Genomic DNA, 282,642 nt, shown 5'->3' on the forward strand with positions numbered 1-282,642 from the left:
GCACTCACATATCAAAATATGCATTGACGATAGCGACACAAAGTCCTCCCGGAGTTTTGCCTTTTGTCACTAGTTATGGTTTCAATAACTTTGTAAACAGTGGCGGTAAACGAACAGCTACATGCAAGGTTTGTGGCACCAAGATAAATGATGCCAGATCAACAATGTCGAACTTCATCAGGCACCTCAAAACGCACCCAGATAGCTCAGTCACTTGCTAATTTGAAAAAGACGTTACATTTAGCATATATAGTGGGGAGAACAAGTATTTGATACACTGCCGATTTTGCAGCTTTTCCCACTTACAAAGCATGTAGAAGTCTGTAATTTTTATCATAGGTACTCTTCAACTGTGAGTGATGGAATCTAGAACAGAAATCCAGAAAATCACATTGTATGATTTTTAAGTAATTAATTTGCATTTTATTGCATGACATACGTATTTGATACATCAGAAAATATGAACTTAATATTTGGTACAGAAACCTTTGTTTGCAATTACAGAGATCATATGTTTCCTGTAGTTCTTGACCAAGTTTGCACATACTGCAGCAGGGATTTTGGCCCACTCCTCCATACAGATCCTCTCCAGATCCTTCAGGTTTCGGACTTTCAGCTCCCTCCAAAGATTTTCTATTGGGTTCAGGTCTGGAGACTGGCTAGGCCACTACAGGACCTTGAGATGCTTCTTACGGAGCCACTCCTTAGTTGCCCTGGCTGTGTGTTTCGGGTCGTTGTCATGCTGGAAGACCCAACCACGACCCATTACTGAGGGAAGGAGGTTGTTGGCCAAGATCACGCGATACATGGCCCCATCCATCCTCCCCTCAATAAGGTGCAGTCGTCCTGTCCGGTCCAGTGTATCAAATACTTGTTCTCCCCACTGTATCGTCACAGGTAACAACCTAACCATCGCAAAGTGTTGTGCTAATGCTGGGAATAGGCACATTTTATCTTTATAGTTGTATCCATACGATGTGATTGCCGATTGCATTGCAGTAGACCCCATAGAGTTATCCTACAACGGATTTTGATACTGTACTGTATGGATGGTAGCGACAGGACAGGCTTTGAATTCCTAAGATTTAACAATACAGTGTTAGGGACAGGTCAGATGGCAAGAGAGACTTGAGACTTAACTTGGACTCATGGCAAAAGACTTGAGACTTGACTTGAACTTGCCCCTCAAAGACTTGAGACTTGACTTGGACTCATGGCAAAAGACTTGAGACTTGACTTGAACTTGCCCCTCAAAGACTTGAGACTTGACTTGGACTCGAGCTCAAAGACTTGAGACTCAACTTGGACTTCCAAAAAATTACTTGTGAACACCTCTGTTCTGCCCACATGCATTTATTAATTAATATTTAATATTTTGAGCCTCTTCAAAATATTTTCACCTGGCACAGCCACAAGAGGTCTGGTCGCCCCTCTGAGCCTGGGTCCTCTTTAGGTTTCTTCCTAAATTTTGGCATTTTTAGGGAGTTTTTCCTAGCCACTGAAATTCAACACTACTGTTGTTTGCTCCTTGATGTTTAAGGCCAGGTGTTTTGTAAAAGCACTTTGTGACAACTGCTGATGTAAAAAGGGCTTTATAAATACATTTGATTGATTGATTGATGATGTTGCAGGCAGCATTATATGCGCCACGGCGTCTCCAGACTCTTTCACCTCTGTCACTTGTGAACAGTGTGAACCTGCTCTCATCTGTGAAGAGAATGGGGCGCCAATTGCGGACCTGCCAATTCTGGTGTTCTCTCCAATCAAGCGGCACAGTGCTGGGCTGTAAGCACAGGTCCCAGTAGAGGATGTCAGGTCCTCATGCCACTCTCATGGAGTCTGTTTCTGACAGTTTGGTCAGAAACATGCACACCAGTAGCCCGCTGGAGGTCATTTTGTGTGGCTCTGGCAGTGCTCCTGTTCCTCCTCGCACAAAGTGCTGCTGGGTTGATGCCCTTCTACGGCCCTGTCCAGCTATCCTCCTGTAATGGCCCGTCTCCTGGTATCTCCTCTATGTTCTTCAGATTGTACTGGGAGCCACATCAAACCTTATTGCGACCACATAAACCATATTGATCTTGGAAGAGCTGAACTGCCTGTGCAACCTGAATGGGCTGCAGGTACTGCCTCATGCTACCAATAGTGACAAGGACACTAACAAATTGCAAAATTAGAGAAGAATCAGTCAGGAAGGATAAGGAGAGAACAATTGTCTGTGGCCACCACCTGTGCAAAACCATTCCATTTTGGGGGGTTGTCTTGCTGAATATCTGATAGGAATGTTACTTGTTTGGTCAGACAACCATGTTGTTACCTGTTGTTTGCTTGCTGTAGTCTTTTATCAATTGTCAGACTACATAACTAGAAATAGGCATGTGAATATGTTTTTCATAGTTCTATATTCAATAATTTAAACAGTTATTTCAGTTATTTCAACCCATCTCTCTACTAAGAACCTCCCTGGGACCAACCAGACAAAGAATAAAACTAATTAATTTACAGCTACAAATTAGTGAATGGAGCCACAAGTAAACCCATAATTTGGATTTTTTTTTTTTTTTATAAAACATCCTTCAGGGCATTAACTCTTGCAATGTACCCGTTCCCTCTGTCTCTCCATGTTACAAGACGAAGCACGTGTTATTAATTGGGCAGCCATGAAAGTTGAACGCTGATTGGTTCACATATTGCTCATTTTCAAATTGTCTGACTTAACAAAAAGAAGACGCTATTAGACTAAACCAAGATAAATTACAATAAACTAAAAGGAGAATGACTCTGTGCGAATGATATATGGGCAGACAACCCAATTAATCTCCATTGTTGATTGAAGTTGGGTTAGAACACAACCATTGTTATCCATCAATAATAATCCGCCTGAAAATGTTGATTTACAATGTTGACAATGTTGACAATGTGTACTGGTGTGAAACAGCCAACAAAGGGGAGGGATTGTCATACCTAATACGTAAAGAAATTGTCTTTAAACCCGAGCAGTTTGAGTTGTAAGCGATAAAAAAGTGAAAGTGTGAGGTGCTGTGATTGGATATCATAGCTGTGGTTGATCAGCTGTCACAGCTGGGGAAATAAGGAAATGTTTCTCATGGGCAATCTGAAATGGTACTGGTTATCTCCAAACTCTGTGATATACTGAATTTCACCAAATTGATAAGCGAAGAGACAAGACCAAAACCAAATGACAATTCAAAATAAACGCTCATTTACATTCCTCTTACTAATAACCTGCAGTAGTATGACCATGACTTCCTGGTCATTGTGAAATGATGCGCATAAGAGACACAAACTGTGATCAAACTGACATTCAACCCCTTTTTCGAAAAAAGTGTTCCTGGATAAAGTTCACACGACTGAGGAAAGATTTTTAAATGGTGTACTCCAATGTCCATGAACAGTAATGATGGAAATAGGAGTACGCAATTTTTCCTGGAGGGCATCATTGGGTAAAATAAATACCAGGCAATCTAATAATTAGGATGGGTAACATTAAACGTATTTGAACATGCACTTGACGCTTGTACAGAATTCTAGCCAGCAGTTTTCACTGTACATTGAGAGACACTTTTTTCATTGTAACTTTTAAGGATTTTAAACAAAGAGCGAAATGAGACAGAATTTCAGAGCAATGAGATCTGGCTCATCACAAATGCTTGGAATGTACTAATCCATTATCAAACATCGGTGAAACACACAAGAAATAGCGGGTTTAAAGCAGTGGCATCTCCTGATTGGCTGTGTAGAATGGGTGCTGCCAAATGGTGACAGAATATGTATAACAGCAGTTCTCCAGCACCATTTAAGCAATAAGTTATTGCTCAAATAAATAAAAAGTATTGCTATTAATTTTTGCTCTGTTAACATGTAGGGCAATAATAAATAATACTGGCAGTGGTAAACATAACTTTACACAAATCAAAAATGGAATATTGATTACCATTAACACTGCATATACTACACTGTGTAAACAGTACAACAAAATGGCAGGTTTACATAAAATATAACTTATTGATAGCTAGAACAACCAATAGCCAACTATGGATTCTGATTCACACAACTTGTTCGGAGAAATAAGAAAGATGATGTTTTGTATCACCAGAAGTAACCAAAAACATATGAAGGAATGTGTAATCTACTGTAATAATCCCTTGTCCAACATTGTTGAAAAAGACTCCTTGCTAGTTAGCTACATAGTTTCATTGTAGCAGCGGCTAGCAATGAAAACAAAATAGTAAGTATTTGTAATAACAGTTTCAAGCTGATGCATTTGACAACAACACAGATAGCAAAATAATATCTGCCCCCTTGCTATTTTCCACCTCTGCCATTTCCAAAGCTATAGATTCCTGCTACCAGTGGAGGGACTGATGTTTGCAGCCGGAGAGGTCATTCACATCTCATGCAAAATCACACCCTGTCAGCTATACAACGTTGGCATATTGAAGTACATTGGTTCTCAGTCCGCTTCCCCGGTTTAATAAACAAAATAGTTATGTAAACTGTAATTGCCTGATGAAGTACTGGCAAATCCAAAGGATTTCCTTTATCTTATCCCATGTGTTCCGGACGCAAATCAAAGTTTCATATAAGATGTGACCAAGGTGATTAGTGACACACAGAAAAGTATTGCGTTGTTTTTAATAGATTAATGAAATTAAGTGTGAGGGTGATTCCAGAACTACTCTGTCAGAACCCAATATGAAAGGCAGGAATACAAAGTATTGATGGATTACAACGAGGTCTCCCAACGTTCAATTATTAGGCCTGTCTTCACTGTATATTACTAATGTTGGGGAAAAAATTACATTTTGCAAAACTCCATCTGTGTGCTGATGACACATTTGTTAATGCTGAAATGGAGATCTTGTTTGTCTTTGTATTCAGTATTGGGCAAAAGTATTAGGCACCTAAAAGTCAAACTAAATGGCTATTGTAACTGGAACGGCTAATTTTAAATGGAATATCTTCATTGGCATACAGAGGACCATTATCAGCAACCATCAGTCCTGTGTTCCAATGACACGCTGTGTTTGCTAATCCAAGTTTATCATTTTAAAAGGCTAATTGATCATTAGAAAACCCTTTTGCAATTATGTTAGCACAGCTGAAAACTGTTGTGCTGATTGAAGAAGCAATAAAACTGGCCTTCTTCAGACTATTTCTGTATCGGAAGCATCAGCAATTGTGGGTTCAATTACAGGATCAAAATGGCCAGAATCAAATAACTCTCTCATGAATTTCATCAGTTTATTTTTGTTCTGAGAAATGAAGACTATTCCATGCGAGAAATTGCCAAGAAACTGAACATCTCATACAACGTTGTGTACTACTCCCTACACAGAACAGCGCAAACTGGTTCTAACCAGAATATAAAGAGGAGTGGGAGGCCCGTCGCACAAATGAGCAAGAGGAAAAATACATTTGAGCGTCTAGTTGGAGAAACAGATGCCTCACAGGACCTCAATTGGTGGCTTCATTAAATAGTTCCCACAAAACAAGAATCTCGACATCAACAGTGAAGAGGCAACTCAGGAATTCTGGCCTTTTTGTTTTCTTTTGCCCATGTTAAACTCTTCTTTTTATTGGCCAGTCTAAGATATGGATTTTTTTTTGCAACTCTGCCTAGAAGGCCGGCTAATGAATCTTTAAAATATTATGAATGTAAATAATTAAATAAGGAAAATGGTTTCCTCACGTTTATAGTGGAGAAAGTAGCGCTGATTGGCTGATAGCCATGGTTTATGAGACTGCATATCCTGGGTATGACATAACATCACTTTTTACTGCTCTAATTGAGTTGGTAACCAGATGATAAGAGTAATTAGTTATCTTGGGGTTTGTTATGAATTGGCAATTTATTATGGCTAAGTGCTGTGTCCAGGTACTCCGCAATGCATTGTGCCTGAGAACAGCTCTTTTGACAGTGGTATATTGGCCATATACCACACCCTCTTGTGTCTTATTGGTCACATATACAGTACATATACACTCACCTAAAGGATTATTAGGAACACCGTACTAATACTGTGTTTGACCCCCTTTCGCCTTCAGAACTGCCTTAATTCTACGTGGCATTGATTCAACAAGGTGCTTAAAAGCATTCTTTAGAAATGTTGGCCCATATTGATAGGATAGCATCTTGCAGTTGATGGAGATTTGTGGGATGCACATCCAGGGCACAAAGCTCCCATTCCACCACATCCCAAAGATGCTCTATTGGGTTGAGATCTGGTGACTGTGGGGGCCATTTCAGTACAGTGAACTCATTGTCATGTCAAGAAACCAATTTGAAATGATTCGAGCTATGTGACATGGTGCATTATCCTGCTGGAAGTAGCCATCAGAGGATGGGTACATGGTTGTCATAAAGGGATGGACATGGTCAGAAACAATGCTCAGGTAGGCCGTGGCATTTAAACCATGCCCAATTGGCACTAAGGGGCCTAAAGCATGCCAAGAAAACATCCCCCACACCATTACACCACCACCACCGGCCTGCACAGTGGTAACAAGGCATGATGGATCCATGTTCTCATTCTGTATACGCCAAATTCTGACTCTACCATCTGAATGTCTCAACAGATATCGAGAATCATCAGACCAGGCAACATTCTTCCAGTCTTCAACTGTCCAATTTTGGTGAGCTCGTGCAAATTGTGGCCTCTTTTTCCTATTTGTGGAGATGAGTGGTACCTGGTGGGGTGTTTTGCTGTTGTAGCCCATCCGCCTCAAGGCTGTGCGTGTTGTGGCTTCACAAATGCTTTGCTGCATACCTCGGTTGAAACGAGTGGTTATTTCAGTCAAAGTTGCTCTTCTATCAGCTTGAATTAGTCGGCCCATTCTCCTGTGACCTCTAGCATCAACAAGGCATTTTCGCCCACAGGACTGCCGCATATTGGATGTTTTTCCCTTTTCACACCATTCTTTGTAAACCCTAGAAATGGTTATGCGTGAAAATCTCAGAAACTGAGCAGATTGTGAAATACTCAGACCGGCCCGTCTGGCACCAACAACCATGCCACATTCAAAATTGCTTAAATCACCTTTCTTTCCCATTCTGACATTCAGTTTGGAGTTCAGGAGATTGTCTTGACCAGGACCACACCCCTAAATGCATTGAAGCAACTGCCATGTGATTGGTTGATTAGATAATTGCATTAATGAGAAATTGATCAGGTGTTCCTAATAATCCTTTAGGTGAGTGTATAGTGTATGTACATTGTAACAGGGAGAGACACAGGGAATGGACACAGGACATTATTAGAGGAAGTGGTAGAGAAGGAGAGGGAAAGATCAAACACAGAAAACAAACACCTGGTGCTGGTTTGGGAGGAATCGGGGTGGGGGTGTTGTTGCTTCTCCTGGCTGATGTTGTTCTCCTGGCTGGCATTCTGCCTCCTTGGCTACCACGTTGCTAGGGCGGAGAAACGCTGAGAGAAACAATGGGGTAGCGTTGCCCTCCTGGCCTCAGGGTCCTACATTTCTTCCTCTCCATCTGCCTCATGTTCTCCTACAGCATCATCTGTGGCTTCTTTGGCTTCTCCTTCTTTATTGGCCTCTTTTCCAGCATCCCCCTCAGCCCCTATATACTCCCACCAACGAGGTCCCAATGGGAGGCAGCTGTGCAGGGGCGAGGACGGCCCTGCCTGCTGCCTCTGGAATGTTCCGGAACCTGCCAGGTTTCTCCATTGGGGGCATTGGTGCAACGCTGATTCAGCCAGTACGGGCATGTTCCTGCCATTAAATTACAGCACACACAGCCACGGAAAAAATGAAGACCCTAACCCTTCTGTTCCTCACTCAAAACCGTCCTTTTCAACTTTTTTGGAAAGGAAAGAAAAAGTGGTCTCTTCATTTTTTCCAGAGCTGCATATACTTGAATAGGTAAGTGTGGCCAAACTTTTGACTGGTGATGCATATGTATGCTATTATTAGGGGGAAGGTGTTACAGGCTGTCTTATCTAGTTATTGGGTAGAATGCATTATTTGTTATCTAGACTCACTGGGTTTCACCTGCGCTTTGTGCCTTGTTAGCCAGGATGTCTTTCACCTGTTCAGACACAGCTGATATTTAAGAGCTACAAGCACATGTTGGGTGTTAAGAGACTTGAAAGAGCAAGACCTTCAGTTATTTTCTCTCACTTTATGTTGTATACGATTTGAAGCCAGAAACATTCTGCTTTCACTTTTGTCCATTTGTTTTGCCCTGCATGATTGTACTGCCTATCTCATTTTGAGGTGGGTTATTATTTTGTTCTTCTGGGTAAAATGTTATGGGCATTCGTGGTGGGTATCTGTTAGAGAATATGTATTATTTGAAAGTATTTTATTGGATATCCCCACCAGTGCCTTTCCAGAACAAAATTTTCCATTCCTTCCCATGTGTGTTTTTTGTTTTCACAGGTTTCTTGAAGAATTTACTTTTTTTTAATTCCCTATGTTTTGAGTCATATAATGTATTTTTGGAAGGTAAGCTGCAGGAGCAAATTAAAATCCAAGTTAGCAAACAAGAATATGTTTCTAAGAGTGGGATCCAGTGAAGCTCTCGTGACTACAAAGCTAACTGAGGTTGACAGGCGAGTGAGTGTGCTTTAAAACATGTTAACGGGATACATATATTTTTCTGTTAAGATACTAATATAATTACATACTTATAAAACTCCACTCTAAATAAACTTCTGTCAGAACACTTGTGAAATATGTAAAAAAAACACATACATAAAAATACCATGTTTTAACTGCCTTAGTGTGTGTGTACAGCATCTGTTGTTTTTTGTCTAAAATAGACATTACTAAGGTTTTTAGTTCTTCTGTACCGATCCACAAAGAACTACACCTTGTATTATTTCTGTAGAAAATCTCAGTTCAGTTGGCTTTCAAACCACTCGTGTGCCATTGCTTGGCTGGAAGCAGAACCAGTGCCCTAAACACATATTTTAACATACTGAGCAAGCTGTCATGTTCAGCTTCAGGGTTTTTTGCAGGCAAAACCAAGAAAAAAATAATTTCACTAATGAATAAAGGTGGAGATATTGACCCCTGTGACAATGACTGTGCAAATTGGAAGCCAGAAGATCATTTACCATGAGTGCTGTATTTTGCTAGCTATTGGCTATGATCAACAGGCCAACTCCCAATACATGCCTGCAGACCAGCACTGATTTACTGGTGATATCTTAAATGTAACACTCATTTAAATGTAGATAGATTTGGAATATGTGTGTTATTTTAGAACTCTTAAAGATTACCTTCAGCTACATTCGACAGCGGTACTATGAATGATAGATGGACAGCAATATGACATGAAAGAAGGTACTCCATTTCACTGAAATCTCATTAAAGCCATGATCATTCCTACAATAATTAAATCATTCTGTACAGTTGCAATGTAAATGTAGATATATTGATGTAACAGGCATATAATTCTGCAGAAGCCATGGTCCACTTCCATCACATAGCCTATGAAACGTGTACTGTAGATTTGCGTCCCAAATGACGCTCTATTCCCATATTGGCCAGGTTAAATAGTGCACTTTTAAAGACGGACCATTTGGAAGGTACACTAGGCCTATGGCAACGGTTAAGATTGAGGTTAGCAGAGACAATTAATGGCTAAGTGTCATTTAGCCATCCCAGGGAACAATTCAATCATGTTGTCCTCTTCCAAAATGGCAACCCTACTCCCCCGTAGTGAACTACGTTTGGCTAAAGCACTAGCCTATGTGAATAGGATGTAATTCCAGATGCAGCATGGAGCATGTTGTAGATGTGGTGGAACATTTAGGAAGTTAATGCAGTGCATGTAGTCAACTTGACCACAACAAGACCGCAGCATACTGTGTACTTCTAGATTTATAACGAAAGGCTTCCGGTTCTGGATTCTGGTTTGCTCTCTCACTGCAGATCTACTGATATGAACGATATTATTCGGAAATGCCTTGTTTGTCTCTGATATAAAGTTTCCATAAGGAATTAATTGACTTTTTATGTGTTTTATGCATTCCTTGATACTCAATAATTTGTCTTCAACGCGTCATTAACGCGTGAACAAAAACATCTGCTGTCCTTTCATATTCCTGAACCCCCCCCCCCAACCCACTCCCTCTATCCTTCCAAAACCTGACTATCTCCTTTTGGCGCAGGTTGTGTTTTCCAAATGGGAATAGTGCTACTCCCTGCCAATTCCGTCCAATCTATCCAATTGATGCAGCGCTGGCCCTGATCGCAGCACAGCTCCATCTGAATGCTCGAGCACAGTATGCGGTCACACTCCACTCAGCCGCCAGCAATGAGCGCGCAGTTCATTCATTTCTAGAACCCTCTGGTTTGTTGGTAGTCAAATACAATGATTTAAAAAAAAAAATTTTTATAAATAAATTATAACATGTTTAATCGTTTGTAATGCACGTTGAATTACAAACATTGTTAACCATTTAATTACATAGGCTCACACACGAAGTTATAAAACAATAGGCCTACATGTTAATAACAGCCCCATTTCTTTTTGGACGTTTCACAAACGTGATTTGTTTTTGGCAGCTGATCTTTAAAAAGTGGCATTGCTTTATGCTATATTTCCTTCTTTGCTCATATTGACCTTTATGTCATGGGGTAATGGAACGTCTACTTAGCAAGAGTCTGGGCTGTCGGAGCACCTGCTACTTATTCAGATGTATTTCATTAAAATGCTTTTTTTAATAATATTTTGGACACAATTATAGTGTTTTGGTATTCCTTGAAGTAAGCATAATTTGCAGTAGACTATTGGTAGAAAAAAAAAACTGGTGGGTACACTTGACTTAAACTCTCCACTTCACTGATAAAAAGTATGCTACTATTCTGTGTAATGACTTTACACCGTAACCTATGATTTGACGTTGGACCTTATCTCTCAGAGGAAATGTTAGAAGTATTTATAGGGCCATGGAAATATCATACTTCAAAACTAGTAGGCTATCACCATCAGTGTGAAAGACCACCACCAGTGTGAAAAATCTTCCATCTCGCTCGTGTTACCCCCCCCCCCCCACACTCCTCTCTCTCCGTCTCTCTCTCTCTCTCTCTCTGTGTCTTGTGCTCCCGTTCTCTAACAGCCTCCCTCTCACCCAGGCGCACATTCTGCAACTTGGCTTCGATACAGCTCCTCCCCTATGTGGTGGCTCCCGCGTCCAGCTCCTTGAACGTGAACAGTTTATCTGAAGAGCACTTTTCAAAATACCATCACTAGCGGGGTACCGGTAACAATCTCACTTAGAAGGGAGTTGGTCGTCGGTTAGTTTAACTACTCCTTGCATTGGAGTCACATCTCTATAGCTCTACCAGCGATGGAGACTTGGGCTGGCTTCTGCCCAGGCTTGCGCTTAACTCTGTGTACCTGGCTTCTGATCTCTGCTCATACCCAGCTAAATGCCAAGGCTAAGATAACTTGTGCGTCGTGCCCGTCGCCCGTCCAGCTATACCTGGAGGAATTACAACTGGATACCGGTACGCGCGCGGCTGCTGGTCCTAGCCAGGCGTCCAAAGCTTTGAAACAGGTCCAGCTGGAGTACCAGCTACTCGGAGAATATAAACAAAATACTGGAGTACTAAGCGACCGGCTACAGGCAGGTATTTTCGAAGATGGGTTAAGGTTCAGTAACGATGGAGTTACCTCAAAAGTCGCACAGGAAGATTCTGACGGGCCCATGGAAAGAGGAGAAACTTACCGTGGTGAATATAATGCTGGGGTTTATAATTTGCAACACCTCGAGGCTGAGGATGCGGCGCTGCGGAGGATGAAGCGAAGCGGTCCCAAACACCCCGAATTTAGTGAGAGCATGAGGACTGGTGGCCCCGGTTTTGAGAGAGAGACCTCGGATGAGATAAGGAGTCCAGGTCCGTTATTGGACGGACAAAGACTGGGCCGATCTGAATTCAAGTGGACCAGGGATGAGGGAAGAGGGACTTCCAGAGATGATCCTAAACTAACCAGCACTACTTTCGCCCTGACCGGGGACTCCGCTCATAACCACGCAGTGGTGTATTGGTCGGGACAAAACAGCAGCGTAAGTGATTATTCCGAATTTGGCGTGTGGTTTTATAAATAAAGCACAGTGTTGCATATTATGAATGAAGCACTTCGTTTCGTTTAGCAACCGCTTATTATTCTGTCCAAATACGTTGTGCACTGATGACTCGGTTATTTTAGCGAGTGGCTTGTCCACTGTAACAGGTGCATTTGTTCTGTTGCACACCCCGAGGCACTATACTCAAACTGTCTGATATGAGCACCACCAGAAAATTGCATTCGGGGACCAAGTTGGACTGGCATTGTTATTGCGCACGGATGCTTGCTGCAGATTCCGTGCCACAGCAAAATATAGAGGCTACAACAGCTTTTTTTTCTTCACATGTACAATACTATTGTGAATCGTTGTGTGCACACCGAGAGGGTCGTTTTATGAGTTTAGGTGTATGCGATTAAACGAGTAAAAATACATCTAGTTGTGTATTTTCTCCAGGCTAGTAAAACATATGAATCCGTCTTTTAGGATACGGTATGTTTCATTACATTTAATTGATTGTTCAGAGCGGTATTTTTATGGGTGTGTACATTCTCTGAACTCTGGTAATAATGGAATGTCCAATGGAATGAAATCTTAAGTTGTTACTTGAAATGTCGACATGAATTGTCGCTTCGATCCTTCCAGTTCTTTAACAAACTGATTCATTCAATGGTATGCCTATTAATTATGTACAATTTGGGCTATGCTTATTTTTGATGTATTCTGATTTGAATAAATGTGTTTGCACATTGTAATTATGTTAAAACAATGCTCCCCTACAATAATACTCCCTACATCGCTCCTCAAATTTGCAAAAGGTGCACTTGTTACGTGCACTTACAAAGACACTCCAAAGGGGGGTGTAGGCTACAATGTGTAAGTCATTAGGTTTCCAACAGCGGTATCTGCAGTGGGCTATCACGGGCATACAGAGCATGAGACAATGCCACTCGCTGTAATGGAATCAGGTGCCCAAAAAAAAAAAAAAAATACATCTCGGGAATGATCCGAGTGTAACCGGAACTTTCCTAGCTAACACAGGGTTTAGAAACGTGTCAACGTGCCTTGGGCCTTTTTTTGAGCATCAATATCTGCAGGTGGTCAAAACTACAGTCGTATTGATTTGCAGGTTTTGCACGTGCATCCAGAAGCATTGTATTGTATTGGTTTTTGTACACTATCTTTTGCATATTCCCCAAATTATGTAGGGGCCGTTATAAAGCACAACACAACCTCTATTTCATACTCTCTGAGTTCAGACGGCTTGTACTTTGACCGAGGTCACAGTGGAGCATGCAGGTCACGTTAATGATAGGACGCGGCCTTGTTCTTGCTAATACAACTAATAAATCATCTTCCCAATCGGAGGAGCGGTGAGGACATTTCATCTCAATTCAGAAATGGCTGGAATACTGAAATAATTTCATAACGGGTTGAGGGGCCTTCGTTTCAAATGGAATAATGAGGCGAAATGAATCAAAGTCATGGGCTCTTTTTGTCATTCCTAATGTGTTTTTGTGTCTTCCTTGTATTTTTTGTTTGTTCTATTTCTTTGTTTGTAAGAAGGAGAAATGGAAATAATGTGCCACAGTTTCAGCACTTGTCTGTAATGATTATGACATGCTGCATTAACTCGTTTTTTAACCCGCAGTGATAGCTCAGGCGATTTGGGGGAAGAGTTTGCATAAGTCTGTGTGTGTGTTGGATTGTGTGTGTGTGTGTGCGTGCCCCTGTGTGACGAGGTTGGTGGGTATATCATTGTCCGTCTCTGTCTGCCTGCCTGCCTCCGTTTCCCCCTTAGCTGTAAATCTTTAATAATTATCTTGAAGACAGAGACAGGCATCCATTTTGAAATATTCTCTCATTGCCAGACAAGAGGGACTGACTGCCTGCTCAAGCATGTTTTTTCAAGCTCTCCAGTCCTGGGCTACTTTATCTTCATTGGGCTTTAGATCTTGATTGTATGGATGATGAATTAAGCCCTGAAGGACGGCCTGATGGACCCTGCGGTCCTCTAACTTAACCGCAGCAGTTTGGTTTTGACTGTGCTTGTGTGTCTGTGTGTGCGTGTCTGTGTGTATGTGAAGAAACAGGCGGATGGATGCCTAGTTTAACGGGTGGCTGAGTCGGTTCTGGCCTCACCCGTACCTTCACTCGCTTGCCATTAAGCCCACACCGAAACACCCTCCGTTCGGTATCTGTCCCCTTTGCCAGATTGACATTCTCTGCCCCGGCCAATCTGTGCTCTGTGCCACTATTCCCCCTTAGGATGACATGGTTAGTGGCGGTAGTTTTATGGTTGTTCCCCAAGGCAGGCTGTGTCCTGTTAGGCGTGTAGACAAGGCTAATGTGGTCTCTCGTCTGTCTTTGTGTTCGCTAGAGCCCTGGATGGATGCTAGCCTAGCCCTGACTCCCTGGGGGGTTGGGGGTGTGTGTGTGTGTGGTGGGGGGGGGGGGGGTAGACCGAATATCGTGTCTCTCAATCTCTCGGCCTCAGTGCTGCTTATGAATATAATGACAGGGTTCCTTTATCCTGCCAAAATGGCTGCCATTATTGCGCCTTATGCTGATCGTTAATATCACGAAAGCCACTTTTCTGAGGGATTTTCAACCTTGAGACTGTCTATGATCCAAGCTCACACCTTTTAGTCAATGCCTCCAGTAAAGTGTTTAGCTAGTAGTTAATAGCTACATATTTGACATTATGCAGTGCGTGATTTTGTTGATACACCCAGTGAGGAAAAACAAAATGTACTGATGATGTGCAAAACACACAGAGTGGGGCTCAGTTCTACTTGAGTGGGTTTTAATGTAAGGGACCTCCTAAAGAAATATATCTGTCAGCTCTATCATTGAAGGGAGCGTGAGTTTTTAAATGCATACATTGCTTTGGGAGTGGCAATCAACAAAAACAAAAAGTGCTTTCCCACACATTCATGTACGCCGACCTGACTGGCTGATAGGATGGTTTTAGATTCTGGAGTCTACACATTTAATCTACACAAACTTTCATTGGCCACCAAACAGGCAAACATTCCAGGTGTTTTATTTTTGTCTGATTTAGCAGATTTCCTAATCCAGGGGGATTAACAGTGTAAAATAGCTAGACAAGGTAACTACAAACCACTGTGAATAAATCTAAGAGTTAGTTCACACACATGGTAACCATAATCAGTATTGTTTGATGAAAAACAGATGTACAGAAAACAAAATATCATATTGCATAATGGGATACACTTCTTCAACAAAGTAACGATATTATTTTAAGACCTGAAATTAACTGAAATGTATTAAACTGAAATGTTCTTCCATACCAAGAGTATTGTTGCCAACCCCCTTACAACAACACGGCATAGATTGCCCAACAGTAAAGAGGCATAGCTGGTTGGCATAACACAGCCTTGGCATCCGTGCATTGATTTAGGACGTACACGAGGGGCTTGTTTCCGAGCCCTCTCCGTGTCTTGCCTCGACTCCTTGGATGCTTCGCTTTCATTTAGTGATGCTTAAGGATTATAAAGTGGAGCTTTTATTACGCTACCTACCGCTAGCCTAACTGCTCCGAAGGAAGATGGTAGGAGGAAAGGAAGAAGGGTGTCATAAATAATGCTGTCTTCTGAAGGGAGTCCTCTTTTCATCCCTTTATCCCATCCCCTCTTCGTCCTAATTAGTGTTTACAAATGTGTTTTCACGGCCAGATTCTGTCTCCGCCGTGGAAGGAGTGCTGCTTGGTGGCAAAACTCCATTTGCCGCCTCAACCTGACAGTGGATTCTTGACTCGCGCCCCCCCCCCCCCCCCCCCCCAGAACTAAACTTTTGGCCAGAATTCTGAGTGTTTCAGGGGCACTTGGCCCAATCATATTTAGCTGGCGCCAAGCCGTCGGCTTATGTTTCAGCATCGTGTCTTGGTGCCAGACATGCGTGTTTCTTGTGTTTATTTTCACGCGCTGGTTAAAAAAAAAAAAACGTGTTGAAGGTTGACAGAGTTATAGTAAGGCGCGGAGACGTGTGACCTCACCAGAAAAAACTTGGCTCCTTGCGTTACCTTGGTGAGCTTTCCCTGGTCAAACCTGTTCCTAAAACGTCCAGTCATAACCGCTCTCCAAGATATACCAAGAAAGTTAGCTCATTGAAACTACACTTGACGTATCGCCGTGTGATAGCCACACGTTTACTCAGTATGTCTGATCTCGTGCTGCATTGAAGCCTGCCTTTCAAGTCATTATAGGTCAATTGCAATCACATTACATAGCACCTGTAGTTGGAACTGAGCAAAATCTCCGATCACGTAAGTCACTAAAAGCCTTGAGTCTCACATCTCCTGCATGGCTCGGGGCTAGCAGGCGAACAAGCGGTGTTTAAGGCAACCAATCACCGATCTAATGGTCTCATTATGTTCCCTGCGCCATCGACCACGGTGTTGGTGCTAGCTGAGCTCTTGCTGAAAGAAGACGCTGATCCATTTCCGTGCAAGGTTGTTGACAGGAGAGAGGAGCCGTATGCATGTATCTTTCCGTGTGTGTGTGTGTGTGTGGGTGTGTGTGTCGGGTGCCTAATGTTATCGTGCTGGTGTTGGTATGTGAGTGTACATTAAACTGCTATAACAGAGTTTAGAATATGATTCAGTTGCATTTTCATTCTATTAAAGCCATTCTCCCACGGGCATACCTCATAGGATCAATCAGCAGCTTGACCATATTGTCTTTGGCTCTCTGACAGCTGATTTCAATGCAACGTTTGGACCGATGCAGTGTGATATTGAATGTGTTTGGGTGTCTTTACACTCTGAGCAGTTTGACAGTCCGTGCCCCACTAAAGACTGACCTCAGTGATGTTTGGAAAGAAAGCAGGACTGGAACACAGTGGATTCAGACTTTCACTGGTTCTGTAAGAGCTGACTTGATGCAGTACTGACAGTGGTCGCACGGGGTGAGATTCCGACCGTCTCCGGTGTCTTTAAAAGGTGCGCTCCGTTCACATGATCAACCCCTGAGTACCAAGCTCCTCAAAAAACCTGCCCCTTTGAAACAAGTGATCTCACCTCGCCTAAAAGTGACCTCACCTCGTCTTAGACGGATCGCCACCAATCACAGTCCCACAGTAAACATGGATCAGGTGTGCAGCAGGGGAGGGGTAGGGGAAGGGTATACACTGCCCTCTCAGTTTTAATTGGCTAGAATTGGTTGTCACTCTTCTTTGGTCTTCTGGGCCGATGTTTGGTTTGCAAGGTGGGAGTGATTTCAGACGGAAGATGTGTCCCTTTTCTCTGCTGGACGTAGTTGGACTGTTGGACTGTCGTGCAGTGTCCGAAGTAGGTGATATATGCATCTGCCTCCGCTGGGAATAGTCGAATGACCTCTACCGCCCACTTTCTGAGGCAAAGTGGGATACCTTGTAATGTCGATCTCACTTGGCATTTGCTGAATGTTGGCGTGCTGGGGATAGGGGTGATGAGTAGGTAATGATGTCAAACGGAACGTTCAGGTGGGAGACAAGCAACCTAAAGTTGTGTCTCTCTAATGCACAACACAGACTCTATCTCTCTCACACACACACACACACACACACACACACACGGCTGTCTGTCTAACACTCTCTCTTTTCTCAATCACCGTGGGAGTCGCCATAGATGCAGACTAATGTTGGCACATTATACCCCAGGACCCGCACTCAATTAACACCCTGTCTAATTAAAATGATCTAGCGGTTTATCTATGAAAAAGACTGTGAGTGGCTATAAAACAGGGCCACGCCACATTAACTTTACTATCCCCTTCCACTTCTCTTTTTTAGTCCCATTTAGATTTTAATGATAATAACCTGCTTAAACATCGGCCATTACCAAACATATTGTGTAAGCATCTTTCATTTAGTGCTGGGAAATAGACGCGGTTCGGAGATGGGAGCTTTCTAACTGCGTCAGTCTGGGAAAGCAAGCTCTACGTGACTTTGAACTGTCTCTCTTTCTCTCCATTGTATCTGCGGAGGACAGAGGAAGACTCGCTCTCTTTTGCCTTTCTCCACGCCCACCCTGTCCTTACGAAAGTAGCCTCTGAATAAATGATAGCCGTACGACTAGGTTTTTAACTTTCTCAAGCCTGTCTCTGTTTACTTGAGGAATGGAAATAGATCAGCCCACATTTATATGCTTTATTTTGCCTCACCATTATTTATTTATTTGCTCCTCCCCCTCTATGCATTGACACTGAGTCACATTTAAATAAAAAAAATAATAATACATTTCAAGAGCGGAGCCTGGTTTGGGACATTATAATACTACAGTGCTCAGTAAATGGCGAGTGAGTGAGTGTTCGTGGATATCAATGCATTATTAATTAGCCTTCTATTTAGGGGAGTTTTTCCTGAGTAGGATGGGCGTCCAAGCTGGGACATGAGCTAGCCAGGTTTAAAGCTTTGGGGTTGTCATTACAAAACCTGTTCTTTTTATTATCCGAAAGGGCCTGGACGTGTCCCTGACTTCGTGACACAACCAGGATAACTCCTTGTGTTAGAATACGTATGGCCTGAGGTAAAACTCCTGACCCCTATTATCGAATCAGGCCCTGGTCATTAAACACTCTCCCACTAGTCAGACATTGTCAGGGAGAATGTTATGAAAAGCCTGGTGTGAAGAACGCCCTTAGGAAAGCTGCTAATTGCTGCTAAACCTTTCTGATAGCTAGGCTAGCACCTGTCTGCTCCATTGGACAACAGTCTGTTTCCACCCCGAAACGCAATTCTGTAAATAATACACAGAGGTGCGGTTACTGCCTCTGCTCTCCTTATGTGGCTAGATATTGCCTGTCTATGATAGATTCCTGAATTGCACCCTTCTCCCTCTAAACTAATTTTGACCAGGGCCTGTGTGGCATGTTGTCTTCTGCGGGGATATGGTAGCATTTGGGAAGCTTCCTCGCGGGCTCCAATAAAGAGAGGAGGAAATTGCAATTGTGCCTATCACCAGTTTGTCAGTCTAGGTGTGTGCCTTGATATCTGTCCCCCGGATTGATTATAAATATCAACTTCCACTGTTACTGTTGAAAGAGAACTAAGGCAGGGGGCTCCCGAGAGGCGCGGCCGCCTTGGGCACCACATCGCAGTGCAGCTGCTTCATTAGGACCCAGGTTCTCTTCCTGGTCAAGGTGCTGTGATTTCCGATGCATTCTTGTAAAATCATTGCCACCGTGCCAAAGAAATATGGAACACGAAGAAAAAACATTCCTCAGAGGGGCACTTTGAAGATGCTAGAACCGTCCACATTTCATTTTCCTCTGCAAACAACATGAGTATTGAATGGAAAAAACAGACAACACCATAGTACAATAGTTTATCTATTTCCCTAGTCGGTTTGTTGTGGTGCGTTCTATGCGAGATAAATATTCCTCTCGTCTTGAGGCACATTGAAGTTGTGAGTGCCATGGGGACGGAACGAAACATGTTTTCTGACAAGCAAGCAATGCACAACATTTCACAATGCAATCGTTGGAATGCAGCATTTTTAATGGCCTTTGTTAAAAAAAAATGACTGGTTACCGTATTTCATTTATTCATTTCTCAAGTCTCAACACGAACTGTGTTATTTTAAACCCTTTTAGCAGCAGCATGGAGAATCACTAGTGCTCCGTAATTCACAGTGACTTTAAAGGGGAGATAGTGGGGCTAAATTTAACTCCGGTCAATTACAGTAAAGCACCACCCAATGTGAAATATTATTCTGGGAGTGACTTTGAAAATTGACTGGTGAAATTTGAACAATGGTGTAAACACTGGAAAAGGTGTCGGGGGGGGTGGGTGGGTGTATGAAAACAACAAGCAGTAAATCGCTCTGGATGAAAATCTCTGTTAAAAGACTGAAGTGTATATGTTTGACCCTAGGAGGCATTTTACTCCAATTTACGCAGTCAGATATATTTTCATTGTTCTGACTGATGCTAACTAGGTAAAATATCCTTTTTCGGATTTGGGTAATAATTCAGAATAGGGTGAATGCATTAATACAACCCCATTATTCAGCCTTTCATTTTTAGACATTGTTATTGTTACATTAGTTAGGCTACTTGTGATAATACCTGTTGGTTATAGTATACAGTACCTTATTCAAATACCATATATATTGTCTAAAATGTCTAAAGTAATTTTAACTTAATTTTAACTTAACCCATATGTTTTGGAGTTCATTTCTGTAAGTTGTATTTTAAATGGTCCCAGCCTTGTTGGAATATCATACATTTAGTGAACGTCCTTTAAAAAAAAGTCCCCCCAAATGCAAAGCACAGGAGATTGTCTGGGATTGTCTGGGTTGGGAGATGGAGGGTTGGACCGGGTTTCCTTGCCATATCTCGTTCGGTTGACTCGTCGTGACGGATTGAGCGCCCGCACATCTCAATACAAAAAGAAAACCATTTGTGGCCATTAGAGGAGAATTATGCATCGTTCTAATGAGGGAACATGATCTAGGGATGTTTGTACAGTGGTCCATTGAAGAAGGAATGCGAGCACCGTCAAAAACCGTGGACCGTGTGCTTGTGTGTGTCTCTGTGTGCGGCTGTGTGGCGTGTGTTATGAAGCTCTCTCTGACTCATTTAACAGAAGAAGCTGTACCCTGCTGCCAGTGTGCTTAACTTCCCACCGTTTTCAACATTATACTTACTGAACATCTTAGTGTGTTCAGTGTAAATCACCCTGTGGCCAAATCAACATGGCGTCACCATCCCTTCACCTCCACCTGGTAATTAAAATATGGACTTAAAAGTCGTTACACACTTTTCCCTTTCCCTCTCTTTCTCTTTCTCTCTTGTTTTTCGAACTGTTTTATTGAGAGTTGGGCCAGTTTAGCTGAACACCTCCAGTCATGTGAGGTAATGAATTGTAACAAGCGTGTAACCAAATAAAAACGTACCCCGAATCATTTCTGTTGTTTCAGCTTACACGTCTACTTTCTGCTTCTCCGGTAGCTACATCGACAGCACAGCAAATACCTGCAGCATGTCCTACAGAGCTGAAGCTGAGCACAGCAGGACTGACTCCCCCCCCTCACTTTCTGTCTGCCACTCTCTTTTCTGTCTCTCTCTTTCTGTTTCTCTCCATCTGTCTCTGTCTTTCGCCCCACTTTTGTCTGTCTCTGTGACTCTCTTTTTCCAAGTCCCTCTTTTTCTCTCACCCTAGCTCTTATTGCTTCCCTCTCTTCTATGAACTCTATCCATTTATCAGCTGCCTTTGGAATGGCAGTGCTATGTATGCAGGGTGAAAACACAGGCAACCAGTCTGCTTTATTGCATCGTTAACCGATGTATCAGCTATTAAATTCTCTTGATACTGGTGGAAAAGTAAATAAGAATATACTGAAGCCTGCAGGTGCGGAATTTAGCAGCGACTTTGGGGCAACCCAAAGAAAAGCCTCACAGCATTCACCAAAGCCTCTTCTTTTCCTGCTTGGACTTACTGAAGATAGCTAACAGCAACAGTATGTCTGTTAGAGGAGCAGACAGCAGTCCGCTATCCACACTACTAACAACTACTGGAAACTTAAAGCAGCAGAGGTAAAATACTCAGCTCGTCAATCATTTTTTTCAAATGCCTTTGCCACACCGGGCTAGCTATTAGAAACTATAAGATTTACTAGTAACTTTTATTCCTACAGGGGGGATATTTTCGAATGACGTCATTCTAACGTAATGCTCGCGACCCTCAAATCAGTGCAGGCGGAATGGTCACGCAAATCTCTCTTGCTCTTTGGCTAGCAACCTTTGTAATGCTAACAGCAGCCTCGCCCCACATGGTTAATGTTATCTGACTGGATGTGTCTGTGAGTGTGAGATGACTGGCGCGGTTAGGATCTCCTCATTCCGTCCTGTTTAACAGGGAATGCATTATTGTTTAATCCCACTAAACCGAAAGCATTATAAGTTTGTTGGATGTAACTTTTATGATTTCGGTCCGCTGAGGTTCTTGCACGACTCCGGCAATATCAATTATGGACAGCGGAAGATCTCATTTAGGTCCTATCTGGTTTCAAGTCTGTCAATATGAAGACGTGATGGATTTCAAATGAGGCCTCTTGACTTTTGAATCAAAGCTGTGATTTGTGGCATCCGGGAGTGGACTGTCGGGTTACTGCCGTGGTTCACACCCTCCCGCTTTAGTTTTCCCTGTCTAGAGACTGTTGCTGGAAAAGTCAATTGCCTGGAGACGTCAGATCAACAGCTCCCTACCTGTATACCCCCCCCCCCCCCCCACACACACACACACACACCCAACCCACCTCCCCACCCACCCCACCATCACCTACTCCATACACACCGGCACGCAGAGGCGTCGAAAACATCCTGATTGAACGCCTCTCCCCCGTGTGCCATATTCATTTGTATTTAAGCGGGGCTGCTACAGCCCGTAATTACCGGACGGTTTGTTTTCCAGCCGCATACACACTGGGATCCGAATGAGACCCAGATACAGGAAGCACAGCCTCATCCATCTCACTAGGGCGGATGATATAGTAACGCCTTCAGTCCCGCTGCTTGCCTTGTACCTGTGTTAATAATCAGCCAGCGCAGTGGTGTGCGCGTGTGTGAGTTAGAATTAAAAACGCAAGACGGCGAAAGACTGATAAAGAGATAGGTGGGGGGGGGGGGGGGGGTCGGGTTAGATCGCTGCGGTTTGTGTCCTCAAACGCAGAGCGGGAACCGTCTTCCTCGCTCGCCAGGGCACCGTGTTTCCTATTCAGCGGAGGGAACGTGACGCTAGACACATGCAGTGAAGCCCGCCCTGTCCGCCTCGGGAGTGTCCCCGCTGACCAAGCTCCCGGTGCCTGTTGGCTCTTCCTCGGGCACAGCCCGTGTCCACCACTAGAGGGAGTGTTCAGCCCGGGGGAAGATTAACGCTGACATGGGCAGACAGACAGGAGGAGGAGGACTGAGCTTGAGGGGCCTGAGGAGAACGGGGGAAGTGGAGGGGGGTGGGGGTGTACAGAAGAACGAGAGGGGAAGGCGAGTCTAGATAGAGAGGGACGCAGTGAGAGAAAATGAGGGAGAAAGACTCACACGCGGAGAGACAGAAAGACAGAGTGAGAGAGACATAAGTAGCTGGAGTTTGCTCATGTTTAATATTATAGTAAGATCTCTGTCCCCTTGCAGTACTGTCTCGACCTCAGCCTCTTTATAAATAGCTTCTTCTTGCTCTCTATCTCCCGGTTCAGGCTGAGGCTGTTCGTTGCCATTCCTGTTCACAGCTCACTTGCCTCACGCGAAAATGTTTATGTGGGCCTAATTGAATTTAGCAATACATGGCTTGTCAGATAGGGAAGCATTTGTTGAGCAGGCCAGCTATGAAAGATAATGTAATCTAACTGGTAAACAAGCCACGGTCCCTCTGTTTATTTTTTTCTCTCTCCATGCATATTGTAAGCAGTGTTTCATGAGGTGCAGGGGAGTTTTCAATGGAGTTCATTCATTTTGCAAATGTATATTGATGTGTGATTTTAGGAACACACACACACAGGCTTTGTGCGATTGCAGACATTTGTTAATATGACAAAGCTTGGCTACAATATTTATGCTTGACTTAACCTTTATGTAATGTAAATGCAATGCATGTACAAGCATCCATATTTCAAGCTTTACTTAATATCAACTATGCCTGACATTTTACATACACCCTGTAGAATAGAAATGTAGAGGTTAATCAAAGCTGCCAGAACAAGAAGGTATAGTGTTCTGTTTGAACAAAAATACCATTCTGGTACTGTCATCCAGTCAAAATGAATGTAGGAAAAGACAGAGGTCAAACCCATTTGACTCATATTTGCATTTGTATCTATTTTATAAGTTCTTCATATTAAAAAAAAATCTGAATATGAGCTCATCTGGGAAAGCAGCTTTCTTCCTCCGTGTAAATAAAAATAATATATCCGAACACCATTGTCATGCCAAATGTGTTATGCAGAGAAGGAATGAGCCCCTGTCTTTGCAACTTGAGGGGGCCTAAAGTTGTCAATGGCTGGTTCAAAAGCCACAGCGACGTGCTGTCAACCCCCTCCCAGGGCTCAGAGTGATGGGCACCAACGAGCTGATGTGAGAGCAGACAGGATCGGGTCAAACCAATTACTGACACAAGGGGGGGGGAGCTTGGGAGCTCAACAGAGCTTCAGGAGTGAATTCCCTCCTCTCAGACTTAAAGGCCGGCCTTTTATGATATTAATCCAATGAGTGATGTCATGAAATTACCATAATAGCTTTATGCTGTATATCGAGCTGTATTTTCATGGTGGCCATATTTTGTGGTCGTTTCTTTACTACTTAAATTTTTCAACAGTTATGGTAACTGTTTAATTTCTATCTGTTGTACTATGCTAATCAATTAACTCAAAGTAATAAGCAGATAAAGCTGTCACATTATGTTATGTTCTGAACGTAATGATCCTTGCTTACCAATAACACAACCGGATTGCAGTTATGCCAATCTAGAAAGCTCCACTATTTATCATTCACGTTCCACTAACCAATAATAGGACAGTCAACACAGAAGGCTGACTGTATAACACTTAATAAGCCAGTTCGAAGTTCTAAAAAAACGAAATAACAATTAATATATATTTTTTAAAGCCACCCATCAAAGTGCACGTACTGATGTACATTCCATAGAAGTGTTTTTTGAGGCCAGGAGGAGGGCAAGGAAACCGATGAACACACACACCCACACACACACGAATATATCTGAAATATCTGAATATGGGGGGCTCTGGGAAGTATCATTTCTTGCATCGCTGCGCTGTGGCATCATGGGATGGCTAATTCAGCCAAGTGGAAAGTGTTCTATCAGGAAGCATACAAACAGAGCCACAAACGCTAGCATCTCCTGCCACACACACACACACACAAACGTGCGCTTAAACACACCCAGAAAAAAACACACATCCAACCATGCCTCAGCCATAATATAAAATAGATATTAAGCGCTTTGAAGTGACTCATAGTCAGATTGCAAAGTCTAAAGGACTAAAGAAGTTGTGGATTTCAATCTAGAAGTAGAATCTGTATCTGTCTTAATCAGAGCCTCAATCTGCTCTCCCAGCCTGTCAAACCCATGTCCACCCTATTTCATGCATGGTTTTTGTCCGTCAGCACTTCTGAAATTCAGTTCAGGACTCAATCCATATCTAGTGTTGAACGTTGACTCTCTATCTATAAAAGAAGATTGTATAATCATATATACAGTATGGATTCAATATACAAGAAACACATTACGCAATCCTCCAGCACCGCGCTCACACTCTGTAACTTCGTAAGTTCTGTCACAAGGATTTGACTTTTACAGCCCGAAGAGGATTACATTCAGGGTTTGGGTAGACGGTACAATAAACCACAGATTGTCCCGACTCTGCGATTACTGCAGCGTGCAATGGAGAGTATTAACATGTTGCAGTACCTCCAGCGCAGTAAGCAAAATGACAGCCACCACCTTAGCAGGGATGTCGGTGACCCCAGCGTCAACTCTTGAAATCTCTATTTTTCGAAAAAGGAAAGGTGTGCGTTTGCGTGTGTCTGTGTGTGTGGTGGGGGGGGCACTTTTATCAGCATAACCAGGACAGCTTGGGCACTGAAGTTATTCACTTCCCTGCATCATTCCATTGTATGCCAGTTGTGCTTCGGTGTTAATCCTCAAGGGAGCCGTTTATCCGACGGGCTATCTTAATCCTGGATTGTCGAGGAACAGGAGGAAAAGGATTTGCCAGAATTGAGGATACATGTATTTAAAGAATTGAAATAGTTAATATGTTCCTATAACATTTTCAAGTTTGTTTGGATAATGTTATGTTTGTGGCCTCTTTATCAGCTATTTGCGTCCGTGGTTGAAATAGGAACAATAAGGGACCAACAGGATGCATCAGAATGCATTCGTTTCATGAATTAATACATTTTTATCTTGTGGGATTTGTCTAAATTAAGTAAATCGTGTAATTTTTTTTACGAATGAACTACAATAAACTATCCACATGCCCTGCCCAACAACACGTTTGAAAATGCTTGCCATGATAACCCAATTGCCTGCCATATGACTGCATTCCAATATCACTAAGCAGCAACACATGGTTCCCAAACTGAAGGAGAGGATCTGTGTGAGTTGCCTGTATTCTCACAGTCCCCGAATGGATCCGAATCTTCCCAAGGATAAGGATCTTTGGATTGCTGAATACCTAATTCACTCATTTTATCCTGCCTTTCCATCTTTTCTCCCCTAAATGTCCTTCCATCATCTGTATGATCCGAAAGGATTCAATTTTGATCCACTCCTTTTTTATCAGAGGTTTTCTTCCCTTCATCTCTCCCATTCATTCATCTCTGCCATTCATCCCTCCTGACAATCCTCGTCCTCTTCTCTTGCTTTTCCCCTCCAAGACACTAGAAATCTAGAGATTTCTTAGTCCTTATTTTGGTTAATCAACACCCATCCATGCAGAATTATAATTAATATAAAAATGTTGACGTACAGAACCAGTCAAACGTTTGGACACACCTACCCATTCAAGTGAAAAAGTTACACACAGTGTGTCCAAACTTTTGACTGGTACTGTATAAGTCAGTAAACGCGGCGTCCATAATCTGTGCTGAGAGCCGCCGCCAATTTAACAAATCCCGAATCTCCGGTTATTTCTCTTAAGGCCTCTGGCCGCCTCGCTCTCTCCCTGTCAACATTAATCCCCTATAGAGATGGGAGATGAATGCTGATCAATTCTAATATGGCATCAGGGATCCAAGATGGCCAAGAGAGGAAGGGCTGCAGTATTCACAAGCTAGCATGCACAGCCACTTCATGTGTATGACATTAGCTGATGCATGGGACTCACGGGTCTTCAAACCTAAAGTGGTTCTGACAGCATTTCAGCCTTGTGAATTATTACACGCTGTTTACATACTTCACCCCCAGCTGTAATTACATTCGTTCATTTATTTATTTGTACTTTCACTGGCAAGCAAGCTCATAGCTATGGTCATTTGAATGTTAGCATACTTTCATAGAATGTTTAGAAGTGGTGCAGGGGAAAGGCATTTGTAGATGATGGTGGTCAAAACATTCATGAAGTTAACGACAGAACCTGCCCTGCTGGTTCCTGTCAGTTTGGTATGGTAATACTCATATTTATTTTCAGTTAATTAATAATTATGTTTTTTTTTTAAATGTAAATGTGTGTATTTATATTGTCCTCATTCTCAAGGAGCAAAACTGCAGCTTTAGCAGTAAATATATAGCTCTATGAATCCCTCCTTCCTCGACTCCACCCTCGGGCCCCCATTTGTGCATTCACGCGTACCTCAACCATATTCACAAGTGTCCCAAAGCTGAGGGATTGAAAATAAGTGAGGGGCAATTAGACCCACCAGTTGGCCCCTTCGAGCTAGTTCGCATCGATGCAGGCTCTTTTAGCAAATAGCTAGCAATGTGGAATCCCATAATGCACTGCATTGTTTTTGAGCTTGCGCTATTTCACACAAAATAATGTGAAAACCTCACTCCTAGACGCCTTAAGAGGCACTCTAGAGATAGACACTAGGGCCCATAGGATTTAGCCTGCTTGCTAGAGCACCCAAATGTGATTTTAGGGCAACATCCTAAATGAAATGGTGAACTGACCATTATTTTTTGTTTTTCTAGATAGGAGGGACTTCTTAATTCGTTTTATTGGGTAACAGTGGACCATTAATTGTATACTTTACGTCAAGAGGGTGTCCCAGTGTTGATGCGTTTATCTCCAGCCACTCTGTGGAAATCAGCCTCAGAGTTTTGTCAGCAAAACGTGACCAGAGAGAACACCAAGCAAAAGTGTAGGGGATAGGGGTCGGTTTAGGATTCACAGTCAATCTTTAGAAGCATTTGCTAAAGCAAGGGCTGGATTATCGTGCCTCTAAAAACTTTACAAAAATTACATTTAGGGTCCTTTGGAGGTCAGGAGAGTACAGTTAAAATGTGATAATACTGGCTTTGAATGTACATGAGGAAAATATCGATGTACATGCTAGCGGCCGACACGTCTACACTGTCATAATGAATAGATCAGGCGCTTTTTTTTAAAAATAAAATACTTTTTTTTTTTGTCAATTTGAGATCCGAGGCTATTCATAAAATAGGCCCCAGGCGCCCAGGCCTAACGGTGCCACTGGTGCACAATCCCACTCAAAAATGACTAATTAGTAAAACATGTCATTGAAAGGGATGCAGGTGCCATGAGAGCCCCCGAATGTCCAGCTCTGGCTAAAGCCACAGAATTCACATGCTGGTAGGCGATTCCTCACTCAGTTGTGTACATCAACAACCTCAAAGCCGGTTCACCAATCTGTCAACCACATTATGACTGACTGGTTATCTTAGACCTCACTGGTTTGATTGGGTTGATATACCCCCGGGCCTCACTGAAACTTTATCACCCCCAAAATGGACAGAGGCAGACACTGATATACCAGCCATTGATTCTCCAATAGAAATATGTATGGGACTTAATATGTTGTTGAAGGCCATTAATCAAGTGTTGAAAGGCTTCAGTCTTTTCTGCTAATAATACCAGCGTGAATGTACCGTCATCCAATCTGCTGGAGCTAGGTGAAGCCATCCTGTTAGCATGAACCAGCGAGGTTTGGCACCTTGTGGAATCCATTCCTAGATAATTGCAGGCGCTGGTGTAAGGGTCTGACTCTGTTTTAGAAGGACATAACTTACAATCTGGCCACAGAGTGCATGTTTGAAATCTGTTGTAAGGCTGTTTTTACAGCATGAAATTAAGAATGTAATATTATTTACTCATATTATGTCTGTTTTGTATCTTCAAATTAGTTAAAATGCTGTCAGTTCCACTCTAAGTTCCAAAGAAATGTCTAGTTTAGAATATGCTTGTCCTTGTCCAAAATGAAATAGACTGCTTTATTTATGTTAACTGCTCCCAGCGGGCAAAACTTGTTGAAATGATGTAATTAAAACTGTCATAATGACGTCCTTTCAACTGGTTTATCCCAGTATCCTGCCTGCTGGGTAAATTCTTAGCATGTGGATCTTCTCTCCCCATGATATATTCTACAACTTCTCACATTCCATGTTGTAAAAATGAATGAGGAAACTGCAACTCTGAACTGTGCCAGAAAGACAAAAGTCGGTGAGAAGTGGAGACAGAACACATTAAATAGTAGTTGTTTCAATGGGGAACACTGACCTGGATCTAGTGCTGCGGTAGCATATCCTATATCCTTTCCATCGGCGTTAAGAGGAAGATCTCTGCGGGAGAGAGCAGAGATTGTTTTGACTGTGGTAATTAACCACCTTCGCACAGAACGAACCTCTCTGCTCCGCTCCTCTGATCAACCTCATCTCTCCACTGTGATGTCTCTTTTTAGCATTCCACCTCCATTTAATATCTGCAACTACTGTCTTCTCATTCATTTTTTTTATCATCTTTCTCTCCTTTCCTTTCTCTGTCCCTCTCCGTCTCTCACCTTCTGTCCCCTCCTTGTTCCCCCCTTATCTGCCCCCCCTCCCCAATCTGTCTCTGCTCATCCTGTCTTTTCCTAAATGGAGTAAAGAGGCCAAATTAAAGATGTGAATCTAGCCATGTAGTAAATGAGGAACTTCAGCTGTTTCCTGTTTCATCTGACATGGCTTCAAATTCCATTAAACAACCTCTTTTTGCATAAAGTTGCCAGAGTTAATTAATATGGGGATAATAATGTTTTCAGTAAAAAATTTTTTAAAAAAGTTACCTTCAAGTGTCACTGAGATCTTTAATCATGCAGAAATACTTTCTTTATCTATACTAATGTTATGCAGTAATAGGTAAAATGTCCTGATGTGCATAATGTTTTCTGTTTTCCACTAACACGATACCATTGTCTCTACTGCCTTACAGCGACTTTGACAAAGACCCATGAAAACTATGAATCTATTCTGAGTAAAGCTTGAATCTCATGTTGGAGGGCCATAGCTGATGTTATGATGCTACAGTGCATTTTGCTTTAATGTTACGGAGCTATTGCGAGAAGAGCAGGCTCTGCAGCGATCCGCTCAACTCGCCGATGTTACTCTTTGATGCCGTAGCAGCACATGTCTGTTGGCACTCAGGAACTTTTTGAACGCTAGTTATGAAGGAGGGAGAGAGAGTGGGAGTAGCAGAGTCCTGTGGGAAGTAGAAAGGAGTTGGTAGCTGATCTTTCCTCCACACCCCGAGGCAAGCTAGCGAACGGTCTTCTAGTGGTCAAAGAGAAAGCTGACGCACAATCAAGCTCCTCTCGGCTCCTTTCATGTACCTTGTTGAACAGCGGAGTGCAGTTAGAGTACAGTCCCGGCTTTGTCAGTGTGGCCTCTCCACTCCTGTTGTACACAGCGACGATGGCGTGGCTGGTGTGGTGTTAGATGTTCCATTAATGGGGGTTTTCACCACTCCAGATCAATGTTATGCGATCGCGGGTTCGCAAAGCTTTTCTCCCAGGCCTGTTAAAAACCCCTCTGATTACACAAAGGACCTAATCGTCAAGCTGTTGGTAACTTGAATCAGGTGTTAGCGCCGACCGTCTACACTGTGTACCGCCTGTGACCAGAACGGAGCAAACCCCATCTACGTTCTACACCGTGATTACCACCTCGCCTGAAAGGTCAATCTGTGCCTTTTTTTGATCAAAGTGCAACACGCAATTGCAACGAGGCATAATCTGCATATGCTGGCACACTCGATTCAGATCGCAGTTGTTACCTTACGCTCCAACGCCCTTTCTTCACCTCCTAAACTGTGCAGCCATGGCTCACATTGCGCCCGTTCTGACCTGGGTCACACGGGGTGTAAAGCCTAGTGGTTAGACCATCTTGCCAGTAAACAACATGTTGCTAGATCAACTCCTGAGCCGGCCAGGTGAAAAGTCTGTTGTCCTGTTCTTGGCCAAGGCAGTTATACCTCATCCCTGCCGCTCAATGTGCCAGTCCTCCCGTTTGGAAGAGCTGGATTAAAACCTGATGTTGCATTTTGATTTGTTCATCTGATTTCTTGTGTAGTATGTGCTCTCTTTCTCGGCGTCATTCAGTTATAGTTTCATGCCATATAGCTGTATCCTGTTCTTGCTCTCCCATTGCTCTTCTGTAATAATACAGCTAGACATACCCAGACATCACTTATCAGTCCACTATTCATATTTAACCCCTTATCCTCCTTCAGTATGTCTCATTCTGTGGCCATCATGCATCTTTAAAACACTGCAGTCTTTTCAAACTCATGACTGGGCACTCATTTCGCATGGGTTTCAAAAGGGTCCAGTCTACCAGAAAACGAAATTCACACTGATTGTATCTCAACTTGCACCCTTTTCCCTTTATAGTGTACTATTTGACCCTTTCCTATAAGGCTCTGGACTTAACTGTGCCATTTGGGACATATGCATAGTGTGAAAAGTTCACCGCTTTCTAAATCAGTGGGCAGATTCATGTGTTTTAGTTGGCGGTTTAAATTGGTTGATGCTGCGATGTGAAAAACTAGATTCAAGAGGCTGATGTTACCTTCCAAATGGCAATATCAAAACTAAGTCATATGCTATATAATGTCAATGCATTCAGTTTTTCCCTTTGGATTTGACCACAGCCGGTAGGAAAAATGTACAGTTTTAGAGGTAGTTTATTATAATTTTACAAATTGAATTTGTTATAAGGCTTAGACATTTCTGCATTTGCAGTTTTTAAGCAAATGTCATCCAGAATTCAATCATTTTTGCCATAGCTAATAATCCCCACTTTTTAACTGGCTCATTCAGACTCAATTCGGGCCCGCTGTATCAATTCCCCAGGTCGTTGCTGAAAATGATCATGTCTTCTCGGTCAACTTGCCATGTAAAAAATGGTTGAAGCTAGATTTAAAAACAGTATGACTTGTTCTCATTAGGGCTGGGAAATTTTCTTTACTGTATTTTATGCTATTTCTAAGTTCTAATTATGCTTTATAAGTAATGCGTGAACCTATTATGAAGGAAACAAAACCTACAGTATTAATGGTGAGGACTTTCTTTTTTTCTTTTTCTAGGGTGCATTTTGGATTATAGGTTGCCTTACATTCAAAAAATAATAACAGTAAATGTGACATAATAAATATGTCAGGTAAGATAGAATGGGAAATGCAATATGATCTTTAGAATCTGGGTTGATCAGGCCAAGTTAAGTAGAGACCAAACCAAAAAGGAACATGTCAATACATTTTATTCCCTGAACACACAATGCTGGTGTATGTTATCCTGTCTTTGTTTGATTCTTAAACCTAGTTAAGAATTGACCTATGAACTAAATTAAAACTAAAAAGAAAACTGGAAGCAATCCTCCAGGATCAGGAGGCAGGATCAAATGTCTTGTTTTCATCAGTGTTAGCTTTCTGCCCTGTTCTCACCAACACTGACTTTTCCATGACCTGTACCAGTCCTTCATAACCTTTACCACTCCTCCAATCCTCCAAGACCTTTACCAATCCTACATGACCTTTACCAATCCTACATGACCTTTACCAATCCTACATGACCTGTACCAGTCCTCTATGACTTATCCCAATCCTACATGACCTGTATCAATCCTCCATGACCTGTACCAGTCCTCTATGACCAAACCTCCATGACTTTTACCAATCCTTCATGACCTGTACCAATCCCCCATGCCTCCAGACCTCATTACTTCCTCTGGGAGGCCACCTAGGACAAAAACAAAAGCTTGAATTCCATCTCTGGACACACGGTTTACTAATTAACTTCAATTTGCCACACGTGTGACACACACACACACACGTACTGTATAGCCCACTGCTGCTAAATGAATATAGGCGATACCATGAATATGGGCATTGAACAATTGGCATATGAATGGGTTTAATAGGTCTCAGGGCTGTTATGTCACACGCCTATGTATTGAATACTGTACACTGTGTATCAATAGGCTTGTAATGATAATTCAAATCAATAAACGCACAAGCACTTACACTCGCGCATAAACACTTGGTTTTCTCCACGAGTACTATGTTCCCTAAGCATTTTCCATTGACATTAGTCTTGCTCAGCACAACATACCACCATGTGAAGCGAATCACACCCGAAAGGGCTTTGAAATGAAATAATTGTCTACTTTGAGACAATGGCCAACAAAACCGTCGACTCTAAACACATGGCGTGATGCTTTTGCTTGTTGCCTTTTCTTTTAATATTCTTGTAATTTAATTAAACCTATACATCATTTTTCTCCAGCACTCATTCCACGTGTTTACACATACATGCCCCGGCATTACAAACGGCAAAAAAAACAAAAACTTTTTAGTAGATTAAACATTTTCTCCCTTTGTTATCTAGACCAAACAAAATGAGCGCTCCCCGGAGAGTGCGCTGGTGAAGACAGGAGGATGGCGGTTCTTCGAGGCAGAATCCTAATGACTGGGAAATAAATATACCACAGAATATACATTTATATAAATATATAATGCCATTTCTTCATTAATTGTAGCAGGGAGCCTGCGGAGAAGAGGGTGTTTCCTTTCACATCACTTCGCTGCCATCCTCTCTTACCATATGGAGGGAATGGGGTTTGAACTGGTGGCGGGTGTGTTTGTGTGTATGTGTGTGTGTGTGTGTGTGTGTGTGTGTGTGTGGTAAGTGGTCTATGGGCCCATTGGCTCATCTCTGGAATGTTAAAATATTTGAAACATCTGAAAATCTGTATGGAATGATTGACTGCCTGATATATTCATTGGTTAAACTGCTACCTGTTGAAAAAGTGAAATTATTGTGTTGTCGTGTATTGCAGTTTCTGGGGATTGCTGGGGATTGCTGTTGCAATAATGTATGCAGTATTTAGGGTGGATATGCTTAAGAGACCGACACCTGTGGAAAATGTCTGACATGTACACACATGTATATATAGGATAAAATCTTAACTGTTACACTGTCTAGGCCAGCATATTTCTAACGGTGTTTGGCCATTATTAGCCAATGATGATTAGCCATGGCAAAATGTGTTGAAATCCAGGGATATTTCCTCAAAGCGGCAAATGAAAGGCAAAAGAAAATTGCCTTCACCGCTGATATTATCCTGTAGCAAATTGTGTAACATTCCTGTCACCATTCCATCGCCATAACTTCAGTTTGTGCCGTCTAGCTACAGCTAATGCGAGTAATGAAACGTTGATTCTCCCGAATGAGTGCTGCAGAGCAACTGGTTCTATATCAATATTACCTGAATCGTTCAAGGGGATACAGCACACGATTAAAAAGAAAATAACCTGATCAATGAAAAAAAGCATTTAATCCACAAAGGCATTATTTTCTATTGACGTTAACGCTCTGGTGTCTTTTTTTTCTCTCCATTTTGTTTACAAATGTCAACAGTTTGGCCCCGAAAGCTTTTTACGGTACGGTTGCGCAAGGCCTGCAGTGGGAGAGTGAGGATAATGCAGTGGACGTGTCTTGGCTTGTACACGCGAGTGTCATGCATGTTGGTACAGTGTGCCTGAAGTAAATGTAGAATATGCTTCCTTACATATGGCAATGCAACTAGTGACCTTAGTTCACAACTAGAAACACCTACAAGTCTCAACAACCATCATCTATTTGACTTTGGATATCCCCCAGGGAGGAGTTTCAGGCTGGCTTGGAGGGGGTTTGTGAGCTCTGTTGACATATTTGGGACTGTTCAAAAAACAAGCCTCTGAGCGTTTGTGGTTTTATCATTCCTTTATTCCTGAAAGGGCCTTAGGTAAGGGATGCCCACTGACTTTCTGTACATTGCCTTGGGAATAAAGGAGGACACAACAGGATGAGGAGTAGCTGAGTCCCATAGCAGCAACAACATAAGCAACCATTTAACAGTAGAAATTAAGTTTGTTTATAAACATACTATATTCAGTAATTCATGCTTACTCATTTTCTTGTTGTGGGAGGCATCTGTAGCAACCAAAACTTGAAAAAGCATAAATCCACTAATAAAAAATGTAAGCAAAAAGAAAACAAGTACTAGCAAGGGCTTTGCTTATGTTGTTATTTGTTGGCAACGTGGAATAAACGCCTCCATAAATGTTGGCAGTTATCACTTTCTAAATGTTGTGCTTTTGTAGCATTTTGCGTCATGATTAGGTGTCCCATTTATCCGTCCAAAAAACTGTGAATTGTCTGGTATATCAAGAATTAACATACATTTCAGAAGTCATTCTAGCCAATCGACAAAAACTATTCAGCAATGCTGTGGTATAATGCATAAGTACTGTATGTATCAGTGTGACATCTGGTGATAGAAGTTGGGGCTACATGATATACACGAGATGTCACTCTCTTAACATTCTGGGTTCAGGTTGACAGGTAGTTCACAAACCACTCCCGAGCACGATCAGCAGTCCCAAAACACTTCAATCTCTAAGATAGTATGGTCCAGTGTCAAATGCTTTTGACGGGTCAGTGAATACAGATACACACTGTGGCTTGTCATTCAGGCCTCAGTTCATGTCATTCAAAACCTTTGAAGTTGCTTGGACAGTGCTGTTACCTGATTGTATTCCACTCAAATTATTGTTTCCCTGGGAGTGGGCCTTAGTGGACAATTTAGATATGGGCTGATAGTTACTTGAGTAGGATCACCTCTTTTCAAAAGAGGTTGGACGAATGCTGACTTCCACCACTTTCATTTGATACTTGGTGTTGAACATGCATGCTAAAGGAGAAACAATTAGGGCAGCCGCTAATTGTATCAGGTGGGGGCCTAGGTCATCAGGGCCAGTGGATTTCTTTTGCATTCAATTGCATTCAGAATACTGCGCTCCTCCGAGACAGACAGGGACATAAAGAAGAACCTGGAGAAGATCCTGGCAATAACTAAGTTAACGATTAATAACATTTTACAATTTTGTCATTTAATCTTTTATTTTATGGTTATATTTAATCATTAAAATACCCAAATATATTTTGGGCCGCACATAAGGTCAGAAAGTAATTACTGAGAGAATGCCATATATTCCATTAAAAACTAACTAAAATGCTGGTAGTTCACTGTTTAACATTGAACATTTCACAATCTGATATACTCCTAGCCAAAAGGACTAGGGGATCCAGGGTCTATATTTACAAGCACCTCACTAACGGAAAGCTGAACCAGGATTAGGTCCCACCTCCTAATTTTGATGATTTTAATTGTAAAACTGATCAAAGATCAGTAGATTTTTGTTAAGAAGCATTGTGAATACGGTCCCAGAAGAACTCCAACAAATAAGCACTGTTTGCCAGGATCAGTCTGTTCCTTTAGAAGACCAATTAGTATTCTTGGCTTGTGTGTAAGACAAGGCTGGCAATGCTTTGCTCTCAGTCTGGCATAGTGGGCCTCAATTCTGGGGCAGATCCACCCAGTTTCACTAGGTGGTGCAGAATGTAGAGCATACAGAGTGAAACTGTCAGGCTTCCTTTTTATCTTCCATCTTCGCTGTAGACCAAAATATATTTTGGAGGAAGATGTGAGGGATATTATAGCCAAAATAAACAGCAAAAACTAATGTATTCAGTTTTCACAATTGCAGACACCATAACACTTGTTCTATGAACAATATACACAAAACCATTTTGTTTAATTCCAGAAGGAAGAAATGTATCCTTACCCATAAGCGCCATTCACCTGTTTTGAAACTAAAGTTCTACACTCATTCATTTTTGTAGTCTGCAACTGGACTGCCATTGAAGGAGCACATTTAAATCATTGCAATTTTTACACTCTTAATTGCTTATTGTTGTGTTGTAAACATTAAGGGTAAAGTGTCATGTATATGCAAGATAAAATGTTTATGAGTATAATGTTTAATTTTGTTTAAAAAGCCAGGGGTTTCTCCAGTATACTGTGAGGTTTGAGGAGTGTCTTTATAATTTTGAGAAAATAGTAATACACTTTCAGGAAGTGTGTGTTAGCAGTTGTAGAACTGTAAATTAATGAAATATCAATGTCATTTCCATACATTGAAAGACTATGGTATGTGATAAGTATACTTTCTATAAACACAGAACACCGCAATCTTATTGTGATAAACACTTCTTTCTTCAAACTTAGAATGTGATGTTCCTATTTCTATTTGTCCCAATCATATAGGCAACATGTTTAAAAAAGGATGCTGTATCCCAAATTACATTTGGATGGTTGCTGAGACAATCTGATAATGGTTAGCTGCGGTCAAGTGTTTGCGTGTCATCAAGGGTTTACCTGTGGCTTACCATATTGATTCCCCTCCCCTCAGAGCAGATGACACGTATCGACTAATGCAATGTCTCTTGTGGAAGGGCTTGTTGTGTTAATATAATTATGCCTCTGCTCATAACACCATACAATACGCCTTGAAGGAAATTAGTTTGAATAAGACACTGGATAGGCATTTTCACAGCTCTTCTTGTTGGAGAAGTCACTCTGGGTTTATGAATTAACATTGTTAAAACTGGGTTTATGAAAGAACAGTGTTCTTTGACGACCTTTGTGTTTGTTAAATGGTAGCAATTTGCCTTATTTTGTATATGACTTTTTACCAAGGTGTGTAGAGATCTTGTCAAAATGAGTGCACCACAAAGTGAATGTATGGTGCGATCTAAGACGCAGGCCATGTATGACACAGTCAGTCACCTCAGAAGACGTGTTTCAGCACACAGAGGACAAACGATGGGCATTTTAATGACTCACTGATTTACTTGAAAATATAATTCAAATAGAACAATCACCCCAAAAAATAATTAGTTATTGAGCATACGGAGCTCCATTTGTCATGTTCAAAGCTTTTAAATCGTCCACATTGCATAGGACTTTAATCAGGTTTCTAAAGCAGAATCAAAGGTCTAAGCATATGGCAACATTATTTGTGTGTTAATCTAAGGTGCTGCCTATGCAGTCCTTGGGGAAATGCTTCAGTGATGACGTTGACAGTGGTCTGATACCACGCATGAAAAGGTTTTGCCGTACATTTCTGCTGTAACTGTTTTCTTCATCCAATACCTGTAGTGGGGTACAGTGAACATTCACCATAAATCCTGCTCCTTTTCAAAACACTTCCCCAGTCCTCCTCATTAAGTGAATGAGCTGCGTTGGATCACTTTACTTTTTATTTAACTTTCTAAGGCAATGCAGTACATCAAGGACTTGGTAGTCTTATTATTCCGAGTGGTAGTGGAACGAAGCGAGGGAGGGTGTATTTTATCCCCCTGTTTATTTTTTGGTAACTGCTATTCACAGTTTTTTATTTTTCCCATGCTGTGATGACTGTTGTGTATGGAACCCCTAAAGAGACATGTGGAGAAAAGAAGCAACAAAATAAACACATTTGGAATACCTATTGTTTTGCATTGCCTCGCAAAATGTCCTGCATTGCTTTGCAAAAATGTTGATATTTTATGATACAGTAGCTACAGAGCCCACTCTGTGTGTTCATTATATGTTCCTTTTGACACCTTCATTGTTATCTTGAAGACTCACTGTACTTGTACTCACTGGCGGTTATGCTCACTAAGCTAGCAGGGAGGACAAAGAGGGTTTAAAAGGTATGTGGTGAGAACGTTAGACTTGTAGAATAAGCCTTTTTACAAGACAAAATTGGTCTTTCAACAACAAAAGTTAGTTAGCTACCTTCTCAACAAAGTGGGCATCGGCTGACATTAGGTGAGTGTCAATTTTGTCTTGAAATTTCACATTAGGAAAGCTTCACATTTGGAAAGCTAGCATGATTATATATAATTTCTAGCAAAGCCAGCTAGCTAGTTAGAAAGCTTCATGAATGGTGCTCTGAAATTAGCTACCGAAGGTGACCACTGAGGAAGTAATAGCTGTTCTTCAGAAACGGAGAGGGTAATTATCTACATTATCAGGCTTAGCACTATAGACAGTTGTTTAGTTTTTTGTGTGTATTTCTGTGTGCGTGTGTATGTATCTGTGTATGTTTGCCAATCTGACTGTGTGTTTGTGTATCTGCGTGTCTGCCTGTCTATTATCTAGCCAGTACATGGACAGCACATATGGGTATACAGCACAAATGTATCATATTCTGTTCATGTACAATGTCAGCTTTAACCCAAGCAAACAATCCAGTCTAAGAATTATAAAATAAAATAAAATAAGATGGTCATTATTAATGCTGTAATACGGACAGCATAAACCCTGTCCATGATCAGGATTCCAACACCAATAGCAAATTATCTCTCTCTTCCTTATCCCCTCTGTAACTTCATTAGTGGACGATTACGAATAGTAGATGTGGGTAAGTAGACTATCGGCAAGGATTTATTGGACATCCAATCACCATGAGCGATGCTTTATTTCGACACTTCTATTGCAGGAGAGGGGAGCACCAAAGGTCTGCCAACAAATAAGGAGCCAAGTTCATCACCATTCAACGCTCTACTGACCAAGGTAGACGATAATTTGATGAGCAACGGACTGACTAACTGAAAGGCTACTGTGAGAGAGGCACACACTCACATTTGGCTTGACCTTATATTGACAGCAGTCTACTTACAGATGCCTCAGTTTCCCTCCATTTCATCTCCATTTCAACCCTAACCCATCTCCAGCCTGGAAGCCATGTGGTCTTTATGTAGCCTTAGCCATTCCACCATGTAACATCTTGGTCTAGCCAGGTGAATGAAGAGCTTCACCTCAGCCTGGTTTTAGCTTCCAGGCTGATTCCAGTTAATCTTTGGAACCCCCCCCCCCCACACACACACACACACACATCTTATGTGCTGTATGACTAGGGCTCAGCATTCTTACTGAGGCACTGATATTACTTTCTAAATTAAATGTTATCATGGTCGGATGACCTTTAATAGTTAACGATTTCATTATCTCCGGAGACAGTACCAAAGCTTGATTTTCAGTTTACGGAAATGATTTTCCAGATACATTATTTTATTAGTTCAGGGCTAATTTAATCCTACCCCTGACACAGTGCCTTTCGACTAATATTTTTCATATTCCAACCCCCAGGAGACTATGAGAAGGCAATGGGCCTCCTGACCAATGCTATTGGAGTGTGAGGTTAACTGCAGCCATTCTCCTAGTAGCTCCTAGGTGGAGGGACAACTCCTGTCTTTGGATGCTGTAAAAACTATCCACCATCGGCCAGGTGAGGAAGCTCTAGTGTGGAACGGAAAGGCTGAAAGTTGTCCTGGGTAGTGTCACCTTTCATCTGAAACGGTGTCCCTGAAAATCAGGACCAGCCTGTTTACCAAGGCCAGCCACGTTTTCTTGTCATCCTGAATCTGCAATATCTTCAAGGACATCCGCAATTTACGTCTTAATTTTGTTCAGTTGTCTGCCTGCAATCCGACAACTTTCTCATGCATCCCCTTTTCATGTAAGTGCGTCCCTATTTTATGTCGCCGCATCTTTTTTTATTTTAAGTGTTTTCTAATGCACAGTATGTGCTTGTATCTCCCTTTCAGAATCCAGAAAGAATCCTCCCGGGACAACCATCCAGATTTCAAACTCCAATTACTGAGCGTCCACTCCGACCAATTCTTTGAACATTTTCACCAACCTCCTCCCGTGATCGGAGCACCCAGCATCGCTATCGTCTCTCATGCAGTTCACACCAACTGCCTCTTTAATTTATAATGCGCATTCTAGCAGTCTTTGGGGGTCGAACACCTCAGTTCGAGCAGCACTGAGAGCAGGAGCATGTACGTGGCACCGGGGTCCAAGAAACAAGCTGTCGGTCCAAGTGTATGAGCTGGTTCTAGCTCATAGTCTGGCGTCCTTTCTGTCATAGGACAAATGCATAGTTCTTTTTATCCAAGCACCACTCCCCTATATTCAGTGTGAATGGGGGCTTTGGTAAGGTTTTTGTAGTGATTATGACAATCCCATATTAACGTACTGTATTGCTTTACAGTCCAAACTATTTGAAGTATTGGAGTAGAGCGCAAGCCACCATCCAGGGAGTCTTGGAAACCCAGACCTAGATTAGGAAACAGCAGTAGTTGGAACATTGGTACATTGGCAGAAAATCACTAACTCCTGGGTGTGTACAATTTATTATTGATGACTATTGATACTTTTAGTCCTGTAACTTAGAGGAACATCTAATAAAATTACATTTCAAAAAATGTATTTTTCTGGTCCATTGTAAATCACAGAACTCTTGATCCAACTGGGTAACAGATGGTCTGTCACAAAACTGTCTTTCTATAGTTCATGCGTTTCCTTTTAGTAATCTGGAACATGGCTACTGGGATCATTTCAGGCAACCCTATAGGCAGAAGGTAATACATACTCATCTCTACAGCATGGTCTATGATTAAGTGTAGTCTGGCCCAGGGGCATGAATGTGACCAGAAAGGCTTGTTACTGTCCACCCTTGCTGCCACTGGGATGCCCTCCCTCCAATGCCATTCGGGGGCGGAGTCACTGGCTTGTTGTCTCTCTGTTGTGCACCTGTGCAATTGGGCTGTACGCTGCTGGCAATACTCGGCCCTCATTCAGGGGGGTTGCGGTTGGTGGGTGTCTCTTTGTTTGATGCTTGGCAATGTGGGTGGATTGATTTCCTGCCTGTTGGGCCCTGTCCGGGGCCTCCCCCAGATAGGGCCACAGTGTCACCGGACCCCCCTGTCTCAGCCCCAAGGTCTTACACTGCTATATTATTGTGCTGGGGGAGTAGGGTCAGTTCTCCTTCTCCACTATAAATCCTTTTAGATATAAATGTTTTACATTTTCCCTATCTCCTGCTGTTTTAAACTTAGGAGGGCATGAGGTACTGGCCCACACCTGCGGAGAACCTGGCTTGGGGGACCCGTTGCTGTCCCTGTCCGAACTCCTCCTGGTTGTGTTGCAGATCAAGACGTTACCTGACGATTTCAGCTCCCCCCTCCCCCGTTGTTGTCCCTGTCCTTGTGCATCTGGTCATGCTTCCGACCTGGACTAAGTTTAAACAGACTCTGGACTCAGTCCACATGCATTTATTAATTATTGCAATTTGTACTCTTAATATGTCACCCCTCTGAGCCTGGGTCATCTCTAGGTTTCTTCCTACATTTCGGCCTTCTTAGGGAGTTTTTCCTAGCCACTGGAATTCAACACTACTGTTGTTTGCTCCATGGGGTTTAAAGCTAGGTGTTTTGTAAAAGCACTTTGTGACAACAGCTGATGTTAAAAGGGCTTTACAAATACATTTGATTGATTGATTGATATTTTTTATATCAGAGGAGTCAAGTATTGATAGGAGTGACAGGTTTTGTGTGTATACAGGTTTTGTGTGTTTAGGACCAATAGATAGGCTAAGTAAAGGAGTTGTCCCCAGACTTCTTTTCAGTGTTTGATAAATTACTCTGCAGAGAGGGAAGACGGAGTGTTTGGAAGTGGGGGATAAAGGAGGGAGAAGGTGGACAAGAGTTTCCTGTGTTTAGAAGAAGGAGCTTGACATCTGGAATTTTAGAAAGTGGACATTTGGAGGTTTTCACTACAGTAGGTCATCTGGAGGTTTAGTTTTCCTGAGGTTTTGTAGTTCTGTGAGCTTGCAGTAACTCAGACAGACAGACAGGCTTGCAGACAGGCAGGCTGACAGACTTCCAAACACCTTCAACTGTATCTAGAAATCATGCTGCTAGATGGATGTTCACACACACAATAAACAAAACGTTCTACAGTATAGCCTGTTGTATGCTTTCAAATGCCTTAAATGATGACCAAATCATTTGAAGGGCTCGGTTGGTGATGAAAATAGCTATAGCTAGTGATTCACTCACATAGCTAAATTCAGTGCACCATTGCTATAGATAATGTTAGCTAGCTTGCTAGCTATGTAGCTAGTTGCCTATGCTGAAAATTATATGATCAGACTAGACATTTCTATATCAATGCCTTTCAACTATGCATAATATAGCAAGACAAAAAGGATACTCCCTTAAAGCTGTTCTTAAAGCATACAATATTATTTAGGCAGTTAGCTAACTTGTTGTGTTAAATTAAGCAAATTCTTATTTATAAATTACATAGGCTAGAACATCCTCACCTCAAATCAGCTAGATGTATAGAAATATTCGTGCCTAAACACTATGAACTTTGTCATATCATTATGACAAAGTATATACAGTATGTTCCTTAAAAGTACAAAGTATTCCTGCAGATTAATATCCTGTCCTCCACCAATTACACGATGCAAAACAGTTTCTCCTCTTTTCCCGCATCTCTCGGCTTGCAGGCTCTCAGCACCCCTTGTTAGTTGCCATAGCAGCCTGATTCACACGAGTGTAAGATAGAAATAACCTTTTCTAAGTTCAACATGCTACATGTGGTTTAAATTATTTCACAAACACACAACATATGTGCATGTAAAATGTCATGTTTTTGTTATATATTGTATGTGCAATATTTAATCATATATATATATATAATAGGAATGTGTTGACTTGGGTGGATTGCCCCTGTAAAACATCTCTCACATGGCTACATTTATCAACTATAATGTTTACTACATTTTCTCTCTTTCCCCTTCCTCTTTTAGTGGAGTATACGGTTAAAAACAATCATACGGACTCAGAGTTCCCCTGTAGTTTTGACTCAACACTCCACTTTTATTGTACAGCCCTTGCCTGGGTTCTTTAGAATTACGGCAACTTGGCTCATTAAAAGTCTGACTAAACTAAAGGATATCCCAAACTCCATAACTCAAATGGACCGCAGGTTTGGCCTCAAACACATTTACTTCTACTCTCCGGAGAAAGATCCTTCCTCAATATTTTTCTTATTTTTCTAACAGATTCCACTCGGAACAGACTAGTTGAGATTGTCCTGAAAGTTCATGTTTCATCTTGTCCGTTTGTGTAGGCCTGTAGAGATGTCAGGTTAAGTGGTTTGTTGGGTGAATGGTAACATCCAAATGATAAATCTAAACATTTTAAAACCAATCAAAAAAGACAGAACTTCATTTGATTCATTTGATTATTATTATTGGGGACGTTTAATGAGATATATATATCCTATTTTTCTTTCTAATACCCAAATAATCCAAACACAGTCCAGTACAGTTTAGCCACCATGCAGTTTCCAGGTCAACAGCCGTTCTTGCAACTAGCAACTCAAAAGTGACCACTTTCATGCATCAGTAACGACTGATTGCTGGTTGAACAATTGTGTGAATCCATTTTGTATACCTGCAAGAGAGATTCTCACTCAAGGGAGTGGTTAGTACCAACTGTGAACAAATATTGTCATTTTGACATTATTTACCGAACTTCGTTATATTGAACTCAGTTAATAACTTAGTTATTATAGTTATTTATAGAGTTGTGTTGACGATTTACCCAAATGTGCTTAACATTTGAATTCTGTGTGAAAACATAGACAAATCAAGGTTTTGTAGAAAAGAATACTGCTGGTTTTAAAAGATTACAGTGGAGATTAAACAGCAATTGAGAAAAACTGTAATGAAACAATGAATGTGGGAGTCATTTCGGCAACTTTATAGTAAAGGACCGTGATCGTGAAAAATATGCGCTCTGTGCTTATGTCAAAGCTCAGAAAGGCTGTTGTTTCAATCACATTGTTGGTCTTCATGTTATCATGCTGAATGGTTATCACGTTTAATATACTTTGTCCTATGCTGTGTCCCAATGCAGTCTTTTTACAGTTGTTCACAATCACTAACACACTAAAACTGGTTCAATGAACAATATACATTAAACCTTAACCACTATTCAACTATTTCCACACAAATGTAGTTTCATACCTTTTTTGCTAAATCCGATGCACATCTCCCTTTGTAAAGCAATCATTGCAAATCTAACAATCTCAACACAGTTGTCAAGGTGTAAGCATTAGCAAGCATAATTAGTCTACAACTATCAGGATGCTGGAATCAAAAAGGCCAAAAGGAACCAGAATAAATGTTTCTTTTTTATGCCTACAACCCTACATAATAACTGTGGTTTCTTGGGCTAAATGTCAAGTGTTGGTGAATTACTATGTAATAGTAATAATGTTTTGAATTCAGCAGTGTCCAATCGGTATTCATTAGTGCTAAGAGAGACACATTTCTATCAACTTGTTGACATGGCAATACATTTAATTGAATTGAATTGAATCATTGCATTTAATGCTTTAGTGTGGCATTTCGGAATTCTGTGTTTTAATCAGTATTGTTCTAATTTTGAGGAGTGTGTTTATAGTTTCAAGATAGTTTTGTACACATTCAGGAAATGTGTGTTAATAGTTGTGAATAACAACAATCAGATTGTATAAATCATCACAATATGTCTATTTTTTATATGGTGACAATTTGACGGTTTTTCAGTAAAAATACCTGATTGGCTGATAAAATGATATAAAGGTTTGCTGAAATAGCTTGGGCACCAAAAAACACATTAATATTATATTAACTGTTCAAAAGCATTATTTGAACTTTATAGTGTGGCCCTATAATAATAATCACAAAAAAAGGAAGATAAAATGTTTGACTGCACCAGGCCTTTAATTTTACTGGAGAAATAATCCCACTGGCCTTGTTCATTCATCAAATGATAGTCCAGAACACAATCCCAAGAGTGTTTTCTTATGTCAAAGAAAGGATGCTTACAAGACAAGTACAGATTTATGGCATTTTCTTGTTTGATATCATCATGGTAGAGAAAAAAAAAGGAATTGCCTTTCTCTTGCCTTGCTAAGCTTTGTCAAACGTATCCATGTCTTTGTGCTGTGTGAGTCTTCCCTTTAGCAAACACTAGTCACAAAATACTCATTAATTGGTTTCAGCGATAAGGTCTCCCTTGCTCACAATGGGGATGACTCAATCCCTGATCTTGTTAGGGAGCTTTTAGAGGATAGAGAGAGAGAGAGAATTCCGAGAGTCCGGCCTCATGTTTTTATCTCATGCACACCAGCTCCTCTCTGATGGCTCGCCTTAAACCGCGTAATGGGCTTGGGAATTATGACATTTGGCATTCTGCTACAAATAATTCGAAAAGATTGTACAGCTAGCAAGCCACATGTACTGTGAGACCAGGGCAACAATTTTGCACTGACTTTCTGCTAGCTAAGACCTTTTAATTTTCCTTACACATTTTTGGGAACCAGTTTGAGCTAGCCATCTAGCCCATCCTGGCAACAGTTTCATCTGTTCAGCCACTGTGTGTTTTTATAGCACAGTGTGACAACCGTCACATGCCAGCGCTCAAACCAAGTCTTGGGAGGTCTCTTGTGGGAGTCATTAAGGAAATTGAAATCATTAATTCATCGAGCAGATGAAATGTCTTCAGGTTTTGCGGCCAGCCTTGAAATAAAAATCAATGCGGTAGATATTGAACCGTGGCCTCCCCCAAGAGAGAGGCTAAGGTCTGAGGATGAGTTAAATAACTGCACTGTATTGACGACTGGCTATATCGGCTCTCTGTCTTCTCTTTCTCCAGGTGTAAATGAATCTGGCAGGTTTTTTTGAAGTGATTTTAACCTTTCGAAATGTCCCAATTACACTGGACCCAAGGCTGAGGTATAGTAGCACTTAAAATTGCTGGTAAAAGATTATTTGTGTTCGGAAGCAGCACTGCGCATCATTATACATACAGTAGCGTACTGTTTAATTATTTCAAGTAATCCCAGCAAGTAGTCATGGTTACCAAATTGTTTCTAAACACTAGTTGATAGAAACAGTTACTTGAAATAAACAGTAACCATTAAATCTCCAGCACACTCCAGCGCACGAGGCCTGCTTTCAAGGTCCGTTTTCCAGGAGCAGATTGGGGTAATCTTGCGAAAGTATAACTGTTCTCAGTGTACACTGAACTGTACATGTAGAGACCCCTATCCGTGTCTGATCCAGCCCTCCCACTTCCTTTCGGAGTGTATTTTTTTTAGCTATCTCAGCTATTACACGGGCCATTGACAGCGCAACATGATGCTGCATGCAGTTATCATTCATTCCTATGACAAGTGCCCTGGTCGTGAACCTTCTTAAGGAACTTTTTACTGTACCAGGGTGTTCTGGGGAGAGATCTATAGTTAGTCTCTCGTTTATTTTCCAAAATGTTAGTGTTAATAGGAGCATCTGCCCTCTTTGAAGTAGCTATGTACTCTTGCACCTAATTATACTAAAGGCTAAGTTGTGAAATCTGAGGTTCAGCGGGTATGCTGCTTTCAATATATATTTTTTCAGGAGTCATGGAGTTCTTAGTGTATTTTAGCCGACAATCTGTACCAAAGTTTCAGATGCTACGGATGGCTGGAGCTTTGTTCTTGGAGCTGATATGGTGCATGTGGTTGGTTTTTGGGCATTTTTTGGGGCATTTTGGCCTGTCGATTTAATGGTGGAAAGGGGAGCTGTACAGTGAAAATAGACTGCCTGGCAGTTCAGATTTGGCCCCATTGATGGTGTGTGGTCCCAAGCAGATCTCTCTCTCTGTCTCTCTCTCTCTCTCTCTCTCTCGCTAAGTGCCAAGTAAAGTAGAAAATGCATCACAGATCACAGTACCCAGGATGTCCAAATCTAATGGTTCTGTACTCTGTTTCATGGGCCCTTTTTTGCACAGAGTCACAAAATAATGTTTGGTGATATTTCAAATGATATTAAACCCCCTAAAAAAGCTGAACAGTGCTAATGTCACCACGTCTCAGGTTTCCAAGTGTTTAACAAATTATAACATAGCATGTCATTCTATTTTTAGAATGTGACAGATGTTGTTCAATATATTTTTAGGTGTGTTGTTAAAGTCAACAATCTACCCGTATGTCAGTTGCCTTGCAATTGCTTTTCTGTCTTGATGCTTGTGAATTAGCATTTATGTCTGAATGATAAGATTGTATATTAAAATACAGTTCACCCACTACTGCTGTCCCCCACATATGTGTGGTGTGTCATAGCCAACGTCTCTCACATTTTCACGTTTCTTCCGCAGTGTGACAAGTTATGGGAATTCACAGATGAATCAACTAAACACATCAAGGCTTTTGATGAACCTTTGCTTTGGAGCAGCGTTATTTAGCATTCACATTATTGTATGGTACATCTTTAAAGAGAATGTTCTGGTCTCCCGTGGTGTATAATATTTTCAAATTAATTAAACACACATATTAATTTAGCTTTAATGGGTGTGTCAGTGTTTTACTAAGCATAGCTGTCAGCAAACATTGTACGCCTGTATGCATACATTCCCACAATTGCTGTTATTAATTTCTAATGGACGTTTTGAAGTACATGTAGCTCACAATAAGAGACATGGCTTCCATCTTTACTTAAAATATTTAGCAGTCATATCTCATTTTTATGTTTGCCATGTCGACCGCCGGCTTCTTTTAAGCAATTACAAACCGAGAATTAGTAGTCATCATTATCTCATCTTGTATTGATAATGTCAGAGTGTCACAATAATCTGGAGTAGTGTGTTATGATTGGCTGGCCATCATGTGGAATACGCCAATGAAACGCCGACATGACATGCAGTTGATGGATGCTGTTAGGAAATGCGATAATTGTAGTGACATTCAGAACCTCAAAGACATTTGTTCACATGTCCATGTTTTCCCAAAGAGTCAAAAGACAAGATGCTAAATGACATAAATTATGGAAATGATGACGTCCCTTTAATATGTTACCCTGAAAGCAAAAAGGACACGAATTGACACCAACAAATGAAAAGTGAGGGAAAGTTGGCATTGACATCCTAAGCTCATTTCTTTATTCGTACAACCTAAAATACGTCCCTACAGGAGAATTTTAAGCTAAACACATTGAGACTGTTTTTCTCTTTTAGGGATGTGGAGTTCTGTAAGAGGTCAGACCACAATGTTCATGGGCCATTTAGTTGCAAACACAATCAATTCTGATGCCATCTGTGTTGTCCGCCAGGAAATAAATAAAATCCCACAATGCACTGTAATGAGATAAGGGGAGAAATGTCCCTTCACAGTGCTTAAAATAATTGTATGTCCAATATCTACAGGGAGGTCTCCACACACATTAAGGTAATCTTGCCAAATTATATCTAAAAGACAAATATTGTCCAGATGTCATTCATACAAACCACCACTTTCAAATCTGACATACTTTAAAACTGTTAGTAAGTAAAAGGGTTTCAGCCAGGTATAGAGTTAACATGTACGCCATGAATAATAAGTTGTTTCTCCATAGGTTTTTGAATTTCTGTGCACAATACAAACTTTAAGCATTGTAAAATAGAACAACAAACTCCTGTGGAGGGTCAGGTTTTGAAGCGCTGACTGTCAATTGCCATTTGGAAAATGGGGTAAAGTGATGCATTTTCTGACGCCAAACCATGGGAATAGTAGTCATTGCCACGGTGAAAGATGAGGCGTAATCGTCCTCAGAAGATCCGGTGAAGGGGGGAGACGGAGCCGGGGGAGTTGGTGGGAGCGTGGGTATGGAGAAAACCGAGGCTGGACAGAGAGGTGGGTTTGAGGTGTGAACAGTTGCATGGCGTCTCCGATGTGTATTGATGGTCCCATATTGCCCACGAGTCGGCGGGGAACGTGTGGATTTACAAGCCGACTCGCACGCAACGATTGAGGGACGAGGGCGGGGTGGTGGTGAGGGGTGGGGGGTAACGATGGCAATCAGAGCTGAAGGACCTTGTTTGGATCTCCCGCGTCTCTCGATTTCAGCGGGAGTGGAGCCTGTCCGTCGCCTCGCAGCTGGCCTGGGGTCAAAGGGCTGGGGTTAAAGGTTGTAGCACGGAAGGGACTTGAGTGTGAGGTGATGAAAGAACTTGAGGCAAGAAATAAAGCCCATTAAACGACAAAGTTATTGAGGGAACCAATTGCATATTTAAAGAGCCTTCTTGCTTTGCCAAATGTCGGTGTGCAGTTAAAGACGGTGTATTGCAGTTGATTAGAAAGTCTTCTATTAAGCAGGCAGTTGCCTTATTATAAATCGTCATTGAATGTCTTCAGCATGTGAACCCTATGGCACGAGACATTTCAATAAGCAATAGGTTTTGATGACTCCTTATCTCATCTCCTTTGTGCAAAGACGTTATAGTGCTCCCACATGCAGAAAGGGGGGAGTCTTGGGTTGTAACATGAAAGCTTTTTTTTTCTGAATGTAATGGATTCATCACAGCTCTGCTCACATTCAAGCCCAAGGCAATGTTCAGTCACTTCGTTAAAATGGGACACAAACGGACAGTCCTGCCGTTTCTGCTCCCTTGGACTTTCAGGCTTTCAGCTATGTTTTGCTGCTAGATGCACCTTAAGCATCCTGTTTCTTCAATCTGTTTTGAACAACACTGTTTATAGGAAATTATGGGATTTGGCCGAAATGCTGTTTAGAGATTATTCAATACGGCATGCTGTCTTTAACATTCTCAACAGTTGGAATTATTTGCTAAATGAGTATGCATGATGACTACAGAAGCACTTGAAATGATTGCAACACTGAGATTCAAAAAGTTGAGCTCCTGTGTGATCTCTGATGATCCCAGATTTTCTGACTTGACAGGAGGAACAGAATGCATTGACATTCCTGTTTTCAACCCCTTGGTAGACGACTCACACCATCTGTTCCCAAATCCAATGAATTACCTTTCAGGGGAATGCATATTGAAATGCCTCGGCTCCCAGTTTGCCAGAGGCACACAGCATCGGAAGCTTTTCCCTCCATGTTCCTGGCGTGGTTTGCAGTCGGGCATGAAGCCGCCAGTGACAAAAAGCTGCTGTTAAGGCATCGAGGCCAAGGCGTCTGCAGCATGGAACTGGCATGTTTTCATATCTTTCTCTGAGAGAATTACTCCCAGGCAATAGAATTGGATTGTTGAATTCACTTGAGAGTGTAAGGCTGCATTAGGGCACATACTAATCCCTCCCTTGATGTTGTCTCACCGTTATCCTCTAAGTCAAAATTAAATTAATTGAGTTTCTCTTACTCCCAAAACTTCTGATCATCTAAACAAACATACATTTAGGCAGACTGTGTCTCAAGAACCTCACATGCTTGGACTTGAAAGAAACTTCTAAGAATGCATATTGATGTTTGCTCTGCATATCAGAGTATAGCTCTGAAGAAATATACAGAGAGTCTGAGGTAATTTTTACACATGTATTATTCTGTGATATTTAATACATTAACTGAAGACTCACTCTTTGAAACTAACCATGGGGTAGAGGGGAAGGGGACGATGACTTACAGAGTATGTAAAATAGGTTGTAAATGTGGTTTAATGTGCGAGCGGACAGAAAGGAGGTAAAGGACACCCTCAGGTAGTTGAAGAATAGTCTGAGACCCTCATGATAGAACGGACAAAGGCATAAAAGAGAGGGGAAAAGAAGAGCAGAACATTTGTCTGCACGGGAGTGATAGGAGACAACTGGGAGAGGCATTGATATAGCCCAGTGAGTGGGTTTCCAGTGGAAATGATAGAGGGCAGTGAACAGAGCCCTGAGGTTTGCCGATGCACTCAGGTTAATGAGCAAGGCGATCCTATCCGTGAGGCTAGATGAAGTGAATCTGATCAGGAAAGTGGGCATGAAGCCTACTGGCAGTTTCTGAGATCTGTGCCATAGCGGGAAATTGAGAGCACAGACCAAAAATAGTCATTCATGTTAATATGTTTTGGGTGAAAAAATCTTTTGGGTGAAATTATTATTGTACATCCAAATACAGTGTAAGAGAACATAGTGGTCAAACTGACTTGGATATTTCCCCTGGTATTAAAGAGAATGGCAATTAAATCACTGAGATTTCATGACATTGCATGGAAGTTCATCCAGTGGTAAATTAGTACAAATCACCTAAAGTAGCAGTAAAAAAGCTCTATTAAAAACCGTAGTCTTGAGCATTTCCCAGAGTGCTCCCTCAACAACAACAAAAACAAGTAAGGGATGATAGCATTACATATATTACTTGTTTCACAGCCGTAAATAGGACATCCTTTTCCACAGTTCTAGCCCCCGGTGGCTCATCGCGTGGGGACTTGTGGCTGTAATGTACTAAATATTTAAAAATATACAAGGCATCTCCTTGAACACTGCTATCATGTTGTTGTTCGATATGGTCATTCTGACATTCAAGCATGTAGCGCGAGTTCAAGTCATCCTTAGTTAGCCGTGCTGATAGGGTCCCATAGCCCTTTCTACATGCCCTCATCTAATACATTGTTTATAGGCCTGGTCAGGGAAGAGATTCGCTATGAGCATTTTCCAATATCATTCACTGCTCAAATTATTTGTCATTTGTTGAACAAAACATTTTGATTATTGATTGTTATTTTTTTTCTTGACGTGCTGGGAAAGATTTTGCCATGGCGGGACGCCATAGTACAATGAACGCAATGCAATCACTGGTGCAGCAGCTCCCATAGATTAGATTTTTTTATATCCGTAAAAAAATAAAATAACTGTAAGACTAAATAAGGATTGTTTCTGTCCTTTCAAACGTAAACTAATGTGAAGTTAAGGGAGCTGCACCAGTAATTGCATTGCGTTCATTGTACTATGGCATCATTGCAAAATCTTTCCCAGCACGTCAAGAAAAAAAGCAAGAATCAATAATCAAAATGTTTTGTTCAACAAATGACAAATAATTTGTCAGGGTATAACATCATAGTAATTGAAGGCTCTATGCAGACGAGCTGTACAAGATTCTCCCGGGTAGCGTTGGAAACAAAAGTCGATCCCTCTGAGCACCACATGTTAAACACATTTCCAGATTGTATGCCTTTATAGAAGGAATTGGAGATCACCAGAGGAACGCATGTTGAAGGTAACTGTCGTTTGTTTGCTTGGCAACGTTAATCAGCTAATGTTTCAGTTAAAACACAAATTATTCTCACCTTGTTAAGATGTAGTGATCAATATTGCTGCCACAGTTGTACCCCCAGGTATACTGAGGATCAAAGGTGTAAGGCAAAGCAGGTTTTGCTCGCTAGCAGCACTTCTTTGCCATGCTCGCTAGTTATTCATCCAACGTTAAGGGCGACATAAATGGATCCATTTTCGACGTGTTTTCTCTTTCTTAAGTTATGTCTGTTGAAATATTTTAATCATTTGCAGCAAAAGAGAGGGGGAAAAAAGTGGAGCAGGGACAATAACTTTAGCTAGTCTGATGAAAGTCTGAATTAAGTGATGTAGTTACTTGAACCTAAACAACCATATTAATTAGGATAAAAAGATTATGTTGTGTTTTTTTTATAAGAAGTGTATGCTTTACTTTACTAGGCTGGGAACAGACAAGGTCTTGAAATTTGAGAGACAGAATGGTACAAAGGAGAAAGCCAGCAGGGGACATGGACAGAGGACAGAATAGACCGGAGTATAAAAGAGAGGAGAGCGCAGAGAAGAGAGGAAAAAATATTTGGAGATAATGGGAGAGGAATAGGGGCGAGAGGAAGAAAGTAAAGAATAGGTGGAGAGGAGAGAATAGATGAAGAGGAGATAATAGCTGAAGAGAAGAGAATAGATGAAGAGGAGGAAATAGATGAAGAGGAGGGAATAGGATGAGAGGAAAAAAGGAATGAAGAGACTTAACGAAAGGAGGAGGGCATCCAGCTACTATATATATATATATAGCTAGATATAATATATTTCCTGTAGTTCCCCAGTGTCGCCCGCCTCCCCCCGGGTGAACAACATTCTGCCCACAGTAAAGAACATTTTCCAGAGGAGACACTGACTTGCACTGACATCTGATAGAGTCACACTGAAGTGAGACAGTGATCATTGCAATTTACTCAGGGGGGCACGTACCATAGGTGTTTGTGGATCACAAATGTACACAGACCAGCAAAGAACAATAAGTAGTAACAGCAATTTATTGTTGGGCAATTTCATTTCACTTATAAAGGAATAAACACCAGCCATTAACATAGTTGCTATTCTGTTAAAGTCTGCCAAAGTCGGCCACTCGATGCGAATCATAGACTAGACTGTGTCGCATTAACAACGGAAACTCGCAGTTACGCTACAACGCTACAGTCCACATGCGGCACCTGCAGCCTTCATCAAATTTTTTTTCTTATTTGTTTTGACTGATATGAAAACACTTTCATATCAGCGTGGATTGTCTCCAGGTATGAATTCATTCATTAAGGTGCGGCTTATTCTTACTGATGTTAGTTTGTTTGGAGGTGATCTGGACTCGCTGTTTCACCGACCGGTTGCACTTGCCCTGTTAAGGCAGTCCTGTCTTTTCAGGCTCACAGACATGGAAAGCAGGCGTTTGACAGCTGATGTGTTGGGTAAGGAACGTTCAACACTCATCTTCTAATGAGATACACGGAGAGGGATTGTGTCTTTATCCTTCATTTGACTTTCACACAAATGCGAATCGCTCAACAAAACAGTACCCCCCCCCCCCTGATTTTGTCGGGGGGTTTCTTCTTTCATTGTACTCCGGCTAAGGAGAAGCTAGTGCTTCGGTAAGGTCTCAGAACAGGTTTTCAATGATTCTTTTTCATCTATTTTACCGTCTGCTTGGTTGCGCACAACAACGTGTTTTCCAGTGTTCCTTTCTTTGCTGTGAATCCAGTCTAGAAAAGCCAGTGACATTTACATTTGGCAATCATGGGATACAGAATGTGGCCCTGTGTCGATTTTAGTACGGGCTTATGAGGAATGCCATAAAGTAAATCCATGTTCCAAATAAAGATAATAATCTGATTCACAATAAACCCATAGTTTCATGTGTGGGGATGTTGAATTTCATTATATTGTAAATGACACGTTAAAAAGATTCACAATCTATTATTATGCAATTCATAATCATTTATAACGTCACATCATCACACTTTGTTATTAGAATTCTAATAAGTTGAAAGTTTTCAACCCCCTTGACTTTTTCTAAATTTGGTTTTGTTACAATATTCATTTGACATCAATAGTGGCCTGGGGTGGTCTAACAGTCTAAGCAGCTGCCTTGTGTGCACATATACAGCTGTGGCATGGGTTCAATACTCTGAAGCTCTGTTAGACTGGCCTACCTGACCGAGGCCCTTCTCAATGGCCAGTCTAACAGAGATTCAGACGTTCTCAACAGAGAACCAGAAGGACAACCTTAATTGGCTAGACGGAAGCCACTTCTGATTCGATGCATATGACGTGACACCTGAAGGACTGAGTCCACGAGGAAACATTTCCTCTGGTCCGATTAAACGAAAATCATTAGGCCCAGAAGTCAACCGCTATTTCTGGTAAAAACAATCCGGCTAATACCATCTCTACGATAAAACGTGGTGGTGGGAGACTGGTCAGGATTGAGGGAAGGATGAACCAGAGTGCCCAGCACCTCAGACTATTATCTTTCAGCATGACATTGGCCCGGAGCACACAGCTAAGACAGCACTGGAGTGACGTTGAGACGAGTCTGTGAATGTCCTTGAATGGCCCTGCCAAAGCACAGACTTAAGCCCCTTAGAGTCTCTGGGGAGACCTGAAGATCACAGTTCACTGACACTGGATTTGCAAGTAAGAATGTGAAAAACTGCCCAAATATAGGTGTGAAAAGCCAGTGGAGGTATACCCAATAAAATGTGATGTTTTTGAAGAAAAATTTGCTTCTACAAAATACTGAATAACAGGTCTGAATACTGACACGTTTCTAAAGAGAAGCAAATGTTCTGGCCATTAAAATTACATAAAACTGATCAGAAATTGTGTAGACATTGTTCATTTTGTAAATGATTACTGTAGCTGGAAACAGCTGATTTGTAATGGAATATCTACATACATATAAGCCCAAAAGTAATCATACCCATGCCAAATATTGAGCTATAAATTACATAAACAAGTGACAAAACAGGGTAAGACATTGTGCTGGAGATACAAATGAATAACGTCACTATTTCAGTTTTTTCATATTTCTATGAAAAACATAATTTCCAATATGATTCATAATTGTTGCAATTTCTTTAGAAAATACAAGTTTCTATACCATTTACAATTTCAACCATGAGAGAGCATTCTAATGACCTATAAATTGAGAACAGCTGAACAGCAGTAGTTCTCTAGTCAGTTACTAGTCAACTGCAAGTCATGGCTAAAAACAGAAATAGTTATGTTATTCATTTGTATATCCAGCACATTGTCTTACTTTGTTTTGTCACTTGTTTATATCAGGTTTGGAATATATTTTTTTATATTCTGAAGATGGATAAAGGCATGTATGTTTATCAAAAGAGGGATCGGAGTTGGGGGTATCGCGGAGTTCCCTCATAGTTTTTTGGAGAAATTACTGTAAAACCATCAAAGTTCTTTGTGAGATCTGACAGCAAAACTCTTTGTTTCTTGGGACCTAAATTGAGCATTTCAGCTGTCATCCACTTCCATCTGATATACTGCTAAAGTACTCCCAAGACATATTTCTTGAGGACAGATGGAATTAATGCCAAAGGTGCTATTAGTATGTGTTTGGAGTGATGTATGCTTAAGTAATCAAGAATTACTGTATTATTGTTTTAGTGTTTTATTTGTCTCTTTTTATATAATTCTGACAGAAAACTACAATTAAATCAAGTTTAATTCCACTTAGCTATACAACAAAATGTGGGAAGTCAGGGGATGTAATACTTGTGTCTATGGCACTGTAACCAAAAATCTGTGAAAATGCCTATTGACAGTAAAAGAGATTTTGCTTTGAAGTAAAAAAACTAAACAAAGTAAAACAATGTACATATACACTCACCTAAAGGATTATTAGGAACACCTGTTCAATTTCTCATTAATGCAATTATCTAATCAACCAATCACATAGCAGTTGCTTTAATGCATTTAGGGGTGTGGTCCTGGTCAAGACAATCTCCTGAACTCCAAACTGAATGTCAGAATGGGAAAGAAAGGTGATTTAAGCAATTTTGAGTGTGGAATGGTTGTTGGTGCCAGATGGGCCGGTCTGAGTATTTCACAATCTGCTCAGTTGCTGGGATTTTCACGCACAACCATTTCTAGGGTTTACAAAGAATGGTGTGAAAAGGCAGTCCTGTGGGCGAAAATGCCTTGTTGAGGCTAGAGGTCAGAGGAGAATGGGCCGACTGATTCAAGCTGATAGAAGAGCAACTTTGACTGAAATAACCACTCGTAACAACCGAGGTATGCAGCAAAGCATTTGTGAAGCCACAACACGCACAACCTTGAGGCGGATGGGCTACAACAGCAGAAGACCCCACCGGGTACCACTCATCTCCACTACAAATAGGAAAAAGAGGCTACAATTTGCACGAGCTCACCAAAATTGGACAGTTGAAGACTGGAAGATTGTTGCCTGGTCTGATGAGTCTCGATGTCTGTTGAGACATTCAGATGGTAGAGTCAGAATTTGGCGTAAACAGAATGAGAACATGGATCCATCATGCCTTGTTACCACTGTGCAGGCTGGTGGTGGTGGTGTAATGGTGTGGGGGATGTTTTCTTGGCACGCTTTAGGCCCCTTAGTGCCAATTGGGCATCGTTTAAATGACACGGCCTACCTGAGCATTGTTTCTGACCATGTCCATTCCTTTATGACCACCATGTACCCATCCTCTGATGGCTAATTCCAGCAGGATAAATCACCATGTCACAAAGCTCGAATCATTTCAAATTGGTTTCTTGAACATGACAATGAGTTCACTGTACTGAAATGGCCCCCACAGTCACCAGATCTCAACCCAATAGAGCATCTTTGGGATGTGGTGGAACGGGAGTTTTGTGCCCTGGATGTGCATCCCACAAATCTCCATCAACTGCAAGATGCTATCCTATCAATATGGGCCAACATTTCTAAAGAATGCTTTCAGCACCTTGTTGAATCAATGCCACGTAGAATTAAGGCAGTTCTGAAGGTGAAAGGGGGTCAAACACAGTATTAGTATGGTGTTCCTAATAATCCTTTAGGTGAGTGTATATTACTGTTGCTCTACTAATCCTCATTGAATCATGGTAAGAATGATGATAAAGGGGAGTCCCAGACAAAAAGCACTTTGCTTGTTTTCACTTGTTTTCAATGGACCTAAAATAAGCATATGCACTTATTGCTCTATATAGTTTCAAAATATCATCCGTACTTTGTACACTTAGATGTCAAGCAGAAAAAACTCAAGTTTATTAATCTTCAGGCTCCTCTTATGTAGCTGAAATCTTCTTTACTGGTAGTTATGTTAATACAATAAAAGGCATCAGCAAACAGATCATGCTGCACCTACCTTGAATGTTTATTGGTCGATAGCAGCCATTTTGTTTTGGATAGTAGTCTCAAAATTATTTGGTTCAGCCACCATAAATGCTGCATATAAACTTTTGTGCCGATCTGTCATTCAGTGCCAGAGGAGTGATATTTCAAGTTAAAAAAAGAACAAAAAAGTAGGTGAGGGCTGTAGAATTTCATGCACATACAAACAGATGGATGGATGAAGACATCCATAGTTCCCGCCATGATTTTACTGTCGGGTACAATTAACAGCATCAGACTGAAGGGTTTAATTGTTCATAACATGGAAAGCACACAAGGAAAGAATCCTGTTTTGCATATGGAGATCAAGGGAGGGCAAGTCATTTTAATTTTTTTCCCTGTTATGTTATACAGGTGCACTGATGCATTGAGTTTTTCTGCCCTAGTTTATAATTCTTTTGTGGCTGATGTGTTTCTTAAGTACATGAATATTGCTTTGTGAGGCAGCCTCCGTGACCTAGTCACAGACACCTACTTAATTTAGGATCACACACTCACACACACACCTCCTCCATTTAGTATCTTCTCCATCACCAAAGGAATATGAGCTAATAAACACTTTCTGTTCCCACGGAACAATCTTATTAATAATTCACAGACACGCATTTCTCCTAACTGCCTCACCATCTATGTTGCTAGATTGAATATGGCCTTATTCTACCACTCAGGTAGATTCATCTTGAAAATGCTAATTTTTGCATAGTATTTTCCCTTAACTTCTTACATTTTGAATTAATAAAGTCTTCGCTAGGCTTCTATGTATTTGAAGTTCACAGATAGGCTACTCCTCCTCTGTAGGTAGGCTGACACATCAAGCACTTAAAGTGTAGCAGCATTCATCTGGGTGATGCTTCAGAAGCTACCGTTAGAGCCTGAGAGACCACCACACTAGCAAATGTAATAATGTAGCCAATTGCCCCCCCCCCCCTCTTTATAACAGATAGACTTTACTTAACCTGAAATACTGGGAAGTACTACGATTATGCTAAGTGAAAACATGGAAATTGGTCTTAGAAGTAGAAACTAAAATGAACTAAACCTTAATGTCATCACCAGGGAAAATAACCTGTGTCTGGTAATGTATGTGGGTCACAAACAATTATTGTATGCAAAGGAAATGCTAAAAGGCAGTAAATGTTATGGTATTACTTTATCGTATATAACTTTAATCTGTTCGAATACATTAGGTACCCTAGAATGTAAGTACTATGTAGAAAAGGTGCTTGAAAAGTATTTCAATTGTTTACTGTATTGATGTATTATTAAACATACTCTTCATTTAAAGCTGAGAGTGGCCACATTAACTGTTTATTGTGAAATTCTATGCCTTTTCATTGGTCTAAATATGAGGTTACACATCTGTACAATATTTTTGTCATCCATCACCATGGATAAATCCAAAGAGCTTTCAGCTAAAAAAAGACAGATGGATGTTTACCTATGCAGACCAGGAAAAGAAGCATACACTGAAAATACCACTAAGCAAAATCAGGGCAATACTTTAAAAGGTATTAGAAGTCTGAAACAGTTGCATATTTGCAAGAAGATGAACAAGGTGAGAAACACATGGTGAGAAACAGGCACGTGCACAGGTAAGGCTCAACCTGTGCAAAGCACGTGCCCCTTTGCTATCTAGTGCCCTTCTCAGGTGACATGTGCCCGTCCTCCTTGGTGACGTGCATCGCGCACACAGACAGGCATGCGCCGTCCACTTTACGGCCGTCCCACACTCCGATGGGCATACGTGGTTACATGTTTTTTTTACGCGCTTCACTCACTCCAACACATCGTCCACCCGTGTGAGCCAACAACTCGGTCCGCTTTTTCACGTTCAGCACATGCCCCTCGAAATGTCTGTGCCCGGCACTGGTGAGAAAGATGTTGAGGGAGGAAAGTAGAATCCAAAGATCTCAGTTTTAGAACCACAAATTCTAGCGGAATATTGGGGTTATATATTCTCAAAACCAACTGTTAATTCCCCCCTACATGTCACCAACCTTTTTAGAAGATTTGCACGAAAGAACACTTTACTGAGACTAACCTACAATTTTCAGCACTTGAACATTGCAAAGCATTATTGGAATTACAATTGGATTTGGGTGTTGTGGTCAGATGAGAAACATTTTATACTTTTTGGCCATGCACACCATCAAAAGGGAACTTCATACAAGGATAAGCAATTGATACCCACAGAAATGTGGTGGTGGATTTTTCATGCTTTGGGGCTGTTTTGCTTCCAGTGGTCCAGGGGCTCTTGTTATGTTGATGGCATAATGAATTCCACTAAGTACCATGATATTTTAGCCCAACTCCTGGTTGCCTCCACCAGGAGATTTAGACGTTGCCATTGATGGACCATTTTACAAGAAAATGACCCTAGGACTATCAAGAAACATAAGACTTTCAAGGATCTTGTGCGGAGGAGTGGTCCAAGATCCCTCCATAAGTGTGGATCAAGACTTTACATAAATAGGCTCAGTGATGTTATCCACTCCAAAATAAGCTCCACAAAACATTCACAAAACATTGATTGTAAGGGAGGCAAATTATTTAACTGATGCTTTTTCAGAAAGAAAAATATCATACTATAAATTGAACTGCTTTGTGTTTGAGAATTTATTTTGTTGAAATTAAAGTAAACAGCTCCCACTTAGGTTTGAGACAAAATATGACTTGTTTGTGATGTTTATTTTTTGCATTTACTTTTGCTCAATTTCCTGAAGGGTGCCGATACTTATTGAGTTGACTGTAATTTCAAGGTGCTGGAATACAGAGCAACATGTTATTTTATAGTTCTCTGCACATTCTATTATAACTAAGTTGCTACCTACAGTACATTTGTTAATTTCTAAATGGACCACCAAAGCAAGCCACAGCGGACCTGAATTGTAACAATAAAATGTGAAACAACTATTGCAGTACAGTCCATTAGCCAGTTGAAAAAACAAAGGAACAAATCTGACTCTCCTCTGAGATCGCAGACTTATTTTGAACTGCAATAAAGATTTACAATAATCAAGTTTGTACAGAGGGTGGGTTCACAAACTCCACTTATACTCCTGTACCCTCCCCATAAACCACTCCTTGCGGCAAAAGCGGTCAAGGACGACAGCACGGCACGGTGATCCGTTTCCTTAACATCCGGTCCAGCCAAATGGACTGGACAGGGGGTTCGGCCAATTAGATTTTGTCTAAATACCTCTTTTGTGTTTTGCTTGTATCAAGGGAGGCATAGTGTTCAAAATGAAATGAATGACAAGGATAGTTCAGTTGCCATGGAGTTGGGTCTCGGCTCGGCCTCTGCTCATCTCGACATACTGGATTCTCTGAAGAATTTCAATTGCTTTAGCAGTATGGGGCCTATGGAATTTTACTCGGACTGTGAATTTAAAACTGGATGTGGGTCAGAATCGAAAGGATTTAGTTTTTTTGGGGGGGAAATAATCTTGTTACCTGCACAAATTCCTCATGAGTCATGTTCTGTAGCTGGTACTGTTCTTCATATTCTATTATATTATACAGTACCTGTGGAAATATAAGCTTGTTCACCTCATCTCTGCTGTTTAAAGACAGCTTATCTGAATGTTAATCAAAACAGATTTTGTATCCTTCTTTAAAATTATTTTCAATTTGTTACTTTTTTCAGGAGGCTTGTCAGAACCTTCCTTTGAAGGAATGTAATTTTAGCCAGAGATCACCTCACAACACTTTTGACACTCTAGGATGACAAGACGTTCTAATGTCCTCAAACACTGTAACGGTTGGGAACTTCCTTTCACTTTCCATTAGCGATTTCTGATCCAAACACTTTTAGACTAAAGTTCAGTCTAGAAGCTGCTTGTAGTCTGTCGGGGTTGATTAGGCGTCATTAGTGAGTGAGTTGGAATGATTGATATCTTCATATGGCAGTGCTGCGGTAAGAAAAGGCAATGTTAACCCCTCAGGCAGACGTCTGCATTAATAAAACATTAGTATAAAAATATCACCACCTCTTTGTCTGGGCCCTCTGAGAGGCCTAATGACTGACTGTACCTTAAGTAAGTATATGTGTTTAGATGCAGCACATTTATACCAGCACCTCTCAAAGTTTTGAGAGAACAGTTAAAGGAAAAAAAACTGTTAAACCCAAATGTCACATTTCAACAAACACATGTCTGTCCTCACCGCGCTACAACTTCGGCGAATAATTATTCCTCTCCCAGCGATCTTTTTCATTTGGCCATTTGAAATACCCATCATTTGTCAGTCGCATGCAGGTTTCCATGGAAAAAGCCAACATTTTCATTTAATTTGAAATGGGTGTGAAAGAAATAATGATGACGGTGGTTGACACATTGTTTTAGCTGCACCCTTGACGTGATATTCCGGGATGTTCTCAGATAGTCTCTGTTTACGCATAAGCCATTTGGAGGTAATTAGCTGTGCCAATATTTCAAATGTAATCTATATTCATTGTCCTGACATTCTGTCTCTTTGCAATGTGCCTTTGCATGATTAACGGGATCTCATTGCGACAATGAGGAACTCAATCCTGTCTGCGCCGCATCACTCTGAATCTGAGGTAAACTCACTTGGGGATAACACAAATGAACATTCCAGTTGATGGAAATAAACCCAATTCTCCTTCAAATAAAGGCAGTTGATCAAAGAATACAATAGGAATGTACAGAGTGGGCAGTGTACACACACAGAACACGCACGGAAGCGTATCCTGTTTGTTTAGGAACACATTGCGGCGGGCGCATTCTATTTCATGCGAATGGAGAAATGACCAAAAGCCTCCCTCCACATCACCCTGGCCATTCAGTGCATTTTATCCCCTGTAATTTTCCATCCCATTTGCAATTATCAGGTATCTCAAATCCTAAGTGACCACAAAAAAAAGACTCCCACTCGTCTCAGAAAGGATGATCATGTTCAGAAGTTTATCACGGTATAATAATGGGGATGAGAAAGGCGGAAAAAAGGGTAGCTGTAATAGAAAAATATTAGTGAGTGAGTGGCGGCGGTAAAGCAGCTAGCTTACTGTAATGTAGAAAGGACATTGCTGGAAAGGTGCCACCATACATTATATAAAGTGCACTCCTGCACTCACTTGCTGAGTGGGTTAACAAGGCACTCTTTGAGAGAGGGGTCCTGTGCGAACCCCTGTGAGAGAGAACCTTGTTATGGGCCTTGTTAAAATCCAACCCAATCTGAGAAACCTATAAAACATACTGTAAGCATGCACACACACAAACACATATTGCACACACTAAGCACACAGCACTGCACACCTATTTTACGGGGAATAAAATCACAAGTACTCGTTTCACAGTACCAATGAAAACATGTTTTCTAGTTAACGTCTGTCTTTTTTTACTGATGTTGATGGACCCATGTAGGGAGTCTTTGTAATGATCTATTTAGTAGAACCACGCTAACCAGGTTCTAGCCTTGCCTGTTCTGCTGGCTGATTTGTGGCCGTGAAGCCTGCTGGGGAATGAGAATTGGTCAGCATAGACCCTGGAAACTAACAGGCATCGTCAGCAGGGATTCCCTGATCATCACGCCCTGGCAACCCACCCCGACGGCTGGGGTGCCTGCAAAGCCGAGTGAAATCTTCAGATGAATGAGCGCGCCCTTAATTAAGCGTGTTGACCCGCGTCACTTAATGTTTGAAGGTGCAATGTGGAAAGGGGGAGGACTGAGGAACGGTAGATGTTCAAACTGGATGGTTGGACAGTAGGAAGTAGCAGGCAAGAACAGAGGTTGGTATCAGTGACTCTGGCTAGAGGAAGCCATTTGCGGTGGCAGCGCCTATTGATTTGGAACCAATCATCGTTCCTGATATCCTTATATCTGCAACACTTATTTGGAGAAGGACCTTTTGCTGACCCACACCAAAAAGAAAACGAAAGCACCTGCTGTTTTCTTTCTCTTTACAATATGATCCGCATCGCTGCAAACATGTTGAAGTCTGTGACAAACCCATCAGAGTATTGCTGTGTCATGCACCTTCACATTCTGTTAACAGTACCCTCTCACTCTTCAAAAAGAGGACTATAAGACTATAAGTATAGCTTCACATGGGGCGGCGACGGCAGCTTTTTTGACACGCACACACACACACACACACACAGCACCGTGCAACCATCAGACCAGCTTCATGAATATCCCCAGAGGGATGGTCCTATATATATTCCCTCAAGACTCTAACTCAAATAGCAACAGGCAGTGGATATAACCCGGTCAAACAGAGGTTTTTTTTCTTTTGCAAAATGTAGCGGTCGATTATTTTGTAATATTAACTGGTGAAAATCTCCCTCTTGAGCCACTAACTTTTCTCAAGGGAGCACCCTCTCAGAGTACAAAGAGCAACATATAATTTAGAATAGTGGTTCTCAACTCCAGTCCTCGAGTAACCCCAAAAGTACATATTTTTATTTTAGCCACAGCCAACCACAGTTATTTCAACTTGTGAAGTAATTATCAGGCTCTCATTGAGTTGAATTGTGTGTGCTTATCCAGGGCTACAACTACTAACTGACAACAAAAACAACCAGGTTTCTGAGGTGAAATCCGACGTCGCTGTAACCACAACATTATGCACTGCTTCTCTTTCTGACCAAGGGTTTGGGTGTGTATGCTGTGATTACAATGCATTGCGAAATGAAATGTCAGCGAAAGCGGGGATTTCCCATATTACAACGGTAGTACCGATTAAACAAAAGCCTTTGATTACTGAAATTGAGTTTTTTTTCTTTTTTATTCTTCGGACTGAGGACATATCCAAGGAGTGCTCTTGCCGGGCACATGCCACCAAAAACAAGGACTATGCCTGGAAAATGAAGATATCTGGTCACGTCGGACAAAGAATGTCTAAAGTTTGCGGTTTAGTCAAGTGGAGCATATCAGTCATTTTCAGCTAACAACCGTCTATTGTCTATCCACTGTAGACATTGAGAAGACGTCTTTCATTTATTTTTCTCAGTGGATCTACATGTCTACTCTGTACTGTCTACATGTTCAGGTAAAATGAGGCATATTTACTCTCCTAGTCTGAGAGGTTTCTCAAACAATGGGGTAAAGTGCTTTGTAGATTAACCTGAAACCACAACGGAGAACTGTGGTGAGTGGGTCTCAAGGCTTTGAAGGTATATTGTTTGCCCTGTATGCAATTATTTCACCCCATACTGTAAGATGTCTCTTATGTTACTTGTAGTACATGTAAATTTAGACATTTTACACTGTTCACTGTTTATGTGTCAAGGTAAAGTAAGTGGCATGTTTGCTGTTTTGTATATACAGCAATTTGCTGAAAGGGCAAATAGGATTGGGTTGAGTAAATGCCTGCCATTATCCAGTAGTGAGTCAACAGGCTCCTTGGTGAGCTAATATCACGTTGCATTACATCTTAACACAAGTGCCGGAGCCAGAAGCTTTAATTAATCTTGACATGTTGTGTCAACATGGCTGTGCCTATTTGAGACACTCTAGTCCTCACACAAACAAACAAACAAACAACCCCACCCCCCCACCCACACACACACACACACACACACACACACACACACACATACCAACAGCTTCTCACAGTTTCACACACATGCAAATGAAACACACCTTGGCATACATACCCACACACAAAAACACGTTCACACACACAGAATTGCTAGTGAGGACCACTAACCCTAACAGTAATGTAACCCTAAATGTAACCAAATCCTAAAGACCCAACACTACAAAATTGTATTAAATGCAAATGGCTCCCAGGACATTGCTGAAACTAATGTGTACCTGGTAAAATAATGGTTAAAAAATATATTTTAACATTAATTAAAATAGTATCCTCCCCAAATGTTCTCACTTTGTAATCAGCCCTTGTTTTGATAGTAATTTGAGGACAGACACAAGTATTTGCTTTTCTATCCTGGATTTCAGATAACCAAAAATCTATGTTGCCTATCCCCTAGTCAGGGAAATTGTCCCGAATTCTAACTTTAACCAACCCTAAACCAAACTTTAATTTCTAAATCTAGTAACCGCAATTCTCACTCCCCCTAAACTTACTGTAACCACCACGCCGGTAATAGACATGTTTTTCTAGTGGGGACTGGCTACATTTCTCAGGTTTCTCTATGGACACAAAGGCCTGGATCATGCACACACATATTCAAATAAATAACTTTTTCACCCGAGTTTCACAAGTCTCCCTTCACTGTTAAGGATCTACAGCATTACATTCAGTCTGTGAGTACACTTTATCCCTGGACAGATGTGTAGCCCAAAGTGAAATGAGATGGATGAATGGGGAAGAAAGTTATTCTCAGTCTGTGCCTTTGTTTAAGAAACTCACTCAAGGTAAAATGCCTATATCTTTTCTTGTTGTCTAATTGTATTTGAGACCGCGTAAACAAACAAGTCAACAAGGTTGTAGTTAATTTTCTAACCGAAAACAGTATCAATCTCGGGTTTGATTTCCTTCCCTCTTCCCAAACAGCTCCTTAGGGGTCATTTGTAAAGATTCACTGGCTAAACAAACACACCCAGAAGCCACTGACTGCTATTTAACAGGCATCTGTCCCTCATTTCCAGCATGCATAGAACGAAAGGTCAGCCGTGACAGGAAACAGGATGGCAACGCCAAGCGCCCGCGACAAGCGCCCGCGTTAAGGATTGACGAAGTGTGTCATTGTTTGTGATGGAGCGGCCATTCAGCGATAACTCACCATATTTGGCGTCATCTTAACTCAGCGTGCCCAGGCCATCCATTCAGGGGAATTGATCTGGATGGAGTGTGTGGTGACAGTGTTTGTGTGTGTGTGTGTGTAATATATATGTGTGTGTGTGTGTGTGTGTGTTGTTATTTGGCGATGCGAGCGATGAGAGATGGTGATAGGGTGATTGTAAGAGCATTTCTAATGTCTGTTCACACATGCAGGCATGGATTAATATCAGACGCGGAGGTTATGCTTGCATTTCTTCCCACGAGTGGCATACAGAGGTGGTGTGCTGAGCTTAGAGTGTAGTCCTCACACGGCATAGTGGGGATCGGCGTGCGTCAGCCACGCTCTCAAAGGTTACGGACACCCGGAGAACCACTGACACACACCTCCTAGTGAGCTTATCTTTCTGAATTTTCAGATAAAAGCCTCACGTCTTTCCTCTTCGTGAGCCGATACATCAACCGCATTGAAAGCTTGGAACTTTTTTAATTGACCAGACCAACAGGCTTCAGTGACGCGCAGACTTTGCTGCACAGCATTTTCCGAAGAACTAATGAAATTGTCTTGTTTTAGGTTTTATGCAGTATTGTCAGAAAATATGTTTAAACATTTGTTATTTGTTTACTGCGATGGGCAATGTGCCATTTTAATTCCTTTAATTTACAATGAGATCAGGATATTTGCCAAATTCACAAAGCAAGGACCGAGGTCCATTTTATATTGACCTCCATTACTTTTTGAGGTTATGAGATTTTTACTGAATTAGTTTAGTATGTTTTTGATGGTGCCTTTATGTTGCCTCTGCTTAGAGTGATTTCTGGAATAATATTTCGAAGTGCTTGGATGCACTGCATTTTGAATACCGACTGGGGAGATGGTTGGTGCCCTGCTTTAATGTACAATTTTAGAAGCAATGTAAATGAAAGGTTTTATAGGCTTATTATTTAAACCTCGGCCCGACTTCTCTGGCTGCTTCGTAGCTTTGGAATAGAGATACCATTGCCTTGAAGCAATTGCCTCGCAACACGTTATAGGATTCTATAAAGATATTATGTGCCTGGTTGCAGGTTTGATTCTCAGAAACGTAATCACAGGAGGGGCATTTTTATGTTGAGGAATAGCAATTTTAGCAATGTTAGCAAAATCCCATTGCCTCCTTCCTCCAATATAGAATCCAAAACAATTGTAAGTAGCACCCCAACACTGAATACTTTGAAATGTGGTTGTAATCAGTGATACCATTCTCAGGTAAGCATTGATTTTGGAGTATTTTGCAAGGGTGTTTGAGTTTATGGGTGAAATGAGAATGCATACTATGTCTGTTGTGCAGAGAGCTTGCCTTATGCCATGTGCATTGTGTTACTTTCATGCTTCGGTGCTGCTGTTTAATTGATTCCCTCAATGTACATTAATTCATTTTGGCTTCCTGCATTCCAGTTGAATACAACAGATAAGGATATTGCATCTCATTCATCAAACTCAGCGAGGTACATGTAGAATGCATTTGATAGTGTTACCTGACAAAAAAGTAATTACTGTTATGTATTTAGTTGTCTCCTTTCTTACATTTACACAACTTTAACAAATCTAGCCAACATCCTCCCATAATTATAAATGATATGTATACAGTTTTTTCTTTGTTTTGATCTGAAACTTCAGTCAGACAAAACCAACCTTCAGGCCAAAACTAAAATGAATGCAACATAGAGAAAAATCTGTAACTGTCTGCGAGTGCAGGAGCCAAATTCACCTTCTGGGCCAACATATGAGGCTAAAGAATGAAGCAGATAAGTGGGATGAGAATAAAAATAAACAGGAAACCACTACGGTAGTTTGTGCCAAGACAATGGGTCACCTTTTAGAAGGTTAATAACAATGACCAGTGCATAATTGCTATGAGGTTACAGTGACTGCAAAGCATTCACAAACAAGTTCTGAGTTATTGGACTTTCAGTGCAATTACCATGCTTGTCAAGGTGGTGGTAAGACTGATTTGTTTTCTTGTTTTTTTTCATAATTCATATGAGAAAATTATAATATTCTAGACAATTCATAAGAGTACAGAGCATGACACATACAAAGAAAGTGTTTTTCACTCTGGGAATTGTAGACAATTGCCTAGTCAGGGGGCAGCAGATGGTCTAGTTGTAAGAGCTCAGGGCCAGAAGGGTTGCTGGTTCAGACCCTGATCTGACTAGGTGAAACATTTGTGGTTTTACCCTTGAGCAAGGCACTTAGCGATAAATGGTCTTGACCACTAAATGGTACAAAATATGTTGTTGCCATTCTATTAACAAATAATGAATCTAGGGCCAGGGAAATACATTCAGAACAATTTCAGAAATGTCAACATTATCTTGCCTACATTAAATTGATTGGTGTTTTTTAATTATGTATTATTACCTGGCATTATTTATTGAAGGCAATTTGACATTGTCCCATCTTTACATTCTTGACATCACCTATCTGGGAGAAACTATAGTGAACTACAAGCCTCTGGTACAGAACGACGTGACGTCCAACTCGCCATAACAGGGATGTGATCTACCAACTTCTCAGTTTTCGGTCAGATGCTCTAATAGTTAGGCTATCTGCCTTTAGAGATTACAGGTTTAAATCAGATTGTAACAGTGTGTACATTTTCCGCCATTATTTCATTTTTGAAAATAACAGCGGGACACTTTGAATGAAATCTTGTCAGAATATCCGACACATGACGTCAGTATGGAAGGCAACCAGCAACCCACTCTGAAGTTGAGGTGCCGGCTCTAATTGACTGCAGTCTCGCAGCCGTCAGATTGGTTGACTCTAGCAGAGACAGAGAAAACCCCGGGAGAAAAGGCAAAGCAGGAAAAGTAACCGAAGAAGGCGTCGATGTGAAAAGTATTGCGATATCCTAATTCAACTGGCTTGAGCCTCCGCACGGGCAAATTACACCTGATTGGAGAGCATGCCAACACTATGCCAACACTATGCCAACACTATGCCAACACTATGCCAACACTATGCCAACACTATGCCAACACTAGCGCACCTCTGCTGTGAGTTAGACCCCCTATAATTCGTCGTTATAAAGAGGCCTCAACTAATAACGATGCATTAACCTGAATGGAGACAGAGTGTGGATGTCTTCCTACAACTGTCTTGCCTGAGTTTCTCGTATTTAAAGTAAAAGTGGCTTCAGAGAGGCTCAGTCAGAAAGATAGAGACAGAGATGCAGAAATTGTCAGATACGATGTTTTAGCTGCTGCATGAAAGAGTGATAGTCTTTGCTGTGTCTTAGACAAGTAATGAAAAGAAAGACAAACACATTCATAAGCTGTGGGATTCCTGGGGGAAAAGGAGGCCATAGAACCGGGGAGCGTGTTGTGTTCTTGCTTGTGCCGTGAAAAAAAGTGCCTACTGATTTGGACGGTGATTCAGGATTTTTGGAATATCCATCCACAGCGATGATCGATTCCCATTGGATGTTATTTCTCTTGATGTATCACTCCCCTTCCGCCTAATGCACCAGTGTGGTCATTGGTGTCACGCTTCACAGAGTGCATCCATTGAATACACAAAGCTTATCGCGAATGGAGCGTTGGAAATCTTCCCCCATCTCTTCCGGCTTAAGAAATTAGGGATTCATGAAAGGACATTGACTATGTCTGGGGCGCGCCTGACAGAGAGAATAAATGTCCCCCTCATTGTAATGATCACTCTGAGCCCAGTCGGCGCTTCCTCTGACGCATGCTAAATATCAAGGAGTAAGCACACAGTAACATGCAGACCTTGTCGCATTGATAGTCTTAATTCGACTCCCTCAATAGGAAATCCTTTTACTTTGTAGTCCACACCTCTGCCTAATTCACAGAGCGTGCGTGTGGTAAAGAAAAGGATGAAGATTCTGTCAGAGATTGCCTATCTTTTAGGGAAACATGACCTTGCCATTAAAGAAAAGAGGATGATATTAATTCACATTATTATTTGACTTTTTCAACCTGTTATTCTGGCTTTCTAGCAAATCAAGGTAGCTGTTGCAAAGCCACTAACATTGGCAAAGTATCTAAAATCAAGACTTGATCGAGGAAGCTGAAGCTACACTTCATAAACTAAAGTAATTACCATCACAAGGAACATTTTAGAATAGAAATGGGGAGACTAATCATATAATGTCCCTTTCATTTAAGATGGCATCATTATTAGGATTATTATTGTTATTCAACGTGACCTACAAATGTACAATAGGTGAGGAAGACTGGGGGACTGGGGGGGAGAAGCACACACCCCTGGTGATGAGATGGGAACTGGGAGTAGGTAATGTTCCAAACATTAGAAAACATTCTACATAAACTAACGCTGTACCGCACAACTGTTCAAGACGTGGACCTGTAGCACAATGTGCCGTACACAGTTGAACACGCCTGACCCTTACATGTAACATACATGATACTCTGAACACGCCTGACCCTTACATGTTACATACATGATACTCTGAACACGCCTGACCCTTACATGTAACATACATGATACTCTGAACACGCCTGACCCTTACATGTAACATACATGATACTCTGAACACGCCTGACCCTTACATGTAGCATACATGATACTCTGAACACGCCTGACCCTTACATGTAGCATACATGATACTCTGAACACGCCTGACCCTTACATGTAACATACATGATACTCTGAACACGCCTGACCCTTACATGTAACATACATGATACTCTGAACACGCCTGACCCTTACATGTAGCATACATGATACTCTGAACACGCCTGACCCTTACATGTAACATACATGATACTCTGAACACGCCTGACCCTTACATGTAACATACATGATACTCTGAACACGCTGGACCTTCGTCAGCGTCAGACCAGGACACAAACCCCTTCACGGTTTTCCAAGTGTCGACGTGTCAGCTCTTGGGGCACGAGTGAGACAAAATGGTTTATTAAGCTGCTGCCGTGCAGTTCATTTGATTTTATTCAATGCAATTTGGAGGTGTATTGGCCTCGTTGGTTTTTACTCTATTACAAATTGTCTAATTTAGATTTACGTTCTTCATAAAGCATTGCGCCGTGGGAAAGGCTTGCTGATAACGTAGAGTGGGCATCTAACATTTTTTAACGATGCTGTTTTGTCCTCCTTGAGCGCCACTGTGGTGTTGGGGTTTGGGTAGCAGGGCTAGAGGTCCTGGTGAATAGTTAATAGTTTTGGGGTGGGGTGGCTCATTCATACAAAGAAACCTTTTTGCTCAGTTTTGTAAGCGGTGCACTATTGATTTATTCAGATGTGGGACTTTGAAGCCTGACTCAGGCCTTGTGATTATTTCGTCCTAGTTGAGTTCAGTCCCTCTCTCTATTCTATTTTCGATAACTTTCGGCGAATGGATCTGGAGCAATGATTGCAATTGTCACTGACTCGCCCTCAGTGTTGCTCATGTTATACACCCATACTTGGTCACCAGCAAGCCAAACTCATTCTGGTCCTGTGCTTATACCACACTGCACATTAGGAATTGAATTAAATTATTTGAAATCTAATGTTTTTTATTTTATGTTCCCCCCCTCCGTTTTGCAACAGAGCCTCTCTATTACAGATGGACCCCATTTCAATGAATGACAATGCATATTTGGCCAGCGAATGGGCCATTAAAACTGTAAATTACATTTCAGACTGCCACCAGGACCTGATATTCAGGTATTTTGATGTGCAAAAGAACATAGGACTAGCTTAAAGGATAGTTGCTAGATGCAAGTTAGTTGTTAAATTGAAATGTTGTATAAGCAGTGATTCTGTCCTTCTGAAAAATATTTCAAAGTATTAGGCAAGATGATATTTGAAAATGACATATTTTTGACTGGGTTTGAGTCTGTGGTGAAATATAATTTTAGAAAATATAATTTTCTAAAATTATTATAACACATTTATTATACACATTATTATAACACATTTATATATCCCCGTAATTGTTCATCAAACCACAAAGTAAGCTATGGATTTTAAAATGAAGATTTGCATGTATTTAGATGCCAAAATATATATTTGTAGCTCCAATCGTACTTGAAGTCTCCACACATTTACTTATTAGCTACCTTCTGGAATAGTCTCTTGTTCTTTACCGAGTGTATTTGTGCTTAATGTTTTCAGATCCATTGGAGCCCAATTGTTTTTAGAGACCCATTTTCTCATCTTCTGAAGACAGCTCAGATAAAGAAAATGAGAAGAAAGGGAGCAGGAACTCTCATTAATATTCAACCTCATTTGAGGTGAAAAGAAAATTAATGGTAAAAAAATAGAAAGAAGCAGCGCTGTGAAATGTTAAGAAAAATTACAAATAGGACATGAACCAATTGCTGTTATATATTTTTCTTGGTAAGGCTATAGCCTTTTTGACTCGTAAATGGCTTGTAAAGATTTTCCAACCTTTTGGGCAAATAGAGCTAATTAGCCTGCTGATGCTTCCATTTAATACAAATAACAAAAAATTGATACAATCACGTTGTAACTAATAATATGCTGTACTTCTGCCAAGCAATTAAACTTTGCAGCTGCAAGACGGTTTTGGGCAAAGTTAAAAGAATTTCTGTTAACCTAAAATCCTGATTAACAACTAACTACAAATGGAGTGACCAAAGCCATGCACACCGACAATACACAGACAGAACATGCAAGAAAATATCTGTCTGATATGGTGTTGGGTTTGGCTTTTTAAATCAAATATTGGCTGAACAGTGGTTGGATAATGTCAGTATTGTATAGACTAAAAATAGCTGGAGGCCTGGGTGGCCTGTTTTGTTTTATATAGTTGGCTTGGGGAAAATAAATCCATATTCATATTTTGTTCTTAATTGAGGGAAGCATATTGCCATAGCTCCTTCAATGTGGGAGTGTTTTGAGATGAGTGGCTACAACTTTCTCTAACAGAATACATTATGACGTGCATATTCTAGAGGGAACATTATTTCATTTCTCTATTAGCATCTAGAAGGATTGCAGCTTGCTAAGTGCATGCTAGCAATTGGTGGATTGGAACTTAGCTTGCCACTTTTAGCTCGGAGTGAGGTATTCATTTGTATTGTATTTTTTTAAGCCTTTCAAACTAAACACTTAACCGTTTGGAATCAATATACACTCACCTAAAGGATTATTAGGAACACCTGTTCAATTTCTCATTAATGCAATTATCTATTCAACGAATCACATGGCAGTTGCTTCAATGCATCTAGGGGTGTGGTCCTGGTCAAGATAATCTCCTGAAAAGAAAGGTGATTTAAGCAATTTTTAGCGTGGCATGGTTGTTGGTGCCAGATGAGTCTCGATTTCTGTTGAGACATTCAGATGGTAGAGTCAGAATTTGGCGTAAACAGAATGAGAACATGGATCCATCATGCCTTGTTACCACTGTGCAGGCTGGTGGTGGTGGTGTAATGGTGTGGGGGATGTTTTCATGGCACACTTTAGGCCCCTTAGTGCCAATTGGGCATCGTTTAAATGCCACGGCCTACCTGAGCATTGTTTCTGACCATGTTCCCTTTATGACCACCATGTACCCATCCTCTGATGGCTACTTCCAGCAGGATAATGCACCATGTCACAAAGCTCGAATCATTTCAAATTGGTTTCTTGAACATGACAATGAGTTCACTGTACTGAAATGGCCCCCACAGTCACCAGATCTCAACCCAATAGAGCATCTTTGGGATGTGGTGGAACGGGAGCTTCGTGCCCTGGATGTGCATCCCACAAATCTCCATCAACTGCAAGATGCAATCCTATCAATATGGGCCAACATTTCTAAAGAATGCTTTCAGCACCTTGTTGAATCAATGCCATGTAGAATAAAGGCAGTTCTGAAGGCGAAAGGGGGTCAAACACAGTATTAGTATGGTATTCCTAATAATTCTTTAGGTGAGTGTACATGCTTAACCTTGACAACCACATTTTAAGTTCAAAGTTAGACTGTGCTGTTACCTGATGAGAGGCTGCAAGGAAACTCTAGTGGCCCCTTCAGGCAGCTCAAGCATCTGCAAAGCTTACTGAGTTCCTCAGTTGAACGAACATGCCCTCACCCGCATTGACCAGAATGCATTTTAGCTGTGACCCTTGCACAGTGTTAATTTTGCCAGCCTTTTTAAAATTAGTATTTTGACTAAATTACATTGCTTTAATCACATTTATGTCATTTGAATAATGATTGAGTTGACTTATTGTCAAAACGATGAGTCACCCTATTTCCTTTTTTGTGTTGCACAACGGCTTACAATGCAAACTCTCCCCACAGAGAAGGTGACATCCAGTTGACCTCTAGATGGTTACTACCAGAATACATGTATATATTTGTAAATTCAGATCTGTGCAAGTCTTGGACTGTCTAAGAAAAGCCATCTATCAAATAAGTTGTTTACTGGTTTTCAGAAAAGGCTAGTATTTTGCGAAAATCACCTCAATGTCCTTCCGGGTACTTTTCTCCAGTAGTCCCATTGTCAGTTCTTCCATCTTCTTGCAGGATTTGCCACAGTTCTTCTTTTGACTTTGGCAGCTTTTTTATCTTTTCCCTGTTCAAGTGATCTGACATAGTTTTAATTATGTTGAGTTCAGGGCTCTGAAGTTCTCCACCACACTGTGGCCATAACTGACCTCAAATCTAAATCAACATGCTTGCTTCTTCCCAGGGCCAGTCTGCTTTTCTGCAATGATGCATGAGATGAACCCTGTGAGGTCACTGGATGTCCATGGATGACTTGTTGAATTAGCAGGTTTTAGTGCTGAGACTTGGGTTTGATTACTTCATATTATTGAGATTTTCTAATTACTGTTTTGTAAACGTAAACATGCATGTTTACTTGAAATTATTTAACCCTAACCCTTATTTGTGAGGTTAGTCGCTACTGCTTTGCTTATCACCTAACCACCATTTATGTGCATTCATTTTAATTTGAAGACTTCATTATTTAATTGAAGTTAGCCCTCATTTCATCTCTGTTCACATTATCAACCAGACAATTGTGTTATCTATTTACCCAGAGTAGTAGTGGGCTGCTAACTGTTGCCTAAATGCCTAATTCTACACCAGAGCTGTTTCACTAAATCATTTTAATAGTTTAGTTTTTGAAGGTAGATAAAGCACACTTACAAATACATAGAACTATCAATCTATAGAGCTCCCATCTGTCTGAGGCTGTGGTTGAGTGGTGATGCCATGCACTCCTCCTCCTCTAGAGTCCCGGTGCGCATTGGATTATGGTAATTGTATTTAATTATCAGGTTTTCTTCACAGAACTAGATTGAGTATTTGCCTAATTAAACTACTCCCTAAAGCCCAGCGTCCCAGTTAGTTCATTCCACAATTCTCCTGTGAATAATTGGTCCATCTAAAGAAATAGCTTAAAAGAGTAAAATAGAGAAAAAATAAAAAAAGAACAACCAAAAAAAATATAAATTGACTAGAATTGAATCCATCGGATTAAAACGGTGTAGACTCAGTTAGTTATTTTGTAATAAATGAATTAAAAAACGTTTGGTTAGTTGCTATGCCTACTGCACCACACAAGTCATGGTGGAACTGTTGTTACGGCTACTAGTCTAAACGTGACCCTTGTGAGTTCAGAACTAGCCAATGAATAGGCTAACAAGTCTTGTTTTCAGTCCTGAATTTCTGTCAAGTTGAGTAACCATGCTTTCCGATTTACATGAACAGTATGTATTATCTAACAAAAACTCTGCACTGTTTAACAGTTGTAGGTTTTCAGAATGTAAAAGTTGATGAAATATTTGGTAGGATGTTTTTGTTCCTTCTTGTTCAGACAAAACTTTGACATTCTGGAAGGAGAACTTGTGTAATTTTGAATCAAATGTACTTAATAATGAGTGTATGGGTCAATATTTGCAGTACTCATAACCTGGTCTCTTTAACAAACAGGGATCTTTTAAATGTTAAATATGGAACACTTTAGGCAGGAGGTAGGAAGGATGGAAGACCTTTAATGAAATAACTATAAATGTAACAAAAACAGAAACAATGTTAGTGGCACGAGAAGCAAATAATGACATAAAAGATAAACTACGGTGGAAGGAACTCAAATAGGGCCAGTGATCAGGAAAACAGATGATGGCAATAACATCAAAGTGTCTGTGCTTCAAATGAGGGTAAGAGGGCGTTGGATCTCACTGGCACAGCAGGCTTGCAACATTTTTCATCTTCTTGACAGTAGGAAACTGTTAGGGCCTTCTAGGCCTTGTAAAGAAGGCACAAGGATTTATACAAATATTATATATATATATATATATATATATATATATATATATATATGTATACAGGTGCTGGTCATAAAATTTGAATATCATCAAAAAGTTGATTTATTTCAGTAATTCCATTCAAAAGGTGAAACTTGTATAATGCATACATTCATTCCACACAGACTGATATATGTCAAGTGTTTATTTCTTTTAATTTTGATCATTATAACTGACAACTAATGAAACCCCCAAATTCAGTATCTCAGAAAATTAGAATATTGTGAAAAGGTTCAATATTGAAGACACCTGGTGCCACACTCTAATCAGCTAATTAACCCAAAACACCTGCAAAGGCCTTTAAATGGTCTCTCAGTCTAGTTCTGTAGGCAAAACAATCATGGGGAAGACTGCAGACTTGACAGCTGTCCAAAAGACGACCATTGACACCTTGCACAAGGAGGGCAAAAAGACAAAAGAAGACAAAAGGTCATAGCTAAAGAGGCTGGCTGTTCACAGAGCTCTGTGTCCAAGCACATTAATAGAGAGGCGAATGGAAGTAAAATATGTGGTAGAAAAAAGTGTATAAGCAATATGGATAACCGCACCCTGGAGAGGATTGTGAAACAACACCCATTCAAAAATGTGGGGGAGATTCACAAAGAGTGGACTGCAGCTGGAGTCAGTGCTTCAAGAACCACCACGCACAGACTTATGCAAGACATGGGTTTCAGCTGTCGCATTCCTTGTGTCAAGTCACTCTTGAACAAGATACAGCGTCAGAAGCGTCTCGCCTGGGCTAAAGACAAAAAGGACTGGACTGCTGCTGAGTTATGTTCTCTAATGAAAGTACATGTTGCATTTCCTTTGGAAATCAAGGTCCCAGAGTCTGGAGGAAGAGAGGAGAGGCACAGAATCCATGTTGCTTGAAGTCCAGTGTAAAGTTTCCACAGTCAGTGATGGTTTGGGGTGCCATGTCATCTGCTGGTGTTGGTCCACTGTGTTTTCTGAGGTCCAAGGTCAACGCAGCCGTCTACCAGGATGTTTTAGAGCACTTCATGCTTCCTGCTGCTGATCAACTTTATGGAGATACAGATTTTATTTTCCAACAAGACTTGGCACCTGCACACAGTGCCAAAGCTATCAGTACCTGGTTTTAGGACCATGGTATCCCTGTTCTTAATTGGCCAGCAAACACGCCTGACTTTAACCCTATAGAAAATCTATGGGGTATTGTGAAGAGGAAGATGCAATACGCCAGACCCAACAATGCAGAATTGCTGAAGGCCACTATCAGAGCAACCTGGGCTCTCATAACACCTGAGCAGTGCCACAGACTGATTGACTCCATGCCACACCGCTTTGCTGCAGTAATTCAGGCAAAAGGAGCCCCAACTAAGTATTGAGTGCTGTACATGCTCATACTTTTCATGTTCATACTTTTCAGTTGGCCAACATTTCTAAAAATATTTTTTTTGTATTGGTCTTAAGTAATATTCTAATTTTCGGAGATACTGAATTTGGGATTTTCATTAGTTGTCTGTTGTAAACATTTGAAAAATATCAGTCTGTGTGTAATAAATTAATATAATATACAAGTTTCACTTTTACTCCTCCATGAACTGCCACCTTAACGTGGTGGAGGGGTTTGAGTACCCGAGTGACCCTAGGAGCTATGTTGTCTGGGGCTATATGCCCCTGGTAGGGTCTCCCAAGGCAAACAGGCCCTAGGTGACGGGTCAGACTAAGAGCGGTTCAAAACACCCCTTAATGATGAAAAATTATTTGAGTTCCGTGACGTCGCCCGGTATGGCGCAGCCGGGGCCCCACCCTGGAGCCAGGCCCGGGGTTGGGGCTCGCACGCGAGCGCCTGGTGGCATAGCCCGAAGGAGCGACGTGGGGCCGCCTTCCCGTGGGCTCACCACCCACAGGAGGGACCATAAGGGGTCGGTGCGTAGAGGATCGGGCAGCAGTCGAAGGCAGGGGCCTAGGCAACCCGATCCCTGGACACGGAAACTAGCTCTAGGGACGTGGAACGTCACCTCGCTGGCGGGGAAGGAGCCTGAGATAGTGCGTGAGGTTGAGAGGTTCCGACTGGAGGTAGTCGGAATCACCTCTACGCACGGCTTGGGCTCTGGAACCACACTCCTTGAGAGAGGATGGACTCTTCACCACTCTGGAGTTGCCCATGGTGAGAGGCGGCGGGCTGGTGTGGGTTTGCTTGTAGCTCCCCAGCTCTGCCGCCATGTGTTGGAGTTTACCCCGGTGAACGAGAGGGTCGTTTCCCTGCGCCTTCGGGTCGGGGATAGGTCTCTCACTGTTGTTTGTGCCTATGGGCCGAACGGCAGTGCAGAGTACCCAACCTTCTTGGAGTCTCTGGGAGGGGTGCTGGAAAGTGCTCCAACTGGGGACTCTATCGTTCTACTGGGGGACTTCAACGCCCACGTGGGCAACGGGTGGAGAGTGCCTGCCTCAAGTGGAGGAGTTTAAGTATCTAGGGGTCTTGTTCACGAGTGAGGGAAGGATGGAACGGGAGATTGACAGACGGATCGGTGCAGCTTCTGCAGTAATGCGGTCGATGTATCGGTCTGTCGTGGTGAAGAAAGAGCTGAGGCGCAAGGCGAAGCTCTCGATTTACCGGTCAATCTACGTTCCTACTCTCACCTATGGTCATGAGCTTTGGGTCATGACCGAAAGGACAAGATCCCGGATACAGGCGGCCGAAATGAGCTTTCTCCGCAGGGTGGCTGGGCGTTCCCTTAGAGATAGGGTGAGAAGCTCGGTCACCCGGGAGGAGCTCGGAGTAGAGCCGCTGCTCCTCCACATCGAGAGGGGTCAGCTGAGGTGGCTTGGGCATCTGTTTCGGATGCCTCCGGAACGCCTTCCAGGGAAGGTGTTCCGGTCCCGTCCCACCGGGAGGAGACCCCGGGGAAGACCTAGGACACGCTGGAGGGACTATGTCTCCCGGCTGGCCTGGGAACGCCTCGGTGTCCCCCCGGAAGAGCTGGAGGAAGTGTCTGGGGAGAGGGAAGTCTGGGCATCCCTGCTTAGACTGCTGCCCCCGCGACCCGGCCCCGGATGAAGCGGAAGAAGATGATGATGATGATGATGATGAAGTTTCACTTTTTGAATGGAATTACTGAAATAAATCACATTTTTGAAGATATTCAAATGTTATGACCAGCACCTGTATATATAGTATACAGTGTGGAGAACAAGTATTTGATACACTGCCGATTTTGCAGGTTTTCCCACTCACAAAGCATGTAGATGTCTGTAATTTTTATCATAGGTACTCTTCAACTGTGAGTGACCTTGAGATGCTTCTTACGGAGCCACTCCTTAGTTTCCCTGGCTGTGTGATTCAGGTCGTTGTCATGCTGGAAGACCCAGCCACGACCCATCTTCAATGCTCTTACTGAGGGAAGGAGGTTGTTGGCCAAGATCTCGAGATACATTGCCCTATCCATCCTCCCCTCAATACGGTGCAGTCGTCCTGTCCCCTTTGCAGAAAAGCATCCCCAAAGAATGATGTTTCCACCTCCATGCTTCATGGTTGGGATGGTGTTCTTTGGGTTGTACTCATCCTTCTTCTTCCTCCAAACACAGCGAGTGGAGTTTAGACCAAAAAGCTCTATTTTTGTCTCATCAGACCACATGACCTTCTCCCATTCCTCTTCTGCATCATCCAGATTGTCATTGTCAAACTTCAGACGGGCTTGGACATGCGCTGGCTTGAGCAGGGGGACCTTGCGTGCGCTGCAGGATTTTAATCCATGACGGCGTAGTGTGTTACTAATGGTTTTCTTTGAGACTGTGGTCCCAGCTCTCTTCAGGTCATTGACCAGGTCCTGATGTGTAGTTCTGGGCTGATCCCTCACCTTCCTCATGATCATTGATGCCCCACGAGGTGAGATCTTGCATGGAGCCCCAGACCGAGGCAGATTGACCGTCATCTTGAACTTCTTCCATTTCCTAATAATTGCGCCAACAGTTGTTGCCTTCTCACCAAGCTGCTTGCCTATTGTCCTGTATCCCATCCCAGCCTTGTCCAGGTCTACAATTGTATCCCTGATGTCCTTACACAGCTCTCTGGTCTTGGCTATTGTGGAGAGGTTGGAGTCTGTTTGATTGAGTGTGTGGACAGGTGTCTTTTATACAGGTAACGAGATAAAACAGGTGCAGTTAATACAGGTAATGAGTGGAGAACAGGAGGGCTTCTTAAAGAAAAACGAACAGGTCTGTGAGAGCCGTAATTCTTACTGGTTGGTAGGTGATCAAATACTTGCAATAAAATGCAAATTAATTATTTAAAAATCATACAATGTGATTTGTAAGTAGGAAAACCTGCAAAATCGGCAGTGTATCAAATGCAGTATCTTTCAAAAGTGAGTACACACCTCACATTTTTGTAAATATATACACGTCTTCTTATGTATGATGGTACAAGGTTGGCATTTGGAGAGTTTATCCAATTGTTCTGTGCAGATACTCTCAAGCTCTGTCACGTAAATGGGGAATGTCATATACATATACAAACAGTATCTCCATTGATGTTTAAACCGCTGGCAACAAAAGTGAGTATACCCCTCACATATTTGTAAATATTTGTAAATATTTGATTATATATTTTCATGTGACAACACTGAAGAAATTATACTACAATGTAAAGTAGTGATTGTACAGCTTGTATAACAGTGTAAATGTGCTGTCCCCTCAAAACAACACACAGCCATTGATGTTTAAACCGCTGGCAACAAAAGTGAGTACACCCCTAAGTGAAAATGTCCAAATTGGGCCCAAAGTGTCAATATTTTGTTTGGCCAACATCATTTTCCAGCACTGCCTTAACCCTCTTGGGCATGGAGTTCCCCAGAGCTTCAAAGGTTGCCACTGGAGTCCTCTTCCACTCCTCCATGACGACATCACAGAGCTGGTGGATGTTAGAGACCATGCGCACCTCTACCTTCCATTTGAGGATGCCCCCCAGATGCTCAATAGGGTTTAGGTCTGGAGACATGCTTGACCAGTCCATCACCTTTACCCTCAGTTTCTTTAGAAAGGCAGAGGACTCCAGTGGCAACCTGTGATGCTCTGGTGAACTCCATGCCCAAGAGGGTTAAGGCAGTGCTGGAAAATGATGTTGGCCAAACAAAATATTGACACTTTGGGCCCAATTTGGACATTTTCACTTAGGGGTGTACTTACTTTTGTTTTCAGCGGTTTAGACAGTAATGGCTGTGTGTTGTGATACTTTGAGGGGACAGCAAATGTACACTGTTATACAAGCTGTACACTCACAACTTTACATTGTAGCAAAGTGTCATTTCTTCAGTGTTGTCACATGAAAAGAAATAATCAAATATTAGCAAAAATGTGAGGGGTGTACATACTTTTGTGAGATACTGTATATACAGAGACCACTGCACCTTTTTGTTTCCTTTCCAAAAATTACGAAAGGGAAGGTTTTGAGTGAGGAACAGAAGGGTTCAAATTAAGAGACCACTGCAAATTGAATGCTTCTGTTCCTCACTCAAAACCTTCCTTTTCGACATTTTTGGAAAGGAAAGAAAAAGGTGCAGTGGTCTGTGTATTCCTTCTAGAAACTCTGGCAATATGTCCCTAACTGAGAGCAAATAGCTAACATTTGTCTTGTTTGCAAACAGCTTTTGAGTGTACACACTTTCGAAGCTACTCCAGCAGGTGTTTTTGACAATTATATTGTCTAATTTGTTGAGTTCTTTCTTTTAGAATATGCAAGAGGAAGAGCAAGAGGTAACCTTTGAACTTATTTTCATCTGTTGATAGTGTCACCGTACATATTTAGCTGTCTGTGAAATTAATAAAATGTGACTATACAAGACTAATGGTGTTGCATTCGATCTTGTGTGTTGAACTTGATCATTTATGATATTACATCCATTGAAGAGAATGGTATGTAATATTTTTTTTTCTATTGGCCAAGTAGATGTTTTTTAAAAGATGTACTTAGCCTTCGTGGAGAGTATCTGGTCATCTCTTTGGAGATCCAGCTGTCACGTCCATATGGACCGTTGTGCCGTGTGGGTGCTTTTGCAAGTCACATTTTTATGAGCACGTTGGCTACTGTTGTCCTGCCGCCCAAAGCAAGTGCTACTGCCACCCAATGCATAGCCCAGAGTTATGTGAGAGAAGGTAAACCGCCGGTACTCACATTCATCACCCACTGAGCGGTCCTCTCCGTGCGAGCAGGCAGCGTTCATTTCCCGCTCTGCTGAAAATAGTTACTGCTCATGCCAAATTAGCCCTATACCTCCTAAACACCACTGATTTCGTAATTATCTACGCTACCATTAGCTTCTGAAGTAGGCCTTTTGAGATAAATCACTCAACATTTGAAATGCATTTTGTAGGCTATGCTGAAATATAGAATGCCAATGAAGGAAACTCTTTAAACTGCTTTGCGATTTAACCATATGATGTGCGATCCACACCAGCGCCGCTGTGCTCATATTCAGGTCTGTTTGATTTATTCATGATGTCATCAAAAAGCACTGACTCTCTTGCTCCAGAGATCCGATGTTGTACTCACGGAGAGAATGAGAGCTGCTGTGATTCTGTGACTTGGTCTTGAACATTTGGTTCAAGCCTTGTTTTCTCCTACCGAAGGCCTAGGTCAAATGGCCACGGTTCGCCACTGTTTCAGGAACACCAAGAAACAGGTGACGGGCCGACAGACCTGATTATGTTCCCCAGAATGGCCGATGAATCATAAACAGCCACAAATTAATATAATGGATGGCGGGAGGGGATCGGGAGGGAAACTCACGCCGGGCCAATGTCTCTCACCCTGTCACCGCCGTAGCCGGATGTTAATGCGGTAGGGTGGCCCCCACTAGCCATGTTATTGGTGGGCCATATCGCAAGCAAGCAAATGGATCACTCCAGTTGATGGACGACATCGACCATTCCCCTGGTGTCACCTGGCGAGAGACAAACCATATCTCAACGCAGGCCGCTAAAAGGACAACATATTGCATTTTTAATTGCACCTGACGGATGCTTCGACTACAGCGACGACCAGGCGCACCATTTCAAAGAGTGTTACACAATTTTTTTTCCTTCTTTTTTTTTTTTATCACACCACCTTATGTCCCCATTAGCCTGGCACAGAAGCGATGCGGGTGACAGGGATACGACGTGGGAAAAAAATATATAATTAAGAGTTTAAGAGATGCGGATTCAAGAGTTAATCAGGTGTCCTGCTGCTGCCATACTCTGTCACCTCTGAGGGAGATTCGCAATGACACAATGGTGTTCCTGTGGTTAAAAAAGAACGCTTATTCTTTCTTCTTCCGCCTCCCACCCAGATGGGGGAAAGGAGAACATGAAAATGATGACAGGACAAAAGGAGGAGTTAATGTCCCACATAAACAACCATACAGTACCTCTTAGGAATTACGTTAGTATGGAATAATTTTGTAAACCACGATTACGTTCAGTATGAACATAAATTGAAGCCATTATGTTTGCTATCAACATATCCCCATTGCTTTTGGTCCTTAATGACTCTCCGTTATGTTGCTCTTAAATGTTTTGCTGTTACGTTGGTCCTCAATGTAATCAATTCGAAATGAAAAATGCCTTGTTAAGAAAATATATGTATATATGTATGGTATATGTAAGGCAGCATAGTACTGGCGTTAGGGTTAGGATTACGATTAGGTTATGGTTAAAGTTAGGTATCACAGTAATGAGGTTAGGGTTGGAATTAAGGTCAAGGAAAGGTTACAAACAGAAAAAACGCCTGCCTAAACAACACCATTTCTATACAAAAACTTCTTGCCACTTGCTGGATCTAATCTAATTCTAATTCGCAGTCCTCGGTTTGAAAGTTTGAAATGGCCGCCCACAACACCCTGGCAAACAGACACTATATTTAACTATGAATACGTTCATAACAGCCTCCAACAGGCCATTTCTGATGGCAGGTAAACAGCAATTCTCTTAGGTTGACACTGAACAAAATCTCACGTCTTCAAGGGCCGATAGCATTGCCGTATTAACATAAGAACTGTGGATATTGCACAAAAAAGGCACTGCTGATTTTCCAAAATAGTTACATATGCACATAGTTACTGCGACGATGCGTTGAGAATAAATCATACTATAAAAATTATACTCCTGTCCAAAATGTGGATTAAATTAGAATATGTCTCAGTAATCACAAAAGTAAATGCTAGTGGTTAAATGGGAAGATGTGCTTGGGATTCGTCACAGCAGGGGAGAGGCGTTCAATCAAAGAAGACATTGAACAACTCTAATTGCATAGAATATAAACTCACTTTAAAACCTGTGTGTTGGCTCTCTATTTTCTTGATACGTCTACTGCAGTCTACTAAACTCGTATGGCCTTGTTCTAATACAGCCCATGTATGTCTCCAGTCCCTGTTGAGACCAGAGCAAGTCCCCAGTATAAATCCAAAACGGGTGTTCAGTAACATCATGCATTGTCACTGAACTCTGCCCCTTTACTTTCTCATATTTTAGTCATACTTTTTTTTGTATTTGTCGAATGATAACATGGCATGAGTGACATTGAAGTCCAGCGAAAGTCCAATTTATGGTCCAAAGTCAAAAGAGGAGAACGAAGTAGATATCTCACTACTCTCGTGCCAAATGATAAGACGGAGTCAGAGCGGGTGGGTGTCTGGATCCGCCAGCCCCAGCTTCTGCTTTTATCCTCCTCTCCCACAGTGGGCAAGCTCAAGCCCCTGCCACGGATTCTCCAGGGCAGCCAGATATCGTTTGATTCGCTTGAGTTCCTCCGAGCGCCGGCCTGAGGGACGGCTGCACCATGGAGAGGGAAAAAGGTTGACTGTAATTAAGAGTAGAAAGCACTGAAGCTCATGCCCTCGTTCAGCTAATGACAGACATGTGACACAGGTGGAGCATCGGGAGGACACCCTGGGAGGGCTTTTGAGCCTCGAGTTGGCCTCTGCAGATCTCCTCCGGGTGTCTCAGGTGGTATCGCTCTGTCACTGGTCCGCTCATGCATTCCAGTGAAATCCAGTGGCTTTATACCTGTAACGCATTTCAGATGTTCTGCCGGGAAACGTGTCCGTGTTCATGTCCGATGTGATTGACGATGAGACATGGATGGTTAGAAAATGAGCTGCGAAAATGTTTAGCACAATACGGCATAAAATGCTTGTGCTTTGTTTGCACAACACGCGCCAGACCAGTGGATAATAAAACTCAGGCAGAAAATGTCAATCTCCAATTTGGATGATAGGGTATACACTGGTCATGGTGACTTTTGTTGCTAACAGCAGCTGTGACCCGCCATCTACCAACATTACGGTCTGGTAGAGTTAATTATATCCATCCCAATGCTAGTTTCCACCATGCTAGTTTTCAGAAAAATGCCCCTTCAAAATGACACGGTTGAGAATATTTCGGTCCCCGTGAACTGCAAGGACATTGCAGCCCTTTTCATGAATTATTCATGAATTCATAAATAACAGCTCATTGAAAAAGTGCCTGCAAGGATTCCAACACAAACAAAAATGTCGGCTCACATCACTCCCATCTTTAAGAGGTCTTCCTTGCTTACCTGTTCCTGAAAGAACTGACTATGCAATTCTCCTGTTGATCTCCAAAGCCCTAAATGGAATCAGACCTGACTGTCTGTCTGATCTACTCTCCCCCTTTGAACCTCTACCCACACTATGGTCAAGCCACGCCAAGCTGCTTCATGCATCATAGATCCCGCATTGAGAAATCTGGGACCCTTAGTTCTCCACCCACACTCTTGATCTTTGAAGCTCCCTTCCTTGAATTGTTTCTACTGGCTTTTAAAGCAGGTCTTTAAGACACATATTTATCAGCTTTCTCCTAGATTCATTATGACAAGAAACAATATAGATATTTATTATTGCATAGTTGTTTTTCTGTTGTTTTCTTTCTTATTTTTTTTTATTGTTACCTTGAACTTACCACTGAGACTATTCTTGTATAATGAAAGTATTTTACAAACGCAAAACTATAACTTTTTTTTTTTAACATTTAAGTTCACACACTGTTTGTAATGGTCACGCTGTTGTATCAATGAACCTTGAAGTTGAAATGGGAAAATGGGTTAATGATGGGTTATTTTAAATAAATAAAATAGTGTTAGATTGTTTTGTTGAATGTGGCCCATCATGGGCTCATACATTGCTCAGAAATACTAAAAATAACAATATAACAGAAACCATTAATTTAGGTTACATTTTTCCAACAGACTCTTAAGAAAAAACATCTTTTTTTTGAGAACATATCATAATTATTTGCTCCTAGCAATTCCTATGAAGCAAATTTAAAAGACATACTATATCTTCCCATTAATATTTCGAAAATATTTCCAAGTTTATCTGTGTCATTAGAAGCTCTTAACTGGTCATCATTGACTTCCAGTTCCACTGAGGTATAGTAATGAGGTGACACAATGCCAAGTCCCTGAATCATCTATCAACATCGGGAAGGTCAGTGAAGACACAAATGAAATGAGACAAAAGGATTTGAGACCGTCATCAGGCACTGGGAATAAAACAATAACTACATTTCCAAAAATGCTAATGTTTATTATATGGACAATAATTCAGAGGTTTAAATACTGAAATGACATCCTGCCTGGAAGAGGACCCACAGGTTTTGCCCCCCAAACAAAGTGATGAAGGAAGATCGTTAGAGAGGTACATTTGTTTTCCAAGTATCACAGTTTGACAATTGCAGATGTTGCCAATTTATTACCGCAATTAGACAGCACCTCCATGCCAACAAACTATTTAGACATCTTGCCAGAAGAAAGCTCCTAGTCTCATCAAGTAATATCAGCATCTGGAGTTCACTAAACATTACCGGACCTTTGATCGGAAAGTTCTATGGTCAGATTACTTCTTGATGAGAGTAAAATACTTTCTAAAAAATGGAATATTCCTATATATTTGTTTCACAAGAATTGTTGCCGATGATAAATATGTTTATTCCAATTGTACCTAATTTGAAGGCTAGATGTTTTGTCATTTTAATGCATAGGCCTATGTTTTGGTCATTTTATCAAGGGGCCTATATGTCTGGGGAACATTGTATGTTTCAGGTGTATTTGTGAAAAAGCCTATGACAGACAGTGGCATGATCAATCTCGTTTAAGAGACACAAGTGAGAGCACTCTCTCGCCACGTTTCTTGGGATGTATTTAATTAAAATTCCAAACAGATAAGTACCCCTATTCCGGTTTAACGAGCATTCAGTACATTTACATTGATTTTAATTAGGCCTCCTCCCGGCAGTGTATAACTCTAAGTCTACTCCCTTCTGCTGCAAGGAAAGAGAAAGAGAGAGAGAAAATGTGCATAACTAACTTCTACTGTAGGGAGAGAGATGAGAGATAGAAAGAGAGGGAGATGGTAGACTGTCAATCCCACTGCTTTTGCTACTCAAAACATTTTGAGGAAACCCTCAATATACTCACTAATATACTGTGGGGAGAACAAATATTTGATACACTGCCGATTTTGCAGGTTTTCCCGCTCACAAAGCATGTAGAGGTCTGTCATTTTTATCATAGGTACTCTTCAACTGTGAGTGACGGAATCTAAAACAAAAATCCAGAAAATCACATTGTATGATTTTTAAGTAATAATTTGCATTTTATTGCATGACCTGATACATCAGAAAACCAGAACTTAATATTTGGTACAGAAACCTTTGTTTGTAATTACAGAGAACATGAGTTTCCTGTAGTTCTTGACCAGGTTTGCACACACTGCAGCAGGGATTTTGGCCCACTCCATACAGACTTTCTCCAGATCCTTCAGGTCGCTGTGCAATACGGTCTTTCAGCTCCCTCCAAATATTTTCTATTGGATTCAGGTCTGGAGACTGGCTAGGCCACTCCAGGACCTTGAGATGCTTCTTACGGAGCCACTCCTTAGTTGCCCTGGCTGTGTGTTTCGGGTCGTTGTCATGCTGGAAGACCCAGCCACGACCCATCTTCAATGCTCTTACTGAGGGAAGGAGGTTTAGATTCCGTCACTCACAGTTGAAGAGTACCTGTGATAAAAAATACAGAATCATAGCTGGCCAAAAACGCAATTTGCATTTGACTTTGGAAATTTGATACAGTGCCTTTGGAAATGGGTTTCTAAACCATTGCTTATTACTTCAATATGACTGGGCTACAGCTCTACATTACACGCTAAATGTCTGTCAGATATTCAGTCAATCTAATTAATTAAATAAATCTTGATCTTCCAGAATCAGACTTTTTATCTGAACATAACTTATTTGTGTTTTATTCATGTTTTTAATTGTTTCAAAACATTGTTTAAAAATAAATGGGGGTATTGAAATTGTTGTATATAAAAATTAAGAGATCTGTAGCTTTTTGCGCATAAACTAAATCTGCAGTAGTCGGATGACTTGCTCCACAATCAACATTGTCAAAATGTAGCAGTAACCCCCCCGGCATGCGAATGCATGTTTGTAATCGTGAACACCCACATAGAAATAAGATTTACCTGCGTGAACGTAACCTGCGATTATTATGGACACCAGTGATGGATTTTCAAAACGCAAATGAGAGAGAGAGAGAGAGATTTTGTGACTTCGTAATGTGAAAATCACTCATTCAACCAATTTGCATTGAGAAAGTGACAAATGTTCTTGTGTTGTGTCCCTCTGTGCTGCTGTGATCATGCAGAAAAGAAAGACAGCCACAGCATAAACAAACAGAGGTCAGACAACATTTTAGCCAAGCACAGACAATCTCAAGGCCAAGCCCCAAATGTAATGAAGAGGTTTAAAGACTTAAAACTGTAGCCAACCTCATCGGATGTGGCCGCAAGTGAGAATTTGCTGGAGCATTGCAGGAAAATGACTCTTTGAATGGTGCAGAAAGTACCTCGATCAACTGCAACTGCAGACAGTTTCCTAGCATGTTTCAATGAAAGGTAAGGGACCCACTGCTAACAAAGAGATGTAAGCAACTTCAACTGCAATTTGCCAAAATATAAATGAGCATGACACAAATCATTCTGGAATGTGACAAATTTATAGCATTACGTACTGTCTTACAAACAGTTCCCTCCAGAACAATTGGGAACATTTTTGCTTTACACTCAAGGCTTATGAAGACATTTTTAAAGATTAATATAAAAGTACAGAATGTCACCATACATTTTTGTCTTTTGCAGCACTTACAATTAGGTCCGGAAATATTTGGACTATGACACAATATTCATAATTTTGGCTCTGTACGCCACCACAATGGATGTGAAATTAAACAACTGAGAGGCAATTGAAGTGCAGACTTTCAGCTTTGCTTCAAAGGATTTAACAAAAATATTGTACAGTATGAAACGTTTAGGAATTGGAACCAGAATGAGGCAAAGTAAAAGAATGATGTCAGGACTTTTTCCACCTTTACTATAACGTGAACAATTCAATTGAAAAACAAACTGAAATCTTTGAGGGGTAAATAAATTGCGTAAATGTGCACACCCTTTAACTAAAACTTTTAGAAGCACCTTTTGATTTTATTACAGCACTCAGTCTTTTTGGGTAGGAGTCTATTAGCATGGCACATCTTGACGTGACAATATTTGTCCACTCTTCTTTGCAAAAGCGCTCCAAATCTGTCAGATTGCGAGGACATCTACTGTGCACAGCCCTCTTCAGATAACCCCACAGATGTTCAATTTGATTCAGGTCTGGGCTCTGGCTGGGCCATTCCAAAACGTTAATCTTCTACTGGTAAAGCCATGCTTTTGTTTATTTGGATGTGTGCTTTGGGTCATTGTCAGGCTGAAAGGTGCATCTTCAGATTTCTAACATATGCCTAAAGGTTTTGTGCCAAAATTGTGTGGTATTTGGAACTGTTCATAATTCCCTCCACCCAGCTGAAGAAAAACACCCCCAAAGCATGATGCTGCCACCACCATGTTTCACTGTGGGTGTGGTGTTCTTTGGGTGATGTGCAGTGTTGTTTTTGCACCAAACATACCTCTTGGAATTAGGGTCAAAACGTTCAACCTTGGTTTCATCAGACCATAACACATTTTCCCACCTGCTTTTGGGGGACTTGATGTTTGTTTTTGCAAACTTCAGATAGGCTTGGATGTTTATCTTTGCAAGAAAAGTCTTCCGTCTTGCCACCCTACCCCATAGCATTCATATGAAGAATATGTGAGATTGTTGTCACATGTAGCACATGTTGTCACATGCCGGAAATTCCTGTAGTTCCTTTAATGTTGCTGTAGGTCTCTTGGAAGCCTCCCTGAACAGTTTTCTTCTCGTCTTTTCATAAATTTTGGAGGGACATCCAGTTCTTGGTAATGTCTCTATTGTGCCATAATTTCTCCACTTGATGATGACTGTCTTCACTGTGTTCAATGGTATATCTAATGCTTTGGGAATTATTTTGTACCCGTCTCCTGACTGATATCTTTCAACAATGAGGATCTGATGCTTTGGAAGCTCTTCACAGACCATGGCTTTTGCTCTGAGATGCAACTATGAAAATGTCAAGAAAATCCTACTAGAACAGCTGAACTTCATTTATGATTAATCAGTCACTTTAAATGATGGCAGGTGTGTAATAACTTCTATTTAACATGAGTTTGAATGTGATTGGTTAATTCTGAACACAGCCACATGCCCAGTTATAAGAGGGTGTGCACACTTATGTAACCAGGTTATTGTAAGGATTTTATTTTTCATTTTTCCCCCTAGAAGATTTCAGTTTGTTTTTCAATTGAATCGTTCACATTATAGGTCACATTAAAAGTGGAAAATGTTCTGACGTGATTTATCTTTGTCTCATTCTTTTACATCACATTTTAACAGGGGTGTGTAGACTTTTTATATCCACTGTATATGTTTTACCAACTAAGAATAACAGCTCTGCCAGAGTACCATTCCCCCATTTTATTTGAGCATTAGCATTGGAACATTTGGCTCACGGGTGTTTTTAATTGATCTGGTGTTTCCTGTTTCATTGATTGTTCACACATAAAAGAGCTGTGAATGTGTAGTCTCAGTTCTATCCTTTGTTTTTGCCTTTGTAGTCTGCATTTGGTGTCAGTAGGCATATTCCAACATGAATACTATGGAGCTGTCTATGAATGAAAATACAGTAATGTTGATGCTAAAAGGAAAGCAGAACCCAATTAAAACCACAACATAAAAGTTGGGCATAGCCAAATCAACTGTGGATTTTACGGAAAAAGAAAGAAACCACTGTTGTCTTCAGCAAGCAGCAACAACCAAGGTCAGCCAAGGAAAACAACAGCAGTAGATGAGAGAAAAAACACCATTGCTGTGAAAAACAACCCTAAAATTGGCATTGAAATCACCAACAACCTCCAGAATGCTGGGGTGAATGTGTCGTAATCTACTGTCAGCAGAATTACAAAAGGCTAGATTGCAAGATCCAAACCTCTGATCAGCACCAAAATCAGAAACACCAGAATAACATTTGCTAAAAAGTACAGAGATCCACCAGAAGTTTTGGAACAGAGTTTAATGGACACAATGAGATGAATGTGAACCTTTATTAAAGTGATGGGAAGGCAAAAGTGTGGATAAAAAACAGGAACTGCAGATGATCCAAAACATACCACCTCATCTGTCTATCATTGTGGAGGTAGTGTCATGGCATGGGCTTGCATGGTGGTGGTAGTGTCATGGCATGGGCATGCATAGCTGCCTCTGAAACAGGCTTGCTCAACATTATAGATGATGTAACAAATGACTGATTGATGGCAGCAGCAGAATGATTTCAGAAGTGTACAGAAGCATCTTGGCAACCAATGTACAAAAAGGCCACCAGACCCACTGGACAGCGCTACACAATGCAACAGGACAATGAACCAAAACACACTGCCAACACAACTGCCAATCCTAGCTTTTTCACTTCTTACATTTGCTTTGAGTTGAATTGCCTCAATACTTAACACATAGACATTTTTGAAGGAATTCTGGAAAGGGCTGTTTTTCATAGTAGGTAAAACAAATGTGTTGATACACTCTGAAATAAAAACAGACATTCTATACTTTTGTATCATCTATTAATATTCACCTTTTAATCGTATTTTCATATGCCTTGAGTGTGCAGCATGAATAACAATATTGTCCCAATAATGGATGACACTGTAACTTTCCACCAGACAATACAATATATTTTTCTACAAAGTAATTTAACTACAAACACATGCTCATTTACAGGAAAAAATGTATAAATAAAATGACAGTGAAATACAGACCTAGCTATTCGTTGTTAGACATTAAAATATATTACATTTTATGGTAAGTTTGACATTACTTGGTATCGGCTTTAAAACTGCATTCACATTACAAAGGAGTACTTTATATGACATTTTACTTGCTACCACGCTGCCTGTAAACAACTGTCTAATTTACGGTAATGCCTTTACAGTGTAGTGAGGAAGAGCAGAGGAAGGAAGGAGGCATGGATAGAGAGAGGTGAGTGTTAAAGGAAAAGGTGAGAAGGTAGGGAGGGAGACGAGGGAGGGAGGGAAACATACCGAAGCAAACCTTGACTACCACTTGCTACCCAACACCATGGCTGGTTTGTCCTGGGCTCCACTTGTCCACTGGCAAGCTCAGTCCAGACGGCTCTCATGTTATATTTTCCTTCTGCTTATTAAGCTACTTGCTTCGCTTGGCAGTCAAGGGAAAAGCTCTTAGTACAAGTATTCAAAGAGATAATGATTTTTAAGGTTAACCTTGTGCGTGCTATACTGTGTCCATCTTTCTTTGCTGTGAATGAGGAGAATCAATGAAGATTTAGTAAAGAGGATAAGGGCTGTATCGGTGAAAGGCCAAATGGATCACATCACTGAGTGAGAGAGGGAGTGTGTAAGAGAGAGAGAGAGACAGCGAGAGTGTTTGAGACAGCGAGGGCCTTTGTGTGTGTGTGTGTGTGTGTGTGAGTCTGTCTGTCTGTCTGTGTGTGTCTGTGAATTTGTGAATCTGTTTTATGGGCTTTGCTTGCCTGCTTGTGGGTGTTTGCTTGTGTGCATGTGTGTGAAAGATGCAGTTGGCCGTGAAGGGACTAAAACAGTGACTCAGGAAGAATGTGAAGCATCTCAGTAAAGTCACGTGTTTGGGATGTTTCCTCACCATATTCAATGAGCCAGCAAAAACATGGAGCACTTCAACAGGATTCTCCCCTTTTCTTTGCATGGCTAAGACATACACCAGGAGTTCATGTAGCTACTCACTCTCCCACATGCTATACCTCAACACAGGCACATATGTACATCCAGATGCTGAAGTTTTGCTTCATGCTCCTCCGATTATTTATTTTATGGAAGCCTGACATTTTGATATTTGTACTAGGCTTGTGTGTGTGTGTGTGTGCGTGCGTGCGTGTCAGCTTTGATGAGGAAATCACACTGACTACCACTCGCAGACACAAAAACTACAGAGATACCAGAGGATACAGACAGACGAGCTTTTTATCCCAACGTAAACCAATCACACCACACAGATGGACATACAGACACTTTCAAATTCCCACTTAGACACGCTCGCTTGCACAGCAGCAGACAGACAGACCGACAGACAGATGAATACAAAAACATGCACTCTCTTACGATTATTAATTGTCGTTGGGTCATTTAGTGAATGCACTTAGTGCCAGCACCATAGTCGGTCGAGGTCAATCGTGAAAGGAGAAGGGATCCTGTTTTCGGAGAACATCGGGAGCACTAACTCTCGCGCACACACAGAAACATGATGACACGCACCCGCTATCGATAGAGCCAAGCACCGTCTCACACCTCGCCTTTCTGAGCAGGCCTCTCCCACTACTTGATGGATTAATTGCTCGGCCCGCTACTGACACGTTACTGAAAAGCAGAGGAGCTTAATCACTTTTGGATAATGATCAGCGCTCATTCAACTGCCATTCGGGATGTCATCTGCCGTTGCGGGTTGCTTCGCAGGCTTTCTGAAGCCTTGTCTGGATTTAGACTTTAGGCTTTCAGTCTGTCTGTGTCTCTGTCACTCCGGCTTTCTCCTTTCTGTGTCTACAGCCTATCTCGCTTCCTGTCTCTCTCTGTGTCTCTCTCTGTCGGTCGCTCTCCGTGTCTTTCTCTGTCTCTTTCTCTCACCACCTTCTCTAGTGCTAAAGCAGAGCCGACCTGATCAGAATTGTATGTATGAAATGGGGGCTTATGCTTGGTGTAGTGACCGTGGTTGTGCAGTCATGTAGAACAGGTACTGAAGTGCTGCATTTGAACAAGAATTGTGTTTTGGTGGAAACACATGCAGGCTGAAGGAGTCTCATTATAATACAATATTTGTTTTTATTGGGTCTTTTTTCTCATGTAACATGCACAAGGTAACGTTTTCTATAACAGAGCTTCTTTATCAGCAACATTGTTGCATCATGTATCCAGTAACCACACAGGCCTTCTGATTAGCTGGGCGCTTCCATCTAGCCACACTGTCTAGACACTCATTCAGTATTCTCTATTGAAGACCATGTTTAATTTAGTGTCCTTGTTACTGGTTCACATAGCATTGACCCTGGCACTAGACACTGGCAATTCGCAAGGCTAATACAATTAAACTTCTGACTGGCTTGGAGGAGAGATGAACTGTTTTCTCGAAAAAATCATTAGCGCCCTATCATTAGCACACCGCCGAGCTAAATCGAGATTTAAAATTGTGTTTGGCACTTTGAATCAGTCTTTACGGGCATGGGACATTTAGTTATGCTAATAATATGTTTTCGACACAGTTGGTTAATTGCGATCCAACAAGGGCGTCCAAAGTGCAGTACCTGACATTTTCTTCCATTAATTGCAGGTCAAATGAGGGTTTCAAAAAGGGGAGAGTGTACTTGAAAGTTCTTAGCTTGTGAAAGTTAGTAGTTTACAGTCTGTTCTATCCGTATTGCATTGACTTCATTCACTCAACAAAACAAGGACAAGCAAAGATCAGAGTGACGTAAACAAACTTGACAATGCGTTAGGATGAGTTGCTGTGAACGTTGAGTATTTTCCACCTCTGGTATTCTGCTTGAGGTTGGGCGAGCAGGGAATTCTCAGAGTTAAAGGTTTTTATGAAGGTGGCATAGTGTAAGTTGACAGGACAAAAGTATTCTCCGCAATTTCAGATGGTGCCCCAGTTATTCAATGTGAATTTTAAAAGTATGCTGTCATGGATGGGGACTGCTCCCTGTCTGTGTAGTGGCTCCAATCTAACCGAGCAGACCAAGTCTGTCTGACAACACAAGGACCCTGCAGGAACCTTCACACATGCACACACACAGACAGGCACACAGACACACAAACTTCACCACAAACAATACAAGTTCCTAGCTGGGATGACAAGATTTTCTCCCCCTCTCCCTCCCTCTCTGTTTCTCTGTTTCTCTCAAGTTCGCTACATTGCCCTGTCTGGCAGTGCGATCTTGCTTGGCTGAACCATCTGCTAACAAACTTAGAAGGAAAAGGCCAGTAGCCTCAGACGCGACCCTGCGAGGGCCAGGTTAGTCCTCTGGGCTGTTCATGGCCAGACAGGTTACTGAGGTCATCTGAGCCAAGCCAGAAAATATGGACACTTGGACCTCAAAGGGGAAAGATAATAATTGCTGTAGCTCTGTGACCCCCTTTTCCTTCTTGATTTAGCATTCACCTTATTCATATCTTCAAGTGTAGTCAGGCAGGGCGAAGAGACAGCTAGTAAATCACATTGTAGCAAAGTGACTCAAGTCGAGCTTGTCGGCTTGCTGTAAAGAAGCTTTGCACTTACAGGGGGAAGGATGCTAACGAGAGTATGCTAATGCAAATCCCAAGTCATTTAGTTGTAATATTAGCGAACAAAGCGAACAGCTGACGTGATATAAATAGCATCCATTATTTAAAACATAGGTCCCTTGTGTTCACTTTGGGGTCATCCATATTGTGATGAATGGTAAATAATGAAGACTCGAGCCCAGACAATCTTTTCCATGTTTTTGCATTTATTTAACAAATTCCACTGTCAACCTCTGAATTAACAACACCACTCCGAGGTGGAAATGTCAACTGCTAATGACGCTATGGCCATCTGGCTATGTGTTTAATTCGGGGTTGAGTTTATTGTCACGGTATACAACAGTGGCATCTAAGAGCTGGATTTCCATAACTAAATAAATGTACAAATAATTAAATAAACAGCAGGTGATACATTTCCTTGAAATGGCGGCAGGGAGCATCATGGTTATTTTAGAGCCACTGTTCATATAAATGTCTCTCCAGTATTGCTTGTCGTCTTCACATCCCATCTGCCCTGGTTTAGTCAGTAGCCTGTACGCTAAGATGGAGCTTATCCTGAATCACAAGTCAACTCCTAGATCCTTTCCATTCAGTAACACCTCCTGTAGATCTGAGACAACTGGATAGGTTGAAGCAGAATTGAATTAACTTCAATTTGGCTAGGTGGAATTGTTTTGCCAAACCTGCTGCAATCGATTCATTTCAGATCTACACGAGTGCCTAGGGAGGAGCGGTTCATTTGGGATTCAGGGATGGGATTTCGGGCTTCACAGAATCAATAAAAATAAAAATTAAAAACCTAGAGGCCCCTGCTATATCGAAAACTGGCAACTGGGTCTCTACATCTGCCTCAGCCACCTTGTGATTCTGTGATTCACTCGTCGCCCCGTCGGGTGAGTTATCACAGTCCTCCCGTCTGTCTCTCTGCCTTTTTTCAGCTGACCGAACCCCTATAATCAAAGCAATGGGAACGGAGACACGGTAGGATTGAGCCGGTCAGGGGCCAGGTCTGGCAGTACCGATGGACCTAGAGAGAGGGGTTTCATGTAGCACACAGGCATGCGACTGATGGTGTTGACGATAGAGCAGAAAGGCCATTCGTACCATGTCAGCACGTCAGCTGGCACCATGTTGCCATTGTTTAATTGCTGTCTGTTTTACGTAGAATGGCACTCCTCCAGAATAGGTACAGTGTAGGGACGCGTGCCGCCGAATCCTTCTCGTCTGGCCTGAGAGAATAAACGGTTGTTCACGCTGTGGCTTATACCATCCCTGTAACACATGTCATGTCTGTGTTTTTTTACAGGTGATCCTGATTCTGACCAAACTCTACGACTTTCACCTGGGCAGTGTAACAGAGAGCACGCTTTGGAGGTAAAACCGTTTCCTGCCCTATTTCCTTTCCTCTCTCTCTCTTTTGTCCTCCCTCTGCTGACTCACATTCAGATTTATAGGTCCTCTTCCCCCTCTGTCTTTCTCGATCCCTCGTTCCCTCTCACAAAGAGCAGCACTGAGCTACTGAGCTTTGGGCAGGCCGCCTGAGGTGAACAATGATTTGTCTCCAGTGCTGTGTAAACGGAGTGCGCGTTCAACGCAGTGTAGCGCTCTCCCTCTTACACCTTCCCAGGGAGACACGTAGAAAGACAACAAAGAGGAACAACAGCTGCATTAAAAATACACGGACCAAAAAGAGATGTGTACAAGTCCCTTATGAGTCAATGGGAACATATAACCACCATCAAGCTATTTTCGTACCCGATGGGTTTTGGGCATTATGTAACACTTTCCTTTTCTCCACTTGTATCTTCTTTAACTCCATTCGATAACGGTACTATCAGTTTTCTAGAAGCGCCGGGAATTGGGATGCTACTAGAGTTTGCGGTGCGTTCGTTGATCTGTCAGCAGAAAGTTGAATGATTCCTGTACGATTACACTGATTTGTTTAAGGGTCCCAGACTGGGATCTGTATTTCGTTAGGGGCTGTACATGGTAATAGAGAGAATGTGTGAGTCAAGCAAGGCAGAGATGGGAATAAAGGAGGATTTCAGGGATGTTGTTTGGGATGCAATGGTGAAATTTAAGAGGCCACAAGGTAAATTTGTACGATAGAGCGAGAGAGACCGAAAGATACTCAGAATCACCACCATTTGCGAGGTATATTAACACACACACACACAGAATTCTACTTGGTGCATTGGTGCTGCTAGAAGCAGACAACAGAAAAGCAGAGCAAAGAATAAACGCATTGAGTAACAAGGTAACGCTCAGTTCCATTAATATTTTGAATATTGTTTTGTGCACATAATACTGTACTATGGCCAACTCCAGTGCCGACTCCAATAATTGGACGTGTTTAGTTTGACAGCTACATTACAGCTCTCCATCTGTATGTGCCTATGGGATTTCAAGGTTAAAACCCCTCATCATTGCACACACGCGGATCCACCTTTCAGGTTTGAGTAGGTTTTCAGTGGGTCATTTAGGCTGAGGTCTGGCACGCGTATCGGGGTACGTTTCTAAAAAGTAGTCAGTTGATAAAAAGTCGCAACCTTTTCCGTAGATCTTTAACACAAAAAAGCTGGGGTTCCAATACATCACTGTGCAGGCTGTCTACGGTAGGTGCTGTGTTTCCATTTTTTCGAAACTGGGACAGCAATGGTGATATTGGATTTAGACCTCATGCGACTGACATAGTTAAAATTACACCTTGAGGGTCCGAGGGACAGTGAGGAGGTTAGAGAAAGAGTAGCATATCTGTACAATTTTATTATAACAATCTACATAATGTATTATTAAAGCAAATGTCTGGCAATGAAATCACCTTCTTGTAGGCTTGCGGACTGTTAGGACGTTGTGGATGGGCATGTGGAGGGTGGCCAGCGGGTGGCCTTTTAAATTCCTGTATTCCATGTATTTATTTTACCCAACCTTAAGCCTTAATATATTTTTACTACTTACACAAAGTTCTTAAATTGTTTCTGTTTGAACCATGCATGGAACTTTGTCATTTTAGGGGCAAGGCCATTTTAATAGATTCTGGAATTTGTTTCATTCCATGCATTCACATGACAAAGACAAAGAGGCAACGGTATTGACAGTTAAGTAATGTTAAGGCTAGCTAGCCAGAAGGCTAACATTACCTCAGTTACACAAAAGTAAACCGTGAAGTATACTTTAACATCACAATAACCTGCGCTAATGAGTATGACCTGAATAAACAAATATAGTGACTTATTTGTGTGCGGACCAAGTCATTTAGTTTTTTTTATCTTTCACCACAACCGCTGCCATGTCGAGTGACGTCAAACCTAACGTTACTTTTCCAAGCTTTTCCAAAACCGAGAGGTTTGATTCAGTTAAGCACTAAATAATTCCGATATCTATCGATAACTAGCTAGCTTGCTTACTTGCATGTGGTCCGTTCTTGTGGTTGTTCTCAGTTGTGAACTGCAAACAATCTTACAAACAAACCAGAAACCAGGCAAGCCTAGTTCAGCCGGCCCGCAATAAAATGTGCAGCTCTCTCAAGAATTTAACCCAGATCACCCATGTGAAAGACTGTGTCGTAAACCACACATTAACATCATGCCTGTAATGAATGGGTCAAGGCAGGGATGGGCTTGTTCCAGAAACGGGGCGTTAGCGGTTTATTAGGAGAAGAACTCCTGACGGGGCAAGGCACAGTCGGACAGGCAAGGGTCAAAACCACAAGAGGCAAACTAATACAAAATCACAGGACTAAAGAAGTCCAGAAGGAAGAAAATCAGGCTAAGGTCAAACACGGGAATGAGTCGTGGATGGGGGGTGCGTTCATGAGTCGTGGAGCGGGGGTGCGTTCATGAGTCGTGGAGCGTGGGGTGCGTTCATGAGTCGTGGAGAGTGGGGTGCGTTCATGAGTCGTGGAGAGTGGGGTGCATTCATGAGTCGTGGAGCGTGGGGTGCGTTCATGAGTCGTGGAGCGGGGGTGCGTTCATGAGTCGTGGAGCGTGGGGTGCGTTCATGAGTCGTGGAGAGTGGGGTGCGTTCATGAGTCGTGGAGAGTGGGGTGCATTCATGAGTCGTGGAGAGTGGGGTGCGTTCATGAGTCGTGGAGCGTGGGGTGCGTTCATGAGTCATGGAGAGTGGGGTGCGTTCATGAGTCGTGGAGCGTGGGGTGTGTTCATGAGTTGTGGAGTGTGGGGTGTGTTCAGGAACAGTGGAGCGTGGGGTGTGTTCAGGAACAGTGGAGCGTGGGGTGTGTTCAGGAACAGTAGAGCGTGGGGTGCGTTCAGGAACAGTGGAGCGTGGGGTGCGTTCAGGAACAGTGGAGCGTGGGGTGCGTTCAGGAACAGTGGAGCGTGGGGTGTGTTCAGGAACAGTAGAGCGTGGGGTGTGTTCAGGAACAGTGGAGCGTGGATTCGGATCCAAGCCGGAGGAGGGCGTGACAATGCCAAGTTTGAATATTTCGTTGGAAACCATTAAGCATTGTGTTAAACTGAGTAACTTTTCTTATTAAGTTTACCTCCATCACAAATAGCATCTATGAACTGTATGGTTTTATCCACTGGCCGTTTTAAAAGCTTATTAGCAAGTAATTTTTCGCTAGACACCATTAAGCATTGTGTTAAACTGAGTAACATTTCTTATTAAGTTTATCTCCATCTATGAACTGTATGGCTTTTGCCACTGGCTGTTTTAACAGCTTATTACCCATTCATGAATGACATTGGTACAGTATCTATCAATATAGGTGACGATAACTGACTTTTTTGTCAAGTGAAAACGTGTAGTAAGTGTTTGTCTTTCCTGAACAAATCCTAATATCCACCAGAACAGTTTTATTTTAGGCTTCCTATTACGAAGCTACATAAAGTTATAGCTAGCAAAGTTTTTGTCTGTCCTGAACCTCAGGCATAATGCGTTTTGACTGTTACGGGAGTTCCGGAGCCCGCGTCTCCAACCACTACGCTATTTAACAAGTCCTGTCAGTCAGTCAGTGACATTGACTCTTCTAGGCCGGCTCTGCTTAAGTGGTCCGGCAAAAAAAATTGACAGTAGCACAGGCACAATGGCCATGGTGGTGATTTTCAGGGGCTTCACGGCCTGAGCGAAGGGCAACGACAGCCATGGCAGGTTCAGTGGTAGCTCGTCCACTACTTGAAAAAAATAAAACATAACTCTGATAAAAGTGTGGTAAAATTGTTTATGTTTTATTGTTTAAAATGTACATATATATATATATACACTCACCTAAAGGATTATTAGGAACACCATACAAATTCTGTGTTTGACCCCTTTCGCCTTCAGAACTGCCTTACTTCTACGTGGCATTGATTCAACAAGGTGCTGAAAGCATTCTTTAGAAATGTTGGCCCATATTGATAGGATAGCATCTTGCAGTTGATGGAGATTTGTGGGATGCACATCCAGGGCACGAAGCTCCCGTTCCACCACATTGCAAAGATGCTCTATTGGGTTGAGATCTGGTGACTGTGGGGGCCATTTCAGTACAGTGAACTCATTGTCATGTTCAAGAAACCAATTTGAAATGATTCGAGCTTTGTGACATGGTGCATTATCCTGCTGGAAGTAGCCATCAGAGGATGGGTACATGGTGGTCATAAAGGGATGGACATGGTCAGAAACAATGCTCAGGTAGGCCGTGGCATTTAAACGATGCCCGATTGGCACTAAGGGGCCTAAAGTGTGCCAAGAAAACATCCGCCACACCATTACACAACCACCACCAGCCTGCACAGTGGTAACATGGCATGATGGATCCATGTTCTCATTCATACGCCAAATTCTGACTCTACCATCTGAATGTCTCAACAGAAATCGAGACTCATCAGACCAGGTAACATTCTTCCAGTCTTCAACTGTCCAATTTTGGTGAGCTCATGCAAATTGTAGCCTCTTTTTCCTATTTGTAGTGGAGATGAGTGGTACCCGGTGGGGTCTTCTGCTGTTGTAGCCCATCCGCCTCAAGGTTGTGCGTGTTGTGGCTTCACAAATGCTTTGCTACATACCTTGGCTGTAACGAGTGGTTATTTCAGTCAAAGTTGCTCTTTTATCAGCTTGAATCAGTCGGCCCATTCTCCTCTGACCTCTAGCATCAACAAGGCATTTTCGTCCACAGGACTGCCGCATACTGGATGTTTTTCCCTTTTCACACCATTCTTTGTAAACCCTAGAAATGGTTGTGCATGAAAATCCCAGTAACTGAGCAGATTGTGAAATACTCAGACTGGCCCGTCTGGCACCAACAACCATGCCACGCTCAAAATAGCTTAAATCACCTTTCTTTCCCATTCTGACATTCAGTTTGGAGTTCAGGAGATTGTCTTGACCAGGACCACACCCCTAAATGCATTGAAGCAACTGCCATGTGATTGGCTGATTAGATAATTGCATTAATGAGAAATTGAACAGGTGTTCCTAATAATCCTTTAGGTGAGTGTATTTATATGTATATATGTTTTGTTTTTTAAACACACTATGTCACCAGAATGTGGAATGGCATTGCGTATCAGTTGCATGCCTTCGGGGGACAGATTTTGTCACATGACTTTTATAGCAAAGTCTTAACGCTTCTCTTTTGGGTGTTGAAATGACCAACCGGGTCTCTGAATTCTTGAAGGTACGCAGTTCTCTGTGTCAGGTATATCCTAGATGGCGCCAACGAGCAAGCAATATAGCCACTCCGTCACTGTCATCACGGCGATACCACAGGACTATAAAAACAGAGGTTGGAGAAGACAAGCTGCAGAATCAAATTATAGAGGACAGAGGAAAGCAATATACTCATAACTTGGAAAAATATACTTGTTACTGGAATAAAAGAAAGCATGGCTGTGTGGCTGAACATTTCAGGAATGTAGCTATTGATTTAGTTATGTTTTCTATCAACCTGCCATATCTTGGTTTTTTTCTGTATAGTATGTAGGGTGAAATGCAGTTGTCGTGAGCTAGACCTATGCCTGCCACTATCACAGTATAATTTATTCTTACCCTACATTTTAACGCACCAAATTTCTGTCAACAATGCAGATCCACAATGCATCTTAACACTAACTAAAATTGCATGCAAAAAGCCAATCACATAAAAGCCGCCAAGTGGGTTGAGGATTGTGAACGCACCTACAGTCAAGTGATGCCACACAACTAACAGTTGTGAAAATGCTAATCAGTTAGACCTGGGGTAGGTGTTGATATCATTTTCTGTCGCTTATGTCATTTGCTCAAAGACCTTGACGTTTTTTGTCATGGCTTTTGTTGGGTGAAAAAAATATAGGAAGTGCAGTTCACGTTGAACAGGTTGTAGGGGGAGATAAGCTGGAGTTTACATAAACCTTGGCGCCAGTGCTGTAGCTACTGTTCTGTAATGGTCTCACCCGTCCATTCTCCCGGCACTGACAGCCGTGCTGTCACGACATTTTTGCCAGAATTCCAAACTAATAATGTAACAACAACAAAAAAATGATGATTAGCTGTTGCTTGAAAATTGTAAAAAGTTGAGAATGATGATGGCAACCAGGTTTCAAATAGCTTGCTGTTTGCAGTTGCAAGAGACAGTCAAGCAGCAACTTTGTTTCAAGCAACCAAACTAGCCTTAATTTTGCTAGCCTAACCTTACCAAACTATTTGTTTTGAGTGTTTTGACTGACAAATAAACCATGGCAGCACATGGCACAATTAAAACATCAAGACTTAATGTAATCGTGTGGTGTCAGTTCTGGCTTGAGAAATCGTTTTATTTAGAGATTCGGTTTACTTTACTCCTGAACTTGAAATGACATATCGGAAAACTGTCATTTAGTCACACTAAATTAATTGGAAAATAATGAAATAATAAGACTTGGCCATCAATATTCGTTTTCCCTTTATGCAAGTTTGGGGAGAAAAAGCCAATTTTGTCTGGCCCAGAGCGATGCAGCAATGCCGTGGGCAATGGTGGTTTAATCTCACTATGATATTCCCACATGAATTCAAAGCTGTAAACATGAAAAAATACAAAATCATTTTGTAAATAAAGTTGAAGCAAGAGCACTTCCTCTTGGTCACAGAGGAGACCCTGTTGAGATGAGGCTGCAGGCGATTGAATGGTGTCTGCGGGTCGCCCAGAGAACACAGGGCAGATCTGTGTCTGTAAAATGGTGTCAATTTTGTACTGTCACTAGTATGATCATATTTATTTTTTAAAGTTATATATTTTAAATGATATGGTAAGTCCATTATAAATTGATTTGTAACATTGTGAGAAAAAAACATTCCAATCCTCCCACTTCTATAGAATATGGAAATAAATCATATATATGTTCATATTTTTTTATAATTGTACCAGCTCAGCGATGTAGGATTCTGTTTACCTTGGCCTTTGCAGAAATATGCATTACTAGTTATTGTTTATGACCATCCTATGAATATGTTTAATGAATGTTTTTTATTTATTATTTTATTATGCCATTAACCTCTTGATAAATGCAGTAGCATTGAAATGTCTCTAAACCGTGTTATGCTCGATTCCTCTTTTAAAATCGCTGCACTGTTACTGGGATTGAGAGGCCAGAGAGACCGTCCGAGAATGTTTATATTGTGGCGTCCGTGGCGTCCATGCTGACTGCCCAAATGGCAGGACAGATGCTGACTTTTTTCATAAAGGTCAAGGCACCAGCCAACGCCTTCAAGTATCTCAAAGTCAGCCTGTCAATTTTAATGAACACTCTGACCTTAAACAATGGAAACAAATCAGTCATCCCCGTGCGTAATAGTCAAAGGAGTGAGGCACATCTCCGTGGAACAAAAGACGGACCTCATATCATAAGAATAATTGCAACGATGCTTTCTTCGGTCATTCAGATCTGCCTCCTCCTTCTCATTCATCCCTCGGTTGCTGAGCAATTTATCACTCATTAATAATTCAGTCTTGGCAAATAGGTACACAGGTATAGAAATGGAGAACTGTTTGTTATGCGCCGCGTGACGAACTGCGTGTAAAGCGGCCAAGTACGAGTTTCATTAGCGGGTAATCTACGGGGACTTTGGTGCACCCTTTTCAACATTTGTGTACATAGCCCAAAACAATAATCCCTCATACCGCTGGATCGCCTGTGTGCATTCACAGTATCCTAAAGAAACAGCATGTATCTCCTCACTTACTGACTCAGACAGAAGGCTGGATGAAATTCAGAAAGCAATGTCTCCAGGTATTCCCTCGCGCAAATCCATCACGATGGCACAGTTTCTTCACAAATTAGACACATCACCCTCTCCTCAAGGAAACTCGATTGAAATAGTCTTTTTTTTTTTTCGAGGGTGTGGAAATGCAACACTCCAAACTAACACAGCTGACGAAATCCCCAACATAGCACAACAATCAATCAATTAGTTAATCAATCCAATGTATTTCTAAAGCCCTTTTTACATCAGCAGTTGTAACAAAGCGCTTTTACAAAACACCCGGCCTCAAACCCCAAGGGGCAAGCAACAACAGTGTTGATGCACAGTGTCTAGGAAAAACTCGGTAACAGGGGCCCAAACTTAGAAAGAACCAGACTTCTGGAGGGGTTATCAGTCCTCATCGGGCTGTGCCGGGTGAACGTTTTAGGAGTACTTGTTGTACTTATTAATGAACGCATGTGGGCTGTGTCCAGAGTCTATAAAACCTAATCCAGGTCAGAAGCATGACCACATGGACAAGGACCGGAACAACCTTGGGGGTGGAGGAATGGTCAGGTATCGTCTTGATCTGCAACAAAACCAGGAGGACTTAGGACAGGGACAGCAACAAGGGTTTTGAGCCTGCTGGTACCTCTGAGGTGTGATCCAAGACCTCATGTCCATCTAAGTTTAAACAGGGCAGGAGACAGGGACAATTTAGAAAATGCATTCCTTAGATTAACAAGGATATACAGTGGATAAGGAAAACCGACCCCCCCTCCCCCACCCACCCCCCAACCCCCCGGCACAAATATAGAAGCGTAAAACCTTCGGGGTGGGACAGGGATGTCCGGTGACACTGTGGCCCTGTCCGGGCCCAACAGGCAGTCATTCTCATTTCAACTGACCTACCCTCTCGATTCAATTTATGTTCTGGGGAATATCATCCCTGCTTGTCTTGGTCTCAATCTCTCCGGGTCGTTAACGCACATTTTCACACCAAATGATCATGATGCATTTGAGACTAATTATTTTCATCTAATTGGCCTCATCCTTGCATTCAGTGCAACAGCTCGCTCCGTCGGATAATGCAAACCTTCTCCTCGCTCTTCTTTCTTCTCTTTTGCCCTATTATTCTCTTGATTGCGGTCTTAATGATGTGCTGTATGGCAAAGTCATTATGCAAAGTCATTATGTGATAATAACTGACAGGAAGTGATGTTAATACAAGGGACTGCAATTGCGTAACATTATGCAGTGATATTATACTGTTCTGAAATGGGATTGCACTGTACTAGTTGATCTTAAATCAGAATATTTTACAGTCTGGAAAATTATTTAATGTTGTGAGAAGTGCAAAGTGGTATTGTTAAGATACAAGGTTAGATTAATTGTGTACATTTAAAATTAAGCATATTATATCATTCAGTCTCATCAGAGCATTTGTGCTTACTTTAGCCGGCACATGCTCTTAACGAGATTTGTTCCAACTACAATCTGCAGGTCAGCATCTAGGGTGTTTGGATTTGTAGGGATTCCCCCGCAGTCACTGAGGAGCAGACAGAGAGAGAACATCAAGAGAGGCGGGGAGGGGGAGACAATGGGAAAGACAAAAGGGCCGGGAGTGAAAAAGACAAGATCTAGAAAAAAAGACAGAGACAAGTGAGGCCGATCTGGGCCCGTCCTTTCCATCACTCCACTACCATTTACACCCCTTCTGCCCCCCCCCCCCATCAGGGTCAGGCAGGGGTGAGGAGTGACATCCTTTCAAATTGCATCATTTTGCTGAGCGAGCATGCTCACCGGCCAGCTGATATTTCACAGGTCACTGCCTATAATAAGGCCGATGTCGCGGAGAGAAGGGGACCTACCTGACCTTTTACAATTGGACTTGGAATTTACCTCAAAGCCCCAGAGGCCATATATAACTTTTTCTTGGAATACAGTACTTTTTTTTTTTTTATCGTCAGTCTCGATAAAGAAGATTTTTGAGGGTGAATTGAGGGTGATTTTTTTTTGCATAACACATCTATGTGTTATAATATATATATATATATATATAGTTTCATGATTCACTGTAGGATTCTAATGTCAGTCAGTCAAGTCACACACAGTGCCATTTCATGTCAGAGCTGCTCAGTCTAGATTATTCATAAGCAGATGTCATCCTGGACTTGGTTCAAAGCAAAGGATTTTGCAAAGATGGTCCTTTGTGGCAACAAATAGGCTTTAATCGATGGCATTGTAAAGATATGGAATAATCCCTTTATATATCTGCATCTTCCATTTAACAGTGAAACTATAAGGGAGTAGAAGAGTGTTGTTCTCCATTTATTATTTCTAGTCATTTCTAGTCATTAATATGGCCGGCCATTTCCCTTTTCTGTCCCATTGCCTGGGGGTTGATACATTCATCACCCATTATATTATTGAATAGGTCAATTATTTACCTCCTTCCTCAATATTAAAATTCTTACCTTTTTAATTACATGCGTGTGGGTTTTTCCTCATATTTTGAAGCACAATTTACTTTCTGTCATAATAGTAAATGGTTGGATTTCATCACCAGCTCAAACCCCCAGCAGGCTTATATCATAGGTTGTCAACACAATTACAAATCACGAGAAGCTCTGTTTTGAAGCCCCAGCTCTTGAATTTCTCTGCAGTAATTAAGTTAGGATCTCATCAAGCCACCAGATGTGGCAGTGACAAAGGCAAAGATATTTTCCACTTGAGCACGAATGCTTAATTGATTGTTGTGGCACCAGAAGTGTCATTCGATTTATACGATCCTGTGCCTCATTGATGTGATCCCCCATTTTTGGGATGATTTCAGTGCTGGACTGGTCATGAATCAGAATTCCAAAGGTGGAATGAGTCCTTCATCCAATAACTTTCTAGCCACTAGTTCAAAACATAAACTGACCAGTGAGTGCATCAAATCTCAAATCAAATACACAAAATGTGTAACAAAAGGAATATGTACACAGTGAATAACAAGAAAGCTAATACAAAATAAAACGCATGTGGTTATGTTTGAAGAGCACTGGTAGTAAGTATATGTGTTATATAAAGAGCAGCAGTAGTAAGTCTTACGAGTTAGCTGAGTTAGTTGAGGTTTATGTACAATATGTAAAGTACAGTTGAAGAGTACCTATGATGTAAATTGCAGGGCTCTCTCATCTTTTTAAGTGGGAGAACTTGCACAATTGGTGGCTGACTAAATACTTTTTTGCCCCACTGTATAGGTGGGATTAAGGTGAGTTGAGGTTTATGTACAATATGTAAAGTACATATAGGTGGGATTAAAGTGACTTGAGGTTTATGTACAATATGTAAAGTACATATAGATGCGATTAAGGTGACTAGACAGCAGTATATTAAAAAAAAAAACGTTTGTGTGTATGTTATTAGTGTACAAGTGTGTGTTTGTGCATGTGTCTGTAGCATTAGTTTGTTGTGACTGTGTGTGGGTGTGTGTGTTTGTAGAGGATACTGTCTGTCCAGTAAAAGTCAATATTAAAGTGCTAGTATAAAATAGTAATTCTCTGTGGATAATGGTTTTATGGTTTCAGGTTAGAAGCTTTACAGAGTATACATGAGTGGATTATGAATGCAAGCGTGGGGCTCCTGTGTCAAAGATAAATAGGGCAAATGTGTTTGTTGCCTAAACTCGCCAACAGGGGCAGCGCGTCAGGAAGTACAGGACCCAGTAGCAGAGGAAGGTGTTCAGTACCAGGGTTCTGAGATTAGCGAGTAGCCCAGAGAGCATGCAGCTGAAATTGACGAAGAGCATTCTCACATAGTATTCACCTGGTCCAGGTGAGGGCAGTAATTATTGCAATAGGGAGTAATTATTGCAATAGGGATCACATTCTTAGTGGTTCTCCTCAAGCTGTTTGGAAATACTTGCTGTGTACAAGACATTCCCGTGTCCAAGTAGATTGGTGCTCATATGATCCACCTTTCAATGCGTTACACGGCTACAAATGGGAGTTGCTTCTGGACAATAGCCATTGAGTCTAGTTGTCTTGGCGTTCATGGTCACAAGGACTACGGCTGTCTGACTGAAACTCAGTACTATGAACCGAGGGTCGGGGAGAGGTTGAAGAGGTCCAGTTAAACACTTGCGCGGTGCCCAGGTATTCCATCTGGCTGTGTGAATGTTAACCAGTTCAAATGTAGAACCTTGGCGACAGTGATGGAGATTACATGGTTGCCTGGAACAGTCGGAGCTTCCACGCACAGCTCAGTCACTTGCCTTGAAGCAAGTATTTAGCTCATCCGGGCGAACAGATACGGTGTGGGACCGTGGACGCCTTCTGTGTGCCGTTCCAATGTGAAAATCACGTTCCTAACGTCACTTTACCAGGGGTTCCAGCTAGCTGCTGATGTAGATACATGTGTTGTGCTTTGCTTACCAATTGCCCCTTTTCGTGCAGCGGTAAATCCATAGAGCCTCAATGGACGCCAGGGGCTGAAATCCATTGAAATTATGGATGGGCCGGGGCCGACGCTGCAACAGAGTTCTAACAGTATTCTGTGGACTGGGAGAAGGTGAAAGGGAAGTGTCAGGAGAGACCAAGAAGACAGCCTCTATGCCAGACAGGCTTATCTGATTCGCTGCAAACCTCCGGCAGAAAACGACATTAACCATTTTAATGACAAAAGATTTGTCCGAAATCTGCTTTTCTCAGCCATGTCATCCTGAAGGTTCGGGCTAGCCGCCACCACCCCCCCCCCCCCCTTTTAACTTTCTCCCCACTTTACTTTCCACTTCATATCAACTCAGCCCATCTCCTTGTGTCTGAGTTTCCACATGATTGGCTCTGAAACTACTCATATGGAGAGGGAGCAGAAGGACACAGATAAAGGACATAAGAGGTGGAATATGATTTCTCACTTCCCCTCTCTCTGAGACGTCTCCCTTTTTTGTAGATCTATGAGGAGTGTAGCTGGAACCCTTTGAGTGGAACGCAGCAGGGCGTTAGGCTGTGAGTGTGTTTGATAGTACACTATCAAGAACACTATCAAACACACCTTTTAGAAAAGCACAAGTGGAGACATCTAATATTTCCGCATTGCCTTTTATCCGTCTTATTTAACCCAGGAATCCAGATGAAAAACCGCCCTAGTTGCAGGTAAACAATTGCATTTGTTTGCCATTCATTGTAAATCGTGATTTAAACCTGACAGCAGAGGGGAAATTATATAGTATTGGATTTTGCATACAGAGAATGATGTGCATCAATCAACCGGAGTTATGGCTAGATGTAAATCAAGAGTTTGTTTGTGGCCCCTCATTCATTATGACATAGGCTTTGAAAAGCCTGGCGACATTCTATACAATCATCTCTAAGTGCTCACGGAAATAGGAACAAACCATTTATTTCCCTCACTTACACTGAGTTATTTTAATATTTTCTGTGTGATTTCTCACACTTTTTTTTCTTTTTTTTTAAGTGGTGGTCTTGTAGAGGCTTAGAGCTACTTCAGCAAAATCTGACTAAAGGGAGGCAGATTATTGACTTTCTCAAAATGCCTGGGGGCAGGTTAGAGCAGATGATGCGTGAGGTCACCACTGACCCCTGGCACTATCTTCCACAGTCCACACCTTTTTCACATCATCCCCTTTGGCTTATAGTAAAGAGAAATGGAGTTGTGAAATTCTCCATCCACAAACGAATAGCTACAGGACTGGTGCCAGCAAAGAAAGCATTTGAATTGTAAAAGAAATAGACTGAAAGTTGTTTCAATAAGAAATATGTATACAATGGGCCTTTTTAAAATAAAATGTATACCAATCTACTTGACATATAGATTTGTTTTGTCATCATGAATTTAAACTATGTGAGTAACACTCTTGTGGTCAGAGTCCTTCTTTACCAGAGAGCTCACCTATATTCCCACATCTGCTGGAAGAACACACATTCTACTACTCTCCTTATTCCTCTGACCCTGAGGTGTCACTTATCATCAGTAACAACACTCCCGGAGAAACTCTTGTACGAGTTCATGACGCTCAGTGCTGTACCATGCAGCTGGGGAAAGTAATATCCTTAGATATTTCATAGTCGGCTTCAGACTCAGCTTCCTATGCCTCTAAATAATGAATGAGAATCAGTTTTGCTTGTGTCGTGTCTGCCCAGCAAGAGCAAAGAGCCCACCTGACAATTACACCTCAAAGCCTGCTCCAGTGCCCTGAACCTAAGCTTGACTCTCTCTACCAGGTTACACACAGAGAGCGTGATCATTTGTGAAGAAAGCGCAGAACACGTGTAAAGGTGCTGACAGGACAGAAGAGGTTCTGAAGTGACCACACGTTAAGTCAACACGGTTACGTTTCAGGTGCTTGGCAATGGGAGAGGAAAAGCAGACGCCGTTGACTTGCTTGAAGATTTGTCTCTGTTTGACCTAAAAAGCTCTCTTCGCCCTCATGCAAAAATAATCATGCCTGGAGGGAAACCTCAAACTTTTATTTAAAGATTCATTCTGGAAAAAAGCTTTCTGGAATTTATAGAATAGAAGGAGAACAGGAGGAGAACAGGAGGAGGTCAAGTCAAGGCCCTTGAAGATGCACCATCAGTTGTGAAGGACATTGTTTGAACATGACAGAAAAACTCACAAGGCAGCATGTGAGGCCACTTAAAGACATCTACAAATGTCACATTTTCTTCATCTACAGTTCTTCAAAGCACTTGGCCAAAAGTGTACTGGTGAATTAAATGAATTATGTGTATTCATGCCATGAAGGCCCTGCTTAAAGTGCTATGGAAATATGGGCCCATAGTGTGGGATCTGTTGGGGGGTCAGGGCCCATTATCTCGGGGAGGGAAATTGTTTTTAATTACAAATTCACAGCATGTGATAAATCTCAGCATTTACTATTGTTTATATATTGATGAAACCACTATATAAATGAATGTAAGCACATAACTGCCAACTTAATATACAATAATAATAACATCAAAACATAATATTTTGGTTCTCAGTTTCAAATTTCTAACACATTAATGTGGGTACATATAATAGTCGCTGACTTTGTATATAAGGCAGGAAAGTAATGTACTTTAGATTTCTTACACCCTATAATCAATGTCTTGACTATTTCTTTGATGGTGATACAGCACATTTGAGATGTAAGTTATGTATGTTAAAAGAGCCGTTTTCTGGCACAGAGATGATTAATAATTACCTCTTAATTTTTTTCATTATCACCTGTGTTTGTGTTACTTTTAATATTTCAAAATGTTCTTCTTATAAATACATTATTTTTGTTGTTAAACATCTTTGTTTGTTTATGGGATAATTGCAAAAGAAAGAGGTGTGCTTAGTTCAGTTAACAAGCATCCACAAATGAATTACATAGAGTTCCTTTGGAAAGGATTAAGACCTGTTCGCTTTCTCCACATTTTGTTGTTTTATATGTTTAATTAAATTAATAGTTATTCATTTTTACCATGATTTTACAAGAAGTAACCAATAATGAATGGCAAAAACATGTTTTTAGAAATGTGTGCCAAAACAAAACTTCTCTTGCACATATTTAGAGTATTCAGAACCTTTGTTCAGTACTTTGTAGAGCCTTTGGCACAGCATTGACAGCTTTGAGTCTTCTTGGGTATGCCTCTACCAACAATATACACCTGGATTTGGGCTTTCCCCCAAATTTTTCCTTGTAGATCATCTCAAACTCTATCAGATTGGATGGGCAACATGGGTGAACTGTGATCTTCAGGTGACAGATGTTTAATGGGGTTCAAGCTTTGGCTGAGCTACTGAAGTACATTTACAAACTTGTCCTGAAGCCCAGAATTTTCTTTGCTCTGTGCTTCAGGTTGTTTTCATGCTGAAAGATGAATCCTCCCCACTACCTAAGGATCTATGCACTGGGGATCAGGATTTCTTCAATAATCTCTCTTTTTTTAGCTCTGTTCATCCTTCCCTCAATCCAGACCAGTCTCCCAGTCCATGCTGCTGAGAAGCATCCCCATACCATGATGCTCCTACCAGTATGTTTCACCGCAGGGATGGTATTAGCCAGGTGATGAGTGGTACCTTGTTTTCGTCAGACATATCACTTGGCATTCAAATACTTCAGGTGGCATATGTCCTCCTTTTACTCAGGATTGGCCCTCCGTCTCTCTACCATAAAGGCCTGATTGATGGAGAGCTGTAGAGATGGTTGACCTTATGGCAGGTTCTACCAGCTCTGTCAGAGTGAATGGCTTTAGCTATTATCTTTAGCTATGGTTTTTCCAACTAAAAGAATTATGCCGTAACACATCTCAGAGGTCTACAAAGAGTTCTTTGGACTTTATGGCTTTGTCTTTGTTCTGACATGCACTGTGAAGTGTGAGACCTTATATAGACCGGTGAGTGCCTTTCTAAATCGTGTCCAATCAATTGCATTTGCAACAGGTTCTACAAGTTCTACAGCATTCTCTAGGATGATGAAAGGACATAGGATGTGTCTGGGTCTAATTTGGAGTGACATGGCAGAGGGTCTGAATACTTATGCACATGCGTTTTTCATTGTCAATAAAATGGCACAGATGTCTAAAAATTTGTTTTCAGTTCAGTGGTTTTGTACTGTATGTAGGTTGATGTAAAAAAAACAAATGCATTATTGATTAGTGATAACACAACAAAATGTGGAGAAAGTGAATTCTTTCCGAAAGCACGTGTATGTTTCCAGTTGACTACGGATCTCCTAAAAAACCTTTGTGGTTCCCGTGGATTAATTTGTTGAGAAACAAATTCATTATTCAATTCAAAGTTCATTTCCAATAATTGCTCCGCCTATAACATCATATTTCATCACGTGCTCACTTGTAAGCATAGCTTGGTTATGCATGCCATGCCTAAACTGAAATGAAAATATGTGACACTTAAACTTTCATGTCTAGTTATTTCTCCTGTGTCAAGCAACTCATGGCATTCTAGTGGTTGTTGTATAAAGTTCCATTGATGTCAGAAAGGCTATGGCTTAAGTGCTGTGAAAGTACTGTATGACTTGTGAGAAGGAAGTGTTCACGTCAAATCACTTTCTTTTCCATCCTGTGTCCGTTAAGTTGACAAAACAATATTTTTTTCTTTCCTCTTGGTTGTCATGTCCATAACATCCCATGACAGCAAGAGTTTGGTACATTTGGGAGATTTAAACTTTCATGTCTCATAACCCCCCCCCCCCCCCCCCCCCTTGCTTGGCAACACGAGACCGATACAGTAGCTGGAACTCACTCTTGGTTGTTATCTAACATCTTCATTTCACACAGTGGGAATATTCATTGTCTTCCCAGTGCACTGTTGTTATCAAACAGCCAGAGTGCCTAGGTGGTAGAGTGCATCTGGTCACACATTCCCCTGTTTGCAGTGTTGTTGTTGTTTTGTTTCACGCATGGCCTGTTTCATATTTCCTCTTGCATTCTCTGCTGCCTGTTTCTCATTTCTCGAGGTCACCCCGAGTGTCGAGATAAAGAAGAAAAAACACATCTCCTCTCACCGATAGGACTCAATCTGTAAATGTGTGTGTTTTCTCTCCATTATTCATTCACGCTTGAGTTTCCACCCTCCTCCTGCGTGTCGCTCACCGACCAGCCACTGTGTTCCACCAGCAAACACCTGCAAATATCTCTCTCCCTACCCTTAATGTGGCAATTCTCCAAAGTCATTTTCAATTACGCTTCAATGAATTCTGTTATTAGTGAGGAGATTCTCCTGCAGCTAATGTGCCTTAGGTTGGTGTTTGTGTGTGTGTGTGTGTGTGAGTTTTTGTGTGAGTGCCTCGACGTTCAGTATATGTTCCAGCAGATAAACACTCTGACAGCTTGTACAATACTGGTCCCCTTCCCGAGATAAGCTATGCTGATGGCAGCGGAGATTATTAAAAGCTATATTTGCTGTCTTTGCCCTCGACACCTTCCACTACTGACACATTCTTCATTCTTTTTTCCCCTCTTCATTTCCCCCTCCCTTTCTTTCTTACTCTCTCTCTTCTTTTTTTTTTTTGTCTTTTGGCATGTGTGCGCTAGTAGGATGGATTTTCATAGTCATCATAAAACTTTCAGCTCAGCTACCAGCTCTGAACTCAAAATGACAGCAGTTTGCTGATGGGAGTCTCTTGATTTATGACAGAGAGATGATTGTTAATGGTGTATATTAAGGGTGTAGATTAGCCTGAGACAATGTGCTATCACAGTTCCCTTTACTGGGGGGCTTTATTATCGGTTTATTCTTTCTTTATAGGCCCCTGAATCTGCAGAGTATTTCATATCACTTTCTCAGCATTGACAGGACTTCTCTAATGTGAATATATTGTTGTTGTTGAATTTAAAGCTCTTTTTTAATCCAAGAATCTAGCAATTATGAAGAGTTATAGCAATTTTTGTTTTGAATCGTTCCAGTCGGCTTTCTCCCCTGCTTAACCATTCTGTTTTGCCCATTTAGTCAATTCCTACCTGTCTGTTATCTTAGCAACACTATTTATCAGTGACATGATGGTAGGTCATTGCCCAATTTCCACCTGTGGCCATTTGCCTTTGCCATACAAATCTTAGCCACTAAATTCTCATCTCACATTTTCTGAACCGTACAGAAGTCTCGGCATGCATCCAAGTAGTCGATTTGTCCTGCATAGATCTGGCGGTCAGATCCTGATTGCTTCTGTCATTCCCATGTGGTCTAGGTGGGAACAAAAAGGCCTAATAGTCAGTCAGAATAAAGCTGTAGAAATGTTTAACAGAACATTCAGACGTTTTCTTCAGACGATCTTAAGACTGGGAACCAGAGCTCGGCCTACTGTATGTCCTGAAGAAGTTTAAAAATATCAGTTAGAAGGAAGATCATATGTTTAAAGCCTGAAGGCTTGATCTTGCCTCAGGGTTCTTAGCAAAGGACTGTACTGTTTGCCTCATTTCTCTCTAAGGAAAGGACTTGCACTGTTGCAATGTCATTGGGAAGTTTTCCATTGTGTTAACCTTGCTTCTGACACCAACAACATGACCATGTCAAATTTATGACATGATTCTGTGGAAAGGGTAAAATATTTGGTTGCTGGTTGCCATTTTTGCCATTTTTTTGGTTTTCTCTGGCTTGTCTTTTTTGCGGTCTCTTTTAGCCATGCAAGCATGCAGTTCCTATTTCTTTAGTTGGTCCAAGGCCAGCCAAGTCAGCTAAGCAGAGAGACCTCCGCCCGTTCACTATCTGTGCAAGACAGATCAGCAAACTTTTGTTTCGCTGCTGGAACACTACAGGAATAGGACTTCTGAGTTGGTTGCACTCCTGTACGCTCCAAGCTTTATCCCTTTTGTTTTGTGTGGCACGAGGGACTAAGGTGATTTGGTTTTTTGGAGTTTTGCCCCCCTTTCACTTTGAAGTACAGGGCTCTTTGCTCTCTCCCTAGAGCATGGTCTCCACACAGTGCGTCTGTTCACCAACCACTGAATTGTTCTGCTTTACTAGCAGCCATCTGGCAAAACCTCACAGCAGTGCCCAATGCGATTTCCGGCCAATGTGTTTTTTTTTTTTTTTTTTTACTGTTCACTTGATCTTCATGGAGGAACATGCACATTTACCCCCCTGCTCTCTCTGTCTACCCCCTGCTCTCTCTCTCTCTCTCTCTCTCTCTCTCTCTCTCTCTCCTCAACTTGATGATTTGTCCTTACAGATGAAACATGGTCAGTGTTGGGGTTTTACATGTTACAGTCTGCAATATGAAGTATATGGTTTCAGTGTTTTTACAAGGAATCTTGAAATGTAGATTAAGCCTTCATTATTTATTAAGCCTTTACATTCCTGTATCTTACAGTGAGTATGCCAACACACCAACATTGCTCTGTGAGTACCTACTGTAAACAGTTATCTAGTATTCTCTAGGTGCATTGTATTCAGAAACAACAGTCTTGCATGAAATTCTCAAAGTTAAGTTCTTAGGCTCTTGCCTCAGACTGTTGACGATGAGAATGGTTGATTAAAAACCCTTTCCAGCACCCTATTTAACTACAAGAACATCATGACTTCTTTAATGCGGTTAAAGCATTTAATCATAATTTTTAAGTACTTCCTCAGGGTTTCTTCCTCGATGTTAGCAGTCAACAAGGGCACAGAGTATAACACCTGTACCCAGTCCCCTCTGCCATTAAAATAACTTCCAGACCACCGCTGTCTTCCATCAGCAAGACAAAACACAGCTATTTTCAGATGCCCGGGAAGTGTTGTAATTTTCTTAAACTGTTATTCTAACAAAATGGTATTACTTCTCTACTGCACCCTGAATCGAAAGTTTCAAATGGTTTAGCTTGGAACATCGCTTCCCTCTCTGTCTCAGTCACCCTCAACACATTCTGTCCAGACCCTAACCTAGACGTAAACGACAAACAACTGGCAAACAATGGCCTCGGCGGACGAGGGCAAATGAAGATTGCATTTGGGAAAGGAAGTATTTCGTCGAAAATCGAGAGAAGCCCGGATTTTCTGTCACAGCAGACATCTTGAAAAGCTGTGGTTGCTTGCTTATTACGTGTGCAGTCTCTCTTCTCAGCTGACATTCATGGCTAACTCAAGGTAGCACACACGTTGGGGTCCGGAGGACGCGTTGAAGGCATTTCGTATGATCGCCCCTTCTGTCTGTTTTAGACCCAGGCACACTAAAAGCCTTGGTACATGAGGCTGGAACTAAGCAGTGAACAGGAAAATAGATGCATATAATACCACACAGCAGTTGGCTATCTCTTCAATTTATACTTCACAAGCCACTCAGGAAGCACACTGTTTCGGGGTTGTAATGTCCCTGCCTGCTCAAACGCGGCCCTTGGGAGCTCCCTAGTGCTCGGAGGCCCATTCTACATAATAGAATTTCCTCCACCGATTCAGTCGTCACCTCGTTCAATTCCCTAACTCTCTTTTAATATCCTGTGGAAGCCGCGGAAGCCATCAGCACGCCCACATGCTGTGTCTGTCTCTCTGGTTATTCTACTTTGCAATCATTGCGACTGTCTCTTCCCAGCACTCAGCAATGAACTGAAATGAGAAAGATCTTATTGTAATTTCAACCGAAACTCCATTACTGGCGGAGCAGCACTAGTGGCTGCTCGGCTACGCCATCATGAGAAAGAGAGAAAAAAATACTAACCAAAAAAACTGAAGAGGTATGAAGTAAGAATCTGTTCCCATTCATCTTTCGCCGCTCTCACTGTGTATTGCACATTACTGCTGAGTCGGTGTTGGGTCGCTTTTCTTCCTGTTTTATTTTTTCGTCTTCACTCAATAATCCGGTAATCACAGACACAAGGTAGCTATTCTTAAAAAGTAGGCCTAAAGAGGGACCAAGGATGTCGACTGTAGTGGGCAAGCCGATGACTGATGATTCCCTGCTTAACTTTTGTGATGGATGATGGGTAAATGTTAGCAGTTTCATGGGATTATGTTAGCTAACAGCTCATTCCCACTGCTAAATTATTTAAGGCCCCTGGATTCAGGGCACATCCACATGTTTTTGCATTCGTCATATTTCATTTCAAAGTAGTAATCAGGGGAACCTATCAATTATTAACTGTGCTCGGCCTCCAGACATCTGTGGAGTGTTCGTTTTTTTTTCTGAGCACCCATCAATGCATGTTTAACCTCTTTCATTATGCTGTCACGGGGGTTACACCACAATGTTTTTACCCTGCTGCGCGTCATGGCTGGATATTTGGTTTGTACGTTTATAGGATCAAAGGTCCTCGAACTTTCTTGATCACTGTATTTATAACTGTAAGAAAGGTGAATACTTTACGATGTTCAATTACACGGCTATTTCACATGACAACAAAACCAGGAAAATACAATGGGGTGCTGGTTGGTAGCAGGGGTTGGTATGTCTGTCTGTCTAGCATATAAAACTGCCTGTCTGTCAGTATTTCTTCATGAAGTCTAAACACATTTGTTTCATTTACAGATCAACAGACTATGGATCAACTTACGAGAGGATGAATGACAAAGTGGGATCTAAGACAGTTCTGAGCTACCTGTATGTCTGTCCATCCAACAAGAGAAAGGTAAAACATAGTTTTTCAGTGAAATGTTCAATAGTATGTCATGCACTTGGGAAATATGTAGAATGTTTGCGTTATAATATCTGAAAATTGAAAAAGAAAGGTTTTGCAATATTTATTCACCAAAAGATATTCAGAGAGCTAGCAAACGGGCATCCTAAAATTTTGAATTTTATTGATAAATAGAAGTGATGTATTATAGCATCAAAAAAAGTCAAAGTCTTGGATTTAAGTATACCATGTACAGTATAGCTGAGACAAGGTTGCACTGGGGCAAATAAAAGCTTCTTGAACTAAAGTCAAAATGGGAAATTTATTAGCAGCCCCGAGTGCAACTTGGACTCACAAGTTAGTAATGGACCGTCTGTGAAGATTTGGTTTTTCTTGTAATTTCTACGCATAGAGATAAGGGTAGTGTTGATTTCAATAAAACACTCCCACATGTAAAATATATTCTACATATTTATCCTTCAACCTTTTCTTTTAGTTTTAACTGTTAAAACTTTTTTGTTTTTTTTGTTTTTTGCTGCTGATGGTATTCGTTCCTTCTGGTCAAATGCATTTTTTACTCAAAGTTAGCTAGAGATATTAGACTGGGGATCACTTTGAAGTACAGTGAAAGTCAGTTGCAAGCTACTGGTACTGTAGTTCACCGGTAGATGGTTGCCTATACGCAGTTTTCACGTATTCCACCTCAAACATTCATAAACGGTTTAGACATAGTAGCCTAGATAAGCAAAATCACAATATCTGGCAACTGATGTCCCCCGTTTGTCATTATGTGGGCACGTTTGATCAGCCTAATAATTATAATTGTGCCTTATGGATTTACAGACATACATTTACCAAAACTTTGGTGATGAAGTTGAGTTACCTAGGTTTATGAAGCAGCAGGAGTCTGCAAATACTGTATATCCAATACTGGCACATTGCTTTTCTGTTAGATGCAATGATTGTGCCTGAAGCAGTATTAAAGGGGAATTACAAAAAAAAGGTGTACTGATTACTTCCCATGAAAAAAAATTCCTTTGAAGCGATTGGACTCATTCAATTGTCTAAGTAGTATAGATAGAAAACATAGTGCCATACTTTCTCTTAGACACTAAGTACCTAAGGAAATGTTTCAGGCTAGAGAAAAAAAGATTGTGCCTAATTAAACGAAAAATGAGGAACATGTGAAATGTACAAAACAAAAAGCTCTCATTCCCGCAAAAGGTTAACATACAGAATTTTGAATTGTACCTTTTTAGGCTTTGAATAAATATTTTCTTTCAAGCTTTCAAATGCTTGTAATTTGTTGCATTTCTCAAGTTAAATGGACGTATTCAGCTTACAGTACACTGCCTTATCCTGACAGCTTGCCTGGACTTAGAAAGTCAATTTAAGATTGTTACTAAGCAACACTTATACTTAGTCATAGCCTCAGAAAGTTTTGCCAAGGCTCATGGCAAAATACTGAGACCAGAAAGATGTGTCAGAAAAGCTTAATGTATTCAAGCTATGAATACGATTTATAGGTACACTTGCACTTTCTTTGACCTAAGTCTCTTTTCACTTTGGGAACTACATCATGTATTCCATATTATAACACAGGGGGCCTCTGTCACTCTTTAACTTTATTAAGGGTCACGCTAAGGTCCTGTACTATCTAACTTTCTGTGGATAAACTTTTGTTTGTGTTGGTAATGTGAATGGAAAAGGGCTCCAGCTGGCTTTCTGGGCCTAATATCCCAAAGAGAGTCAAATCAGTCGTTAGATCGCTAGCACTGACCCTGAAAAGCCCTCCCGGGATGGAGAGTTTGTGGGATACTGAGCTGATGCACTTAACCCAGGACCGCCTGGGACTCGGTAAAACAGAGATATAGTATATATCTGGGACACAGTATACCCTGTTGACTCTTTTTCCATTGGCTGGCCAAACTTGGTAACGGCCCTTATACTCTAGTTGAAGGCATTTCCTAGGTACAGGGATAAAGGCTAACCAAGCCAAAGACACATGAAATGCGTGGACAGATAACAAATCTGCTGCAGGGAACTTATCCCTGCCATGTTTCCTAACACAGTGGTAGACTGTGCATGTGTCATTGATTAGTCACGTGAGAGCATTGAAGAGACTATGGAACCTTTGTGTTTTCTACAAATTGGTCTGAGATCTGCACTCTGTAGCCAAAAGTCTCCCCAAAATGTCATTACACAACTAGCAGCTGTGCACAAATGTACATGCTCTTGCTTAGCCTACAACCTCACTGGACAATACTCTGACCTGATCTCACCTCCCACTTAAAGGTGCGATCTGGTCACCTCTTTGAAATTGCCAAGCACCTCCAAAAACACACTGTTTTACAAGGGATCTCCCCTGATCTAAAAGTCACGTCCCCCTACATCCAACCTCAGACATATCTTGACCAATCACACTCTCAATCAAATTGAAATTCAGGTGTGCAGCTCTGTTATAACAGGCTAGAACTGGATGTCACTTTTATGTAATCTAAACCAATGATCTGTTTGCAATTATTTGTACATCATTTCACCTTACAATAATGTTTTAATTTAGAGGGCGGCTGAACCAATTCCAGTGTTTTTATAGCTTTTTTGCAGGGCAATAGTCATTTGTAGGGCAATAGTCCTGACATTTGTGGCATTGATCTAAAAAAGAAATCAATGGTTTTCAATAGTGATGTGGGACCTGAATTGACAATAAAACCACCTGACATGTTACCGACAGTTTAGAAAGGGCTGGCACTGTGCTTTACTTTGCTGTTTCATTAACTAATCCTAAGCCATTGCAGACATCCTCTTCGATTTTGAGTTGAAATTAAGCACAAAGTGACATCTTGTTCAAACATGAGCAATAGGCAGCCTAGCAGTTCATCAATCCGGAGGCAGTAGACAAGTTATTGTGGATTCAAATCCTAGAGTTGACGTACTTGTACATAGGTGTAGAACAGTCTAAGGACCAAGTGTTTGACATAAAATGTCAATTGTAAAACTCCAGGCAAGCAAAAATTCAACCAAAAAAAGTGTTGCGACCAAATGAGAAAGAAAGAGGTGCACCAGGTTATTCTGGGCACACCAGGTACAGTAGTTGTCAGTGAATACTGGTTTAATGTTTCTCAATGTCTCAGTTTACTGATGTATATCTTCAGATTTTATAACTTCATTTTTACAATGGAATCACTAAAGGTCTAAATAAATTGTCAGGCTATTTATTTTCTTGAATGTGTGTATAGAGCTGCTCCCATCCTAACATAAGTCTTTACTGAACCTACCAATCCAAGGCCATGATGTGCTTCCGTGTGTGGTGGTGAAGTAACCGTTAAATTAACATTAACATAGTTATATTAACATGCATGGCGAAGTGGAAAGAAATTCCAAAAGAGTGGCAGTGTCAGACAAAGTATCATTAGTAATCAGATGTATTAAATGAGAACACTACATGATATGTTCCTCTTCAAGTTAAGTGTAATACATTCTTGTTGATTCAAGGACAGAGCGATAATTGAACTAGGACATTTTGCAGATGGTCTTATCCTGAGTAACTTACTGTTAAGTTAACACATTAATCCAGTGATATGTAAAACAATAACATTATAGTGCAGTATACATGCCAACATTACAATCCAGCTGCTACACTGATTTTGTGAAAATTCTGCATATCATTTAACAAAACAAAATAAATAAACTAAAGCGCAGCTTAAGTAAATGTTTTTAAAGTTTGATAATTAACAGCCATAATTCATACCCTTAGAGACTGGAGAACATTAATTTTAAACTGTTTAGATGGTTGTTTTGTTTTTGGAAATAAACTCAACAAATGGAAATGTCATGCAGATTAGAATATTGAGAAAGATTCATCTACCAGCATTGAGGAATATACATTGGCCGTGACCAGCTTCATTATGAAATGTGTTCACAATGTTGTTTCCACAGTATAATTTCTGACTTACCCTAACCAGAAGCAAACCAAAAATCCTAGTTAAAGCCTGTACTATAACAATCATTTTCAGGAGAACGTGCACCAATGACTCCACGACACTGCTCTTGCAAAGCTAGCCAGTATGAGCTTCAAAGATCTGTCAGGGTTGCAGATTTTTTTTATAAAAGGCATGTTCAATTTGGACTCTCAACGGGGAACAGAATAAATCCATCAGCATTGTGCCAAACCATGCCTCCCTCCCAGACAATTCAACAATTCCCTTTGAGCTCTTATATTGATCCAACCAGGAAGGCTCATCCAACCAGGAAGGCTCATCCGGCTGTCTCTCACTATCCAAGGCTCGTGTGAGAGACACTTTCAATGAAGTGTATACTCACAAAGCCACCCGACATGACAGCCTCCACATCTGTCCTCTGAGAGTGCCAGCCAGCTGATGGGCATCGCTGACATCTTCACTGACACCTTCGACCAGTTCTTGCCCGGTCCACCTTGCTTAAGGGCGTCCACCATCATCCCAGTGGAAACAAAAGGTGAAGGGAACGCGCCCTAAGCTATGTCAAACTGAGATACAGTAGAGGGTCTCAGACATTCACCTCCTTGAGGACAGTAACATGTCTCCGGATCATCCACACCACCAGTTTGTCCTGAATTGGGTGGAACAGCTGCACGGGGACAAAATAACAGAACAGCAAGGCCCTACAGCAACATCAAGACAGTCCAGTCACTGGGGCCAGTCTCCCAACCACCCCGGGGCATCTATCCAAAGCACTGCCCGACAAACGCCTGGGGCATTTTAAAGGACACACACACACACACCCCGGACATGCACTTTTAATTTGCTTAACTCTTGACAGAAACTGTGTTTCTGCTGGACCATGAGATTCAATAAGGATAGAGGCAGTTTGTATTTGCAAGGAGTTAGGCTGTACTGACTGACAGCACTCAGGCACTGACCCACATTCTTCCAGACTAGTTTACACCATTCAGTAATGCTTGGTTACTATTTATTGAATAACTAAAAATCCTCACCACCCCACCAAAATATATGTAAACACTGCAAATCCTTAATTTGCCACTTTGTTTGCATCCTTCTTTATCGACAAAGTGGGCTTATTCGTGTCCTTATTGTAACAATTATACTTTTCATTTGGAACACCAGCTCATGTTGTCGTGAACTAGTCACGAGATCCAGCAGTGTCTGGTTGTCCTCATTAGAGCACCACTTTTTACACATCCTCCATTGACCTCTGACTCCTTGACCTGCAATTCCGCTCACCTACGATCTTATCTCATTATTTCGATTTTACCATGAACTGGATGGATGAGCCAAAGCCTGCTGTTGATAAGCTGGGATTTTTTTTTCCTCATTCCTCATTGTGTCTGAATGGCTAAGCTTAGCATCTGGTTACCTAACACATGCAGGGATTTTTTTTAACTGGATATCTCTATCTCTTCAGAGACAATGGGTAATCACCCTTTAATTGCTGTGACGAAATAATTGTTCATCTTATGCCTCCAGGTTTTTGTGGAAAATAAACAGTGTGAAAATCAATGGGTTTCCATAGGACATGATTCTGTTAATGCTGTGGACTACCTCCTCAACTATTGTCTAAAGGAAAAAAATCCCAAGGCTTGACCTTTCTAAGAGCAGATAATAGATTTGAATGATGGGTCTGACATTTAGCTTCAAGCTTTTTAAATGGAGACACCCATCAGCCTTATACCCAGGTCTTCCTCCATACAGCTTTTATTATTTCAATTCATAGGATACATATTATACATCATAGATGTGTATATTTTTAACTCCCTCTGCAACACCCTGCAAATCTGTTGTGGAATAAACACATGATAAAAACAAGTTCTACCCACTGAGATGGACGGAACAGAATCCTAGTAGAGAAAGACAATGACAATGATCCCAGTGAGAGAACAAAAAGAAAAAAATCTGTTTGAGTTTTCTCAAATAGCCTTGCCGTTGAAAGTAATTAATTCAAACCAGTCGGAACATTCTGGAACATTTAAACGTGAATGGTTATTTTTGATATCCCATTCATGGCAAGTGACCGTGTTTTCCCTGCTTACACAGAGCTCGCTCACAAGATAGGCCGCAATTGATCCTTACTTGACATGATTAATCTGTGGTGAGGCTTCCTCTCTTCCTCTCCATCCCGTTGTTGGCAGTCATCAGATGGCTCCGGTAAACAGTACGCTTCAGAAATTCAGAGAACATCACACTGACCATAGCGCTTCTCGCATGACGATTAGCTTGGTCACTCGACTCACACCCGACAACTGGCTGAACATCAGCAGATAACGTTAAGAGGTTATCCATCCCACCTGTATTGATCACAGCTTTGTTACCCACCTCACACCTCTTTGTTCCCGCGAAATGCATTGCAATTACCAAGTGGTTGTGGAGAGAAATCTTAATTAGCTGTTGATGCTATTGGTCTGTGTGATTTCTAAGGGAAAGTGTTTGGAGAAAAAGTCCTCACCATTTTGGGCAATTGCTCTACAGCAAATAAGTACCGTTGATGCACTCATCACATGAGTTGTGTTTATCACGTGACGCAAACATGCTACACTTTCTCTTGCAGAGACTTAATCACCCTCATATTTTTACCTCAGAATTATAATTATTTTCTGAGGAAAGTTATGCAGAATGATGCTGTTCCTTATTATGTAATCTCCCCTAATAGTTGTGTGGCAACAGGAACAGATGGGCATGCCCATACCCATATAGATCCTCATTAACAATATGTGAAGGAAATGATCAGAAACTTGTGAGAAGGCTTTTAGTGTAGTTATGTTACCTATCAAATTTACTTTCACGTTTTGTAAGAGAAAAACTCTTTGAAAGCCGTTTACTCGTGACTATGTCACATGGCAAATAATATACAGTGATGGAAATCATCGTTGTCAGTTAATGCTTTTCCCGGCTTCTCTCATTGTTTAGTCTTCTCAACATAAAGTTTATAAAATGAACCACAGTAAATTCAACAGTGCTAAAGGCTATGCACAGAGTACATATGCACACACAACTGCCTCAGCAACAACCCCTTAATACAAGAGACACTTCTTAATACAAAGCGTATCACAGGAAGTCCAAAAGAGTTCCTGTTCAAAAATGTCAACGTTTGCCTAAATTGACATTAGAGAAAAGAGAAACTTTTGAGTGTCCCCGTTCCGTAGAAGCAACACTTAACAAGTGGGACAATTCAAGGACTTCTACCATGTACTCCTCTTAATGGACACAGAGAAAGGTTCTGACAGAGGAATCCAAAATGCAAGGTGAAATGCAATTTCCTCCTTCTAATAAATGCTGTCGCTTAATACAATATTATGGAAAAGGATTAGACCTTAGAAACTATACATTATATGTGACAAGGCCCTAAGACACTGGGAGAAATAGACCCTCCGGGACATTAATGAATGGCAATATTGGAAGGCACGGACAACAACAAAATTGAAGGAATATAAAAAGAAGGGAAAAAACGAGTGTGGAGTCCGCAGTCTGTTTATTGGCTCTTAATGAAAAACAATTTATCTAAATCACCACCAGGGAGGATTCCTAGTTAAAGCTGGGGATAGAGGGGTGCTATTTTGTCAGTGACAAATGTGCTGCTGTTTTTTCCAATTCAAATCCTGTTGTAGGGAAAGAAAACACAGCCGTTTGGCTGTGGCACTAGCCATGCCAAGGCTTCCCCCTTCTCCTTTTCTTTCTGGGTTTAGTGGTTTGATCATTAAAGGCAGGCGTGAGTTGTGGTTCCTGGTTTAAAAGATGTAGATGTTTCACTGGGAACTGGCTGTGATTGGAACATAATGAACTGCAATAAAAATATCTGCCCACAAATCATCTTACATGAAACATAGACGCACCCAATAAGGTCAGATTTCATAATAAAATATATTATAGTGAACTATTTATATATCTGCATTATACTGACATCCAAATAATGGGCTTTCTCTTAATGCAGCGTTGTGCAACGCTGTGTTTTTATAGTTTTCTTAGCTACATGTGTACAGGAGGGAAGCAAGGGAGTATTCATCATAAATGATGTACATACACTTCACCCGGGATGAAGATCCTTACAACAAAGCCAATTGAAATACTGTTCATCTGACTCCATCAGAGAAATAATGTTGAGCAGGTACAAATTATATTGGTTGGATTAAAATCATCAGACCTGTTTGGATTATCACAACAGCACCTATATATAAGAGTAACACAGAAGATAGAATTCCAATAAAACCAGAGACAATAAACCAGCTGGCATACAATTGCATACAGTTAATTAGAGTCAGGTTGGGGCAAGGATGCCACTACATATTTTTTTTTAAAGGGATAGTTTGACATTTTTGCTACTATAGCCCTTTTTCTGCTTTGTCTGCTTTCAGGTACTAAAAGTGAGAATGACCGGTCGTTTATAGTAACATGTCATGATAGTTGTTCCCATAGACTTCTGTTAATTGTGCTAATTCTTGTTAGCAACTGCTTTTAAACTTCATGCAGGTATAAAACATGTTATCACTGAATAAATCTGACTATGATGAAGTAGTGTACATACAATTATTTTGATCAATCTCTTTAAAATGTAAATTTGTGTTGTTATTTGTTGGTTTTAAAGAGCTTTCTTTGTTATTGCTTTCTCAAGAGGCTTATTTTTATGAAATTTGCAGCAATACATTTACATTCTTTTCTTTTAAATCATGAATACAGGAAAGGAGTATTTCTAGCGTGAAATTAGTCCACTCTGGTTACATAAAGCAGTCCAGACTGTGAACATTCTTAATTGCATAAATATTTGTATTTATTTCTTATCAATTACCTACACACTGCTCAAAACCAATTTCCCTGGCTAGACATGTAGCTACGCATGGTGGAGGGGATTTTTATCGACACATGTTCTGCAAAACAGCTGTCTCATAATTGCAATAACACAATAGCACACCATGTATTCTAGATCAACTAGTCTAAAGTACGTATCGCCATATGTCGTCCCATTAATTATCATGGGAACTTTTTTGGTTCTACTTTCTCTCAGCACCTCTCAGCTGACGTTCTGCTCTATTGTGGGATTCTGAACAGCCTCTGTCTAATAAAAGATAATTACTTATTTTGGAGAGAAGTGACCGAGCGACAAAGTGCAATCCTGATTGATCACAGGAACGTCCACTGAGAGTCCCCCCTCTTTCTGTCGCTTTCTCTGCACAAAGTCATTTATTGACATTTATTTTGTTTCTTTGAATTTGTTTGGTTGTACTTAGTTTTTTTTCATTTCTATATTTATTCATTTCTAATCCATAATTAAAGCCATTTTCACTTGGTAATTTTGTGAAGAACTTAGTGATGCATTTTGTTTTTGTAAGAATAGTGCTACATACATGACGGATATTGCTCTCAGTGCTCCTAACCCCATTCATCCTCTTTCTACTCTCTATACTCCTCTCCCCTCTCTTTACTCCCTCATCCAGATAATGTTACTGACCGACCCTGAGTTTGAGAGAAGTGTGCTCATCAGCTCGGATGAAGGAGCCAACTATCAGAAGTACCGCCTCAGCTTCTACATACTCAGCCTGCTGTTTCATCCAACACAGGAGGATTGGGCCCTAGCCTACAGCCATGACCAGAAGGTTAGCTCCATGTCTCTTTTTTTTTTGTGGGGGGGGGTTCTCCACAGTTGTTTACAGTGTGCTTTGGATTTCAGACTGTCATGCACAGTTGCCTAAAGCTCAGACTTGTTCCTGTCTACTGTTTTTGCTATCCTCTCTTTCAGTTCCAATGGCATTGTATTTCCGCCTCTGTACGATGCATGATCTTTTCTTACGTTCACATTGTAATACTGAAAAATATTATGCAGGTTATTGTTATTTGTGACATTGTTTTGTCCCTTATTACTTTGTAACTACATAGTTCCTAAATGTACTATGAACATGTTTACCACAAACTAAAATCAGAGCAGTAATATCATGCATCATTGCATCATTATTTCTGGAGACTGGACGGTGTCTTTCACATTCACGTGCTGACAGTTATTCCAATGGTGTTAGTAAAATTGTTATACATTTTCTTTAACTACTATTTTGAAATTCCTCTTTGATTGATAGCTGTATAATTACAACAAGGGTTGAGATGGTAAATCACAGATAGTAATATGGGACTTAATGTCCAGGGATGCTTTTATCAATATTCTACCCAGTTTCCAGGTATCCAAATTAGCTGGACGCAATTAACACTTCTTAATATAATGAATTAACAACACAGTGACTACATTTGTAACTAAAATGAATCATCATAACAGCAATATCATCTTCATCCTCCTCATCATTGTCATCATCAGATACGTATGCACAGGTAAAGTCCTCAATTTGCAGATTACTTAATCTGCAAAAGCACACACGCAATTTTACATGAATGACTAGACCAGATATTCATATCTCATCTGTACCATTCAGTGTTCTGAAGTGTAATGCCTTGGAGAACTATAGCACGTATTCCCCCATCCGCATGGACGTCACATTCCATTAACCCCCTGTGAAGTAGACCTACCATCATAGTCAATGAGTCTGACCTGGCTACCAAAATGGCTATCGCGCAGGGGAGTCTGATGGAGGTTGGGGAGGAAGAAGTCTGACACCTTTCGTTTCTAACTGACCACAATATCAGTCATACCAATGCCTGCTGACATCTCCCACAGATGTTGCTCAAATACGAGTTCATAGTGGAAAGGTATATTTTGCAAAATAAATCAGATGCCATTTCAGATAGAGTTCCTATTTGCTAACCCTTCTGTTTGTGATGGGCCGTATCTGAGTATACAGGTTCCTAACAACCTTTTGTACTGCATTGCACCCTTTATAAAATGTTGATGTCTGTTTACTTTTCGTTTTGTGGACATAGGAAACTCAGACAATAGAAGTATGGTACACTGGGCTAATAAATGTCTCATAGATTCAATGTGGAATCAAATGGTTATTACTGTATGTAATCCATTATTTCGTGAGTCTATACAGTTGCAACTTTAAAACGTTTATGCGTAAAGTACACTTTGTCACTACCTGAGTAAATGGTTATAGTTCCAGTTCAAAACTTCAGGTAACCTATTGTCCCTGCGACACCTTGGAACAAGAATTGGAGATTAAAACAGGCATGGATGGTCCCACGATTAGTTTTTAGCTTGGTTCTGGTGGTGGCTATTTGGCAATGTGTTGAACATCAGTTGGATATCGGAAAATGGAACAGATCTAAAAGCTAACTTTTTGCATGTAAGCATAGACAAACTGTTGTTGAATTCAACCAATACTCTGCCAAATTCTGGAAAATTGACATAACAGCCACAGCCAGCAACAACATGTGGACCGCACTCAGTGTTCTTCAAAGAGACACTCAACACACTCCATGTTCTTCTTTGTCAGCTATGCCGACTGTGCTGTTGGCACTGAAACATGGATTAACATATGGGAGATCTACAGCAATGTGAGAAAATTCCTTCTTCACTCTGAAGAACATAGCTAGGCCTATTCAGTGAGCACAGACAATGAAAAGCCGCTTATCCAGCTGGCATTTGAGTGGGATGTGACAAGTACATTTCGACAGGAAAAAGGAGAATGAAATCCAAAACTTTTCATGAAGTTCAACGCATCATGATTCAGGAAGCGAGAACTAAATGGCAAACTAAAACCCTTTAGGTACCATTGTCTATCATTGAATTCATTGTGTTTCCTGCATGTAGCCTGCACCTACTGTTTTTGGCAGAATTGTCTATATAATTAGTTGTAATTTTTGCCTTGACATTTAAATGGGTTTGTAATGTCATTATTTGCTTTTACAGATCTGACTATCATGTGCATACACACATTTGCAGTATGCATTACTTAATGAGTATAGGGACATTGACCGTTATCGCCTGTTAGCCGTGAGGTTGGGAATCATTTACACCTAGGCGTTGTGTGACATGCTACTCCAAAACCCAATGTGAAAAACCACATAAGCTTCTGTTTCACCCCTTTCCAGCCTTCTATAGTGTGTGAGAAATCATCTGATTTCTATTGCAAAAGGGCATATCTCTCTTGTTACAAAAGAATGCTTCTTGATGCGCACGACTACTTTTTCTGATATCTTTGAGTAAATTTGAACAATAGGCCCTACCTACCTTGTTCAAGTCAATCAGTGCTACCACAAAATATGCGCTAGTTGTCACCTGTCCTCCCACCAAGGATTAAAACAGCCACCACAGGCATATTATCCTGGAGCCTGGGCCTGGACTAGACTGTCCTGAGGTCTTGACTGTCAAAGAAAATCACCTCTGGAATGTTTCCTAGTGACTTCCTTCATAACACAATGGAGTTGTCATCTTAAGGGCACCCTAAGGGCAGAATATCAAAATCCTGAGGTATTTGTAAGTCCAATTTTAAAGGGGAGCAACTGCAAACCTGATGAGATTCAGTGATTTGTTTCTACAGAGCCTTTCTTAAGGTATTTACATCCCTTCACTTTCTCCACGTTTTAACTCTACTTTACTCTACTCGACTTAACTTATAATTGATTCAATATAGTATGCATAAATGTATATATGCAGTATAGTTTGCCAGCCATTACCTAAAGCCATAGTAATGATTTCATGAGCCAATAACAGCTCTTGCAATAATAATTCATTAAAAAGTGGTTTATAAATACTTTATAAATTATCAAAATACAATAACGAAACACCTTATAAGAAATCTTATTAATCAGCAATACCAGTGTTTACTAATTAATAAAATACTTTTTATGAAACACTAACATTATATTTAGTAACCAAAATATAAGAGCAGAGCTAAACCGTCCGAAATGTAATTCGATGCTCAGAAAAGCACCGGTAGCACCAATATGTTGGGTGAACATTTTCCTTTTCCACTATTTTTTTCCACTCAAACCGATGGCAAAGGTTTGACTTAATATTGTTAGACATTGTGAATGACTGGCAATTCAGATCAAATCTGTTCAATTTTTTCACAATGAAGGCTCACTGTCTGGCTGTGCTAACGTTACTTCATCTACACTACCATTTTCTTTTAAGTGACTTTCAGTTGTTTAATACACTTCTACTTACAATATGTACATAATGGAAGCAAAACCACATATCCCCAAGTGACCACAGAAACTACAATGTATACTAAATACTTGAACTCAATGGTCCCACCAAGTTAATGATTTGATTAACATATCCTTTATATAATCCATTTCAGACCCAAGGCCTTATCTTTCAGGTCCAACGAGGTGTGTGAGCGAGATGCAATTTAATACTAGCCTTGTGGCGTTAGGAATAATCTCTTTTAAATTCATAAGAATGGACTATAACTCGTGTTGAGGGGACTGGTGCATTTTAAGTGGTCTGTCTTCTCTGCTCCCTTGAGATGTTTGCCGGTGGCTCCCAAACCCTGCTTACCCAATACATCTCAGACTATAAAAACATTCAAAACAATAATGTATTTGCTTTCTTGCTTTGAAGCAAGGGCTGGGAGTGTCTTACATGAATAACTGAACAGCACAAAACAACTCTCTGTCTGAAGTTGTCTAGCATAGCAGCTTGTCAAAAGGTTTCCAAGACAAGCAGCTCTAATACTCAAGTCAATTAGGAGACTTAACAATTGAAAAGACCCAGAAGAACAAACTAGAACAAGAAAAACAGAATTTGAGATCTACTGTATCTTGCACTGCTTCTACAGTCATGTGAAAAAGTAAGTACACACCCTGGAAATGTCTTTCTTCGTACATATTAGTACATAATGTAATCTTCACATCAACACAACTGACAGATAAATGTAATGTAAGCATACAAATAACACTGAAATATTATACATTGCATACATATATACATACATATATGCATAGATCCGCTTCATCCGGGGCCGGGTCGCGGGGACAGCAGTGATGCTCAGACTTCCCTCTCCCCAGACACTTCCTCCAGCTCTTCCGGGGGGACACCGAGGCGTTCCCAGGCCAGCCGGGAGACATAGTCCCTCCAGCGTGTCCTAGGTCTTCCCCGGGGTCTCCTCACGGTGGGACGGGACCGGAACACCTTCCCTCATTTCGGCCGCCTGTATCCAGGATCTTGTCCTTTCGGTCATGACCCAAAGCTCATGACCATAGGTGAGAGTAGGAACGTAGATTGACCGGTAAATCACCACAACAGACCGATAAATCAACCGCATTACTGCAGAAGCTGCACCGATCCGTCTGTCAATCTCCCGTTCCATCCTTCCCTCACTCGTGAACAAGACCCTTAGATATTTAAACTCCACGTGAGGCAGACACTCTCCTCCAACCTGAAGTGGGCAAGCCACCCTTTCCCGACTGAGGACCATGGCCTCGGATTTGGATATTCTCATCCCCACTGCTTCACACTCAGCTGCAATCCGTCCCAGTGCTTGCTGAAGGTCCTGGTTTGAAGGGGCCAACACGACAACATCATCCGCAAAGAGCAGAGACGGAATTGTGTGGTCCCCAAACCTGACACCCTCCGGCCCCTGGCTGTGCCTAGAAATTCTGTCCATAAAAATTATGAACAGAACTGGCGACAAAGGGCAGCCCTGCCGGAGTCCAACATGCACTGGGAACAAGTCTGACTTACTGCCGGCAATGCGGACCAAGTTCCTGCTTCGGTCATACAGGGACCTGACAGCCCTTAGCAAAGAACCCAAGACCCCATATTCACACCCTCCGGTCCCCCTTCTTAAAAAGAGGGACCACCACCCCGGTCTGTCAGCCCAGGTGATGGACGAGTCCACCTCTGAGCTCTCATCCTCTGTTTCCTCAATGGAAGACGTGACGGCGGGATTGAGGAGATCCTCGAAGTACTCCTTCCACCGCCTGACGACATCCCCAGTTGAGGTCAACAGCTGCCCACCTCTACTGTAAACAGCGTTGGTAGGGCACTGTTTCCCTCTCCTGAGGCGCCGGACGGTTTGCCAGAATCTCTTCGAGGCCAGCCAATAGTCCTTCTCCATGGCCTCACCGAACTCCTCCCAGGCCCGAGTTTTTGCCTCCACAACCACCCGGGCTGCAGTCCGCTTGGCCTGTCGGTACCCGTCAGCTGCCTCAGGAGTCCCACAAGCCAACCAGGCCTGATAGGACTCTTTCTTCAGCTTGACGGCTTCCCTTACTTCCGGTGTCCACCACCGGGTTCGGTGATTGCCGCCTCGACAGGCACCGGAGACCTTACGGCCACATCTCAGAGCGGCCGCTTCGACAATGGCAGTGGAGAACATGGTCCACTCGGACTCAATATCTCCATCCTCCCTCGGGATCCAGTCAAAGCTCTGCCGGAGGTGGGAGTTAAAGATCTCTCTGACAGGAGACTCGGCCAGACGTTCCCAGCAGACCCTTACAGTACACTTGTGTCTGCCGAGTCTGTCCAGCTTCCTCCCCAGCCATCGGATCCAACTCACCACCAGGTGGTGATCAGTTGACAGCTCCGCCCCTCTCTTCACCCGAGTGTCCAAGACATGTGGCCACAAGTCAGATGAAACGACAACAAAGACGATCATCGACCTACGACCAAAGGTGTCCTGGTGCACTGATGGACACCCTTATGCTTGAACATGGTGTTTGTTATGGACAAACTGTGACTTGCACAGAAGTCCAATAACTGAACACCACTCAGGTTCAGATCAGGGGGGCTGTTCCTCCCAATCACGCCCCTCCAGGTGTCACTGTCGTTGCCCACGTGGGCGTTGAAGTCCCCCAGTAGAACAATAGAGTCCCCAGTCGGAGCACTTTCCAGCACCCCTCCCATAGACTCCAAGAAGGTTGGGTACTCTGCACTGCCGTTCGGCCCGTAGGCACAAACAACAGTGAGAGACCTATCCCCGACCCGTAGGCACAGGGAAACGACCCTCTCGTTCACCGGGGGGAGCTGGGGAACTATAAGCAAACCCACACCAGCCCGCCGCCTCTCACCATGGGCAACTCCAGAGTGGTGAAGAGTCCATCCTCTCTCAAGGAATGTGGTTCCAGAGCCCAAGCCGTGCGTAGAGGTGATCCCGACTATCTCTAGTCGGAACCTCTCAACCTCACGCACGATCTCAGGCTCCTTCTCCGCCAGCGAGGTGACGTTCCACCTCCCTAGAGCTAGTTTCTGTGTCCAGTGATTGGATTGTCGAGGCCCCCGCCTTCGACTGCTGCCCGATCCTCTCCGCACCGGCCCCTTATGGTCCCTCCTGTAGGTGGTGAGCCCACAGGAAGGCGGCCCCACGTCGCTTGTTCGGGCTGAGCCTGACCAGGCCCCATGGGGAAAGGCCCTGGCCACCAGGCGCTCGCATACGAGCCCCAACCCTGGGCCTGGCTCCAGGGTGGGGCCCCGGCTGCGCCAAACCGGGCGACGTCACGGTGCTCGAAATGTAATTCATCATTAAAGGGTTTTGAACCGCTCTTAGTCTGACCCGTCGCCTAGGACCTGTTTGCCTTGGGAGACCCTACCAGGGGCATATAGCCCCAGACAACATAGCTCCTAGGGTCACTCGGGTACTCAAACCCCTCCACCACGATAAGGTGGCAGTTCATGGAAGGGTTTATATACATTGCAATCATTTATTTATCAGAAATGTAAAAAATTTAATAATGTGTAGACACAAATACACCTCTGCTGTAGCATCAATAGCTGTTATTGGTGTCATTAGCTGAAATAACTTCATGTAGCTGCTTCTTGTTACTGTGTATCGTTCTTTTACATCAACTGGGAGGAAATTTTCCCTCTTTTCTTTACAGTACTGTTTCAATTATGTCATGTTCAAGGGCTTTCTTGCATGCAAGTCTCCTCACAGAATTCATTAAGATCTGGGCTTTTGATCCTCCAATTCTTCTCTTATGTTGTACCTTTGCTAGTGTGTTTTGGGTCATTGTCCACTTGCAAGATCCATGTCCGTTCAGCTTCATATGGCCTCACTTTCTCATCAATAATATGCTGGTACAATATCAAATTCACGGTTGACTCTGCCACTGAGTGATGGCAAACCCTAATGCCACTGCCCCCATGCTTTACGGTTGGTATGAAGTTCTTCTGTTCAAAGAGAGTGTTCGTTTTTGCCAAACTTACCATCTGGCATCTGTCCAGAGCATCCCCAAGATAAGCCCAGCACCCCCATTAGCAACCCCAAGAATGATTAGAGAACCTGTCGACATGCACCACTTGAGCTTAAGGCCATCTTTCGACCGACTGCTTTTGAAGGAGACAGGTGGCTGGAGCCAATTCTTTAATGAAACACATGTCACTGGAGTTCAAACAGCAGTGCTTGAGTGTATGGCACTCCCGGTGACATGCACCCCCTGTCCTGACCTGTCTTCCCCCAGTAAAAAAGATTATAACTTGTATTATTCAGACAAGTTAAAAGAAGGATATTAAATGGGTAACCACGCCTGGAACATGATCATGAAACTATTCACAATTAATACCCTTTTTCACCATGATTTATCTTCTAAGCAGTCCGTCTGTGAAATATAAAAAAGAGGTTTCGTAATATGTTATGTATGTTATGTTACATTGTGCTGAATGGACACAGGGAATAACACAATATTTACATGCACTGCAGATCGCCAAAGCAGCCATTAGATGTATGGGCATATTGTACAGGTCCAGAAAAAATTAAGAGACTACTGCACCTTTTTCTTTCCTTTTCAAAAAAGTCAAAAAGAGAGGTTTTGAGTGAGGAACAGAAGGGTTAAAAGTAAGAGACCACTGCAAATTGAATGCTTCTGTTCCTCACTAAAACGTTCCTTTTCAACTATTTTGAAAAGGAAATGAAAATAAATTTTTTCTGGAGCTGTCTAGAACTAGTGCTGTCAAACAATCTCAATTAATTGCATTATCTTTTGTAGTTATTTGTGAAGACTCTATGAAGGACCTAAATATTAAATAAGTGAAGGAGCTGACTATTTCCAAGTCAGTCCATAAGACCCGGGTGTCACAGCCTTTAAATATCAGCCACCCAACACACCACGCTAACTCCCCAGCATCTATTTGTAGCCAATGCAGATTTAAATAAAAGGTTGCTGGTCTCTAATCACATAGTTCAATAGCCTTACTGAAGGACCATTAGTTACATCCAAGTACTTGTGTCTTTATTAAATTCAACCAAATGCATATAATATTCTACTTGAATAATAGGCAAAGCCATTTTAGGCTACATGAATAGGCAAAAGTAGTCCAGGTGGTTAGAGAAGTTTATCTACAAACTTTAATCAGAGTAGATCTGTAATTAATGCTGAGCATGGAACTTGTTTGTTATTTACACTTTCAGAATGTGTTATGGTGGAAACGTGACTGGTGATGACAAAAGTGCTTAACTTAGGCTAGCATGAACATTAATCGAAATGATTTATCGCTACAAGCATAGTTTCAGCAGGTAGATTCACGCACAGCGTCTGGAAACTAGTTGAAGAAGGTCAGAGTAAGGGGAGGTTCAACTGTTCATAGTCAAGAACCGACTATTAACGTTACATCCTGATGTTGATTTTTTTATTAGTTACGTTTTCTAACAACTTTGGTACAAATGAACCCAGCTGGCTGGACTGTCTGGAGAAAGCATTACAGCGAGGGTTTTGTGGACGACTTCAGTCTCTATAGATATCTTCAACATATTTCATGTTGCTTGTTAATTATAACTACAAATGCTGAAAAATATCACAACTTATCAATATTAGCATACATTCAATTTTTGAAGTATAACATGGACATTTGTGGTTTTGGGTGGATTAAGCATAAAAAAAATCAAATGAATATATCTACATTACGCATATTGTCACATACATAATAGCACGTCGTTCCAAAATCTCCCATAGGTGTTTGATTGGGTTGAGATCTGAGTGTGAAGGCCATAGCATACGATTCATATTATTTTCTTACTCATCAAACCATTCAGTGGCCCCTGTGAATGGGGGCATTGTCATCCTGGAAGAGACCAAATTAGGAACCATCTGTCAACGTCATTTAAATCTTTTCCTCTTGCCGCCTTGATGACAAAATTGCGGTCAACTAGGCCGGATCAGCATTTTTACATAAGCCCCAAGCATGATGGGATGTCAATTGTGTCAATATTTATAAAAAAGAACTGTATTATACAATCACATTTTTCAATTGCACAAAAGAAATCTACACCAATCCAAAACACATTTTCTTCTCTTTCTTGTGATGTAAGAGTTGAGATTGTGTGTTAAATCTCAAATCTCTTAAATCGAGGCGTCATGTTTTTATGGATACAATGAAAAAATTTTATTCGTGAGATATTGAGACGTTTGGAATACAAAACATTGGCCTTTCAAGTAAAGCTGTTTGCTGGTTGAAAGATTATCTTAGTGATAGATCACAATATGTTCAGCAATGGCATGATTTTGGACAATATTTCTGTAAACACTGGAATGCCAGTGCGATCCATAATCCACATTATTCTTCAATCTTTATGGACTTGTGGAAATTAACTTTATAATCATGAACATTACTGTCATCTGAAAACTGTGGTTTATACTACACTGCCACAAACACAAGAATCTGAATACAGGTTTGTCCTTAATTGTCATTACTGTTTATTTTCTGACCTCATTCAACAGCCTGTTAGTACCTTAATAATGGGAGCTGAGACATAAAGTTAGGAACATTGGAAAGCAAAAAAAAAAAAAAGATTAGTGGGCAAGATAGAAAGTAGAGTAGTCAATTTTCCTTATTTGTTGCGTTCTGTATTTTGCCACCTTCCTTCAGTGGTGATTTTAGCATATTCTAAATGGCACACCACAGGCCTAGCAATTCGCAAACCAAGCCTATAATACGACATAATAACGTCTTTATTATTCAGACCTGAAGCTCATAACTAGAAAGTACATCTTCCAACTTTAATCAAGCAGTTAATTTTGAATATGTGATAAAGCTGACTTGGCTAATAGAGTATTGTGTACAGTTTTCTTTGTCTATAACAAAGATTTACCATCTGGTAGAGCGATAGGATGGTAGCTCTCCAGGAGCAGGATAAAGTAGCCCTGGTCTATAACATTAGTGCAGCGGCCAGAGAGTATAAATGAGAATTAGAAAATGCCCACTGACATTTCCTGCACACCTCCAGGAACTCAATGTCCTTTTCCTGCCTCATAAAAAAACGTCCTCACCATACCTCTCCATTTTTTTTGTGGAAAAGCATAATTTAACAAACACCAAATGCCAAGTGGGTGACCAGTGTTCGATCCTCGCCACGGACTGAACAAAGTGTGCATTAACATTTGTTCAGGATGGCCACAAACTTTGCTGGCTACAAGCTTCAAGCTACGTTATAGTGAGCTTAAAATAAAACTTTTTAGTTATATTGCGACTATTCATGGTGGATTGTTAAAGTACGCATCCATGCCTGCTTTTTGGGGAAATATAGACCACAACCCATGCGCAGCAAAACAGGAAGGGTTTCCACAATTCCCGTGTTTTCACTTCACGAAAAAGTCAGTTGTCATCACCTATATTGATAGTTATTGTATTTTATTTTATTTTCAATGCCATGAAATAGCTTTACCTCTGTTAAGTTAATCTTCAGTCTTGCTAGCAATTCCTCAATTCTTATGACTATTCCAAATAGTAAGTAGATACTAGTAGGCCCGTTACTGGCTAATAAAACCATACAGTTCATGGATGCTATTTGTGGTGGAAGTAAACTTAATTAGATACGTTAGTATGTTTAACACAATACTTCATGGTGTCTAGCTACAGTAAATATTCAACCTTGCCGTGATGTTAATGCGTGACAAATCTAATGTCGAGACGCAATTTTCGAATGAGTTAGTATGTCCCAATCGGTCTCAATACTGGCATACTAGCTTACTATATACAAAACAGTATGTACTTCACCATCATCTGCGAAGTACATACTTGTAATATGTAGTATGTGATTTGGCATTCAGCCTATGCTTTTGATTTCCTCGTAGTTCACATAGCGTAGTGGTTAGCTATTCAACTAATAAATGTTCTGTTGCCCACATTGTTTTCATTATAGGTATTGTTTAGCTATTACTGTTGCTATCCATCTAGAGTAATCTTTGTACAAGAGTACACTTTAGTTCCATTAATACATGTTTTGTTAGCCACGTTATTTCAGCGGAAATGTAATAGCTGAGGTAAAAGTTGCATTTCCGCTGTTTAAATTGCAAAATGGTTAAAGACACATTCTGCCACATAGAAAATCACAAATTGAAACCAGCAAGGACAACAACATGTATCCCTTCATATCGTGGGCCGGCTGAACTAGGCTTACTTCGTTACTTTTCCATATATAGTTTTCCATACAGAAATGGAGAGTAAGCATTCATGTAAATCATATTTACTCAGTACTTGTCTGTGAATCCTGCCTGACAGCAGGTTATTACACATCCGAACATGTGCTGTTCAGAAATTCAGAAATCTCTTCTTGCTACCACCATCCCCGTCTCCATCCAAAACACCAGAAAACCAAAATGACTGCAGTGCCTCTCCTCTGACCCTCTTCTCTTACTGCTACTGGCTGTGAGTGCGCAAATCCATCAGGAAAGCTAGTGTTTGAAGGCCTCCACTCAAACCCCTTTCTAACTTCATTTCTGCCGAAACATCAAAGGACAAACTTTAAAAAGTATGGATGTTATTAAGTTTTGGATCAAATGCCTGCACGCGACATCAGCACTCCAGATTAGAGGGGCCTCATATGTGTTTTATACAGTAGCCTAACATAGCAGTTATTGTACCTGGTGCCTTGATCAAGAGCATAATGTTAGGAGAAACTATCAGGTCTGAAACCAACAACATTTGAATTAGATTTAGATGGACTGCAAGTAGATGCTGCTAGTTATTGTGGTCATTTGAGGGGAGAAATTAACCATGACACAACCTGATCTAACAAAGCGACTTGGAAAAAGTCCTTCACCCTTCTTAATTTAAAATCAAGCACTGTCTATTTTACAGTAACACGCTGAACATCCAACACATTCTAAAATTGCGATAAATTGCAATTAATTACCAAGGTATATGCAGGTAATCATGAATCATTATGTTAATCGACTGATAGCACTATTACACGGTTTTGTATTCGCTTTTTGAAAGCAAACAATTAACACATAATAAATATATATGAATATCTTATTGTCCCAGAGTTGCACCCGTGCATGGATGACTCGGCTACAACAATGACAGGTTCCCGCCCCCCGCCTACTACATCAGCGTTGCACCAACGTCCCAATGGCAAGTCCTGGAACCTCCCAGGGGCAGTCAGCAGGGCCAGTCCGCCTCCTGCACAGCTGCATCCCTTCAGAACCTCATCCGGGTGGAGGTGCGTAGACCTGGATGAGAAGCCTCTGAAGAAGATGCATTGGGAGGAGTACAAGGAGCTGGAGTGGAGGAGGTAGTGGCAACAGAGGGCAGAAAGTGGGTGAGCCCAAGCCGTGCTGCCCTCACCGATGCTTGGCCCTTGGCGAAATGGGAGCCCAGGCAGGAGACAGGCAGTTCGCCGGAGAATGATGGAGAGGCCGCCGAGACCTCGACCGCCCGCGCCCATTCCTCCCAAACCGGCACTAGGAGGACACCCCAGAGACGCCGCCGCCTCCCCATCACGGCGGTTTGATTTCTGTCGTTTATTAGTCCCTCACCACCTCCCCTAAGAATTCTATTTCCTTTAATAAAATGCCCACCAGGACACTAAAATCATGTTTTGTGTCTGCTCGCTGTGTCCTACAATGTTTCAGTATAGAAAATACAAAATGTAAAATACCAGATGTAATTGATCATTTGACTGGGAATGCAGAATTGCATTGTACAATTGTATACTTACTATACACACACAGTTGTATGTGGACACACAGGATCTGCTCTTTACTGCCTTACCTCTGGTCACAAAGTCGGGCTTACTCAGTTTCACACACAGAATGGAAATACGTACTGTTAAAATAGCAGTGCCAGTAATGTAATTTTGGTTGCTCAAAAAAGTCTGTATTTTTCCATAGATGTGTCTTATATAATGCAGAAAAGCACAATGCACATATATTTTCCAGTGCACATTCTGACCCGCTGCAGAATCAATGTTGGTTTGCTGTTACTCCCAGCAATGTGTAGGTGTCTGGCAAAAACCTATGGAGGAAATGTAGGGACTTTATTAAATAAATATATACACCATGATATAATTAAATAAAAAGGGAAATGTATCAAATGATAAACTAAAGAAGGCATAGAAAACATAACATATTTAATGGTGTATTTCTACATTTAATTATTTATTTCACAATTTCATATTTCACAATGTATTTATTTCATGGTTGCAGTCACATGTGCATTGACATTGTGATATATACCATAATTGAATCCATCATTGAACCTGTCACTTTCACCCGTCATAGTGGGAAGGGCGGGCTCTACTGAAGACTGTTTTTGATTGGTGCATGGACTTCATTCTGTGGCGCTTAGGCATTTACATGGCTGCACCGGATGACTTGGTAAGGAAAATGCTTCTTTAAACTGCCAAAGATATTACAATCTTTGGAGATTAAATCAAAGAAATTGCAGAAGAGGCTGCAATGCTGGAGTCCCTGTCAGACCAGGACAAAGATTAAATTGTATTAGCAAACATTGAAGAACTTCGACAAGGGAGCATGTCACACATGCAGAGCTCCAATTGCAATGGACGTTGAATTGATGCAACCGGAATGTTGAATAACAGGCATCCAGATTGTAATATCTTCAGTAGTTTCAATTTCATCTGCAGTGGAAAGCATTTTCCTCACCAAGTCATACAGTGCATCCATGTTGATGCCTAAGCGCCACAGTGTTGCCAGATGTTGCAGAAGAAACAAAAAACCTGGATCAAAGAATCCCCAAAAAAGCAACTTTGTGCAGCAGAGCATGCCACAAAGCCTTTTTTTGGACATACTTAAGTAGGTGTGCTGGCTATTCTAATGGTGGCAAATACCTGTTGTTGAAGTTAGGTTCAAATTATTCAAATTCAGAGAACATACAAAAACATTGTTCTCTTAAAGGTGGAATTACATTATAAACCAACCTCTCTTTCACCAGTTTACTACATAAGTACTATAATTATACTATATTATTTTCATAACGGAAATGTATTTGCCGTCATTTGCAGACAAAAGTGAATTGATTGAACACACTTTGGGGGAGAGTACACTAAAACTAATTTGGGGAGAGTACACAATCACTGGTAGTAGCCAGAAATATGTACATTAGGGAACCGGGCTGGACTGTAGATTCGGACTTTACAGCTTTTAATTAAACAAGTTTCAGTTTTAGGGTGCCTCATGGTCAAAACAATACACAATCCCTAAAAAAAGCAACCCATAACTATTTTCATGCAACTTTCTGAAAAAATAAGCCCAAAGTCCCTTCAAGCGGACATGGCAACCCTGGTAATGAAGTCAAATGCACCAATCAAAAAACAGTTTTCGGTAGAGCCCGCCCTTCCAACTTTGATGGGTGAAAGTGACAGATTCAAAAATGTCAGATATCACGATGACTACAACCAGGAAATAAATACATTGTGAATAATGAAATAGTTAAAATAAATTGTTAATTGCAGAAACACCACCATATATTTTATTAATACATTTATAATTTAATTGATATATTTCCCTTTTTATATAATTATTTCATGGTTATTTCCTGATTAATAATTATTTAAATTATTTTCTAAATCTATTTATTTAATGAAGTCCCTGAACTTCCACCATAAAAACCTTCTCAAACCGACTAATTCATACTTTTAAATGGGGTGCCTACAGAAAGATAATGTTATCTACACCACAAGGACATGTTACTCCCACATTGACCTCATATCTCATCCAATTGTATAATTGTAAAATAAAGTTTTGTTTTATTACTTTTAAGACCATCAGTCTTGATTGAGTGAGGTGTTTTGTCTCGTAATAGTGTGGTCCCTTCCTATATTTTTTTAATTAAATGCTTATTTTCACAATAGAAGTCCTTGAGAAATTAATGACAAATTATTAAAATGATAAATTGTTATTCATTAAATATATTGTAGTTAATGGAGAGTAATTACATAATTTTTCTCACTTAAACACACTATGCTTGGATTATATAGGCACAACAGCACAAAATAAATGGTTTTTTACTACCAATTTCCCTAAATAACATAGAAGTCCTACTCTCAAATCGGTACTGTAAGTTGACATGCTCACACATACGCATTCACACGCACAAACACAAGTAGCTTAATGCATTGTAAATTATTGGTCTTCCATTATCTGACTGGAGGGCCAGAGCCACTTACAATATTTCTGAGAGTAAGACACATAGATATATAAAGCATTTGGGCAATGTGGTTTCTGCATTATGATTTACGTGACGCTTCAACTTCCGATGTCGTATTAGTTCTTCGTTAAAATGACATTGGGTATGAATAATACATTTCTAAAGTATTTAAAACTCAATGTCAATATGTAGGGTAGAATATCAGTATATGTTAGTAAAACATGTTATAATGCAGTAAATGGGTCAATGGAACCCAGATAGGGGCATCCAGATGACATTGGCCCAGGCGTTGGATACAACAAAATGACAAATCTGTCATGAATAATTTTTGTAACAGGCCCACAATATGATTTTAAAGTCTGATTTGGAAATACTTTTACTTCGTAATGTTTAGATGGTGTCCTTTTCAGGTTTTGAAGACCTAATTTACATTAACATCATTTAGCAGACACAATTAACATCATTTAGCAGAACAGTAGAGAGTGATTTCATTTCTATGCATTTTTTAAAAAATACTGTGAAATATTCTGATAAACAATGGTCTTAATGTAATGTTACAATAGGGAGATGCATCACGATATGTTCCAATGTCTTTAGTAGTGGAACCTTGCAAGGGTAGGGGCAAGTCTGGAACTGTAAATGTTTCCAGTCAGGATCGATAATCACTATGAACCGTTGTTAACAACTCACAGTTCCTCTTCTTGAAAAGTGGTGAGATGAACCAATCAATCAAATGTATTTATAAAGCCCTATTTGAGTCAGCAGTGCTTTTGCAAAACAGCAGGCCTTAAACCCCAAGGAGCAAACAACAGTAGTGTTGAATTTCAGTGGTTAGGAAAAACTGCCTATGAAGGATGACATTTAGGAAGAAACCTAGAGAGGACCCAAGCTCAGAGGGGTGACCAGTCCTCTCCTGGCTGTGCCGGGTGAACATATTAAGAGTACAAATTGTAATAATTAATAAATGCCAGAGTCCAGAGTCCAGAGTCTATTTAAACTTAGTCCAGGTCAGAAGCATGACCAGATGGACAATGACAGGGACAACATGGGGGAGGAGGAGGTGTCAGCACAGTGGCAGCTGAAATCGTCAGGTATCGTCTTGATCTGCAACACAACCAGGAGGATTTTGAACAGGGACAGCAACAGGTCTTTCAACACAGGTACTCCTCAGGTGTGGGCCAGGACTTCATGTCCGACTAAGTTTAGAACAGCATGAGACAGGGAAAATTTAGAAAATGCATTCCTTATACATACAAGGATTTATATTGGAGAAGGAGAACTGACCCTACTCCCCGAGAACAATAATATAGCAGCGTAAGACCTTGTGACTGAGACAGGGGGGTCTGGCAACACTGTGGCCCTATCTGGGGGAGGCCCTGGAATGGCATTGGAGGGAGGGCATCCCAGTCGCGATGAGAGCCCACCTGGCAAGACAGCAAGGGTGGACAGTAACAAGATTTCTGGTCACCTTCACGCCCCCGGGCCAGACTACACCTAATCATAGAGCATGCCGTAGAGATGAGTCTTTAGTAGACACTTGAAAGTTTGCACTGAGTTTCCATTTCTAACCTTATTTGGCAAATCATTCCACAGAAGTGGAGCTCTATGAAAGAAGGCCCTGCCTCCGGCTGTTTGTTTAGAAATTCTAGGTACAATTAGAAGGCCTGCATCTTGCAATCTAAGGTTACGTGTAGGTATGTATGGCTGGATCATTTCAGCAAGGTAAGTAGGAGCAAGTCCATGTATTGATTTATAGGTTAAGAGTAAAACCTTAAAATCAGCCCTAACCCTAACAGGCAGCCGGTGTAAAGAGGCTAGTACTGGAGTAAGGTGTTCAAATGTTTTTGTTAGGATTCTAGCAGCCATGTGCAGCACAAATTTTAAGTTGATTTGTTGATTTGTCAGGGTAACCGGAATGAAGAGCACTGCAGTAATCTAATCTAGAAGTAACAAAAGCATGGATTCGGTTTTCTGCATCAGTTTTTGATAGAAAGTTTCTGATATTTGCAATGTTTCGAAGATGAAAAGCAAGTCTTGAGACACATTTTATATGTTCATCAAAAGAGAGGTCAGGGTCAAGGGTAACGCAGAGGTTTCTTACAGTTTTTTGAGATACGACAATGCAGCCGTAGAGGTTCACAGTGAGATCTGCCAACAAAGCTCTGTTTCTTGGGTCATAAAATTAGCATTTCTGTTTTTCTTGAGTTTAAAACCAAGAAGTTCTCTGTCATCCACTTCCTAATATCTGAATCGCATGCTTCCAAAGTAACTTATTTTGGGGCTTCTCCATCCTTCATTTAAATGTTTTAGCTGTGTATCATCAGCATAACAGTGAAAATTGACATTGTGATTCCGTATTACATCACCCAGAGGCAGCATGTATAGTGAGAACAATAATGCCCCCAGAACCGAGCCTTGGGGAACACCAAAACATAAATTTGATTCGTCAAAGGATATGCCATCCACACATATGAACTGACATCTTTCAGATAAATAAGATTTAAACCAGGCAAGAACATGTCCATGTAGCCCAATATGGGTTTCCAGTCTCTCTAAGAGAAGGGAGTGATCAGTAGTATCAAAAGCAGCACTAAGATCAAGAAGCAACAGTACGGATGCAGAACCTATGTCTGAGGCCATTAGAAGGTAATTTGTTACCTTCACAAGTGCAGTCTCAGTACTATGATGGGGTCTGAAACAAGACTGGAGCATTTCGTAAATGTTATTTGTCTTCAGGAAGGCATTCAGTTGTTGGGAAACACATTTTTCCCAAGATTTTTGAAAGAAACAGGAGGTTCGATATTGGCCTATAATTCGTTAATATGTCAGGATCCAGATTTTTTTAGAAGAGGCTTAATTTCTGCTATTTTAGTGAGTTTGGTACACATCCGGAGGAAAGGGATCAATTTATTATGTTCAACATTGGCTGACCTAGCACAGTACGTCTTTTGAAACTCATTGGTTGCGGAGCAAGTGGATTTCTTGTTTTAACAGTAAATGTAATAAGACAGTGATCCGATATTCCAGTATTTTGGGGGGAAATTATTAGATCTACATATCTATTTCTCGTGATAGGACTAAATCAAAGGTATGATTGTGGCAGTGTGTTGGACCTGAGAAATGTTGGATAAAACCCATTGAATCAATTATGGCTTCAAAGGCTTTTTGAAGAGGGTCATTGGACTTTTCCTTATGAATATTGAAATCTCAAAACATTTGCATCTGCCATGACTACAAGGTTAGACAAGAATTCTGCAAACTCATTGAGGAACATTGTGTACGGCCCGGGGGGCCTATAAATAGTAGCTATGTAAAACAATTTATCTGCCTGGTTAACTTTCATGAGTATAACCTCAAAATAATTAAAACCAGTGATGTGTTTGAGAGTAAATTTATATTTACTGTCATAAATATTAGCAACACCCCCTCCTTTTCGGGGTTTGCATGGGGGATATGATCACTAGTATAGCCAAGAGGAGAGGCCTCATTTAGGGCAGTGAATTCATCAGGCTTTAGCCACGTTTCACACAAGCCAATAACATCTAGTTTATGATCAGAGATTAATTAATTTACTGCAAACTGCCTTTGGAGCAATGGATCTAACATTTAGGAGTCCCATTTTGAGATGCAAGGTAATACAGTCATTTGTATTTGTGAGGAAGGCTTTATCTTAATAAGGTTGCTATTGTTAGCACTACCTTGTTTAACTTTTCTCAGCCTGGAACAAGTCACAGTGGCAATAGTTAAAACTGTACTAACTACTCTGGCTATGCTATCAACAGACTCCACTATGCTAGCAGGCTGGCTAACAGCCTGTGGCCTTACCTATACCTATCTCATGGTGAGGCTTTTGGGGTGAACAGAGTATGAAACAAGGAACAGACAGTACCAACAGACGGCCAGGTTTGAGTTCATACAGCTTTATTCTTGTTCTTTAACATTGATTAATCTCAAGCTCCTACGATCACTGATTTGAAATGTTCCTGAAAACTGCAAGAGTATCTAAATGGAATCAATGCAATGTTTTAATTGAAATAATTGCGGGAGGTTAACAAGTAAAGGCTCCCAGCCATCATAGCATTGTATGAACTTTGTTGATTATAGCTAAACAATATTTGTATTACTTGCTGGCTACTTCTATAGGAAGTGTGTTTTTAGTTTTGAATTAAGGTGGTTAAACCTTCTGTACCAGTTCCTTCTAAACTGCCACACCAAGCTTTCTGAGAAGACAAATAACTAAACCCCAAAGCACACATTAGCAGTGCCTTGTGCACTGCTGGTGCAAGGGTATGCTTGCTACTGTTCACAAAAATATTCTATAGACGTACTATTTCGAACGTCAATAATTATTTTCAGTGTTATCCTTGTCTGCTTAGCTTTGACTCAAAGAAACCTGCACGCGCATTGTTGGGAGAAAAGTAGATCACAGGTAAAATACGCATGGTGGCACTCATGTTGAAAAAAAGAAAACATATATAAATGCTTTGATGTGGGTTGTAAAGTTCTACCATGCCCTCTGTTTTTAATTATATTCTCATTCAGGTTTCCAGTGTTCAAATCGGTTAATTTCGAGTGTGTCTAGAGGATATACCTAAATGACTGACGTGACTTTGCTTTCACAAATTTCCTGTAATGTTTCTGTCAGGCCCCTGTAGTCTCTGTAACACGCCTCAAAACGCCCGTCGGCTCCCTCTCAGACACACAATGTCAGACGGAGGGTGTCACTGTGCCACAGACATCAGCACTTAGAATGCTGGCGTGCTGTTTGCACTGATTTGCCTTTCCTTTTAACCTGAACATAAGAAAGAGTTTGAAAAAGTTAGCTGCAAACTACCAAACTTTCCATGGATGCAGAAACAGAAATATGTCAGAGTCAAACATGGTCACAGTCAAATGTTCAAGTCATTGATGCATGCAGTATTTACAACTTAGCATCATACTGAAGATTTCATGCAACCCAGTACACTGTAAGCCCTGTATCAAACCAATGTCAAACAACACAATATGTCGCTACATGTAATTTCTGTCACTTGAGGAAACAATAGTTTTTATCAAGTTTGGGGCCATGTATCGCGAGATCTTGGCCAAGAACCTCCTTCCCTCATTAAGAGCATTGAAGATGGGTCGAGGCTGGGTCTTCCAGCATGACAATGACCCGAAACACAGAGCTGTAGTGGCTCCGTAAGAAGCATCTCAAGGTCCTGGAGTGGCCTAGCCAGTCTCCAGACCTGAACCCAATAGAAAATCTTTGGAGGGCGCTGAAAGTCCGTATTGGCCAGCGACAGCCCCGAAACCTGAAGAAGATCTGGAGAAGGTCTGTATGGAGGAGTGGGCCAAAATCCTTGCTGCAGTGTGTGCAAACCAGGTCAAGAATTACAGGAAACATTTGATCTCTGTAATTGCAAACAAAGGTTTCTGTACCAAATATGAAGTTCTGATTTTCTGATGTATCAAATACTTATGTCATGCAATAAAACTTAAATTCATTACTTAAAAATCATACAATGTGATTTTCTGGATTTTTGTTTTAGATTCTGTCACTCACAGTTGAAGAGTACCTATGATAAAAAAAAATACAGACTTCTACATGCTTTGTAAGTGGGAAAACCTGAACAATCAGCAGTGTATCAAATACTTGTTCTCCCCACTGCATCAAATGTTGAAGCTGTGAAATGTAATTGTTTCTTGAAAAATATATGACCACTTTGAATTTGATGCCAGCAACACATTTCAAAAAACCTGGGACAGGCAACAAAAGACTGGAGAATTTGTGGAATGCTAAGAAAAAACTTTGTGGAATATCTCACAAATAATTAGGTTAATTGGCAACAGTTCAGTAAAACCATTGGGTGTAAGAAGAACATCCCAGAGAGGAGGAGTCTTTCAGAAGTAAATATGGGGGGGAGTTTACCACTGAAAGACTACGCAGGCAAATAGTGCAAAATTGTAAAAATAAAATGTATCTCTAAAATTGCAAAGAGTTTCGGGATATCATCACCTACGGTACATAATATAATTAAAAGATTCAGAGAATCCGGAAATATCTCTGTATGCAAAGGACAAGGCGGAAAACCAATATTGGTTGGTTACAACAGCATGGCTCCGTAGCAAAAGAGTCCGGGTCCTAAACTGCAGTCCAGACCTGTCACACATTAAAAACATTTGGTGCATTATGAAACCAAAAATATGACAAAGGAGATCCCAAACTGGGTATCAAGCAAGAATGGGAAAACATTTCACTTTCAGAACTACAGCAGTTGGTCTTCTCAGTTGCCAAACACTTATAGAGTATTTTTAAAAGAAGAGGTGATTCCACGCAGTGCTAAACATTCCCCTGTCCTAACTTTTTTGAAACTGTGTTGTGTTACTGGCATCAAATTCAAAATGTGTTTTTCCAAAAACAATAACATTTCTCTGTGTCAATATTTTATTTGTTGTCTTTGTACTATTTTCAATGAAATTTAGGGATGAATGATTTTCACATCATTACATTCTTTATTTATTTTTAGCATTTTACACAACTTTTTTGGAAACAGGGTTGTATAACAGATGTGGAAGGTGTAGCAAAATGCTTGTTTCTCAGCATTTAAAACAGTTAGAAGCTTAAAAAAATCTATACAATACAAAACAAGAGGAAGTGCAATTACATATTTAAAAATGACTATATAAATGACAAAATTAAATAAGCAGGATTAACATAAATACTGTATATATAATGTACTACTTTATGTAGAGATGTGCATATATGGATGTTGGTTAATGTGGGTGTATGTGTTTTTTACTTATATATTTTATTTTTTGTTATTACCCTTAAGCTATATACGCAACTTAGCTGAGTATCTGACTCACTTGCCCTAGAGTGCGATGTATGTGCATTTGATCGGCCCCTTGTTGGCATTCGGTTTGTTGCCTGTTACAGATAACAGGATTAGTGTCATTAGTCAAGTGGGCTCATAGCCCAGTGGGTAAGAGGACAATGGATCATGACTAAATGGTGTTGTGTTGGGGAGGGTCTTCCTGTTGAGGAGAAAGCAATACAAGGTGTCTTGCTTTGGATGATATATACAGTACATGTTGCTTCCAGGTATGCTGACTTAAATAAACACACAAAATACACAATACACAAAATACACAGTTACATGCATTCGTGTACACACATGTCACACAAACAGAATGTAAGGGTGGGCCTGGTATGCATGATTCTATAGACTCAAACACAAATCGCACACACACACACACACATACATTCACAAGCACAAACAAAAAAAACCTAGACAAACAACACTAGAAAATACTAGAAAGCACAGGCCTGGTGTACCTTAGATGTAATGGGATATATCAGGATACAGGAGACCAGGCACAATGAAACTCAAATTTTAATTGGCAGCTGTAATGGCTTACAGGTCGGTCTGTCGTCTTACTCTTGATTTGTGAATGCAACTATTTTTATTTCAATAGTTAGTATTATGTTTCTTTGAATTATCCTATAATAAATAAATACATTTTCGTTTAAGGACTAAATGGCAAATACATGAGGAGAGTGGTAGCCTCCACTGGACTACTAAGTTGGATGATATCTGGCACTACGGTATATGCAGGGGCATCACCCAAGTGTGTGCTACTTGTCGCTAGTGGAGTAGCGGTCCAGACATCTGTGGACATCGGGGGCGGTAAAGAGCGCTACTAATAAAAAAAAGACTCACATTTTGGACCAAGAAATTTGTCCAAAATGGTAGGCCACTGACACCAACAACAAAAACAGCTTCAGCTTCCATCCTGCTCCGTAACTGTTTTTGTTTAATTTCTTAACCACTTCTATGTGCTAAGTATACAATTTACATGTCACAGCTGCCAAGTACCGCCTACACCTAACATTACACTTTCACTAACCAAAAACAGAGTCGAGAGAACCGATGGCTGAAATGAAAAGGGTGAAGTGGTGGCAGCTACGTGGATGGTGAAAAGAGCTAGTGAGAACAGATGGGCGTTGATCTTTTAACAGAACAGCAGACAAACTGTACATTGTCACTCTATTGTCTCAGCACCAGATGGATGAATGTGTGTTGCTAAGGAGCGAGAAGTGAGAAGGAGCCAAGGTGTCAAAACAAGGAAGCAGATTGTGGCTTGTGTGAGATCGGCAACATCGTGGTCCTGACTCGGCCTCCCTTGCTTACACGTACACCCGTGTTCTTTTGGCGGTCTGGAGGTGGTGGGTCTGATGTTGTTCTGTGGTGTTTGGGCAGGCGGTACCTTTTTTATATTGCGTTCAAAGTCACAGCTGTAAGGATGAGACTTTTTGGCATAGGGCTTTTCCTTGAGTGTTTGGCCCAGGCATCTCTTGCCATACACCTGTGCTGTTTTGACGAAATGGAAGTGTGATGTATTCAGGTGTTTTTTTTGCATAGGTGATTTTTTTTCTCTCTTTTTTGTGTTTGGTGGTTTTGCTGCCGAGAGAAGTTGGAGGAGTCAGTGGACCAGAAGAGCAGTGTATAAGATTTGAATCAATTTAAGCACCAGTGCATGGGCTCTGGGTACAGCGTCTTATTGGCCATTAGGCGGTGGCTTATTTCTTGCATTCAAAGCCATTATTACAGCAATATTCATATTAATGTTATTATTTAAAGTTATTTCAATTTAAATAAAAATTTAAAAATAATATGCACTCTATATACACCTTTCCATTCACATGTATGGGGCCAACATGTGTCTAGCCAGCTCAGAAGACTAACATGTGAGAAACATTTTTATTTTCACACATCTGTATTGTGTGAGTATGTTTAGCCGAGTCTAATCTTGTGACAACTTGATCTCAAAGAGCCTGTATAAGTTCCTCTAATGGTTACCCCAAGTCCACAGGTTACAATTAGGATTCATGTACTCCGCCCGAAGGCTTTGGTATTTCAATGGCATCCTACCCTTTAAGCTTTTTTATATGACCTCTTCAATGTGTGGGGGTTGTCCGTTAGACTCTTGATCTTTGTCTGCTATGCGAGTGTGCCGTTGTGTGTGTGTGTGCGTGAATGTGTGTGTGTGTGTGTGTGTGTGTCGGAGGTAAGATGGAGTGTGTGTACATGTGAAGATGATAAATTGAAGTTTGACTGAATTTGTGCTAAACCATTCATATTAAGGTACCGGTGTTCTTTTTTTGTTTTACCTTCGCTGGCACTGTTCTGTTTTGGTTGCGGTGTGGATGAGATGGTATCAGATGTACACCATATTGATCAGTTGTGTCTGTTTTTGGTCTGTTTTAAGGCAGGGCATCCAGCATATACACACTTTGTTCCGTCACATCCCTATCCAAACCACATCTGTTTGAGTCAGATCAAAGTGACTGAGGGAGAAAACACAAGTTTTTGTAGTTTGCACACAAAATGTCCGTTTGCCGAGCATTGACACCGTTCTGACAAACTCCAGCTCCCGCTCTTGTCCTGCCTTCAAGGGAGAAATCAGAGCAGCTATCTCAGTATCTCTGTCATGGGCAAGGCTGACATTTGCTTCACTTAAATAGGATAAACTATCAGTGCCAAAGATGACATCCTTACTGCATGTCTGTAGAAAAATACAACATTTTTAATGTGGCTTTGTACCTACATTAAAAAGATTACAATTGACTATAGAATACAAGTACTGTAGAATTGGAGGAAGACAATCGTGTTCATCAATGTGTTATCAATGGCGCGGGGCTCATTGTTTACAGTACAGTAGTACGACCGAAAAAGATACGCTAGGAAAGACCACGGAAAGAATGCTGGGAAAGCCATTCACTTACACGTGTTTTGCTTGAGACTAAGATGCTATAAATGTTGATCTAAATACCTGCCCATAGTCAGCTGGTCATTGCCATAGGTGAAGCATATGAGTTAGCAAGGAAAGATACAAGTGCCAGTAGCAATCAAATCATGAGCTGTATCATGTAGATTGGACATACTGTGTCTCTTCTGAACTAGTTGGGTGGTTGGATGGACAGCCAGCAGGTTGGAACTAGCTTTTTCAGATGAGGCAAAACCAATCTTTCAGGCTAAAATATTTCAGCTTAAATAGGGGTTATCGAACAACTGCCTATTGAAATTAGACAGCTTTGTCATCGTTTGCTTGAAAGCAAGCTAACATTAAAATAGATACAACCAAATAAGTGATATATTGTTGATGAAAATTTAATGCACGCACATCTCAATCCATCTGTAAATTACAAAGTTATTTGAAAACATAACATTTAAGCCATACCTATCCACTCACAGAGAAAACATCCCTTTTCAGCTTTTTTGGAAAGGAAAGAAAAGGGTGCAGTGGTCTCTTAATTTTTTCCAGAGCTGTATAACCCAGCAAAAATACTACAGTTACTACTACAGTACACAAGGTTTTTGTTTGAAAATACCTGAGTGAAGACTATAGCATAGTAATCAAATTATACAATACATATAGCAATATCCTTTATTTTGAGCGTAGTATACTGTACTATACTGTTTTTGCTTTTGGGCACTACTGACCCATGTGCCACACTTTTTTTACTTGTGGGAACTACTGACCCATGTACTATACTGTTTTTACTTTTGGGCACTACTGACTCATGTGCTATACTGTTTTTACTTGTGGGCACTACTGACCCATGTGCTATACTGTTTTTACTTTTGGGCACTACTGACCATGTAATATACTTTTTTTTTTAACATTTGGGCCCTTCTGACCCATGTGCTATACTGTTTTAACATTTGGGCCCTTCTGACCCATGTGCTATACTGTTTTTACTTTTGGGCACTACTGACCCATGTGCTATACTGTTTTTACTTGTGGGCACTACTGACCCATGTGCTATACCGTTTTTACTTGTGGGCACCACTGACCCATGTGCTATAATGTTACTTTTGGGCACTACTTACCCATTTTCTATACTGTTTTTACTTCTGGGCACTACTGACCCATGTACTATACTGTTTTTACTTGTGGGCACTACTGACCATGTAATATACTGTTTTTACTTATGTGCACTACTGACCAATGTACTATACTGTTTTTACTTCTGGGCACTACTAACCCATGCTGAAGTACCTCGATTAACTACAGTCCAACAGCCTCAGCCTTTGGCCCGTTCCACTTTCATGTCACTTGTATGACCCGCTCTGCATTTTAAGTGGTCTTATTTTTTTTATCAGTTTGATAAAGTCTCTCTTTGAGAAAAGGGAAGGGCGGCCATTTTGAATCCATTGGTGTTTATCTTCGTTTGAAGCTGCCAGCCAGCAGTATTGGTTTCCACATCATCTATTTGAAATAGGGGATTATAAAGCGGCTTCCTCTTTCAGTAGAATGTCGATGTGGGCTGTTGGACTATACTTTGTCGATAGGAGGAATAGGATCACAGAAGCTGTGGGTTGGTCTGTGCTAAAACCAATCAGATACTTAATCTGGGCCATTCCTGGAAAACAGAAATATGTTTAAAACCTTAAGGAAATCTAACATTGTCCCTTGTGTCTCATGTTTTGTGGATGTAATTTGGACAGCAAGCCCAATTCTACCCCCTAACATCTTTAGTCTACATGATTGATATTACTTTTCCAGAGTGTAAATTCAGGTAGATTACTTTAGGGTCTAGGCTACAGACCTGTGGGTAATTATCTACATTGCCTATGACATTAACAGCCAAAGAAAATCAAACACCCGGAGAAAATCGGTTGATTTGCATGTTCATGTCCTCTACTTTGCATCTTCTTTCACACACACAGTATATTGCAATTACACTGTAGACTTGCATTCACTGGCAGTTTTATTTTGACTTGGGGAACCTTCAATGCCCTTGGTATAAAAACCTGTTTGTTTAATGTGTCAATGAGAATTGCTTTTTAGGGCAACATTAGTAATTTACTAATTGGAGTGTGAAATTATAGGGAGTCGTCTTCCATTAGAAAAATGCCATTGCACAAATAGTGCAGAGGGAGAATCAAAGATTTATAGTTCAAAAGTGCTGCGTTCACCAGAAAAAAAAGTAGTTGTAATGTAATTTCCCATCCACCTCTCCCCCGAGCCCTAGTTGTACCCTGGTCCACTCCCTCACATATTCCCCTAATGATCGTAACTTGCCCAGGAGCCTATAAATCGGGAACAGTAGTGAAACTAAGTGTCTCATCATTATGCGTCTCTACCTATCCACTCACAGAGAAAATCTACCGCATACCCTGAGGAGTAGTGGCACTTGTTCAAATCCAATCTCGTTTCAGTAAGCTCTTTATCATTTTGTTCACTAATGACGTCCTCGTGCCATATTGTTGTCTTTGGCGTAATGGGGTAAGTTCAATTACTCTACCCGTTTGACTAATGGTGATGGTTGACTGAAGTTGACAGAGCCCATTTTGGAGTAGGGTACCATGCTGTTGCTGCTAGTTGATTCTCTATTAGGTTGTGTTAGGAAGTTCCATTGGGTTTCCATATCACGACGGTTGTCACATTAACAACTCTATACATTTTTTGGGGTATTCTGCATCACTTCACTTAAACAAGCTCTCTAAATATCGAATCAAGATGTTTAGGCAATATGTCAACTATAACAACAACTATGAGACCGAAGTTCAATAATAGAAAGATGACAAAGCAATTCTTACGAGCAAGTGCAGGATAAAACGATATCCCAGAGGGGGCAGCATTAAAATAAACAAAATTAGCTACATTCTTCTTTTTAATTGTATTAAACTCAATAAAGGATCAATATCAGAATGCAATGCATTGTATACAGTACCAGCCATAGCCTTTTGGGGGCCTTAAGTAACATTTTATTTGGGGGGCCCCTTTCCCCTAGTTGTCCGGGGCTCATGCGGTCCAGGGCCCCTATGTTGCTTATGCCTAGAGCCGGCCCTGATTGTTTACATGGCGCTTGTTAAAAGTTGGCAGGTAACTATATGCTTAATTACGTGTGACAATGTGTAAAATGATGTACTCAACCTGGGCCCGGTTTCCCTATAACGTGGCACTTTTACAATGCACGTAGCCTTAAGATGGACTTTGTTACGATGAACTTACACCTGTTTCCCAAACATCGCGTACGTTGCTCTTTGTAAATTGCATCGTAAGTGCTACGTTATGGGTGTTTGGAATGGAATCAGGCCATGTTTATATCTTTTTAAATAAAGCATGAAACATTTTATCCAATCAATGGGATGGACTTCAGCCAACCAAAATCATGTCTCTGGGAATTGATCATGTGACATCAAATGATCAGTTCCTCCGGTAGCTATATAGAATATATGTTACAGCAATGATTTGTTAATGGGGAATATAAAGCTTATTTGGGAAAAAAACTTTCTAATTGTTTGAAACTAAAATGGAACCAAAAGAAAATAAGCATTCAGAGCTGAAGAAACCAATGCTCTTTTTGACGAGAGGGTCACCAGCACCTATAGGATATATCCATCAAAGACAATTATCTAAATAAATTGGTCCAAATTAAAACAGTTTTGATCATTTTGCTATTGCCTTAATACGATCTGTTTGTGATCACATCACGCAGGTTGAGGGAGACGCTATTTCAGGAAAACATTAAAGTGCCTGTTACGACAGACTAATGAGTGGTCCGGAGAACCTAACTCGTTAATTAACGAGCGATGTTACGTGCCTCTTAAGTAACGATGCTTTCGGGAAACAAACTGATGAAAACAACCAGGCACTTACGGGCATCTTACGATCACCTTAGTGCTTTGGGAAACCGGGCCCTGGCCTCCTGCACACTGCATGCCACCTCAGTATCCTAGTTGGTAGTCTGACAGTTGTACCGAGTTTCAAGACTATGCCAACCTTCATGCCAACAATGCCAACCTAAATCCTACCAAGGATTTAGAAAACGCACTTTCCCCTTCCTACTGTGACTATGTAAGTCGGCCCCTAAAACCGCCAAACTTATATTCATCAGAGGGCTAATAGATATTGCGGTGTCTTTAACAGAAAAATAACGTACATATTCTCTCAAATATGAAAGAAATTATGTGAACCCCTTACAATGACAAATGTTCTTAGTTTTCAACATGAAATGTTGGTTTAGAGGATATCATGATTGAAGTAGAAACAACTAAATAAAAATGGAATTAGTGCAGGTGCAGAAATAACTGAAACCCAAGTTGCAATGGTTGAATCAAATAAGCAAGCAGAATCAGGTGGGTACATAATTGGGTACCAAATGAACCACTTATAAAAGGGATGTTTGAGACTGAGTGTTTGTGAGACTTGTATCTACAGTATTATGTATGTTAGAGAAAAGAAACCTGGTCAATTTGGCTTTGCCCATACTGGAAAGGAAATCTCAGAACACATTAAAAGATTTCAGCTACATCAGTCAACTTTGAGGCATATCATTTATAAATGGAGAACATGTAACATGACAGCCCTTGCAAATTACCCCAGCCACTAGAAATGTAAGAAATCAGATGTCAACCCAAACATAACATCAGGAAATGTGCAGACCTCCCTTGAAGCATCTCAGATTGCTGTGCGTGTTTCAACAACAATGAGCACACAGAATTTAAATGAAATTAATGCAAGGGTTGCTATGAAGAAGCCTCTAATGCAAAAAAGGACCAAACTGTCTGTCTTAATTTCTGTCTTAATCAGAGACTGCCTGGACAAACCTTCTTGATCACACTCCAAACCACTATGTTTGGTGAAAACCCAACACTGCCCAACACCAAAAACAACCTTCCCCAAAAGTCCAGCATGGTGGTGGGAATGTCAAGATCTGGGGCTGCTTTTCCTCTGGACCTGGTCGACTGCACATCATCAAGGGAAACATGAATTCCAAAGCATACTGTACCAGGAGATTCTTGAACAGAATGTCAGGAAATCCGTCAAGGAGCTGAAGCTGGGCAGAAATGGGTTTTCCAAAAAGACATGGACAAAAAGCGTTAAAGCAAATTTGCCAACGATTGGCTCAAGTGTAAGAACATTTGTGTTTTGGATTGGCCAAATTAAAGTCCTCACCGTAATCCAGTCTAGATGCTGTGGCAGGAGCTGATGCAGGCAGTACAGGCCAGACACCTCTAAAACCACACTTAATTGGTTGAGCTCAGTAAGGAGGGGTCAAAGAGTGATTAGTGGCTGTAGGAGATATTTACTCGGAAGTATCGCTGCTAAAGGGGATGCCACAAGCTATTGAATGAAGAGGCTTGCATGGTTTTGCACAAATGAAATCTGAGATTTTGTTGAATAAACCACTTTTGATAAATCATTAAAGTATTGTATATGTTTTTGTTTGTGTCCTTTATTAGGAATGTCTGTATTACAAATTGGGATTTAGTTAAGGATTTTACTAGTTTATTTTAATATTTTATGCAAAAATAATGATCATCCCTCTAGCATTCACCTACTTTCAATCAGCACTGTATATTGCCATAATTAGGGTTTTATAAATGAAGATTAAAATGGCAAAGAACAAAAGACAAGCACTGTATAAATTATGAAAAGACCAAAATCTCACTCAATTAACTCTGATGGTTGTGTAAAAAGTATTTTATGAGCATACAATATTTAGTCTTTGCAGTATACTATATTTTTGCAGCACCACTTCTAAGAGTAGGAATTAGGCAGTTTGAAAAGGTTCAAATATAGTTGTTTTTTTATATTTTATTTTTAGAAGCACTCATAACAAGTTTGCTCACAAGCTGTCAACTTGGCATAGTTAATTGCCTGCTGATGGTGCTTCAACATCTGATGGCCTTCCAATTGTTTTCAGACTGTTTGGGTATAGTTTAGTCTCCAGGAAAATTCTAATCAGCAAACAGTTCCCTGAGCTGTGGAAGTAAACAGAACTATAAATGTCCATTGTGGCTATGTTTATTAAAAACGAAACCTATGAATAAAGTATGATTGTCATATGACAAATGAAAGTGTATTATTGAGTATGAAAATAAACGCTAATGAGCATATTGTGATTGATTTTTTTCTCTAGATTTTCTGTAGGTTTTCAGTAGGCTCTCCTCAAAAACTGGACCAGGATTGACCTTTGTACTCAAATATGCACTTACCCATTAGATGAAGAGCAACGTGACCTGGAAGTTGAAGAGCAGTGATTTTGAGAAACACGTGGGTTCTTTTTCTGACGGTGGGTAGTCATGGTGGCTGAATAATGAAAGAGGGAACAGGCTGAAAGATACCTTTTACGTTTTGTCCAGTGATAGATGGCCCAATATCCTCCTCATCCCCTGTCTCCTCCAATCCCCCCACTCTCCATTATTCAGTCATGAACAGGAGTTGAGTTCTGCCCGGAACACACCACAGTTTTTAAGGGCATGTAAAAGTGTCTGGAGGATGGTTGGGCTTTTTACTGAACAGGTGCAGCCCACATCTGGATAAGCACACTGTCTGTCTGTCTGTCGATCTGTCTGTCAGGGTTTTAGGATTTGGAGGCATTAACAGTCTGGAGAGTGAGGCAGGCTGGGAAATGACAGAGTAACACTCTGACTGTCGAGGAAAACGGGCACACGACTTCTGTCAGAGTAGGTTGTGTAAATAGAGCAGGCTCGGGGGAGAGGTAAAAGGCAGCTAATCGCCAAGGTGTGAGCCATAATTAAAATAACATATCTGCCCCCAGACATTTTCTACCTCTGTAACCTTGTCAGTTAGGTTTCCCCAACATTTGTCTTGCTTGCCATTGTTTTTCCAGTTCAATTCGCACAGGCCACAAATAAATGTCCAAATGTTGGCTGTTGGCGCTTAGCTTGCCAGCACAATGGATAATTTTACTCAAATCACTTATCTCAGAGGTATAGCTACCAGAAAACAAAACAGGAAATGGTTTGAAACAGCCTGGTTGAATCCCTCCAGTCCTTCAATATGCTTGACTTGATCCACCCTAATGATGTAAATGCATGCCCTTAATTATTTTCCTCACAAAAATGTTATCAGCGCTACATGTTCACCCAAATGCAACGGGGGACATCCGTCTCAATAAAGTATGCATACACAGAAAAGATGTAGAAAAAATACATTATTCAGGATTAATTTTTTTCTCTCTCTCCATTTGCATTAAATTGACTCTATAAAAAAGCATTAGCATTTCCTATTCTATGGTAATAATAGTAATACGTGAGATATTGCCTTTCTGTGTATGAGTTTCAGTTCTCACCATTGGAGGACTCCCCTTCAGATAAGCTGGTTTAATTCAATCCTTGTCTAATAGCAGTCTGTGAATTTATAAATCCTAGTGCTTTCGCTTACAGGATAATCTCTTGTCATTATAATCCGTGGCTGACACCTTTTTGCTATTCAATACCGATTCTTCATTCTGACACCACATGTTTCTGAGATCGACTGGCCTTAAATAGATGTACTGTGTTACGGATGGAGAGGAGTAAACAACTTGTCTGATTAAAGAGCTTGTTTTGAGTTCACAGAAACAACATCTGCCTCGTATGTTCGTTCCCAGACCTTAAGGTTGTAAAAGTTTAGTATCCAACTGTGGTTGAATTACACGTCGTAGAAACCCTGCAATGGAGCCCGCCGAATGACAAAATGGCTTCCTTAAGTCAGCGTTTTCACTTCTCCATGTAAAATTATCCTGAAGGGTGATGTAAATCTTGAGAAAAAAATGGCCTCTTTAGTTACCACTTCTGTGCTTAGGACTACCTTATGATCAAGAGCACAGCAAGATTTCTAGCAATTCATTATGTAATAAACTGTCAATAATGTAACAGCTGATATGAGAATGTAATACTTATTGCATCGATAATGTAATAAATATTGATAATGTAATATATTTCCATTTATGTACAGTTACATTAGGTCTGGAAATGTTTGGACACTGACACAATTTTCATAATTTTGCCTCTGTATGCCACCACAATGGATTTGAAACAACTGAGATGCAGATTCTTGAACAGAATGTCAGGAAATCCGTCAAGGAGCTAAAGCTGGGCAGAAATGGGTTTTCCAAAAAGACATGGACAAAAAGCATTAAAAGCAAATTTGCCAACGATTTGCTCAAGAGTAAGAACATTTGTTTTTTGGATTGGCCAAGTTAAAGTCCTCACCGTAATGCAGGCTAGATGCTGTGGCAGGAGCCAATGCAGGCGGGCACAGGCCAGACACCTCTAAAACCTCACTCAATTGGTTGAGCTCAGTAAGGAGGGGTCAGAGAATGATTAGTGGCTGTAGGAGATATTTGCTCTGAAGTTATCGCTGCTAAATAAACACTAGTGCTATTGGAAGCCATGCATGCCCATGCCATCACACTGCCTCCACCGTGTTTTACAGATGACGTGGTATGCTTCGGATCATGAGCCGTTCTCCATAGTTTTTTTCTTCCCATCATTCTGGTACAGGTTGATCTTAGTTTCATCTGTCCAAAGAATGTTGTTCCAGAACTGGCCTGGCTTTTTTAATGCTTTTTGGGCGAAATCTGGCCATTCTATTCTTGAGGCTAATGAATGATTTGCACAAAGTGGTGAACCCCTCTGTATTTGCTCTGAAGTCTTCTCTTCATGGTACACTTGGATAATGATATGCCTACCTCCTGGAGAGTGTTCTTCACTTGGCTAGACGTTGTGAAAGAGAGTCATCTCTCTGATGGATTTTTTCTTTGCAGCCTAAGGATGGCCTGTTTCACTTGCATTGAGAGCTCCTTTGACCACATGTTATGAGTTCACAACCACAGTTTCCAAATGTGAATGCCACACCTGGAATCAACTCTTGACCTTTTACCTGCTTAATGGATGAAGAAATAACAAAGGAATAGCCCACATCTGTCCATGAAACAACTTTTGAGTCAATTGTCCAATAACTTTTGGTGCCCTGAAAAACAGGGGGCTACATATTAAAGAGCTCTAATTCCTCAAACCTTCCTCAAATTTGAATGTTAATACCCTCAAATCAACAGAGATACTGCACTTTAAGCCCATATTCATAATTCAAGTGTAACTTTAAATATACTTTGGTAAACAGCCAAAATAACAAAACTTGCATCAGTGTCCAATTATAACAGTAATACTATTTTGGAGGACTTTCTCAGGACTTGGTGTCTGTGAACAGTGTCGTAGCTCTTATCATACTGGAGCGGTGGATACGGCACTATTCTCAGGAATTGTTTTCAAAAGTGCATGTTTTTCATAAGAAAAGTCCTCCGGGAGTCATTTATGTACAGTAGTTGCCTGTATGCTCCCAGAATGTCACTGAGGAACACCTTAGAAGGTTTTCAGGACTTCACTTCCCTGCATACAAACATGTCCTCAGGACAGGTTTTCTTCCCCAGCACCCGGTTGGTCCTGGGGAATGTCCCCAATTACTTGTTTTTTTTACATTCTTTAGATGTTACGACATGGTCCCCTGGATGTTTGAATTTAGATTAGATTAGATTCAGCTTTATTGTCATTGAACAAGTACAGTACAACGAAATGCAGAGAGCATCTAACCACAAGTGATTTGTTTTCAATTAGTCTTAGGAAACCCCAATTAAGATTTTAGGATTTCCTTGGGATGTCAAGTCATGGTCTGAGGTTTTGTGTGGTTCCTGGTTGAACAATTATATATTAAATCGATGTCAAAATAATTACAGGATTATTGCTAATATATAGTATAACTTTTACTATTTAAGTGGATAATCAACACATAAGGTAGTAATTCTGACATAGTATCTATTAAGTTATGCAGAAAGTCTTTACTGTTCTATCCTATCAGCAAAATTACATTTTCTGCAATGTAGCAAATTATCAGCATTTTCTTAATCAATTCACACGATATAACATTGCTACCAGCTATTAAATTATTTAAAATGGCATTATCAGTTGTCACAAGATGCTGTGGAGTGAGACCCAAGATATGTCTTGCACAGGAGAAACACATTCCTGTCCATAAAGTCTACTTAACCGTATGCACTGTGTTAAACCCAAACAGGCCTGCACCAACCCAGTGCCTCCCCTCCCCCAGCCACCTTACTTTAGATCTAGATGTGACCCTGCAAGGTGGTGTTGAACTAAAGCCAAAATGGCTGCTCCTCCTTCCTCCACTGCAGTGCATTTATCAGCTCACTGCCCCTCCAGATGGCATGTATCTTTAGTGCTCAGCCCTCTTGTCAGCTGAAGCTGTGACAGGTCTGCTGTGGTCATGGTTCATTGGACCCAGCATGTCTTCTTAGCACATCTTTAATGTGAAACACGCAGTCGTGACAATGACAACACATAGCTCCATATTGCCTTTAATATTGAATTAATAAGAGCTCGTATTGCCTTTAACAATGGACTCATAGTGTCATTTTCCTGCTTGTATCAAATAGCACTTCACAGACTAATTAGGGAGTAATTGGAGAACAACACAGGCGCCACCACATAGCTACTTAGTTCATTATTAATTAGCATTATGAATCACCCATGATTCCTGTTCAGTCTTTTAAAAGCAATATATTTAGGTGCACATCCACGCATAATATTCAAACACACAAACCCTTTTAAGATCTCTTTACGCGCCACCAGACAACATGTATAAAACCTGGCTGGTTTTCTAGGCGGAGGTTGTTGTTGACGCTTCTGCAAACCGCGGCCAACCGAGCGGAATAGATGGCTGAGCTGAACGCCATCCTTCCTCCCCACTAGAGATTACACGCATTTTGTTGACACTGTAAACGCAAAGCCGTTGTAGCGCTGTTTGAACGGCTGCGATCGTTTGTTATTTAGCTCGTGTTGTGCAGATGTATGCCACGCTAAGATCCGTTAAGGGGAGGCACGCAGATTTACATTCTGCCCCTGCAATGCAGGAGGGACTTGGTATCTGCTGAAATTGAATGAGCCCCGTTGAAATGTGATGGTCATGAAATTATGGTTCAACTTTTGACATGTGTTTTTCCTCTTACATGTGAAGCTGTACGGTATGTTATATAAGAGACTGTAGGCTATTTCCACCAAACTCGGAATAGGATTATTTTGTGTCAATATGTAATGCTATGTGGTGAAAAGTACCTGCATTACAGGTTTATGAGTGGATGCCTGGGATTTTAAATGTTGTGCAAGATATCAAATCAGCTTACAAACACTCAATGTGAAATTACTTGCTGTTACACTTCAGTTCAACACATTGCATAGCAGCTCATTTGTACTGTATGTCAACATGTAGGGGCTGTATATTATACATCCCTTCCATTAATGTACCTCTTATTTATTATTACACATTTAAGAAAGTAGCATTTTTGTGAGAAAAAAAAGAAGCCTGTGAGAGTTTCACATTTGGACAGCAATTGTTGACGAAGCACGTGACCAATGACATTTCATTTGACATCTTGTGCGTCCCAAACCGTGCCCGTTACACTACATCTGACCAGGGACCCGTTTGGGTCTCATCCCGTTCTTATTTCTGTAGAACCGTACGAGGGGAACTAAGACAAGGGATGCGAGTAGATTGTGCTCTGGAGCAGACCCCTGCGATTCCCCAACACCCCTGCAGTTCAGACAATCCAGATGGTTCATTTGCATCTACTCCTGCATACCTCCCTCCATAGGACTGTCTCTAGCACCAACGCTTCCTCTGGCTCCATAAATTCTCAAACCCCCTCCCCCCAAAAAAGGTGCTGTACCCACCAATCCGCCATATTGTCAGAGCCAAGGCACTGTCAATGGGACACATTTGATTCAGGGTACTGTACATAAACGCATCAGGAATTTATAGCAGGCTTAATTAAGTGTTGTAAAAATGACTTATTGTAATTGTTCGGGACACTGGGGGCCATAAAATGTCTTTATCATTTCCATAATTCCCCAAGCCCTGTTTCCATTCAGGGGAGATTCCGCTTATATCTCAAATGGCGGTGTTGGCGTGCTAATGAATGAGCATGTTCTGGTGGCCAAGAGGTCAGTTGTGATATGTAGCTTACATGGTTCAGAGGAAATGAGGAGGGTTGATATCACGAACATAAGCTATGATTCCTGTGACATTTCAGAACAAATATTTGACCTTGTTTACTTGCATATCATATACCGTGAAGCAAGATTAATTCATGTTAAAAATAATGAAACCCAGAAACAATTGAAGTATTTAGCCTCAGGTATGTTCTCTGATGCTATTAACTTAGGTGTATTTATCCCATTTTGGTACTTCTATATTTGATCTGCTAGTGTATGAAGTTAATCAGAAACAGTAGCACAACGGTCTTCAAACTGGGATCTCTGCGCACAGGGAATGTATTTCTCCAGAAATATTTGATAAGTCAAAAAAAGGAAAAAATATATGTACACTGCAGGCCTACCTGCCGCACATGAAAGGGTAATGTGATACATTGTTCTGTCTCCTATCCAGGGCTGGCCCTAGCCATTTGAGGGCCCTAAGCAACATTTTATTTGTGGGCCCCCTCTTCCCTACTGGTCTGGGACGTACTAAATGGATTTGGGGCCCCTAGAAGTGACTGCCTATGTTGCTTATGCCTAGGGCCGACCCTGCTCCTATCTACACGTGCTGACAATCTTATTTTATCCTATCCCGTCATTTATGATCTGTATTTTATATTCATATACATGAATATAACACGTGCATATACAATAACCAGAAAAGGAACCAGGCAAGCCTAGTTCAGCCAGCCCGCCATTAAATTGAGAAGTGATGTGGCCCTCACTGGGTCTCCCATGTAAGTTCCTTTGTCTTTAACTACTACACCATATGGCTAAACATTTCCACAGTTTTCGGTATAGCATCTCGACATTAGATCATTTTGTCATGCATTTACATCATGTGAAGTTTAAATATTTCTCAAGACACCATTAAGCATTGTGTTAAACTAATTAATGTTTCTTATTAAGTTTACCTCCACCACAAATAACATCTATGAAATGTATATTTTTGCCACTGGCCGTTTAAACGGCTTATTAGCCAGTAATTGTCTTACTAGTATCTAACTTACTACTTGGAATTGTCATAAGATTTAAGCAATTTCTAGCGAGACTGAATATGAACTTAACAGAGGTAAAGCTATTTCATGGCACAAACCTTTTAGTTTTTCTTTCATTTATGAATGACATTGATACAATAACTATCAATATAGGTAACGATAACTGACCTTTTTGTCAAGTGAAAAAACGAGAGAATTGTGGAAACCCCTACTCTTTTACTGCCCAAGGGGTTTTTATCTAGCCTATATTACCTCAAAAATCATACACGGATGCGTACTTTGAAAATCCACCAGAAATATTGCAATATAAACGCTTTAATTTAAGGCTTACTATAACATAGCTACTGAAGGTTGTAGCCAGCAAAGATTTGTCTGTCCTGACCCAAAAATCATGCACGGATGCGTACTTCGAAAATCCACCAGAAATAATCTCAATATATTATAGTTTTATTTTAGGCTTACTATAACACAGCTCCTGAAGGTTGTAGCCAGTGAAGTTTTTATCTACCCAGGGAACAAATCCTTAATTTGCTTTGACTTTTGACCTATTGGTTGCAGGTCTGTGTCTCTAACCACTACACTATTTAACAAGCCGTGAGTAGTCAGTCAGTCCGTCAGTCACTCACTCAGTAAGAGACATTCACTCTTCTTGCTTACGCTGTCCGGCAAAAACATGAAAAAGTGTGATGTGCTGAAGTGATTTGGAAACCCTAAAGCGCTTATAATCCAGATGTAATGGATTAACACCACTGTTCTGCACATTGTCAAAAACTTTTTTGCCCATCCTTATTTTGACTACATTCCTGAGTAATTGAAAATGATTATTGATTAAATCAAATTGTTATTAGAATACATTCTAGGAAGCAAGGTAGACGATACATCTGTGAGGTCATTGATATACTAGTTTAGTAACAATACAGGTATATTGACCCTGTATTGTTACAAAGTTGTGTATCCATTTATATATACATTCATGTAAACTGTAAAGACAGGATGTACAGTAACAACTAAAATCAATGCTACTAAGCTCATTTCTACTGTTTTGGAATAATTCATTTGGACATAATCATGAACAAAGGAATCACAAAAAAGTGAAATATGAATTAAATGATTTCATAATAAATTATTCATAATAGAAACATTTCAGTCGTGGTATAACATGTCCAAACGATGATTTCAGATGTTTTTATGTGCAACCTAATGCCACCATTTGATTGATGCTCTGAAAAATGTAGGTCTATGTATATAAAGCAGTGTGATTACTAAAAGAATAAACCAATCATCACCACACTTCATGTATCCCCCTTAAGATACCTTTGCTGCCAACAGTACTGAGTATTCATTATTTGGGTAAGAAATAAGTGAATCCTGAGATTCCTTTCATTTCCCAGATTATTATTATTTTTTTTTACAATGAGTCTCATTAGAGTAAAGGCCAATTTAAAGTTCAATATCCTCTGCTGTGGCACATTGTACTGATACTAATCAGAACCACAAGTCAAACAGATTGTTCCAACTGCCTTGCAAATGGCTGCCTCTTCAGCACGGGGCTAATACAATGCTCACAGCAGGCCAAGCTCACAGCAGACATCCGCAAGATCTAGGATGTTGACGTGCTTTGTATGCATTCATAATCCAGACGTGATGAACAGAATGACAGGCGTTACACTCAGGATCTCACATCATAGGCCTAAGGCAATAGGTCCTATAAGAATTTTCTTTTTTGAATATGTTTTCATTAAATGTTTTCTGCAGTTGAACCAAAACTATTTGAATAATAATGTATATAAAGTAAAATGAGCAAGTAACACTGGATTTGTGCAATTCTTGTGTATATTTATAAAAACAAGTTCCCCCAATGCTCACCCCCATTATGTAAATCAATTCATGCACTTGATAACTGGCTGTGTGATTAGATGGTAACCACATGTTTCCTGTAGTTGCTAAGTCTCTCACACTGCTGTTGAATAATTTTGTCCCACTTTCCATGTCGGGACTGCTTTAACTCAGTGACATTTGTTTTTTCATCATGGTTGGTTGGTTTCATGTCCTGACACAACACCTCAACTTTGTTTTTAGTCTAAACATTGACTAGGCTGTTTGAAAACATAAAATACATTTTATCCGTATCAACTTTCTAGGGTGTTTGGTTTTATTGTCTTGATGCATGACAACATGCTGTCCAGGCAACTGACCGACAAATCGAACAAGAGTAAATGTTTTGTGCTTCAGATTCAGCTAATTGTTTGACTTTTCAATAGCACTGTATGGACCAGGGTTAGGGTTGAACCGAGTTCAATAAGGTATTTGTATTTGAGTCTAAATAGTGCAGGCTCAGTGCAGGTTTTCTCTGGTCAAATCACTGCCAGGTGCCGTGTGTTTAGAGGTGATACACTTTGGCTAGTGGCGACATACAGATTGTGATTTATAACCTGTGAGAAAGCACCTTCGGATATGAAATCCATTATTTGCATCAAACTTATATCGGTCATATGGCCAATGTAAAAATAAAGGCAATTTATTCCCTTCCTCTAAGACCCGGGCATAACCATAAAGCTGCTGATAATATAAAATCTGTTGTTGTCTGGAAAAAGGAGGCATCTGTGGGACCTTGGAGTCTTTACTGTGATTCAGACGGCGGGATGCTCGCTCTCAGGGCCCGCAACACACCACACGCATAAACGATTATGTTCAAGCTCTGATAATGCTCTGCGTTTTCCCTGAATCAACATTCGAATCAATTATTGTTTCAACGAAGAAAGGACTCCAGCTGCGCAAAGCCCTCTTTGCCCTCGCTTGCTGTCGGATGTTGTTTCCTTCTCCCCTCCGTAATCAGATGCTTTTGTTAGGCCACTTGACATGTACTCTTTCGGTGGCGTTGTGTGCCTAATTAGCTCAGGCAACAGTCATGACTCTTTTCATGTCTCTTTCTTCGTGAAATATAGTTTACCTTGAAAACGTTGCGTTTCGTACGAGTGTTTTTATCATAAAGTACATAGGAACATGCACCAAACCCTGTTTCCAAATGAGAACAACAGATGAACTGAAACAACAACTGCCTTCGCCAGTCCTTCAATCACCATTTCTAGTTTTGCTGGCAGCTCTCTCTGTCTCTTGGCTGTCGCCAGGGCAGGTCCCATAAGTAGCTCTCGATCTGGCAGCTGTTTTGATTTATCGACGCGAGTGGGAAACTATGAAGCTCACATCGTGACAGCTCTGAGCTTTAGAATTTAAGATGTCATTGGCCTGATGAACGAGCGCAGCTCGAGCTCACCCAGTGGCATCATATGTCACTGTCCGGAGTGATGAGAGACTGGTCCGGTCAGCTTGCCTCCGTGCTGCCCAGGGCCCTCTGCCACCAGGGCCCTCTGCCACCAGGGCCCTCTGCCACCAGGGCCCTCTGCCACCAGGGCCCTCTGCCACCAGGGCCCGCTGCCACCATCGTGTAGGTAGGCACAGGATCATATCTCCCGATCGCACATAGAATCCTACTGAGAGAAGGTGGCTCGAGACCACCGTTTGCTCACGAAAGGTTTGGCTGTACGTTCAGATCTGCCTCGGGATCCGTAAAATATAGACCCGGACAGTTACATTTCATGTACTGAACAGTTTGTTTTGAGTGAAGTTAATAAGACATTGTTACCAAGGCTACTCATTGCACTCAGCGCACTGTAGGATGTCTTTAGCAAATAATGGTAAGCTGCTATTTCATGATTGTTATCTTTTGTGCCAATGCTGATCAAAGGCACAACAGCAAACAAGAAAAAAACGATAGATCCAGTTTAGCTGAGCACCTTAGAATTATCCCACTGTAGAGATGCTCTACAGAATATTATTTCCATTCATCAACGTACATAGCAAAGGTTGCATGTGACGAACCAGATCGCTATTTTGTGAAGTTGACAAATAAATGCCACCCCTAGAAACGTGAATCCTTTTATTGGAGTAAATGTCAGATTTATGCTCTGCAGGAAATTTTTTATAAAAGATGAGCCATTAGCATAGAGTTAAACTGTGGCAACAGACTCTGTCTGTAGACTGTTTGTAGGAAGTCTGTAGACTCTGTCAACTATTAATAGCCCTGTACACAGCCAGCAGGAAGCAACACCAGTAGCATCAATATGTTTAATGGAACACAATGACACTGTGAACATTAAGTGTTCACCCAGGATGTGGGGAATGTAATTAGACCAATTAAATTAGGCCATGGCCATGAAAATACACCTGCTAGTCAACATGGCAATATATTTCTTTTGGGAACATAATTTATACCGGCCTTCCAGCTTTGGATTCTTTCACTGAAATGAAATGAATCATTTCCCGACATGCATTTGTTCTGTTAGTTCGATACAGTCACCAGGAACCCACAAAAGGTTTCGCCGTTGAAAGAAAAGCAAAGGATTATTGATAAACCCATTTGTTCCGGGATCATATTTAGTTTGAAGTGCTTTATCCATATCTAGTGCTCATTCGCAGTAGGATAAGGAAATATTGTCCATATGTGTAATACAAGAGCCTATACGTCTACGTGAATGGTTTTGGCTGTTATGTTGATGGTGGTTTAAAGCCATGTCAGCCTACAGTATATGAGGTATTGTGGTTTATTGTGTCCGGGTACACTCTACTTTGGCATTATCCCGCCATGACTCAAACCTACTGGCACTTCATTAAGACTTTAATAAACGCTACTAATTAGGACCAACAGGTACATGGCACTGGGAAAATGCAACGCTTGGTCTAGATAGTCTTGCACTACTTGGACTTACATGCCTGTTTTTTCTCTCTTTTGTTTGTGTACTTTTTGTCCCGCGGTAGCAGGCCTCGCTCGACTTGAAATGGCAAGCTTGGTCACGCGACCGTGTAGACTGGACGAAAGTGAATAAAGCCTGCTTCCTGTCATTTGCTTACTTGACCGGTCCACATCTCTTTTTCTCTTTGTTTTCTTCTTTGCAGTTGTATGTCTCCCTCGACTTTGGGCGAAAATGGCAGCTCGTTCACGAGCATGTGAACAGGTTCTACTGGTGAGTTGGATACACCTTCCATTTTTTACGCTGATTGGTTCAGCACCAGCACAGTAATTATATTGTTTTCCCAATATTTGTTTTTTGTATATTGCTATTGTCCTTAGTCATCATACTATCACCATATCAAACTACTCTAAACTTCAAGTAATAACTTACTGAAGACTTGGCATTTCTTTAATAAATTAATCGTACTTGTCAGCTTTGTCTCAGCTTCGAAGTATACACGGAATGTTCAATGGTTATCCTAAGATACATTCTCCTGATATACACATAGGACATTATTTATGTTCCAATAAACGCTCAAAAAATTATTTATGTAAAATGTCTTTAGTACGTTCCCGACTGATATATTGTCTGACCTCAATCGTTATGCTTATGTGCATCAATAATTTAGTATTCTATATTATATCTCAAAGCTATTAATATAATATGGTTTATTGTCTAAATTGGCGAGGTATAGATATAATTATGACATTATGGTTCTAAGGATTAGAACCATAGAACCTCCAGAACCTTGGAACAAGAACTACTGAGCTTCCTGAACCATGCACACAAGGCTCATGTTCTGCAAATAACATACCATACCATCTTCTTCCGCTTATCCGGGGCCGGATCGCGGGGGCAGCAGTCTAAGCAGGGATGCCCAGACTTCCCTCTCCCCAGACACTTCCTCTAGCTCTTCCGGGGGGACACCGAGGCGTTCCCAGGCCAGCCGGGAGACATAGTCCCTCCAGCGTGTCCTAGGTCTTCCCCGGGGTCTCCTCCCGGTGGGACGGGACCGGAACACCTTCCCAGGAAGGCGTTCCGGAGGCATCCGAAAAAGATGCCCAAGCCACCTCAGCTGACCCCTCTCGATGTGGAGGAGCAGCGGCTCTACTCTGAGCTCCTCCCGGGTGACCGAGCTTCTCACCCTATCTCTAAGGGATCGCCCGGCCACCCTGCGGAGAAAGCTCATTTCGGCCGCCTGTATCCGGGATCTTGTCCTTTCGGTCATGACCCAAAGCTCATGACCATAGGTGAGAGTAGGAACGTAGATTGACTGGTAAATCTGCAAATAACAAGTATTCTCTAATGAACTTTTGATCATTTAATATACTCAGAACCTGAATCAGAGTGTTTTTCCATGTCAGAACCAAAACAGCACTATGTAATGTTACTTTTAGAAAAAAAAACATGCTTCTCTCATCTGGGCAAAATTCCACTAAGGTAGAATTTGAAAAATACACAGGTATAGGCTGTATTCAAGTTTTTTAACACCATCTGTTCTAAATTTTGTTCACTGTGCATCATAAAAAATGCCTATAGGCTATGCTACAGTTTGTAAACACCATATGCTCTAAAATCTATTCACTGTACATCATCCAAGTACTAAAACACACACACACACTCTATATGCAGATCTAAAAGCGTATTTTAACTGATTTAGATAAAAATGGTTACTATGCAGAATGACCAGTAAAATGTTAATTATCATTCATGATAGGTCTGGTGCACTGAATCCACCGCCAAACATTAATACATCTGAACTCTGATTATTTGACCGTCTGAACTCTGATCATTTGACCATCTGAACCGCCGATCATTTGCACAGTTGATATAATCAGTCTGAGATAAACCTAGATTCACGGCAAGCCTTAACTCCGGGCCATATTCCACTTCAGTACCATGATGCATTACACTGACAGAGGCCATTTCCCGGATCCAAACATCGGGGGTTGGGAATTGCGTACTCCGTACATACTTATCAGAGGAAGATAATCAGCTGTGCCGGGGTTTCCGTGATAGAGCCCACATGAAGTCCCTGTCGCCCATCATCCAGTCGACTCAGCCCTTCTCCCTTCACCAGCCAAACGCAGTGGGCCTCCACGGATTGAGAAATTGCACACTCCTCACAAATGTGTGTGTGTGTCACAAGGGCTGACGCCGGCTATGTCCACTGCAACTTGCATAAATCCAGAATGCACTTGCGTTTGATCAACTCTCGGCTTGACCCTGATATACAGCACCTTAATTCAAACTGGAGAGTGACTCAGCTTTGCTGAAGAGAAGGCATATTCTGATTGCGGCATATTTAAACTCACGTGCCAGATAGCGCTTAATGGTAAGATAACAAACCCAGGGTGCCTGGGTGTTAGTGTGGGCGAGCTTAGGGTAATGTGATATTCTGTGGCACGTCTGTGAGGAGGATGTCCTCAAACAGAGAGTCATTTGTGCTGATTGGCGTCATTATTGAGACCATGCTAAAATAAGGCATTTCTATCTGGAGCACAATTCACCCACTGACACTCAACTCCCACTGTCTATCTCCCCTCCCTCCCCCCCATATCCTGTCCTCTTTCTCACCTCCTCTTTAACCCAGGTCTATAACAGGTCTAGACAAGGATTCAGATCTGGTTCACATGGAAGCACACACCCCTGACGGACGTGAGTAGCGCGACGCACACACTCATGTATAGAACGATGTATACTGTACGTTCTTTATACACACATGCAAAGAGACACACACACCACACGCTGGCGCTCCAACACGCGCACACAAGTACACACACCTCTGTCTCATTTCTGCTCTCTTGTCACACACAAATAGAGCAGAGAAAGGCTCCCACACCCGCAGTCCAATTACCAGTTCTCAAACGAAGAGAAGAGAAGGAGAGGGAGGGAGAGAGAGGGGGGGGAGAGAGAGAGAGAGAGAGAGAGGACGTCTGCAAAGGAATAAATTCCACCCTGGTTTAAGAGCGTTATGTCCCAGGGGAGTGACAGTGGATTACCCCCCTGATAAATGCAGTGCATGATACTTGATTAATATGGCCTCTCCCCCTCATCCCTCTCACTCAGGGAACATCGTCTCCCTTTCCAGGGCTCGGGTGTGAGAAAAGAGCTTTACACATTAAATTCATTACTGTAATTATTATATGATTACATAATATATTATATAACTCCCCTTGGCCATTCAAGGTTCTCAAAGGTGAAAATGTGCCGTTGTATTCTAGCTGTCTTCCATTGTTGTTCCCGGGGCCCCCCTAGCGGGGATTTTAACATCCGCTGTTTTATAGACATTAGCAGCGGTCGAAAGGTATGGAAGGTATGAAAGGTCACCAATACAGTTCTGACAAATGGAACTGCTCTGCATAATGGAGTACAATTGTGTTTTCGAACTCTATAAATCGATCAAATATTAGCCGTGTATCTTCTATTTTCTGATGCAATCACAAACATGCTTTCAAGTTCAGACAGTTTCCGTTCATTTCCTGGCCTCATTTCCGCTCATTTCCCGTATCCTGGAATAAGCTTGAATGGTCCTCAGTTGTAATTATCCCGGAGATAAACTAACCTCCCTTTACTTGGTCTTACAGGAGTACAGTATGTTACATGTCGGGCTTTATCATGCTCAGAGCCCAACAGGAACTACCCATTCCCTGGGTACATTGACATCAGCTCGCTGGTGGTCCAAGATGACTATATGTTCATTCAGGTAAGGTCATGTCTCAGGACATGCTCATTTCTTTTAGCATATTGTACATAGATGACGACACATTGCACAAGATCCACAGAATTACCTTGAATGATGTGTGCATATGTTCTGTATTACACACGGCTTAGTTTGGCTCAAATTGGGAAGCGATTTGCATCTTGTTCGTCTTCCACCGCAATGAATTAGCATGATAGATCCAAATGTAGCTCAGAACAAACAGAATCAATTGGGATACATTTTTATGTTGACACACGTGAATGGCAGTATCCTTCCGATCCTTGACCAGTTGCTATGCATGAAATTTAAATTTGTTCTGTTTCCCTCATTTCTACATTCAAAAACAAGAGACATGCTCCCTATAAAGTGGCTCCATACATCATGCCGGGAAAAGCAGATTGTGACATATGTAAAATATTTAACCTCCGTTTGTGAGTTTGCATTCGCACAGTATTCTGATTCAAATGTGAGACCAAGGGAGCTTTCTGTTCCTCCACACCAGTCGCCTAGTATGTCATATTAATCCTCATTTGTGCCAGACATAGAAATCTGAAATGTTAATGTGCTGAATTATAAGTAGTGCTGGAGCAATTTTGAGGGTATGTACCAAAGTCCCTATCACCGCCTGAATATTATTTACTTTGACATTGTGCAAATGAGGATGCATGCGTTTAAAATTCAACAGGACAAAATAAATAATTATCCACCAATTCAGCCCAGAGTGAGTTTCTGTCTCATGCAAATGTAACTCCATTGGCCTACCTATACTTGTTTGAAATACTTCAGTGGGAGAGTTAAAGATGTGTTTCCGAATTAACAAGGGCCAGTCTTTTTCAAGAGAAGCTCCTGGTCCTGACAAAAAAATAAATACATATACATATACATATATATATATATATATATATATACATATATATATATATATATATATATATATATATATATATATATATATAATATATAATTGGAGCCATGAGTTTTCCCTTGATGAAATTGCCTTACTAGGAATGTAAGGAACTTCAGTAGCCTATGTCACGGGGTCATGAGAACGAACACTACAGATGAAGCCTTGCACAAACTTGTGTAGCAGCCTTCACTGACCCAGAATTATTCAGTTTAATGCCTCATGTTTAGGAAAGACTCCGGGCCTACAATATTGGCTTCATCCTGCTAGAATAACGGTTAGAAAAGATAGATCTGTGGTCTACAGCATCCCTCAACCAGGTTTGACCATGCTCATATGTCTCCATAAGTAAACCCACAAGCACTCAACCTAAACCTCTGACCGCCTCTTCAATTTAGGGAACCTACAATGTTTTCCCTTGTTGTACTAGAGCCGAACAGATTCTGCGAAAGGCTTGAAAGAAAAATCTATCATCCCAATTTTTCTTTAAGTTCAAACCGCCCCTGGTTACTCTTCATCGATTTTGAGCTTCTTCACTCAATTGCATGTGGGACCATTTCTGGCGAGCACTCACTGTTCCCACTGCTCCTCCCTCCTCAACTCTTTCTTTCTCACTCTCTCGTTTTCTCCCTCCTCTTCCAGCCCTCCACCCCTTCAATTGAACAGAGCACTTAGAAGCGCACTAAGAGGCCTAATTAGTTCTGTCATAAAATAATGAGCCTATCTCTCCTCCCCCTTTTCCCTGGCCAGAAAGCCAGCAGCTTGTTCTGTGGATCAATTCTCGATTAATGAAATTACGAAAGAGGAAGTGGATTAAATAAATGCCTCCCTAGCGCTGATCTAGGACAATCCCACTTTTGTTGCTGTAGCTCCCCCCCAAAAAAATAATCCTATCTTAATAGCCTTTGTAGCTTCCATGCTCTAGTGACACGTTTCTAACACTTTCTTCCCCTCTTGCTGTGTTTATACTGCATAGGCTACCAGTGGCTAACAGCCCAAGTATTTGCTTGCAGAGGCATTGGTATCATTAACGATGACTTTCCAAAGACAGGCCAGTGAGCATTGCTTGGGAGAGTTAAAGATTTCTCTTGACAGAGAATAATGAGGCTATTGATCGTCCCTACAAGATATTTACCAAAGTCTACCTCCAAAACCACAAAGGGCATCGACAACAGGAAAGGACGGGAGAGAGGGACTGTCCGCTGGGGTGCCGGACCCAAGATTTTATCCGGGTCTCATCAATAGAAATGTCTGAAAATAGCTACTTGGATTCGTTATGCATCCATTTTCGTCCATAACCGCGGGATCTACAGTTACGCATGGTTACAAGATGAGTAATGATTGATACATGCTTTAAGGTTTTCGATAACGACGTCACCAACGGAAATGTAGATTTGAGGGTTCAATTTGTGTTTACAGCAAGGACTGAAAAGGCCGCAGCTCAGTGAATAGTACAAATGACCCCTTTGTGGATACCCATTGTCCTGGCTTAATGTGTTCCAGGTTACGACAGCGGGACGGGCCAGCTACTATGTGTCCTACAAGAGAGAACCATTCCTCCAAATTAAACTGCCCAAATACTCCTTACCTAAGGTAAGCAACATTTGTTTCGCCATGATAAGCACCCTCAGCTGATGCAGAGATCAATAATTCTGATTAAATAAAATTGACCAACCATTTTCCCCTGTTTCACCCCTCCAGTAAAAGAATATATAAATGAATGCACAAGGTACTGAACCCTAGTACTCATGGGCCTATATTTTATGATGTGTAGAGTAGGTAGGCATAAATGGCGTCAAAGGTTCAGTATGCACAGCAGAGCTGATGTGTGATACTCCACAGCTTGTTCCGACCTTAACACATACAGTGGGGAGAACAAGTATTTGATACACGGCTGATTTTGCAGGTTTTCCCACTTACAAAGCATGTAGAAGTCTGTAATTTTTATCATGGGTACTCTTCAACTGTGAGTGATGGAATCTAAAACACTTTAGATCACAATCACATTGTATGATTTTTAAGTAATTAATTAGCATTTTATTGCATGACATAAGTATTTGATACATCAGAAAATCAGAACTTAATATTTGGTACAGAAACCTTTGTTTGCAATTACAGAGATCATACGTTTCCTGTAGCTCTTGACCAGGTTTGCACACACTGCAGCAGGGATTTTGGCCCACTCCTCCATACAAACCTTCTCCAGATCCTTCAGGTGTCGGGGCTGTCGCTGGGTAATATGGACTTTCAGCTCCCTCCAAAGACTTTCTATTGGGTTCAGGTCTGGAGACTGGCTAGGCCACTCCAGGACCTTGAGATGCTTCTTACTGAGCCACTCCTTAGTTGTACTGGCTGTGTGTTTCGGGTCGTTGTCATGCTGGAAGACCCAGCCACGACCCATTTTCAATGCTCTTACTGATGGAAGGAGGTTGTTGGCCATGATCTCGCGATAAATGGCCCCATCCATCCTCCCCTCAATAACGTGCAGTCATCCTGTCCCCTTTGCAGAAAAGCATCCCCAAAGAACGATGTTTCCACCTCCATGCTTCACAGTTGGGATGGTGTTCTTGGGGTTGTACTCATCCTTCTTCTTCCTGCAAACACGGCGAGTGGAGTTTGCACCAAATAGCTCTATTTTTGTCTCATCAGAGCACATTCCTCCCATTCCTCTTCTGGATCATCCAGATGGTCATTGGCAAACTTCAGACGGGCCTGGACATGTGCTGGATTGAGCAGGGGGACCTTGCGTGCGCTGCAGGATTTTAATCCATGACGGCGTAGTGTGTTAATGGTTTTCTTTGAGACTGTGGACCCAGCTCTCTTCAGGTCATTGACCAGGTCCTGCCGTGTAGTTCTGGGCTGATCCCTCACCTTCCTCATGATCATTGATGCCCCACGAGGTGAGATCTTGCATGGAGCCCCAGACTGAGGCAGATTGACCGTCATCTTGAACTTCTTCCATTTTCTAATAATTGCGCCAACAGTTGTTGCCTTCTCACCAAGGTGCCTTTTATACAGATAACGAGTTGAAACCGGTGCAGTTAATACAGGTAATGAGTGGAGAACAGGAGGGCTTCTTAAAGAAAAACTAACAGGTCTGTGAGAGCCGGAATTCTTACTGGTTGGTAGGTGATCAAATACTTATGTCATGCAATAAAATGCAAATTAATAATAAAAAATGTGAATTTCTGGATTTTTGTTTTAGATTTTGCTCTCACAGTTGAAGTGTACCTATCATAACAATTAGAGGCCTCTACATGCTTTATATGTAGGAAAACCTGCAAAATCGGCCAGTGTATCAAATACTTGTTCTCCACCGTGTACAAAGCACTATTTCATCTGAAATCCTCTAACCACCTCCCCCCCTACCCCCCCTCCAACAACAGGACCTCCACATCGTGAGCACCGATGAGCACCAGGTCTTTGCGGCAGTCCAAGAGTGGAACCAGAACGACACCTACAACCTGTACCTCTCTGATACCCGGGGCATCTTCTTCACCCTTGCCTTGGAAAACGTCAAGACCACCCGCGGCCTGGGTGGCAACCAGATGCTCGACCTGTACGAGGTATGCGTTCAGGTTTTATGGATCGGGGGTTAACTGTCGCTTTTGGAATGTGCGCGTTTGGGATAACGTCGTCTGGACCTCTGCGATCGGTACAATGCGGAGTGGATCTCAGACAGGCACGAACTGGCATCGCCAACTTCGCCTCTGCCAGAGTGGTGGCAGACCTCTGTGGCGTTTTGGGGACTTCGGTCGCCTGTGACATGAAGTCTCGCTGAGGACAACGTTCCTTGGAAAGACACTGGGTCGGGTTCAGACTGCAGGGGGATATCACACAGATTTTCTCTCTCCCTTGACATCCTCTTTGCGATCACGGCCTTGTTGATTTCCCACCGGGTTTGGGGGCGGTCGAAAGCCTCGCCAGGCCTTTCAACCACGATTGGGCTTGCAGACACCTGACTTCTCACGAGGAGTCACTACAGCATACCAAGGCAAGGCAGCCATGTCCAGCACCCCCCTACACCACCTACTTTTGATGGAGCGCAACCAATTGGCCCCCTCTTGACGAACCCCTGAGTTCTGCCAGAATGCCGTGACCAAGATAATGGAAGTTATGGGTTTTACCAACAGACTACAGTCGTGCAATCTGGCCCCACTTTAAATCACAATCTCCTATTTACACTGAACTCAAACCAATAGAGTGTTTGCACGTGTCTTTATCATTGTCACTTCTAAGGACATCACATTGGCAGACGTGAAGGTATTGTCGACTGAATGCCTGGTGAGGTCACACAGGTAGCATCACTGACAACACTGACAACATGAGTCATAAACACATAGGAAGCCAGTTCGATGCCAACAGTGTTTTCTCCTGCGTACCAAACAAAACAGCCGATATTGCTTCTGGGGGGGGGGGGGTGCCATGGGGACCCCGCTCCTTCGGGAAGCGGACTGCTCATTTGACCTTTAAATGGAGCAAGACTTTGCTGACAAGGTACTGAAATACCAGCCCCTCCCTCGTGTTCCGCCTGAGTGGCCTTGGATGTCAGTGCAGGCTGTGCGGTTCGGGTGTTTGGCAGCCTAGGCCACGTACACAGGCCGGCTGTGCGTGGCCTTCAGTTTGCAGGTCTACTGAAATCAAAAGCAAAGAGGCTAGCGAAGGCACCGCTCCGTGTCAGCGGTCACGGGCAGCCCTGTTGTGTGGAGAAGAAGGTGCTGTTTGTATCCTTGAGTGTCGGCGCGCAACACGACCTCTGTGATGTTAGAATCCCATTTCAATGTAAATTGGATTTGTGGATTCAAATAAAGAATTTCAAACTGTACACGTAGGATGACACCCACCACCGACCCTACCAGACTGGTAATAGTCTTGTTAGCGCATTCCCTGGTCCTCACATTAACATTCAACGCACGCCACCCACCATCTCTCCCCTTCTTTCTCTGGGATGATTCCCCGGTTCATCACCCGGGCCCTGGCAGTTGTGATGAGGGGATCCAGAGGGGGGAGACCTGGGCCTGATCTTCAAAGTCAGCAGGGGCTGATCTTCAAAGTCACAGTGGAAGCCATTAAGATGACTTCCACTGTGGATCCTTCCAGCGCGACTGTTTCGCGCATTACAAAGACGGGCCTGGGGTTCAATGCGACGGCCGCACCCAGTAGGCAATACCGGTTGGAAGGAACGTTTATCCAGTTTCATGTCGAATTTGATGAGCATTCGTACAGTTTCGCCCCCAGGGTGAGCATGCATGACAAACTATGCGTAAACTAAATTGATGCTCTTTGTATTGCATCGTCATATCTTTTAGTGGAGACAGGCTATTTCTTTAAAAATGTTCTCCCGAATATGACAATATAGTTTCGAACGTTTACATGCCACCTGCAGCCTTTACATTTATAGTTTACTCTTTAATCGAAACAATTATTATTGAATGCATTATTCAGTTTTTCCTATCGATCTACAGTAGCTACTTCACAGAAATGTGAAATGTTCCAAAGGACCCAGATGATAAAAAATTGGCATGTATTGATTGTCTTTGTCTCTATACCCACTAGTTCATATTTTGACTCTAAAGCTATGAAACTCCCATATCTGGCGCACATACGATGAGTTTATGCCTTCCCTTCACCTGACTATAACACAGAGCACAAGGAAGGCTATCCACCACAATTTGCGTAACCCTATGCTGAATCGCCAGGATCATCAACATGGTCACAAGCATGCAGTAGTACTGCTAAGCCGTGAGTTAGACCACTGCGCCCACGTGAGATCACCTTGCAAAACTCTGTAATCCATAGATCCTTTCAAATCGCTCAAGTTAAAAGCAGTCAGTAATGAGACCGGACCAATCAGAATATCTCTAAATCACTCGGAAAGCCATTCTGGTCTGCCTTTAGCTTATTCAGTTCCATTATATTGTGTTCTAGAGCTCAAACACCCAACCCAACCTGATGTTCTTGTCTTTAAAACTTTAGAGAATTCTTTACTGAAAACGCTGGCTTCCAGATGCAACATTTGTTTCTTATGTTACTATACTGGCCGATTGCTGGATCTTCCTGTTAGGTGTCACCGTATTCAGACCAGGTAGAGAGCTTGTATGTATATTTGCAGCATTGCAAATCTGAAGACAATCTGTAGAAAAAAAAAAAAAGTCATTATGTTGTTCTTCAAATTGAGGACGTTGCAATTACACAAATGTTGTAGCCTGAAAATGGGCCTTTTATAAGATGATTAATTGAGTCATATCAGGAGCATTTCCTATGCTGCATTTCCAGATTAACACTAAACAAATACAAGAGTTATGTCCATAGCCAATTGCTCAACAGAGTTGATAAATTTAGAATAGAGTCTGCATCAACACCATGCAAGGTTGAAATGGATTTACACATTCTGTACTGCCCATTTGACACAACGTTAGTACATTCATTAGTACACAGTACATTAGGTCCACACAAAACAAACCATCTTAATTGTTTAGTAATTAAGTCAGACACATCCAACCTTTTATAAATGAGACAGATCATTTTGGAGCGCACTAATAGAATGTGCATTGTGCTAAAGGTACACGATGAGGGTTTATCTAGTAGGTAGCTATAGTCATTGACTCTACACAATCATCAAGTCCTAGTCGTAGAGCGAATGTGGATTTAATGAGAACCAAGGCGAAACATAGAATCCCCCAAAAAAGGAGCAAAGGCCTCTGAACAAAAATGCAAACGAGATCAGGCAGGCAAGAGTACACAGGGCAGTGGGCTGAGAAAAAGGGTCACAGGGCAGGCAAAAGGGTCCAAACACAGGTAAATCTATACAGAAAGTATTCACAGACTTGGAAAAAACACACAGGGTTGAAAAAACAAACAATGTCCAACAACGGAGAACAGCAAACCCAGAACTAATATAGAGGGATCTAACGAGACACATGCATAAACAATAATGACAAAAGGATAGGCTACGTTCAAAAGCAAAGGATGAAAACAGAACAGAACAGGCTACATTCAAGAACAAACGCAAAACCAGAACCAAACAAAGCAAAGCTTCACAGTAGCCAAAAGCAGTGCCCATTTTTCACCACATACCATGCTTCTAAGTGCAGGGGTTTCTAACCGGTTCAACGGAAGGGCTGTTTGTTTTTTGCAATAAATTGGTTCCCTGTTCAGGGAAACAACCAGGTGAAGGTAGAAACTAATCAATTAGCGACCTTATTAGTCAAGGAGAGAGCGAAAGTTGTAGACATTCGGCCCTCCATGGAACCGGTTTGACACCTCTGGTCTAGTGCTTCAGTTTCTGATGGCAGGCAAACAGAGCAATTGCTAAATAATCATTAGAAAACACTACCAGTATTGAAGCAGCTATTCTTCTTGGGGTCCATGCAAAACAAGAAACATGATAAGAAGTACATACTGTAAATGCAAAAAATATTATAATCATACAATTTACGTAAAAAAGAAACATAGGCTCATTATAATGGCAACAATGCAGCCATACATTTTTCCCAAATACGTTTTCTAAGCAGGTCCTAATGTCCTGACAAGAACAGTCCTGCAAACAAAGGAGAGAATCATACATCAGCAACAACCTAACTCAATGTTTTGAAAACCTACTAACGCTATTGTACAAATAATTAACTAAATGTTCTAAAAATCAATTTTTTGTTTTGGGAAAATATGCTACAAAATTTGACTGTGCAATGCTTGTGTGTGTGTGTGTGTTTGTTTATCTACACTTACTCTATGCACTGAAGATATAATTCTGACCAAAGTACTTCTTAAGAGTCCTGTGTATTGCTGTGACATACCCTGGAGTGGGCTTTGAAGACCCAGGGGCCCCAAAGACTCTGAGAGAGGAATCATTTACTAAGTACTTTGAGCTCAACAGGGAACAGAGAGAGTGAGTGAAATCAACAGTCTTTTACTCTTTTCCCTGGTCCCTTCAAATTATTCATTGCCTCTCCTCAGCATCCTCACACTTTTTCTCTTTTCCTTTCTCCCTCTCTCGCTTGCTCCCTCTCTTTCTTTCGCCCTCTTTGTTTTTCCCTCTAAATGATACTAATCACCGGAATAATTTTTTTCTTCTTCTTGGTATATCCTGATGGGATTATTTTCAGTGTCTTGACAGTGTTTAACACGATCAAAAACCATTCTCCTCCCTCTCCAAGCCAAGTTAAAGTTGCCATTTGGCGTTACAATAGGCATTGCATTCAATCAACCTCATAGAGTAATAAACTTCATCAACACGGAAGATTACAAAATGTCCTCACATTCAGTACACAGTCAGTACTCAGCGCTAGGCCTTCAAATCAAAATACAGCCCCGATAATGAAATACCTCATAGCTATAAATAGCTTTTGAACGAGTGAGCGGTTGGAAGGTGAATGAGTGAGCGTTCGGAAGGAGCCATGCCCCCCCCGAGCCTCCAACTGTGATTCAGTGGTGGATCCATATCTGTGATAGATTGAGGAAAACTTCATTATTGCATATTGAAAAAGCAGGCCGTGTGGACTGAGGGAAGTCTGGTTTCTCAGGGCTCATTTATCATTACTACGGGTGGTGTTACTGCGCTGAAAGCTGTTGTGTTGTTCGTCTCACCTATGCCGAGTGATCAACGTGAACTGTCAGTCCGTAACTGTTAATGACAAATGGAACGGTGGATGTATTGTTTTTCGTTGGCGTAGATGTTTCCGCATAATGTAGGTCCATGTGTAATAATACTAGATGACAGTTGCACATGTATCTGCATATACAACGGGGTAACTCGCGTTGTTATTTAGTTGAGGTCAGCAATCATCATTCTGTTTAAGTACGGCTTCAGTTTTAATATAGTCAGATAGCTTGCAGGTTATACACTGTGGCTCTTGCTGGGATCCAGATGTGCCAAGGGCCATGTGTTCACTCTGAATTTTTAACATTCCTGTCATTTTACTCTCTCATCCTGAGCCACATACAGCCAAAAACTCTGAAATGTCTTGCTCAAGAACACGGCAGATGTTTTACATTGACGGCATAGGACAACTTCTCAGTTACTGGCCCAGTGCTTACTTGGCTACCTGCTACCATCCAAGGTAGCATCTCCATCAACAGTACGGTACCACCCACAATCTCTGCCATCACAAACCTCCAGCTAATACAAAAGGCTATCCTGGAATGGAGACCTCAGTCTCATTCCCGTCAGCAGAGGTGGAGTGCTGGTGGGTACCAGGGGGAGGTATGATTGTGAAAGGACAATAAATAATTACTGCCATGATTGACACGCCTGGTCACGGCAGGGAGGGGCCCCCGACGCTCATTAGTCTCGTCCACCACGGCCCTCCACGTTTCTATGACGATGTCAAACGCGGTGCCCATTAGTGCCACTTATACTGGAAGGGCCCATGAGGCCCCTCAGGAAGTGGGATACTTCTGGAGGCCCTCAGTGTCTGCTGCAGTATGGATTATATTTAAAGGCATGCTTTGAGATTTTCTATAATCAGGCCCTTTAGCTACTTTCCCAGACCCAGATTATAACTTGTGGATATAACATGCATGTCTCTGAAAGGGTTTTAGGACGCTGCTACCTAGCACTAGCGCGATGACTAGAAGGTCACAGATTGTGTTAGAAGTCCCCATGCACTGTCCCGTCACAGTGAATTCAGAGACATAAATATGATGTCCAGTTCATCTGAGTAAAAGTGCCTCGTTGCCAAAATCCCCAAGTATCCCTTTAAAGTGTGGTCGTTGGGTTTCCCCAATCATACTTTAATCCTAGCCGGGCATGCAGGAAGCTGACAAGAGAGGCAAGGAGCTGTGACTTTTCTATCTCTTTTTTTTCTCTTTCTCCATGTCTGGCAATTTGTGTCATGTCGAGGTGTCAGTTTAACGATTCAAACGGGCGGTGTTGTACAGTGGTCGCAACAGTGAAGGGCGGTTGACAGTGATGCAATTAAAAGGAAACAGTTAAAAAAATAAGACTGGCGGGGTTACAGTCGGACTCCCTCAAGGGTATACATTTACTTAGCGTTTGAAGAAGTGAATTTCCAAAGAAAGCCATGTCATCTTTTTCTGTGGTTAAATAGTCTTGTTTTGTGTCTGTTTCAGCCTTGTTCTTTGTTTCTCCCTAGGTAGCAGGTATCAAAGGCATGTTGATTGCTAACAAAAGGCTGGATAACCAGGTCAAGACTTACATCACCTACAACAAGGGCCGTGATTGGAGGCTACTGCAGGCACCGGGGTCGGACCTGGCTGGAAATGATATTCACTGTATACTGGTGAGCTTTAGTGGATCTAACAAGTTCATTGTTGCTGTACGTAATCAAGAACTTTCTGAACCTCTATTGGTGATTAACTGAATCCAGACTAAGCCCATTCAAGGACTGCAAAAGCATACCCAAAGGAGAATCTCCAATAATCACTAACTTTGTCAAGGAATATGCGCTCCTCAAACTTCACCAAATGAAATTGGGATGATATTTTCAGAATACAATCTGTTTTTTGAAGGTCATAACATGGTACACAATTGGATGACGTAGTTATATAAAAAAAACATTTTGACCTGTGATTACCACTTTCAAAACCCCTGGCTGAAAGTATTGGAGTGCATCTACAGTGTTCACCAATGATAACATTTACAATAGGTTACATCAGACACTCAGGGGAATTTGTTTAATCATCTTAATGGAAAGGGAATTACTTTACGTAATCACATTGAAAGCTGGGTTGAACACTGGGTAGGACTATGGCACTTGCAAGGCAACACCTCAAGTCTGGGTTCCAATACACTGTTTTGAAAATACAAAACTTGACACCTTGTAATAAATTATTTGCATATATGTTAATAGTAATGTATTTCTTAGAACACTGAAACTTTGAAATATATGTATTATAATAACCAAACATTTGAAATACCCTGAAACACATCAACATAATTATATGAATAGTAGTAAATATTTAAAATGCCCGAAAATAAAGTAAATAATCTAAATAAATGTATTATCAAATAGTTTATAGTAGCAAACACTATACCATTGTTTTGGTAAACTGCTGAGTGTTGGGACAAGTGAAAAGGCATCATATTATCCCAGGCTATTTTGTACAATGATTAATTAGTTGCAAAGAGTTAGACACAGTCCACACTGGACAAGGTTTCTACTGAGCACCTACAGTGGCTATAGAATGTTTACATTATTTTGAACTGGGGCTACTTGGGTAGCTTTTCTGGAATCTTTAGACCACATAATTATACTATTTACTGAAAATATTTTCTCTCATATGGTTCAAAAGGATGTAGTGCTTGCAATGATATCAGAATATCAGATCAGTTCAGAAGCAACTAGAGCATCTGACCTGTAACAGAACAGTTGCTAGACTGAATCCCTGAGCCAGCATTGAGGAAATCTGTCATCTTGTTCCTGAGTGAAGTTTAGTTAACACTAATTGCTCCCAGGTCACTGCTGAAAATAAGTACTCAGTCCGACTTGCTCCGTAAAATGCATGCCAACATATCACAAGTATTGTAAAAGTTATTAATCGGCAATTTGTCTTTATTCCATAATTCAGTTTCAGAAAATAAAGATGCTACAAAAATATACGAATACAGCAGATGTTAGCTATGCAGACACATTAGTTAGCTTAAACATTGAACACAGTCGTGTTGGCAGCTAATATTTGCTAAGTTGCTAGCAGGCTAAAATGCATTTCTAAACTGAACTGTGCATGCGAAATGGCAATTTCTTTTTAACATTTATTTAACCTGGTTTGCCACTTTTCCAAGGGGGACCTAGCTAATTTGAACATCACACTTGGTTTAATACTTGCCATCATTCAAAATACATGTGTAGAATGTGTCTACAATTGTTCCATCTTTGTGACAAAACACCAATTGGATAGAATTAGCATTGACTATTAATCCACCAAAATATGTTATAAGTACTATGTCAGGCTAGGTCTAGTGAAAATAGACACTTTTCAAATCACCAGCATTGCATTTTAATGTGTATGTGTCACGAGTAGTTAAAAAATTAAGACACAAATAAATATACAAGTAGACAAATTGAAAAGATATTGTGAATGTGTTTTTTTCTATATTTAAAGTTAAGTTCATCACACAGTTTGACATGCTATGTAGTGATCAATACAAACCACAACTGTGGTCTCTGGGGACACAATTCTAAACTATACCTGTGACTTTTAAACTATAACCGGTACAGTTCAATAAATCATGTTATAGGACTCATCTGTATTTGGTAAATCGAGAAACTCAAAACTCGACAATTAAATCCCCAAAATGCAATTTCTTTAAATCACAGTCTCATTTAGCCTTCACACATTTGACATTATTTTGAGAAATAATGTGCAGTACTGGTTGATGTGGAAAAAAGTATACATTTAATCTGCTTGCTCTGCCCTCTTATTTATCCTCATATTGACATGTTTGGCAACTTTGTTTGGCTACAAGTGGATCCCAAAACAATTTGACATGAACAGGTGGATTAATGACAAATGTCCAGCAAACAATAATGCAATTACAATAATTTCTTAAATTAATCATGTATGTTCAATTTTCTTTGAAACGTATATCTAACTACAACCCCATTTCCAAAAACGTTGCAATGATGTGCAAATAATTTATCCCTATATTTAATTGGAAATTGAATTTGATGCCAGCAACAAGTTGGGACAGCTGCATGTTTGCCACTGTGTTGCATCACCTTTTCTTTTAACAATACTGTGTAAGCATCTGGGAACTGAGGAGACCAATTGCTGTAGTTTTGAAAGTGAAATGTTTTCCCGTTCCTGCTTGGTATAGGATTTTGGGGTCTACTTTTTTGTCATATCTTTTGTTTCATGATGCGCCAAATTTTTTCAATGGGTGATAGGTCTGGACTGCAGGCAGGCCAGCATAGCAGCCGGACTCTTTTTCTATGGAGACATGCTGTTGTAATACGTGCAGAATGTGGTCTGTCATTGTCATACTGAAATAAGCAAGGCCTTGTCTGGATGGCAGCAAATGTTGCTCCAAGACCCGTATATTGTTTAGCTTTACTGTGATTTCCTGTTTATCACTTGCACCTTGTATTAAACCGCACCATTACTTTAATAGCTCTGTGTCTATACAAACCAGAGTATTAACCGCACCCATATATAAACCGCATTTCCGAAATTCCGCCAAACCCCTTCACCAAACGGTCCTCGTCAAATCCTGCCTTAGCAACCGGTCACTAATTGAAGAAGGTCTGTCAAGCCTTCATCGTTAAGGGCCAGAATGGTGAAACCATGTGCCTTCGCTACGGCACCTGCTGCAAATCCAACAGCAGGTAACCAAAAGGTTTTGGTGTGGGTCATTTACAGTGACTTCTCTTAGGTTGTGAAATTCTTTAATCAGCATTTATATATAATTATTCATTAGACAACAATGTTGTCTAACGCCGACGTTAAAGTTTTTGTGCTAATGTGACCACCAATACGACTAACTCGCTACTACAAGATTAGCTAGATAGCTAGCTACCTCTAATATTAGCTTGTTACATCGGGGCACTCGTAGGCTTAACTTGAATAGGTAACTTTCTGCTGAAGTTGATAGGATGATAAAAAAGTTCAATAATTGCTATATAAACAGAACTTACCCAGCAGTGCAAGAGCATGACTGGTCCACAAGGCTGTGCTGATCGCATTTGAGTTCATGGGGTTTCTCATTCTGTATGCTTGTTTCAATTATCGTGTCCTCTTGTTTATCCAAATGTTGTGAACATATCCTTCCACTGCATATTGCAATCCCTCTGGGCTTTTGCGAAAGGTCAATTATGACTCAGTGTTCATTAATTTTAAACATCTGTCATGGGGCAGTTCAACTCAGTCCATCTAAAATGAGAGAAGGTGACAGCGTTTTTGAATCTTGTTTATATATGGTTTCTTTGCATGGGAGCGTTTTAACTTGCATTTGTGGAACATACTGTGTTCACAGACAGTGGTTTTCAGAAGGGTTCCTGAGCCCATGCAGTGATGTCCACTCGGCTTTGGGCCATGCGTACAGAGATTTCTCTGGATTCTGTGAATCTTTTAATGATATCATGCACAGTAGATGAGGAGATCCCCAATCTCTTTGTAATTTTAAATTGAGAAACAATATTCTTAAATTGTTGCAATATTTGCTCATGCAGTCTTTCACAGAGTGGTGAACCCCTCCCCATATTTGCTTCTGAAAGACTCCCTGGGAAGCTCTTTTTACACACAATCATGTTACTTGTTGCAAATTAACCTAATTAGTTGTGAGATGTTCCACAAGATTTCTTCTTGGCATTACACAACTTTTCCAGTCTTTTCTTGCCTTGTTCCAGTTCATTTTTAAACGTGTTGCTGGCATCTCAGTTTCTACATTTGATATGTTGTCTTTGTACTATTTTCTATTGAATATAGGGTTTCAATGATTTGCATATCATTGCATTTTGTTTTTCTTTACATTTTACACAGCGTCCCACCTTTTTAGGAAACAGGGTTGAAGAAAGTGCCAACTTTGTGGACTGTGTCACAGCAACTAAAGTATATGAGCTAGACACAGTATAACAGTCTGTATCTCTTGGAAGTTGAAAATGATTTTATAGACACAATGTCCTGGTACTTCCTATTATCTTCCATTATAGGATAACTCTAACTTCTAAGCACTGGTAAGTGCCATGGAGAAAAACTGAGTACCTGTGCGTGTTTGTGAGACTGTTTAACTTTTAATAGTGTTTTGGTCCAAACCTTCCAATGAGTTTGTAGAGAAAACAAAACACACTAGAAAATACCTCCTTTCTGCCAAACAGGAATCATTTTCTTTATTGAAATAAATCTCATTTGGTTGAGTTTATGAAGGCCTTGGGTATCATTAGAATACTAAAAAGGTATGATTTAAAATGACACAATAGCATTTTCATTACTCTATATTACCGCAGGCTACCCGTTCCCGTTTGCTTGTGTGAAACAGTGGATTTTATTGGAGGACGTGAATATTTTTAAATAATGCTGATATCTTCAATTTTGTGAGTTAAGTGGCTATGCTAAGTGTTTTGCGAACCACAGAATCTGTTCTTTTGGATAAAAATCCAAACCTGTCTGTAACAGAGATTTTGTCTTTTACATTGGAAACATCACACAATTCAGATGTTCAATTAACCTACTGTATTCAGGACAAGTCAAAGACAAAAGGCAATATAACTAAAACAGTTCCTGCTATATTTAAATATCAAATCTTTTAGTGTTAAGAACCAGTTAATCGCACCCACATCTAACACTAAAAGTCTGTAGCATAAATGCATAATGTTTATTAAGAAGTTCTGAAGTCCGGGAAGTGCCAGCTTGTCCTTGGGACTCTCATTGAAAGGACATGGACGCTTTGGTGCGTCTTGCGTGGCTCGGCCAACAGGTGGAATACGATTGTACATCCATGTGACATTCTAATTACTGTCACGGATTTCCTTTTGATTATCTGGTTCCCCCTGGTGTCCTTACAGCAATGTCATGCTATCAATATTGGCCGAGATGAAAGCTGACTTTTTTTTTCTCTGCCTCTGTGAACAGATATAATTGTCTTTTGTTATTTTGGTTCGCCCTCGAGAATAGTCCTGATGCTTTTATGTAAAGAATCCTCCCCCTTTGTCAGAATTAATGACTGATAATGGAAATGAGGACAGACTGTGGTGGCGTTGTAGTGATGTTATACTCCATATCCTTAAATGTATACCGTATACTGTACACGAGAGCCAGATCCATGTAAATAAATATATTAACAAACAAAGCCCATTCAAGTCTAATCAGACTCCTTAGGTAGACAAAGGAATGTGAGACGTGCTAGTAAACAATATGAATCAACGAACTGACTGCCTGGAAGAGTCGTCGATCAAAGGCACATATTTAATTAATTTGTAAAATGGAGGATTGCATTAAACAAGGCATAGGCTTAAATGACAAGATGGCAGTAACATTAAAAGACCATTACTCTAGGCATTAACAGAGAAGGAAAGAGTGAGAGATTCTCTGGCTTGAAGTCCAGCAGGGATCCTTCAGCAAAGCAGTGCTGGAACAAAAGGATGTCAGACATTTTGTTTTCAGTCCTGTTATTATCTCTGACTTGTTTGTATTTTGGCATCACCGTACGTTTAGCTTCCGGTCGAGTTTCTTGGCATCACCGTACGTTTAGCTTCCGGTCGACACAGTATCAGGCCTACACAAAATTGGAGGACAACAGCTCCTCTGCCTGCAGAGGGGTGAGAAAAGGAGTTTGATATTTTTTCTTCCAAAAACAGCAAAGATTCCTGATGCAAAAACCAACATTCCATATATAGAACTGATCGGGCGGGGAGGGCTGGAAGGCTACTGCAGAGTCTTCTGCTGGAATTGGCAGCATACGGTTTCGTCGTATTATAAGGGTTAAGGTCTAAAGTAATGTAGGCAAGGAGGTAGGGTGTAATTAAAGATGCAGAAATGTCTACCCTTAGACCTGGAGAAACTGCAGTAGTATTCACACAACATATTGTCGGCGTGTACCTTGACCATTCATTTGGAAAGATTACGATAGTACCGCTTGACAGTACAGCATTCAATACTGTTGGCTGACCACAGAGTTGGTTAGGCTCTGCTACTTCGGGCTAGCTCATCGTCAAAGCATGGATCAAATGGAGAATGTTTCCAAGGCAATGAGCAAGGTTTCAGCACCAGTTTTGGGTTTGACACAATGTCAGCTAAGGCATCAACCGATGGGTCACTGAGTCCAACACTCGGATGGTTGTTATCATTTGTCGTCTTATTAAAGTCACAAGAATAATTAAAAGGATTTTACTGGGCAGCATCTGAGCTATAAAAAAACCCTCGATATAAACAGCGCTGCATCCTTTCTTTTCTAAAGGCTCAGCTCTTGAAATAAAAAGCATATGATTTGTGCATAATGGCTTTCGTCAGATATAACAGACCCTGTCATTTCTCCCCCCTCAGCCCTTCTGTTCGCTCCATCTCCAGCTGCAGACATCAGAAAACCCGTATCTGTCAGGCAGCATATCAACCAAGGCTTCAGCACCCGGAATTATAGTGGCCACAGGTGAGAAAATACAGTATGACTCATAGCATTACAATATAATTACCCTATTTCTATGGCCTGATCATTTGAAAGATTAGGTTAAATGATATTAGATCACCTTTATTGTTCACTCATGTGCAAATTCATTTAGCATTCTACTGAATAGAAAGACATATTCGATGTACCCAATGGAACATAAAATAGGGAATAGCTGTCTATCATTTCCTTACAGTGCTGAAACTGTGATGGCGATGATGATTATGCAATCCGTTACATTACTGATAAGGATCCACAAGTCTTGCTTTAAACACCCCATAATTGACTGCGTGGGAAAGATTGTATTTTAGCCAAATAAATTGCCTGCATCCATGAATCTTCTCCGTTGATCTCTGTCCTCAAACAATATCCACACTTCTGTCCAACAACAGTTGGTCCCCTCCTCCTCCTCTCCTCCCCCTTTCGCTTTTTTGGAACTATCTTAAAGCCCTTTGACCCCACCACTGTCCCGCATCTGGGGGGAGAAGGGGCGTCGCGCTTCTGGTATGACTCTTACACAGACGTGCCCTTTATAATCCATACTGGTTTTAGTGGGCCACTGCGGAATGACGTATAACGGAGCCCGATAATACAAACGTGTCTGAGCGTGTGTGCCAACACATCCCCCTACTTGCCCCGGCGCCCACCTGTGCTCGAAAACACACTTACACACACAAAGAAGGCGAGAGACGCATAAAGACAAGGACCGCAGAGACACGGACCCACAAAGACACGGAACCATAAAGACACGGAACCATAAAGACACAGACCCACACACAGACATACCATGGGCACTCGGGTGTGCATGTCGGCTGGTGCAGAGGTCAGTTTGTAAACCCGACAAACAGGACAGAGTAGAGAATGTATGCCTGACACGTAAAAGTGGCGGGGGCGTGTTGGATAACTGCTTATGATAAGCCGAGCGACATCCGTCCACGTTAAGCGTTTGTGATTCTTCTCAGTTTTCTCACGATATTCACTGCATCTTTTTTATTCCAGCATTATTTGAATATTTAGCCAAAGTGTTTGAATTTCCACCACAGGGAATATTGGATCTGAGCTCTCATACAATAATGTTGGAATGTTCATCTCATCTGACGCTGGTAACAACTGGAGACAGGTACGTTCAAGGTTCAATCTGAGGGGGAAATCTAACTGAAAACAAAATATTGTGGATATGTATCACTGCTTCTGTTGTTTGATCATTTAAATATGAGATTTCCTAAACCTCTCAGAATTCAGCTGTTAACTGCTGTAGATTATTGTGTTATATGAAAATGCCTTTGCTTCCTATTAGATATTCGAGGAGGAGCACAACATCTGGTTTCTGGATAAAGGAGGGGCCCTAGTCGCTGTGAAACAACCAACAATTCCTACCCGACATTTACAGTAGGTTAAAAACCTCAAAACTAGTTCCTGTACCCTGTACAGGGTATGCTGACATGAAATACACATATAACATTCTGAACAAGTACACAGAATGGAATCAAATCATGGAATAATATTTTTTTTTCGTTTAAGTACTTCCATTAGCACATTGCCCATCCTTTTCCAAATTGGAGTGCCCGTATTTCTCCTCAGTGAAAACCAGCTCAACTGAAACCACATCTCTCTTTGTCATATATATGTGTGTATATATACACACACACACACACACACACATATATATATATATATACACACATATAAAATGAAATTACTTTTACGACTGGTCAAGTGTGGAGGACACCCTTCCTTCCTGGTTTTGTCTTCTAGAAAATGTAAGTGCAGTTGTCGAGGGAAGGAGCACAGGGAAGGCATTCTTTGCAGGCCAGGATTCAAACACATTTTTATAGAACACGTTGAGCTTTTAAATTAGTCTTCACTTTTGGGATAATTCCATTGGCTTCATTAGCCCAGGCAAGCACACCAATGGGCAACAACTGTAGTTGAAATAGACCAAACATTATTTGAACCCAGAAGGTCCCCAATATTCTCTCTCTCTCTTTCTGTTTCTCTCTTTTCATCTAGTGTGACATTAAACATTTCCCTGGCTCTGTGTCCCACTAATAGATGTGTGTCAACACTTAGTCCGCGGGCTTAGCTTTCAGTCAGATGAAGGCAAGCCAATTGACGGAGGTTTGAATCGAAGCAGTGACACGAGTGCTGTGGCTCCTCATATCGTAGCGCAGGGATCTGCGTTGCTGAGGGTTGTTCCCAACGATGTCACACACACACACACACACACACACACTACCACTCTAGTGTTCTGAACTAATGTTGATGAGCTGTCTGAATCAATAAAGAACAGGCCCAGAGGATAGCATTCTCCCCATCTATTTTTCTTTTTTTTTTCAGCCTCTCAGACTTTGTTTTGTAGTTGTTAGGGACTTACATGTATTTTTTTTTTGCTTTGAAAAGGGATGTGTGTCTTTTTTATTGGGCACAGGGGAGGATATGGTGTTGTTTCCATTCTGTACTTTCTCAGTTTTGCAGGTTTTTACTGTATTGTTTTTTTCTGTCCCAGACACATTTTTGTCTACTTCCATGTTATTCCCTATCAAGTTGTTTTGGTACACTTCCCTCATGCACAATGCTGTTCCACGCTTCTTACACCAAATTTCTACCCTGTCCTCGCCCTATCCGCAGACACAGTGGATCATTTGCAAGGTCTGCAATAGGTTAACTATCTACCGATTAAGTACTACACATAAAATAATTGGAAGATAGAAGTGCTGCATCATTGCACATTAAGACCAGCATGGACACTATTGTTTTTTTAGGGACTATACCATTATACAAACCAAGGCCGGCCCACAGCATTAAATTATGTTATTTAGAACTGAGTGCCATTCTGTGCAGTGTGTGTCAAAACTGCAGTGGGAATATCATTTGCATAATGGCGCAATATGTTGTGTTTTTTGAATGTTTCATTCTATGCATTCAATTTGGATCAGTTGTGGATATTCTCTTGACAGATTTATTTCTAGAAAGTCACATTTTTTGAATTCTGTTCTGACACCTTGAGTTGATCTCCCATGTGGACTCACATTCGGAGTGGCAGAGCTAATCTAGAATCAGTTCCACCCGGTCCATCTAATCTAATTATTTAGGATCTCAGAGCCAAAGCTGATGCACAAACAGCACTCCTACTCAGAGTTTTGACTACTGTTCTTGTCATTCCCGGTCTTAAATGTAAGATTTATTTGTACAGGGAAATCAAGTTGAGGCCTATGTATTGTTTTACAGTTGAGCCCTGTATTACAGCAATATATATGCATGTATATAGACAGTGCCAGTCAAAAACGTGGACACAACTACTCATTCAAGGATATTTCTTTCTTTATTCTATTTTCCACAACATGGAGTAATAGTGAAGACTTTAAAACTGTGAAATAACACACATGGAGTCATGTCGTAACCCGAAGAAGTGTTAAACTAATTAAAATACATTCATATTTAGCCACCCTTTACTAGGTTGACAGCTTTGCAAACTGTGTGTTCTCTCAACCAGCTTCATGAGGTAGTCACCGGGAATGCTTTTCCAACATTCTTGAAGGAGTTCCCACGTGATGAGCACATGATGGCTGCTTTTTCTTCACTCTGCGGTCAACTCATCCCAAACATCTCAACTGGGTTGAGGTTGGGGGATTGTGCCAGGTTGTTCGAGGCAGCACTATCACTCTCTTTCTTGGACAAAAAGCTCTTACACGTCCTGGAAGTGTGTTTTAGGTTATTCCAAGTGACTACCTCACCTCTGCTGGTTATTGTTGGGGCAACAGTAACCAGCAGACCTGGGGCAAGAATGGTTGCCTCTTAAATGGCCCTAAGGGTCATTTGAGAAGCATTCAATGTATTGTTGTGTCCTGACTTTGTTTCAGGATCAGTTTCGATGAGGGGCGGCAGTGGACCAGACACAGCTTCTCCCTGGTGCCTCTGTTCGTAGATGGGATGCTGGTGGAAGCCGGGACGGAAAACCAGATCATGACGTGAGCAGTGACAGAGGAGAAATGGTTGGAGGACATGAGCATGATGAATGCTCTAGAGATGGGGGGGATGACGTTTTCCGGGATGAAAGGAAGGGTTAAGGGATGAAAGAAACGACATAATTAATCTTTCCATGGTGTTCTTTTGGGAAGCGTGTTCTTTTGAAAGACAATGGGGGAGGTTTGGGGCGGGAGAGGGAATTTAAATGCAACAATACAAGGATATGAGGTTCCTTTCATAGGGGATGTCAGTCTGCAATGGCTTTGGACTGACAGGCCTATTTAAAATACACGTTCAACATAGAGCGTTCAATTACTCATAGAATTAAGGTCATTGGCGGAGATGTGTAGCGATGACAACCCCATGCCGAGTTATATTAACTTCAGTATTCGTCCAGTTGTCACAGAGACTCATAAACAAGAACAAAATGAGTTCATCTTACTTTGGTTTCTCAAGGTTTTTCGGGCACTTTAGTCATCGGTCCGAGTGGCAGCTTATCAAGATAGACTACAAGTCCATCTTCAACAGAAAATGTACAGAAGGAGACTATCAAACCTGGCACCTTCACAACAAGGTAAGACTTATTCAAAGGAAAGTCAGCCAGACCTACCCATGTGTGTCCCTAATGCCTAAGCAAATTCCAATTAATTCAGAGATGAGTATATCACACTATCGCAGATTCTGAAATGCATCTTGGTAATCAGACCTGAAACTAATTAATAGATGTGTTATTTGCTAACTATTATTTAATATTATTATTTAATATAATTCTGTCGTGAAAAATCTGAAAAGATTAATATATTAGTCAGAAAGGAGATGTTATTTACGGCATGTTATTTACGACATGTAATTTACTTCCTATTGTGTAATAACTGTCTGTTAATACATGGTAGTATGTCGCTACTGTACATGGTAGTATTACCTACAGTAATTACAGTGTGTTACGACATGGTGTTCCTACCTGCATTTATAAAAATATATTGCTACTGTACATAGTAGTACTCAGTACCTTTCTTGCATTGCTGTTTTATTAACTTGACATACTGTAATCCCAACTCTTATGGATTAATCTTCACAGGGCGAACCATGTGTAATGGGCCAGAAGCAGATCTATATGAAGCGTCGACCTGGCAACTATTGCATGCTGGGAAAAGACTACGCCAAAGTCCTCTCTGCTGAGTCATGTATCTGTCGGGCCCATGACTTTGAATGGTAAGTAGACTCTTTGTACACACACTCAGCTATGGCATTAAAGTATGATAACTCACAATTATAATATGAAAGAAAGTATGAATACCTGTTCTAGTACATATTTTATGTCTTTTCAGTGTATTGACATTGAACATGAATAGATCTACAATGGAGACTTTTCCTATTGTGTGTTGTGAATATTGTCCCATTTAATACAATTTGGGCTTTAATACACTGTTTCAGTGTCCCATTAATTTGATAGATTTTCTGTCTCAGTTCTCCAATAATCAGATATTTTTGGGTATCATTTTACGCAATGTTCTCCTCACGCCTGTCTCTGCTTAGCTCGCTTCACTATGTTTATATTATAATGACATTGAGAAGACGAGAGGTGCAAATAGTTTCAATTTGTATGCAAATCGTAGGGCAGCTAGCTGCTTGTTGTGTTTTTATCTTGTAAAAGCAGAGAAGAGAAAAGCATTGGGAAATGATTCTGACAGTGCCAGCAGTAGCAGGTCAGACTGCATGAGTTTTAATTAGAATCCATTAGTCTCCTGTGATAGTTTGTTTTAATTATTTTTAGACTGAAATTATTATATTAGATTCATTTCACAAACTTCCTGACCAAAACATCTCCCCCTCTGCTCTCTCTCTCTCTCTCTTTCCGTATGTGTGTATGCATGTATATAGAAAAGAGTATAAATGTTTTCTCTCCCTAGCTCTGTAACCGTTGCTGGAGACAGTGAAACACAGAAACATGATGAAAACAGGGTCTTTGAAAAAAACACAACAGACAGACCAAATAACATAACTTTTAATTGACTCTGAAGTGTACAGAAAAGGACTAAAATGTTTAATGACTGTGGATTGCGTAAGATCTGCAGTGCTCAGAGCGGATGTTGTTATGCTGTGTACAAAATAGCCCAGGGGTTGATTCAGAAGGACAGTGACCGTCTGTAGTTAGAGGTTATATACTGTAGATATAACACTTCATACAATCTATTAATAACACCGTAAGTGAGGAGAAATTAGTATAGTAATGCGTTATGCTACATTTTTGGTGTCTCTGCACAGCTATTCAGTTGGACACAATGCTTTTTGACTTACTGGAAAGGATCAGTGCATTGCCAAAGCTACCGTTCTGTTGTGCTCTGATGTCCTTAATTGGGCACACTAATTGGACTCACTTGATCTCTCATAACTGTTATCCCTACCAACCAGAACACCATAACTTCACTTGATGCCAAGTCAATAAATCGGGGTTGGTTTCTAATCACACCAGAGCAACACTAAGTCGGACGAGTCTTAAAGACCTCAGGCGAAGTTGCTTACTGTTAGTTCTGCCCAGGTAATTAATTGATAAATCAATGTCAGTGTCTTTATTAGAACAGGCACCAAACCCACTTTGCCTGATATAAATCACTTTGTGATCAGGAGGTAGCTAGCATCAGATGTTTAGAGTCAGCCAGCCCTGACCTCGCTGCATGTCTGGACGTGGAGTTCCTCAGGGATCAGTGTTCCTACCTCGGCTGATCTACAGTAGCGCATTATTCAACCGCAGCCCAATCAATATAGAATAATGATGTGTCGCAATGCCGGAAACAACCTTAAGGGACAGGAAACACGTAACATTCAACATACAGTAAAACAATGTGTCCTTTTGATGTTTATATTGATCAGGTTCTTTCTGTGATTTGTGATAGCGATTACGGCTATGAGCGTCGCGCAGACGGAAACTGTCTACCAGCTTTCTGGTACAACCCATCCGCCATGTCGCGAAACTGCAGCCAAGGACAGGACTACCTCAACAGTACAGGGTGAGTGACACGGGGGCACGATTCCGTTAGCGTTTAGCTTTTTCTCTGTCAAGGCAACGGTTCTACAAGAGAAATAATAAGGCGTGTCGAAGCATAGTGCATCCTGGCTAGGGAACTCCCTCTGAGGTTGGCCAGAGTGCTTCGTCATCATGCCGTGGTCCTAGTGGGACCATTCTAGGGTGTCTCATCTGCCTGACGTCAATAATGATATAGGCTCTTTTGACCTCAGTGACTCCGCAGATAGTAGATCTATACTGAGTGATGTAATATACGGGCTGAGAGCTAGAAACCACCGTCAGGGTCAGGTGTGTTAGCCACACTGATTAATTTAAGCCAGAAATTTGAGGGGAGGGCAGAGCACGTCCTTTATTTGTGCACTCACTTCTCAAGGCTATTAGTAAACTGTAACTAGCAGGTTCTCGTGTATCAGTCATTTGCTTCGTCACCATGCAGACGCTTTGACATTCAACATCACATTTGCTCGATCACTCGTCAAGCTTCGGTCTAAACGCGACCGCTGATTAGCCTGGTCAAAAAGAATCCCAGTGAACCACGGCGCCGATGTTCCACCTCGTCTGTATCGTTTTCTTCCCAAGGTACCGTAAAGTGGTGTCCAACAACTGCACCAATGGGGTCAAGGAGATGTACACACCCAGGAAGCAGCTGTGTCCCAACAGGGCTCCGAGAGGCCTGTCTCTGGCCACCCGAGAGGGCAAGCTCACCACCAACCTGGCCACGAACGTCACCTTCCTCATTCATCTGGACGAGGTAGGGCCGGCGAGGAGCCAACGGAACCTCCTTTTGATTCACGCACCCGTGGGCCCGGGCATCCCGAACGGAAGCCCGTTCTACACATCACCGTTATGAGTTGCATTGATTTTCACCTAAAGGCGTGGATTGAGAAATCAATGCGCTTCGTATTGTTATGCGTGGCTGTTAATGGCACGGCACACGCGGTGCTGTACTCGTTTACTGGTAGGCATAAGGGCGTGCGACGGAGCGACTGAAACAATACGTCTCCCGGCAAAGTGCGACGCGCTGTCAAGACAGCCCATCGTGAACACCAGCGGCTGACATCGCCGCAGTGTCAACTCACAACGCACCTTCCTCCAAACAAGGACACTGACCCAGAAGCCCTGGACCGAGAGACAGGTAGCTAATGACCTCACTGAGTCGCTGTCCCTCGGGAGACCCTTTTATTGAGTTTATTCTTCCACCTCACATTAAATTCAAGGGGAATAAATTCCACTGATATTGTACTGTGGCAGTATGGCTGTGCTCTCCCCCTGCACTGTAACTAAGTGTCTTTCCCATGAGGTCTCACCCGGGCCCAGTTGTCATATTACAGGGTGATGAGTTAAGGAAACGAGGGCCTATTTCTTTCATTAAGAGAGGAATCCTCTGATAGCGGAAAGTTGGGGAGGGGGGGGGGGGCTGCTGAGGAAAAAAAGAACGATCAGAAAGAGGGGCTGCTGAGGATTCCTCATGGTGTTGAGTCTCAGGCATTCAGAAAATCCTCGCTCCCATTGAATTCAGACTTTAATTTATATTCATGAAGCCCGAGATGGCAGTATTTCTGGGGGAGAGCAAATGGGCCTAAATATTTAATGTGTGATACTGCTAGGTAGTGCGCACAGTGGTTCAGAAAAAAGAAAGGGAGGGAGGGAGGGAAAGTTTGATGTTTAGAGAAAGCGATAGGATCTGAACTGTCATATGCCACATTTTCATTATCACAAAGTAACCTTGAATAATCCTTGGATAATGACATTGGCTTGGATTAATTATCATGGATTGGCGATCTTAGATGTTCTGCCTGTTTGTGCTATGGCTAGACTATCTCCAGGCTTGCTATAGACCACAGGTGCCATGCAAAATGCTCGCATTCATCTTGACTGAGAACTACATAATAGCACTGAAATACATATTATTATTCAAATTAAAAGTACCTCATGGCATGCTCATACCCACCAAAACAAAACAAATAGTCCCAACTCCAGACTGGCTTGATTGCACCCTTAAAACCTCTGATAGAAACCAAACATGATCCCAGTAGTGGTTCTCACTGTTACCACAACAGCCTCCCACTGATTACACCATGCATTTTCGTGTTGACATTCACCCGTACGAGACTACAGTACACAGACCGACTGTGTCTGAATCTGCCCCAACCGTGCCCTGTATTGTCGTTCAGCGCCTCGGTCCAGTCCATGACGTTTACCCTATTATGCATTTTTGGGGATTTGGTGTCCATGGGAGTAGCTCGCAAAGCGATGGACACAAAGCGTGACATTTAGCTGGTAGGCGTCGGTCTCATGCAGATTAGCTAGCAATCCCAGGATGCCTCGACAGAAAACCAGAAGCGTACAGAGAGTGTAAACAACGGACACAGACAAAAGCCTGAGTGACATCGACGCCAGCGAAAGCCAAACATTCCCATTCCGAGTGCCAATCTGGCAGAGGATTGTGGGCCATTACAGTTCCGCACAATAGCCACCACTGTTAGCCTCTTTCTCCCACTCCATTCTGCCTTCTCTTTATTCTACTTATTCATAGTTTCTAATTTTCTGGGTATAATGAATGAAATATACCCCCATAAGCCGCCCGCCACACGCGGCCAAACCTCCTAGGGTTTCACACTCCGCTGTGCTTGAAAGGAAGCGGAACAAGGAGGGGGGAGAAAGGGAGGACAAATAATGGGTTTCACGTTTTGTTATTGTTGTGTTTGTCGCCGCGCCGCCCCCCCCCTTGTGTTAATGCACTGGTACAAATGAAGATCCCAGTAGCATTGCATTACAATGTGCAGCGGGGAGCCCGGGAGATGGCTGTGTTCTCTGGCCGGGTACGGCCGGGATAAGCATTAGGATTTGGTCGCCGCGGCAGCTGGAGCCACCAACAGTACTCGTGGTATAATTGTGTGTTTGTGTCGTGTGTGTGTGTGTGTGTGTTCATGTCGTGTGTGTTTGTGTTTCCCTTTGAGTGGACCTGCTGCAGATACTGTAGCAACAGAGCAGGGAAGCGCCTCGCACGCACATTAACATTAGTTCTCGCTCTCTCTTGCTCACACACACACACACACGCCGACCCCACAGGAACCTCACGATCCCAGTGGTGTTATGTAACATGTCAAGCCCGGGATGCACACTAATGCCGAGGTGTCACAACAGCAGCTGTTGGACTTTTGACAAAAGCAAATAATGCTACTCTGTCTGCTCATGCTGAGTGCTAACCGCTGAGTGGCAACGTGGTTTGTGGCATTGTACCGAGTCCCATACCGACAATTATCAATATTTCAGTCTAGAATGAATGTGCATAAAAGCCTCACCGGGCTTTCACACATTGAATGGGTATTTGTGATTTTGTTTTTCTGTAATGCCGGCGACTTTCTTTCTCTCGTTTTCTTTTCCATCTCTCCATCTCTCCATCCATATTCCACACTTGAGAACTGTACTTTCTACTTTCCAGGGAGACTCAATGAGAACCAACATCCAGCTGGATTTCGGTGACGGCACAGCGGTCTCCTACTCCAACCTCAGCTGGATCGAGGAAGGCATAAGACACATGTACAGGACGGCCGGGATATTCCGCGTGTCCGCCTTGGCAGAGAACACGCTGGGATCGGACAGCGCCGCCTTATATCTCCACGTTACGTGTAGGTCTTCTCCGTACTGTCAGCTATTGCTATTCAACTCCCGCCATTGAGGACTATGGTCCCGCCAGTTTTCCAGTAGATAACTGGGCAGGCGCTACGATGTCAGCCAGACTGGTCACTCCGCAGCAGACCCGGGTCTGAATACGAGACTCCGATTGGAAGGAATGGATGGGGAACAACAAGCGATGCGCTGCATAGTATCATGATTAAATATCTCTGCCTCATATTTCTCCCTAAATAATCGGCTAAGTAGACAGCGGTGTACACCGGAGCCAGTTAAAGGCAAAGTGCCAGGCTTCTTTCCACATAACAGTACATTGGTTCCCTCTTCATCTTGTAATGAACAAGCCAGACAAATGTCAAGTAATAGGGACAAATATAAGACTACTTATATTGAAAAAGGCGTTGCGAAATATCCAGCTCTTTGCCGCGCCGTGGTTTATTTGCCCCTCCATCTCTTGATTTGAACAGGGAGGCTTTTGTCAATTTGTGAAGGTGCCATTTCAGTAGAATCTCTTGTTGCCACAACGCTTTCAATCAGTGTACCTTGATGTTTTTGACGTCAGCGATTCCAAAGTTTTTTTTTTTCTTTTGCCATGGTTCGTTACTTTTTGAGGAAATTACGGGGGAGAGTGCAAGGTGTTGCTTTTACTGGGTTTTTTTTCACACCAAACACAATTTCGAGAGCCTGCCCTAATGACTCACGTCACAGACGCACACAAGCAAACACGTGCGAGAGCACACATTGACACACTTAAAGGCGCACGCACACACACACTCACACAGACACATGCACTTTCTCTGTCTCTGTTACACACATACAAGGACTCTGCTTGCATTTTAAAGCTGGGATAAAGATTAGTTTCAGTCAAATAGGATGAGAGTTAACAGAAGCCCCAGACGGAGACATACACGCCAGAACCTGGTGTCACCCTTTGCTGGAGTTTCACCATGAAAACACACATCTGTCCGCTACAGGAAACTTTACTGCTTAGATGAAGGTAATACCTCATATACTTAACTCCCATTACAGCTTTAGCGTAGCAGGGCACAGAATTACGCCAGGTGTTTTCAGTCTAGATGATCTTGTCAATGATGAAACCTGGCTTAATACAGCAAATCTATTTCTGGCTTAAGACAGCAAATCTAGTTTCTTAAGTCAATTCCAATAAAACGACCATACATTGTAACACATGACTCTCCCTGCGTAGCATGTACCTTCCCCTTTCTGCTAGTCCATAGGTCTTCAACCCTCACCCTCACCCCCAGCCATCTCACAGTTTAGTTTTTGCCCTGAACTAGTTCACCTGATTCAACAAGTAAAGGCTTGTTAATTAGTTAAAAAGTTGATTCAGGTGTGCTAGCTCTGGGATACATCTAATAGATGGAATGGCTGGGGGGTCCCCAGGAGAGGGTTGAAGACCTAGAGTGGATATAAAATATCTACACACCCCTGTGAAAATGCCAGGTTTTTGTGATGTAAAAGTATGAGACAAAGTCAGAACTTTTTCAACTTTTAATGTGACCTATAATGTGTACAATTGAATTGAAAAACAAACTGAAATCTTTCAGGGGGACATTTTTTAAATAAAAACCTTACAATAACCTGGTTGCGTAAGTGTGCACACTCTCTTATAACTGGGGTATGGGGTGCCGAATGTAAAAGTTCGGTTACAATTTTTTAGCTGATACATTTTCAACATTTAGCTCACTTTCCTCACATTTAGCGCATTTTCCTCACATTTGAGACAGAAATTATATATATATATATATATATATATATATAATATGTATATGTATATGTATATGTATATGTGTGTGTGTGTGTGTGTGTGTGTGTATGTATGTGTTAAATCCAAATGTTATATCTAAATCTTAAATATATATCTAAATGTTAAATGTTATAACTAAATGTGTCGCCAAGTGTAAAGCTAAATATTTAGAAAATATTCAAATCCCCAAGGAAACCACGCCCACTGCAGTGGCTTCAAATCGCGCTGCACCGCCCCCGCCCCCACCCCCTCCCCCGCTCCCACCCCACACTAAGACACTGTGGTGAAAGCAAAGGACTTAGGTGTGCATGGCCGGTTCTCTAGGTCTAGGAGACATTGAACGGGCGGTCATTGCAGGTGTGCGGGCTGCACTCCATGCTGTACCTCCCCCAGTCCAGTCCACAACATCAACGGTAAGTTAAGTTGTTTTAATTTTAGTTCTTTATGCATACTGGAGTGGGGGAAGGGGTGGGGGCGGTGCAGTGCGATTTGAAGCCACTGCAGTGGGCGTGGTTTCCTTGGGGATTTGAATATTTTCTAAACATTTTCCTGACATTTTCTTAGTTGCATCTCAGAGCAAAAAAAAAAGCCATGGTCCGCAGAGAGCTTCCAAAGAATCAGAGGAATCTCATTGTTGAAAGATATCAGTCAGGAGAAGGGTACAAAATCATTTCCAAAGCATTAGATATACAGTGGGAAGAACAAGTATTTCATAAACTGCCGATTTTGCAGATTTTCCCACTTACAAAGCATGTAGAAGTCTGTAATTTTATCATAGGTACTCTTCAACTGTGAGTGACGGAATCTAAAACAATTCACATTGTATGATTTTTAAGTAAATAATTTGCATTTTATTGCATGACATCAGTATTTGATACATCAGAAAAGCAGAACTTAATATTTGCTACAGAAACCTTTGTTTGCAATTACAGAGATCATACGTTTCCTGTAGTTCTTGACCACGTTTGCACACACTGCAGCAGGGATTTTGGCCCACTCCTCCATACAGACCTTCTCCAGATCCTTCAGGTTTCGGGGCTGTCGCTGGGCAATACAGATTTTCAGCTCCCTCCAAAGATTTTCTATTGGGTTCAGGTCTGGAGACTGGCTAGGCCACTCCAGGACCTTGAGATGCTTCTTACGGAGCCACTCCTTAGTTGCCCTGGCTGTGTGTTTCGGGTCGTTGTCATGCTGGAAGACCCAGCCACGATCCATCTTCAATGCTCTTACTGAGGGAAGGAGGTTGTTGGCCAAGATCACGCGATACATGGCCCCATCCATCCTTCCCTCAATACGTTGCAGTCGTCCTGTCCCCTTTGCAGAAAAGCATCCCCAAAGAAGGCTGTTTCCAACTCCATGCTTCACGGTTGGGATGGTGTTCTTGGGGTTGTACTCATCCTTCTTCTTCCTCCAAACACAGCGAGTGGAGTTTAGACCAAAAAGCTCTATTTTTCTCCCCCACAGACCACATGACCTTCTCCCATTCCTCCTCTGGATCATCCAGATGGACATTGGCAAGCTTCAGACGGGCCTGGACATGCGCTGGCTTGAGCAGGGGGACCTTGCGTGCCATGCAGGATTTGTATCCATAACAGCGTGGTGTGTTACTAATGGTTTTCTTTGAGACTGTGGTCGCAGCTCTCTTCAGGTCATTGATCAGGTCCTGCCGTGTAGTTATGGGCTGATCCCTCACCTTCCTCTTTATCATTGATGCCCCACGAGGCGAGATCTTGCATGGAGCCCCAGACCGAGGCAGATTGACCATCATCTTGAACTTCTTCCATTTTCTAATAATTGCGCCAACAGTTGTTGCCTTCTCACCAAGCTGCTTGCCTATTGTCCTGTAGCCCATCCCAGCCTTGTACAGGTCAATTTTATCCCTGATGTCCTTACACAGCTCTCTGGTCTTGGCCATTTTGGAGAGGTTGGAGTCTGTTTGATTGAGTGTGTGGACAGGAGTCTTTTAAACAAACAGGTGCAGTTAATACAGGTAATGAGTGGAGAACAGGAGGGCTTCTTAAAGAAAAACTAACAGGTCTGTGAGAGCCGGAATTCTTACTGGTTGGTAGGTGATCAAATACTTATGTCATGCAATAAAATGCAAATTCATTATATAAAAATTATACAATGTGATCTTCATGATTTTTGTTTTTGTTTTAGATTCCATCTCTCACAATTGAAGTGTACCTATGATAAAAATTACATGCTTTGTAAATAGGAAAACCTGCTAAATCGGCAGTGTATCAAATACTTGTTCTCCCCACTGTACCATGGAATACAGTGAAGACAGTCATCATCAGGTGGAGAAAATATGGCACAACAGAGAAATTACCAAGAACTGGATGTCCCTCCAAAATTGATGAAATGATGCAGAGAAAACTGGTCAGGGAGGCTTAAAAGAGACCTACAGCATCTCTGGCAAGTACTGGCTGTGTGCTACATGTAACAAAAATCTCCTGTATTCTTCATATTAATGGGCTATTGGGTAGGGTGGCATGATGTTTGCAAAAACGTACAAAGAAAAACATCCAATGTGTTATGGTCTGATGAAACCAAGGTTGAACTTTTTGGGCATAATTCCAAAAGGTATGTTTGGCGCAAAAACAACACTGCACATCACCCAAAGAATAGCATATCCACAATGAAGCCTGGTGGTGGTAGCATCATGCTTTGGGGCTGTTTTTCTTCAGCGGGAACCAGGGCCTTAGTCAGGGTGGAGGGAATTATGAACAGTTCCAAATACCAGGCAATTGCCTGGTATTTGTCAAGATGTGCCATATAGACTCCTACCCAAAAAGACTGAGTGGTGTAATAAAATAAAAAGGTACTTCAACAAAGTATTAGTTTAAGGGTGTGCACACTTATGCAACCAGGTTATTGTGAGATTTTTTTTTTCTCTTCTCAAAGATGTCGGTTTGTTTTTCAATTGAATTGTTCATGTTATAGGTCACATTAAAAGTTTAAAGGCACCAGTGCTTTTCACATGTCAACTGAAAACAATGATTTCCATAATTTGAGCTAAAGCAGGTGGTGTGAAACAGTGTACATGTCATAACAGTGCAAGTATCACTCTTTGTCACCCATTTCTGACTGAAAATGATTGTATTTTCATTAGGTCCTGTGGAACATGTCCAGCTTCTGGCTCCCTTTGTGGCCATCAAGAACAAGGAAGTTAACCTGACGGCAGTGGTCTGGCCCAACCACTCCAGGACCCTGACCTACTTCTGGTGGCTGGGAAACAGCACTGAGGTATTGGATTTGTTGTGTGACCCAAGAGGAGAGGGCTTAGAACTGAGCCCAATACAACACCTGGGACCGTATTCACCAAACATTTGATCTTACCACTAGGAGGACTCCTAAACAGCAATACATTTTCCTATCTAACTCTTAAAACCTATTCACAAAGCTGCTAAGACCAACTTTTACTAAAGAATGGGGAGAAGTCTTAAGCTAGGCAAAAGGGCGGGGTTGACCCTGTTGCTATGGATGATTGTTTGTTCCATGAACAAGCTACTTACTATGCCCACAGTGATTGGCTGATAGGGGAGGGGTCTCTGTCAGTGAATTCATCATAGCAATACTGTAGAACGATGTGTCATTTTGCCATGTTGAAATAAAGGTATTCAAATAAAAATATTAAACATTTTACTGATTAAACATGAAACCAACAATGACATACGGACTAGTCAAGATATGTTCAGCTAATTGTCAGCATCTTACATGTCTGGCAGCTTGGAAAGAAATGACCATCTTTTTATGATGTAACAATTTGTGTCCCATCTATAGCACCAACTACACCTGGTGGTCCAACTATGGCCGTGAACTTTGTTTCTTTGTAATTGGCGAATGAGGAAACCAAATGATTTGTCAGATGATATGGGGTCTCAAGAGAGGATTTATTGTTTGATGCAAAATTCTACTGACAGATGACGGAGATATACAGTTTGTCTTTGCTGCATCGCTGCATTTTCCTTGTGGCCAAGTAGCGTAGAGTTGTCACAACCTTGATCTCCGATGTTATTGGGTTGTTTCTGTTTGTTGGTGAACTGACTGCATCAATGACTAGCTCTACTATGATCATAATAGCCTCGCGATTAAGCCAATATCATTTTTAAAGCTCAGTATCATTAAATATTTCAAAAACTTCTACCTGATTGCGAGGCGGATTGCTGGCCGCAGCCCTTTTAGGATTGTTTGTGACTTGGTCTTAGTGACATAGTCCTCTTGACTACTTCTTACTTTTCACAGATTTAGGAGCTGGTTTTAGCACTAAAACACTTTGTGAAATACTCTAAGGCCAAACCTAGGAGTCCTAAAGTTAGGATTGACACGCCAATTTTTTGAAGTTACTCCTAAATCAAGTTACAGTGATTAGCTCATTAAGCTAAAGGTGTTGCAATCTTTTTTCATTTTCAACTTAAGCAGCATCTGTAGAATGTCTTTAACAATAGCAACGTTGAGATTGGGTTACAGACATGCAATCCATGAATGGGGTACCGGCAGTATAACACACAACATTAAACTGACAATACTGAAAATTGGTTTGATCCTATAATTCCACACATTGTACAGTATAGTTATGCTCAAAGGTTTGCATACCCTTGAATAATTGGTAATATATGTACCATTTGAAAAGAAAACATGAAGGAGCAGGCAAAACACGTGTCTTTTATTTCTTATGGGATTCACATTCAACTGTAAGTCATAACAGAATGGCACAATCATAAAACAAATCATGTCAACAAAGAAAAAATGAACTGACCCCTGTTCAGAAGTCTGCATACCTTTAGTTATTAATACTGTGTATTGCCCCCTTTAGCATCAATGACAGCGTGCAGTCTTTTGTAATAGTTGTCTGAGGCCCCGAATTCTTGCAGGTGGCATAGCAGCCCATTCATCTTGGCAAAATGCCTCCAGGTCATGCAAAGTGTTTGACCCCTCTTTTTTGACCCCTCTCCAAACATAGGGATTATGGCTGTGACCATAATGCTCTATTTTGGTCTCGTCACTCCAAATTATAGTGTGCCAGAGGCTGTGAGGCGTGTCAAGTTGTTGGGCATATTGTAACCAGGCTTTTTTGTGGCATTGGTGTAGTAAAGGTTTCTTTCTGGCAGTTCGACCATACAGCAAATGTTTGTTTAAGTATCGTTGTATTGTGCTCCTTGAAACAACCACACTGTCTTTTTCCAGTCTTTTTCTTTGGAACCCGAACAATTCTTCTGTCAGTTTCGGCTGAAATCTTTTTTGGTGTACCTGACCTTGGCTTGGTATCAAGAGATCCCCAAATGTTCCACTTCTTAATAAGTGATTGAATAGTACTGACTGGCATTTACAAGGCTTTGGATATCTTTTTATATAATTTTCCATCTTTATAAAGTTCCATAACCTTGTTATGCAGGTCTTTTGACAGTTATTTTCTGCTCCCCATGGCTCAGTATCTAGCCTACTTGTAACACTTGTCATGGTGTAGCGTTGGAGGAACCAGGCGCAGGCAGAGATCACGTTCGTTGGTTTATTAAAACAACAAACAACAAACCGAACACGAACGGAAAACAATAACTACTCTACTGAATGAAAATAAAGTGCGGCACAATGCGACTTAACAACTAACATACAAACAGTAGCACAAACAACACTCACCAGCATACAGACAGCAACAATGATCCACAATGTGGGGAGCAGAGGGGAAACATATATACACATACAAACGAGCTAGATTGGGACCTGGTGTGGAAGATTGGAAACATGTGACAGTCCGGGATGTGTTCGTGAGATATGGGAACTTGTGAAAATATGGCACGGTGGCGCTGCTGCTCACCGCACCATGACACTACTCAGTGCATCCACGTGAGAGGTAGCAAACTCATTCACTATTTATACACAGACACTAATTGCAATTTAAAGCCACAGGTGTGGGAAATTGCCATTTTCACCTGTGTGTGTCACCTTGTGTGTCTGTAACAAGGCCAAACATTCAAGTGTATGTCAACTTTTGATCAGGGACATTTGGGTGATTTCTGTTATTATTATGATTTAAAAAGGAGCAAAACAACTATGTGATAATAAATGGCTTCATAAGATCACTATCCTTAAATAAAATAAAATCAGTCATATATCAACGCCAACATTTCACCATTTATGCCAAGGCATGCAAACGAACCGAGCACAACTGTATGTGCTCTGCATTGGTGGCTGGTGCACACGCTTATTGTAACAGTTTGAATGGAGTTATTGGAACGTAGGACAAATCAAATGAGTGGTTTCCTTCAACTTCCTCTCTCCGGTAGCCTAAATAATGTTTTTCCAGTGTCTGTTACTGATACCGATGTCTATGATAAAAGGTTGTTATGACAGAGGCAAAGCAATCTTTGATCTCGGGTTTTGCTTAGACATTAGACATATTATGAAGTCATATTTTATTACTGCTGCTGCGTTGGTTCTAGGGTTTCTGCGAGTGATGCCGTCATTAGGGTCAAAAGTTAAAGTAGTCTGAAATGGGTTTCTTGTAAGGTTCCAAGGTTTGAGGCGTTCTGTACGTGAAGAGATTATGACGGGATCAAAGTGGGATCATCCATTGTGTGTGTGTTCCTTTCTCCTCCAGCCGGTGATCAGCATAGACGGGAGTATCTCATACACCTTCACCAGAGAGGGAATGAACACTGTTACAGTCCAAGTGTCATCAGCCAACACCATACTGCAAGACACCAAGACAATAGCAGTACAAGGTGATATAACTTCCTTTTACTCCTCCCCCGTCTTTATCCCTCTCTCTCTTTCTTTGTCTCCCTATCGCTCTGTATCCATCTCTCTACCCCAGCACTCTCTCTCCCCCTCCCTCGCTCTCTTTCAAATCAAATTATTCTCCTTGATTTCATGCTAATCTACCAGACATCACACCTCACACTTGTCATGTGACATGTGATCGTACTTTGCAGTTGAATATGTCAGCATATAAAAAAGGGACATTTTCCCAATTACCTAAGCACTTGCGTGAGTGATCATCCACCCTTGTCAAACGACGAGCGCACGCACGCACGCACACACACAAACACAATCACACGCGCGCCACACAACTGCACACCCCGGCGTTTCTGTCAGCTATCCTACCTATCAGAAGCCAGTTAGAGGAAGGAACCTCAAGCAGAACAAATGAGGAGAGGCTACCTTAAGAATAATGGACCTGGATGAGGCGCTGAATTAAAAGTCTGTTTCTGTTCCTCCCCTGGGCCTTTCGCTCTATCTCTGACAGAGTTCTTCAAATCGCTGCTTTTATCTTTCTCCCCTAATCTGGACGAGTACAACCCTGACATCCCTGAGTGGAGACAGGATGTGGGTAGAGTCATTAAGAAGGCTCTGCTCCAAGTAAGTGTGAATTCCTTCCTCTCTTTCTCTCTATCTCTCTCTCTCTCTTAACTTTTCCTTTCCGCTCAGATGCTTCGGCATTCGCCCCCAGGCTGTCCTGTGATTCGTTATCGCACAGGTGCGAACAGCCCTGCTCATTCTTCCTCCCACGAGACAGCTTGATGAGCGCTAATGCCTTATTTCTAGAAGTCGGGGCAATGAGATGTTCTTAAGGACGAACGCAAAATGGAAGGAGATGGTAGCCACGGCTTTGGCACTCTGACACGCAAAGCTTAGCGTGCTACGGAATTAGTACTTGTAGCCTTTAGCATGTGACTTGTGGTCTCTCCGTGTCTTCACCGATACTACTGTTTGTTTGACATAATAAGAGACTCGTACAAACAAGACTGAGAGGCGTTTAAGCTACTGCGACAGAGATCAGGTCAACATTTTAATATCTCTCTTAGTCACCCGTCAACCATGCACTGTACGGCGTGCAGAGCAGTATTAATATCGCAGCCAGAGTGAGCAAATGTGTTGTAACACAATCTCTATGGGCCTAGATACAGTGGTGAATGGGTCTACGGTCTCCATTGCATTCTTGAACACTTGTTTCGTGAGTCTTGTAGTCCTGTATGTCCATCTTTTCAGTCCATCTCTCCTTTCATCATGTTATTATCGAGCGTGGCCTCTCTAAAAGGAAACACATAAAGTTCTATTCACACGCGGGATGCTGGGGTTGACCAACAGTTCAATGCAGGACAAAGATATTGTGTGACAACCGACACACAGGGTGGTATTATATTTATTTTCTTCATCGCTTTCACCTGAAGTTGTCGTTCAGTTCACCTTCAAGATGGGAACTATTTAGTCAGGGGTCAAGGTAACCATATCCTCACAATAAAGCCAAGATTAGGGGAAACAGGACGTGGACATCTAAACGAAATTCAAGGTCCAGTCCTCCCATGCTACGGTAGCGCTCTGTGGCTAACGTTCATTAAAGCCAGGCAGGCTCTTCTGCTCCGCAGGCTGATCCAAGCCACGACATTAAAGAGGTTTCTATGGGAGCGCTCAGTAATAGAGGTTATTTTAAGTTATTTTCCAAAGTAATTCCATCTCTGGTTTCTCAGGGTACTTCTTTTCTTGGTAGATGGCTAAAGGCTGCCCCTTGGGTTTCCTCGTTCCCCCAGCATCTGTTAATGCACCTCTCTGTGTGGTGCAAGAGGTTAACATGTCATCTCTTTCCTCCCAAAGATATTTCACTTCTCTGGCCTTCCCCTTCTCATTTTGTGTCCGTGTGATTCGACGAGCCCGGTTTGCTGATAGATTGAATGTGTTGTAACAATGCATCTTTCCTGCTATGGCTTGAAGATCTAGTATCCATTTCCCTAATCCCAAAACAGAGAGAACGTTAGCTAAGTACATTGTCAGACCATGTGTCAATACTAATAGGATCAAAAAGGCTGCACTTTTCTCTAATCAGCTTCATCCATTCAAATCTGTGACTTTCCATGGACCCGCTCCTAAAAATATACCTTTACACTAAGGACTGCAGATATTTTGTTAATTAGGGTATTCTGTTGGTCATTATTATTACTACTGGTATTACTACTATTACTAATAATAAATATATTATTATTACTATTAATAGTACTCATTACTACTATTACTATTATAACTACTGTGTTTACTACTAATAATAATACTATTATTAATAATAATAATATTAATAATAATAAATAAAGATGTGGCACATTTGTACATTTACAACAACCTATATTTTGATAAATGGAACTCAGCTGAATGATCAGTATTGAATGATCTTGAAATTGTTTCAAATCATACCGACTTACGTATATACGCCCAGGGCATGTAGCCGATACAGCAGTCTGTCTACATCAATTTAATTCTGATTTTCATTTGTAAGCTTTTGTTAAGCTTTGTAGCTTAACGAATTTGCACTGAGGAGCTTTTGGGAAATGTTGCATTTGTAGTAAACGTATCTGTCTAATTAGTCACTGTGACACAAACACCTATTCATTCAATTTTAAGTGGAGACCTTCTGTGTATACAGTGATGTGGAAGGGCAAAAGAATCATCTAACACAGTGCTTGCCTGTACAAGCAGACTGAGACCACTGTTACGTTTTCTTGTCTCACTTTAGTAATGACGGCATTGGGAGAAGATTGAATGCCTTTAGCCGTTAAGACATTAAAACGGAGTTGGTGCGCGAGTCATGTATTCGGCCAAGATTTCCTCCAAAATGCTCCCTCTTTTGTCTCAGTCTGACTCACCTACTCACCTCTCTGAACCGGCATCAGATTTTTCACTCCAGCCAATGAGTTTTGGGGAGCATACAACGCCAGTGCTAGGCCATTGCACACAGAGCCAGAAGGCTTTTTAAACTAATGAGCGATCGCAAAGAGAACAAACACTGCCTCACTTTATTGATTTTTACAGGGGCCATTTCCCATCCCCTCTTCCATTCCTTCCACAGCCCTCGTTGCAAACCATTCCATGGCTCTTATTTGTCCACTACTTTGCTACTCAAATAGTGATTTTTCAGCTTCATAATTGATGTGCTTCCAGTGTACACGACTCGCAGACAACGACGCTCCATTGTCCACCGCTAGGCCCATAGAGAAGCCATGGAAACATCATCCGCTTTTAAAATGGATTGCTGGTTGGATTCTCCTCTGTGGTGGTCTGAAGTGGATAAAGGCAGTTTCAAGAAGAACAAAATATATATATATATATATATATAATGCTGGCTATTTAGAAGGCATGAAATAAAAAACTGTTGTTTTGCCTGACTTGCTTCTCCCCATCAAGGGAGGAATAAGCTTTTGCAAAAACATGGATGTTGAGATTAGATCGAAAAAAAACAAAGGACTGTTAATGTTGTGGCTGTGTACTCTATGGGTTGTGAGTTTGACTGTAGATTAAAAACGTTATTGACGGAAATGGTAATTCCCATACTAACCCGGATGTAGTTTTTTGCCCGCTAAATGTGAATGGGGATTATGAAGCATTGATTAGTTCAGTCTATATAAGTATGAGCACCTTACAACACTGTATTCCATTGCTAACAGGTGTCAGAATTTCCAGAGGATCAGCTATTGGTTGCCGTGTTCCCAGGAGTGCCAACAGCTGCTGAGCTTTTTCTGTTACCACACAAGAACCAATCAGAGGACAGGAAAAAAAGTGAGGAGGAGCTGGAGCAGGTATGGGATTTTGACAGTGAACATGTTGGGTGTTATTGGAATTCTGTCCTGAAATTACATATTCTTTCTAACGTTTCATGACAATTCACATAGTTCTGATCTTTTATGAAAAATCATTTGAATCTCTGCAGATTATGTATTTAAATAACAAGCCTTCCTTCTACTAGGTAGCATTTAACAATGTGCATGTGTGTGTGTGTAACTATTGACTATGATTCATTTATCTCCTTCAACAGATCTCAGAGATTCTTGCCAGCGCTCTGAACCAGAATCTGGTAGATTTTGAGTTAAAGCCAGGAGCCAGAGTAATTGTTTACGTCACACAGCTAACTTTGGGTAAGGAAAGAAGTTAGTATCAAAACAATTAAAATACAATTACTCTATGTACTTGCATGGAAATCATTATTTTGTCTTCACTAGCTCCTGTTAGTGCTAGTCTTCACTGTAGTCTTACCCATCTCTCGTTACTACTGTGCTTGTATATTTGGCTAACATTTTGTTTCACTACATGGATATACTGTAAGCATGGATGGTTCATATGAGGCTAGGCGCAAATTTCTTCATAAGTCATACTTGGGCACTCTTCATACCTGCCGTTGGCATGTGAAATTCATTCTAATCTGATCTTATTTGTTTATAATTATGAAATTTGACCAGAACATAATAAAAATGTGTATTTGAAACTAATTATAAAATGTATAAAAATGTGAATGTTTTGTTCTGAATTGATCATGAATCATGTCTGTCACCATCCAGAGTATATGCATATTTTTGAGAGGAAAGGGAGGGATTTTATTTTAAGGAACTCTTTGAGACGAGGGATCTTTTATATTCCACCAAGATGCCCAACATCTGTTCACTGTCTTTTTCAGGCATCCAACCACAAAATGAGTGTTACGCTGAGTATAATTATGTTGATTATTTAGTCCTTGAGAACAGGGCTATAAAAAGAGTGGTTTGGTTAAAAATGCATGCAGGATTTAGAGCCACTATAAAGAAAGGGGGGAAAAAACACTCTAGAGTGTTGGGCCGGTTTAGAGAGCTGGCTGGAAGTGAGACCAAAGCTGGAAATGAGCTGGCTGGAAAAGAATAGCGATCCTTGTCTGCAATTGAAAGGCCTAGCCAGTGTGCATCCAACACTGACCCAAAAACTCCTGCAACAATGGAAAGACGTTTGACATTGAGAGTATCAAATTGATACAGAGCAGTAGCACCAGACACACCAGCTGGAAAGGGTTGAAGGTAGAGGCTGGGGTTGGAGAGGGGTTTTATCAAACCTCCCTGGTCATAGATGGTGGTTGAAGACTTGTCAGGTCTAAAAGTAAATATTTTGCAGGTTCCATTACCCACAAAATCCTGGTGAGAGCATATACAGTAGCCTTGAGCCAGCTCTCTGTGGCTTAACACTGGGGTCAGGTACACAGTAAACAGGGCAGTGTGCACTGGATGATGGTGTGTGTGTGTACGTGTGTCGCAACACGCTTCTGTTTTGCTAGCAGCGGGATCTCGCATCATATTTCACCTCAGAAAAAGGTCTGAACAGCCTTCCAGCTGCTATAGAAAGGTCATCGACATCACAGGCCGCCTCTCGGAGCTGAAGCTGGGGCTCGAAACAAATACAAAGTTGAGAATATATGATGTGTTGCCTTTGATAATAGATATTGATGCACATTTCATTTCAATGTCACTGTTTAAACCCTGGGAAAGGGAGAAATCGAGGAGTACAGTAGTATAACCAGTACTGCCTACTTCCACTTTGTCCCCCAGTTAACATGGTTGTGTTTGCACGTTGTAAAAAAAAAAAAAACGTTGAATATAATTCAGCAGTTACATCGGAATAGGAATATTGCTTGTCTGCTTGTGTTGAGCAGATGGCTTTTACTTGGAGAAAAGGCAACCATTTAGAAATAGCAATTTCACGCTAGCACAGCCTTTCAAATTTGTGACATTAAAAACAAGGCAGGTTCTCTTAATGCACTATTGTCATGGATCTACCCATAATCCATAACCAGATTCATTTACTTTTGAATAATTTTTAGCTTGTTCCAAGTTTTGTTGTTTTAAGCCTAGAGTACATACAGTGGGGAGAACAAGTATTTGATACGCTGCCGATTTTGCAGGTTTTCCTACTTACAAAGCATGTAGAAATCTGTCATTTTTATCATAGGTACTCTTCAACTGTGAGTGACGGAATCTAAAACAAAAATCCAGAAAATCACATTGTATGATTTTTAAGTAATTATGTGCATTTTTATTGCATGACATAAGTAATACATCAGAAAAGCAGAACTTAATATTTGGTACAGAAACCTTTGTTTGCAATTACAGAGATTATGAGTTTCCTGTAGTTCTTGACCAGATTTGCACACACTGCAGCAGGGATTTTGGCCCACTCCTCCATACAGTCCTGCTCCGGGTCCTTCAGGTCTTGGGGCTGTCGCTGGGTAATACGGACTTTCAGCTCCCTCCAAAGATTTTCTATTGGGTTCAGCTCTGGAGACTGGCTAGGCCACTCTAGGACCTTGAGATGCTTCGTACGGAGCCATTCCTTAGTTGCCCTGGCAGTGTGTTTTCGGGTCGTTGTCATGCTGGAAGACCCAGACACGACCCATCTTCAATGCTCTTACTGAGGGAAGATATCGCGATACATGGCCCCATCCATCCTCCCCTCAATACGGTGCAGTCGTCCTGTCCCCTTTGCAGAAAAGCATCCCCAAAGAATAATGTTTCCACCTCCATGCTTCACGGTTGGGATGGTGTTCTTGGGGTTGTACTCATCCTTCTTCTTCCTCCAAACACGGCAAGTGGAGTTTAGACCAAAAAGCTCTATTTTTGTCTCATCAGACCACATGACCTTCTCCCATTCCTCCTCTGGATCATCCAGAGCAAAATTCAGATGGGCCTGGACATGCACTGGCTTGAGCAGGGGGACCTTGCGTGCACTGCAGGATTTTAATCCATGACGGCGTAGTGTGTTACTAATGGTTTTCTTTGAGACTGTGGACCCAGCTCTCTTCAGGTCATTGACCAGATCCTGCCGTGTAGTTCTGGGCTGATCTCTCACCTTCCTCATGATCATTGATGCCCCACGAGGTGAGATCTTGCATGGAGCCCCAGACCGAGGCAGATTGACCGTCATCTTGAACTTCTTCCATTTTCTAATAATTGCGCCAACAGTTGTTGCCTTCTCACCAAGCTGCTTGCCTATTGTCCTGTAGCCCATCCCAGCCTCGTGCAGGTCTACAATTTTATTCCTGATGTCCTTACACAGGTCTTGGCCATTGTGGGTAGGTTGGAGTCTGTTTGATTGAGTGTGTGGACAGGTGTCTTTTATACAGGTAACGAGTTCAAACAGGTGCAGTTAATACAGGTAATGAGTGGAGAACAGGAGGGCTTCTTAAAGAAAAACTAACAGGTCTGTGAGAGCTGGAATTCTTACTGGTTGGTAGGTGATCAAATACTTATGTCATGCAATAAAATGCAAATAAATTATTTAAAAATCATACATTGTGATTTTCTGGGCAGTGTATAAAATACTCCCCACTGTACATCATTTAAACAGACAGATTGTCAAAGAAGCATCATTACAGTTATGCATTCTTACTGGTTGGTAGATGATCAAATACTTATGTCATGCAATAAAATCATACAATGTGATTTTCTGCAGGTGTAGCAATCACATTTTCTGGATTTTTTGTCTCACAGTTGAAGATAAAAATGACTGACCTCTACATGCTTTGTAAGAAGGAAAACCTGCTAAATCGGCAGTGTATCAAATACTTGTTCTCCCCACTGTAAATACCACTGAAAGGAACTTGCTTTCTGGATGATGTTGCTGCCCCAAACCTCAACTTCCATTTGAATCAACCACATAAACAGTAGAGCTGTGTAAAGCTCTGCTGCAATACTGTCACTGACAAAATGTCACTCCTGCTTGATAATAGCGATACGACAGACGATAAGTCTGTTCAATATCGGAGTGAGAGCATCTCCATGGAGCCCACAGATCTTGACGGTCGAACGGTTTTCTTGTTGTGGTTAATATCGGTCTCCCTCTGCCTCGTCTTACAGCTCCTCTGGTGGATTCGATCCCCAGACACAGTAGTTCAGCCATGTTGATGCTCCTGTCCATCGTATTCCTGGGTCTGGCTGTGTTTCTCATCTACAAATTCAAGAGGTACGTACCTACCTGAATGATTACACCTTCGAACACCACACGCTATTCCTCTAATCACCTGCCATAGTCATTAAAAATTGATGTTTTGCTAGATTGCTGGGCCCTGCACCAATCAACGTGAATTGATGACTTTCCTTATATAGGCGCAGTAAACAGATATTGCATGATGGTTGAATTGGTGATGAGATTTTTGAAAAGCAATCATTATTTTGCTTAATAGGCTGTTGTCGTACTTCAACTCTTAGTAGCTGAATTATTTAAATATAAAAATTATTCTCATGGAAAAGTCTGCGGGAAACGCTGAAGTTGTCATCAATAATGGATATGGAATTTCCCACATTAATACATATTTGAAATGTCACACATGACAAAGCAAAACAATTAGATGACAAAATGAGTAGTAATTTGAAATAAATTGAAGTACGACTGAATGAAACAATTTTCAAATCATAAATATACATGGACATAATTTTTTTTTCTCACAAATGTATGTAAAATGTATGTACATTAGAACTATAGCCATACATCACTACTACACATCGATGTTGTTTGCGTATTTAATGTAATGATGAATAAACAAAGATGAATTAGAGAAGTTGGCTTAATGATTATAGCACAGCCCAAAATGGTTATTTTAGTCTCATCAACATACCAACTCTGTATAAAAAAGTGTAATGTAAATAAAAGGTTTAATGGGCACATTAGAATAGTAATTGGATTGTCCTGACAGATTTTCCCATAGTCATTGTCTCTATGCTTATTGATCTGCAGAAAAATCCCCTGGATTAACATATACGCAGAGGTGAACCAGGAGAAAGAGCAGGAGATGATCGGTTCGGTCAGCCAAAGTGACAGCACGCCTAAGATTACCCTCAGTGAATTCCCCACACCCAAAGAACTGATGGAGAAGGAGCTGGATGCCAGGGTTAAACGTAAGATAGGTATTTAGTTCAATTAGTGTAATGCATCACTGGGTTCATGACTTGGTGTCTTTGAACCTGATGATGAGAAATATTATATATAAGCACTATCAATCTTGTTGTACCTATTTGTTTCACCGCCGTCAACATGTCTAAGCACTGCCATAAGCCAGTTTTGTTCTTATGTTGTGTTTTATTTCTGTCTACCCCAGGGGGAATTGGAAATGCCTGCGAGATCACAAGGGAGATTCCTAACTGTACTAGCGTGTGAAGACCGCAGAAGAAATGCAACAAATGTGTACAGACTGAAAGTATTGCCATTTTGGAGGGTTTTCTCTTTTTTGGTTTCTTTTGTAATTTCACAAATTCAAACTCGATGTTAATAGTTTTCTAAGGACCTCATTTATACTGATTTGCATGGGTGTCTTGTTTGAAAGCATCTATGCGGCAAATCTGAAATCCACTGAATGAGACAAGTTTTAATTATGAATACAACATTCAAAGTGTAACTTAAATATGACTTACTTAGGCTACTGTTACACAAATTGGATTACAATGAAATGCTTAAATCGCGTACCGTAACTGTATATTTCATGGACTTTGAACCTTTGAAGAGAAGTATGCACATTTCTTTAAGTCCTACTTTTCATGAGGTTTAGCGCTTTTTTCTGTGTATGGGTCATCATTTGTAGGTCTCTGACCTAACAGGGAATATTATCAGAAATGTACTATATTATCTTTGTTTTGGCTTTCTCCCTGTATATACTAACGTTACATGTGCACTTACTTTCCACATGCTTGTAGTAAAAGTACAATGCCGGAGGCCTGGAAAGCTAATTCCAGTCTGTTATTAGTTCTTTAAAAGTGTGTTATAAAGCGAGATGTTACTTATTAAACAAGTTGATTTTTTTTTTTCTTCAATGAGGTCCTTGACTTGTGCATGTTATTATTAAGGACAGCGTTTATGTGTTGTAGATAAGCAAGTGTTGTAAATAGTTTTTTTCTATTCATTCATCAAAAGCAGCGCAGTTGTTTTTACATACAGGACAATATACAGTATATACAGAATCGCCATTTTATTAATTTATAGATATTCAATTTATCTGTCTTGTACAAAGCGTTTACTGTAACTCTTACGATAGACATTGTTTTCTAAATATCAAATCAGGTTCAGACAGCACCAACCCTGCTTAAAATTATAGAAAACGGATTTGGTGGGTTGTATAGCCAATGTACATGTCTCTCAAATCTTACTCTTTGTAAGATGATACTTGCCATAAACATCATGGATGTATTTCTATTGTTTGCCCTTTGAAGTTCAAGAGGAGAGTGTAATCACCCGTTCATGATCTGTGTATATTTTTGTCTCCATCAACATGACAAGGACTAGTTTGTGGGCATTCTGCGGTGCTACAGGTTTAGAACATCTTCGTTAGCATCTATTCATTGAGTTCTGCCTTCGTGAAGCCTATCAACTAGGTTAATGGCAATCTCCGCACGGTAATTCTCAAAAATGATTTCCGTACAGGAATGAAACATCTGTTGACTACACACTGATCTATTAAGTTAACAGAGTTTAGAGCAAAATAATATATAACTCAACCACCATCCAATCGACACATCAGCCTTATCACATAATCAACTTATTAACACCCGTTGAGTGAACTTCCATCCCTCAAATTACCTTAAGTGGCAAAATACAAACAGTATGCATACTAGCTGGTAGCTGCTTTCCTCTCCTCCATGCCTCTGCTCTGCTCAGGCAATCCTCCGAAAGATGTCATCAGCAAGAATAGCAGGAGTGGCCAGTCAACCAGTGTGCAGCGTGTATAGGTCCCCTGGCAGCAGGTGTAGCCAGTCTGGCAGTAAGCGGAGCGAAGGGTGGATGGTTAGGCATCGAATGCCCCATGCCGCGCGATCACACAGTTTCATACCTCAAGACGGCACGGAATGGCAGGCAGCAGAGTGAGAAGAACAGGTCTCGGGGACGTTTGGAGAATGTTGCACAAATGCGTAGTTGGCTGTGATGTAGACGTATACTCTGGTGCATACACTTATTTATGTTGTAATACTGTTGTTACATTGTAATAAGTCTTATTACCTACTTGTTATAGAAACTGGGGGCTGTAGCTCAAAATAAAATTGTTATGATGCATCACACGGAACAAGAAACTCAGCCCTCAGATATTGCATTCATGGTCCCATTCCCTCGGACGCAAAATACCAAAGCAGCACTTTGTTTTGTTGAACGATAATTGCGTCATTCTCATCTCCCTTTTCCTCTTTTGTTTGTTGTTGACAACTCATTTTGATGTTCTCAATGTCATTCCGGCTTTGTTCAAATACTTTTTTTTTTTTAAACAAGATTACCAGAATGACAGATAGCCTAACAGGAACATTAAAGCGTTTTTTCTTTTGTGTCATCTCACCACCACCCGTTCCTTCAGCGATTCCTGCACTGCCTGACAAAGTTAAGCTTGCTGAGCTAGGTCACATAGAGTTCATCTGCATCTATAATTCCTTTTATTTCTCATAAATTTCTTTGGAAGGACATTCTTACCAGTGGATTACAATCATTCATCCCATGAGCCTCCAAGCTCCTGTCGCCCTATGAGCAGGAACATGTTTTGGCATTTTTGCCTTGTTCTTCAGACATCCTTCAGAGGCAAGACTAACTCTGAAAAATATATTTTCTGAATGGCTGCAGGTTTCTAAGAAAAAATGTTTTGTCGAATTAGTTTGAGTTTGTTTGCAAATTTATTGTTTTTGAATATGCCACATGTTATTTTGATCATGTTATGTTGCTGTTGTAGGAATGTCAATGCTCCGCAGGAAATGCTGAGTTGTACTGTCTTCAAGGTTTAAAAAGTCTTCAGAAGTTTGTAGTTTTCACTAAAATGGCAAATGTTACTGTATGTATGCTTCAGGAAAAATGTATCAAGTTTATGAAAGGAGATTCATTATAATCAGTAAACAATTCATATTTGCTGTTGCCGCAGGATTATTTGTAATTTTTATATAAAAATGAATTTACATCCACAGGCCAAAAAAGTTTGGCAACCCCTTAAGAAATTGCACCTTCAATTTTCCATTGGTTTTCATTGCTCTAAATGTGTGGTTCTGTTTAGCTGGCTTGATCACTTGGTGGTACAAATGTTGAATACCTATTATCTCTAAATATAAAGAGAAAGTCTATTGTAAAAAGGAAAAATCTGGCCATGCATTATAAATCTTAGGGCAGACCATTGTAATACTCCTCATTGCACAAATTCCGCAAATGCATGCGTCATCAGTACCGTTCTGTTTAATCTTTATTTGAATATTTCTACAGTACAGAAACTGTCATTTTGAAATTGTTTCAAATAAATGTATTTTTGTACATCAAAGCATTTCTTTCTGTGTAACAGTATTAATATAAACTCTGAGAAGTGCAATCGGAGTTAATGTGCACTGCATATTAAAATGACATTCGTATAATGTATATCCCAAATGTTGCAGTGTGTGCACGTACACGTGTGTGGGTGTGTTTGTGTGTGCGCATGTCTATGTTTGTGTGTGTGTGTGTAGGCATGTCTGATGAAATAATGCTATTCAGGAAATTCCTTTCCCATTATAGGTGTCAAAGTGCCCACATGTAAGTGTTGAAAAAAATCTGTTTTGAAAACTGTTCATGTGTTATTGGAAAGTGTTTCGAAAAACCTGACTAGTGCCCATACCTCAATTCAAAGTTTCTCCTAATTCATCAGCAGTGAAGTCTTTAACGAGCCGGCAAACTGTGGCCCCCCTGACAGCTTGTGGTGACGAAACAAACGCTGATACATTATGCCTGTTTCAGGCTCAACAATGAGTATACACAAACCAGAGGCCGAAGAGAAAGGGTTAGCAGTGCCACACTGAAAACCCAAATCAGCCATTACTATCACTGCTGCAGGCATTTAGACCAAACATTACCGAGGGATGGGGAAAAATATGTGCACGGTACTATTGAGGACAGAATACAGAACTATTAAAAGATGTGAGTCTGTGTCTGTCTCTTGTAATGGAAATGCCATTATCAAAGAGCAGCAACAACATTCCACACTGTTGGTAAATGTGAACGGTTAATGCAGGAGGCTGCATGACATTTTTGGGCATATTGTCAATGTGATTAATAGGATGGTTTGTGAATTGTCACCTGCGGTTGTTGTGTTTTATAGAGTAATCTTTCAATAATGAAGTCATTCTGTACATTGGGTTCGTGTTAAAGCCATCTCGTCTTGTCAATGCTTCGGTTTTGTTTTTCTCCAGTTCCAGTATGTATTAGCAAGTCACTGTCTCCTTCCAGAACATTGTGAGAGGTATATCTATGAGGCACTGGTTTAATTATCACCATGGCAACGTGATGACTTCACTGTATTATGGGATGCCACGTCGCTTCCTGATAGCGACAGGTAAATAGTCTCTAACTTGACATCCATGCTGTGTGATACTCGCCACCACTCAAACATCAACAACAAGCAACGAAGTGGCGTCCTCCACAAGCCCTGGCTGTTTAAGAGTGGACGAAGCACAGAGGAAGTGATTGGAAGCGGAATATTTGCTGCGCTTGATAAAAGACCCTTGTCAGGAAAGATGGCAGCATTGTCATCTGCTAAACCACAGCCCCATCCCTTGGGATTGGGCTTTCACCAGACTATGAAAGCACTCAGTCACTTAATGGCAAACGAAGGCTCTTCTTCGATTACAGTTTATTTCACTTTTGCAGTTTTGTGGCGTATTTGGCAGATGGGGCGACTCAGACATTGAATGGATACCGCTGCATGGCACAGCCTGGCATAAACAAGGACCATTTGTCTTGATTCGCAGGGGAAAGACTTCGTAGCAGACTCATTATACCAGGGGTTAGATTCATCTTTGGGCCTGTCTCTCCCTTTCACCTTGGGAGCCTGGCACAATGTATTACAGGTTGCTCAGAACTCAAAACACACTCTAACCCTTGGCGAGGGATACTAATAAACTTGTGGCTTAGGTAATAGAAGCTCGGTCTGCTGTATTGGCTAAAGCAATGGTTATCAACTGGTTTTGTCTTCGGATCCAAATTGCATTGCAACTTCTTTTGTCTAGATAACCTGGAATTATTTTTATCCCATATAGACAGGTGATGTATCAATTACTAACTTAGACAAAGGAACAACATTTCCGACTTTTTCATTGTCAATAATTACATATTGGTCAATGTATCTGCAAAAGCACTAGTAAAACAGTGAAAACATAGACTAAAACTACCACCATGAATGTGGTGGATATGAAACTTTCATTTTGCTGGAGTATTAACATCATAATAATATGAAGCATTGTGTTTCATAACATGAAATCCAATGGAGTTCCAATAACCATCTTACTGTTTCAGAAGTGGAAGGTTCTATTGCTGCCAGTCTTTTCCCACTCTCTCCTTTTTCTACTCTGTGTAAATAAAGATTGCATTCCCACAAATGTATTTTCCAAAAGCTTATATAACCAACAAAAACACTATGCAAGCATTAGATTTTTAAATCAAAATGTAAAGATTAAACCAGATCCTCAAAATGTATATTTTACAAGTATAGCCAAAGATATTAAAGGGCTGTCAAAGATAACTAATATGAAGTCTGGTTTTAATCTCTCTGCACTTTAAATCTTTCCATGTGACTCGTGGGGTTGTGATAGCTGATATTTTATAAATGGTATAATTCTTTCACAAAATGTTGTAAGCATGTATGAAATCGGATACATGTATCAATGTCAAACAAAGAAATACTACAGAGTAATTTTCATTTAGCATTAAACAAATATTGAAACACTAAAGACTTTCAGCACAAATGTTGCTGGTAGTGCTCCTGTTCCTTAGGGGTCATTACAAACCAAACATGAAATGTTGCTGGTAGTGCTCCTGTTCCTTAGGGGTCATTACAAACCAAACATGAAATGTTTCTGGTAGTGCTCCTGTTCCTTAGGGGTCATTACAAACCAAACATGAAATATTGCTGGTAGTGCTCCTGTTCCTTAGGGGTCATTACAAACCAAACATGAAATGTTTCTGGTAGTGACCATGTTCCTTAGGGGTCATTACAAACCAAACATGAAATATTGCTGGTAGTGCTCCTGTTCCTTAGGGGTAATTACAAACCAAACATGAACTACTTCAAAACATGAATTATGGAATATTTGAAAAAAGGTGTTTTAGTACTTTAAATTTAAGGTTAATATTCTTTAAGTTGGTGCTGCTCAACATATAGTTGTTATTTTATTATTATTTTATATAGTCGTATATAGTTATTTTTAAAATAAAATGCAAAAAGTCTTCACACTTCCAAAATGACAATATTTCTTTAAATTCAAACGGGATGATTTCTTTATTAACATTTATTTTTCCAGACATCTTGCCACCCACCAGTTCAGAACCACTAAGCTAGAGTTTAGTTGCTCATTGTTTTAGTGTGATATGGGCTCCCCCATGTTCTCCATATCAATCCTCGCTTGAACATAGGATAACAGTGATTTGTTTTGGATGCCGGTGAAGTGAAGAGTATGTTTGATCATAAGGAGATGCATTTTGTCAACAACCGCCCAGGGCCCCAGAAATGTGTTTTACTGATGATTAAGATAGTTGATTGTGGGTATGCATAATAAAAATGTTCATTTACACAGCTGGTGTTTTCTTTCATAAATTATTTTATGATAGCTCTGTCACATGAGGTAGTTTATCACGTCAGCACTGGAACTAAAAATGACCAGAGTTACAGTGTAATCACTCAAACATTGACTGATTCAACAGCCATTATTGCAAACCGACTGCACTACAGCGCGACACAATCAATCGCGTAATGTGATGTCCACTGATGGGCTTTATCTTAAAAATTGCAAGGGCATCCGATTGTGTCCCTCTCTAAGCATGTCAGACACGGCAAATGTGTTTTCATTGTTTAAAAATGTTTCTTGAGCATGTGTGTGTGCGGGTGGGGGGGGGGGGGGGGGGCAGAACCTTAATAACATCCAGTACTTGTCCCTAACTTGGGGTTATTTTCCTTCTGCCAACACCACAAGGGTTAGAGGACAGCTTTTCATTCTTTTACAACCTACAGGGACCAGAAGAAGATAGAAAGCCATTACCAGGACGGCTTATGTATATTGTAACAACAATTATATTCCATTTATTAAATCTACCACAAAATCACATTCCGAAAGAAGCCTAATACTTGAACAGAGTCACTTAGTTCGATCAAGAGGTTCCACTCAAGAGTTCGCCCCTTACCCTGAAGAGAGAGGAGAAGGGATGGACGACCTTTATAAGCTATCGTAAAAGAATTGGTTTAATATCATATTCTCCTAAATGAGCTCTCAAACTTTTTGACTGCAACTGTTTTTATGGAAAAAGTGAAATTGGTCCAATGCTTTACCGATATCGTATTTTGTATTTAGTATTCTTAGGATCCCAATACAGGTGTAGAGATGTTCTGCTGTCCACGTTATTTAAATAAAATCACTCTTGGTTTGGAATAAATACATTCACAAAATCTCATAAACTGAGTTATGAAACATGTTTATCGGACCTCTTTTAAAAACAAGGGACCGTGCCATTCATTTATTCATGATTTCATGTGCTCAGCAGATGAAAAGTATAAATATGCATCATCCACCATCCATGTCAAAATGGAGTTGTCAGATATTCCCGCATCTTTTTTACAATTTAACACCACACCACCGGAGGCAATTTGTCATAATTCAAAGATTGAATATGTAAAATTGTACCCATATTTATGGAAAAAAAATCCCATTCTGATGGGGCCTTTTGTCACACAAGAATATGTTTGGGAAACCCCATTTGTCGACATCTTTCCTGTGGTGTGGGTTCATCTAACACAGATGGCACTGTTGGGAGGGGGGGGGGGGGGCTGATATGTTTGTCAGTCACCCAAAGAACTCCAAGTGCCATTTCAATGAATTTCCAAAACTCAGTGCCTTTTATTTAATCTTATCTCATCCACAGATTCACCTGTTGAAACTGCCATCTATTGGCCACACCAAAAAAAAACTCAAACGGCTGACCCATGTATGGTATGGTGGTACAACAACATATTCTGCGCTAGTGTGTTCAGAAATGGGTTTCAGGCGGCATCTTAAGCCAAATGGAAGTATCTTTTAGTTTAACTAAAATGTATGACTGTAATTGGCTATGCCTGATTGCAACTCTATGACCTTATGATAACAGGGTTATGGGTGAGCAGAAGTTTTAACATTACTGCAGAGATTGAGAAAATTGATGAATACGTGAGATATGGGGGACACTTTTGGGAGATGTTGATCTAGATTGTAATTTAGATATTTGGATTAGCAATCCCCATTAAAAGATAAGATGTATGTAAAGAGAAAGAGAGAGAGAGATATGAAGGCATATGCATAATTTGACCATTTAAAAGTAACTTTTTATAATGGTTTATTTCATATATAGTATAGTATATTTAATGGCAATCTACAAACAGTTTGTCAAAAAGAGTGCTAGAGAATATAAATGGAATAGAATAAGAGAACATTATAGCTGTACATTACATTCTGACACTGGTCCGTGGAGACAGAAAATAATGCCAATTGGCTATTGTTTTCACTAGATGATATGATTTGACTCACCTGACAGACAAATCCTAATGGATACTATACAGGGAATCAGGTTGTCAGCCTGCACATTCCCTGTTCAAAATACACTCAACGATATTGGTATCTTGAGACACTGAAAACTCTTTGATGGTGTGTTCCCCAAATGTATTAAGACAGCATCTGTGATTTCATTCTCTTTTCCTTTCCTCTCACCAAAGGGCCATATGGAAGATGAGTGGAGCTATTGAGCCACTCCATAGTTTGATCATTATGTTCCTAATGAAATTATGCTCTTTAGTTTGGGACCTTCTCAGTAGGCTAGACACAACCCAAGTTATAGGAGGCTCAGAAGTAATCATAAATATTATGTGAGCTTTCTCTTTTAGCAAATGAAAGGCCTCCTGTTGAGATTCAGATTTGTAAACTGACTTTGAAGAGGCAAAGGTAGGAACGATCCTCACTTGGCACATTTTCTATAGAAAATCTGACATCTGTCATTTTGTTGCATCAACCAATATGAAAATGTTGCGACAATGTATGTGCACACTGCTGTAAGTCGCCTGCTTAATAACTTGTCAGTGTCGGACATTAGGGCATTTTGGGTAGAGGAATATACACTACCGTTCAAAGGTTTGGGGTCAAACCCAATTTCCTTGTGTTTCATAAGAGAAACAGATTTTTTGTTCATTAAAATAACATCGAATTGATCAGACATTGTGAATGTTGTAAATGACCATTTGTATGGAATATCTACATAGGCTACAGAGGCCTATTATCAGCAACTCCAGTGTTCCAATGGCACATTGTGTTTGCAAATCCAAGTAAAAATTTTGTAAAGGCTAATTGATCATCAGAAAAAACTTTTGCAATTATGTTAGCACAGCTGAAAACTGAAAAGAAGCCTTCTTTACACTATTTGAGTATCTGGAGCAATGAGCATCATCAATTGTGGGTTCAATCACAGTCTCAAAATGACCAGAATCAAAGAACTTTCTTCTGAAAGTCATCAGCCTATTTTTGTTCTGAGATATTAAGGCTATTTAATGTGAGAAATTGTATAAACAAAAAACTGAAGATCTCGTACACAATGTTCAGTACTCTCTCCACAGAACAGCGCAAACTGTCTCCAAACAGAAGAGAAAGAGGAGTGGGAGGCCCCGGTGCACAACTGGAGGACAAATACATTAGAGTGTCTAGTTTGAAAAACAAACACCTCACAGGTCCTCAACTGGCAGCTGCATTAGACAGTACCTGCAAAACAGTCTCAACATCAGCAGTGAAGAGGCGTCTCCAGGACGCTGGCTTCTAGCAAAGAACAAGCCGCATCTCAGACTGGCGAAAAAAATGAAAATATGAATATGGGAAAAAGAACACAGACGTGGGACAGAGGAGTGCTGGACAGGTGCTTGACGGCCATCTGTCAAGCATGGTGGAGGCAATGTGAAGGTCTGGGGGTGTTTTGGTTGGTGGATATGTGGAAGGTTTGTACAGGGTAAAAGGGATGTTGAAGAAGGACGGCTATCACTCAATTTGCAATGGGCAAGTTGACAACGCTTGATTGGAGGCAATTTTCTCCTATATCCTGACAATGATCATGTTGGGCAGCACCACATGGTCACAAACACTCACAGGACACAATAACCGTTAGGAGGGCGTGATAAACAGGGAATTTAGATAGCCACAATAACTGATGAGGTGTCAATGGGGAGCACTGTTGCCATCATCTCTGGCCGGCAGCAAGTTCGCCGTTGAGGTGGAGGGCCGGAGTGGGAGAGGGTGCAACCATCTCAGGCACCACTGCAGGCTAGAATCCGAGGACCACCTGGAAGGGGGTTAGACTTGTGATTGAATGGTGCAGGGAATTCAGGGTGTATTCTGCCCAAGGGAGAAAGCGCGTCCACTCACCTGGACAACTCTGGCCGTATGACCGTAGGAACCTCCCTAGCTCTTGAATGGTATTCTCCTCCTGCCCATTGGCCTGTAGATGTTGCCCAAATGTGAGTCTAACCACAACCACAGTTTGGACATAAAGGCCTTCCACACTTGGGACCTGAACTGGGGGCCGCGGTCAAAGACAATGTCCTCTGGAAGTCCATAGAGCTGGAAAACCTGCTGAAACAGCACCTCAGCAAACTGGAATGCAGAGTCCGTGTCAACGTTCCAGGAGGCAGGCAGGGTAGCAGAGTCCTTCAAGTGTTCGGCCCCTCGGTCGTGAAGGTGGGAGAGTGCATCCGCCCTGACATTCTTCATTCCTGGTCGGTGCATCAGGGCGAACTGGAAGTGTCCACCTGGCCTAGCGAGAGTTGAGGTGCCACGCAGCCCTGATGTGTTCTAAGTTCTGGTGGTTGGTCAGGACTGTGAATGGCTCCCGGGCGCCCTCTAGCCAGTGTCTCTCCACTCCTCCAGTGCCAACTTCACCGCCAGTAGCTCATGGTCGCCCATGTCGTAGTTCCTCTCTGCAGCAGTCAGTTTCCTCAAATAGTATGCACAGGGATTCCCATCCTGCTGGGAGAGGACCGCCCTGCCTCCCCGACCTCGGAAGCGTCCACCTTGAATGTGAAGGGCTTGTTCAGGTCCGGATGGTGTAGCAGAAGAGTGCTGGTTCAGGTCGAGGAAGGCCTTCTCTACCTCCGGGGTCCAGCGGGGGTACAGGGGTTGGCCTTTCAGCATCGGCGTGAGTTGCACTGCAAAGGTGCTAAAACCCCAGAAGTTCCTTGATGGTCTTCGGGACTGGAATAACCTCACGGCCTCCTCAATCTGCACTTCCTCCAGAGTGATGGGGTATCCCAGGAAGGAGTCTGTAGATTGGTGGAAAGAACACTTCTCACCTTTAACATAGAGCTGGTGGTCAGGCAGACGTTGGAGAACAGCACAGACATGGGCTACATGTTCCAGGTACGTCAGGGAGTTGGTTGGGAGGGCGCCATCTGGGCTCTCCACCGATGTTGCTCCACACATGGTGGACAAGCAGGTCTTCCGACTCTCTGGTGACCATCCCAGTATCTTCTGTTTACTCCAGGCGGTGTCGGGGTTGTTGTTTTTAGAGCCATGGAAGACCCAGGATGATAGGGTGTATGGCTGACATCATCACCAACAATTCCAGTCGCTCTCGTTGGCAAACCGGACCCCATGAGATGACCATCTAAAGCCTGGATGGGCATCAAGGACCTCAAACAGCTCAACGGCAGCCTAAGAGCAGATACCAGGGACCGGTTGATGAAGCGCCACACTGCCCCAGAGTCAATCAGAGCGGTGGAGGAATGAGAGGTAAAGCCTCCTGACAACACCACGGGCAAGGTACATACTGTACTCACCCCTTTCCTGCTCCACACATGGGCCAAGGCTCACCTCCTCAGGAAGTGCCCCTTCTCACCGCAGAACAGGCACAGACCCTGCTGACTCCATTGCTCTCTCTCCTCTGCGGTGAGCCTCTTGATTCCCAGCTCCACGGGCTCAGGTTCTGGCTTCACCCGCAGCTTGCCAAGCTGTCATGGTCCCGGAGCTGCCCGTCAATAGCCCGGGTGAGGTAAGTGTTCAGCAGCATGGAATTTTTACGAAAAAGTTAAAGAAAAAAATGTATCTAGTGGTGACGGGTTATTCTGTGAGGTGCGAGGGTTGTGCGTGCATAAAAGGAGAGGAAAATGGAAAATAAGAAAATGACAATGACACTGACATTTCTAGACTTCATGTCAGTTAAGCAAAAGGTATGTCCCAATATGTGACGAGTTTCAGGAGGGTGCTGGGGCCGGATGAGGTGGCGGTTTTGGAGGGATGGGAGCCAGAGTTCGAACATGGGGCGGCCTCAGCACCCTCCTTCTCCAGGCTGTGTAGCTCCGCCTACGGTGCCGGTGTCACTGGGGTAGTGTAGTGGTGAGAGCAGCTTGGCCCAGATTTGTTATTTGGGCCCGTAAACACTGTCCAGGGGCAGGGCTGACCCTGCTGACTGCCTCCAGAAAAGTCTGGAAACAAGCACAATCACACCAAACGGTCCAATCAGTTAGTCACCTCATGTCAATTAGTATATAGTCTTTCTTCTAATATTCCACAAGCATTTTAACAGGTTTGTGCATCTTTCAAGTACATCTCACCTCAGTACTTTGAGGTGCCCTGAGTATCTCTACAGAATGCCACTAGGTATCAAGATCTTTTAATCCTGATATGACTTTGATCTTTGTATACAAATATGATGTCAAAGCCAGATTGAATCAAGCCCTAAGAATCAAGGATTGGGATAATGTGATGAAAAAAAAACAACAATTCCACAATACAGAGTTAATGTCCCCAATGTCTGATATGTATATATACTTTTTGTTAAGTTTGAAATCCATCAACGCTTTCCAATAGGACATTATAAAAGCTATGGATAATGAAGGCTCAGTAAAGAATTTCTTTTTGCATTTTGTGGAATTAAACTTAGAACAAAAGGTCGCTCACAGATACCGGTTACGACCTCTCTCAATCACATTGGTTATTATGACCAAAAAGAATGGAGAAGTACATGTAGTGAATGTGCAGCATGCATCATGCTGCTGCAGCTCAAAGTCAATGGAAAATGAATGCCAGTTCACCCGTATGCAGTCCCCAACACATCGTTCACCTCACAATTTCCTCAATTACTGGCTGATTCTGGAAGATTCAAGTAGTTTTTCAAAGCCTGTTTATGTGCTTTTTGATGAAAATCGATTTACATAAATAACAAACAGTGCAACCTGAGTGGAGTGCAGATGCCATGCGCTACAGAATAACATGAAAGAATAATGATGAAAGACATCAAGCCCTAATGAAGCATCTGGAATCATCATATAAGAAGGCAACCTGGTGTATTCCCTCCCTCCCTGGTGGAATGGATGCTTATCCTTGATGCTTAGCGCCATGTGGAGGGGGGAAAAAAAAGACTGAAAGCTGTGTGAGGGTTACAAATGGGGAGTAGAGGCATTCGAAAACTCATGTTTTTCTAAGGGTTTGTCTGAAACGTTGCTTAAACGTTTGAAGTAGGGGATGAGATTGATTACAATTGAAGCTTGCCAAGCTAGGTTGAACTAGACCCAGGAAACTGAGTGCTCAAGACATACTTTGCATTTCACAGAGTTGTGTCGAGTGGAGAGATGTGGTGGCATTTGTTTGATCACAGCAATGACAGACAGAAGCACACAGGGAGAGATTTAATATAGCTACCTGTGAGTAACAATGTTGACACCTTACTCTGTGTGTGTGTGTGTGTGTGTGCATTGGGGATGAATGACGAGAGGGTGGTCATTGTCTTTACCAACTTTTTTCTTTATGCCTGTAAACAAACTTTACAAGGCTACAAACTTACCCCATAAGGCTCAAATATCAGCTTAAAGATAAGTAGGGTTTCTGAATTGGTTGGTTGGTTCCATTCGCTCAGTTTCTCACCTCAGATTGACAATGACTGGTATCAAAGTCAATACTACGAAAACAGAGAGGTTTTCATAATGTGAGTAGACCATTTTCTTGAATCGCTAAAGTGGCTGGGTTGAAAGCTAATAATAATTACACTCAGGTTTTGGATGTCAGCTTATTAAAAAGAGTGGTTTTGAGTCCAGCCTGAATTGGTTGTCAGCTTTATAAAAAGAAGGTCTCTAATTGAGCAAGAGTCATTTCCATTACTTTGCTACTAACAGTAAATATCAGACTTCATAATACCAGTATTGTTCCACATCTACCCTCCTTTAATATAGAGCTGTGGGGGGACATACTATAGTGGAAGTTTGGGATCCTTGCAATTATGCAGTTTTCTGTGTACCCAGAGTCAAATTAACTTGTGGGTAATAAGTGTATTTCTGTGCCAGCAGTATCAAGGAAGTTGATATAAGTCGAGGCCGACTGGGTAGTTTTGCCTTGCTCCAACTTGTACCCATAGACTTCCAGGCCTTGCGTTAACACTTTCTGACAGGAATGAGGAGCATCATGTGTCGTGGCATAAAATGGCTGAAATGGGACGCTAAATTCACCATATTCAAACTGGCAGTGCATTATGCCTGATGTTAGGGAATACATTACATATTTTATGGAAGGGTAGGGAAAAAAGCTAAATATTTCATTGGCCACAGTCTTACAGTTAAAATTTTGGAGTTTCCATAGAAGTGCCTCAACATGAATAGCTTGCATTACAAACCGTCTGGCTCAGAAGAACAGCATTTATGATACAGGATGAAATGAAAGCAAACTTCTCATTTCTTTTTTTTACCTATCACCTGTATAAATAGATTTTTACATACATAATACTATTCCAATAAATATTTATCCACCGACAATTTTATTTGATTCAGTTATCACTTAGCAAAATGAGTGAATCTATTTCCAGTACTGCATCTGTAAAATCCCTGACAAAGTGATGAATCCGTCTCACTGCTGAATCGCTCTGCACTTCTTCCTCCAAAGAGAACTATTTAATAGTTTAACATAAACTAAGTCTAAAGTGTACTTACACAGCCTGTGGTATCCCCCAAGTCCAGAGATCTCCATGCAGCAGCAGGGACAGCTGCCCTGGTTCACACTTCATTTGCTTCAGCTTGTCAACTGTGTATGAATAATAACACAGGCCACACCTACAGTAGGGGAAAGTGGGGTATGTTGAACAAAGTTTTTAAATAAATAAATAACATCTGGTATCACTATGTCAAGTCACACAAAATACATATACAGTGGCTGTCATTGTTCTTCAACACCCTTTAACATTTGCTTCTTTTACAACATTTGATTAGGATTAGATTTTGAGTTTTCCTTCCACTGATCAACACAGAATTGTCTAAAGTGAAGAATTAAACGTAGAAGTCGCTCTAAATTAATTACAAATACAAAACAGAAAAAAACATGTGTTCACCCACCTCAGTCAATATTTGGTAAAGATAGCTTCAGCAGCAATAACCACCATGAGTCCATCTGTTCTGTACAGCAATTTTTGTCCACTCTTCTTTGTAACATTGCTCAAGATCAGTCAGGTAATGGGCCCCTTTGGTGAAAAGCAATGGACTTTACTTTTCTCCAGACGAATGTCAATGTCTTGGAAATGTTCTTATATTTTGTCCCTGATTTAGTGCTTTTGAAGAACCTTCATCTTCATGATGCAGTTGTGTTGGAAATTGTACAAACTATACAAACTACAGGACAGCTTGATTGCTCACAGGTGCATTCCATTCAAATAATTACATGACTCCTTAAGATCACAGCTTATTCAGTTGTATGACAGCAAAACGTCAGAAAAAATGTCAATTAAAATGATGTTCTATATTTGGAATTAATTTCATTACATAAAAAATGTTCACTCCTTTTTGTGTGTCCACTGGAAAATAAACTCCCAATTAAATCTTATTCAGGCTGCCCATAAAGATTGAACTGTACTACAGGATATTGTGTATCCCTCAAAATAATCAAGAAACACACTATTCATTAATTTCAACATCTGGACAATACAAGAGTGACAAAGGCCTAATTAACTACACAAATAAATGTTCACCTAAACTCACCTGCCAGTGTTTCCAAATTTCAATGATTGCAATATTGAATTACATAAATATAAATATACTATAATAAGAAATATGTTCTTCTTTGCAGGACTGTTGTGGGGGGATCAGAACAGAATGCTGCGTCCGTTTTGGCGTGTAACAATGTTTGAATATTTATTTAGTTACTTTAAAAGACAATAGCAGACGCTAGTACAAACACATGTTAGAATAGCTGTTGCTTCTAAGACACTGTGTCCTGAACACATGAATTAGTATAGCCAGTTAATACAGGAAACCTGAGTGGGCGTTGGCTAGCGACGCATCAGCTGACACTGGGATCGCTCCAATCACAATATCAGATTTCATGCTGAATATTTAATCATCAGGTTACTCACTCAGTTCTGATGTGCGCTGGTCTTACTAGCATGTGGGTGCGAAACTAGCATGTGGTTGCGAAACCGGTGGAGGCCTCTGCCTCCACCAGTTTCCCACGCACCACCCCGGCCTCCACCAGTTTCCCACTCACCACTCCTGCCTCCACCTGTTTCCCACCCACTTCCCGTGCCTCCACCTGTTTCCCACCCATCACCCCTGCCTCCACCTGTTTCCCACCCATCACCCCTGCCCCCACCTGTTTCCCACCCACCACCCCGGCCTCCACCAGTTTCCCACGCACCACCCCGGCCTCCACCAGTTTCCCACGCACCACCCCGGCCTCCACCAGTTTCCCACTCACCACTCCTGCCTCCACCTGTTTCCCACCCACTTCCCGTGCCTCCACCTGTTTCCCACCCATCACCCCTGCCTCCACCTGTTTCCCACCCATCACCCCTGCCCCCACCTGTTTCCCACCCATCACCCCTGCCCCCACCTGTTACCCACCCACCACCCCTGCCTCCACCTGTTACCCACCCACCACCCCTGCCTCCACCTCTTTGGTTCTGTGTTTTTGTTGTGCATATTCTAATAAATGGTTAAACTAAAATGTGCCGTTTTCTGTCTGAACTGCACATTGGCCACTCAGTTTATTTGCCTCTCTAATAGTTGAATTGGCCTTTATTATATAATGGTATGTTTTTGGCCAGCATTTGTGTGCTCTACCTGACTGAGACAGAAGGGAAAGGAGAGAGCCTGTGCTGAAAGTGAAGTGGGCCAGACCAGATCTCCCACTGCTGCAGTACCAGCGGCTGTGGTCCGGACCATTGCGCCGTCCCGCGACACACCATGACACATCTCAAAATGTTCCGGAGAGTCTTTCACTTCCTGTCTACAGTCCACTGACCAACGCAGCTCTATGACGAGCGGGATCAGGACGTTTATTGACATTGTTATTTGTTCATTTTTGTGATGCATGAATATTTTAATAGGTTTCCTTGGACCAAGATGAAAATTCAAACAATTGCAGGTCTCAGAATACGCAGGTCTCAGTCATACCATGGAAATAGTTCTTGGCAACGACTTGTGATGGCAACGACGTGTAATCCAATTATTTTTCAGTGGTCGATGGACTAATAGTTGCTTGGTGTGTTGCAAGTTAGCGACGAATCCTTACCTCTCTACTGTAGCACATTGTTGCGATATTTCAGTTATTTTCTACACACAACCATGTCTCCATGAACACTCTTTGATAGTGGGAAATATGTTTTTTCTACAAAAAAAAAACTATGTTTCCATGTGATTAAGAGTCAAAATAGAAGTCTTTACATGAAATGTAATTAGTCCTTTTGAGTCATCGTCAGGGACTGACAGATAAGGGGGACACAGGCAATCAAATTGGTAATTAATCTCGGAGTTGAGCGAAGCTTGCTGGGTCAGTGTTCCCATTTCTATTTTGTCAATAGTGTGCCTCCCGTATTTTGCAAGGTGATTCATTCATTAAGTTAGAGAATAAGCATTAGACCTTCAAGAGGTTAGTACCAACTTAGAAAAGGAGCAGGAGAAGTGTATTAACATGGAGCAAATATAAACATAAAACGTCTCCTTTAGATGTTTTCATAGAGTATTTTTACATTTGTACTGTGCACGTATGCAACCTGGGACACTTGTAGGGACGTAAAATAGTATTCAGCGGTGTCCCACTTCTGTTCTTTCCTACGCCTGGATATTTAGGCATGCCAGCATTTGCCCCAAATTCTTGCCATCCCATGTAAGTCAGACATGTTGCCAGTGAGGTGGTAAAGTTGGTTTATTTGTGCTTTTATATATGTGTCTATACAGAGTGCTGCTGTTGTCTGTGATGCTGTTTGGATTGACTCTTTCGCAAATTGATTATTAATACCAATGAGATTACCTTTATTGAAATAAGTAAAAATGGGATATAAAATACAAAACGTGAAATTCTTTTCTTGCCCTTTGCTCTATGTGGGTGAGTGACTAATGTGTTATTGAGTACTTCATCAGGTTCTAATGACTCGGCTGCATAATGGCCAAAATGAGTCTGAACGGTAGCTTAAACAAGCACTGTGACTCAATGTTCAGCACACTGCAATTAAAAACTCGATATGTAGTCTTCTCCTTCATTGATTCCCTTTGTGGAGGTTGATCAGTATGGGTGGTGTCCGTGCGAAGAGGAACATCACCAAGAACTTGCTCTCAAAAGTGAGCATTTGCTCAGCTAACATTTCGGCATTTGGTTTCTTATAGGTGAGAACTAACACAATTTCTTGGCTAATGTTTTTGACAGTCTGGAATGTCACAGAGACTTCACAAACAGCTCTTGTGGTGTGTAGTAGGCGTATACTGGTAGAATATCATTACAAAATTACTCATTTGAGTTTTTGAAATGCAAAGCAGTAAAAGGATTTTTGACTGCCGATTACACGTTTTCTCTTGTTTAAATATAATGACATAACATGTTTTCTTTTGAGCAAATGTTGATTAAATGTCTTGGCTAGACTCTCTAGCTATACATAATTAGAAATCAACAAACCAAGACAAAACGACATACTCCCTCTCTCTAAAACTCTCCATGTCTGGGGCATACAGAAGCGTTTTTTACTGCCATCAATTGGCAGATAGTTAACATAATTAGCTAAAAGAAAAGGCCACAGAGAACCTGCTGAGAGATGTTGTGTTTGTTCAGTTTCAACCGCTGGTTGTCCACATGTCTAAGTATAGAAATATAATTTCTGGCAGGAGTACACTTGGTAAGGCAGACGGCATATCCATCACAGAACATTAAATTGTAGTTCCTCTAATCCTATTTCTATTGATGATAATTCACAAGCAAGACCAGACATGACTGGCCCCCCTGTGAGGCTTCGACATGGCAGCTGTGTGGAGTGACAGTTGGCAGTATCGGTGGAACGCAGGTTTTTAGCTTAGAAGCCGTTTGATTAAACCAGTAATTTTCTCGTCCCAGCGGGAGCCTTGGCTGGTGCAAAGTTGTTATCAGGTTTTTATTTCTACGATTTCTTGACCATCGACTCCAGCTTTGTTTTGTTTGTATCAGAGTGCAAAATATGTGTATGGTCTGTAATGCCATGATTTTAGTGTGGTTGACAGGTTATCGATGAGAGATGCTCTGACAAAATTTGAAGAACCGTGCGCATTTACAGAAGTGTGAATTAGTCATTGGCATCCCCTAGGCAAAATACTCAAACTGAACCAACTGGTTTGAAATGACGGTGATGGTATTAAACCACTTTGTATAATTATATTACATACACACAATATATAATATACCAGCAAAGTGACAGTACATAGATATACTATCTGAATGAGACTTTTGGGATAACCATACTATATGTATTTAGACTAGGGGGTCAGGAATTCTGTTAGTTAACATGCACAGTAACCAACCTGTAGCCCCTTGTATGTGGCTGCATACTCACCCATGGTGTTGCCTCTGTCAGCCACCTCTTCCCTGTTCCATGCCTGCAGGATACCAGCTGTGAACCCAACCAAAGGGTCAGAGGACATAGCCCAAAGCTGTGAACCCGACCAAAGGGTCAGAGGACATAGCCCAAAGCTGTGAACCCGACCAAAGGGTCAGAGGACATAGCCCAAAGCTGTGAACCCGACCAAAGGGTCAGAGGACATAGCCCAAAGCTGTGAACCCGACCAAAGGGTCAGAGGAGATGAACCAGACCAACGAGGACAAAAATCAAGGAAAAGAGAAAGTGATGGTATTAAACCACTATTTTACCAAGTATTGTATAATTATATTACATACACACAGTATATAATATACCAGCAAAGTTACCTTACATAGGTATACTAAAAACACATCTGAATTAGACTTTTGGGATAACTATACTATATGTATTTAGACAGCTCTCCTCCCATGTCCCGTTCCATTCAGCTCTCCTCCCATGTCCGGTTGCATTAAGCTCTCCTCCCATATCCTGTTACATTCAGCTCTCCTCCCGTGTCCCGTTACATTCAGCTCTCCTCCCGTGTCCCGTTACATTCAGCTCTCCTCCTGTCTCGTTACATTCAGCTCTCCTCCTGTCTCGTTACATTCAGCTCTCCTCCTGTGTCCCGTTACATTCAGTGGTTGCACCTGTGTTCCTTCACACCTGCTCTCATTAGCACACGATTTAGTTCTGGCCATTTGCGTTAGTTCTTTGTGAGGTATTGTTTCGTTTTTCGATTCTACTGAGCCTGTTTTGGATTATCCTATTAGTATAGTTCTTGCCTTCTGTGTACCGACTCTTCTGGCCCGTGTTTTCTCGTCATCAATTAGTCTGTTGCATCTGTACCGTAGCCAGTGATCTGACCTTCTGCCTGTTTTTGGACTATGCCTTTGCCTGACCCTTTGGATTTTCTGCCTACTCTGGAAACCCGTGTTGCCTGAACCTGGACCACGAGACCTCCTCAACCTACTGGGTTTTTTTTGGGGGAAAACATTAACTGGAACGCTCTGTGCCTGAAACCTACACCCTTCCTGTGGTATTCCTGTGGTATTTGCGTGGATCCTATTTTAAGATCCACGCTAATACCGTTCAATAATATATTTTTACTGTAATTACACTATTGAATTTACTTTAAATTTCCCTTTAAAGGCAAATGATGTAACAAAAAATATGCCATCTATTCTGAGATTTAACAATTTCTTAAGACCCCGGGACCTCATACAATGAGCAAGAGTCATGCAACATGTAGAATCTCCTCCAAAGTCTGCTAGTTGGTTACAATAAATGTGTTGGTGTAAATTCTGAGTGTACAGTACTTACAGTAATCATCGTACATGACCTCTGATCTGAGAACATGCTCAGTGTATAGCCTCTCATTAATAATAATAATAACTCTGCAGACTTATCCTCTCTCTTCCTAGAACCTGTGGATGATGAATGACGGTCCACAATTCAAACTAATTGGCTACCAGGATCATGTGTCTTCTCATGAGCACACTACAGTAATGTAAACATTTCAGATATTCACCTAATCTCTGTAGTTAACTGGTTGGATTTTTTTGCGGCTAAATGTGGAGTGTCGGGGCTTATACTAGATACCATTCCAGATTAACATAATCGCACACTAAAACACACTTCAGAGCGCCTAACCATACAAATAATTGAATGTTTTCGGGAAAATTCTACAATATAAATTTGTATTTCCACGGACACGTGAAACAATTCAGATGATACGAAATGCTTCCAAGACATGGCAACGTGTGCTGTCTTTATAACGGACAATATTAATAAGTCACAGCTCGTTCCTTGTCTCCCAACGCGCTCAGCTGTTACGGTCCATGCATCAAATACATCTGCATTTCACGTTTCCATGTCAACCACGTCTCATGTGGATTTGTGAGTACACTTTTCTTGTGGCCTTTCCATACATCAACATCATGCGTGTATTCAGTTTATGCCAGCATAAAGGGCAACAATCCAGACGACGTTTTGATTAAAAAGAGGAGTAGGAGGAATGCTGTCCACGACGATTAAGTCAGAGTAATTACTTTGGCTTTCAGATTCAAACATTAGGACTGTTTCTTTTTAAACAGACACAAAATCCATGATTTCCCCTGGGCTAAGGCCACAGACTGAGATTATAGAGCTCAGGGTGCATGGGGAAAGGGGACTCATAAAAATAAATAAAAAATAAAACCTTTTTAAAGCTTGGGAATATTGTTTTCTTTACACATCAGTGAAACCGTGTTCCAAACTGACATTATGTGCGGTAGTCAAACAGTCCTTTCACAGCAGCCAAAATCCTTTTATAACACCTATATGTGCCATACATGCGTAAAAAGCACGCCCGGTTTCCCACAGGTACAGCCCGGGTAGCCACAAACATAGTATATCCTGTTTAGTGTCTTATCAATCAGAACAAAACGAATGCATAAAAACACAAGAAAACAAGAAAAGTAGCCCAGAGTACTGTAGACTGCTGCCCCCTCCCCGCTTTAGAAAGTCTGCAGCATTTCGAAGGAGATTAATAACTTGGATGGTTATAAATGTCCTGTAGTGGTGCCCATAAGTCCATGCTAGCAACAATCTATTTGCTCAGTGTCAGTGTCAGAAATATTAAATCGAGGAGATAAAACTTTCAGGGTGACAGGGTATACTGGTGATCTAGCTGAGACAATATCCATATAATTAAATTATTTAAGCACTTTAAGGTCTCAATTCAATCAAATCCACATTGCAGGATTTACTGAGTTTTTTTTTTCTCTATGGTTGAATTGTAAACTCAGTCGGATATCTTTGGTCCAGTATACTCTTTAAAAAAAATTATGAGCTTTGTAGAAACATAGGCTTCTTCAGTATTTAGAATGTATTAACAATAGTTTATAGATCAATAAATTATTTATGATTACATTTAATTCAACTTTTGACCAGTTTCAAATGACCTTAACTGACCTCTATAAAATATAAAAACAATTGGCATGACTGACATTCAAATATAGTACAATAATCAAAAATAAACCAAGGTTGTTGGCATCCAGGGTTGTAAAGTTAGATACAATTGTTGACCTACAGAGCTATATACCCTTTTAACCCAGTTTGTGCTGTCTCAATCAATAACAAATATTCACGTTTTACAGTTAAGGAAGGTATTTTTGTCCTTTTATTTGTGAATCAAAATTCATGGTGTTGTCTCTGAACATCTCTCTTCTAACAAATTAAACACCCTTTTAGGAAGAAATGGGTTGTGAGGAACAGAAAGTAGGGGTATTCCTTGAAAAGATACAGGCAACAGTAGGATGGGTGCAAACAAACTTTGAATCACAAACCAACACACTTGGAGTGCCCTCCAAAGTAACATATTGCGGACAAAACTCAGATAGCGACTTCCACAGAACGGATAGGAATTTAATAAATACATCAGATTTGGGATACACTCAGGAACTGAATCATGCAGTTTGTTAACAATTGAACATCTAACTTAGGAGGTATTTTGTGTTGTATCTGTCAAGTCTCAAAATCAGATTGACAAATGTGCATGTCACATAATTAGGTACGTCTATCAAACATTTTCGTGAGAAGTTGCTCAAGCTAAAAAATCTTGTGGGGCCTTATGGGACCTCTAATTACCTCACGGAGGGTCTAATTATCCCCACACAATTGATCATTTTCACTCCCTCTGCAATTGGGACCCTTCAACAAATGGCGGAAACACGCTTGATCACACACACACGGAGGCCCGAAGGTGGGGTGGCAAGAAGATGACAGCTGTCTTCATGTAATCCAAAAATGTACCAACATACAACATCCAAAAATTTAAGAACATACATTATGAACATTTTTTTATTTTAAAACCCCAAAAAGCTACCGCCATTTGGCAGCGCTCCTTCGTTTGCCCCTCAGAAGGATATTTCCTGTTGCAAGCTCTGTGATGATTCCGCAGCAGGCACCCACTGGCACCCCAGTGGAAGACGGTGAAAAAGTGCGACTGATGCAATGACGCTACACAATTCCATGTACTGTGTGTGCATAAATGTATAAAACTCAGTACATTCACTACATGGAGTGGAAGAGAAACGATTCCTAATACTTTCCACTTTCGGAAGTGCTGGAAACTTTCCATGAGTCGGGAAGTCAAGGCATCCGCTGGGAATGTTCCCCTGTAACATCTTGTCCTGTTCATTTCCCCCGGCAAAACTTTGAATCTGGACACGCATATAGTGATTTTTTTTTTATTTAGACTTCTATTAGAAACCAAATATACATAAGCAAGCTCTACCTCGTAAGCACGGGGGGGTGGGGGTGGGTTCTCTTCATTCAGTATTCCCTGCAGTGCTTTGGCTGTAAATTCGAAATCCGTGTTCGGCATCAATTATTATGTCCGATTTCATCTGACATTTGATTAATTTGTCCTACTCAATGGATCACAGTGAACACAACAATGTTCCCTCCCTCCACAATTAACATTTCCAGATGGGCTTCATTTTGTCGGGGCTCTTTTGAAAATGTGCAATGCCACAGCGTGTCACCTGCTCGACAGCATCGATCCTCGCTGCTTTGGTCTTCCTTTGCCCTGACGGCACTCCAGGGATGCTGGGGGATGAGATCCACCACAACTGCAGAGCCTTCCATCTAGCAACTCTACCGCCGCCATAACAAAACAAGCGTGACAGCCCAATTTACAAAATCCTCCTGTCGTCGAAGAACAAATTAACATTGTCGACAGTTGAACATTTAATTCGGGACATATTTTGGTTTTTTTGCGTGTGTGTCAGGTCTGAAAATCAGATGTGAACAAATGCAAATGTCATTTCATTAGGCATGCCTATTCATTCGTTTGTGTGAAATTGCGTTAGCGCAAAAATAATGCAGTGCTTTATGGTATTCCAATTCGCGGCATGCGTTGGTGCGGACTAGCTCAAAGGGGCCACTGGAGGGTCTAATTAGCCCTTGTTCACTTTAGCTTCCTCAGCTTTGGGACACTTGTGCAAATGGAAGGCAGAGGGTGGAGTGGAGGATGAATGGGCTCATATACTGTAATGGGCTCATATACATATACTGTAGGCATTTACCAGTGGTTTACTTAGCTTGTATATAGAAAACTCCATGCTTACTTGCAAAACATTGGTGAATGTTGCAGATAGAAATTCCATTAGAGCTGACTTGATTTCATATTGGAGATTTTGGAGCAGCGCATTTGTTCTACATCTGTTTGAAAGATCGGTGAACTACACACTAGTACTGAACGCCCATTATCAGTAAAACCTGAAATGTATTACAAAGAATGTCCACACAATCTAAAGAGTGGGACAGAAGTGACTTAGAATCATGTTCTTGCGCTGCTCAGGAAGCCTCTCTGGGGACTGTTCTCTAGGGTGTTCATTTAGTTTGTTGGTAAATGCAGAGTTTCATAAGCTGAGGACTCTGGTTCAATTCCCACATACAGTACAAAGACAGTGCTTAACTACAGAGAAGGTCTCACAGGTTTGAGTCGCTGTTCAAATGATGAATGTGACCAAAATTTGTTAATTCTCTTTAACATTTACAGCACAATATGCAATAATGCCAATTTAAGATCCTCTTTGGTAGAAGTGGCAGTTTACGTAGGCAACAGTCTGGTGTGCGATTCCAACGGGTGACAAGTGTGCTTAAACATTTCATAATGAGCCAAGTTCAAAAGATTACTGTTTACAACAGAATCGTGTGAATCTGATTATGTAATTAAGCCAATCACCTTTTGTAGTCTTTTTGTTAAGTTAGACTGATGGAAGAAACAAAGCTCACAAGGACATCTGTAAATATTGTTAAACTGTTTGTGCTACAAATGAGTGGTATACCACACCAGAAAATAAATAGCCTAGGGAAAACGCTGGTGTTTGCCTTTTCTTGACTTTCACAGCCTGAGCTATCGACTAATTCACTAAGTCATCAGTGGTGACTGTCTTGTCACAATTTTCACCATGACCCAATGGTTGGTGATTCTGGAATGTGTCTCTGGAATGTGCAGATGTGTTTGGTTTTGCTGGATGACACCCACAACACTGTTCTACCAACAGAAAGGGAAGCTAAGCGCTAGCCTGTGATGAGGGAAAATCCCTTTCATTATTTGCACGTAAGAAAACTAAATGTGGTGTCTGTATGCAGTAGACTCAGGACCAATGAGGTGGTTTGGTGTTGCTTTATGGGCCTACCTACAATGGTTAAGAAACATTTCTGAAAATAAATTGGTTAAAAATAAAATGAACAAACACATTTGTGTAATTATGTTCTCATTGGGAGTACCGCCACCGGAACACCAAAACCTTTATGCCATAAAGTGTGCGAAGTGTTGAATATTTTTTTTTGTTATAGGCATATTATATATGTGCAGAAAGCTTAGAATCTCGTTAATCTAACTGCAGTATACAATTTAACGTAGCTGTTACGGCGCCTAACTCCTATGCAAGTGTTTGAGTATAGCCAACATCCACAAAAATGGCACCAGGGTCACTAGTTTGGTGTCTGATGGTAAATTGTGTACTTACAAAGAGCCGGCTTCTTCTGATTTCTTATCTTGATGGTCCCAGAGATATAGCCAAGCATCGTTTTGTTTGATAAAATCAGTTTTTAAATTGACAACGATTCATGTTCTTCACAGCAAAATCCAACTCGATCAACTCAGCGCAAAACTATTCATGATATTCAAAACCCTTACTAGGTTTTAACACAGCATAATTGGTATTTCTGAAAAGAAGAGAATCTCTAGCATTTAACCAGATACAGTTTATCCTTCTACGTGGCCTCTATGCTTCGCACGACGTCAACAAAGACATGCAGTCTGGCACCGATTACGCACAGACTTTTGTGTCTGGTAGAATGTATCTTCCTCAAACGACGACTAATGGATTTTAAACTTGCTAGGTTGAGAGCACACGAGCCACACTTTACGGCAATTGTTGAACGATCACCGTCAGGCGCACTCACAGGACACACCAACCGTGCGCACCACCCCCACAAATCTTCAACCAAACTTGACTATTGCGCAAGACGCATAGCTGTCGCTGCTCACGAAACTATACTAGGAATTTAAAGTTTAAATGGTTACTCCTAAGTGGAAAAGCAACATAGGAGACCAATTTTGACTAGATTTTTGGAAGAAATCATGGACTGTGAGTAAAGCAACTTGGTGAGTACAATAAGATAGATTACCCAAGACATACAATATATTAGCATTAGCATATTAGGCTATGTTATGCTATGTTAGGCTATGTCATGTAGTTTCTGAGCATTTACTGCCAATTGGGTCACATCATTATAGTAGATTTTAGTTCATAATGTCCTTATATGTAACCAATTGTCTGTGATTTGGCTATGACATTTTGTGGCTGTTTCTTATGGCCTATTCATCCCCCTATTTCTCCCTGAATAATCCACAGTAATTCAGGAGGTCCCTCTGGCTCCTGATCCCCACTGTGACGCCATCATCTGACTGGCCATTTCAGAGATTTCCCAGAAGTCGATAAGTCTCCCCCTTCTTTCTCCTATTCCCTTCTACTCTTTTCCTTTCTACTCCTGCCAATTGTTTGCTTACTATCTATGTGTGTAAGGAGGCATAGATACCACATATGATCTAACATCATATATGGTGATCTAACATATGATGCAAACACCACATATTATGTTAGATCACATATGATGCAATAACCACATATGTTAGATCACCACATTTGATGCAATCACCAATTATGATGTTAGATCAACACATATGATGCAAACACCACACATGATAGATCATTGGATCCGCCTCCTTGTCACGCCTCCTGTTAGTACCTTTATTAAGGAAAGCTAATTTTCCATCATGTATAACATTCCTGGGAGTGTGTAACCCTTATATTAATCACTTTTGCACTGTTGTATGTTCTGTGTATGTATGAATGTATGAAAATTCATAATGTGTCCGAAGTGTCCAATTCGGCACAAAGTGACCAATCTGTAAGGGACACTTTGGGCTTGCTTTACAAATAAGTAAGTAGATCACTGAATTGTATATCAAATGGCTATGAAACTTTATCCAGATCCTGCTCATAATCCATGTTTGGGCTTCCCCACTGCAACTCAAACATGATGAGGATAAAAAGTTTTTTACACAAAACGCATGTTTCTGGTTTGTTTTAACTTCTGCCAAATCTATTGTGTTATACTTTCCTGCATTAATTTATAATTCCTACAAACTACAGAGTGTCTCCTTTCAAATGGTACCAAAAATATGTTTCTACTATATTCAGGTCATGAGCTACAAGAATTTAGATTTGGGTGCATCATTTTCGGCGGAAATTAACATTTTTGCCCTTGTCGGAACAGGTTAATTTTGTGAACACCAAGTAAGTATCTATATACACTGCTCAAAAAAATTAAGGGAACATGTTATCATCACAGTATAACTTTAAGTCTATTAAACTTCAGGGATATCAATATGTCCAGTTAGGAAGCATAAGTGGTTGTGAATCAATGTCACCTGTTTTAGTAAAAGGTGTACTGGAGAGGCAACAGCAAGACAACTCCCAAAAATGGAATGGTTTCACATGGTTGCCACAGACAATTGCTCTTTCTTTATCCTTCTTGACTGATTCTTCTCTAGTTTTCATTTTGCTAGTGTCCTTGTCACTACTGGTAGCATGAGGCGGTACCTACAGCCCATTCAGGTTGCACAGGCAGTCCAGCTCTTCCAGGATGGCACATCCATACGTGCCATCCCAAGAAGGTGTGCTGTGTCTCCCAGTACAGTCTCAAGAGCATGGAGGAGATACCAGGAGATGGGCCATTACACGAGGAGAGCTGGACAAGTCCGTAGAAGGGCATCAACCCAGCAGCAGGACCGGTATCTGCTCCTTTCTGAGAGGAGGAACAGGAGGAGCACTGCCAGAGCCCGACAAAATGTGACCCGATGTGTGATTTCAGTGTTCCCGTAATTCTTTGAGCAGTGTGAGTATATATATATAGACAAGGCTATACATACATACATACATACATACATACATACATACATACATACATACATACATACTCACTCACTCACTCACTCACTCACTCACTCACTCACTCTCTCACTCACTCACTCTGGACAAGGCCGTAGAATCAGGCAAGACAATCAAACATCCCAATTACATTGTAGTGGCATCAATCAAATATTGCCTGCCCTTTCACCATAGAATAAGAAAATACACTACCCATTACATAAAAATAAAATTAATGAGAAAACATTTCACATGGAAACATGTTTTGGAGTATCAATATATCAGTATTGGTAAACATTAAAATGGGAGATTTTCGATTTTAAGAGGTGGGGTTACTATTTGCTGAATCACAAACTACAGATTGGCTTAAACTAAGTTCAACGGGGGGTCAAGAGCCTCATACTTCTTTTCGAAAGCGTCTTAATCAAATTAGTGTACCAAGTGAATAAATAAAATTATCTGGACAATGCTCAGGATTGGCTTATTATAATTACAGAAATGAAGGTTCTCATTACTGAAACACCTACAAATTAAGTTGTGATGAGAAATGTGTGTTACGGTAATGACAGCCCCCTCAGCCCAGTCTGCAAATTATACAACACAGCCATTATGAGTCAGCAAATGATTCACTAGATTACTAAATATGTTTGCCTACATGTAAAGTAATCAGATTTTTTCCCACAATTTATGCTTTCGAGCTGTTTCAGTAATGAGAAGGCCAGGAGATGGAATCGGGGCGTTTGAAAATAGAAACTTAATTATGAAAGCATAGAAGCAAATATATTCACTTAATTTGTGCTAATCTAAGAAGAAAAAAAATCCTCTTGATGAAGCACGGGTGACTAAAACTGCATTTGAAAACTGATTAAAGTTCCTCCAGAGTTGTTGACCCTGTACACCCACAGGCCTTGCTAGTCACATTCAGTCAAATTACATCTGTGGGTCACTCCAACTTCCAGTCGCTGCACCTAACGATTTGAATCAACTGAAAATAGCCACCTAGCCAGTTGTCTCACATTCTCCCTCCTCAGTGTTGTCACCATGTATATCTTTTGGGGTTTTTCTATTGTGCTACCTCTCTATTTCCTTTGTCTGTGTGTTTGGTAAAATAAAGGTTAAATTAATATAGACTGAGGTTTACCAAACTGTTGGATGTAGGAGGTTGGACACAGACACGGTGGCCCTCATTTATCAAAAGTGCGTACACCAAATTTCCAGCGTACACCTGGCGTTCACCCAAAACCACGGTGACTTTGAGATTTATCAATATATAATAACGACATTCTTCTTCTAAATAACAATAAACGTCATTAATAATAAATATCATAAAATAATAAGACGAATATTACAAATTGTCATGCAATTATTAATGTGAATGAATGGTACTCCACATCACATTATCATCTTTTATTCTGCTTTTTAAACTGCCAAATGAAACAATTTTATTTATTTCTACCTCCCTGGTGATCGTCTCAATCTCCACGTCAGAGAAGTTTTTCTTTTTTGCCGTCTTCCGTGTGTCCATAGCGTAAAATGAGGGCGTGGGGGTAGCGGAGACTTGAATATATAGGGGCGTGTTATTCTAATGACGGTCGTTTTCAGCCGCGGCATTTATCAAGGGCAGGTATTGCGTACACCTGGATTTTAAAGGTACGCACAGCTTCATAAATCAGGCGGTGAGAGGAGTGTAAGCAAAATCTTACGCCAACATATACACCCGTTTCTACGCAAGAATGATAAATGAGGGGCCAGTGTGAACAGAGGACTTGTAATGAAATAACTAAGACGTAACGAGACCTGAGAAGATAAACGTTACGAAAAGGAACAGAATCCAAAACAATGAATGACAAGTAAATATAGGGAAGAAGGAACATATACAGGGACAGGAATCAGGAACACTGGTCAGGCAATAAAATCAAACAGGAGTCCCTGCACCAAAGCAGGGAGAAACGGCGTCGGATCTCAATGGCACAAAAGGCCGGACATGACATGACCGTTACAAGCTTAACAAATTCTAAGACAAAAATTCCCAAACGATACAAATTCCAAATTACACAATGACATACAAAATGTTCTAGTTGTCAATGAAGAGGCCTGATTGGTAGCAAATGTATAGACTCAGTAATATATGTATGCAAGTCGGTATGGATCAGAGATTCCGTTAAATGACGAAACTGTAAATGTACAGGCTTTTGCGTCCGATTACTTTGTTAGGTGGGCTTTGCTTCTTTTTTGGGGTGAGCACAATATACAGTGTGCTCTATGTCATTCAACAGTTGAGGGAATTTGGACAAATGTCAAACAATTCTTCTTTTATATTTGCACTTAATTTGTTTCTCAGGGAAATGCTTGTACACATGCTTGTACACATTCATTGAGATAAGTGTCTGGATTTTACTCTCAACCATTTTGGCTAATGATCCACGATTTGGTATGTCTCTGGCCAATTGGAAATCAATAAAGTTTTAACACCGATACATAAATTCCAATGCAAGGATGGACTAATAATGTTATTCAACAGAAATTCCAAGAGCTACCTATCCACATTAACTTGCTGAGTAGATGCATGGCTCGCGGAGAACACGGTCACTATCAGAACCTATTGTACAATCATTATACCTGCCTTCCAGTTGGCTAATTAAAGGTATTTCAAAGTATTGCAAAATAAGTTACAGTAGTCACCTAATACTAAAAAGGGAAACTCTTAGGTTTGGATCATCCATTCATCGAACTGGTTTAACAAGATGGGTAAAAACTTTGTGGCTGTAAATGCAGTTCAGTAATTGGTGCACCATTTAGCCACCTCATGCATAAACCATGCATCTTTACTCTAGTGTTGCATCTCACAGTTCCTTGTCTTATACCTCGTCTTAAACGGTCCAAGGAGAGATTCATCATTTCGCTTCCTGTCAGATGAAGAATATATTAGAAGTAGAGGCTCTATGGAGGACCAGCTCTGTGATAAATGCCATATTTATTGTACCCCAGGAAAGATGATGGCGGCTGATAATCCGCTCTCATGTCTGACCAATTGCTTACTCCTGGTTGGGGCAAGTGATGGATGTTTACGAAACTCACCAGGGGATATGTAGTGATTGTCGATGAGTAATGTGTTAAACACTACAGAGACGAGTGAATCTATTGTTTAGGCGTTGTTGTCTACTTACACTGGTGGCAGTGTTCGCGGTGACTCAACAAGTGTGTCCAGAAAAAGGCAGAGTCATCCTGGGTCACTCGAAAACAATGTCCTGAGGACTCGTGGGCTTCTTGCCCGCCCCAACAGCTGATTAGTTTAATCAGCTATTTATCAAGCTCTCATTGTCTTAGATCATCTTAAGTCCATTAAATATGGCGGGTGTTACTTCCGAAGAACGTGCCACCATTTTCTCATTGATGCCAACCTGAGTGGAAACACCTCAGCGGTTTTTAACCTTTATTATGTGCCGGATAAATCTCCTTTATTAGACTTTCTGTCACAACAGTGGCAGCACACATCAATGACCCCTTGGTTCTTGGCAGCAGCCCAGATGCCCTTTGAAAGTGCATTTAAAGCTGACTGTTGGTTTTAAAGAGTCCAATCTGTTAGATGATTCCCTTTCCTTGTTGTTATGTTCTTCATCACACACACATGGCAGATATTGTATTTTCTGCCACATTATCAATTTGATCCTTTTTGAAATAGAAAATGTGCTATACTCATTTCCCTTTCAAAGCAAACGGAAGAGAGTTTCCTATCAAGCGTTTCCTGCATAGAATCCATACATGGCAACCTGGTCATTTCCGTGTCTTCTAAGTGCTTGTAAGGCATACAACTTTGAACTAAGTTTCCTTTAAACCTTTAGAATGAATTACACAAAAGGCATACAAAACCAGTTGATAGTACTCATGGGCGGTTTACATAGGGCATGTTGTTGCATTCATTTGATATTTTCTGGCACATTCTGCGCGTGGACATACTGAAGGCCTCTCCCAGTAGCAGGTCCCCCATTATGAATGGAATATTGCTTTGTGGTGACAATCATGGTACACTTGTTTATTTACAGTGGTTTCCTTAAAGGGATGATTTACAATGGGTAGGCATAGAAAATGAACAGTGGCATCAATCACATTGTAGCATAATGAAAAGTCGCCATTAATACTGTGTCTCATCTCAAGCCTGATAACACTGAAGTTTATAGCTAGGGCTATTACAGAACAAGCTGGATTGTTCTAGCTCTTAGCTCCATCCCAACCTGACAAGCGTATTACAAGAGTGTGTGTGCGTGTGTGTGTGTGTGTGTGTGGTGGGATGCGTACATCAACGCATGTGTTTGTGTGAGTGTGTGTGTGTGTGTGTGTGCTCGCGTGAATGCGAGCGCGTGCTTGTACATCCATTAGACATGCATTTGTTTCAATTTCTAAGAACTGCATTTAATCCTTGGTGGTGGGTGCTGCGATAGCTAAAATAAGGGTGGGTTTGGAATAGCTTTCTTTTTTTCTGCTGATGTGGAACAGGTCTATGCAGGCTTACCTCCTACAACATTAATTAATACTCCAGTCTATGATCGATGACCTCAGCTTTACTTACCTCACTCCCATTCATCACAAGCAGAGTCTGAGAATGGAACTCCAAATCTTTTCTTTTTCATTTTCACCCGTTTTTTTTTTTTTTTTCTCTGTGAAATGAACGGAGTGGCTCCATGTGTGAGAGCTCTGTGGGGTAGTCACTTCTTGATTCTCCTATTGATTTGATTGAGTTGATGCTCTTGTGGATTTGATTGAGTCAGGCTTTTTGGTAAGGACGTAGTTGGCCCACAGCGTTCGTGTTTACAGTGCTGCCAATGAATCATGCGTGGTCATATTATTTTCAGTTGTGAATTATGTCAAATTAATGTGTTTGTTGATGTAGAATTGTTCTAGATCACAGAGGATTGTGTCAATATTATTGCACAATAAACATATTTAATCATAACTGAGTTTGTTTTATGTTAAAGGAGGCACATTCTTTAGTGTCTTTTGTACATCTTACTATGACAATCTATTAAAACAATAGTGTACATTATTGTATGTTTTCAAAGTAGGCCATACAGTTTTGGAATTATTTGCAATTGTTCCTTATTTGTATAACAATCAATACATCTTTTAAGATTTCAATAGATTAAACTCATCAAGTACAGATTTTGTTTAATCAAATCAAAGATTGTAAAAGAAGGCCTTTGAATGCATAACTGTAATGATGCTTCTTTGACAATCTGTCTGTTTAAATTATGTACAGTGGGGAGTATTTGATACACTGCTTTGCATGTTTTCCTACTTACAAAGCATGTAGAGATCTGTAATTTCTATCATAGGTAGGCTTCAACTGTGAGAGACGGAATCTAAAACAAAAATCCAGAAAATCACATTGTATGATTTTTAAATAATGAATTAGCTTTTTATTGCATGACATAAGTATTTGATCACCTACCAACCAGTAAGAATTCCGGCTCTCACAGACCTGTTAGTTTCTCTTTAAGAAGCCCTCCTGTTCTCCACTCATTACCTGTATTAACTGCAGCTGTTTGAACTCGTTACCTGTATAAAAGACACCTGTCCACACACTCAATCAAACAGACTCCAACCTCTCCACAATGGCCAAGGCCAGAGAGCTGTGTAAGGACATTAGGCATATAATTGTAGACCTGCATGAGGCTGGGATGGGCTACAGGACAATAGGCAAGCAGCTTGGTGAGAAGGCAACAACTGTTGGCGCAATTATTAGAAAATGGAAGAAGTTCAAGATGACGGTCAATCTCCCTCGGTCTGGGGCTCCATTCACACCTCGTGGGGGATTAATGATCATGAGGAAGGTGAGGGATCAGCCCAGAACTACACAGCAGGACCTGGTCAATGACCTGAAGAAAGCTGGGACCACAGTCTCAAAGAAAAGCATTAGTAACACACTACGCCATCATGGATTAAAATCCTGCAGCGCACGCAAGGTCCCCCTGCTCAAGCCAGCGCATGTCCAGGCCCGTCTGAAGTTTGCCAATGACCATCTGGATGATCCAGAGGAGGAATGGGAGAAGGTCATATGGTCTGATGAAACAAAAATAGAGTTTTTTGGTCTAAACTCCACTCGCCGTGTTTGGAGGAAGAAGAAGGATGAGTACAACCCCAAGAACACCATCCCAACCATGAAGCATGGAGGTGGAAACATCATTTTTTGGGGATGCTTTTCTGCAAAGGGGACAGGACGACTGCACAGTTTTGAGGGGAAGATGGAGATCTTGGCCAACAACCTCCTTCCCTCAGTAAGAGAATTGAAGATGGATCGTGGCTGGGTCTTCCAGCATGACAACGACCCGAAACACACAGCCAGGGCAACTAAGGAGTGGCTACGTAAGAAGCATCTCAAGGTCCTGGAGTGGCCTAGCCAGTCACCAGACCTGAAACCAATAGAAAATCTTTGGAGGGAGCTGAAAGTAAGTATTGCCCAGTGACAGCCCCGAAACCTGAAGGATCTGGAGAAGGTCTGTATGGAGGAGTGGGCCAAAATCCCTGCTGCAGTGTGTAAACGTGGTCAAGAACTAAAGGAAACATATGATCTCTGTAATAGCAAACAAAGGTTTCTGTACCAAATATTAAGTTCTGCTTTTCTGATGTATCAAATACTTATGTCATGCAATAAAATGCAAATTATTACTTAAAAATCATACAATGTTATTTTCTGGATTTTTGTTCTAGATTCCGTCACTCACGGTTGAAGAGTACCTATGATAAAAATTACACACTTTTACATGCTTTGTAAGTGGGAAAACCTGCTAAATCGGCAGTGTATCAAATACTTGTTCTCCCCACTGTAACTATGACGTAATTCTCTCTCTCTCTCTCTCTCTCTATCTCTCTATCTCTCTATATATATCTATATATATATATCTATATATGTATATATATATATGTGTATATATATGAAGAGAGAGAGATGCATTTTTTTATTGTGATGTAGTCCCTTCAATGTAACAGTCCTTCTCTATTTACTGTATTGTGTTACTTTTTCCACCAACTGTAGTTCCTAAATCTGAAATACAGCTTAATTTACCCTTATTCTATTTACTGCAACATTGTCTGTGTCAAAATCAAAAGACTACCTACCTCTAACTACTGGCCTTCATCTACCCCTCATGTCTATCTGCATTATAAATATATGCTCCTTCATCTACAAATATATACCTCCCAGAAAACCTCACACAGACACTTCAGATTCAGAGGTTCCATAGTTCCATAGTCACATTCCTGAAATATAATCATCCCTTAACCTGGACTAGGGGTCTTTGGAAAAAACGAAACTACACTTTAAACACAGCCACAGCAAATTCCCTTTCTTACGCTTTCACATGCGTACAGACACTCATGTCTCTGAACACGTGCACACACAAATGTACCTGTACGTGTTTTATTATTATTATATATTATATACACCAGAATAATTTTGCTGTGTTTTATCATGCAATCGCAATGTTTACTCATGCACTTTTGCACTTCGACGTTTACATGTCTTTTTTTAGGAAGGAATCCAACGTAACCTACCCAGATTCATTAGCCTGCATGTATTCATAGTTGAATCGCTTCAGAACTGTTTATGAGAAAATGTCAAACTGAATATAGCACATAACATACCATGGTGTCATTTTAATGGTGTTAAGTTTCCGGATGCCATCAGCCATCAATCTTCAGAGAATAGAACCCAGCAAAAAGCGGACGTCCTAATGACTTACAGGGACTGTTACACAATGCCCCACTCCCTTTGTTTTGTTAGCAGGGAATAATCACAGTGAGGGATTTTGTTCAAATAGAGCCCCTACTGGCTGAATGTCACTCATTTAAACACGTAACTGTCACTCTGTCATTTACCTTTGGCATAAGCTCCAACCTTCAAATTACATCCACTGCCTTAATCCAATCTGTTGTTTAGTAGTCCAACAGAAAAAGTTGCCTACTTCATACATTAGTTAATATTATACACTACTGAATTTCTGAGGCCAACGTTCAATTGCTAGTTTTTACATTTGTCCTTTTTCCAATTCTTCTGTTTTCCATACCGAGTTTGCGGTGTAGACTGGTGACAAAAAGTTGGGGGAAAAATTGCCCCTAATGGTCCAGCTCGGGTCAAGGTGGATTTAAAACATTTAATGTTTGCTTAACGAGTTCACTCCTTGCAGAACGGTCGATTTCAGAAATAGATTCAGCTATTCATGGGTGACCGGCCAATGGGGGTCAAGGAGGATTTAAGACTTCAGGTTTACCACCTGATTCCACTTCATCAGATCTGTACATTTTGAAATAGCTAAAAGGTAGAGGCAAAGAGTCGCAACTACTTTAGAGAATGGAGGCATATCCTCTCTAGTTCAATGACACCAAGTGTGACCTCTATTGCAAAATTAAGTTAGGCCTTTTAATTACAGAGTTTGGATGACACTGCTAATGATTATCTGTTAGCGCTACCGATGTGATATAGATTGAGTTAGCCCCAGAGACACTGGAGGATAATGCATCTAGCTGATGCATGTGTAGACGTGGAGTGGGCTAACAGCCACCCCAGTAGTTGTGGGAAGGGAAAAATATAGACATCCAATACAATTAACATGCAAAGTAACATGTCACTGCAAACAGCCTTGCCTTCCGTGTGATGTTGGTGGCTAATGTGAATCAGCTGTGTGTTATTAAGTAATTGAACAATATGAAATTGTTAGTGTGGTTTGGAATACCACCTGTTCAGAATACATTTTCTTGTACTAAATGCCTAGACTTAGGGCTATGTTTTTTAATAGTGACAAAAAATAAGCAGAAATTCAGTATATTTCCTGTACTGAAACGTGTGTTTTAATTAGATGTTAATCATGAGTTTGCTTATTTTCTGGCATTTTATTATTGAATGTGTATGTTATTTTTCTGGACCTGTGTTTGCTCCTAAAATACTCTAATTAGTCAAGTGGCCATCGTATCACCAGCTATACTGTACATTCTTTGGTCTATAATACACAGATCAACCTTGTAACATAATACACTTTGCCAAAAATGCCATCCCCCCAAACAGTCTGCAATTCAGAAACAACTCTTAAACCTATTCAGAGACATGAGACATGCAACGATCTCATAAAGTTCAAAACCTAAGTTTGCTGAACGGCCATTCATGTCATTGGCTGGAGTTTCCTAGATTCAACATGTCAACAGCTCGATCATGTCTTATTTACATTTCTGAATTAATAACTTGATTTTACTTTGATCAACTTTACATCCATACAGGTATTTGAGTGTAAGGTGCTGATAAACTTCAATAAATTATTTCAGCTTTTTTGTTATGAAAAACAAGGTAAGAAACATTACATTTAAGATCATTCCTGGCTTGGCAAAATCTTGGATATCAGAAACTGCAGCATTCAACGAGTGTGGATGTACTACAAAATGTTTAAATAGAGCTTTGATGAGCTTTAGCGACATTTTAAAGAGATTGTTTTTAATGTAACATTAGTAATATTAGAGTTGAGTTTACTTGAATGATTGCTACATAAAAGAATGGTTTGCACTGAACTACCCACAGCGTGTCTTTTATAAAGACACGGTGTTGTGTCTTTAAAAACCCAAAATAATCTGAAACTCTGTCTGCTGAAGATTTAACAACTAATGATGGTTTGGAATTAATATAAAATACTTTATACTTTATATTAATTCCAAACTGTTATTAGTTGTTACATCTTCAGCAGACTGTGTTTCAGATTATTTTGGGTTTTTAAAGACACAACACCGTCTGCTGAAGATCTAACAACTAATAACAGTATGGAATTAATATAAAGTATTTTATGTTGGACCTGGACATAATATTAAGGTTTCTGTCAAACACTATCCCATAGTGAAATAATGAAATTGCTGCTGATGCAAATAGTTTCCAATATTTGCAATGAATCCAGGATAACATAATGTGAAGTGGACAGCTGGCTATTATGAAGCAACCTGTGTTTCAAGTGAGAAACTTGTACCCCAAGTTATATTTGTACTACTATATAAGCTTTCCAGTTTTTGGGGGTATTATTTGGTTGTTCTGTGTTCAGGACTAATAAACTTCTGTCCTGGTTAAGATTGTCTCTACCTTGAGTTACCTTTGGATTTGTCCTTTGAGCTCTAACCATCTATTTTATATATCCTATTGTCTTGTTTTTCCACTAGCGGGTTAAGTCAGATTATTTTACTAAACTGTCCCATTGACCACATCTACAGTTTTGGTGAGGGGTTACAGAAAACAAAGTTATCTGGCTCTCAAGAGCGTAGACTTGGCACTGGATTTTGTAGCTCTTCACCAAGGTGTTGCCAAATTACCCAGGAGAACAGAAAGATCATCAATCTATTTCATCAAGTTACAGTCTGTTTCTATTGTATAAAATGACTCAAATTGAGCTTGCATATTGGACTCAATTGATTTCAATCTATTTAGGGATGTAGGCTTGAAGTAAACTTAAGATGACGCATATTAATTAATAGTAATTACCTAATCCAAATCACTGTACTAAACTGTTTCAGGCAATTTGTTCTACTGCTACGCTAATTAGATTTTCTTCTTAATGAATGATGAAGCTAAAATGAATGCAGATTAGCTGGCCATCCCTTTTTGTACATGCCACTGCCAAATGAATAAAGTGACTCATTCTACAGTAGTTATAACAATCCCTATTAAGAGTGGAAGAGAACGTGTCCCTTTCAAAAGGCCTTGGCTAGCTTGGTGTGTACCGCTCTGAAGTAGACCCAGCTAAAAGCATTCCCAAAGGTACTACTTAGCCAATGTACAAAATGAGGTACTGATTCCAACTCATGGTTTGTTTGTTCAAAAGTGAGTCAATGAAGGTTACTGCAACAACATTGTCCTTCCATTAGCCTTCAAACCCATGTAATATTTAAAACGAAGACAAAATAAAGGAAAACACTGAAAAACACTTTCTTCCCTGAAAAAGCAAAATACATGCAGCTAAATGATCACGAGGCAGTGATTATTTCATGATGGTACAGCACTGGATGACACAACCCAGCTTAGCCTACAATTTCATTCGACATGTGCATGGAATTATGTGGGGTTTTACTCAGAACAAAAGGCTCCCCACCAAAGGGGAGTTTAATATGCAATGTGATAGGCTCCACGGAAACCTCAGCCAATTAGATGCCCTGGTTCCACCCTCTGACCTTCCGTCTTCGGTGCCAATTAACACATTGCCATCTCCCTTCATCTGACTTACTGGGGCCTTAATTGGGCATGGACATGGAGGCTGTGTCTTGTCCATTATTTCTGTCCGTGCTGGAAAAAGAGAGACGACACCTCCGCAATATCACAACTTTCATTAGAGTATGTGTCAATCATGTACAGTAGTTCCTGTCAGCAGATATATCCGGGATGTACAGTAAGAGATCATGCTCTAGTGTCAGCTACTTTGACAAGGCCAATGTGTTCAGGTTAATGGTAAAAATTATTCTACATGGCTTTGAAATGATTCTGCATGTTGGTGTCAAACAATGGTTTTCAAACTGGTTCTATTTGTCTGAGTGCAGATGAGACAGTGAAGACATTCTGACAACAGATTCTTGAGTTCCAGTAACATGAATTTGTGTCTGGTGGTAAAAGTCAGTTCTATATTTTTGCTCTCCCTCTGATGCTTGTGCACCAATAACTATTACTCCGCTTAGAGGGGGAAAAGAAGACAGACACCTTTATGGCTCATTATACTGTTTAGTGACTGACCGATATTTTGATATGGAACTGATTTCCACAAGAGAAAGATAGTTACTTTTATGGGCATTGCTGTCTAGCTAATACAAATAAAGCCAGAGACTAATTAAGATGTCTTTTTCAGACCTAGGGATATAGCTAATCTCCTATCACTGAAGACACTAGTAGAATATCTTATTAATGAGAATGTGAGTGAGGAGTAACAAGACAGAGAATGATCAAAAAACGGCGAAGAGACGAATGAGAGAGAGAAATCTTTGAAAATAGCAAGTGAAAAACCCTTACATCCCCAAACCAGGAAGAGACACAATGGTTAGAGGTTCTCCAAGATGTTCTACCTTTTCTTATCACATGATATATATTTTTATATCATGTTTGAGTTTCTTTTAATCTTGTCAGATTTTGTGAAGAAAACAAATCTCTCTTCTACATAAGAAACAATATATGAATGTTCCCATATGGTCCAGTTTCACAAATATTTTACAATCAATCACAATGATGTGATTTGGCAAACCTTTACAAACACACCTCTAACTCTAAGGTTTGTTCTTTCTGACATAATAACTATATCTACGAGAATATGTTCTTGGAACTCTCTTTTCTCCTGCGCCTACTTTCTACCCTACACAGCTGTTACAACAAGACAGTTTTCAACTTCACCTCAGTCCATTTTAAATGAGCTCGGGCCCAGAGAAGACGGCTGCGTTTCTGGATCTTGTTTATGTATGGTTTCTTCTTTGCATGTTAGTGTTTTAACTTGCATTTAACTTGTTTTCATAGACGATGGTTTTCGGAAGTGTTCCTGGGCCCATGCAGTGATTTCCACTACAGAATCTGTTTTTAATTCAAAAATCACGGCCATCCAATATTTGTTTTCGGCCTTGTCCCTTGCGTACAGACATTTCAATGATATTATGTAAAATAGATGATGATATCCCCAAACCCTTTGCAATTTTAAGTTGAGAAACGGTATTCTTAAATTGGTGCACTGTTTGCCTGCGCAGTCTTTTACAGAGTGGTGAACCCCTCCCCAACTTTGCTTCTGAAAGACTCTTCTCTGGGAGGCTCTTTCTATACACGATCATGTTACTGACCCTGTTGCCAATTAACCTAATTAGTTGTGAGATGTTCTACCAGGTTTTGTTTTAGCATAATGTTTCCATTCTTTGTTGTCTATTTTGAAATGTGTGGCTAGCATCAAATTCAAAGTGGGCATATATTTTTCAAGAAACAATAACATTTCTCAGTTTCAACATTTGATATGTTGTCTTTGTACTATTTTCGGCAACACTTTCTATTGAGAGTCCCAAGCTTGTGCCTGTAGATGCTCTACAGATTGTTTGCTGTCTATCTGTAACATTTTAACTAACATCTAACCCTTATCTATATCCTACTCGTAACCTGTATTGTATCCCTAAACTTACCCCTTAACCTAAACCTTATTCTAAACCTAACCCTAACCTTAACCTTAATAAGCAGTATTTTATCAACCAATAGTTTGTTTAAAGTTTGTTGATAGTTTTATTATCTATAGAAAATCTACAAATGCAACTCTCGAAATAAAGTGTTTAAATGATTTGCACATCATTGCATTCTGTTTTTCTTTACATTTTACATAGCATCCCATCTTTTTTGGAATCGAAAGTGTACCGCAACAAAGGCTGAAAAGATCTATCTGTTGATAAGAAACTGCCTGTTAAGGTTAGAGTTGGGGTTAGAAGAAGGTTTAGGGTAAGAGTTAAGGTAAGGATGAAGTTTAGGATAATGGTAACGGTAATGGTAAGGATTGGTGTTAGTAAATACAGGTGCTGGTCATAAAATTTGAATATCATCAAAAAGTTGTTTTATTTCAGTAATTCCATTCAAAAAGTGAAACTTGATATATTTCAAATGTTTATTTCTTCTAATTGTGAAGATTATGACTGACAACTAATGAAAATCCCAAATTCAGTATCTCCGAAAATTTGAATATTACTTAAGACCAATACAAAAAAAGGATTTTTAGAAATGTTGGCCAACTGAAAAGTATGAACATGAAAAGTATGAGCATGTACAGCACTCAATACTTATTTGGGGCTCCTTTTGCCTGAAATACTGCAGCAATGCGGCGTGGCATGGAGTCAATCAGTCTGTGGCACTGCTGAGGTGTTATGAGAGCCCAGGTTGCTCTGATAGTGGCCTTCAGCTCTTCTGCATTGTTGGGTCTGGCGTATCGCATCTTCCTCTTCACAATACCCCATAGATTTTCTATAGGGTTAAGGTCAGGCGAGTTTTCTGGCCAATTAAGAACAGGGATACCATGGTCCTTAAACCAGGTACTGGTAGCTTTGGCACTGTGTGCAGGTGCCAAGTCCTGTTGGAAAATGAAATCTGCATCTCCATAAAGTTAGTCAGCAGCAGGAAGCATGAAGTGCTCTTAAACTTCCTGGTAGACGGCTGCATTGACCTTGAACCTCAGAAAACACAGTGGACCAACACCAGCAGATGACATGGCACCTCAAACCAACACTGACTGTGGAAACTTTACACGTGGATTCTGTGCCTCTCCTCTCTTCCTCCAGACTCTGAGACCTTGATTTCCAAAGGAAATGCAAAATATACTTTCATCAGAGAACATAACTCAGCAGCAGTCCAGTCCTTTTTGTCTTTAGCCCAGGCGAGACGCTTCTGATGCTGTGTCTTGTTCAATAGTGGCTAGACACAAGGAATATGACAGCTGAAACCCATGTCTTGCGTACGTCTGTGTGTGGTGGTTCTTGAAGCACTGACTCCAGCTGCAGTCCACTCTTTGTGAATCTCCCCCACATTTTTGATGGGTTTTGTTTCACAATCCTCTCCAGGGTGCGGTTATCCCTATTGCTTGTACACTTTTTTCCTTCCCTTAGCCTCTCTATTAATGTGCTTGGACACAGAGCTCTGTGAACAACCAGACTCTTTAGCTATGACCTTTTGTGTCTTGCCCTCCTTGTGCAAGGTGTCAATGGTTGTCTTTTGGACAGCTGTCAAGTCAGCAGTCTTCCCCATGATTGTGTTGCCTACAGAACTAGACTGAGAGACCATTTAAAGGCCTTTGCAGGTGTTTTGGGTTAATTAGCTGATTAGAGTGTGGCACTAGGTGTCTTTAATATTGAACCTTTTCACAATATTCAAATTTTCCCAGATTCCCAGATTAGTTGTCAGTTATAATCATCAAAATTAAAATAAATAAACACTTGAAATATATCAGTCTGTGTGGAATGGATGTATACATTATACAAGTTTCACTTTTTCAATGGAATTACTGAAATAAATCAACTTTTTTGGCCAGCACCTGTATTTAAAATGGAACTGATATTATGTAGATAATACTGACACACATTTGGGACTCTCAAAATAACATGTTAACAGGGATAGTCGTCGCAGAAAATCCGCAGAATCCGCAGAAACTCGTGGACACATTTAGTATGCATTATCTCTGCACGACATGTTAAATGAAGACAACATCAAAGAGGAGATGCTGTTTCACATTTTGGAGATGCTGTTTTCATTTAGAAAATAAAGATATCAGATGTTTGGTTTTGTATTTTGTGTTCTCGAAATCCATAAGAACCTGTCATGTTACACCTTGTGACAAATGTTCAGTATAAGATTCGGGAAGTATAATCGATTGCGTGCTATGACGTGTAGCTGTGTACATATTATGTAATGTATTTGGTCAACCCTGCTCTGCCAGGCAACGGGGCTAACATGTGGTAGCAGCAGCCCGTGATTGATGAAACTGCTCGCATAAACACACCAGCAGCTTTCAAAATACATCAGACACATTTTTCACAGTTCTCTATTGTACTGTATTTCTCAGTAGTCAAAACCAATGTCAGTCCCGTGCACGATACCAACAACTATTGTAAATAATGTATATACTATACTAATGCAAACCAAATAAGATTATTTTTTTACCAACGACAATAAAAATATGTCCTACCCGCCCTGACCTTTATTTTACTGTCAGATTACAGATGTGTGTACTGGACAAACCTGAATTTACTGTAAACATACAGTACTGTAATTGTCTATAACTGTTTCAGATGTGTGTACTGGACAAACCTGAATTTACAGTAAACATACAGTACTTTAGTTGTCTATAACTGGTTCAGATGTGTGTACTGGACAAACCTGAATTTACAGTAAACATACAGTACTTTAGTTGTCTATAACTGATTCAGATGTGTTTACTGGATAAACCTGAATTTACAGTAAACATACAGTACTTTAGGTGTCTATAACTGGTTCAGATGTGTACTGGACAAACCTGAATTTACAGTAAACATACAGTAATTTAGTTGTCTATAACTGGTTCAGATTTGCTTACTGGACAAACCTGAATTTACTGTAAACATACAGTACTTCAGTTGTCTATAACTGATTAAAATGTGCTTACTGGACCAACCTGAATTTACAGTAAACATATAGTAATTTAGGTGTCTATAAATGGCGCAGTTTCGTTCAAGACCGGACCTCTGTGTATATCAAAAGGAAGGCCATGGAAATAACTCCAAGTGTTTTCAGTCGGTACTAGAGAGTGTTTACGGGGGATCCAGTGATCCAGCTAAAGCTGCTTGAGTGTGTATATGTGATCAGTTTTGTCCATCATACTGCAGTCTCTGACATGTAAGCCCTGTTGAATGAAAAGGTCAAATAGTCCACTCAACCCAAATGTTTCAGATAAAATGTATTTATTGTGAGGGAATGGCATACTGAAGGCCGACAACAATTGACTGCATCAGTTGTGTATTAGCTACTCTAGTGTCTCTGTCTTATTTACGCTTGAAAACCTCATTTTGAGAGGCCAAAAATGTGTTTCTGTAGATTCTCAACAGATTATCTTCTGACCAACATTTTAACTAGCTACAAATCCTAACCTCAACCTTTATCCTAAAATTAACCCTTATCCTTAGCAAGCAATTTCCTATCAACAGAAGTTGTTGATAGTAATACAATCTACGGGACATTTATAGGAGAAAATTGCAACTCTCACACAGGCCCAGATCCTGACAGTCTTTGGCCACAGGGGGAAAGCGGCTCGATGCCAGTTCCTTCTTTTAAAGCCGACTTGTACTATGTATTACAGCAGTTGTTGATTACTGATAGTCAGAGCCTTAGTTATTTCCGTGTTTTTAATGTATAGCAGCAGGCAAGATTTAATACGAGATACGAAAAGCACGCATCCAAAGCCACGGCCTGTTGCTGGTTGTTTTCATTTGCTGTATTTTGTATTCCCGTACATGCTCCGTTTGAATGCCTACTGCTTTGTGAAAGAAAAAAACCCACCAACTTCAATAGGAAACAGAAAACTTGATTCATCGACTCCAATCCTGTTCATTCCAACCATCCCACTTGGTTAGTTTGTGAGCCTGAACGCTCCACCCGTCACAGTCATAGCATGTCATATCGCACAATTGATTATACTTTTGAATTTAGTGTGTTTGCTGTAACAGAAACACACTTTTTATATTTGCTCCACTCAACAGATGTCTGTGGCACTGCAGTGAGTGGGGAGGGTGGATAACCTTTCAGAGTAACGCTGGCTGTTGCTATCACTTTCCGTGATTGAGAGGAAATGTATAAACTGTGATGTAACGCTGGCTGTTGCTATCACTTTCCGTGATTGAGAGGTAATGTATAAACTGTGATGTAACGCTGGCTGTTGCTATCACTTTCCGTGATTGAGAGGTAATGTATAAACTGTGATGTAACGCTGGCTGTTGCAATCACTTTCCGTTGATTGAGAGGTAATGTATAAACTGTGATGTAATGCTGGCTGTTGCTATCACTTTCCGTGATTGAGAGGAAATGAATAAACTGTGATGTAACGCTGGCTGTTGCTATCACTTTCGTGATTGAGAGGTAATGTATAAACTGTGCCCTTTGACAGAGAGTCCAACAGTAAGCTCGCTAGGTTCAGGCACAGAGACCCATTTTCAAAATGTCCAATTGTTCCACGGCGTGAATCAATGTTTGGAGTTGATTTAACAAGCATGCATATATTCTCAGCTATCCTTCCAGCCCACTGTAGGTATTTCAGTGCTCCGTTTCTCCTCACTTTTAGGCTTTGTAGCATATTAGGAAGGGAATGACAGATTAGAGGTTGGGCAGAGTTAGAGGTTTTTGTTAGTTTGAGGTTGGGCACAGTTTAATGCAAGCACCTGAAATAGCTGGCATAACATTATCAAATGCAGTAAGAAGTTTTCTTAGTCTCTAATCTGCCAATGTATACAGTGATGCTGAGTTATTTTTAGGGAGTATATTTCCCTCAGTAGTTCAAAGGAGGCGAAGATCCCTGTAGGTGTGGATCCTCTATGGTATGCATCCCTGCAACATATTGTCAGTATTTAGACATTCATTGTTAGTTGAGTGAAAAGACACTTCTTGCTTTGTTTAATTAACTTCTGAGTCAACCAACTTTATTATGATAACTCGCAAAGTTTGGTTGTTTGTATATCCGCCATTGTCAGTTTGTTAGTTTTGAATGCAGGAATGTATACAGCATTTATGACAAGACTCTGGAATAGAAGTGCTATTCACATAACAGGGTTTGCCATTTTCTGTAGTATAATAATAATCCATTAGAGTCCATGAAATGAAAGAAAAATTAAGATGAAGCAGTCATTATTTATTAATGAGTAGGATAGCAAGAACTGGTCTAGAGCGAGTTGACTAAGGCAATTATTAAATTGAATACATTGGGTTAGGGTTATGATATTTTTAAATGACATCAGGATTTAAATTAACAGGGCGTTGTTTTTCTAAGCAGAGGGCTAGAGAGATCCATCTTAGCATTGCCTCAAACAGTTTCTGGAGAGGGAGAGAGTGGAATTGTAGGTACTTACAGGACAGGGACAAAAGAAATAGACAAGAAAAAGTAAACCATTCATAACCATCTGAGTTATTTCAAGAAAAACTTTGAGTCTGAGTTTTGGCCAATGGCATGCTGGAAAAGTGTACTTCCAATCAGATATTTTAACTAGGTCATCATCCAAAATGTTTTTCTTGCACAGGGGGTAGCCAGGCGGGCAGTGCAGGTCAGTCATGATCGACAATCCTGTTTAATTTCCCACACTGTGGCCATGCAAAGCAAACATCCATTTGTCCCATTGAAACTAATAGAATTATGATTACCTCATAGTCACCCAAATTAATAAAAAATTTAGTCAGCTGATTACTTATTCTGTATTTTTTATATTTCATGAATGGTCCGTTTTTGCAGACATTTCGCATTTCAGACCCAACAAACTGTTTCTTAAAATTTAGGACTCAGAGGATGATGCCTCATAAATTCGGCACTACTATAAAAAAGATAATACTACTTTACACACCTCAGAATACCCATCTTCAATATTAAGGCAATATTTAATACAAGTCAACTGAAACTGTAATAAACTTGGCTGAAATGAGACAAAGGTTTGTTGACCATTCCAGCGGTGCCTTGAAAAATTGTTGCATGCCTAAAAATACCCATCTTCACTATTAAGGCAGTAACAATTTCTGAAAGAGGATCCTTGCATTTTGCCACCATGCACAGCAAAGAATAAGGTTCAGGAGGTACACATTTCCCGAACATAACAGTTGGCGATTACAGAAGTTGAAAGCTATTAGCCATCAACTTCGTGTCAACAAGCTGGAACTGTTGGTTTTGTTGACTGATGTTTTTTCATTAATTTTATCCAACACAATATTTTTATTAGGAATTATACCCACAAGTGTTATCTTGTGGGTGCTATCTACCTCTAGGCGCTTACATTTTCGTTTGAATATAACCTACAGTGCAGTAATGTTTGGACATATGGATGTTTGATCTTAATTTGAACATTACTGGCAGTTTAAGGTAACGTCATTTAAGAACAAATACTGACAAATGAATCATTATCCATGAATTGCAAATGTCCTTGTGTGGACAAATGTAATACACCCTACCTTCATCAAGCCACATATTAATGTGCCAAGATCGAAAAAGTTCCTTGAGGCCTTCAAAAGAAAGATTGGTGATGCCCATAAACCTGTTACAGAACAATTTCCAAGCAATTTGAATTCAATCTTTCTACTGTCTGATGGAAAATCTACAAATAGAGTACATTCCAGACTGCTGGCAATCCTAGGATGTCACACCAAAATCTAGCCCCACTGAAGGAAAGATGCTCCAAGAAGTAACATCAACAGGATCCAAAAGCATCTCTTGCCACAATCAATGTTGAAGTGTAGGCTTCACATTCAAGAGTGTGTGTGTGTGTGTGCGTTTGTGTGTGTGTGTGTGTGTGTGTGTGTGTGAATGACCAGTGGGTACATTCCTGCAAAAGACATTTCGGCCGTTGGTTAGCCTGTGGATGGGTTCTTTCAAATGAGGCAGTTGTCAGTGAACCAGGTTAATTAACACAGGTACTTACTCTGCCACAGAGGACCAATAAGGGCATATTTAAAATAACCCTCATCAAGATCTGTTGCCTACACCAAGTCAGATGGCTTACTCTCATACCTTGCTATTATTAGGCTTATTCCAAATAGAGGTTTAACACACAGACACGCGCTTACAAGCGTAATCTTAGAACAAATCAGAATCTGTCTCACAAGTTAATCACACAGGCATGATGATTAATAATATTTAAACAGAACCAAAGAGCCTAAAATAGATGTGCAGTTTGGATGTTTCACATGCAGAAAGTGAGAAATTCTTCACTGTGGCATAACTTATAGCAAATGGTTTTAGCAGTGTCCAGTGATTAGGCTAGTACCAGAGGCCTCCACTATACTGAAACATTCTGCAGGGGGAAATTTGTTTAACCAAGTGAAATAAAAATGCCTCAGTTTGGCTGGCACACGCTTTGATTTCCACAAGGGACAAGGGAGGATAACCTTGTTATGTAATATTCATTATAGCCTTAGTCGAATTACACCTCACAAAACATTGTGCGGTAAAACAGTTTCTGCCATGGATGTGTTCTTTATAAATATTCAGAAAACTTTAAATTCAGAAAAACTTAAATTAAATATCTGGGCCTGACTGAGCTCCTCTGTTGCAGCTATTACAGTACACTCCGCCAAATACCCCTGTTTCGTAGTCCTAGTTATCTTGACACCTCTTACGAATGTTGCCAATTCCTGGCCAGTCTTGAGAACTACAGTCTTTAATTACTCAACACTCCAAAGCCGGTTTATGTCATGACTTTTCACGATGAGGAACCGCAAAGGAACTATCAACAGTCAAGGACAGTTAGAATCCTGACTGGCAACAGCTCCAGCATGGGACATTCTTCTACCCTACTTTTAAGGAAACCCCACCACTGGGCATTAGGACATATCGCGACACACAAACCTCACCATTGTTACAACCCCGCCCCCTGCTGTGAGATATTAACATATCAATGGAGAACCGATTGTGACTGGCAATGATTCCAGACCTTGACTTTTAACGCCTGTCCACCAGTAAAGACATTAGGATATTTCACGACTTTTACCCCGTAACCCCTCCCCTTTTCAAACCCCACCCCCATGCATAAAATGCAGCGTTTCACAATGAATGTGTACAAATAAACAGATGTACAATTGTCAAAGTAGTGTAAACAAGTTCAAAAAGAAAATGCTTATATGTACCCTCAGAGCGATGCAGCAACAGAACGTTCTTTAAAGTATACAAATAATTTCACAGGGTTACAAGAAAATATGTTATATAAATTCAAATCAAATAAATATTGGGACACATTACTAAAAACAGCAATGTAATTAAAGATACTTAAATTTATAATAGTTACATTTAAAGTGGAAATGCTTGCTTGCAGGTTCCCACACAGCAACACAAGAATAGAAAGTTCTCAAAAGGACACTGACGGGCCAAAAGTCTGGAATAATGTACAGTAATTATTACAGTAACAATATAAAATAAATTGTCAATGTGAATAAAACCTTTACGCAATACTGACCTCACAGCAATGCACCAATAGAAAGGCTAAAAACAAATAGCAAAACAATTTTAAGTAATGGACAACAAAATAACTACACCCTAATAAAGATACTAAAAATTATATAAAGTAGAGTGTCTGATAGCAGCAATAGAGACTTGAGTGTGTGTGTGTGTGTGTGTAAATCAGTCCAGTTCAAGTGACCTTCGCTGGTCAGCTAATTTGACCAGGAAACCAAAAATCCAGTATCCACGCCAGACTACGCTTCACATTTAAGGAAGAATTAAGGAAAAATTATGAAGGTAAAACAGCGACATACGTTTTTTATTTGTATTTTTTATTCGTCTTGAACTAACTGGATAAAAGGTTTGGTATAGTATCAACAACTGAGGTACGAGCGGGTAGGAGAAGCTGACCATGCTGAAACCTGTTTTTCCTCCTCTGCAATACATCACCACGAGTTAAAACACTTGTGTTCCAGAATCTACTCAGATTGGTTAAAACATGAAAACGTGACAGACTCACCGTGCACTCAGTTCATTGGTCAGAAAACGCTATGCTGTGGTGATCAGAGTCCCCATGGGTATATCCGCTTGTAAACGCTGTGAAACATACAACTGCAGACTGTGATTTACAAATACTATGCACATTTTTTATACAACTACAAAAGTAAATCCAGGCTTGCAAATTAGTTTTACAAATAAAACTCTTTTGTCGCTGTTTTACCTTCATATAAAAATGGATATACACCCATTTTAGATGGGGCCTTATTTTCTTTATGAAATTTGTCATCACTTCCAATCAAATATAAAACAAACATTCTCAAAACATGTTTTTTCTTTCTACACATTTATAAACAAACCTGTCACTTGTGGCCCAGTGTCCGCTGTTTGATGTTTCTTTGCTGCTTTGTTCAGGTTGTCCAGCGAACAATGTTTCTCCCTTTGTGTCCAGTATCGGCCTGCAGCAGTATCTGAGAAGTCATGTTTGATGTTTTAGCAATTATAATATGCTTTATAATCCTTAATTAAATGTTACAGTTTGCAGTCAGGCTATTTCTTACCTTCAAAGTCAGTCCAGGTCCATTCTTCATCAATACATTTTAGACTAATCTGATTTACCACTAATCCCAGCAAACCAGTGTTGTGTCGACTGTTCTACCTGAGATATGAAAGACAAAACATTCCTTTTTCAGTACAATATTGGAGCCATTTATCACAGATGATGTACATATTCAACCAATAAATGTGAAAATATTTTTGTCATGCCCCTTCTACACTTAGATAAATGTCTATAGATAAATGGTAATTAACAAGTTATTATTCAAGTTAAACTCAATAAAAAGGTATTAACCAATTCATATAACTTGGTACAGTGTTTATTGTAGTGTTATTCCCGCCAAATTATTCCTCCCCAAAGCCCACAATCCAGAAAACCTAAGAATAATCTTGTTTAATACATTTGCATGAAGAATGTTCCATTTCACGCAGCCACCACACACTTATTGGTTTATTACTTTTGACCATTTACATTTTTTTATGAAGTAATATAAAGTCGCATGGTTTCAATCCCTCCCACCTTTCACTCCTGGGTTGGGCTGTCAGTAACAGCACTGGCCCGCTGAGCCGCAGCTGTTTGTCAGAGGGCCAATGGCAAAGCACTAGACTGGGAACAACGAGCGAGATCTGGGATTAACTTAGCATCTTTAATGACCTGAAGAAACGATATAGTCCCCGTTGATGTCCTGCTTGATATTCAAGCTTATGCAGTCGACCTAACTAAGTGTGGATTCTGAGCTCTGCTAGTAGACTGTCTGTGTAGCTCTGCTAGTGTCATTTTGATGTTGCTTTCAAATCCACCACTCGAACTTCGGTAGAGGTTGTCATCAAAGACAAATTCAGCTTGGAGAACTCGATGGGAACATGGGAGCTTTGTGGAGCTGTCAGCTCTTCTGATGATCTGTGGCTGTTGAATGCATCTATAGCCCTGAGGACTGGTAATACGCTATTGTGGACAAATGCTAATTTGAACACATGATATCAGCGGAGATATCACAGATGCATTTCCTGCCAGCCTGTCGCATCTTTTGTTATTCACAAGGGGGCAAGAATTTCAATGGCTTCCATTGAACCTGCACCACCTGTTTTTTCAATTCTTTGAAGTGCATTTTTTCCTCTCTCTTATAAAGGGCTACAGAATAAAATAAAAATAAAAAAACCTGCATGGCAAAATCCGACGCATATGTTTATGTATGAGAGGACCGTCTATGACCTGAGGCCAAGGGTCTACAACAGCCATTGTTTATCAAAAACACCTGCTAGCCTAAAATGCGATCCAACTGATGCAGTATCAACACGGTACTATTTTAAAAGTGAATGGGGATTTGAGAATATTTAGAGCGTGCACATCCCACTCACATGGCAGTCCTGGGACCACATTCCCTGGGACTAAATTCAAAGATTTTGGGTACCGGTCGGTCAGGTTAGCAGACCGGTGTCTTTACCAGCATGTGTCCAACATCTGATCAATGCGACTTCTGAAAAGACAAATGTTCACCGGCCAAAAAGTGAAGTACATTCTCTACACTGCCTGGTCTGAAAACCCTTGGGCTAGTTGCCTACCTTAATTTCCATTCCTGCTTCCATTTCCATACAAGAGAGACTTCAGGGATAACAAGTTTGCCTTGACTCATTCCAGACAAGGAGACACAAACCATCATTCACCATAAAAATACAGGTGGAATACAGATGCAAAACAAACCTTGAATTGAGCCCTGGATTCCAATTGGACGAACAACACCTCCCGGTTGATGATAGACAGACAAAGCAGCCACACAAGGAGTGCTAAACAGATGTGTTCATTGAGAGTGCACATCCAGCTAAGCACTTTTAGCATGCATGTACGGCACCAACTATTGGACAGCGTATGATGAGCTGATGTAGCACGGCGCTTTTAGAAAAACCTTTCCAGCCAAGAGGGTCAAAACACTCAGTGCCCTTAGCATCCCTGTCTAATACACTCTATGTCCTCAAAAAGTGTACAGGCCATTCTATTTTGCTGACTCACGTCTGCTTTGTGTAAATGCATGGACCAAGCTATAGGACTTCATCAAACCTTCTTTTGATTTTCTTTCCCTGATTGTTTAATCATTATCACCGCACCGGCCATAATGTGTTAAGTGAACAATAACTTAACATTTCATTTGCCTGAATTGGGATTACAGACACACCAATTGTACAATAAAGGCTCTCAGTCAAAATCAGAAGTCTGAGAAAGTCACCTGCACTTTTTAATAGTTCAAGAAATTACACCCAATTTACCCAAGACTTTGTGCACAGTGCCACCTAATGGATGTCAAGGGACGTGTGCAAAGAGGGGGCACGTTACAGTTGGTTGCAGATACTGTATTCCAGTGTTGGTGATCTGTATGATTGCTTATGGTTTTAGATAAACTGGCGCCCGTGTGGTGAGAACATTACAGTTCCTGTATTGATGTGTACGGTACAGTGGACACAATCCGAGGATTCAGGAGGGACCACACACCGTCGTGTGTCACAGCCTAGAGTTAAGCTTGTCAGAGAACAGAGTTTTCAAGCTAGTCCAGTTGAGGTATTTGGACATCATATACACCTGTGCTAATTTATATAGTATCCGCATGCCAGTGCTGTATCGTACAGAAAGTACAGCAGCTCACGTTTGTCAGTTTCTCCTGTCTCCAACTTTCATATGTTCACTTGTCTGCATGACTGAGGCAGTGTGCCATACTTCTTTCGCACAGCCACGTGCCAATACCTTGTCACGTGCATTGTACTCCGCCCGTACGAAATCACATAACTGTGGGCTGTTGCTATTCTATGTAACTTCGAAGAAGTCTAAATATATCTTCATTCCTCCGAACGCCTGTATGACAGCGACATCAGGTTTTTGAGAAGAAGATGATTCTTTCACCTCCCAGTCGGGGATCTTCCTGTCAGCCAGCCTCCTGCTAGATTTTTGGAGAGGTAATAATACAATAATTACAATATGACCTACAAGCTCTGTCTCTCGGCTTCGCTTCCCACGTCAACACGAATCTCCCTCTCTCGCTCTCTTCTTTTTTTCCCTCCTCCCCTCTCTCCCTGCATCTTCCTCTTCCTGCATCTTCCTCTCCCTGCATCTTCCTCTCCTGCCCGCGTAACATCTTCACTTAAACTCCCTCTTTCTTCCGACGCTGTCCTCGTCGCATCATCATTGCGGGGGTAACGACTCGCCCCAGTCCCCCGCTCACACTTTCTCTGCCCCCCTCTTGTCTCCTCCCTCATCCCTCTCCTTGCTGGGTAACATACTCCCCCCCTCTCTCACATTCTACACTCCTTCTCTCTTCTCGTCTGATCTCTTTCCTTGCAGGAGTGAATTTAGCCCCTTTAGAAGACGTGCATGCATAAAGCAGGAGAATCAGTAATTGCTGCAGCAGATGTAAGATGTGTCGGAGTCCAAGCATGGGATCTCAGTGGGAGCCCTAGTTGCCGTGCCTGTCAGTGTCGTCCCTCTCGGCTCCGCGGGGGAACAAGGCTGTACATGCCGCCCAGTACCCCACGGGGGGTGTCGACCCGGTTCCTGTGCCAAAAACATGAAAGGTTCTCTGTTTCTAGTCTTGCGGAAAACGATATAGCGTTTTGATGTTGTTTTGGTGTTCCGTACCAAACGTCATGCAGTTCCAGGGTAATGTGTCACATGACCCTTTCTCAGTGCATCCTGTAACATCCTGCCCCATTATGCCACTCAGTAAGGAACATCGCAGTACACTAACCAGTTTTACTTGAATTAAACACTGCAGCTTTTGTAACTGACTGTGACATCTCAATTCAACAACAGTTTTGATCTACCGGTAACTCGTGTTAGTGGTAAACACTAACCTACACTACACCTAACCTCTGTTGACCCTTCATTCATGGGCCCGTTGCTTGCTTACGTCACGGTGAGTTTAGACAACCCTCGGAATTAGGATCAACATCTTTTATTCACCGCCATCAGAAAGGTCTGTGAAGGTTCGGAAAGTTAATGAGAACCATTTCATTCGGGAACAATTTTAGAAACAGATGCTATACTGCAGCAGTTCTCAGCTCCAGGCCTTAGAACCCAAAGTACTGCTGGTTTTCATTCTAGCCCTCTAAATATTGACTAATTTAGACTTGGAACACCAGGTGAATGCAATGAACTCTCAGGCAGAATAGAAAACAAGCAGTAGTCTGGGTCCCCTGCTATACTGCACATTCAACTCATAGATTTGATTCGTTTTGAAAAATGTAGACCACTTCTGTTTGTGTTTAATACTGGTCATTTGCTGTGTACAGTACCTGGTCTCTTGGTGAGCTTCCGTTTTGAGGCTTCAGTTAAATGTCCATAGGCTTCCCAGAGGTTCACAGTTAGTTTGCCCTAGCATTAGGCATCTGCTTCAAATAATCAACTCGTCATCAAATAATTCATTATTTCAGTCAGCTGTATAGAGCTATGGCGAGAAAAAAAAAAAGATCTATCTTGCACTCCTGGGAGGCCCCTGGGAGCCTAGTTTGGGAAAACCTGGTCTAGTTCATAGAGTGCCTCGCTTTAATAAGTCAAGAGCTATTGAACCCAGTAGGCTACAGATCAGCAGTACGCTGTACATTCTGTCTACCTGACTGCCCTTGTTCGTTCCCTGTCACTTCAGGAGTCGGGGAATGCCTCCGGGTGGTCTGTTCTCGCTGTACACCACATATAGTATACTGTCAGTGGAGGTTACTATGACCTGACAGAGCCACAACTCCCCCTGTTGAGGGAAAAGCATGCTGCAGCGAGCAGGGTGTCCATACGCAGAGAGCAGGGTGTCCATATGCAGGGAGCCAAAGGTGGGGATGCATCCAGCTTGCATCAGATCCACTGCGGTATTAAAGGCGAACACTCTTCCTAATGTTGGACTTTGCCCCACTCCTAATAAAAGAAAATGTGTCGAGGAGACAAGCTGTAATGTATTCATGGCTATTCGTTTTATGGGGCGGGGGGGGGGGGGCAATTTGTTTGAGTGCTATAGCGTTACACCCCATTTCTGTGGCTCTAATCTCTCAGTGAATTATTTGGCTTAAGGAATCGCTCTGGGCTGGCACCATGGAAAGCCTGCCACGTATCAGGGTTGCCAATTAAGTGACTTTGTCACTAGATTTAGCAAGTTTTCAGACCCCCCCCCCCCTCCGGATAGTTTTATCGGTAATGGCGTCAAATTCAGCTAGATGTTTCAAGACTGCCCCGGGGCAACCTCTCCTCGCCTGTCTCAACTCTCCACTCTAGCCTCTTGGCCTCCCCTGCTGCTGCAGACAGAGAGCAGTACTTGCCAATAGCACTGTTTACAGCGAACAGCGCTTTGCACTGTCGGAGCGACAGAGAGACGTGCGCTGGCATCCTGCTTTTTTTCCCCCATTTCCCACCCACTCGTGTCATTCCTCCGCCCAGCATCCACGAAATGTTTAATGACCCTTGCCCCTCTCTGGCCTGTTGGTTCCCAAACTTCTCCTGAGGAACCCCCGCTGTTCCATAATTAGACATATATTCCACAGATAGCCCACTTCAACCAACTCATTCTCAAGCCCTTGACTTACTGGGTGAGGTGATCTAGTTCAGGGGTTACGACTTGATTGCGTGACATATGAAGGTCCCCAGGAGAGGCTCAAGAACGGCTGCTCTAGCGGGCGTCGGTTGTAGTTTTTGGCGAGCCTCGTGATGTTCTTTGGGAAAAGCCTGCAGTTTTCGGGTGCTTTAGCATCCAGCCGCGAAACACGCAGAAGCACATGAAAATTTGAATACATTGGAACAAAGCTGAATTAGACTGAGCAACTTGTTGGTCTGCCGCTGTAACTCTACATCTCCAGCAGCCAAATATGCACTCTGTCATCTGGTTTTATAGTGAGCAATAAGCGTCACCCAGAACAGTTAGAAAACAATGAGCACCCGATCCTTAATGAGCATGTTGCCACGGTGCAAAGGGCCTGTGAATGCCTCTAATGTCTGGGCTTAACGAGAGGTTAACTGGGGCCTTGCCAAGGTACTCCTAAGTCAACAGCTTCTATGAGAGTTGAACTGTTCTGGGCAAAGCACGCTTTCACGAAGAAAGCACTTCAAAAATGAATATTTGCAGAGGGATGGGGTTCTACTAAGAAGCAATTTCATTGCGAGAACCCATTTTTGGAAACAAGGATTCTGTGTAAGGCAAAGGGATCTACTAAAACCTTGAACATTGTAATAAGTTGCTGTTTCTTTCCCGGAATGAAACCAAGCGATCCAGGAAAAGGCAAACACAGAGATGAAAGCTCCAAGTCACATGGAACTCAACTCAGTTCACATGTAAACGAGGATGAGCACATCTTTCCATCTGAGGACTGAAGTCCTATTAATTTTCCATCTGAAGTCCTATTTTATTGACGTGTCTTCACATGAATTAGACAAACATGTGTCTTTCAACAGATTGCTATGAAGCAGGGCTGCCTTTGATGACCCTGAATAGTCTTGCCCCTGAATCCATGCTAAAGAGAAACCATAGACATTTATATTGTGCAGTGGGGAGAACAAGTATTTGATACACTGCCGATTTAGCAGGTTTTCCCACTTACAAAGCATGTAGAGGTCTGTAGTTTTTATCATAGGTACTCTTCAACTGTGAGTGACGGAATCTAAAACAAAAATCCAGAAAATCACATTGTATGATTTTTAAGTAATTCATTTGCATTTTATTGCATGACATAAGTATTTGATACATCCATGCTTCACGGTTGGGATGGTGTTCTTGGGGTTGTACTCATCCTTCTTCTTCCTCCAAACATGGCAAGTGGAGTTTAGACAAAAAAGCTCTATTTTTGTCTCATCAGACCACATGACCTTCTCCCATTCCTCCTCTGGATCATCCAGATGGTCATTGGCAAACTTCAGACGGGCCTGGACATGTGCTGGCTTGAGCAGGGGACCTTGCGTGTGCTGCAGGATTTTAATCCATGACGGCGTAGTGTGTTACTAATGGTTTTTTTTGAGACTGTGGTCCCAGCTCTCTTCAGGTCATTGACCAGGTCCTGCCGTGTAGTTCTGGGCTGATCCCTCACCTTCCTCATGATCATTGATGCCCCACGAAGTGAGATCTTGCATGGAGCCCCAGACCGAGGGAGATTGACCGTCATCTTGAACTTCTTCCATTTTCTAATAATTGCGCCAAAAGTTGTTGCCTTCTCACCAAGCTGCTTGCATATTGTCCTGTAGCCCATCCCAGCCTTGTGCAGGTCTACAATTTTATCCCTGATGTCCTTACACAGCTCTCTGGTCTTGCCCATTGAGGAGAGGTTGGAGTCTGTTTGATTGAGTGTGTGGACAGGTGTCTTTTAAACAAACAGGTGCAGATAATACAGTGGAGAACAGGAGGGCTTCTTAAAGAGAAACTAACAGGTCTGTGAGAGCCGGAATTCTTACTGGTTGGTAGGTGATTATGTCATGCAATAAAATGCAAATAAATTATTAAAAAATCATACAATGTGATTTTCTGGATTTTTTTTTAGATTCCGTCTCTCACAGTTGAAGAATACATATGGTAAAAATGACAGACCTCTACATGCTTTGTAAGTGGGAAAACCTGCAAAATCGGCAGCGTAGCAAAATACTTGTTCTCCTCACTTTATATAATGTGCGAGTGTATATATAATAGCTTACATATTCACTTGAATGGATCTCCAAACTTTTGACTGATACATGTCTTTGATTACATGCCCCTAAATCCAAGTCTATAGAACGATTCTATTGTTAAGTAACATTGTGTGTGTTTGATTGTGTCTGTTCTGCGCTTAAGGTGTCCACAAGTCCCTTCATGCCGTGACGTCATCCTTCAGATCTGTCCTGTGAAGCTCTCCCCATAGTTAGGATTCTGAAAGTTCTAATGTTTTTGGATGGAAGAGTTCTTTGATGAAGACCAGGCAAACCACAGCACCATATTTCACGGAAAGTTCCATTGCGGGGTGATTTTCTGAACTGTCTATCCGTGCTTTGCATCAACATCGGTTGGTTGATTAACTTTTAGCGACGTAAACATGAATAACAGCTTTCTAAATAGATAGCATTTTCTAAACTAATCCAATCTGTTAGTAGTTGGATTTATTGCACCCATTACTGCGATAGTTGTTCCAGTTTAGATGATTGAGGTAGTCACAGCCGGCAATCTCTCCCTATCCTAGCAGTCATTCTTAAGGTTTGCGGATGATTAACAATTCCACTTGTTGGATATCCTTCCTCTGGCTGGATTCCAATTGGATTTATCGCTTGGCAAGCTAGCATAATTTGATTTGCAGGCCTGAAGATCCCTGTTTACGAGGAATGTCCTAATACCATTGTGTTAAGTTTTGTATATCAAAGCCCTCCAAAAGATGCCCATAGTGATATGTAATGTA

At 41.1% G+C, this 282,642-nt stretch overlaps 1 protein-coding gene across 3 annotated transcripts; it reads left to right on the forward strand.

Moving 5' to 3' along the window:
- Positions 1-11,164: 11,164 nt before the first annotated feature.
- Positions 11,165-223,555, forward strand: sorcs3 (sortilin related VPS10 domain containing receptor 3). Of its 3 annotated transcripts, none has more exons than XM_020049430.3 (27): positions 11,165-12,059; positions 98,235-98,302; positions 120,006-120,105; positions 129,515-129,673; positions 173,078-173,145; positions 175,508-175,572; positions 176,502-176,620; positions 179,025-179,114; positions 180,908-181,087; positions 187,616-187,762; positions 194,460-194,562; positions 195,621-195,697; positions 195,875-195,966; positions 198,438-198,545; positions 199,000-199,117; positions 199,622-199,755; positions 201,438-201,551; positions 202,148-202,319; positions 205,014-205,200; positions 210,088-210,221; positions 213,574-213,697; positions 214,222-214,334; positions 217,406-217,537; positions 217,774-217,885; positions 221,609-221,714; positions 222,486-222,655; positions 222,847-223,555. In XM_020049430.3, exons 1-27 carry the CDS (start codon positions 11,340-11,342, stop codon positions 222,903-222,905), a joined length of 3,771 nt encoding a protein of 1,256 aa, XP_019904989.2. In that variant the 5' UTR covers positions 11,165-11,339; the 3' UTR covers positions 222,906-223,555. The 3 variants fall into 3 exon arrangements, with proteins under 3 accessions (XP_019904989.2, XP_010871327.3, XP_019904990.2); XM_010873025.4 differs by having other exon boundaries at positions 217,774-217,873; XM_020049431.3 differs by having other exon boundaries at positions 11,166-12,059; positions 222,486-222,646.
- Positions 223,556-282,642: the final 59,087 nt, after the last annotated feature.

This window comes from Esox lucius, chromosome 9 (genome assembly GCF_011004845.1).
Source record: "Esox lucius isolate fEsoLuc1 chromosome 9, fEsoLuc1.pri, whole genome shotgun sequence".
Taxonomy (NCBI): Eukaryota; Metazoa; Chordata; class Actinopteri; order Esociformes; family Esocidae; genus Esox; species Esox lucius.

What these genes read in the sequence shown, in the direction of transcription:
- sorcs3 (XM_020049430.3), top strand. Translation starts at nt 11,340, where the DNA reads ATGGAGACTTGGGCTGGCTTCTGCCCAGGCTTGCGCTTAACTCTGTGT. An exon ending in ATGACTATATGTTCATTCAG is followed by an intron (nt 176,621 to 179,024) that starts GTAAGGTCATGT and finishes AATGTGTTCCAG; the next exon opens with GTTACGACAGCGGGACGGGC. An exon ending in CAGGGTTAAACGTAAGATAG is followed by an intron (nt 222,656 to 222,846) that starts GTATTTAGTTCA and finishes TGTCTACCCCAG; the next exon opens with GGGGAATTGGAAATGCCTGC.